Source organism: Sminthopsis crassicaudata, chromosome 4, assembly GCF_048593235.1.
Source record: "Sminthopsis crassicaudata isolate SCR6 chromosome 4, ASM4859323v1, whole genome shotgun sequence".
NCBI lineage: Eukaryota > Metazoa > Chordata > Mammalia > Dasyuromorphia > Dasyuridae > Sminthopsis > Sminthopsis crassicaudata.
The window spans coordinates 317319382-317607739 of NC_133620.1; the positions used below are offsets into that span (position 1 = coordinate 317319382).

The 288358-nt window shown below is 35.8% G+C and overlaps 2 protein-coding genes across 5 annotated transcripts; both read left to right on the forward strand.

Annotated features, from left to right (window-relative positions):
* Window positions 1–9944: 9944 nt before the first annotated feature.
* Window positions 9945–177583, forward strand: RNF213 (ring finger protein 213). Its single transcript, XM_074260355.1, is given in 69 exon segments — window positions 9945–10193; window positions 11689–11827; window positions 17387–17553; window positions 43302–43964; window positions 44127–44231; window positions 45868–46055; window positions 46933–47091; window positions 50395–50594; window positions 58282–58568; window positions 60402–60643; window positions 62091–62300; window positions 65253–65472; window positions 65890–65945; window positions 72921–73071; window positions 73635–73796; window positions 75296–75394; window positions 75508–75630; window positions 78222–78402; window positions 95527–95700; window positions 96374–96523; window positions 96837–97426; window positions 98923–99021; window positions 99023–99086; window positions 102350–102567; window positions 103557–103697; window positions 104787–104951; window positions 105686–106835; window positions 107907–108100; window positions 111014–111169; window positions 114240–117839; window positions 118431–118567; window positions 118891–118986; window positions 119242–119360; window positions 124787–124906; window positions 125454–125599; window positions 126721–126874; window positions 127930–128068; window positions 130843–131034; window positions 131737–131882; window positions 137173–137327; window positions 137596–137808; window positions 138404–138585; window positions 141319–141439; window positions 144554–144654; window positions 144764–144946; window positions 146031–146200; window positions 146292–146397; window positions 148033–148144; window positions 148767–148983; window positions 149272–149462; window positions 150181–150303; window positions 151122–151232; window positions 152445–152687; window positions 153455–153536; window positions 154374–154408; window positions 155867–155961; window positions 156946–157105; window positions 158693–158873; window positions 160752–160843; window positions 162257–162508; window positions 163604–163739; window positions 164124–164207; window positions 164845–165025; window positions 165310–165511; window positions 165734–165811; window positions 166742–166936; window positions 168431–168520; window positions 168645–168826; window positions 175649–177583. Coding segments are annotated over 68 exon segments (15687 nt in total). The 5' UTR covers window positions 9945–10193; window positions 11689–11730; the 3' UTR covers window positions 175803–177583.
* A 5121-nt stretch (window positions 177584–182704) lies between these two features.
* Window positions 182705–233174, forward strand: ENDOV (endonuclease V). 4 transcript variants are annotated; one of them, XM_074260360.1, is made up of 9 exons: window positions 182705–182894; window positions 185626–185797; window positions 196779–196913; window positions 197687–197726; window positions 201817–201929; window positions 203990–204041; window positions 204244–204372; window positions 223433–223506; window positions 231906–233174. In XM_074260360.1, the coding sequence occupies exons 1-8, from the start codon at window positions 182839–182841 to the stop codon at window positions 223471–223473; spliced, it is 738 nt and encodes a 245-aa protein (XP_074116461.1). In that variant the 5' UTR covers window positions 182705–182838; the 3' UTR covers window positions 223474–223506; window positions 231906–233174. The 4 variants fall into 4 exon arrangements, with proteins under 4 accessions (XP_074116461.1, XP_074116459.1, XP_074116457.1 ...); XM_074260358.1 differs by lacking the exon at window positions 231906–233174 and adding an exon at window positions 217092–217189 and having other exon boundaries at window positions 203990–204058; XM_074260356.1 differs by having other exon boundaries at window positions 182708–182894; window positions 203990–204058.
* The last annotated feature ends 55184 nt before the right edge of the window (window positions 233175–288358 follow it).

Sequence of the window (288358 nt, forward strand, 5' to 3'; positions counted from 1 at the left end):
GAGAAAAAATATTGGGACAAGAAATGAGAATTATGCAAAATAAATCATAAAAAAAAGAGTTAGCAGCTTAGCAAAGGAAGTACAAAAATGTGAAAAGATATATAAAATTTACTGAAGAAAACAACCCCTTAAAAAGTACAAATGGCAAAATGAAAAAGGAAGTAAAAAAAAATACATGAAGAAAATAATTCCCTAAAAACTTATTATAGGCAAGTTGGAGCTAATATCCATGAGACATCAAGAATTAATCAAACAAAATCAAAAGAATGAGGAAATAGAAGAAAGTGTAAAATACCTTAATAGGAGAAAAAATTGACCAGGAAAAATAGATCAGAAAAGATAATTTAAAAATTATTGCACGGAGTGAAAGCCATGATCAAAAAAAGAGCCTGGACAGCATCTTTCCAGAAATTATCAAGGAAAACTATTCTCATATCCTAGAAGATTGGATAAAATAGTTATTGAAAGAATCCTCTAATCATCTCCTGAAAGAGAATCCAAAATGGAAGCTCCCAGAAATATTATAAGTGTGTTACAAGGTGCTAAGTCAGTTATCTAATTTAGCATGGTACTTAACAGTTCTCTAGTTCAGAGTTCACACCTTTCACACTAGAGCATATAAAAAGACAAGTCCACTCTCTGGGAGGAGGAGTCAAGAGTCATTCCCACTTCCACCTTTATGCTTGCTGGAGACATTCGGACAAGAGCTCTAGGGAACCAAGGAGAGAGGAAGGCCTCCAGAAAAATAGCTGAGCCCCAAGTGAAGGTGATAAGATTTTGGAAGAGACAAAGGATTTGGACTGTAACTCCTGGCTGCATTTTAGGTGATCATTGAAACTTTGAAACTGAACTGAAACTAAGGCTGCCTCCAAAAGCTTTCCAAGAAATCTGCTCCCAGAGAACAATTATATTTTAGAGAAAAAGAACATTACAATAGTGAAATTCCAAAGCTCAGGTGAAGAAGAAAATATTTCAAGAAACCAGAAAGAATTGTGCAGCCACAGTCAAATTACATAGGCTTTAGCAGAGTCTACATTAAAGGATTGAAGGGCTTGGGGTATGATATTCCATAAGGCAAAATAGCTTGGATTACAATCAAGAATCTTTACTCCACAAAACTGAGCATAATTTTTCAAGGGAAAAGATTAACGTTCACTGAATGAAAGGACTTTCAAGCATTTCTGATGAAAACAACAGAGCTAAACAGAAAATTTAATTTTAAAATACAATATTCAAGAGAAGCATAAAAAAGGTAAAATGGAAAGGAAAAATATAAGAAATCAAAAAGGGTTTTACCTTTAATGTAAATAATGTAAAAACTAATTATATCCCTCCATTTACATAAATTAATTCATTAAGAACTGAATCAATATTAGAGCAATTGGAAGGAGTATTCATAGACATAGAGTGTGGGTACAAGTTAGCATTGATGGGATGATATGAAAAAAAGTTAAGAGGTGAGAAAATGATTGCATTGGGAGAAAGGGAAAGGAAGAAGGAGAATGGGGCAAATTATCTCACATGAAAAGACACAAAAAACCTATTATAGGGGGATTCAACCAAAACAGTAGTTAGGGAAATTTTTATATCACTAAATGCTTACATCAATAAAATAGAAAAAGAGCAAATCTGTAAATTGAGCATGAAACTAAAAAAAAATTAGAAAAAGGAGAAATTAAAAATCCCCACTAAAAAGCAAATTAGACATCCTGAAAATCAAAGGAGAGATTAATAAAACAGAAAGTAAAAAACAAAACAAAACAAATTGCACTAATGAATAAAAGGATGATGCCATAAGTAAATTAAGAGAGCAAAGAATCATTTACTTGTCAGATCTGTGAAGAAGGAAAAAATTGATGACCAGATAAGAGGATCATGGGAAGTAAAAGAGATCATTTTGGTTATGTGAAATTAAAAAGCTGTTACACAAACAAAACTTATACAGTCAAAATTAGAAGAAAAACTAAAAGAAAAAAGGTGGGAAATTTTTTCACCAAGTTTTTTTTTCTGATAAAGGCCTCATTTCTCTACTATATAGGGAAATAAGTGAAATTTATAAAAATAAGAGCCATTGGGGCAGCTAGGTGACACCAACCCTGAAGTCAGGAGGACCTGAGTTCAAATCAGATCTCATATACTTAACACTTCTTAGCTGTGTGACTCTGGGGTAAATCATTTAACTCCAATTGCCTCAGCAAAAATAATAATAATAATAATGATGATGATTCAAGACAGTTCTGCAAGACCTATGATGAAAAAATGCTATCCACCTTCAGAAAGAGAGAACTGATAAACTCAGTGCAGATTAAAGCATACTTATTTTATTTTTTAATTTTTTAGGGGGCTTTTTTTGTTTTCTTTTGCAATATGGCTATTATGGAAATAAGTTTTCATGACTTCACTTGTATAGTTGATATAAAATTGCTTGTCTTCTCAAACTGGGGAGAAGGAGTGGGAGAAAGAATTTACAATACACAGTCTTTAAAATGTACATTTTAAAATATTTAATTGGAAAATATGTAATAAAAATCTATTTTAAAATAATCCTTGATTTATACTAATCCTCCTAGTTTGTAAATGAGGAAACAGGCCCATACTGTCAAAATAACCTCCCTTATGTGCAAAAGTACAAAGATAGGAGGGAGTGGCAAATACTTCCTTTAGGTTATGGTTAGATGAGAGAGGAGAAAGGGAGCCATGGTATGAGTCATATGCACTAAGAAGTACTGTGTAGAGCTCCTGATCTGTTTTTTAACCCTTTTTGTCTAGGTTTTGGTTCATTGTTTCCCTCCACACTCAATAAGTTAGGTTTCTTTGCCTCAATTTCCTCCTAAATCATCCATATACATGCCCTACATAGAAAATGTGAAACCTGGAATATTTATTAATTATTCAATTTTTAATTAATTTTATTTCAATTAATTTTAATTTTAATTAATTAAAACAGGTTGTCTTTGCCATAGAGTCTCTGCTTCATTCTCTATAATACAGTTCTTTCTTCACATTTTAAAGATGCCTAGTGGGGGAATATTCTTTCAGCACATCCTCTACCTCTCCCCTACTCAATATAGGAAAGAAGAGAGGGCAGAGAAGATCACTATCTACCCTAACCATGGGAGCAACCAACCATTCCCCTCAAGCACAGGTTAGAACTTCAGCAGTTCTACCTCTTTTCTTCCCTTCCAACTATCTCCAGAACTGAAGTGAAAAATTCAGAAGAAAAGGGAAAGATGTTATATGATCATTTGGTGGCAGTAGTTAGTATGATTGATTCAGCTGTCAGATATGTCCTGAACCAGAGACCTAAAGGATGTGTTCATACAATTCCTTCTCTAAATCACTACTGCTTAGAGAAATGCAAATCAAAATAATTCTGAGATATCAATTCATGTCTATCAGTTTGATTAATATGATAGAAAAAGTTCAAATGCTGGAGGGAAGGAAGAAAAATTAGGGCAGTGATGCATTGTTGCTGGAGTTGTGAATCGGTCAACTATTCTGAAAAATTATTTGAAACTATGTCCAGCTATACTTTTTAAGGAAGCTATACCATTGTTAATTTTTTAATGTAAATTTTAGAGCGTTTATTGCTAGCTAGCACTCCCCACCAGAACAGGGGAGTCAGTGCTAAGTGGTTTCAGAGACACATATTTATATGAAAATCCACAAAGAAATTCCTTTCCAGATAGACAGTAAGATAATATTTTTTCTTTTACTTTTTTTAAAATTAATTTTATAATTATAATTTTTTGGCAGTACATATGCATGGGTAATTTTTTACAACATTATCCCTTGTACTCACTTCTGTTCCAAATTTTTCCCTCTTTCCCTCCACCCCCTCCCTTAGATGGCAGGCAGTCCCATACATGTTAAATATGTTATGGTATATCCTAAATACAATATATATATGATCAGTTCAAAACACCAACAATGCATTAATGTCCCAGCTTTCCCACATCCCTTTTATTATTTACCATTTATCTTTCCTGTCATTTTAGCCAATTTGATAGGTATGAGGTGGTACTTCAGAGTTGTTTTAATTTGCATTTCTCTAATCAATAGTGATTTAGAGCTTTTTTTATATGACTATAGATGGTTTTAATTTCTTCATCTGAAAATTGTCTTCATATCCCTCAATCATTCAATTAGGCAATAATATATTCTTTTAAAATATATTACATGTAAAACTTTTTTTGGATTATACATGTACATTCATTTTTTATATATTTCCATGTGTGAATCATGTTGGGAGAGAAAAATCAGAACAATAAGGAAACCACAGGAAGAAAAACCAGAAGGAAAAAAAAAGTGAATATAGCATATGTTTATCTACATTCAATCTTCATAGTCTCTCTTTGGATGCAGATGGCATTTTCCAACCAAAGCTTATTGGAATATCTATCTATCTTATTTGTCTATCATAGTTGCTCATGGCACAATCTTGCTAATGCTGTGTACAATGTTTTCCTAGTTCTGGTTGTTTCAGTCAGCATCAGTTCATGTAAATCTTTCCAAGCCTTTCTAAAAAATCAGCCTTTTCATCATTTATTTTTATAAAACAATAACATTCCATTACCTTCATATCACATAACTTGTTCAGTCATTCCCTAATTAATGGGCATTTACTCATTTTCCAATTCTTTGCCACTAGAAAAACTACAAACATTTTAGCACATGTGAGCCCTTTTACTTTTTGGTGGTGAATTGATTTCTTTGGGATATAGATCCAGCAGTAATGATGATGTGCATGAATGATATCCCTTCTGTTCAGAGACATAGATTCAGAAGCGAATTTCGCTAACCCCAAAGTCTGTGCCAAAAATGGAGGTTTTATTTTTCACTAAGAGGCTTTTCCTTAGCAGGCATATTTGTTAATGAAGAAATTTGCAAAGAATGAGCTGGCAAAAATCTATTTTCTGAGCAAATCTGGAGGCAGTTTGAACTGATTATCAGACCAGGATTTCCCAATTGAATGAAAATCACTTTGAAGGTTTTAGAGAATTTTCTAAATAAGGATGCAACTCCCCAAAAGATCAATGGAGGTGGATTTGCCCTTGAATGATACTACTTATCTCTGTCTGGAGGATGTACCTTCTTTCCAGACTCTCTGGAGGGCCAGGTGAATGGAGAATTTTAGAAGAATGGCTTAGGGATTTGTAGCATATGATTTGAAGTTTGCTCTTCCAGACATGTGGCAGACATTTGTAAAAACGTAAGAAACATTTTTATAATAGCTTTTTGTTTTTCAAAATACATGCAGAGATAGTTTTCAACATTCATCCAGATGAGGTTTAGATTTAGGGTAGTTAGAGAACCTAATAATGAGGTCTAGTGGCAAATTCGGGGTTCAAGGAACCAAATGGAGAGGTTTAACTCCCCTAAACCCCCTTGGGATTTGGCACATGGGTAGGGAGTTTTGGGAACCTTCCCCTTCTGGTGGTGCAGAGATTCTTTGTAAAGGAATTTATGAACCTGAAAACTCAGATTGATAAAAGAGGTTTATTATAGGCCTTGGGAAGTCAGCATTTGCTATGCATGAATAGAAAGGCTGAATTCCTTAGTGGCAAAGTCCCGGCAGGGAAGTATAAAGTTTCCAGCAGAGAAATCCCGACAGAGAGATATAAAGTCTCATTAGGGAAATAGGTGAGGATAAAGAGAGGGTAGCATTGGAAGAGAATATCATCCCAGCAGGCAGAGGCTTTCTATGCTAGGAAGAAAAGAGAGTTTCCTTGGCATTTTAGCTCCTCGGCAAAGAGAGGATTTAAAATTGGCTTTTTTATAATAGAAATTTTGGCTACAATGGAGGCCTGTTCTTGGGGCCTGGGTTTTCAGCTTGAGCTGGAATTGAATAGAAGATCTTCAATTGAATAGGGTTGGAATTCTTTAGCTTGGGACTCAACTAGCCCCACCTAGATTATAGAATGAAGCTGTTTATCTTGTTTCCCTTGGGCTGAGTCCCAGAAGAATCTCTCCTTCAAGGAACTTCAAGTACTTTACCTCATGGCTCATTCCCAAAGTCAGAGAGAGAGAAAGAGAAAGAGTTTTGGGACTCCCCTCAGTCAATCCTTGCAAAATCTTATGTTCCAGATGTTTCTGCCTCCCCTTTCCTTCCTCCTCTAGACAGCAAGTAATCCAATATAGGTTAAACATGTGTAATTCTTTGAGAAGCATAATTTGATTGCTAAATATTGTCACTTTGAATGTCAAACTATTTTTAATCTATTGATTTTGATTAAAAATCATAATACAAACAGAGCTAAAATCACACTAACAAAATAAACTAAATATGAAAAGTTGCATTGAAAGGACATGTTACATTATTCTTAATAGGATCATGTAGAAACATTCCAATGGCAATGTTCTCAAAATAAAACAAAATTACATTGTAAGACCCCCAGCCTGGTTATTTTTGGGACCTTACCTGTAACTTTGTCTGGTTGGTGTCTTTACTCTTGTACTACCTGGCTCACTTACATCAGACAACATATTTGTATACCCTCAGAAATCTGACACTGAAGTCCTTACTCTATGGTCCACTTCTCCATTAGAGTTAGTGATAAAGGTCATTGGCACCCTGCTGCCGGACTTAAACTGAGAACCAAATGCTTATGCAAAGTTCTCAATTTGATATGTTGTTCTAGGCTCTATGTCTTTCTGAGGATCTATCTGCCTAGTTAACTCCTATGGAATCTGAAAGCTTGTGGAGGACTCTAAATTTTTCTGTTCCTTCTGGCTAGTCAATTTCTGAGATGTAGACTGGTAGCTTGATGACAAGGCAAGAATATGCTGGATTAGTTGAGACTGTATTTTTGTTCTGAGGGGGAAAATCATCTTGGTGATTTGTGTGAATACTAAATAGCAGAGAATGACAATGCTAGGTGCAATAAACTCTTAAGAAAAGAATGAGATCAGGCTGGACCAAGCATAGAATGTTTTTATACATCATGAAATAATAAGAATGAAGTTGAGTAGTAGAGATCTTCTATAGAAACCATTAGAGTTTGAAAAGTTGATGGGCTCAGTTTATATAATAAAAAGAGTGAGCAAAGTCACTAAAAGATTCCCCCTGGGAAGCTCCATTAGGAAGATCCTATAGCATATAGCCTCCAGAGACAAAACCAGGCAGCCACACAGGAGATGCAAAGATCTGTATCTTTCTGTAGTTCTCGGTTCTGAACCCTCATTCCAGCCTTGGAATTCAGACACTGGAAGAATCCTCCACTCTTGTGGCATCCCCTTTGATTGGATGACTCTTCCTAGAACTTCCATCTAAGGATGTGCTACAAGTCAGACTTTTTCCTCAGGCTACTCTCAGGACTTTTGCTAGCCTCCTTCAAACTGTTCCACTTGAAAAAATAAGGTCTATGGTCTCCTGTTGTATTGGATATTATGGTGAATATGAATCAGTTTAGGAAGAGAGAAATAAAAATAACAGCTGGAAACCTAGCATTTGAAGGGTAGGACTGATGATAAGATGAAATATTGGGCACAAAGTACTCAAATGGTGAAACTTAGATCTGATCAAAAGATAAAGAAATTTAAGTTTAGAGGAAGTAGTGAATTCTGACCATTGTGTTTTAATCAGACAGGTCTGAATGGAAGTAGATTTCCCTTTTTGTCTAGATTGTCTGACATTCATTGGGGGGAACTGGGTTTGGGTAGATATCTCTTTATTCAAGACTGAGCGATCAGACCCTCATTAGATAAGCCCACTTCTAATTATAATATTCATTCTCTCATTATTTGTTAACCAATCTCAGTTGATTTTCATGCCCCAAAACACCCACTCTTTCCGGAATATGTAAGTGTTGAATGGGTTCCATGAGGGAGTCCCAATAGTCATCTTTTTATTAATTATTCACTAGCCATAATTAATAAAATGATTAATTACATAGAATTTCTGTCTCAAACTTTTTTTTTAAAATACATCACAGTTGGTTGTGGGTGCAGGAGTGGCCTGAGTTTAACCAATTTGAGGGTTTTTATTTTGGTACATATTTACATATGATGAGAATGAGGTAAGGAGTATCTAAATGAAATTAGGTTTAATTGGGGTCTAGTGGCAGGTTCGGGGTACAGGGAGTCAAATAGAGCTCCCCTGCAACCCCTTTGGATTCAGAGCAAGGATACAGAGTTAAATGAGGTCTAATACTGGCGCAGGAGTTCTCTGTAAAGAAAATCTAGATTGATAAAAGAGGTTTATTGAGGGGTTTGGAAGTAAGGTTGAAAGGTAGAAAGACACCAGGGCCAGGGCTGGCACCAGGGCAGAAACACTTAACATGGCTGGCATAAGGATGCCATGTTTGGGACTCCTGCAAAGAGTGAACTCCAGGGTTCCCTTTTTACCTGAAGGGGCTCAAAAGTGGGTGAAGTCCCAGGTTGGCCCCCGGCTGGGTTTCAGTCAGAGTTAGAATTTGAATAGAATTCAATGGGTTTTTAGATAAGGAACTGTTTGTGCTTGGGGTGTGGGTAGGGAATCCTGAGCAGATCATTAGAATGGGGGAAAGCCCAAGTTAGCTCAGATCCTATGGGGGCTGGGAGAGTCCGGATATCTCCCATTGGAATTCATGGGGGTTGGGAATTAGAAAGGAATCTTAACCCACATCACATACACCTATGATTTACTAAAGACTTCTTCAATAAATGTTTATTAAGCACATGTAAGTTACATATGTGGAAAGATATCATGGCTTAGTAGATAAATAGCCAGCTGGCCTTGGGATGTCAAAGAAAAAATTGTGAGTAAAAAAATATCTGGCTATTATTAATCCTAGCTTGGCACCTTGAATAAATTACTGACCTTCAGTTTTCTTATCTGTAAAATGAAAGCCAAAATCATAAAGCTCGAAGGTGCCTTGAAGACCCTCTGGTGCTATAACCGGACTTCTCCCTACACATAAAGTCACACAAGCTATCAACATCCATTATAGGACTTCAACCCCAAAGAATCTCTAACGCATTAGCTCTTGCTCTCTCCATTGTACCATGTGACTTCTTGTAGTTTTCACTAAATCTAGATTGTACAATTTGGGTTCAGGAGTAGATTCCAAATTCCAGCCCTGGAATTCAGATGCTGGAAGAATGCTCTGCACATTTCCCTTTGAATGGATAGCTCTTCCCAGAATTTCCCAAAAGTTTATAGACTTAGATCCATTTCTAAATCAAGAGGTAAAGATGTTATTATGTTGCTTACAGCAAGTTAAATCCATATCGCATTTTTAGCACAGAAAAAGGGGTACAGATAGTTTTCTTATAGGAGAAAAATAATCTTGGAGGTTGGAATCATATCTGGCCTTCTTATTGGATACATTAACTATGGAGTTAGGATGAATTTTGTCAATGCAAAGAATTCAGCTAAGAATCTAGGGGTCTCAAGCTAGGTTCTGGTTTGTAATAATGTAATTAAAATCAAAATGTCAAGCGAAGCAGTACTCCTCCCTGCCTCAAGGAGTAGCTTAGGCTGTAAAATTCAGGTTTTCCCCAAATAAAGTCACTGCCAACAATCAAAGATCTCTTGTTGTTGTTGTTTTTCTTCTTCTTCACCCTCATCAGTCTCATGGTGGTGCATGAAATGTAATTTGTTCCTGCACCTAGCAGGTACCTAACAGGTGAATTAGCATCCTCTCTTTAACCCTTTAGTAGGAGAGTGGAGCTGAATCTCACATTCTCCATAGGTCAAATTCCATGCTCTGAATGCAGAAATGCTTTTTGTTGTTATTGTTGTTGGGGGTCAAGCTTCAGGCTAGGCCTTTTCCATCCTGGGGGAACCTTCCACCCTCCACCTTCCTCGCACCCTTTAAAATGTGTACCACTATTCTGATTGGCTGTTGCTAGGAAACGGATCCGGGCGCCAACAGGAAGTAACTCTGTGGAACAGGTTGTTGGTTCCGCCTCTTCCGTTGCAGCCACAGCCTGGAGGCGGAGGCAGGGTCGGGAGGCGGGATCAGGGGGCGGGCAGTTCTAGGAAGTCGGGGCTAAGTGGGGCTTTGCGGCAGGCTTCAGGGAGTGGAGAAAACGAAACCTAAGCTGTATTAGGACCGAGTAGGAGGGAATTAGGGGAGGATGCTCTGTGGGTAAGGAGTGAGGCTGTTGCGTCTGCACTGAGACCCTCTTGGGCTCAGCGAAGGTCGCTGAGACAGTGGCAGCAGGGATCTCGTGCTGTTCCCTCCCCCCACCTCCCCACCCCAGCTCAGGTGAGGGACGCGCGGAACCGAGGCTGAGGGGCGCGTGCCTCACCTAGCTGGGCGACTGCTGGTGTTGGGGGCAGTGATCCCAGCGCGTGCCCGAGAGCTGACAGTGTGTGGGTGGGGGCGGGGGGGCGGCGGGGAGAGAGGGGGGAGGAGCGCGCTCGGGCTTCCTTCCAGGCTCTTCGCCCCCAGGCTGTACTCTGTAGCTTGGCACCTTCGGGACCTGAACTGCCTCGCTTGCCTTCGGACCGCTGAGGCTTAGCGGTCCTGCGGAAGGGCCGGTTGCAGGTGACTGTAAGGGCGGGTCTGTATTTATATTTCGCAGCTGGAGGCTTGGTTTCGCTTTTTGTTCGCTGTCTCTTTTCTCCGACCTCTCCCAGGTCTAGAATAGTTTCGTTTTCCTGAAGCACTGACACCTGATAGACCCTTTCTGTTTCCCGTCTGTGGTGGGGGTGGGGGAGGTCGTGATGCTGTCGTTTGGTGGGGGCGGGAGGGGAGGGCGCGGGGTGAGGGGGGGGGCGGGTGACGAGTCCGGGCCCTGCTTGGTGCTTTCCATGTCCCGGAGCCTCTCTACCACTCTGGTCCGCCGAGCAATTCCCTCTGGGAAGGGAAGCGAAGCTGCAGCCCCACATCTCTTTAAGTGCTTCTAGGATCATAAGATTATATGAGTAATTTTTTCGTTTTGTTAGGAAGATGAAGTGTGTGTGTGACCTTGGCCAAATCCCATAACTCTCTGAGTCCTCATATCTAAAAAAGAAATTGTAATACCTGTTAAGTATCCTAGAATTGAGGTGAGATAAGTATAACACCATGCATATAAAGTACATTGCAAATGTTAATTACATGGAAGGCTTTGCTGTAGATGCTGTGAGAACAATGAAAATGAATAATGTGTGTTTCACATATATGAGGTACAAAAAGGTTTACAAAGTAGCGACCCTCTGAGAGAAATAAGGGCAAGTACTTCCCCATTTTATTGATGTTATAGAGACACAGAGGAGTTGACAACCTGTGATCACTATTGAATGTTAGAGGCAGGGTTCTCATTCCAAATTTCCCCTCTTTAAACTGTCCCTTTCCACCTTCCAAAAAGAAAAAGAAGAAAAAGAAAAAAAAAAAAACCTTTTTAATAAATATAGTCCTCTGATAGATTGTAGCTGTTCTCACGGAATATTCTCATGGAATGTTCAGTGGGAGAAATTAAGACTACACAAATATTCCTGCCAGTTCTAAATGGATATAATTAGAGATAAGACAGGAGAGTGTCTTAGGAAATCTAAATTAAGAAGCAGGAGATATGACTTCCTTTTCAGAAATATAGAATGCTTCATTGACATATACCTTCTGAAATAGACTGTCATTGCAACTTTCAGTTTGTAATAAATCACTCATTCTTTGTATAGTTTTATTTACTGAGAAATGAAACTAACCAGTAGTGTGATCAGATCACATGACATTAGTTATTTAGCTGACTGTCCTTTTTCCTCTCTAAAACTTCAAGGGGTAAAGTTGTTCTTCCTTGAAGGCTTCTTTCTGCTGGAACATGAAGTGCCCTAGTTGTCACTACATCTCCAAAGATGAAGCTCCTAAATTCTGCAGCCACTGTGGATGGAATTTGGTTCCTGCAGTCAAGCTACAGAGTAAGGACAAATGGGTATCATCAAAAGGGTGGTCTGGAATGTGCTAAGGGATTGAAATGGTTGAGTAGTGGCATGGAAATCTAACTTTTTTTTTTTTTTTTTAACATTTAAAATTTTGTGTAGAATAGCTAACCAAATATACAATACATGCATTAAACTAGAATCAAGGATTAGGAATTTTTTTGGAAGGATAAATTAAATTGTAACAATGTTTCATGGTTCCTATCTTCTTGCAACTGATTATAGAAAAAAAACTACTTTTTTTTCTTTTCTCAATTTTAATTCTTAGAAATTATTTGAATCTTTGTGTTAGTTTCTTAAAGTAGCACTTTTCAGTTTCATTTATCTTTTACCTCCTGGAATTAGAAACTAAAAGAAAAAATTATTAATGAACCAAAAGTGTACATAAGATTATTTGTAATTTAGAACAAGGAAGTTTCTCTAGGAAATAGCTTTTATGAAAAGATTTTAAAAGTCAGTCAGATTTACCTTACTTAATCTCGGGCATTAATCCTTCCTGGTTTGCTTCAAAGAGGTATATATGAATTTAACTAATATTTACTGTATGTCCGGTACTATAAATTAAAATTAATTAAAATAAAAAAGAATGACTTAGTAGCAATTTATCCCTCAACTAAAAATGGGTTCTTCTTCGTAGGAACCCATTAAATCAGTTCTAATTGGTGGTGATATGTTCTAAATGTAGGAGAACTTGCCAAGTGAGGCGAGATAAGTGGGTTAATTACAGAGAATTGTGTGTTTAAATAGACATATTTAAAAAAAGGTCTAAACTTTATCAAGGAGTTTGACCACAAGCAGGCCAAATTACTAAATCATTCTTTTTTTATATTAACAATAATAGCTAATAATTGACATTTATATAATGCTTACTATATGCCAAAGACACTGTGCTTTATAAATATTATTTCATTTGATCCTCTCAAGAACACTAGAAAATAGGTGCTATTTATTATCCCTATTTTATAATTGAGGAAACCAAAGTAATTGAGTGAATTGCTAAAGATCATAGAACTTGTAAGTGGCAAAAATAGACCTTGAACTCCAAACCTAGTAATGTTTTTGCTATTTCAAAAAGAAGAGTGAAATTTTTTTCTTCTTAAAAATTTTATTTTAATATTTTAGTATTCCCAGTTACATTTAAAGCAATTTTTTATTTGTTTTTAAGATTTTGATTTTCAGATCTCCCTTCCCATTCCCACTTTAAGAAGGCTCATGAGAGGTTTTGTAAAACATTTTCATAAAATCATGTTGTGTGAAAGAAAACATAAGATTCCCTGCCCCCCCAAAAAAAAGATTGCAAGAAAAACAAAGTTTTTTTTTAAAAAGGATGCTTCAGTTTGTATTCAAACACAATTGGTTATTTCTCTGGGTATGGATAGCATTTTTCATCATAAATCCTTTATATTAGTTGTGGATCATTAGATTGCTGAGAATAACAGTTACTCACAGCTGATCATCCCAAAACATTGCTATTACTTTGTATGCAGTACATTTCACTTTTCTTGAGTTCATGGAGGGCTTTCCAGGTTTTTCTGAGAGCATCCTGCTCATCATTTCCCACAAAACAATATTTCATCATAATCACATACTATTGTTTATTTATCCATTCCCCGATTGATGGGCATGACTTCAGTTGCCAATTCTTTGCTCTAAGAAGAGAGCTGCTATAAATATTTTTGCACGTGTAGGTTCTTTTCCTTATTTTTAAAAAATCTCTTTTGGGATAAGAACAGTACAATTCAATTAAATCCCTGCCCTCTCAGGAATATACTATTACCATCTTTGATTTTGGAATAATATGAATGTGACATCTTACTTTATCTGACTTACTACATTAATACTATTGGCAAAGAAATTGGAAACTAAGTGGATGCCCATCTATTGGAGAATGTCTAAATAAATTGTGGTATATGAACATTATGGAATATTATTGTTCTGTAAGAAATGACCAACAGGATGATTTCAGAAAGGCCTGAAGAGACTTTCGTGAACTGATGCTGAGTGAAATGAGCAGGACCAGGCGATCATTATATACTTCAACAACAATACAGTATGATGATCAATTCTGATGGATGTGGCCATTTTCAACAATGAAATGAACCAAATCAGTTCCAATAGAGCAGTAATGAATTGAACCAGCTATACCCAGCAAAAGAACTCTGGGAAATGACTATGAACCACTACATAGAATTCCCAATCCCTCTATTTTTGTCTGGCTGCATTTTGGATTTCCTTCACAGGTTAATTGTACACTATTTCAAAGTCCAATTCTTCTTGTACAGCAAAACAACTGTTTGGACATGTATGCATATGTTGTATTTAATTTATGCTTTAACATATTTAACATGTATTGGTCAACCTGCCATCTGGAGGGGGGGGAGAAGGAGGAGAAAAATTAGAACAAAAGGTTTTGCAATTGTCAGTGTTGTAAAATTACCTGTGCATATATTTGGTAAATAAAAACTATTAAATTAAAAAATATACTACTGGCAAGTTCTTACTAATAAATTAAAGCATCTAGAGGAAAGCAACCAGGATTGTGAAGGGCCTTAAAATTAGCACAGTTAGATTGTTTAAAGGGACAAGGAGCATTTCTTCTGCAGAGTACAAGATATGAAAGTCATTTTAATATTTAAAGCTTTCTCATATGGAAGAGGAATTAGGTATAGTTAGATGTTGTATTGAATAAAATGTGAACTTGGAGTCATGAAGATCCACCTCAGATATTAGCATTATGATCTTGGACAAGTCATTTTACTTCTCAGCTTCAGTTTCCTCATCTATAAATGCAAGTTTAATAATAATACCTTACAGGGTTGTTGTGAAGATCCAATGATTTAATAGATGTAAAATATTTTGGAAATCTTAAAATGTTCTTATAAATATTAGCTATTACTATTACCATCATAATTATTATTAGTAGACTTGTCTGCTTAACTCTAGAGAGTAGAACTAGAAACATTTGAAAATGAGAGAGTTTTTGGCTGGATCAAAAAAACAGCTTCTAAATCAAAGGCTGTGTTAACTACTTACTGTAGATTCTTTCTTGTTCAGGTACAGATTGAGCTAAATAGCTACTGAGATCTCTTTTATTTTTAAAATTCTATTACATTTTATAACTGTAGTTAAATATCTTGTGAATATTCATAGAAATGGGTACTTTAATTTGGAAAAATCTAAGGAAAACCTACAAATAGGTTTCAGATGTGGGGGAAGGGAGATTAAAATCTAATGTTTCACATGATTTATAGAAAAATGGGAAATATATCTAGAAAGGGGAAGTTGGACTTTTTCTTTTCTTTTATTTTTCTGGATATTTAACCATTATCCTAGAAATTAAGAAATTAAAAGATAAAAAGTAAAAGTCTCTGCTCCAAAGAAGTGGATAGATGTAATCAAAGAAAGTAAGATCCAGGTACAAAGTAATTATGTCATAAAAGAGGTGATGATAATACTAATTCCACAAATAATTATTATAAAAAATAAATACTATAATTATATACATAGTAGGTATTAAAATAATTGGATTTGATGAGTATATCGTAAACAGTACAATGTTTAAAGATATTTAAGATTGCCTGTGAGACACATTTAGGGAAAAAAAATTTGAATACTTTATGAAGGAATTAGGATTAGAATTGGGTCTTGAAGGAGAAATGGGATTTTTTGCTAGTTAAGATAGAGAAGGGTATCTTATGCTTTTGTTTGACCCTCAGAAGCCAAGGAGAAAGTCTTATCTTTCTAATAATGTTATCCTTTTAGATACTTGAAGAAAATAGCATTTTTTTCTCTCTTCAGGTTAAACATAAATTTTTTTGCCATCCTGGTTTCTTTAGATAAGCTCTCTAATTGATCAAGGACCTTCTTAAAACATTTCCAGTTAGGATGGAGTGCAATAGGACTAACCTATTCCTTTATGTTTCTCTTTTTAAAAAAATTTTTTTTTCTGCTTCATGTCTTGATGCAGCTTAAGATTGCATTAGCTTTCTTTGTCAGCTATTATCAAATAAAACTGAGCTTTCAGTTCTCTAAAACTGCTGAACTTTTGTCTTACAAACTTTGTTTAGCCATTACTTTATGACTCTATACTTTTTATTGACTTAAAAAACAAAAATAGTTGTAGCACTTGGTTTCTGTAATTTACATATTAAATTTCAAATTTATTAGATTTGGCCCAGTATTGTAGCTTATTTGGGATCTCAGATCTGTTGCTAGTATTTTAGATTTCCCTTTTAACTTAGTGTCATCTGCAAGTGTGAACAATTTATGTCCTCATAAAAGTCAACAATAAAACTTGAACAGATCAGGGTGGATTTCTGGGGCACTTCTAGATCCCCTAGGTAAATTTGATTGGTCTCCTGTTGTTCATTTAGTTCTGAATCTACCTAATTTTATCAGCATCTAACTTGTATATCTCCTTGTCCAGCCTGTGAAATGCTTGCTGAAATAAAGATATATCTGAGGGCTACTCCTAATCTTATACCAGTTTGGTAAAAATAGTCATGATCCTGTATCTTCTTTCATGCATCTTTTTTTCCTAGTAATATCTTTTAAGTTTCTTTTCATTTTTTTAAGTACTCAGCTTTTCCTGTTAACCTTTCATGTTCCTGAAATTATTCATCTAGGACTACCTCATATTTTTGAATCTGTCATTTATTTTAGTTTCAGCCATCTTTTAAAAGTTTTAATTTAATTTTACTGGGTATTCACATCAAACTCATTAGACAATTCACTTCCTTTCCCATCTAACTAGAACTGGGAAAGGAGATTACTTTAATTTATTAAATAATGTTTTATGAACTAAAATAGGGGATTTGAGATTCATTGACAAAATTGAGAGACATATTGAAATTTATTGAGGAAATGGAAATAAACAAGCATACTCCTTTGGATATGGATTACTCAAGAGCTAAGAATGATAAAATTAAATGTAAGAATGAATCAAATATTACCTGAGAGGCGATTTACAAATGAGGTGTGGTGATCCAGATCAAGTCAAGTCAATAACCATTTATTAAGCATCCACTATCTATCAAGTACCATGCCATGTGCTAGTTATAGAAATAAAGGAAAAACCAGTCTGCTCTCAAGGAACTTTCAGTCTAATGGGAGGGGATAAAATGCAAATAATTTTGTATAAACATAACACACACACACATATATATGTGTGTATATATATATATATATATATAAATTTGGAGATAATCTCAGAGGGAAGGCAGTAACAATAAATAGAACTGGGAAAAAGCCCTGTTGTATATGATCTTATTAATTTGGCTACATATGTATATTTTGTATCTGTAAATGTATGTGTTGTTTTCCCCTGGTAAAATATAAGCTCCTTGAGGGCAGAGATTTTCACTTTTGTCTTTATGTCATCAGAATCTCCTATGGAGTATAGCAAATAGCATCTTAATAAATGCTTGCTTGGTTGATAGAAGATGGCATTGTTAATTGCCAGTGAAATTTTTATATTGAGAATTTTCTTAAGAAAATCAAAATTTTTTCCCTCTAATAATTTGCTTATATCTTCTATAGAGAATGGCAAATCTCAGCTAAGTTTGGAAGTGGAAATAGAATGTGGAAAAGAACTTAAGGGTGGTGATGCTCTTCCTTTGGCAATGGATACTGTTGACCATTTACCTGATGGAAATAAAGAGGGCCATCCAGATAACTCCTCAGACTTATCGTGGACTACACAAAAAGTGAGTATGATTCTATTTTGTTCTGTAAAGACTTTTGGTTTATCTAGAGAACTTTTTATATCTTTCCATTTATACTTTCTTGATAAGCTCATTTACTAATATGATTTCTTTTTTAAAAAAAATTATCTATTTTTAACATTCATTTTAAAAAATTGAATTCTAAATACGCTCCCTCTATCTCATCTCTCCTCCACCAATTGAGAAGGTAAGTAATATGGTATCAGTTATACATGTGAAATCATGGAAAACATTTTCATGTTAGCCATGTTACCAAAAAAAAATTATATAGAAAATAAAGTGAAAAAATCCATACTTCAATTTGTACTCAGAGGTTATCTGTTTTCTCTCTGGAAGTGGATAGCATTTTTCCTGATGAGTCCTTTGGAATGATCTTAGATCACTGTCTTGATCAAAGTAACTAAATCTTTCACAAATGATCATTGTTATGATATTTCTGTTATTGTGTACAATGTTTTCCTGTTTCTATTCACTTCACTTTGCATAAATTCACATCAGTCTTTCCAGGTTTTTCTGAAACCATGATTTCTTATAACACAATAAGATTCCATCATAATCATATGCCATAACTTGTTCAAGCTTATCAACAAGATAAGCATTGATTATTGAAATCCCATTCTAACGCTTTTTCTTTGTGACATTCATATACAACAGGTTGTCTCCACTTTGCCTGTTTCTAACATTTATTTTTAGAAGACAACAAAAAGGCTGAGTAGCTTCCCTTCGCTGCAGACAGTAGTATCACAGTTTCCCCCATTATTTTCATCTTTAAATCTTTCCTGTGCTGTTATCATGAATTAGTCAATCCAACAAGCTTTTTAAAAAGCAAACCCTTATAGTATGTTAGGTGACACAGTGGATAGTATGTCAGGTCTAGAATCAGGAAGACTCCTCTTCCTTGGTTCAAACCTTAACTATATTATATGACTCTGGACAAGTGACTTAATTCTGTTTGCCTCAGTTGCCTCATCTGTAAAATGAGCTGAAAATGGCAAATCATTTTTCCATCTTTCCCAGGAAATCCCCAAGTGGGGTTAGAAAAAGCCATGCATGACTGAGCAACAGCTATAATGCACTTTGTAAGGTACTAAAGGAATCACTATAGTTGTCCTTATATTGTGTGTACAGAATGCTTAAAATACCCTATTGGGCTCCTTCTATTTGTTGTTCAGGATCCTTGTCCCATTCCTGACTCATAGCTAAGTGTAAAACTGGTACCGGAAAGAGAAAAGCATATTAATAATTGTTTCTAGTCTTCTTTACTTTTCCAAGCTTTGCAGTTGTTGAGTCCTTTTTAGTTCCTATCACTTGGAAACAGGCATATAATATCACCTAAGAGCTTAGTTACTCTTTATGAGAAAATTGGGGAATCTTTGCAATTTAGAAGGAATAGCTGTTTATACTTTTTCTCTGAAATCTTTCATGGACATTTAGTTCCTTTCTAATCAAACAGAAACTCTGTATCATTAAAATTTATTTGCATTATTTTTCCTTCCTCTATCTTAAAGATTTATCTCCTCTTTTCTTCTACTATGATCCAAATATTGTCCTTGTAGAACTTTGACCTCATCACCCTGTCTTTGAAATGATGATTTTTAAAATTCAGTTTTGTTATTTTCAGTTCTGAATTCTTTCATCTCCTCATTTCCCTTTCTATTGAGAAGACAAAAATTTACCAAACCCCCAAACCCAGATCTTTTACAAATATGTGTATTTTTGCAAAACAAATTTCTGCATTAGCTTTGTGGAAAGGAAGGAAGAAAGGAAAGGAGGAAGGAAGGAAGGAAGAGAAAAGAAAAGAAAAGAAAGAAAAAAATGGTTTGGTCTGTATTTTGAGTCCATCAGTTCTCTGTCTGGAAAAGGATAGTTTATTTCATCATATGGAATTGTGTTTGGCTGTTTTGTTAATCGTAGATACTAAAATTTTCGATGTTGATTATCTTTACAACATTTTTGTTATTGTATAAATTGTTCTTCTGCTTCTGTGCTCTTCACTTTGCATTTGCATTAGTTTACAAAAGTCTAAGGTTTTTCTGAAATAATCTTGTTTTAATTTCTTACAGCTCAGAAGTATTTCATCAAATTTATAAACCATAGTTTGTTTACCCATTTCCCAATTGAAGCCATTCTCTTGTGTTTCAATTTTTTGCTTCCACAAAAAAGTGCTATACATATATTTTTGTACAAGAGTCCTTTACATTTTGTTTTGTCTTCTTTGAGATAGACTCAGTAGCAGTATTGTGTTGGGTCAAGGGATATTCATAGTTTAATAGCTTTTTGGGCATACTTGATTTCCAGAATGACTAATTCATAACTCGACCATCATACATACATACATATATATACACACACACACACACACACATATATGTAGACATGAATCTAAAGCAATATTAATATGGCTGACATAATATAGTTTTCTGTCTTTTTAAATTAATTTTATAATTATAATTTTTTGACAATTAGATATGCATGGATAATTTTTTTTACAGCATTATCCCTTGTACTCACTTCTTTTCCGAATTTTCCCCTCCCTCCCTCTACCCTCTTCCCTAGATGACAGGCAATCCCATATATGTTAAATGTGTTACAATATATCCTAGATACAATATATGTGTGTAAAACCCAATTTCTTGTTGCATGGTAAGAATTGGATTCAGAAGTGCAAACAGTTTAGACTCTGTTCCCAGTGTTCCTTCTCTGGATGTAGCTGATTCTGTCCATCATTGATCAACTGAAACTGAATTAGATCTTCTCTATGTTGAAGATATCCACTTCCATCAGAATACATCTTTATACAGTATCGTTGTTGATCTCCTGGTTCTGCTCATTTCACTCAGCATCAGTTCATATAAGTCTCTCTAAGCCTCTCTGTATTCATCGTGCTCGTCATTTCTTACAAAGCAATGATATTCCATAACATTCATATACCATAATTTACCCAACCATTCTCCAACTCATGGGCATTCATTCATTTTCCAGTTTCTGGCCACTACAAAATGGGCTGCTACAAACATTTTGGCACATACAGATCCCTTTCCCTTCTTTAGTATTTCTTTGGGATATAAGCCCTCCTCCACAAGTCTGAGAGGTAAACTATCCTATGTTCCTCTAATCTATTTATGATCTCATTCTTTATGCCTAAATCATGGACCCATTTTGATCTTATCTTGGTATATGGTGTTAAATGTGGGTCCATATCTGCCATATATAGTTTCCTGTCTTGATTGAATCTTTAAGTTTTAACTTTGAGATCAGTGATTACCAGCCCTGTTTATTTTTCTAATAAATTCTATTCTTGCTACTTGTTGCAGTGTTTGTGTATAACTCTTGTTTCCTATCCTTGCTAATTCTTCTACTTCAAGTCTGTTCCTTAACTTGCTTTGTAATTACTTAGCCTCCTCCTATCCATGAATTCCTTCTTTATTTTCTCTTCCCACTCTTTCCTTCCCTTTTTATTCCATGCTTATTAATCTATACACCTTATCCCACTCTCATTAATCTAAATACTCTTCTATACCCCACCTTATCCTTTGTCTCGTTCCCATTAATCTGCACACCTTATCCCATTACCATGAGTCTATATATCTTTCTGTACTCCACCTTATCTCCCCCCCCCTTATTTCTTTATAGATTTTGGAGAATACTATATTCATATTGGATATGTGTTAAACAGGGAACAATATTCCTATTTAACACATATCCAAATTGAATAGATTTTCAGTACTACCAGCCCTCTCCTCCTTCTCATGTCTCTGTGTTGATTTTTTTCTCTGTACTTTATTCATTTGTATAGCAAAATTATTAATTTTACCTTTTCTTAGACAGTTTTACTTTTTAGAGTCAGATTATACTCAGCCTCAGTCTTTCTTTTGAGCTACCTAATTACTGATGTCATGTGTAAAAATATAAGCAGTTCCTCCTTGTTGAGTCCCTTGAAATTAATCATTCATGTTGGCTTTTATATGTTAAATTCTCTATTAAGTTTGGGTTTGGTTGAGATAAAGTTCTGAAATCTTCAATTTTGTTGAATGTCCATTTTTTCCATGTAGTGTAATAGTTTTGCTGAATATGAGTTTTTTGACTACAGGTTTAATTCTTTTGATTGTCAACATGTTATTTCAAGACCTCCAGTCTTTTATTGTAATTGCTGATAGATCCTGTACAATTCTAACTGTAGCTTCAGCATATTTGAATCTTTTGTTTTGTTCCTTGTAAAATTTTCTCCTTGATTTGAGGGTTTTGAAATTTAACAATAATATTCCTATGTGTTTTCCATGTAGGATTTCTTTGAGGTGGTGATTTGTGGATTTTTCTATTTCTTCTTTTCTCTTGTGTTCTATAACTTCTGGACAATTTTCTTTGATTATTTCTTGCATTATTGTGTTTATATATATATATATATATATATATATATATATATATATATATAGTTTGGTCACAGTTTTCAGGTAGTCAAATCATTTTCACATTTCTTTTCTTGATCTCTTCCCCAGATTTGTTGTTTTTCTTGTGTTTCAAAGAATAATTTTATTTTTTAAGGCTCTGTATCTTCTTTTCTGATGATTAACTTTTTTCCCCCCATAATTTTTTGTTTTTCTTGGATGGTTTTTATTCTTTTTTCCTTTTTCCTCAATTTCTTTCATTTGAATTTTGAAGTTCTTCTATAAATTCATTCTTGGCAGGTAGCCACTGAATGTTACTCTTGAGGATAGAAGAAACTTTTTTTACTTTACTGTCCTCTGAAGAGGAATCCTAGCAATTCCTATTCCCATAGTAAGTTTCTAAGGTAGAATTCTTTCTTAATTTTTTTTAAAGGAAAACTATCAATGTAAACACCTCTAATTCTAGTTTGGGGGAAATGGAGCCTCTAACTTCAGTTCACCTTCTGACCTGAAAGCCTAAACCAAAAGCTTCACCTTTCTGCAAGTGCTTGCAATCAGCAATTTTGCTGCTTCTGCATTTGCTGGATATGCTGATTTCTTCTTGTCCAGAGCAGCTTCTCAGCACAACTGGGCCTGGCATTACTAATCAACTGAGATTCCCTCAGTCTTCCCCAACAGACCCTACTATCCCTGTCCACTATTTCCAGTGCTATCCAGGAGGAAAGTTCCTATATTTGTGGCTGAGTATGTATACATGTATGTGTATGTGTGTGAATGTTTTTCCTTTTTTTAAAACTGTTACCTCTGTGAATAGGATTTCAGAACTACCAGATTTCTCTCCCCTCCTCCTCCCAGTCTAATTCCTCTGTATTGGTTCTTGCTTTCACAACTCATTCATATAGCATAATTGCTATTTTTACCGTTTCCTACATGGTTTTCCTTTATTTAATTACATCATATCTTTATTTTGGACTATATAATTACTAATGACAACCTTAGAGATATGGTTTACATTTCCACTCATATGATATATATTTTTCTTATTGAGTATCTTGAAATTAGTCTTTAATTTTGGCTGTTACATATTAAATTTTTTATTGAGTTCATTTGTTTGCAGCAAAGTCCTGAAAAGCTGATAATTTGTTGAATGTTCATTTTTTTCCGTTCAGTATTATACTTAATTTTGCTGAACATAATATTTGACTGCAACTTTAGTTTTTTGATTGTTAATATATAGTATTCCCTGCATTTTTTCTAGTTTTTTTTTTTTTCATTACTTGAAATGAGTTTCTTCTGCCTTTTTTTTACTTCACCTTAGGCATTATAGATTGTGCTGGAGCCCTTATTTTAACTCTGTATATATTTTTCTGTCTCGTGTTTGTTTCTTGTAAGCAAAATATTGCTGGATTGTGGTTTCTTTCATTTTGTGGTTGAGTTCATCCCATTCATACACATAAATAAAGATTGCTATTTCCTCCATTTTATTCTTTTACACATTTCTTCTTTTTTACTCATATCTCCTCTTTAAGGATCTGGTTTCCTTCTGAATAACATCTCTTAACTTACTTTTGTTATTACTCTTTCCCCTTCCCTTTTCATTTCCTTATTGAATAAGTACCCAGTTGTGTTTGTATATTCTTTCTTCGTTGAACTAGTTCAGATGAGGATAGGTCCAAGTGTTGCTTGTTCCCTCCTTGTTGTATAAACTTTTCTTTGTACACCCTTTTTTATGTGAGATGGTTTTCTCCATTTTTCACCTTTCACCTTTTCTAGGGTGTTGTTCTGTCCCACCCTTTCCATTCTGCTTTTGAGATTATTAAAATCTAAAGAGTCATTGTCTCTATGATCCACTTCCCAATATAGGAAGGAAAACAATTTAACCTTATTTAGTCCCTTATGCCTTCTTTCTTATGTTTACCTTATTAGACTTCTGATTCCTGTATTTTTATGGCCAATTTTTCTTGTATAGAAAAAGATGTAAAAAAAGTAAAAAAAAGATGAATTCTTTACTCTCTTCATTAAGAATGTTGGGAAATCTCTGTTTTGTTAAAGGTTAGTTTTTCCCCATGAAGGATTACATTAAATTTTGCTTGTTAGAGTATTCTTGGTGTAAGCCTATTTATCCTTTACCTTCTAGAATATCATATTTCAAATTATCTGTTCCCATATATTGCGTGTGGTTGTTTGATTTTGTGTGATCCAGACTGTGATTTCTTAATATTTTGTTTCTGACTGCTGGTAGTATTGTTTTTTTTTTTTTTTTTTTTTTCTTTTATTGGGAGCTCTGAATCTGGCCTAAATAATATTCCTGGGAATTTTTATTTTGGAATTTCTTCAAGAAATGACTAGTACAGTCTATGAATTTTTGCTTTGCCTCTAGTTCTAAGATATCTGGACAATTTTCTTTTATGATTTCTTAAGAATAGGATGTACAGACTTCTTTTTTTTTTTTTTTTGTTCATGGCATTCATATAGTATAATGATTCTTAGATTGTCTCTCGTTTTTCTATGATATTTTCTTCTTTTTTCAGTCTTTTAACTTTGATTATTTCTTGTTGTCTTCTAGAGTCATTAGCTTTCAATTTATTACTTATGATTTTCAAAGAATTACTTTCCCCTACTGCCCTTTCTCAGTACTTTTTAAGTCCTTGGGTGATGGATATTTCATGTACATTCTTAGCTAGGCCTCACTCCCTACATCTCGCTGGCTGACTCCCTAACTATCCTACACTGGGAAAATGATTCACTGTTACTGTTTCCTGGTTTTCTCACCAAAATTCTGTCTAGTGCACATTCTAAATCTTTGTCAAAGGTGTATAGTGAGTTAAACTGTAATGCTCTTACTATTCTGCCATCTTTACTCCATTGCCAGAGGACATGCTATTTCTACTGTCTTTCTGTTCCTTTTCTACCGACCTAGGATTTTTCTACCCATCTTTGAAGATATGGAGATTAATTTCTGTAATGTTCTTTGACTTATTATATCGGTCTCATTTTCCTTCTTTCTCTCTGTGCTTTTCATTTTTCTGTTTGGTTACATTCACCATTCTTTGAATCTTCCTGAAAATAGACTTAATTGATATATAGATTTGTGAATTGCCTATCTTTGAAGAATATATGTACTTATTTGTGCCTTGTCATTTCTCAATTAGATCATATGGACCTGGAGGATGGACATGAGAGAGGACATGTTTACTTTTTCCCCTGACTCTTCACAATGCTTTTTCGTAGTTCAACTAGTATTGTTAAAGTTGGATGGAATGACCACTGTAATTATTATAATCTGATCCACTGATTCATTCATAGTATACATACATTATTATATTACATTTTACAACATCAATTAATACTGTATTATATCTGGAAGCAAAATATGGGGGTTATTATTTGATTTGCTAAATTAGAGTATTAATAGAAAAGATCAGTTGATTACTATTTGCTCTACTTTAGTAGGGATGATCTGGAAAGTTTTGATTAGATTGTATTGCCATCACTGCAGTTTAATCTCTGTAGTATCAAATATTTTGAATCTGGTATCGGTTTCTGGTGATAGACATTTTTGAAGAGATGAAAGGACAAAACCATCTTTTCTATATTTTTATCCTTAGTTTTGCTAGTAGATGAATGACATTTTAAAAAATTATTTTTTTGTCTCCTGAGAGACTTGTCTCTATGTGTAGTGACCAACAACCCACGTTGGCTAAATGTTGGTAGAGGTAGAGGATGATATACAGCTCTTCACAATTTTAAATGCAATCTTTAAAACAAGTGTGAAACTGTGGAAAAGATAAACTATATAGTAGCACTTTTAATATCTAGATTGTGTTTCAATTTCTGATAACTTGATATTTAAGTGACCTTTCCCTAATTGGTTTCTTTCTTTTCCCAGTATAATTTATTGATAATGTGATTGAAAATGGAATGCTCTTTGAAAGATTTTAAATGATATAACATGATTTGACAATGTTCTGACCAATTTTAAATAGTGGTAGAAAAAAATTCACATAAACGTGGATGAAGTAATATTTGTGAATTCTGTTCAATTTGCTGCAGTATCTTTCTAGGACAGGTTATTGCAGAAAGAACAAAAACTTAAGGATTTTACTTTTTAACAAGTATTGTTAGCAGGGAAAATTTTGCAATAACACACATAAGATGTAATTTTAGTATTTCTGCTATAGTGAAGTGGCTGTTATCTGTACTCAAAGTGTAGGCTATTCTCTGTAGAACAGAAGGAATTCCTTTTTGCTCTCCAGATAAAGGAGAATGAAGTATTCTTTGAGAAAAAAAGTAGACATGTTTTCATGATAGAAATTGAGAAGAAAAGGATCAGAAGAGCTAGAGGAGTATCTTGACTGATTGGAATGTAGAAGGTGTCACAGAGAATGTGAAGAGTCCTGAATATTTAATATTTAAACCTCCCCAAATAGAAAGAAATGGATGTTCTGAGAAGCAAACAGCTGTTTATCCTGTAAAGTAAGTTGATGTGGAATTATTGACATCAGTAAGTGAAAAAAACATCCAGTAAGGATCAAAAAAGGAAGAAACTAGTAATGGTGGTTAGTCATTTCCTACTGAATTATTAATTTATTAATAAAACAATAGTATTAAGGACCACAACTAAGTGTGAAACCCAGAAAAGCTATAAAGGGTTAAAAGGGACTGTACTAGTAAGGTGCAGAAGTCCTCCACAGCTGTGAATCACAACATACTTGAAGAAATTGCAAATCAGCATTTATTAATGCAGATGTTGCTAGTGAATTGGGAATGAAATAAATCTGAAGCAAGAGGGAAGAGGAGAGAAGTCAGAGAATGCAATTGCTTCTCAGTCTCATTGTATTGTTATCATCCTCTCACATGAAGGGATCTATTCTACTGGTCAGAATTAGAAGCCCAGCAACCACTAGCAGGTGGCTTCCATAACATCCAGTAGCCACTAGGCTCCAGTAGCAAACGGTGCCCTAACAGAAACACAGGAAACAGCAGCAGTAGCAGCCCTCAAGAGCTGTTCTTGAGTAGAAATCTTTCCAGGAGAGTTCCTTTGCCAACTTGCAGGGAAGGGAGAAGAGACCCAGTAAAACTTTGGTTTGAATTGGGGTAATTAAAATGGGCCAACACATCAAAGGGTCGAGCCAGGAGATTGATGAGAGACTTATGAAAAATGCCTGTCCTGACTACAATCCTTTTCTCCATTTGTCAGAAAGTTTGTCTCCATGATGAACTATTGTGATGTTAGAGCAAATTACACCTCACAAGTTTCAACAAATGCTATAGCATCTCACCCTGCAACCATTCAGAGGAATAGGATGGGAAAGACTTTGATGGTGCTGTTTGCATTCCTCAGCATTCAGATTCACTTAACAGCTGCTGCACAATATTAGACAAACTTGCTGAGAGTTGGGAGAAAAAATAATCGTGTTCTCATAAAACAAAAAAGAGGGAATTTTTTAAATAGCTTTTTATTTACAAGACATATGCATGGGTAATTTTTCAACATTGACAATTGCAAAATCTTTTGTTCTAATTTTCCCCCTCCTTCCCCCTCCTGCCCTCCTCCAGACAACAGGTTGACCAATACATATTAAATATGTTAAAGTATATGTTAAATACAATATACGTATATATATATATATATACTGTATGGATATATATATATATATATATATATATATATATATATATATATATATCCATACAGTTGTTTTGCTGCACAAGAAGAATTGGACTTTGAAATAGTGTACAATTAACCTGTGAAGGAAATCAAAAATGTAGGCAGACAAAATTAGAGGGATTGGGAATTCTATGTAGTGGTTCATAGTCATTTCCCAGAGTTCTTTCTCTGGGTGTAGCTGGTTCAGTTCATTACCGCTCTGTTGGAACTGATTTGGTTCATCTCATTGTTGAAGAGGGCCACGTCCACCAGAACTGATCATCATATAGTGTTGTTGAAGTATATAATGATCTCCTGGTCCTGCTCATTTCACTCAGCATCAATTCATGTAAGTCTCCAGGCCTTTCTGAAATCATCCTGTTGGTTATTTCTTACAGAACAATAATATTCATATACCACAATTTATTCAGCCATTCTCCAATTGAGGGGCATCCACTCAGTTTCCAGTTTCTGGCCACTACAAAGAGGGCTGCCACAAACAATCTTGCACATACAGGTCCCTTTCCCTTTAAGTTTTCTTTGGGATATAATACTGCTAAATCAAAGGGTATAAAGAGTTTGGTAACTTTTTTAGCATAGTTCCAAACTACTCTCCAGAATGGTTAGATCTGTTCACAGTTCCACCAGCAATGTATCAGTGTCCCAGTTTCCCACATCCCCTCCAACATTTGTCATTATCTTTTCCTGTCATCTTAGCCAATTTGACAGGTGTGTAGTGGTATCTCAGAGTTGTCTTAATTTGCATTTCTCTGATTAATAATGACTTGGAGCATCTTTTCATGTCTAAAAATAGTTTCAATTTCTTCGTCAGAGAATTGTCTGTTCATATCCTTTGACCATTTATCAATTGGAGAATGATTTGATTCTTTATAAATTAGAGTCAATTCTCTATATATTTTGGAAATGAGGCCTTTATCAGAACCTTTGATTGAAAAATAGGGAATTGTTAAGGACCACACCTAAGTGCAGAAACCCAGAAAGTCTGTAAAGGATTAAAAGAGACTGTACCATTAAGGGGTGGGTTGATTCTCTGAAAGCCCCTAGAGCTGTGAATCACCACACACTTGAAGAAATATCTTGTGTTTTATTTTTTGAGCAATGTGGTAGATACTTGAGATTTTTGAGCAGGATAATGAGATAGTCAGACTTACATTTTCTTTTTTTTTTTTTTATTCATTTTTCCAAATTATCCCCTCCCTCCCTCCACTCCCTCCCCCCGATGGCAGGCAATCCCATACATTTTACATGTGTTACAATATAACCTAGATACAATATATGTGTGTAAATACCATTTTCTTGTTGCACATTAAGTATTAAATTCCGAAGGTATAAGTAACCTGGGTAGATAGACAGTAGTGCTAACAATTTACATTCACTTCCCAGTGTTCCTTCTCTGGGTGCAGTTATTTCTGTCCATCATTGATCAACTGGAAGTGAGTTGGATCTTCTTTATGTTGAAGATTTCCACTTCCATCAGAATACATCCCCATACAGTATTGTTGAAGTGTACAGCGATCTTCTGGTTCTGCTCATTTCACTCAGCAACAGTTGATCTAAGTCTCTCCAAGCCTCTCTGTATTCCTCCTGCTGGTCATTTCTTACAGAGCAATAATATTCCATAACCTTCATATACCACAATTTACCCAACCATTCTCCAACTGATGGACATCCATTCAACTTCCAGTTTCTAGCTACAACAAAAAGAGCTGCCACAAACATTTTGGCACATACAGGTCCCTTTCCGCTCTTTAGTATTTCTTTGGGATATAATCCCAAAAACAGCAATGCTGGGTCAAAGGGTATGCACAGTTTGATAACTTTTGGGGCATAATTCCAGATTGCTCTCCAGAATGGCTGGATTCTTTCACAACTCCACCAACAATGTATCAGTGTCCCAGTTTTCCCACATCCCCTCCAGCATTCATCATTATTTGTTCCTGCCATCTTAGCCAATCTGACAGGTGTGCAGTGGTATCTCAGAGTTCAGACTTACATTTTCAAAAATTGTTTTGGTGACTATATAGGGAAGTAGATCAAAGAAAGGTGAGACTCAAATCAGAATGACCAATTTGGAGGCCACTACAAATAAAACAGAATAGAGGGGCAGAGGTTGTGAACTCTATGTGGTGATTTAGATATAAGGATAGATGTAAGAAATATGGAAATTAAAAGGGAAAAGGGGTCAGAGATGACTCTTAAGTTTCCACACCTGAGTGGCTGAAAGGATGGTGATGCCCTTGACAAAAATAGGGGAAAATTCTGGTTTAAGAGAAAGTTAATGAGTTTTATTTTAGATATATTGACTTTTAAATGTTTGTAGGACATTTGTGAGGAAATACTGAACAGGCAGTTGATAGTGCCTTACAGGAATTTAGGGGAGAGATTAGGACTGCATTTGTGGATTTGGGAATCATCTCCATATGATATTTATGTCTACAAGAGCTTTGGAAATGTCTTGCAGAGAATGTATAGAGGGTAAATCCTAGGGAAACAGCTACTCCTGAAGGTGTAGGTGGTGGATGGTGACTCTGCAAAAAATGCAGAGAAGGAGCTATTGTCAGTCAAGTAGGAGGACCACAAAGAGAGTAGTTGCAGGAATTAAGGAAAGGGAGAGTGTCCATGTGATCAACAGTGATGCTAGTTTCAAATAGAATCAGGAAGATGAGGAATAGGGAAAAAATCATTTGGATTTAGCAGTTTATTACTGAAGAAAAAGGTTTCAGTTAAGTAGTGTTAAAAGCCAGAATGTAAAAGACCAAATAGTGAGCAAATGGTGAAGAAGTCAAAGCAACAAGGGTAAGCGTTCTTTCTAGGAGGTTGGAAATGGACAAAGAAGAAAGTTAAAGAGTGATAGTTGGAAGGACTGAGAATAGAAGAGAATGGAAGATCTGAGAATATTTGTAGACAGTAGTGAAAGAGTCAGTAGAAAAAAAGATACTTGAAAATGTAAGAAAGCCTACAATAAGATTATCATGAGTGAGCAATGTGTTAGAGGAGTCAAAAAAGTCAATTCAGTCATTAGTTGCAGTCAGAGACAGAACATCCAGGCTTGAGATTTATTCTTGTCTCATGCCATGTGATGTATGGTGTTCAGTTCTGGATGTCACATTTTAGAAGGATTCTGGCAATATACAGAGCATAGTAACCAGCAGCCCTTGAGATTATGCCATGTGAGGATTGGTTGAAAGACATGGTGGTACTTAATTTATGGGAGAGAAGACAGTACCAATGAGTACTTTGAAGTAATTGAAGTCATGAGGAAGAGAGTTTGAACTTGCTCCCCTCCTCTCTCCTATTATATGTTCCATCTAACTGCCATAATAATATTTATTTGAAACATTATTCATAATTCTAATGGATTAGAAGTATCATCCTTCCATGTAGGAATGTAAACAAATATATCTTAAGTCCCTTATAATATCATTTTTCTAATTAACTTTTTGTGATTCTCCTGAGTCCTGCATTTGAAAATCAGATTTTCTATTCAACAAGAATGCCTGAAAGTCTTCTATTTCATTGAATATCCCTCTTTTTCCTTGAAGGATTATATTCATTTTTGCTGGTGAGTGATTCTTGATTGTAATCCCAGCTTCATTGCTCTCTAGAATATCATATTCTAAGCCTTTGGTCCTATATAGAAGCTGCTAAATCATGTGTTATCCTGACTATGACTCCTCTATATTGGAATTGAATTGTTTTTTTGTTCCCCCCCCCCCCCCCCACTGGATGTTTGCAATAGTTTCTCCTTCACCTGGGAGTTCCAGTATTTGGTTATAATATTCCTGGAAGTTTTCATTTTGTGATCTCTTTCAGGAAGTGAGCAGCAGATTCTTCCAATTTCTATTTTACTCTATGATTCTAGAATATCAAGATAGTTTTCTTTCTTTCTTTTTTTTTTTTTTTTTTGCTTAGGCAATTGGGGTTAAGTGACTTCCCCAGGGTTACACAGCTAGGAAATGTTAATGTCTGAATGTAATGTCTGGGCTAACTTTCTGGAGGTCTTCTGGAAGGGCTTGGTCTCAGCAGAATAGACACCACTAGAATGGACAAGAATAGAGTCCAAAGTCTTTATTGTCTCTTACACATGTGAACTAGAGAACAATCATCTCATCAGTTCCACTGAGTTAACACCTTGTTTCAAATATACTTGTTTCAAGTATACTTCTCCAAAGTTCTGCCCTCTATATTTCCTGCTTTCTTTTGTTTTAGAACACAGGTGGTCACGCCCTCCCTGACTTCTCAGGAAGAGAGGTGTAAACACCAAAAAGGAGGTGCTCATGCCCTCCTTCTCAGGCAGGTGACAATACCAACCAGATATTGTTAGTGGGTTTCCTCTGGACTGAAGGGTCTTACTTGAAACAGGTATACATAAATCCATCAGCATGGGAGGTATTACACAAGCACATAGTAATATAACACAGGCTAGTAGTAATGTAACAAACAACGTGAATTAACATGAGGAATTATACATGTCCATAAGTCCTAGAAGGAGGATATATAAATAATAATCATACATACACCTCCCTCCTTCAGCAGCCAAGAGCTAGTCCAAAATCAATCTTTTGTCCATTACTTCATGTGTCAGGGAATCCAATGATTCCTGCAGATTTTGAAGTACTACAACAGTCTCATGTGTAATGTGCTGTTGTCTCCAGACAGTTGCCGTTCACTGTTGTCCAGAGAAGTGACTTCCCTTCCTGCAGAGAGCCTCGTCAAGCCTGGTCTAAAGCAGAGACTCACTATCTCTGGAGTGCTGCCCTCCTTATCCTCCCAGAGAATGGGCGTGGGATAATGCAAGGGATTCTGGGAAGAACAACTTCAACCAATGAGCTTGCTCCTCCCAAGCACCCAAGCTCTTCCTCAGGAATTCACAAATCAAATTACCAGGAAAGGCCGGAACTAGAAAATTGTCTCAGGGAATCCAATGATTCCTACAGGTTTTGAAGTCCTGTAGAATTCTCATTGACAATTTTTGATGTTCATGAGTTAATTACCATAACAACCATGCTCTTTCAGTGATACACGTTGTCAGAGATGGAATTATCAGATGTTTCCTGGGTCTTCTTTGTTTCAAGGGTCTTCTCCATCTCTCTCTCTCCAATGGACAAGATGAATACGGCTCATTGGCACCCATCTGACTCCTTCTCCATCTGTAGAGATACAAGCAAACTCTCTACCCCAAGCAGTTAGCCTATCTGGTCCCTTCCATTCACTGCTTTCTGGATCTCTTCTGGTGGTATATTGAAGCTGCTCACACTGGACACTACCCTTCTATTGGGTTATAAAACCTGTATTCTCCCCAATTATAATCTCTTTCTGTCATCAGATTGCTTCTTGGCTGATTGATCATGTTTGAGTACTGAACTTCTAAAACTTCTCTGGGTGTAACATTGGCTGCCATCATGCTCCAAGTGTTTTTTGCCTGGGGCCTTGGAGCTGGGCCCCCAATTCCCCTTTCTTTGAGTTATTCTACATTCTGATGTCCAATGGAAGCCTCTGTTGCATTTTGGACATAGAGTTTTGGATCTTGTTTTCCCACCCTGTCTTCTCTGCCAACATTGAGCTTTCAGATACTCTACTTTACCATATTGAGAGTATTGACAAGTCTCTTTGGAAGAAAGGGACCCTATATTCTCATGTTCTGATCTTGAAAAGTCTGTATCATAGATTGGGTATAAAAGGTATTTGTGTCCACTGTGGCACAGCATCTTATGCTCTTCTCTAAAGGAGTATACTTGTGTAGTCCTAGTATAATTATTCTACAAACCTCATTAGCATTTTCTTTAGCAAGTTGTCTTATCATAATTTCTGTTGCTATATTTTCACCAATAGCTTCTATGACAGCTGTCTGCAGATGTCCCATGAAATCAACAAAGGCTTCATTTGGACCTTGTGCTATTTTCAAGAAGGCTTCCCCTCTATTTTGTCTTCCTGGGAAGATGCCCCATGCTTTGATAGTAGCAGCTCCAATTTGCTCAGATGCTGCTATAGGGTAATTAATCTGCATTAAAATGTCTGTGTAAAGACCTAAACCTGCTGGTTGATCAAAGATGATTGGTATATTAACTCCAGGTTGCCTATTTCATTGGACTTGTATTCTTCAGAGTTTTAAGCCACAACAAGTTTTGTCCAGGTTCTAAACATGTCCTTGCTATAGATTTCCATTCATTAGGGGTTAAAATTTCATAAGCCAAATTCTCTAATATCATCTTAACATAAGATAATGTAGACCCATAAAGAGTGCAAGCCCTTTTCAGATCTTTCATAATTTCTAGATTAAGTAGTGTATTTTCTTTTTCTGTTATCTACTCATTTTCGTAGGCTATTACTGAGCTTTTAAATCTTTGTTAAAGTAGTCTTTAGTCCAACAGTCTCTTTCCAGTGTGGAGGATGCACTGTCCCAAACTTCAGGGGTTTTGTGCAGCTGTTTCCAGGTCACAGGGAAACTTCTCCACTGAGCTTACTTGAAACAAATATATTTCTCCAAAGTTCCGGCCTCTACATCTGAAGCCTTTGAATTCAGGTCCTCCTGATATCAGGGATGGTGCTCTATATACTACACCATCTAGCTGCCCCAGGACAGTTTTCCTCGATAACTTCTTGAAACATGATGTCTAGGCTCTTTTTTTAAATCATGACTTTCAGATGGACCAATAATTTAAAAATTTTCTCTCCTAGATTTATTTCCCAGGTCAGTTTATTTTTCCAGTGAGATATTTCATGTGATTTTTTCTATTTTTTCATTCTTTTATATTTACTTTATTGCATCTTAATTTCTCATAAAGTCATTAGCTTCCATTTGCTCAATTCTAATTTTAAAGAACTTATTTTTCTCAGTGAGTTTTTGTATCTCCTTTTTTATTTGGCCAATTTTGCTTCTTAAGGCATTCTTCTCCTTATTAGTTTTTTGTATTTTCTTTTGTACCACTCTCACTTTTTTTCCTGATTTTTTTTTTTTTTTGTCTCTCTTAACTTGATTTTCAAAATCCTTTTAAAACATTTTCATGGCCTGAAATCAATTCTTAATTGTTCTTGGAGGATGTAGGATCTTTGATTTTATCTTCTGAATGTGTTTTGATCTTCCTGATATCACCATAGTAACTTTTTTGGTTGTTTTTTGCTGAAGCAATTGGGGTTAAGTGACTTGCCTAGGGTCACACACCTAAGAAGTGTTACAAGTGCTGAGGTCAAATTTGAACTCATGACTTCAGGGCTGGTGCTCTACCCACTGCGCCACCTAGCTTCTCCCATAGTAACTTTCAGTGATCAGGATCTTTTTCTGTTATCTACTCATTTTCCTAGGCTATTACTGAGCTTTTAAATCTTTGTTAAAGTAGTCTTTAGTCCAACAGTCTCTTTCCAGTGTGGAGGATGCACTGTCCCAAACTTGAGGGGTTTTGTGCAGCTGTTTTCAGAGATCCTATTAGGAACCTGACTGCAAGCTCTAGAACTGTTAAGGTGTCTCTGCCCCTCTGTAGCTGTAAGATCTAGTGTGCTAACGCAATACAGTCCTTCCTCAGTGCTAGTAAAGAGTTTTCCTGTGAGCTGAGGCCTCCAGAAGCTGCCACAGCCAAGACTGTCCACTCCTACCCTTGATATGAAGTCCATATGCCTATTCTTGCTTTGCTGGAATTGTGCTGCTCTGTAGCCTGCATTGGGACAGCATGCTGGAATCCCACCTTGGTGTCACAGACCTTTCCTACTAACCCTTTAAATTGTCTTTGGCTGGAAAAAAATTTAACTCCATCTTTTTGTGTGTTCTAATGCTCTAAAATTTGTTTAGTCATTATTTAAAGGAATTTGGAGTACTTTGGGGGAGAGCATGATGAGTTCTGACATCTTAGCGCCAATTTAGTTTGATCTTTAATGGTAATATATTATAAAAGACTATGTTGCTACTTGTCTATAAGTTGATGCTTTTTTTTCACTTATTCTCAAAGACTAAGCCCCATATCGTTGCTGTCTAATTTTTCTTTTAAAAAGTAACATTTTTTATTTTTACATTGCCTATTTTTTTAATATGTGTCTTCTTAAACCTTTTCCCAGAGAATTATCCCAAGGATAGAATGAATAAAAGAAACTTAAATAAAAAAGGAGAAAAAAATCAATTTATCAAAACCAACCAGCTCATTAATTAAGACCCACTTTTTATATAGTATTCTGTCTCCATAAGATTTCATCCCTACAAAGGAGGTGATGAGGAAGAGGTGTATATTTCTATCTTTCTGACTAAGCAGAGCAATTACAATTTCAAAATTTTTTTTCCAGTTTTATTTTGTTATACCCATTGTGTGTAATTTTCCTGGTTCTATTTATTTCACTTTGTATCAGTTCATATAAGTCTTCCAATGCACATTTTTCCATTTGCATATAGTTTGTTTCTATTTCCCAAATTGATGGGCATCTGTTTTATATCCAGTGAAACACATGGGTAACATCTCCTGTTTCTAATAAATTTGATATAATAATTGATAATTTGGTTTGCTAAATAAAACTGGTTAATATAATTGACCTTGTGTAAAGGAATAATTTTGAAGGCAACTGTTCTTTTTGTTTTGTTTTTTGTTTTTTGTTTTTTTTGTTTAAATTTTATTTATTTATAAAATTTTTTGACATTATATATAATGCATGAGTAATTTTTTAATAGCATTATCACTTGTATTCATTTTTCCAAATTATCCCCTCCTTCCCTCCACCCCCTCCCCCTGATGACAGGCAATCCCATACATTTTACATGTGTTACAATATAACCTAGATACAATACATGTGTGTAAATACCATTTTCTTGTTGCACATTAAATATTAGATTCCGAAGGTATAAGTAACCTGGGTAGATAGACAGTAGTGCTAACAATTTACATTCACTTCCCAGTGTTCCTTCTCTGGGTGTAGTTGTCTCTGTCCATCATTGATCAACTGGAAGTGAGTTGGATCTTCTTTATGTTGAAGATATCCACTTCCATCAGAATACATCTTCATACAACATTGAAGTGTACAGCGATCTTCTAGTTCTATTCATTTCACACAGCATCAGTTGATGTAAGTCTCTCCAAGCCTCTCTGTATTTCTCCTGTTGGTCATTTCTTATAGAACAATAATATTCCATAACCTTCATATACCATAATTTACCCAACCATTCTCCAATTGATGGACATCCATTCATCTTCCAGTTTCTGGCCACTACAAAAAGAGCTGCCATAAACATTCTGGCACATACAGGTCCCTTTCCCCTCCTCAGTATTTCTTTGAGATATAAGCCCAATAGCAGCAATGCTGGATCAAAGGGTATGCACACTTTGATAACTTTTTGGGCATGGTTCCAAATTGCTCTCCAGAATGGCCAGATTCTTTCACAGTTCCACCAACAATGTATCAGTGTCCCAGTTTTCCCACATCCCCTCCAACATTCATCATTATTTGTTCCTGTCATCTTAGCCAATCTGACAGGTGTGCAGTGGTATCTCAGAGTTGTCTTAATTTGCATTTCTCTGATCAGTAGTGATTTGGAACACTCTTTCATATGAGTGGATATAATTTCAATATCATCATCTGAGAATTGTCTGTTCATATTCTTTGACCATTTAACAATTGGAGAATGGTTAGATTTCTTATAAATTAGGGTCAGTTCTCTATATATTTTTGAAATGAGACCTTTGTCAGAACCTTTAACTGTAAAAATATTTTCCAAATTTGTTACTTCCCTTCTAATCTTATTTGCATTAGTATTGTTTGTACAGAAACTTTTTAGTTTGATGTAATCAAAATGTTCTATTTTGTGATCAGTAATGATCTCTAGTTCTCCTCTGGTCATAAATTCCTTCCTCCTCCATAGGTCTAAGAGGTAGACTATTCTCTGTTCCTCTAATCTATTTATGATCTCATTCTTTATGCCTAAATCATTGACCCATTTTGATCTTATCTTGGTATATGGTGTTAAGTGTGGATCCATATCTAATTTCTGCCATACTAATTTCCAGTTTTCCCAACAGTTTTTTTCCAAATAATGAATTTTTGTCCCTAATGTTGGTATCTTTGGGTTTGTCAAAGACTAGATTGCTATAGATGTACTTTTTTGTCCTTTGTATCTAATCTGTTCCACTGATCTACTGGTTTATTTCTTAGCCAATACCAAATGGTTTTGGTGACTGCTGCTATATAATATAGCTTTAGATCAGGTACACTTAGACCACCTTCCTCTGAGTTTTTTTTCATTAGTTCCCTTGCAATTCTCAACCTTTTATTCTTCCATATGAATTTTGTTGTTATTTTTTCTAGGTCATTAAAATAGTTTCTTGGGAGTCTGATTGGTATAGCATTAAATAAATAGATTAGTTTGGGGAGTATTGTCATCTTTATTATATTTGCTCGGCCTATCCAAGAGCACTGAATATCTTTCCAATTATTTAAATCTGACTTTATTTTTGTGGCAAGTGTTTTGTAATTTTTCTCATATAATTCCTGACTATTCTTTGGTAGATGGATTCCCAAATACTTTATACTCTCAACATTTGTTTGGAATGGAATTTCTCTTTGTATCTCTTGCTGTTGCATTTTGTTGGTGATATATAAAAATGCTGAGGATTTATGTGGATTTATTTTGTATCCTGCAACTTTGCTAAAATTCTGAATTATTTCTAATAGTTTTTTAGCAGAGTCTTTGGGGTTCTCTAAGTATACCATCATGTCATCTGCAAAGAGTGATAGTTTGATTTTCTCATTTCCTACTCTAATTCCTTGAATCTTTTTCTCGGCTCTTATAGGCAACTGTTCTTGAAGAGGGTATGGTCCCAATAAAAATTTCCCCTTTTAGTAAGTGCTTTAAGAAAAATCAAATTTATGAGTTGGCATTTTTCTGATATCTAGTATCCCAATTATTTTATTCCAAGAAACTTCTCAAAGACCTAATATATTTATTTTATAAATATCTATCAAGGACTTGTGTTTCCCAGATGTGATTTTTGTACATACCTTTCCTGTGGGGTCAGAAAAGTTTTTTCTTGCATGTGATTACACTTCATCCTTCCTGCCTTTAACATTATTTTTATCCTTTTATTTTCTTGTTTAGTCTGAGATATTGTGAAAGATTTAAGAACTCTGATCAATGAAATGACCAATCATAGCTTGAGAGCATTTTTTATAAAGCATATTAATTTGACAAAAGATCTTAATGGATTCAGCGTATAGAATAAGGTAGACATTTTTGAACATGATACTGTATAGATTTGCTTTGCTTAATTATGCTTATTTATTACAAAGATTCTTTTTTCTCACCTTTTTAAATTGAGGTGGGGAAGAATGAGGGAAGAGTATGGGCAAGTGATGCCCACCCCCCAAAAAATACCTTTCTAGTATTTTTAAAATATGCAAGAGAAAACAATAGGAAATTTAGAAAGCAGCATTGGGAAGCAGAACAATTTTGACAGTAATATGTGGAATTTATTATGTACTTAAAAATAAATGGCATAAAATGAAGATTAGTGGTTTTATATACAACTTTCTATGTTCCCAATTTTGGTATTTAATTTTTTAAATTAATTTTTAAAATATGCATCTTTTTCTTCTTCCTTCTATGTGTCAAATTAGGCTTCACACAAAATTATTGGAAAGATTAGGCTTCCATTTGCCTTTATTTTTAACATTCTCAGAGTTCTTACCTTCTGAGAAATTGTATTGGAGTCTCATAAACTCAAGAGTCAGAGGGGAATGATTAAGTGACTTGTCCAGAGTCTTGGAGCTAATTAATATCTGAAATTGGATTTAAAATCCAGGTGTTCTTGACTTCCAAGTCCAGTGCTTTAATGATGGTACCACATAGCTTCTTCTCCAAAATGTTCAGGACAAAACACATGGATTTTTAAATTTAAGGGTAGCACAGAAAGTGAATGGCTGTTTTTATATTCCTGTTTTGTGGTTCACTGTAGCCATAGAATTCATTACCTAGTGGTTTGTTTGGTCTTCTCCATATTTGATTAGATGGTTTTCAGGTAGAACTGTGCTTGAAACTTTTCTATTTTGAGAGAAACTGCCATATTACATGTTCTGCTGGCATAATTTCCAAAATGTAGCATCAGAGGAGAACTTTTGTGGAGACTATACATTTGTTGTTGTTCTTCAGTCATTTTTCAGTTATGCCTTACTCTCTGTGACTCCATTTTAGGGTTTTCTTGGTAAAGATAATACTGTGGTTTGCCATTTCTTTTGTACAGACGAGGTGCTGAAGTACAGAGGATTAAGTGTAAGGGTCAGGATTTGAACTCATGACGAGTTTTCCTGGCTTCAAACCTGGCATTCTGTCTCCTGTGCCACTCAGTTGCCTGATTGTACATATAGTAGGCACAAAATAAAATAAACCTATGTATAAGTTCATTTTACCATGTTGGATTTAGGGGTCAGAGGACTTAGATTCAAATCCCTTCTTTGATGCCTACTAGTCCTTAGCACAATGTCTGGCACATAGTAGACATTGAAGAAATGCTAGTTAGTTGACCAAAAGGCTGATGTTAGACAAGTTATTTAACTTCTTTGCGTCTCAGTTTTCCTTTCTGTAAAATGCAGTGGTTAGACTGGGTGAACTTTGAGGTTTCTTCTACTCTTGAATCTATGAGGTACTTTAATCCTTGCCTAAATACAGGGGTATCCTGGAAATGTTGAGAAGTGTGGAAACTTGCCTAGTTGGAAACTTCTACTAACCTTTCCTTATGCATCTTAATTGAAGCACAGCCATACCTGATGGACACCCATTAAAAAACTAGCTTCTTGAAATTCTGCCCCCTGTTAACTTCCTGTATTATTATCTATTTGGAATTTCTCCAAATAAAGTACCCCTGAACACTGGTGCTTCTTCAGTAGTGTCTTCAGTTGATTAGAGGGTAAATACCACTTTTCCTCTCTCCCCTCTCTGAAGCCTTGGTTTTTCTTTCAGAAGATAAGATGGTAGAATCAAATAAATAGTTTGAGCCCTTTTAACTCTTTCAATTTATGGTTTCCATTATTCTTGTGATTGTAAATAATATTAAGTGATGATACAAACAGGAGAATCACAGGTATGTGATCTCATTGTATTCCATTGTGACACATTGTAAAGAGATCATTTTTTATCAGGGCTGCAAAAAACTTTACTAGAATAATATTATAAAGTATTATTATATAATTGTAATATATGATGACATAATAATCCTTAATATTATAATATGATACCTTTTTTTTTTTTTTACTGAGGAGAAACTGAGAGAAGTGATTTTTTTTTCGTGGTGGGTTAGGGTGGGGTTTAATCTATCATTGTCTTCTCTAAACTCTTCTTTTACCATTTTGGGCAGAGGTATATAATACAGTATCTTTGCCAAGAAAACTCTAAATGGAGTCAAGAGTAGTCAGATATAACTGAACAATAACAATAAGTAAAATACTCAGATGCAAATACTTTTTTTCCCCCCTTGAGGCAATTGGAATTAAGTGATTTGCCCAGAGTCACACAGCTAGGAAGTGTTAAGTGTCTGAGATCACATTTGAACTTGGGTCCTCCTGAATTCAGGGCTGGCGCTCTAACCACTGTGCCACCTAGCTGCCCCTGCAAATACTTTTTGATTTTGAAATTAAATGGGATGAAATGGGAATTTAAAGTGTAAAATGTATTTGAAAGAAAGAAAGAAAGAAAGAAAAAGTCTGCTGAGATGTTAACTTAATTGGGTTGAGTTTACATTTTAAAAGCCATCATGGGAGAGATGGTGGCAATTCTTCTTTCTTCATTCTTCTAATTTACCTTCTGAGAAGGAAGACTAGACAAGAGCTCTGGGGTCTATTCATTATGAAAGGAAATAAATTTTAGAACTTTTCATGCATATAAGAAATAAATTTAAGCGATTAATTGGATTCCATTGGAATTTGATTCAAAATATTTGCTTTTGACAAGCTGCTTGGAAATCCTTGTCTCTAGGAAAGGAGAAGGGATTTGTAATTTGTCTAGCTCTTCTGACTTTAGGATTTTCCTCTTTGATAATCTTTTGGACTCTTTTTGATTTTTTTAAATAAGAAGAATAAATATATTAAATGTCCTTTGCTGACTACCTAGGTTTTCTGCCATGCAAAAATATGCTCCAATACTTTTTTGGTAATGAATGTTGCTATGAAATGATGTAAGTATTTTCCATTTAAGATGCATTTAGTATGAAGTTTATGGTTTCTGTTGTCATCTAATACCCTTTTTAAAAGTTATCATTGCTAAGGGACAACATATAAGTTGTTTTGTTTTTAAGAGCTAGAGAAAATACCTTGGATTTTTTTTTTTAATATTGCCGTTTCATTAATTTCACTAATATTGGGATTTGAGGGTGAAGAAACATTCTCTACTAGTGTTTATGGGCAACTATTCTATATGTTTTTTTTTTAGGAGTTTTCTGGATTCTGGATTCTATATTCTGTCATTTAAACCCAGTGACTTAGAAGACTAGAACCCAGGTCTTTTTTTTTTTTTATTAATTTTATAATTATATATTTTTTGATAGTATATATGCATGAGTAATTTTTTTTTATAACATTATCCCTTGTATTCATTTTTCCAGATTTTCCCCTCCCTCCCTCTAGGTGACAGGCAATCCCATACATTTTACATGTGTTACAGTATAACTTAGATATAATATATGTGTGTAAATCCAATTTTCTTGTTGCACGTTAAGTATTGGATTCTGAAGGTATAAGTAACCTGGGTAGATAGACAGTAGTGCTAATATTTTACATTCAATTCCCAGTGTTCCTTCTCTGGGTGTAGTTGTTTCTGTCCATCATTGATCAGCTGGAAGTGAGTTGGATCTTTTTATATTGAAGATATCCACTTCCATCAGAATACATCTTCATACAGTATTGTTGTTGAAGTGTACAGTGATCTTCTGGTTCTGCTCATTTTACTCAGCAACAGTTGATGTAAGTCTCTCCAAGGCTTTCTGAATTCATCCTGCTGGTCATTTCTTACAGAGCAATAATATTCCATAGCTTTCATATACCATAATTTACCCAACTATTCTCCAATTGATGGACATCCATTCATCTTCCAGTTTCTAGCCGCTACGAAAAGAGCTGCCGCAAACATTTTGGCACATACAGGTCCCTTTCCCCTCTTTAGTATTTCTTTGGGATATAAGCCCAGTAGTAGCACTGCTGGATCAAAGGGTATGCACAGTTTGATAACTTTTTGGGCATAGTTCCAGATTGTTCTCCAAAATGGCCGGATTCTTTCACAACTTAGAACCCAGATCTTACTAACTATAAGGTCACTGCTGTCTACTATGTCATGGCCTCCTCTTGATTTGTCTGTTATAGAAAGTAATTTTTGATGGTTTATTTATTAATATAAAATGAGGGAATTGAACTAAATGTTCTTTGAGCTTACTGCTCCTTTGAAATGTATATTCCTTTACTTTTAAGAAGAAAAAACAATAGGTTTGAGTATTTGAAAGGATTTAAATAATCCTATACATCTCTTTCACAGACAGCCATACAACTTAAAGAGGACTTTCCTAAAATTTGTCTAACCCCTGGTTAGGAACATTATTTTAATGGTTTTAAGAAAATCATTCAGTGATTTGGATTTATCAGTAACTAGAGTTATTAATGATATTTTTATTTTAAAAATGAGGAAAAGATTACAACGATCCTACCTTATTCTTTTTTTCCCCATATAGACAAAGAAGAAGAATAGAAAGAAGAAAAAGAAGAAGGATCAACATCTTCCTTTAGAAGAACTGGACTCTTTGTCCCTGTCTCATTCAACTCTCTCTAGCCTGAATTCTCTTCCAAGCCTTGAATTGGTGGATAATAAAACTACCCCACAAGAAAGTCAAGTTCAAGAGGATGGTTTAACTAACCCCTTGGTTGATTGCAGTGATGTTCAAAATGGAACTAACCAAACCTCATTTCCTTTGGTTATTGAGAGTTCCAACAACAATAATATTGTTATGGAGTCAGAGGAGGTTGGAACCAAAGAAAAGGTAATTTCAGATTTAGATGCTCCAGTGGAAAAGATGGAAGTTGATTTACATCTTGAGAGTAGTCAGTCAGATAGAAGACTAGAAATAGTCAATGAGATGGAAAATCATAGCCCTATTGATTTGGTCAAGACTCTGGGATCCACTTCCACAGAAGGGAAAGATGTTGAAGTGCCCAAGGTAAAAGATGCTACTTGGGGCTCTCTCCCTGAATTGACTTCATGTAAAATGGAGGAAACTGATCCTTTACACACAGACCTTAGTCAGAAGGTTCCTCTACCAGAATCAAAAGCGGACATTCCTAATCAAAGGAAAAGGAAAGAAACATCTAAGCCTCAAATGAGTGCCTCGCCTACCAGAGTAAGTTGTCTTTTTAAGTGAGGACTTATGATTTAGAATTATGAACCCTTCCTGCCTCTCATGTATAATAGGATTTTATTGTTACTAAGTTCATTGGCTTAAACTACCTCTGTTCCATTATGGTACCCTGGGTCTTATGTTTGGGGCTTTATTTTTTTCTAGGAAGCTAAAATTAAGTCAACTAATCAAGTAAGGGGATCAGGCAAAGAAGTTAAATACAAGAATCAAGAATTGAAGAAGCAGCTAGTAAATGAACCAGCTACCAGTGTAAGTTTTCCAGTAAAGCTTCTGGTAACTATCAGAGGTGCTCTGAAGGGAAGTTTTCTTGATTAATTTCTAATCTCTATTCTTCATATCCCTTTATTTTTACTTCTTGGTATGTTGTTTTTATATATTCTGAAGCAGTTTCATATTCATTCATTCATTCTTTCAACAAACATTATTATGTAAAATAAGTGTTTAATTGAAACCTTTTTTTCCAGCATTGTCACTTTTAATGATTATTCTTGCCCAAATTAAGGAGACTTCCCTTATTACAAAGAAATACCTTTAAGCAAAATCAGTCAACCAAAGACAGTATCTTTAGACTATGTGTACCATATTCTTCATATATGGTTTATCATCTTATTGCTAATAAAAGGGATGCATGTTTAAATAAACATCAACCTTCTGAAGTTATAGTTGGCCATCAATTTGGTAATATTTCAAATGTATTTCAGTGTTGTTTTCCTTTATTGGAGTTATTTTATAAATTGTATTCCTGTCAACATACATTTATAAAATGTTTACTATTTTACTATACTGTTCTATACTGACGGTGACTTCAGTTTATCAGTTCCATTTCCCCAAATCATTTGTGATCTACTCTATCAGAGTAGTAACATTGGTATTTCTTGTGTCTAGCTGGGTTATGTAAATTGTAGATAGTCAAGTCGCTATTTTTAATAAAGTGCCTACTATGTATCAAGGATTGTTCTAAGTGCTGGAGATACAAAGAAAGACAAAACTAAGTCAATTGTTCACAGCCAAATAGGGGAAACAAGCAAATGAGTATGTTCAAACATGATATGTATATCCTTGAAAAGGCTTGAGAAGGTGAAGTTTAGCTGAGTTGAGGAAAGCCAAGGAAGTCTTCCTAAAAGAATTTCATGCATGAGGAACAGTGAAAATGCACATAGATGGGAGAAGGAATACAGAAATGATTGTTGATATACTGTTTTAGATAGCTCATGCCATTATTTAGTTATAAAGAAATGTGTTGGAAAATCTTGCAGAACTACTTAACTTTAACAAACTTATTGGCATGGTATGAATTTTCAAAACATAACTTGAATGCCTAGATACAATTTTCCTAAATCTTTCTATTCAGTATTTTCTCCCCTTCCCCCAAAGACCTTAGAATTAATTTGACTTTTTTGGAAATTTAATTCTATTTCTTTTCTTTAAAAGAAAACAATAAGCTACTCTGGAAGTGTTTTTAAACCAAAAATGCAATCAATATAAATAAAAAATAAAAAGTAGGAGTGCCAAAATATCAGTAGAAATGTAGAGTGAAACATCAAAAAGTCAAGCATTAGAACATTTATTACTGTTAAATAGCATCAAGGAATTGTTTTCTGGGCTGGAGTTATTACATGTGAGGAGAAAATCTATGATTACTTTAACAACAGAACTTACTTAATTAAAAATAAAAGAGTGATTTTTGTCTTGGAATGTAGGATTATGTATTTATTTTTAAAATAAGTGAAGGTTTTGGCAGTTCCTCAGGAATGGGCCAAAGATTCCCCCAAATAATATGGGACTTTTGTGTTAAATTAAATTCTACTACTCTTCCTTACAAAATAGAATTCTTCTGTTATCTCCTACTAAGTATTGTATTTTGAGATTTGCTTGTGTGTTCTAGGAAGTTGAAACTCAGGAGAAACATACCAATCAAATGAAAAGAATTGAGGAAAAAGATAAAAATAAGTCTAAGGATATGAAAAAACAAGAAGGGCCTCCTGGAAGTTGTGTTGATTCTGCTTCAAGAAGTTTGGGACCTTCAAAGGAATTTAGAAACCAGAATGCCAATGAAAAAGAATTAAAGACCCGGTAAAAGTCAAAGATAAGCTTTAACTATTGAAAAAATCCTGTGCATAGACACGTTTCCTATAAGATTAAAATAGACTTGGCATTGTTGCCAGTTTTGATAATCACACTTGCTTATTTCTGTTATAAAAAAGAAAAAAAGTTGATGAGTTAGAAGGAACTCCAGAGACTTAATTCACGCCCGTAAGTCTAGACTTTACTTGTAGATTTTTACTGAAAGAAAGTAGACTTTTGTTCCCTGAAGCAGCTATATTATCCTTTGCTAGTTTTTTTCCTTTGAGGTTAAGTGAAACTAGTTGTATTCCTTTTCTAATTGGGGCAACTTCATTTACTTGAAGACAACTATCATGTCCCCCATAAGTCTTTTGTCTTCTGGTTAAACATATTTAGTTCTTTTAAGTAGTTTTCATATGATATAACATGATTTCAAATCATGGTTAACCTTCTTTAGATACTTTCTAGCTTGACAATGAAAATCTAGAATGTGATATTCAGAACTGCGTGTAGCAATGCAGATATTGTCTAGGTGGTTACAAACCACTTGAACATCATTTATACCTTCTTCTTTGACATAAACTGCTTTATATTATGACTCTTGGTCTCAAGCAGTAAATACCACATTGCAAACCTACTGTAGCATAATTCTAGCTCTTTATTACTTTTTGCCTAGACTTCCTTTCTCTGGTTCTTTGGAGGACATTTTTTTTCAAATTCCTCTACTTCAAGTGGGGAAAAGCAGAATTTTATGTGCTTAAAGACCTAATCATAACTATGTGATTATGATTTGTTAATAGTATATATGTATGTGAAAACATAGTTTAAAAGAATGACTCAATTTTTAAAAAATTGTTATATATATGTGCTTATACATATATTCTAGGACATTAAATCTTGGTGAAGGAATCAGAGTGTACTTCCATGCAATTCTGTCTCGGGATTTCTCATTTGATCCTAATTGTGATAAAGTGTTCATTAGAGGAGGAGAAGACTTGGATGAAAATGCTTGGAATAGTTATGTCTGTGAGATGAATTGCACAAAGTAAGTATATTAAAAAACTTTTTTGTAAAAAACATTTTGATGTAGTTAAATGTACACTTGATTGATAAAATTGATTTTGAAATAAAAATTTTTTCAAACTTAAATTTATTTTCATTTCTGAGTTTATGATTTGTATTTTGACAGAGAATAAATATGTAGCTTTCAACATAAGTGTATTGCTCTTTGGAAGGAAAAGTACTAAACATGAAGAATTCTAAATAAAGTACATTTCTTCACTATGTATCATATTTCTGTTAAAAGCTGCCTATTAAAACACAACAGAAGGCCTTTAAGTCTGAAAGGTCAAAAGTGTACTAACATCTTGTTAGAGAAATTTTTGCAATTTATGATTTAATTAAATACAGTAAATATGTACTAACTGTGTCATGTGCAAGTAAGGCCCTGAGTTGCCTAGGCTCCAAAGACAAAATAAAAGAGTCCTTGTCCTCAAGAAGTTTACATTTTATTTGGAAGAATATGACATGCAATAAATAAGTACAAAATATATTTTAGTAACAGCAGTATTGGTGATGAACAATAGTGAATGACTTAGTTATTCTCACCAATCTAAGACAATCCTAAAGCAATAATGATAAAGCATATTATCCATCTCCAGAGAAAGAACTGATATTGTTTGGATACAGATTGAAGCAAGTTACTTTCCACTTTATTTTTTTATTTGAATCTTATGCAAAATAACTAATATGGAAATGTTTTATATAATTAGACATATATAACATCTGATTGCTTACTATGTCAGGAAAAGAGGAGGGGAAAAGAGAGGTAGAATTTGGAACTCAAAAACTTGAAAAAAAAACAATCCCTGAAGTTTTAGAACAAGAAGACAAAGTAGAAATAGAAAAAAAATCCACCAGTCACCTTTGGGAAGTGATCCCAAGAGGAAAATTATAGGAATATCATAGCTAAGTTTTAAACTTCTCAAGTTAAGGAGAAAATATTGGAGGAATAAGGAAAAAAATATTATGGCATTACAATAATATTATATTCAGTAGAATTAGAATTGGGGTTATGACCAAGGTTATGACTTACCTAGAATTGAGTATAATGATGAATGGAAAAAATGGACATTTAACAAATTGAAAGACTTTCAGGATTTTGTGACAAAAGGGAAAATAAGGTAAACATTAAAGGAAAAAATTGACATATAAGGTAAACATTAAATGTTTAACAAAGTTAAAGTTAAAATAAATTTAATCAGAAGTGAAAAACAATATCTGCAGTATTGTTCAATATTGTTTCAGACCATTTGAAATAAACTGGACAGTACACAGTACCAGAGCATACACCTGCCAAAGCAGACACAAGAACTATGTTAAACACAAAATGCTTTTTGTACAAATAAATCCAAATTTAAATAATTGAAGTAATATTTATTTAATATTTATTGTCTACAATAAAGTTTGGAAGAACAAAAGGTCAGGAACTTCAATTAAGCATGGATATATATATATATATATATATATATATATATATATATATATACACACATATTTGCACATACATTGATATCTATAAACATGTATATCTATATATATATCTGTATATACACACATATGCATTCCTACACTTACATATATAAGACCATACTATCTTATTTCCTTCTATTATCTGTTTTTCTGAGGATGGATAACATCTTTCTTCATAAGTTCATCTTTCCATATTTTTCTAAATTAACCGGCTCATTATTTCCTACACCACAGCAATATTCCAATCTAGTTACATCCTATCTGAGAGATTGCCTATGAAAGCTTTTCTTCCTCACTTTTCTGCATCTTTTCTTTTCTTGGCTATGTAGGTTTCATTTTTAATTTTAATTCAAAATAATAGAAGTTATTCTTTTTATACTTCAACAGTGCTTTTACCTTATGATATAGTTTGAGATCTGATAATACTGATTCTACTTCCTTTAAATCTTTTTCCCCTAGTTTCTTTGAAGTTCCCGACCTTTTCTTCCAAATGAACTTTATTATTTTTTCTACCCCAGTAAAATAATTTTTTAATAATTTAATTGGGATGGCATTGAATAGACTGGTTAGATAAAACTGTCATTTTAAAAATTATATTACCTTTACCTACCCATGACCTATAAATATTTCTTCAGTTATTTAAATTTGAGTTTATTTGTATAAAAAGCATTTTGTGTTTAATGTTCATAGAATTTCTGTGTCTATTTTGGCAAGTATATGCTCTGGTATTTCATACTGTCTAAACAATATTGAATAATATTGCTGACATTGTTTTTTTTTTACTTTTGGTTAAATCTATTTTAACTTTAACTTTGTCTGAGATCATGATTATTATCCCTGTTTATTTTTACATACTAAATTCTACTCCTGCTCTTTATTTTATATTTGTGTGTATCTCTGATTTTTATAATGTTTTTGAAAGCAACTTATTTTATAATTCAATACTTATATATTTCTGTTTTATAAGTAAAATCATCCCATTTAAGCTACTATTACTTGTCATATAATTTCCTCATTATTATTCTGACTATATGTACATTTTTCTGCTTTACTTTTACCCCGTAACCTTACATTCCTATTCCTTTATGAGGGATGGAGGGAAGAAGGGGGGGAAAAGATAAAATAAAAAATGTACACCAGAGAGCAAAAGAAAACCAATAAGGAAGCAAAAAATAAAAATAAAAACTGGACAGTTTTTAAAACTTTTTAAGAGTTGGAGAGGAAGAGGAGGAGGGAAATCTTTAATTTTTGTCATTAAAAATATCAACAAAAATATGATATTACTTTCTTTACACTAATATACTACATCTTGTTCAGTCATTCCTCAATTGATTTGCATCCCTTCAATTTCCAGTTCTTTACCACCAAAAGAGAGCTGCTATACACATTTTAGAACATGCAGGTTCTTTTCCTTTTTCCCTAATAATCTTTGGGAAAAGTCTTCAGTGGTATTGCTGGGTCAAAGATTTTATAACTCTTTGGGCATAATTCTGATAGGTATAAATATCTCATTTTTGTTTTAATGAGCATTTATTTAATGCTACATTAAGATTTAATATTAATATCAAATTTAAAATATTACACAAGATTATAACTAATTAAATTTGAAAATTAGATATGTTCTATCTGTGAACATATATATTACATAAATATATTTCGTATTATACTATTATAAATTGTACAAAGTAATTTCAGGGTGGAAAAACACTAAAAACTGGGGAAAGGATAGGGAAAGCTTTGTGTAGATGGTTACTTGTAAATTTTGATTTGAAGGTAGCAGGGCCTCTAATAGCAGTTTTTCATGTCATCCTTGTAGAGAACTGGGTGAACATGGATTCCTTATTGAAGGGAAAATGATGGTTTCCAAGGACCAAGTGCACAAATCCATCCCTTACAAATATTTTATTGTTCATGGCTCAACCCAGGAGTATGAATTTATATATAAAAAACCTTGTAAACCTGGGCAGCATGTCAATCGCTGTTTGTTCATAAAAGAATCATCTCTGAGATCTGGAGGTAAGTTGCCAGCTGATCTTTTTGGTCATCCCTGTGAATTACAATTCATTAATCACTTTTGGCTAGTTTTACATTTTCAACAAAATCTAAAAATTGATCTTTGCTTTCCTTTTAAAATATGGTATAGTGGATAATGTACATAATTTGGAATAAGAAATGATTTATTTTTGCATCTAGTCTCTAACACCTGTTTAACTATGGACAAATTTTTCATATGCATAATGGGAATAATGGAACCTATCCTAGCTGCCTCATAACATTCCTTTTCCTGATCCCCTTAATATTAGTGTCATTTTTTTTTTCTGAGATTAACTCATGATCATCATGTATATATCTCATCTGAACATGTTTGCATGTTGTATATCCCATTGGACTGTGAGCTTCTTGAGGCAAGGGACTATCTGTTGCCATTCTTTATTCTACCAATACCTACATACATTTGTCTAGCAAATACACACGACACTTAGTAATTGTTAGACTTGATTTGACTTGGATCATTGGTCTAGTAATTCAAATTCCATTCTCAGACACCAACTTTTAAACCAGCATTTCACTTGCCAAATTAATTTTGCTCTTGTCCTTTAATGGGCAGTAGTGAGGAAAACACAGTCTGTGCCACTTTGGTCTTCAGTTTCTTGCCCAAGATTTCATAATCATTGGCTAAACGTTTTAGGTTCCTTAGGCAGCTCTGCTTATTAGGGCAACCCTTAGTAAAAGGAATCATGAATTTTATTGGAAAGAATAGCTAATGTGAGTCATGGAACAGTTTTTGGCTTATTAAAATATTTCATTGATACCTATACTCACTCTTGTCTCAGGTCTCTGCTGTATTTATTTCATTTTTTTTTTAATTATTGCATGTCAGCCCTTGTGCTGTGCTTTTATAAACCTTTCTACTTGCTCACCTCTTGTCCCCACAATGTTTTGTCTGCTCTGCTAATGGGTTTTTGAGTATTTATCTTGTCTAAAATGACTTTTAGTGATTGAGATATTTAAAAAATTTTAAGAAAGTTTCTGGGTGATTAATAATTTTATTAGAAATGTTACCATATTATTAATAAAAGGGTCAGTGACATTCAAATGCCATAAACTCTCATGGTACCCACTTAATGCTTATATGAGCTTGGAAGGGAGCATGTAACTAGTAAACAGACACATGACAAGGCTAAATACTCAGATATTAGTTATTTGGAATATAGAAATGTCTAAAATTCTAAGCCAAATAGCTCAAATTTTATACCTGCATATTACTATAGTAGTTCTGATGTGCTCTAGTAAAAGTCTAAATGTTCTACTTAGTTGTGTTTATACTGAGCATCTAATATGATTGTAGAAATCTGCTGTTAAAAAAAAAAATCAGACATAGCTATACAGTAAAGGAGTTAATGCTTCTCTAACTTCATTTCAATTCCAGGCAAAAGTTATATAGAAAGTCAATAAGCCAGATTTAAAGTCAGCCAGGTAGGATATTTTCCATTCAAAAGAAAAATCCAATTGAGTCAGGATAATCCTACCTCAACCCATGCCAAGTTTTGCTCTTTGAACCTTTCCCATGTGACCTTTACCTGCATTTGGTACTCTTTGAGGATAAAGGATGAGAAAAAGAAGAAGAAACAGCATGGATGTCAAGCCCATAGCATTGTTGGCATAATAGATCATTGACTTGCAGTCTTGATATCAGACTCAGAACAATATCAATTACAGTACCATAGAGTCCCAAATAGCAAATTTCATAAGCAAAGCTTTGGGTATATTTAGCTCTCAGAGGTCACAGATCCTTATTAACAAGCAATGACAGTATTCTCACATTGATAACAGTAAGAGTTTCATCATGAAAAATAACAATTTATCTTGGTAATGGTAAGTAGATGATTTTTCATTCTTAGTTTCAACATTACACAAATGATTTTTGCCTTAAGATATCTAATAACAAACAAACAAAAGATTTGGGATATGATGTGTAGATATAATAATCCTAATTTAACAGAGAAAGGTTGTCTATGGTAAAACGTGTTTAATTTATTAACTTTTCACATGTACATAAATATAGAAAACTGTTTTCAGAATGCTTTTTAAATAATGTGAATGAATATATTTAAGGTGTTAAGTAGTTTGCATGCATTTCAGCCATGCTCTACATATAGATTTAGTCTCTAATACTAGTAAATCAGATTTCCTATTACGGTAACATAAAATGGCTTATAAGTTAAACTCTCCACTAAGATATTATTGGTTTTTTTTTCATTCTTGAAGAAGTCTGTGACTGTTAATTGACTATTGAAATCCTGTTCATTAAAACATTAAAAAAAGGTTCCTGACTTTAGTCAAACAGTTTAATAGATTCACATCTTTGCTTCACAAGCTTCTCTAACTTTGGTCTAATTATTCTGTCTGATCATTTTGAAAAAAATAAGATGCTTCAGGAACTAATAAATAAATATGACAAGTTCAAACACTAATATAACTCTTGCTTAGGTCATGGAATAATGACAACAAATTCAGGTCAAAAAAGCAAGGTCTTTTCCACTTGTAACTTATTACAGTGATTCAGATATCTTAGTATTAATCTAATTACTAATATCTAATAACTAACATATCCAGTATTGAAATGTCAAGCTACCACGTTTGGCTGCCCTTATAAGAGAAATTTGCTTTCAGAGTTAGAAGCAGGGACATGGTTATAACAGCATCAGAAATAGTCTTGAAGACCCACACCACTATAAGTAGCCTAGCATATGGAACCAAGTAGACAGATTTTTTGTATGGAAAAATGAAGTAAGAAAGGCCAACCCTTCCAAAGGGGATCTCTCTATTTATTTGCATGGGCAGATCTTCTCTAGCCTTAGGCTTTATGGCTTTCACTGAACTGCTGACTGCAGACATTTTTTTTTTTTTTCTTTCTAACACCTATTTAAGGTTGGCCCAAGGACACAATAAATATAAGAATGAAATTCAAAAAGAATATTAAGGATTCCAAAAGAACTTCTTCTTCAAATAGTAAAATCTCACTAAGCACAGTAAGACTGGACACACTGTTATTAATATCAATAAAGTTATTACAGTAATCCAAGCTTACAAATAAAATTTGTCAGACCTTTTAAAAAAAAACCAGAAAAGTGTTTTACTTAAACATGTACACAGAAGTTTTTTTTTTACTTAAACATTCCTTCTTAAAAATACTTGTTTCTTAAAAACAGCTTAAAATTTACCCTGATAAAAATGCTGTCTATCTAATATCTAATTTTTATTCTCAAGTCTCTTAACAATTTGAAAAAAGCTTGACTAACCATTTAATAATAGAAATCTGTTATGTTGCCTGAAAAAGTTTTCCAAATTAAGTCATACTTAATTTCCGAAATCTGGAAAGTTAACACTTAACAACTTACAAATCAGAAGTTTTATTTCTCTCATATCTTTCGTCAGTATTTATTAAAACAGCTTTTACAATGGTAATACACATTTTAAATAAATTATTGAAATCTAAGTGATTGCATTTAAGGCTGTGATAGAAAAATATTGATCAAAGGCTCTTGAAAGATAAAAATCTAATTTTTGCATTTTTAGACACATTGCCTTGGCATCAGATATATTGGATGACATTCCCTTAGATTTAATTTAAATATAATATACAAACTTTAGCTGTGAGATCCAATTAAGCCTGAATTCAGCTTAATTTTGGAGATCCTCCCTTTCCCTCCCCTTCTCCCAAAATCCATTTTGTCAAGTGGCTTTCAGTGACTCATTAATTTAATAAATTTCACTTGAAATGGCAGTTTGCTCACTAAAAATCAAAGGTAAACTTTCTCTCATTAGCCCTTGGAAGCTTTGAATGGATTAAATAGCCTTGTTGTCTTTTATTTACATAATGCTTGATCTAATTTCTTTATCAGCTTGAAGCTAGTGCTAATGTCCCCAAAAAAAAAAAAAAAAAAACAAAAAAAAACTACTATTATAATACTGTTTATTTTTACTCAGAGGGAAATCCCTTCTCTGATTTCACTTCCAAATATGTAAACTCAAAATCAAAAGACAAGAGAACTCTTTAATATTAAAATTATTCCTTTTTAAACATTATAGTATAGGGAAGTCTCACTTTGCTTTTTCAGTTCCATACATCTAGCAAATGCAGTCCATTATTTTAATGATTCCCTCAGAGATGAAAACATGAACATATGGAAAATATAAGCAGATGGAAAACATACAGAAATCAAAGTTGAGTTAAAAATTGCTTCACTTGCTCTTTCTCTCTTTCTTCCATTTCCTACTCTGTTTACAGAAGAATTTTTAAATTTTTTTTTTTTTTTTAACTTTAAGTGTCATTCAATCTTTCATTTAGATTTCGCTATCTGCAAAGTTGTTTCCCAAGATTGGTAGTTTTTACAAGAGTTGGTACCCTCACAATTTGCCTTTTCATCTAGCCTTCTTCAACAGAACCAGGGTTCTTAATGAAACTTTTCCTGTAAGAAATTTTGGGCCATGCCATCTTATTTTAGGATTGAAATGCCCAGACTTCAGATTTAAAGGGTTCCCAGGTGCCATCTCACATCTCTTCGAGGTCATCCCTCAAAAGCTCAATTTAAAAACAAGACTTCTTTTCAAAGCCATCTTTGGCAGTTATATTTGCTACACAAAATCCTTCCCCATGTCCCATTCAAGGGAATCCTCTGCTGGTGAGAGTGAAAGATTAGAAAGCTGCAGCTTAAACACTTAAAAAAGGCAATATATTGACTTATTTAGTGAAAATAATTATTGGTAAAAAGGAAATTCATATCAGCCACAATTCTCACAAAAGCTTCCACCTGTAGAGATATTCTTCATGTGGGCCCAATGCATAGGGGAGATTTTTGTTAATAATCTGAAGTGCAGAGCCCCAGTCCCTTCATCTGGTTGCCATGTTGTGACATTAAAAAATATCAGAGATAGTTTTTGGGTTATTAATCATTTAATTTATAATGCTAGTATATTATTAATAAAAAGGTCAGTGACATTCTTGAGTGTCAAAGACCCCTCATGGAACTCACTCAGTATTTACATTTCTTTTCAGTTTGCAATTGCAACTTTGCAGTTGCAATCAACTCAGGTTAACAAGTAATGAGAGATAATGAGAGTTGGGCCTATTTCAGTGAGGGTTAGGGGACATGACTAATCAGAGTTCCTTAGATTTAAAAATTTTTATTATCTTTAAAATATTATATATTCATTGTTTCTTATAGTAGAATAATCTTTTATTACGTTCATGTACCATAGCTTGTTTAAGCATTCCTCAATCAGTGGACATATACTTTATTTCTAGTTATTTCCTACTTCAAAAAATGCTGCTATAAAATTTTTTCTGCCCACATTTTAAAAGGAAATATTTGGGCAAAAAAACTCTTCATATTTTTTTTATCATTTTGGTTATTATACAATAGTGTTGGGTACCATTTTCAGCCTTTGAGACATAGAGTTCATGCTCTCTCCCATATATTACTTGCCTACTTCTTTCATCCTTTTTTATTAAGAGCTGAATTTGATCAAGGACTGGGATTGATTTCAATTTCATTTTTAATTAATTAATTAGTTAATTAATTATATTAATTTTTACAAAAATTTTATGCATAGGTAATTTTCCAGCATTGACAGTTGCAAAACCTTTTGTTTCAGCTTTCCCCCTCTTTCTCTCCATCCCTTCCCTCAAATGGCAGGTTGACCAATACATGTTAAATATGTTAAAGTAGAAGTTAAATACAATATATCTATACATGTCCAAACAGTTATTTTGCTGTACAAAAAGAATCGGACTTTGAAACAGTGTAAAATTAGCCTGTGAAGGAAATAAAAAATGTAGGCAGACAAAAATATAGAGATTGGGAATTCTATGTAATGGTTCATAGTCAACTCCCAGAGTTCTTTCGCTGAGTGTAGCTGGTTCAGTTCATTACTGCTCTATTGGAACTGATTTGGTTCATCTCATTGTTGGAGAGGGCCTCGTCCATCAGAATTGATCATCATATCATATTGTTGAAGTTTGATTTCAATTTCAATCTCAGTCCTACCTCATACATTAACTACTTCTGAGACTCTGGGCAAGTAATTTCACTTCTTTGAACCACAGTTCTTCTACAAAATGAACACAAGGTTGTTGTGATAATCAAATAAGTTAATGTAGAAAATTCTTTGTAAACCTTAAAGCATTATAAAAAATATATTTATAATTCTCTTCTACTATTTTCTTTCTATATTCCTCTCTCCTTTTCTTTCCCTTCTTTCCTATCAGTTTTCTTACTCTGCCTCCTTTTTAGCTTTCTCTAAAATTATAATTCTTAGAATAAAGGGCTATCTTATATGCTTATGTCATTTTCACTGCTAGTTGGTTGCATAGCTTTTTCTGTTGAGAATGTCTCAGAGATAGAGTTGAATGAGCTGCCCACTGCCCTTGCCTCCTTAAAAAATGTTTTTAGGCCTAAGATATCTCAGAGCAATCATTATATAGACATTTAGAGATAGCTTTTATACCCCTAGTAAGTGCTACTTCCTAAGCAGAAGTTATTGTTCTGGGGTTGATTTATTAATTGCCCTGGTACGGAACAAGAGACAAACCTGTATACATGTTGGTAATACTACTGGTGATTATTTAAGCTATTGGTAATGGCCTTGTGAAGGAACATTCTGCTGTCTCAGGTTATGCCAGTCTAGGGACATTTATCCTTCTGATATCGTTATATTTATTAGACAGCTTCCCTTGCTTTTTTAGGTCACCAAATTTTTTTCATTGCTTCCTTCCTTATGAGGTTTGAAGTAGGGTGTTTAGGAGGAGAAAGCAGCTAAAAAATAGAGAGAAAGAAATATAATCTCCATTAAGGACCATGAAAACTATCAGGTTCATTTTTCTAATGTTTGTCAGTGCTTTTTTACTGTCAGTGTGGTTTAGTCTGCTTATATATGAGGATCAAATAATCCCAAAGAATTTTGCAAGCTTTAAAGTACTATATAAATTTTAACTGATTGTTATGAGAATCCAAATTTACTTAAGTTCACAGTATATATTTGTTTATTATTTATCTTGAGCAGAGATTTAAATTTTCTGCTAGAAAGGGGTAAATAGTAAGAGAAAGGAAAAAAAAAAGCCTTTTCTATGATGTGAAGAAGGAACAAAAGTCATCTCAGGGTTATACTGTGTGTGTGTGGGGGGGTGTATGGGTGTGTGTATGGTTTTTTGTTTTTTTTTTATTGAATTTGTGAGTACTTTGTTATAGAACGTTCACTTAAGGAAGGTCCAATCTCACTTTCTCTATAATTGATAATCATAGAGTGCGATTGTTGTTTATGTGATTAAGTCTTCCCGATTTAAATAACAGTTTTCTATTCACTATATCTTGTATTTGCAAGACATTAATGTGAAAGTGATTATCTAGCTCTTTTTTTGAGAATTGACCAATATATTTGTAAGCATGTATTATTCAGACTTTGTGTGTTCTGTAATACTTTGTGTTCTATAATCGTATATTCTATGAATTTGATGGGACAGTTTCAAGTTTAAATTGTTTATAAAAGAGTTTCAAAAATACATATGAATAAAATGAGATTTTTAAAGATTCCTGACAACACTAAAGTCACGGGAAGCTTATCTAGTCCTCCACATCTGGTCAGATTGCTCTGAATTATGTACATTTACCACTATTCTTTTTTTTTTTTTTTTAACTCTCAGAATGGCATCAGTATGATGATATAATTTGTATGAAGCCCCATAAGAACCTGATAACAAAGATGAAGGATTTTTTCACAGATGACAACACAACAAAAGTGGTAAAAGGAAAGTTCATTGCGGCCAAAATTATGCTGGAGAATATCTTCAGTATCCTCAGCTCCTGGAACACCATTAATTTAAACAGTTTTTTCAGCCAGTTTTCTCAGTTTTATTTTGTGGTCAAGCAACCAATGGTTTATGAAGACCAGTCAAAGAAGTGGACGTCTTTAGGCTATGGAGAAAAAGAGGTATTCAGTTATATAGATTTTCAGTTTCTAGATTAAAAGTATAAGCTTTATTCTTAGTGAAGGAGAGGAGTGCCAGTTCCCTCCCATCTGCCACCACCTGATATTTCATTCTTTTTTTTCTCTTTCACATGCCCTGCTTGAAGTAGTAGAGCATAGGATACTTCCTTCTCCATCCTCAGCTTTGGTTTCTGCTTCTTGCCTTTTCCAGGGCCAATTGTGCTCAGACAAGATTCTCAGGAATGTGAAAAGAGAACCCTCTATACTGTTCTTTCTGTTATTACAATGATGGTTTAATCTGTGCCTTGAATGAAAGCACACTGAATCTGAGATGAGACTTTTATTTGCCTAATAAGTGGAATATTATCGTTATGGGTGAATTTTGTCTTTCCTTACAGATTCTAAAAGTTGTGGTTGGATAAAGATTAACTAGCATTCAGGGTCAGATCAAGTGTAAGAAACATTTTATTTCCTGTCTCTTTTCCTAGTTATCACTTGCAGTGAAAACCCTTGGAAAACCTTATAGTCACACACATTTTCTAGGGGCAGAAAGGAAGAAGAAAAGTTCTTAGGCTGCCTTGCAGTAAAGGCAAGAAAGAAATCTAGTACGACACAAAAGGTGATGGTAATAGAGAAAAAAGAAAAACTGGCAAGGCATTTTGTAGGGCCTATTACAATACTGAGACAGGAGTATTGTTAGTGCTGAAGTGGACTTTTCACTCATCTAATAGAGCTCTTATTGTCTATTTCTGAAAACTGAAATAAGGAATAGGGAAGCAACTTTCCCAAGGTCACAAAAGTGGCAAATAGCAAAACTAGCACTGGGACCCCAGAGTTTTCTGATTCCAATTCTGAGACCAAAGAGTAACCAAGGAGCCAGAATGAACATATGTCTTGCTCACTCTCAAGGGCACTGGTAGGAGCATTGCTCATAGGCTTCAGCTCCTCACTTTCTTTATTCCTCTCAACTTCTTCCCCAAGCTATGGGAGCCACCCACCAAATGTAGTGAAGAGTAAGATAAATACTTGATTGGGTTGAGTGTTCCTAGTGGTGGATAAAAATATATTTTCCATTCAAAACTTTAACATGGTATTTGATCTTGAACAAATCAATCCCTGAGCCTTAGTTTCTTCCTTATTAAGTTAGATTACATGATCTCTAAAATTTCTTTCAGATCTTATGACCCATGACCTTGCAGCAGATTGATTTGAGCCCTAAGTCAACTTAACTCTAGCATCACTTTACCTAGATAGAACATGGCTTGGTCTGTTTGTTGTATCCCTACTTACTCATTAGTAGGCGAGTAGAATCCATAAAGAGAAATAATGCCTCAATTTGGTACCAGAGTAAGACATTATCTCCTCTGGGGTTGCTTAATAGCTTCTATTATTACAAGGGCTACCATTTCTCCTCCTGCTATCCCTGAGACTTAAGGATGATTAATTAGCTTGTAGGGAAGGAGAGTGTAAAGAAAGGGAAAGATAAGGGCAGCATTAAGAAGGTGTACCATCCCTGGAATGGCATGTTTTATTTTTTATTTTATTTTTTTTTGTTGAGACAGTTGGGGTTAATGACTTACTCAGTGTCACACAGTTAGGAAATATAAAGTGCCTGAATTCAGATTTGAATTCAGGTCCTCCTGACTTCAGGGCTGGTGCTCTTTCCATTGTGCCACATAGCTGCCCCCAAATGGCATGTTTTAAAGGATCTGTTATTCAACTAATTGCAAAAGTGAACTTGGGATTCTCATCTTACTCAAGAAGCACTGTAATACAATTAACTTCAAAGGAAAGTACTGATTAATATTCTTGTTATCTTTCCTTTAATGAAATTAGATGAAGCAGGAATTGTGGGACAAGCTGAAATCATCATTTTTGGGCAAGAACAGTGATGATTCTTTTTGGCCATTGAAAAATAAATTGAAGATGGGAGTAATTATCCTCATGTTAGCTGAAATCTATACCTTTCCTGCCTCAGAAGAAGATCTCATCTCACTTTGTAAACTTCTTTGTTTGGACTCGAGTTCCAGAACTGATCTTTGTCAAGAACTAAAGGACATTCCAGAGACAAATCTGAAGTATGTAATATATACATGTATGTGAACTTTGTGTGAATGGTCATCTGCCTGAAAAGCTTTGCCAGAAGTACCTTTTCTCTTGAAATGAAGATTTATTATTCCTTTAGTCTACCTTTCCTTTTTCAGTGATACAGCTTTGATTCTTAATAGATAGCTTGCCCTCTTCATAGCATTTTTTGAAAGCATACTTGATTTTATGGGGAATTAAGCATAACCTTCTGTAAGAAACATGGTTAGCCAAAGCCAGCTGTTCTAGTTTATCTGTTTAGGCAGTTTTAGAAAACCTAGTTAAACAAGAGTATATTTGGAAAATAGTGCACATACCAGTATACTTAGGAGTATGCTTATAATATGAGTTTCTACAAGGATTTTGACATGTTACATTTTCTACTTTATGCTATTCTAAGATTTTAGTTTGAAACCTATGGTAGCTTATTTTTTACTTAAACCAAAGGGATATAATGGGTTGGAAATACCTACTGAATAGGACTTCTTAACATAGGGTCTGTGAACTTGGATGGGAAATCAATGACATTTTTGTTTTCACTAACTGTAAAGATACCAAAATCCAAAATAGCTTTAGAAAGAAATTTAATGGGTCATTTGGTAGATGACAGGAATCCAGAATGGTTTACTATCTATTGAGTAGAGTCTTGCCAATGATACATAAAATATTTTTACACATATACTTTGGCCTTTCTACATGCTGTAGTCTACTATAAAGCTGAGAATGGTTTTGATAACTCCTATTTAAGAGATGTGAAAACTTCCCTTCTTCCTCTTTTACAACAAATCTATAAAATATTATATTATTGCAGTTTTATAATTTTTAAAGTTTGCTTAATATAAATCTTACCTAGTGTATATAGGATGGTAAGTATATCATTTGCTTAGTAGACTTTTTTTTTTTTTTTTTTTTTTTTTTTTGCTTATATACTCACTAAGCTTGAAACTTCTTGAAATTGCAAAGAATTCAGAGGGTTTTATTGAAAGGCAACTTTCGTGATTCCCAACTGGCTTGGAGTTTGGCCAGATTACATGTTTAACATGCGGTAATTCCTAATGACAAAAGAGCACTGTTGCAAACAAAAAAAGTTTTGGGAACTATTTGACTTAAGTAACTAGATACAAGTACTGATGATAAAGCTATGAAAAGAGAAACTCTTATTAATCTGGTTTGCACTGAGTAGCTAGGCAGAACATACATTTTCATCAATTTTTCATACATACACATATTACATGCTTTAGATTCTTGACTTTGGTTAAATCACAAGTTTTAATAGGCTTCCTGACCTTTAAAATAAAGGGGTTGTACTAGATGATCCCCGATGTTTCTTCAATCTTTCAATCTGTGGAACTAAGTAACAATTCTTTTTTGAGGAAAAAGTGTTGGATATATCTGTGGTTTTTTGCTACTCTTACTTACTCTGGGATGCTTTTTTTTCAGTATTAGCTTGAAAAAGCACCTTGTAAATATGTGCCAAAAGTGTATTGAAAAAGAAATTTTCTGTTGGGTGTGGATTCTCCCTGTGTTGCACCATTTTGTGGAATTTGTTGATCTACGAAAGGATATCCGAATCCAGCCTCAGAGCACTTGGGCTGGTCTTGAGAGCCTCCCCTTCTATCAATTTCAGAAGATGCCAGGATCATATAAAGCGTAAGTTATATGTTAATGTTTTCCAGAAAGTGGTTTTCAAAGTATGATCTGTGCTCCATTGATTGCTCAAGATAATATAGCACAAGTATTGATGCTTATATGATATAATTAACTGTTTTCATTTTAACATGTACTAATAATTTATTTGTAAAATAAATACAAATATTTGTTACTATCTTGTTAACTTTAATATATACATGGATAGGGATCAGACCTGTGATCTTATTGACATAGGGTACTTCTCAGATGAGGAAATACTATCAATGAACTTTCTCTGCAACTGATAGTTTCGCGAGTTGCCTACGCTATTATGAATTTAATGACTTAGCCAAAGTCATACAACTGTATTAATTTTATCATTGGAAGCTGGACTTGAAACCAAGTCTTTATGGCTCCAGGGCTAGTTATCTATTCACTATGCCATATTGCCTTAAATATGTATATGCACAGCTAAGTCACATAGCTAGGAAATTTGTCTGAGGCTGGATTTGAACTCAGGTCCTCTTGACTTCAGGGTCAGTACTCTATCCACTGTGCCATCTTAGCTGCCTCTTATGCAAATATATCTTTATAGTTTAAAAAATACATTCATCTAAAAAATTAAAATACATAACAGAAGCTTGTAGTTTATTATTTTTTTTTCTTGTTCTTGTGATCATGATAACTGTCCAAAGAAGAATTTAAATAATTTAGACGTCACTCCACTGATGATGTATTAAAAACATCATTTGGGATTTGGGTGCTTTGTTTTTTATTTTCCTATGATGGCAAGGAAGAAACAATGGTCAATGGAATTTAGAGTGTCTTGGTGTTTCATTTGCATTATGTATTTATATTATTTCATTGCATATGGTGCCTTTAAATATAGTGTAGTATCCCTGTTTATCTCTTTTATCTATGTCCATTTTTACTGTTTCTACTCTCTCCTTAAAAACTTCAAAAAAAATTTTAGTTCTCATTGAATTCTAGTTGTATAATGAATAGTTAATAGATTTATTGTGTTTAATTTACGGATCTGAAAAATATGCTTAAATTATATAACTAAAAATTTTCCTTCTTTCATCTCGATGTCCTTTTAACCTTGGATCTCAACTGACATTTATGAGTAGGCTTTCCTAGGAAATTTTTAATTACTGTATAAATATACTAGAGGTTTATTATAGCAGATATTTTCAGGTCTTTTTTGTTGGACCACAAAGGACTAGAAGGAGTTTTAGAGATTGTCTAGACCAATCCCCTTCAATTATTTGTTTATTACAATTATTTATATTGTACTAATAACTGTTTTAGATTGTATTAACTCTTACTGTTTTACTGACAAAGATTCCTCTTCCTTGTTGGAGCCAGCACAACAAATAGGCTAGTGGCAGTTAAAAATAAGGAAACAGGGTTGCTAATAATGCAATAGAGTCATTTATTGAGAGAAATCATGTTGTTTATATATCTTAAAACTGTGTTACTGTGAAAAACATTCTCCTGTAACCAACCATGGTCTGTTTTCTGTGATCTAACTCTCTGAAGCATGTTGTTAATTTCTAGGGACTCAATCTTATTTAAAGTTCACAATGCCCCAGTAATTTTGCCAGGGCCTTATGTTTTCTCATGATTTCAAGCTTAAATGCCTTCTTGATTAAGAGGAGAGGAATATCCCAGTTATTGAAATTTTCACCTTCCTGGGACTTTTCTACAGTTCCTGTACTAATATTTCTTTAAATGTTATTAGATTGTTCTTGGTTTTCTTTCCTAGTATCTTATATACCCAAGTTACCTCCTGTTGTTTCTTATATTTCCTTTTGTTAATCCTTAATAGAAATAACTTTGTGATCCTAGTAATTAATTTGCCCTTTTTGTCTATTTCCTCATCTTTAAAATCAAGAATATTTTGAAGTTTCTTCACTAAGCTGCCTTGAATCTTTTTTTTTCCTGAGATACTTTAGTGTTCAGTTCTCTTCTTTCTGAGTTTTTTGACCTTTTAATTTTTTTTATTCCCTTTAAAATTTTGTTGTCTAGTTGATTCCCCTTTTAGTTTTTTCTATATGTCTTCTTGCTGGTTAAAATTCTTTGATTTTAAAGCACCTAACTAAATACATTATTTTGCTAATTTCACATAATCAAAAGTATTTATTATGTCTATAATATGCCAAGGAGTCTGCTAAGAAATTGAGGGTCCAAAGATAAATATAAAAATATAAATAGTTTCTCCTTTCAAGGAGCAATGTGGAGAATATATAAGAACTTAAAACTTGTATAGTGTAAGAAGTGAGTGAACTGAGTTTTGAAGGAGCCTGAAGATTCTATGAAGTAGAATTTAGGAAGGTAGTATATTACAATCCCAGCTGTAAGGGCATGAATGAGGAAGATGGAGTTTTTGGTGTTAGGAACAGAAAAACAAAAAGGACGGTTTGATTGGACTATGGGATCAGAGAAGGTAAATTATATAATAAGACAGGAAAGGTAGGTCAGGGCCAGGTTGTAAAGGATTTTAAAAGCCAGAGTTGTTTATAATTGGTCCTACAGACAATAAGGAACGTTTGTAGGTTCTTGAGCCAGTGAAGTGATATTATTAGATACAATTTGAGTAACTGTGTGGAGGATAAGTAAGAGAGAAGAGAGACTAGATTCAAGGAAATCATTTAAGAAACTATTCATTTGAGAGGTAGTTGGAATGATAGCCATAGAAAGATAGAGAAGGAAACCCTTTGCCAGAGATTTTGTGAAAGTAGAAATTCCCAAACTTGGCATTCTGATGCGATAGATGAGTCAGAGAGGAGAGATTGGTAAAGCAGAGGAAAGTGTTGAAAATGGCCCCAAATTTGATAACCTGAGTGTCTAGAAAAGTCATGATACCCTGTGACAAAAGAGAAAATAAAAATAGAAGTGAGTTTTGGGGGACTAATAACAAATAGTGTTTGTAGTATTATCTTAAAGTCTATTCTGTTTTCACTTGCATAGGAAGAAACTACTTGAATACATGAAAGAAAAAAAATATTTGCTGGCAGTAGATCAAAACTTATTTCGGTCTTGGTTCTGCTTGATACCTCTGAGTTGCTTGGTTGACTATTTGGATAATTCAGTGGAATACTTAACTAATTTTCCTGCCAGCATATTGGACTGTCTTCAAGGAATTTACTACCGGCTTGAGGAAATCAACATTTCTTATACATTTCATGAGGTTTGTAATTTGAATTGGTTTGATATTGTCTTAGTAAATAACAGTACATTTAGAATTATGAGATTTACTCAGTGGTGTTTTGGTCTGACCTCCTCATTTTATAGATAAGAAAACTGAAAGCCAGAGTGATTAAATTGACTTACTTAGGGTTACAGAGATAATTTTATTATGGAAGTTTATGTAATTCATAGTAATCCATTTTCAATTAAGAACATTGAGAAAATAAAACCAAAATTTATTTTCTTCTTTAATAGAAATAATGTTAATAATTCAGAATTCTTTTTAAATTTGTATGTTCAAAAATCCTCAATATTTTTCATGATAGTTGATGTTTTTTCAAGTTAAATTTCCATAAAGCAACTAATCTAAGCATATTTTTATCATGTTTTTCTTTATTTTTTTACATCATCACCACAGGATTTAGAGAATCTTTTCAAAAAGCTCTTGAACCTCCTAAACGCAAACCAGGACAAGTAAGTAAAGAAGCAGTCAGTATTAGCAATGATAATAATAATAACAATAACTAATATTTATGTAGTATTTTATGGTTTGCAAACATAATTTTGTATGTTAATAAATGTTTGATTTTTATAACAACTTTTGGGGATAGTTACTATTATTATCCATTTTACAGAGGAAGAAACTGAGGCATAGAGAGGTTGAGTGATTTGTCTAGGTTCTCATGGCTAATAAGTTTCAGAGGAAAGATTTGAACTTAGGTCTTTCTGACTCTTAAGTTCCTTACTCTATCTAATGAGCCATTTAAAAATTTGTTCCTTTTCTTTTACTCTTATGATTCCAAATGTTTCTGGTGAGCCTGTATGTCTTTAATTTGTCCCAGTATTAATCTTTTTTTTCCCCAAAATATAATCTTACTCCCTAATTTGGCTTCAGTACCAAAACAACCTATTATGTTGCTAGTAGTATTCTGTTGATTTTGTTTCTTATTTTTATCAAAGAGCCTAAACAAAGCATATTACATGGAAGTTTTTACTTTTTAAGGATAAAACTGATTAACAAAGAACTGGGGAATGTATTATTTTTTTAATCTCCAATATTATGGTATTCTGGATCATCCCCAGCTTCTTGATTTTTTTTTCTTAGGACTTAGGACTTAAAATGACTTTGGAGAAGAGGATGAGGCTGATGGTGTTAAGCATGTCTGCCTCATGTCCAATTCAGATTCAAATCAAGATATCCTCTTTGTTACGTCATTGGTCCTTTTTGAGAACAAAGGACTAATAATAACAGCAAGCATTTTGAGTGAAATTTCTAGACAGAGAGATGGATTTCCAGAGTATGTGTTGTGAAATGTATTTCTTAGATGTATGCCCCACTACCAATAAGTTGTGAGAATTGAGGATAAGAAATCCCCTCTGGTCCATGTTGCAGGTTCCTTGCAAAAGAATTCACAAACCCTGATATCTATGTGGATTAAAAAAACAGCTTGCTAAGAAGACAGCTTTCTTAGTGGGCAGGGTCCTGTTTGGGAATTAGCAAAGTTGTGTTTACACTGAAAAGAAAATATCTTCATCAGTGGGCCAAGACCAGAAAGCTAAGTAGCTCCTGATTATGAATTAGTAAAGGTGGTTAAGAAAACAGTATGCTTCTTAACAGGCAAAATCCTGTTAAGACTTCTTCAAAGATGTCTAGGCATACAGCCCTAAATATATTTGGGCTGCTTTGATCTTTGGTCCTGAATTAGGGGCCTATCACCTGATGAATCTGAGAGACTGATTTTTAATTCAATTCAATTCAATTCAAAATTGAATAAGATTACTTATCTTGGGAGTTTTCCTTAGACACAAGGGTGTGTTCCTCCTAGAAGAGAGTTTGAGACCCCAAATCACCTTTCCCCCACAGATTAAAGGGAACACAATTCACATCAGGGCCTCTCCAACCCTTCTCCTCAAAAGATCTCAGTTTATGTCACTACTATTATGTTGTAGATTTGAGCTTACTTTCCCCATGGATGCTATGTGTAGTTGTGGGAAGAATGAACTGGGTTCTTAGAAGAATATTTAATACTGACTGTCTTCACCATGTTATCTGAGAGTAATAGTAACTGCTTTCTAGAGAAAGTCAATTCAAGCACAAGTTTGGAAACACTGCTGTTTCTTCTTCTTCTTCTTCATTGTCTTTACATGTGTGTATTTAGAATAGATATTTTTTCAAAAATGTTCTGTACAGTTGTTCTTGTTCTTGTTTTGTTTTTGTTGTTTTTTTTTGCTAAGGCAATTAGGGTTAACTGACTTGCTCAGGGTCACACAGCTAGGAAGTGGTAAGTATCAGGCCAAATTTGAACTCAGGTCAGGGCTAGTGCTCTATCCATTACACCAACTATCTCCTCCTCATTTTTTATTTATTGAAATATAGCTCTGAAAAGAGGAGCTTAAAAAAAAAAAAGCATTGTGTTTTAAATGGAGCTACTTGAATGTGCCTTTAAACCCAAATTCCTGGCCTTCATTGAATAAGCAGTGAATCATTAAAGTACAGACTAAGCTTCTATGGCTCATTGTTTAGGTTTAGACTGAATATAAATAACAGTTTTCTGTTATGTGCAGCAACTTGAGAGTTTTCCCCTCTCACATTGTTAACTTTGTGATGGTAAATTTAGCCATCTTATGTCTCAATTTTTACCTAGCTTTTAATCATTGAATGGACCTGGTCTCAGACACACTAAGACTTTAATTTTGAAAAGTCAAGGCTACCCACTACATCCTTTTCCATTACTACCAGACTTTTGATCTTTGTCTTGCCACTGGACTTTGATGATTTTGGAGAAAAATGAAGAAAATGATGACTGCATAGGTTTTCCTTGCTTATATGTGTGTGGCATGCAAAGATCCTAATCCAAAATTGACTACTCAAAGGCCTTTCTAGGTACAAACAGAAAAGTTTCTTTATTTCAATTCTTGCGAGAAGTAGAGCAGTCCCTTCACCAGAAAGTCTGAAACAGGAAAAGCCAATTTTACAATAGTAAGGAACATAAGTTATATAATCAAGAGTTTACAGAAATTATTTGCCCACCTATCTGTTAATCTTTATTGGCAAACTAGACCTTTATTCCTTAATTTGTCTTTGGAATACTGATGGGCTTTTGTGGTAACAGGGTCTTGGTTGAGCAATAAATGTTTTTGAAATGTTATTAAGAAAAAGGAGGGGGTCTGTTTTTCTTCAAAGGTTTAATAATTAATTAAGCCAGAGGGGTTAAAGGTATCTAAGGAGATTTACTTAGAGGTAAGTCAGAGGGATTAAAAGTTTCTAAAATAACTCGGTTTATTTTACTTCAGATTTTTTTTTTTTTCATATATATATATATATATATATATATATATATATATATATATATATATATATATACATATATATATATTTTATAATATTATCCCTTGTATTCATTTTTCCAAATTACCCCCCCTCCCTCTATTCCCTCCCCCCGACGACAGGCAATACCATACATTTTACATGTGTTACAATATAGTCTAGGTACAATACATGTGTGTGAATATCATTTTCTTGTTGCACAATAAACATTAGAATCCGAAGGTACATGCAACCTGGGCAGACAGATATTAGTGCTAACAATTTACATTCCCCTCCCAGTGTTTCTTCTCTGGGTGTAGCTACCTCTGTCCATCATTGATCAACTGGAAGTGAGTTGGATCTTCTTTATGTTGAAGATTTCCACTTCCATCAGAATACATCCTCATACAGTATTGTTGTTGAAGTGTACAGTGATCTTCTGGTTCTGCTCATCTCACTCAGCATCAGTTGATTTAAGTCTCTCCAGGCCTCTCTGTATTCCTCCTGCTGGTCATTTCTTACAGAGCAATAATATTCCATAACCTTCATATACCACAATTTACCCAACCATTCTCCAACTGATGGACATCCATTCATCTTCCAGTTTCTAGCTACAACAAAAAGAGCTGCCACAAACATTTTGGCACATATATGTTTCTTTCCGCTCTTTAGTATTTCTTTGGGATATAATCCCAGTAGTAGCGCTGCTGGGTCAAAGGGTATGCACAGTTTGATAACTTTTTGGGCATAATTCCAGATTGCTCTCCAGAATGGCTGGATTCTTTCACAACTCCACCAGCAATGTATTAGTGTCCCAATTTCCCCACATCCCCTCCAACATTTGTCATTATTTGTTCCTGTCATCTTAGCCAATCTGACAGGTGTGTAGTGGTATCTCAGAGTGGTCTTAATTTGCATTTCTCTGATCAGTAGTGATTTGGAACACTCTTTCATGTGAGTGGAAATAGTTTTAATTTCTTCCTCTGAGAATTGTCTGTTCATATCCTTTGACCATTTATCAATTGGAGAATGGTTTGGTTTCCTATAAATTAGGGTCAGTTCTCTATATATTTTGGAAATGAGACCTTTGTCAGAACCTTTGTTTTTAAAAATATTTTCCCAATTTGTTACTTCCCTTCTAATCTTGTTTGCATTAGTATTATTTGTACAGAAACTTTTTAGTTTGATGTAATCAAAATCTTCTATTTTGTGATCAATAATGATCTCTAGTTCTCCTCTGGTCATAAATTCCTTCCTCCTCCACAAGTCTGAGAGGTAGATTATCCTCTGTTCCTCTAATCTATTTATTATCTCCCTCTTTATGCCTAAATCATGGACCCATTTTGATCTTATTTTGGTATATGGTGTTAAGTGTGGATCCATATCTAATTTCTGCCATACTAATTTCCAGTTTTCCCAACAGTTTTTTCCGAATAATGAATTTTTATCCCTAATGTTGGAATCTTTGGGTTTGTCAAAGATTAGATTGCTATAGATGTACCCTTTTTTGTCCTTTGTATCTAATCTGTTCCACTGATCTACCGGTCTATTTCTTAGCCAATACCAAATGGTTTTGGTGACTGCTGCTATATAATATAGCTTTAGATCAGGTACACTTAGACCACCTTCCTCTGAGTTTTTTTTCATTAGTTCCCTTGCAATTCTTGACCTTTTATTCTTCCATATGAATTTTGTTGTTATTTTTTCTAGGTCATTAAAATAGTTTCTTGGGAGTCTGATTGGTATAGCACTAAATAAATAGATTAGTTTGGGGAGTATTGTCATCTTTATTATATTCGCTCGGCCTATCCAAGAGCACTGAATGTCTTTCCAGTTATTTAAATCTGATTTTATTTTTGTGGCAAGTGTTTTGTAATTTTTCTCATATAATTCCTGACTTTTCTTTGGTAGATGGATTCCCAAATATTTTATACTCTCAACATTTGTTTGGAATGGAATTTCTCTTTGTATCTCTTGCTGTTGCATTTTGTTAGTGATATATAAAAATGCCGAGGATTTATGTGGATTTATTTTGTATCCTGCCACTTTGCTGAAATTTTGAATTATTTCTAGTAGCTTTTTAGCAGAGTCTTTGGGGTTCTCTAAGTATACCATCATGTCATCTGCAAAAAGTGATAGTTTAATTTCCTCATTTCCTACTCTAATTCCTTGAATCTCTTTCTCGGCTCTTATTGCTGAGGCTAGCGTTTCTAGTACTATATTGAATAGTAATGGTGATAGTGGGCAACCTTGTTTCACTCCTGATCTTACTGGGAAAGGTTGCAGTTTATTTCTATTGCATATTATGCTTACTGACGGTCTTAAATATATACTCCTGATTATTCTAAGGAATAATCCATTTATTCCTATACTCTCAAGAGTTTTTAGTAGGAATGGATGTTGGATTTTGTCAAATGCTTTTTCTGCATCTATTGAGATGATCATATGGTTCTTATTAATTTGATTATTAATATGGTCAATTATATTAATAGTTTTCCTAATATTAAACCAGCCCACTTCAGATTTTTTTCAATCAACAAATAGAGATAGCCAGTTTGGAGACTTCTCGGATATCTCCAGGCCATTAAACAATTGGTCAGGTTTTTTTTTTTTTTCTTCTAGCAGTTTAACAAGCGTTAAAAGAGATTACCTCAGATAATTTCTGGTGGAAGAGTAAATCTTTGCTCTTCTCCTTCATAATTAAATGGATCCTTAATGCTGAGTTTATACTATCAAAGTTATTATTCTGAGAAGTCCACAGTTTCCCTTTTGATGAGAGTTAGGAAAGGGGGAAAGTCTAGTGAGGGCGCAGAGTCCCCTTCAAAGGAATTTACAAGCCCGAAAACCTTTATTGATTTTTAAAAATAGGTTTATTGTAGGGATTTGGAAGTAAGGGTAAAGGTAGAAAAATGACAGGGCCAGAGTTGGTAGCCGGACGGACAGGAACCCTTGGCAGGGCTGATGTAAGAATGCCATGTTTGGGCTCCTGCAAGGTATGGACTCCAGAGTTTCCTTTTTATGATCTTGAAGGTGGGTGGAGTCCCAGGCTCCTGGCTGGCTTTAGCCTGGGTTAGCATTGAATAGAATTCAATGGGTTTTTAGATAAGGAAGAAGCTGTTTGTGGGGATTGGGGAAACCTGAGCAGATAGTGGGGGCTGGGAAAGCTCAAGTTAGCTCAGATCCTGTGGGGGCTGGGAAAGCCTGGATATCATTGGAATTCAAAAGGGTCCTTTTTGACCAGGATTTGTGAATCAAAAGATCCTAGCTTCTTTAGCCATGGCAGGGTTGGGCATTAGAAAGGAATCTTAAAGGGACCTCAACCCCCATCAGTTTCACTCACATGCAATTCATCTGCAAATCCAGACATTACCCTCTTGATATCTTTGGTTCACTTTGAGAATGAAGGACCTGCTTTCACACATGGAGCTTTCCCATTTTCCATTGTACTGGTCTGGCAAAAAGAAAAGATAGAAATAAGGCCTGAGGGAGTGGAATCTGAGCTACTTAATGTAGCTTTCTCAGAGTCATTCTGCCTGCATATTTCAGGCAGAATCTCAATCCAGGTCTTTCTACTTTCCCAGTCAGGTATTCTGTCTGTTTAACCATCTTTACATTGTCTCTTCTTAAAGTAATGTTAAAAGTTCTAAGACAACTCCTTTGATTTCTTTTGACTGAACATTTGAGATAACCTTAGAACTGAAAATAAAAGTACAGAAGTGTCTCTCTTGCTCTGTTGTTTCTTTCTCTTAGACTACTTTCTCTCCCCATATTTATTAATAATTTTCTATTATTAAGATAGAGGATAAAATCTCATATTTCTGCCCCCAAAATACTTGTATACTAAAAATGAACCAAGCAGCCCAGCTCAGAAACACTTAGAACTTCTATTTAAAAATTAAATCTTGTATCTACCAAAGAAAAATAAAAGAATTTTCTGTATTAGCTTATCTAGATCTTTATAGGCTGCTGAATCCTTTTTCCAGATATTTAAATATGTGATAAAATAACTTGCTGGATCTGACTATCAATTTATCTTTTTTCTCATGTAAAGAAACCAGAATCATGATAATTAATGTTCTATTATTCTCTTTATCATGCTTCCTTAACAGTTTCCCCTTTTAACTTCTTTTTTTTTTTAATAGGATTCAGGTACACATGTTAGAGCCCTACTTTACTGTCTGCTTAAAATTTCATGAAGCTGTTTGCAAAAAAACAGAAGTGTTAAAATTTTGTGGATTGCCTGTCTTATCTGCAAAGATTATTTCTATGATGATCAGACTTACACTTTTGGGGGTAAGTGAAGTGTTCTTGTAACTTATATGGGATGGTAGAGATATGTCATTACTTATTTTCTGACCTTTTCAAGAAAGGGAATAGTTTGAGAAGGATTATCATAGCACTTGTTTGCTCTATTATTAAGAAGAGGAAAGGCAAACCTTAAAGTAACATTAAATGTGAGTTGTTGTTTTATCAAATTGCTAAATTATAGTTTACTATAATACAGTATAATTAATTAATTAAAAGGAAGAGATTTTAAGAAATCTTTTTTTCTCTTTAAGAAGCCTTTTCATAACTGGGAGTTTTGTTTCTATAATATCAGTTTACACTTCTCTGGGATAGCATCACCACACATTCCTTTCCTTTATATTCTTGCCTATCTTAGTCCGTTTCCATTTTCTCCTTTCTTTCCAGAGGATTTAATGTATGTTTCAAATTTAGCTGTTGTGATGTAAATATGTTTGTACATAGATACTTGGATATAAATTCAATTTTGAGTACTCATTAAGTACCTCTTGAAAAGTTGGCACTATTATAGATTTTAACACAATTTATTTTTATTTCTCATGCAATATTAGGATCCCAATGATAAGGTAAACATTGAAAATGGGAACATCATTTCTGTGAAAGAACTATTTCAAGAAACTCTGACCACTACCAAAAACTGGTTCCGGAGCATTTTAAAAGAAGGCCTTCTTAAGCAATGTAGTTCATATCTCTCTTATACTGATGAGCTTATGGTAAGTATTTCTGGAGTCAGTGAATGTTTCTGAGTAGGATAGGTAGCATCATCAAAACCATATTTGTGGCAGCTAAACAAGTATTTAGATGTAAAGAGAGACTGGAGGCAGGGAAACCCATTTAGAAGGCTGCTGGGAATTAAACCTTTGTGAGACAAGAAAAACTTCATAGAGAAAGAGATTATAATCCTTTTTTGTTCTTTGTACGTATGTTTACATTTGTCCATAAATTCATAATAAAAATACTTTTTAAAAATTGAGAATAATAACAGCAAAAAAGAATCTCTAAAACTTGGTACCTAATATAAGGAGACAGAAGAGTGAAAACAAAAATGATAGTGACAGAAATTGGGAAATAATATATAGAGAACTTTGAAGTATTGAGTTATATCCATGTGGACAAGTTGATCAAGTAGTTGTTGATGTGAAATTATGGGTTAGAATAGGAGATGGAACTGGGGAGAGAGATTAGGAAGTAATCTACATTGAAAAGAGAAATGGATTCCCAGGAGATATTCATGAAAGAGAGTAAAAAGAGAAAGAAGGAATAGGATACTGAGGGATCAATTAGAGAGGTGAGAGAACTAACCCAGTGTAATATCTTCTGGTTAAGAAAAGAAGGCTTTTCAAAAAAGTGGATTGGTCAAGAGTTGTAGAGGGTATAGAGAAGTCAAATTAAAAAAAAAAAAAAAAACTGAAGAAAAGACCAATGTATTTGGTTATTAAGTGGTCTTCCAAAAGCATGGTTTCAATAGAGTCATGGGAGCTGAAAACTAAATTGAAGGATGAAGGTATAAATGGTTAGTGGAGAAATAAAAGTAGAGTTTCAGTATTGTATTTTCAGAAATCTGTTGATAAAGGAAAATAAAGGTATGAAAATATTTAGGAGTATAATTGAAGGGAAGGACAATGAAATTAAGAGCTTTTTCAAGATAAAAAACTATAATATACATGTATATAGTTATTAGATTACAGTTCTCATTGTACATTATATATATATATGTATATATATACATATATATATATGTATATTACTTCATTTGTTTTCTCAATTAGCCTGTGAAGTAGTTGGGGTGGATGGTGTATCTTCATTTTAAAGATAAGGAAATTATCTCAGACAAGTGATTTGCTCAAGCTTACATGATTACTAAATGAAAAAGCTAGAACTATATAATCTTGACCTAATGTTTAGTCAGTTTCCATTTCTGGTATGTAATGCTACCTTTCTGGGTAGAGGAGGCATATACATGTGTATGTCTCATTTGTTTTTCTTCCAGCCCTTCTACTATCTAATCTTTCTTGAGCCTCAGTTTCTTCAGCTATAAAATGAAAGGGCGATGCTAGGTGATCTTAAAAGTCTCTTTTAGTTTTAAATATATGGTAATTCAGTACTCTGTTGTTGTGCAAAAGCATTAATAACTCCTTTACTACTTATTTTTTGCTCTAATTGTATTTTACATGTTTACCATTGTATATATACGTTTGTAAATGTTTTGTAGGCTTGGAGTGAGTTTGTAAAAATCAACTTTCCTGATGAACATCTTTCTGAGGAATGGAAAAAGTCATTACTTAGTGAAATGGAAGGAAGAATAAAGCAGGTATAAAGATTCTTGGGATTCTTTTTGGGGTAATGTAAAACTCATTTGCTATAACGGAACCTCTTTCTTGATAGCTTTTAATTCCACTTAAATCTCATGTTATGTTCCTACAGGAGAAACCAGTTCAGCAGATCATGTTATACTGCAGTTATCATGACCACCTTAAAAAAGTAGACAGCTGTATTGTTAAGAGCTTTGAGACCTGTGCTATTGAAGCTGTGAGCCCAGTCTGCCAGGTAGCCAACCACACCTCTAACAGAAAAATATTTGGGGATTATGGCTATCTTCTGGAATGAAAATATTAACTTATTTTCACTAGTTTGTATTATCTTTCCACTGATGAATTCTCTTTGGTGTAAATAGTATTTCTGTTACATTACTATGTCTTCCACAAATACCTTTCATTTTTAATCAGCTTCTGTTAAATTATTTCTAATATTTTAAAAATTGAATTAAAAATGTTAAATTATTTCTAATATTTCTCATGAGAGATTATGCGTGAAGTACACGTTTACTTCTTATTTTCTCTTCAAATGTAGGTTGATTTAAATGTCTAGAGAAGTTCATCCACGAAGAGCTTAGAGGTTCTTAAGTGATAGAGGCAGATGATATAATATCTTTTCTTAGTCTCATTTCATTTTGTTTTAATCACTTAAGGAAATAATGGTCTACTAATGTTTTTCCCTTAATGAAATAGAAAAGATGTTGCATTAAAAAAAACAAAAACAAAAAACCAAAAAACTTTTACTTTATTTTTAATTTTTTTTATTTTTAGTTCTGAATTCTCTCTCTTCCTCTTATCTCTCCCCTACTCATTTGAGAAGGCAAGAAAAAATATCCATTATATTATAAAGTTGTGCAAAACACATTTCTACATTAGCCATGTTACAGGGGCAAAAAAAAAAAATCGGGTGAAAGAAAATAAGTTCCAATTTATACTTGAGTTCACCATTTTTTCTCTGGAGATGGATAGATAGCATTTTTTATCAGAGTCCTTTAGAATTAGCACAGATCATTTTATTCATTGTATTGATCAGCGTAGGTAAGTCTTTTATAATTATCATTACAATATAGCTTTCACTGTGTACAGTGTTTTCCTAATTCTGTTCATTTCACTTTGCATTAGCTTATATTCATGTTCATTCCCAGGTTTCCTTTATTGTTTTATGAAATGATTGCTATAATCAAAAGAATTGCTATGAAAATTATGTTCTTGAGCAAACTCTAAAAATCAACATAATATGCTTTGTTTAATTTATTCATGTTAGATTTATCCACCATTTTGTTTTCTCCTTCAATAAGGGCAACTGATAAGGGTTATCTTCTAGAGATTTATCTGTAGCTAATTTTTTAATTGATATTTTTTGTTGTTTCATCTCATTTTCTTCCCCCCCTTCTACTTATACCATCTCTTGTAACAAAAATTTTGTAAAAGGAGAAAAAAGGCAATTTGGCAAAACCCATGAATACCTAGACTATTTCTGAGAGTACATGCAGTATTCCACACTAGTAATTCACCACCATTGCAAATAGGAAGGTACGTTTTTCTTTACTATTCTCCAGAGCAAAACTTGGTCAGGTTTCTCTATTTTGTTGTTCTTTTTATTGACATAGGTATAGTCATTGTGCATATGATTTTCCTAGTTCTACTTGCTTTATATCAGTTCAGTGTGTTTTTCTGTGTTTGGCTAAATTCTTATTTAGTGTTTCTTGTAGCACAAGAATATTCAACTCTATTCATATATTTCAATTTATTTAGCATCTCCTATTATTTTATTTACAGTTTTTATTAATACAAATAAGTTATGACTATTTTTTTGTAATTGGGACTTTTCTTTCTGTCTTTAACATCCTTCCTGTATTTGTGTAGTAATAAAATGTCTGGGAATTTATGAAAATTTTATCCCTTTAAAAAAGAAATTAATTACAAATTGTTGTTCATTATAGTTGATCAATTTATAGCTCTACAAAAATGTATGTATTAGTATGTCTGTCCCCATATTTTCTCATGTAAAATTCTCTTTGACTTTTTAAACATCAGAATACAAATTTATTTTATAGTTAGGGAGGAAAATTTCCCAAAATTTGAAGACAGTGAGAAAGAAGATTCAAAGAGTGAGGTGAAGCAAGAGATTGAAATTTTGGAAAAAATTAATATTATATTTTAGTTTGAAGCACTCTTTACAGATTTGATGTACATATATAATACAGCATAACAACAATTTTTTTCATTAAGATGATCCTGTATATTAAGTAGGAATATGCAAAGAAAAGCTCTTAAAGTTTACTTATTTATTTGTCTATCTATTTATTTATTTATTTTGCTGAGGTAATTGGGGTAAAGTGACTTGCCCAGGGTCACACTGCTAGGAAGTGTTAAGTGTCTGAGACCAGATTTGAACTCCGGTCCTCCTGACTTCAGGACTGGTGCTCTATCAACTGCATCACTTAGCTACCCCGAACCTCTAAAAAATTAATAGAGAATTGCATGCATTTGTTGTTTTTTTTTTTTTTCCCCTTCATTTTTTGATCTATTTTTTGACTGGAAAGTAGAAAACAAAACTGTTTTGAGATGGCTATTTTCTCCAAAATTAAGGGTTTTTTTCCCCCCTCAACTCTTCATATCTCTAATAATAAGAGAAAGGGAGGGAGAGAGGCAGCACGCATAAACAGATGAGTTCAAACAAACAAATTTTACTTTCCTTATGGCTTATTGACCATGTTAAATAGATTTTCTTTTAGACTCCTGAATTTTCTTTAAGTTAATGACTTTACTTTTTTCTAAGATCCATTTTGTTTTGTCTTCTCTGTTTTATTTCTTTTGTAGTCTAAGACCAACATCCTTGATCTGTTATATTCTCACAACCTCAGGAAGTTTGGAACTCTTGTTTCTGCGGTAATCTCTAAGTCCTGGCCAGAAAAAGATGGGAAAAAAGTAGATGATTTGGATGACGTTTTGCAGCATCTGCTTACCTGGCCAGATATTAAACATCTCTTCAGCCTATATGGTATGTTCTAATGTGTGCTTTGTTAGGTTAACATACTCTTGACTATGATGGGAAAAAAATCTTAGCCTGAAACATCAGCATGACAATTTTTTTTCTGATAAAGAGAGGAATTATTCCTTTTTAAAAAAATTATAGCTTTTTATTGATTAAAACATATGCATGGGTAATTTTTCAACATTGACCCTTGCAAAAACTTCTGTCCCAACTTTTCCCCAGATTCCCCCCTCATCCCCTCCCCTAGATGGCAGGTAGTTCCATACATATTAAATATATAAAGTATATGTTAAATACAATATATGTATACATATTTATACAGTTGGCTTGCTACACTAAAAAAATTAGATTTAGAAAGAAGGTGAAAATAATCTGGGAAGAAAAACAAAAATGCAAGCAAACAATAACAGAGTATAAATGCTATATTGTAGTCCACACTCATTTCCCAGTGTTCCTTCTCTGGGTGTAGCTGATTCTGTCCATCATTGATCAATTGGAACTGAATTAGATCTTCTCTTTGTCGAAGATATCCATTTCCATCAGAATTGATCCTCATAAAGTATTGTTGTTGAAGTATATAATGATCTCCTTGTTCTGCTCATTTCACTTAGTATCAGTTCATGTAAGTCTCTCCAAGCCTCTCTGTATTCATCCTGCTGGTCATTTCTTACAGAACAGTAATATTCCATGACATTCATATACCACAATTTACCCAACCATTCTCCAATTGATGGGCATCCATTCAATTTCCAGTTTCTATTACAAAAAAGGGCTGCCACAAACATTTTTGCACATACAGGTCCCTTTCTCTTCTTTAATATCTCTTTGGGATATAAGCCCAGTAGTACTACCCTACTGGATCAAAGGGTATGCACAGTTTGACAACTTTTTGAGCATAGTTCTAAATTGCTCTCCAGAATGTTTGGATCCGTTCACAACTCCACCAACAATATATCAGTGTCCCAGTTTTCCCACATCCCCACCAACATTTGTCACTATCTTTTCCTGTCATCTTAGTCAATCTGACATGTGTGTAGTGGTATTTCAGAGTTGTCTTAATTTGCATTTCTCTGCTCAATAATGATTTGAAATACCTTTTCATATGAGTAGAAATTGTTTCAATTTCATCATCTGAAAATTGTCTCTTCATATCTTTTGACCATTTATCAATTGGAGAATGGCTTGATTTCTTATAAATTTGAGTCAATTCTCTATATATTTTGGAAATGAGGGCTTTATCAGAATCTTTAAATGTAAGGATGTTTTCCCAGTTTATTGCTTTCCTTTTAATCTTGTCTGCATTAGTTTTGTTTGTACAAAAGCTTTTTAACTTGGTATAATCAAAACTTTCTATTTTGTGATCAATAATGATCTCTAGTAATTCTTTGGTCACAAATTCCTTCCTCTTCCACAGGTCAGAGAGGTAAGCTATCCTATGTTCTTGTAATTTATTTATAATCTCATTCTTTATGCCTTGATCATGAACTCATTTTGATCTTATCTTTGTTAAGTGTGGGTTAGTGCCTAGTTTCTGCCATACTAATTTCCAATTTTCCCAGCAGTTCCATTCTTATCCCAAAATTTGGGGTCTTTGGGTTTGTCAAACAAACTATAGTTGCTATAGTAATTGACTATTTTGTCCTGTTAACCTAACCTATTCCATTGATCAACTAGTCTATTTCTTAGCCAATACCAAATAGTTTTGGTAACCGCTGCTTTATAATATAGTTTTAGATTAGGTACAACTAGGCCACCTTCATTTGATTTTTTTTTTTTAGTTCTCTTGTAATTCTTGACCTTTTGTTTTTCCAGATGAATTTTGTGGGTTTTTTTTTTAGGTTATTAAAATACTTTCTTGGGAGTCTGATTGGTATAGCACTAAATAAATAGATTAGTTTAGAGAGTACTGTTATTATATTCTCTCGACCTATCCAAGGGCACTTAATATTTTTCCAGTTGTTTAGATCTGATTTTATTTGTGTGGAAAGTGTTTTGTAGTTTTCCTCATATAGTTAGTGAATTTGAGAGGAATTATTCCTAAACAAAACAAACTCTTAACTCAGGATGGACAAAATTGTTTATGGCTTTTTTTCTTGTAGTGGCAGGAGATTGAGGAAGTATCTATCAATTGGAAAATTGATGGAATACTGTTATGCTATAAGAAATGATGAAAGGGTTTTTGTTTTCAGATAAGCCTGGGAAAAAGTAAAGCTGCAGAGTAATTTCTGCATAGGAGATAGTCATTAAAAGACCTTGAATCAGGAGATGGCAATGTCAAGTTTGAAGAAAACTCTTTTAACTGTAGAGTATGTGGAAGAGACTATAGTATAAGAGTGAGTTCTGGAAAGGTTGGAAGAGGCCAGGTTGTAAAAAGGAAGGAAAGATTTCTGGTAGGATTTTAGCTGGGATTTTAAGAATCTAGAAAAACAGAAGACAGAGATGAGGAGGGAGAGTACTCTGATAATGGGGGCTACCCATTGAAAATGCCCAGAACCTGGGAATATGCAAAGAACCAAAAGGAGGCCACTGTCACTGAATTGGAGATTGAGAGTAGGTAGAGGAGGAAATTTAGGAAGACTGGAAAGGCAGCTGGGGCCTAGTTTGTGAAGAACTTTGAGTACCACACAGGATTGGGTGACATGTTCTAATTTTTCCTTTAAGAAAAGTAATTTGATGACTGATTAAAGGATGGACTGGAGTGAGAAGAGACCCAAGCCGGGAAGAACAACCTATGGGTTATTACAATATACAAAGTATAAAGTCATAAGGCCCTACAGCAGGATGGTGGTAGTAATTAGAGGAGAGAAGGAACCATATGTAAGATGTGTTGCCCAGGTAGAAACAATCAGACTTGGCAGTTGATTGGAAGTGAGGAGTCAAGAATGATACCTAAGTTGTAAGCCTTTTTGACTGTGATGGTGCCCTCTTATAATAGTAATAAGGAAGTTAGAAGAGGGAAAGGTTTTGGTAGAACAATAAAAAGTTCCGTTTTGGATATGTTGAATTTAAGATGTCTAGGAAACATCCAATTTGAGATCCAATAGGCAGATGGAGATGTCACGCTGAAGAATAGGAGTTAGGTAAGAAATGGATAAATTAATCTGGGAATCATCTGCATAGAAACGATAATTAAAACTTTGGAAACTGATGAAATCAGTGAATAAAATAGTATATAGAGAAAAGAGAAGTAGTGAATAAAATAGTATAGAGAGAAAAGAAGAGTACATCAGAATTTAAAGCAGATATCCATGGCTAGTGGGTACAATCTGGATCCATCAAAGGAAATTGAAAAGGAGTGAACAGTCAGACAAAGAAGAGGAATCAGAGAGCAGAAAGAGATTAGCTATATAAAAGGCTGCAGAGAATTCAAGAAGAATGAGGATTGAGAAATAGTTATTAGATTTGGCAATTAAGAAACTATTGATAACTCTACAGAGAGCTATGTTTTCATTGAATGATGAAATCAGAAACCAGACTGCAGAAATTAAAAAGAGGGCAAGGAAAGAAGTAGGAAAACTGATTGTAGCCAACATTTTCAGGATTATTAGAAATGAAAGGATGGAAAGATGGGTTGATAATTATCGGTACTGGGGATGGACCAAACAAGTGATGACTTTTTTTTTTTTTTTTTGAAGGATGAAGGGTGTGTGTGTGTGTGTGTGTGTGTGTGTGTGTGTTTGTAGGCAGTCAGTAGACAAGGAGAGATTGAATATTGGTAAAAGAGTAAGGATGATAGAAGAAAGCACTCTACTAAAGAAGACTAGTGAGAGATATTGAATAAACAGTTGGAAAGGAGACTGGAAGTTACAGAGAGATTAGAATTAGATAAGTAGATTTATGAATCATCAGCATTGAAATGATAATTAAATCTATGGAATTCAATTTAAACATGTACCCACATACATCTTTCATTAGTATAAATTTGAATTGATTAATTTTTTTTGGTGTTTTTTTTTTGGTGATTTTTCTCCCTGTCTTTCTTGTAAGTTCAACATACTGGAGTACATCATCTAAATCTTTTTGTCTTTTCTGAATGTCAGTGCAGCATCTTCCTGAAAGATTTCACTATTACCTGTAGAATTAACTCTTTGAACTCTTCGCAGGCTTTATTCTTTGACAGTGAAAAATACTGATTGATATATTTAAGTGAAAATTGAGCATATATTTCCATCTTCTGTGTCTCATTTAACATTGATAATCAAAGATTGTTGAATAAATATTATCTTTATGGTTTTATCCATGAGGAAATTTTATATGGTCTTAATGTTTACTTGCAAGATATCTTGTTAAGATATAGTCTTTAAGATTGTGTTTTAGTCATTAAATCAGATTTTTAAAATAATCAGCAAACATCAAGTACAAAGGGATCCTGTGTTTTCTATACCTTTTAATCATTTTACTTTTGAATTGTGTTGTGGAAAATTGTCAACAAAACTTCACAATAGGTAAAGGATATCTTTGGTATATCTCATTTTGGTAAAAGATATCTTTAATTCACATAGACTATTCTCATAAAAATTTTATAGAGGTGGGTGGACCTCAGCAAGCAGTTGAGATCTCCCAACCTTCCCTTGTAAACAACTTTAATGCCTCAAATAAAATTTTGGAGTAGTAGAGCCAACAAAAAGGTTTGAAAAAGAAAAAAAAATTTAGCCTAAGACAATTTAGGAGATTGGGAAGAGGGATTTGTGAGAGAAAGCTGACCTGAAAGCTACATGATTGAACCAATAGTAGAAGTATGTGGTGTTAGTGACAGAAAAGCAGCTAGGACCTGGCAAATGGTGAGAAATAAATTACAGGGAAACTTGTGACCAGACAAGTTCGGAAACTCCATTACCTATATCCACTTCTGAGAAAAAGTTCAAAGGCTGAGAGGAACACTTTTAGGCAAGAGGGAGTGGGAACCTGAGGGGCAACAGTTTGCTTATTACCCACTTTGGGATCATAGTCCAAAGATGAAGAGGAGAATTTTTAATCAAAAATGGAGTGGAAACCCTGAGGGACGTATCAGATTTTGTTACAAGGAATCGGGGACCTTGAGGAACGTTATCAATTGTAATTCCAAGGATCAAGGACCCTTCCTAGGCACAGACAGAAGTGCAGACCAGGAGAGCAACAACCACACCTTTCCACCTTAGAAGCCCTGAAAATCTCCAAACCCCCAGAATTAGTTCTAAAAACAGGAGTGCAAAAATTTTTGAAGATTGAGACAATTCCTTTTCTCTCCTTCATTTCCTCCTCTGCACCTTACCACCATCACCAAGGAACAATGCCCAATTTTAAGATAAATTCAAAATCAAGAAATAGGGTTGAAAAAATGAGAAAACAACCCCCCCCAAAAAAAAAAAGGCAGTCTGACCATAAAAAGTTACTACGGGGACAGAAAAAAGCAAGACAAAAACTTTGAAGACATTGTAGTCAAAACAGCTACTGGCAAATCTGCAGTGGAAAAAAAATTAAATTGGGTATACACTCAACAAGAAATCTTAGAAGAGCTAAAAATTGATTTTCAAAATCAAACAAGAGTGGCAGAGGAAAAATTAGGTAAAGACATTAAAACAAAGGAAGAAAATAATGAAAAGACAATGTAGTCTGGTTTTTAAAAATAATATATAAATTCTTTTTTTTTTTTTTGCTGAGGCAATTGGGATTAAGTAACTTGCTCAGGGTCACACAGATTGGAAGTGTTAAGTGTCTGAGGCCATATTTGAACACAAGTCTTCCTGACTTCAGGGCTGGTATTCTATCCACTGCACCACCCTAGCTGTACCTATAAATTCTTAAAAAAACAAAATTAACCAAAGTGGGGAAAAAGGTACAAAAATTTACTGATAAAAATAATTCCTTAAAAAGGTGGATTGGGCAAGTAGAAGATAATGACTTCATGAAATATCAAGAAACAGAAAAAGTCAAATGAATGAAAAGATGGGAGAAAATGTGAAATATCTTATTTGAAAAAAAAATCTGACCTACAAAATAGATTGAGGAGAAATAATTTTAAAAATTATTGAATTATCTGAAAGCCATGATCAAAGAAAGAGCATGGATATCATAGTTCAAGAAATCATCAATGTAAACTGTCCTGATATCCTAGAATCATAGAGTAATAAAATAGAAATTGAAAGAATCAACCAATTACCTCCTGGAAGAAATTTCAAAATGAAAACTCCCAGGAATATTCTAGCCAAATTCCAGATGTCCTGGATCAAAGAGAAAGTACTTCAAGCAATCAGAAAGAAACCAATCAAATACTATGTAACCATAGTTAAGATCACGGAAGACTTGACAGTTACCATATTAAAGAAGTAGAATGCATGGAACATAATATTTCTGAAGGTATAAGATCTAGGATTACAATCAAGCAAATCAGAATGTAATTCTTTGAAGAAAAACAATTGAGGACTTTGAAACATTCCTGAGGCAAAGATCAGAAGTGAATAAGAAATTTAACTTTCAAGTATAAGACTCAAAAATAAAAAGGTAAACTTGGAAGAGTAATCATAAGAGACTCAGAAAGTTTAAACTATTTAATTTCCTGTATGGAAAGAAGATAAATGTAACTTCTTTGTCATTAAAGCAGATAGAAGGATTCAACATAGAAAGAAGGCTTGGAAGTGATTTGATTTTTTTGATATGCTAAAAAATTGTATGGACAAGAAAAGGATGCACTGGGAAAAGGGGAAAGGGAAAGAGTACTGGGGAAAATTATCTCATAAAAAAGATAATAGAAAGAAGTTTTTATAGTGGAGAGGAAAAATGTGTTGGGGGTGGGGAATGACAGCAATACTTAAAACAGTCTCATTAAATTCAAAGGGAAAAGATGTGTGTACATGTGAGTAAATATATATATGTGTGTGTGTGTATATATATGCATATATATACACACACATTTACACAGATACATCTTTTCTTTTTTTCCCCCTCTATTGCAAAAGCATTTCCCCCTCTACTATAAAAGCTTTTCATTTACACACACTCATTCACACCCCTCCCTAGATCTGTATCTTATACATATATACATTATACATATATATAGAAACATATATTCAATAGGTAATAGAAATCAATCTTACCAATAGGGAAGTAGGAGGGGCAGGAGACAAGCAAAAGAGGAAAGTGCAAGAAGGATTAATAATAGGGAGGGCAGATAAAAGAAGGCATTTGTCCACAGTAAAACGGATTTTCATGAAGGGACAAGATAAAAAAGAGAGAAAAGGATAAATAGAAAATAGAATGGAGCAAAATGCCTAGTTAGTAATCATAAATGTGAATGGGATGAACTTATCCATAAAATGAAAGCAGGTAGCATAATGAATTAGAAACCAGAATGTTTACCAAAAAAAAAAAGAAACAACACTTGAAATAGAGATACACACACAGAATAAAACTAAGAACCTAGAACAGAATCTATTATGTTGCAGCTGAAGTAAAAAGAGGCAGGGATAGCAATCATTATCTTAGACAAAGCAAATGCAAAAAATTTTTAAAAAAATAATAATTTCCCCACAATTTCATGTGAAAACAATTTTTAACATTTTTAAAAACAATATTATGTGGTGATCAACTGTGATAGACTTGGCTCTTCTCAACAATGTGGTAATTCAAGGCAATTGCAAAAGATTTGAGATGGAAAATGCCATCTGCTTCCAGAGAGAGAACTATGGAGACGGAATGTTGATTGAAGCATAATATTTTCACTTTTTGTTTGTTTAGTTTTTTCTTTCTCAGGGTTTTTTCACTTTTGGTCTGATTTTTTTTTTAATTTTGCACAACATGACAAATGGAAATATGTTTAAAAGAACTGCACATATTTGATCTATTTCAGATTACTTGCTATTTGGAAGAGGAAGGAGACAAGGGAGGAAGAAAAATTTGAAATGCAAAGGTCTTACAAAAACAAATGTTGAAAACTACATGTATTTGGAAAAATAAATTACTATTGAAAATTTTTTAAAATTTATTTTTTTCAAAGTTTTTAATTTCAAATTTTATTTCTCTCCTCTCCCTTCCCTGACATGGTAACTGATATAGGTTATACATGTGCAATTATGGAAAATATTTCCATCTTGGTGATTTTATAAAAGGAAGAAAAGATAGAAGGAAGGAAGAAAAATTAAAATAATATGCTTCAGTCTGTATCCAGATGATATAATTTCTTATGGAAGGGATTTGTATTTTTCATCAATCTTTGATTTGGAAGATAAAATAGACAATAAAACATATCTTTTTTTTTTTAAAACTAGTTTTCTAATAAAGTCTACTGAGTTTATCATCTCAGGGCCAGATAAATTTAGACATAAAATAAATGAAAAAGAATGAAAGAGATGAATAAAATCTTAGAAAAGCTAGGTGGCACAGTGGATAGAGCATCAGCCCTAAAATTTGAACCTGAGTTCAAATCTGGCCTCATACACTTAACATTTCCTGGCTGTGTGACTCTAGGCAAGTCACTTAACCCCAATTGCTTCAGCAAAAAAAAAAAAAAAAAAGAAGAAGAAGAAGAAGAAAGAAAAAGTTAGGTACAATAGACCTCTTTAGAAAGCTGAATGGGAATAGAAAAGAGTATAGTTTTTTTTCTTAGCTGTACATGATGTCTTCATGAAAATTGATTATATATATTAAGGCATAAATACCCCAACCAGATACAGAAAAGCAGTTAAACACAACCTTTTCAGATCATAATACATTAAAAATTATGTATAATAAATGGCCATGGAATCATAGATTAAAAATTAATTGGAAATTAATCCTGAAGAATGAATCAAAAAACAAATCATAGAAATAATCAGTAACTTCACTAAATTTCATTAAAGAGAATGACAACAATGAGGCAATGTGTTAAAATTCACAGTAAATTTTATATACCACAGTGTATGAAACCAAGACAATACTTAAGAGAAAATTTATATCACTAAACACATACATCAGTAAAAGAGAGATCAGATTAATGAATTGGACATAGAACTAAAGAAAAAACCAGAAAAAGAATAAATTAAAATTCCTCATTTAACCACCAAAACAAAATTAAAGGAAGATTAATAAATTGACAACAAAAAATTCAAACTTTTGAACTAATAAACAAAGCTAGGAGCTGGCTTTATGGATAAAAAATAACCAAATAGATAAATTCATTGGTTAATTTGATTTAAAAAATGATATCAAAAATTTAAGTAACAATCCTAATATTATAGAAACTATTTGAAAAACTGTATGAAGGAGTTCTATCAAATTCTGTTTGATATACATATCTATACATAAATACCTAAACTTGGGAGAATGAAAAACAGAATAAAAATATAGACCAATTTCTGAATGAATTTTAAATAAAACACTATTAATATATCCACAGTATATAAACAAAGATCAAACACTATGACCAGTATTAGGAAAACTATCTGTGTAATTGACCGTATACAGAAAACTATCTGTATAATTGACCATATCAGTAATAAACCCCCAGAAATATTATATCTTAATATATGCCAAAAGAAAAAAGCTTTGACAAAATACAATGCCCATTTTCATTAAAAATATTAGAAAGCTTGAGTGAGAAATGGCTGAATTACAGTATATGAATGTAATGGAATATTATTGGGTCTGTGAGAAATGATAAACAGTCAGATTTCAGAAAAGCCTGGAAAGATTTACATGAACTGATGCTGACTAAAGAAAGCAGAATGAGGGGAACATTGTACATGGTAAGAGCAAGGTTATATGATTATCAACTATGATAGACTTAGGTCTTCTCAGCAGTACAGTGATCCAAGACAATTCCAATAGATTTGGGATGTAAAATGCTATCTGTATCCAGTGAGAGAACTATGGAGGCTGAATATAGATCAAAGGATAATATTTTCACTTTTTTTTGTTTGTGTTTTTTATTTTCTTGTGTTTTTTTCTTTTTGTGTCTAATTTTTCTTGCACAGCATGATAAATAGGAAAATATGTTTAAAAGACTGTAATATATAACCAATCTGATGATTGCTTGCTGTCTTGGGGAGGAGGGAGAAGAAAAAATTTGGAATACAAAATCTTATAGAATGAATGTAGAAATTTTCTTTACATATATTTGGAAAAATTATATACTATTGAGAAAAATACTGGGAAGCATAGGAATACATAAATACCTTTTAATTGTATATGTTTAAAGCCAAGAATAAGCATTATCGTGATAAAGATAAATTTGAAAACCTTCCTAATAAGATTAGGGGTGAAGCAAGAATGTTATCACCACTACTATTCTTTAGTATTCTATTAGAAATTCTAATTATAACAATTAGATTAAAAAAAAATTGGAGGAATAACAACAGGCAATAAGGAACAAAACTATCACTTATTGTTATGAAGTCATTTCTAGAAACATAAGGAGTCTGTTAAACAACTAGTTAAAACAGTTAACTTCAGCATGGTAGCAGGATTTAAAATAAACCACATAAATGACTAGAATTTCTATATACTATCAATAAAACTCAACTGAAAGAGATAGAAAAGAAATTCCATTTAAAAATAACAATTGATAGTATAAAATACTTGGGAACCTATCTACTGAGACAAAACGTAGAGACTTTGTGAACATAATTATAAAACACTTTTACACAAATTAAAACAGATCTAAGCACTTGGAGAAACATTAATTTCTTATGGGTAGGGTGAGTCAGTATAATAAAATGACAGTTCTACTTAAATTTATTTACATGTTCATTGTCATACCAAACTACCAAAGAATTATTTTATAGAACTAGGAAAAAAAATAAGAAAATTGATCCAAAAGACCTAAGATCAAGAATATCAATTTGAAAAAAAAAAATGGAGGTAGCCTAGGAGTTATAGATTTCAAACTATATCATCAAGTGTTAATCGTCAAAATAATCTAATACTGACTAAGAAATAGAGTGGTGGATCCACTGAAATAAATTAAGTACACAGTAGCAGTAGTAAATGACCATAGTAATCTAATATTTGATAAACTCAAAGATCTAAGCTTTTGGGTATTACCTCAGAAGTTGATAAAAGCTTCCAGGAAAACTGGAAAGCAATTTGACAGAAATCATGTATATATGGGTATGAAGAGTATGAAGGTGTAGAAGTGCTGAACCCCCTAAAATATAGTGGGGTTTCAGGACTCTCTTCATAGAGTCCACCAAATATTGGGGAGCAGGGTTAAACCTAAAAAATACTCTGGAATTTCAGGCCAGTGCTGTTAAGTGTCTCAAAAGAATTTGTAGGTTTAGACCATCTCCAACTCAAGAGGAAAACATTTTATTATGCTACTTACAGCAGCTAGTTTTCAAAAGGAAGTTTTATTCATTAAGAAGGGGGAAGAAGTGTGGGCTAAGTTCTGTAATGGAACTTGTCACTGAAAAGGGGGAAGAAGCCATAACAAGATGGGGTTAATAAGTTCCTTATGAATTAGCCCAACCATAAGGATGTCTAAATTCCTAAAGAAGTGGTAGTGGTTAACCCTAAAAGGAATTAGCAAGAAGTGAAGTATCTGTAGGCTCTTTTATAGAAGAAAAATAACCTCAGGAGTTGACATCATAACTTGGTCTTTTGATTGAATACAATAACTGTGAGGCTCATTATAATTTTGTTAATGCAAGGAATTTACAAGGAACTACAAAATAATCCTGATAATGTATCTCCCTGCTTGTCTCAAGGAGTAGCTGTGGGAATTCAACTAAATAGGAGCACTACAACAAAGGTCCACTTGAATTTAGCAAAAGCCTTTTATCAATTGTCCCTCCTTATTATCCACCTAATTATGTTATTTATCCCATCAGTAAACTCACTATATTCACCATATATCAAGATAAGATCAAAATGAATAAATGATTTAGACTTAAAGTGTAAAAACATAATTAGTGGCACCTTTCTTTGTGTTCTGTGTCTTCTGTTTATTCATATCTCATGTCTTAATTACTGATTTAAGACTTGTGCCAGGGCCAGGCTCCATTCTTCCCCATGCTCCTGCTTAATTGCTTTCCCCCCCCCTCAATTACCTCAAACCTTGCTATAGGCTTCCATTCTACTTTTATAACTAGATTTATAATATTGCTAGGATTCAGGCTGTCCCCTGGATCAGACAGTTTCAGACTACTATAGTATTCAAAGACCTGTAGAATGTTATCAGATAGATTACTAGTACCTCTGAACATCTTAGTCTTAAAAATGGTGGTTCCTGGCTATGTGTCTTTGGTGAGAGTGATAAAGTAGTTGCAGGTTTCTAAGCCTCCTTAAGTTTCCCTCTTCATATATGTACTAACTTTCTTTCTTCCCAAACCCAAGGATGGGCTTGTATTAAGTGCTTAAAAAATGCTTTATCTCTCTATACCTATAGGGCTTTAACTTGTTTACATTGGCTTTTCTGATAAGACCCCTGTCCTCTTGCCTGCAGGCTAGCTATCTTTTACGTACCATCCTAGAACGAAGGAAAGTAATTACTATTATTTCCCTTTTTTTTTTTTTTTTTTAAGTTTTTGTTTGTTTGTTTGTTTAGACAAGGTCTCCCTGTCTTTCCCAAACTAAAAATATAGTGTACTAACCTCTGTGCCGATCTTGATGGAAGCTTTGATTTTCTGCATTTCTCCAAGCTGGTACAGCTTACATTTCTCCTCAGCCTGGTGGCTCCTCTTTCCTGAAGGTTCACCATAACTGGTGCCAGATTTAGTGGGGACAACCAAATCTGCATTATTTCTAAAGTGCTTAACACAATACCTAGCACATAGTTAGTGCTATATAAATGTTAATTGTTGTTATCAATTCCTGAATCTAAGTAATTCATCCACCTCAGACTCTCATTCTTCCCCCCATCTAGTGGCAGGTATTATGGGCATGTACCATCAGACCTAGATTTCTTAATCATTCTTCAGTTTCATTTTTCTTAGGTTTTTAATAGAATACGTGTAAGAAAGTTGAGTTTCTCTGGACCCAGTCACAAAGCCATCTTAATCAGAAGTAAGAAAGGATGAAGTTTTGCTTGTCAGATATGAGTTAATCTTTTATTAAAACAAGCATAGTTCATCTGAAAACAAATCAATAACGTGTTAGAAGATGGAATTCATAATTTCATAAGGAATCTGAATGAAAGAGGAAGAAAAATTCAACAGGGATCCCCGAGCTTGTGTCAGTAAATCATTTTTTTGCTCCAGGTGGGCCCACAGCAAAAGAACTTCTTTGCTAAAGTGGAAGGGTTAAAGTTAAAGACTAAGAGGGAGGTAAAAGAGGGTTCTCCCTCACCCTCCCTGAGGAGAAAAAAAGATAAAGCAAAGTTTTCAACGATCAAAATTTATGTTCCCTTGAGTAGAACACCTGCAGGTAAGTGTATGATATCCTGTGTGGATAGAGGAAAGAAAAAGAAAAGAAAGTTGTTGTTCATTTTCTAACAGGACTATGACATCAGAGAGGTGATGCCATGACATGCAAGTGAATTGGGTTTCAATGATAGAAGGTTGTGCAAAGGCACCAACTTTTACTTTCTCTTCTGAAGGCATCTGGATCCAATGGCCAGATATAAATCAGGACAACTCGAGATGGTCCCAGATGCAGTGAGAGACCTGGCCTTTTTAAGCTAAGGTCTTTAATAGGACTGAGACCATGCCCAATCAGTGATTAAGGCAGGGTGAAAAATGAAGCACAGAAAGACCTCTTTTATATATCAAGACCAAGGTCTCCCGCTGCATCCAGGGCCATCTCCAGTTGTCTTGATCTATATTTTGCTACAGACCCAGATGGCTCTGGAGGGGAAAGTGAGGCAGGTGATCTTACCCAGCCTTCCCTCATTTAAATCCAATTCACTTGCAGCTCATGGTATCACCTCTTAGATGTCCCTTTGATAACAAAACAAACAAAACTCTGTGAGTAGTAGTAGGAGCTGCCCCATTAGGGACCCAACTGGAATTGGCCTGTTAGGCAACACAACTCTTTACTTTTCTTAGCTCCATAGTACCTTTAAAAAAAAAAAAATTTTTAAATTAGGTAAAATAGGCCTTTCTCTGCTTCGTTTCTTACCTAGTCTTTATCTCCAATTGGGATAGTCCCAGTCAAACTGAAACCTGTAAAAAACCTTAGCTTAAAAAGGCTAAGATATATCACTACATCTTAGGTCATCTCCAGTCATTTTAGTTACTGGCCTGAGAGGGCTTCAGAGGAGAAAGTGAAACTGGTGACTACACAGTCTTTCTTCAATGAAATCCAATTCACCTGCATGCCTTGGCATCACCAATCTTGTGTCATGGTCCCCTTTGAGAATGAAGTACAGACAGCAAACTGCTGAGATCAACACAGTTTCAAAGATCAAGACAGTTTCAAAGGACCCATGATGAAAAATGCTATGCATCTCCAGAGGGGGGGAGGGGAGAGAGAGGGAGAGAAGAAGAAAAGGAGAGAGAGAAAGAAGGAGAGAGAGGGGGATAGGGAGGGAGGGAGAGAGAGTGAGTGAGTTTGGAAGAAATTTTTGCATGACTTCACATTTGTATTCGATATCAAATTTGAAATCAAATCTTGTCTTTTCAAGAATGAACTGAGAGGGAGAAATTTTCAGATTCAAACTTTTATAAGAATTATTGTAAAATTTTTGAAATAAGGCAACATTTAATTAAATAAAGATTTGTTAAAAAAAAGATTTGTAGAGGTGAGAAAGAAACATAAGTTATCATTGGCTGATGTCTTCTTGGCTTCCTTATTTTCTTTTTTTTTAAAATTAATTTTATAATTATAACATTTTTTTGACAGTACATATGTATGTGCATAGGTAATTTTTTAACAACATTATCCCTTGTATTCCCTTCTGTCCCGAATTTTTCCCCTCCTTCCCTCCACCCCTTCCCCTAGATGGCAGGCATTCCCATATATATTAAATATGTTATAATATATCCTAGGGACAATATATATGTGCAGAACCGAATTTTGTTGTTGTAGCAAAGGAAGAATTGGATTCAGAAGGTAAAAATAACAGTTTACACTCATTGCCCAGTGTTCCTTCTCTGGGTGTAGCTGATTCTGTCCATCATTGATCAATTGGAATTGGATTAGCTTTTCTCTATGTTGAAGATATCCCCTTCCATCAGAAGTGGATCCTCATACAGTGTATAATGATCTCCTAGTTCTGCTCGTTTCACTCAGCATCAGTTGATGTAAGTCTCTCCAAGCCTCTCTATTCCTCCTCTTGGTCATTTCTTACAGAACAATAACATTACATAATATTTATATACCACAATTTATTCAGCCATTCTCCAATTGATGGACATCCATTCATCTTCCAGTTTCTAGCCACTATGAAAAGGGCTGCCACAAACATTTTGGCACCTACAGGTCCCTTTCCCTTCTTTAGTATTTCCTTGGGATCTAAGCCCAGTAGCAGCAATGCTGAATCAAAGGATATGCACAGTTTGATAACTTTTTGGGCATAATTCAGATTGCTCTCCAGAATGGTTGGATTCTTTCACAGCTCCACCAACAATGCATCAGTGCCCCAATTTTCCCACATCCCCTCCAACATTCATCATTATTTGTTCCTGTCATCTTAGCCAATCTGACAGGTGTGTAGTGGTATTTCAGAGTTGTCTTAATTTGCATTTCTCTGATCAATACTGATTTGGCTTCCTTATTTTCTTAATGATGCCATCTGTATTTTCTATTTTTTAAATATCTTTACCTTTCTGAAATATTGAAATTTCTAAATACCTTCAAAATGATAAGCACAGATTTCTTTTTTGTATAGTTGATTTAATCCTACTATTATGATTTTATTTTACAAATATCATTTCAGCTTACTGACAGAATCAGTAACTAACATCTATATGTCATGGTACCACTATCATTGATGAGGAGAATAGATTACTATATGAATATTGGGATATCTGTATAATTTTGCATATTATTTTTTCCCCTTTCCAGTTCAGTTTCATCTAAAAATATTGTTTGGATTATTTATCTTAATTGAGTTTTATAACAAGCTTTCTGCAGGCTGTTTTTCCCTTTTGCTATTCTATACTATTTTGTGAGGAGATATTACTAGTTGGAGGCAAAAGTTTGAGACTTGCTATATAGATCTGATAATCATTTTCATCAAGGTGGGAATGGAAATCAGGGAATAAATGGGATCCTTCAAAGAGGGAATGTAGTGAGATAGCAAAGAGGACCTAGTAGGAAGGAAATAGTGAGTCACTAAAAGAACAATCAGTCAAGTGGGAGAACTAGCAGGAGAATAGTGTCATAGAAGTCAACAAGAAGTTAAAAGTCCATGAGATCATCAGTGTCCAATGCTATGCAAAGATTAAGGAAAAGTGGGACAGAAAAAAATGCCATTAGATTTGACATTAGAAAGGTAATTAGTTGGGGCAGTTAGGTGGCACAGTGGATAGAGCACCAGCCCTGAAATCAGGAAGACCTGAGTTTAAATCTAACCTCAGACACTTAACATTTCCTTAGTTGTGTGACCCTAGGCAAGTCACTTAACCCCAATTTCCTCAGCAAAAAAAAAGAAAGAAAGAAAGAAAGAAAGGTAATTAGTAACCTAGGAGAGAGTATTTTCATTAGAATCAAGGGTGAGATTGCAAAGCACTAAGGGGTAAGTGAGAAGTGAAATGGAGCCAATGTATATGTATCAATTTATATGAGTCATATTTGCACAGGGATGGAGAATTTTTGATATTTGAAATATTAGCAATCATTGTTCTGAGTATATGGTTTATTATACTGCTCTCAGTTTTTACCACTGGAAAGCATTACCCTGTTAAACAGGGAAATGGCTAGGGAATTCATTAAGGCCCCCATCCCATGGATAGAGAAGCATATGTTCAGTCATATAGTAAATAGAACAATGGCTTTGGAATCAAAAGACTTCTATCTAAGTGATCTTGGATGAGTTAATGCTGGGCCATTTTCTTCATCTGTAAAAATATTGCAATTAAACTAGATGCTCTCTAAAGCTCTCTATCTCTAAAGCTATAATCTTTGAGTCTTCAGGTAAGTAAAAGATTTAAGAAATATAAGAATGTTAGAGAGCAGTTGATCCTCATATATAGGAGGAAGGAAAAAAGTGATTTCTGTGTGGACCTAGACTAGAAAGGGAAATAGAAAAAATTTAAATTCTACCCTGTTTAAAGATTGTGCTTTTTTTTCCCCCCATAGGAAGTGATGAAAAGATATTGGAGGAGATTACACAAGATGCAAAGAAGTTGATGGCCATTGCTGACTCTGTGTTTACTAAAATTACTTTTGATCTCCTAAATGGAAAGATTTTGGTTAGACATATGGACCTAATTGAGAAGCACAAGAAACAAATTCTTCATTTATGGAAATTAAGTAAGTATGAATATAGTATGTGGCTTTAGGATTGATGAAAGGTTACAAAGCACCTTAGTGATAATTGTATTCTTTGTGTATTATTAATGCAATTTAGCAAATATTTATTAAATGTTTACTATGTGCAAAGAATCTTACAAAGAAAATGAATTAGCCTACCCTCAAGGAGTTTTCTTTTTTCTGGGGAATACAACATGTATGCAATTAAGTACTATAAACCAGTAAAATTAATTTCCAGAAATAGAGAATATAAACGAGTAAGGGGAATCAGGAAGGATCCATTGAGGTGATGAAGTTGTACTTTAAAGAAAGCTACTCCTCTAGGTAGAGGAGATGAGGGGAGTTTATTCTAGATCTTGGTGACTATTTCTGCAGAGCCACTAAGGGGGAAGTGACACATATGAAACACAGTGAGTAGGCTACTTCACTTCAATGGAGAGGTATGAACTGGAATGTATTCTTCTAATTCCTAGTTTAGTGGATGATGCTTATGATGTTCAATAGGCTAAGTTCAACAGTGGCTTATTGTTAGCAATGAACCTTTGGGTTGAAATTACACAATAGTTTCTTCAATATCAGTAATAAAGTATGCAAAAGAGGGGCAGAAATTAAGCCACAGTTGAGAATAATTAATGTATGTATGTGTCTGTTATCATTGGATTTTTTTTTCCAGAAAACAATAATCTTTCACTCCAGGAGAAAGAATTTGATTTAGAAGATGTGCTAACTTGGAGAATCTATGAATTACAAACTTTAAAAAGAGAGAGAAAATTTGTGGAAAGTCTCCTGAAGTTGTGTAGAAAGGTGAAAGAATTGATAAAAGGTAATATTCTTGATGAATTTACATTTAAAAATAGTTTAGAGGGTTAGAGTATTAGGCTTGGATATATAATTACAGAGCTTGATGTCTATAGAAGTAAATAAATTATCTCAAAAGCTGAGGAATAAGTTAGGTGCTGGAAGAGAAGGCTATTTCCAGCCTATTGAGAGAAAAAATTCCTAGAACACTTTTACTCATTTAAAAATATTATTTAATTGAGTAGTGGGTTGAAAAGTAGGACAAATTATAAAACAAATGTTTTATAATGGTGATGAAATTGGACTTTTGAATTTTACTTTTTGTGATTGTTGTACAGTGGACTTTGGAGATATTGAAAAGAAACATTTGGAAGATGTTAGTGGAAAGAGAATGGATGAAGCAGTTACAGTGAAGCTTCCCCATTCTCCTGCTGTGCGTGAGTACAAGACCTATTACAAACTGAACTCCTGGTTACTGGAGATGGCCAGAACAGTGGACTATTTAAAAGATAGCTATGTTTTCCAAGTCTGTTGGGAGAAAGAAGCCCAATCACTTGGGGAGAATGATGATAACTCCGAGATACTGATTTTGAATCTTGAGAATGTATATGATGTATTATATTCTCCTTGTCACAGAAGATTTCACAGACTTTATAAGGATCTAAAGTCAGGCGAGCTCACATTCGCTGATGTACATTCTGTTTTTAAAAACTTTGTAAATAAGTATGATGATCTTACTAAAGACCTCAAGATCATGTGCAGGCTGGATCCTGATGACAAGCAGGATTGGATCAATAAACGAGTTGGACAGATCAAGGAATATCACCACTTGCATTTGGCTGTTGATTCAGCCAAAGTCATCTGCAAGGTGAAAGAGGACTTGGGTTTGACTGGTGACTTCAGTGTCCTTCAGATATTATTAAGCTTTGTAAGTATAGATGGAATTGTTATGTGATAATCTATCTCAGAAAACTGTTGGGATTTATAAGTTTATGGCTTTTTAAGAGTCTTCTCGAGAGGCTTTTCTTAAGAATATTAGAATTTTCTTTTTCATTGATATTGCATTTTCTGCTCAGAATACCCAAAGGAGTTTAGGTTTTTAACTCTGAGTAACATTTAAATAACTGATCCTTTGTTGGTAAAAATGAATTTATTTCCAGGAGGGGATATTAGGGATACCTTGGAAAAAGGATTTTTTTTCTATTAGGGTTTTCCTGGTGAGTGATCTTAACAGTTTTCTTAGAAAACCTACTTTTGCTTCATTTATATGGAGGGGGAACCTGATTCTTGAAGGCCATGTCTTTAGAGTGTGGACTTTGGTGGGGCTTGCCATCAGAAGAGCTTCAGAATACAGTTCTGCTGACACTTCATTGTTTTGAGGACTGGCCTAAGTTCAACAATATGCCTCATGAAAAGTGGGTTCTCAAGTGATTAATTTTGCCATCTACTGGCACAATAGATTGAATGTGAGGCCTAGAGTCCAGAAGATTTCAGAAACTTATAGTCAGAGTGACTCTGGGTGAATCAAGTAACTTGAATTTGCACCTGAATTTTCCTCTTTTATACAATGGCTATTGTAATAATAGAACCACCTCCTCCAAGAGTTATTGTTAGGATAAAATGAGATAACAGTTTAAAAAGCATTTTGCTAATCTTAAGGCAGTATATAAAAGTCTAATCTTTTGATGATGATGATGATGATGATGATTGATGATGATGGATATACCTCTCCATTGTGAGAGTTTAGAATTTACATAAAGGAAAGGGAATACTCATAAAACTGAAACATGGATCTTAAAGTCAATCTTTTATGTTATTTTATGTTGTTGTTTCCTTGTGTCTTCATGAGTTCATTTAGGCTTATCTTGGCAGTGGTTTGCAATTTCTTTTTTCAAGCTCATTTTAAAGATGTGGAAACTAAGGCAAACAGAATGAAGTGATTTGCCTAAGGACATAAGCTATCAAGGAATCTGAAACTGAATTAGAGCTTAAGATGAGTCTTCCTGACTTTAGATCTAGCATTCCCTCCACTGTTGCTCCTAGATGCCTTCATTTAAGGAAATTAGAATGGGTTAATTTCTCTTTGTTACAGTAAAACAGTTTACAGGTGAAATATTTATCTTCTTTGCATTATCATAACTTCTAGGCTATGCTTTGGCTCTAGCTAAGAAAGAATTTGATATGATGAATTGTTTGCTATAGATTTAAAACAAAAAATCCAGCAAACTTCAAAAGCAACCTCATTCTCCTTCGTCAAGGATGAGGCTCTCCATCTCTGTTTCTTTTGGGATGGCATCTTACAAGGTCCCTAGAAGTTCAGGAAGTTCAGAGGAAGAAATGCCATGTGGTAAATAAAGCTGTAAACTTCTATTTAGTATTGTATGTAGTTCATTCCCAATCTGTAGCGAAACTTTTGTCTTACAGACTGATGAATTTAATGCTGCCAATGAGAAATTGGATCGTATCAGCAATCAACTCATACTGGCAAAACAGTTGCTACAAGATATTGATGAGACTAGAACGTCAGTGTCTTGAAGAAATCTCACTAAGGAAAGAATTCATTGGCTGGGTCAAAGAGGCTCTTGAAGGTAATATTAAAAGAATTTTAGGATGCCAAGAAAGCAAATCAAATTCTCTTGATCACAAATCTTCTAGTTAATTGTGAGATCATAAACCTCTGTGCTCCTTTTACCATGATAGATAGACATCATTTTACATGCCCTGAGATTTGAAAGGCTAATTATTATAACTAACTGAACAAAAGTCTTCTCTCAAACATAACATAAATAAAGGCCATTTGACCTCTTAATCATTATAGACTTTTTTCCTCACATCAAGTTTAGGTCCATCTCTTTGTAACTACATGCCTTTCTCTTCCTCCTAATCCTTGCTTTTTCTAGATTAAATATCTCCAGTCGTGCTATATGGTATAATCTCAGATTTCTTTATCACACTATTTGACTGTATCGATGTCATTCCTAAAATAAAGCATCCAGAATTGAACAAAATACTTTATGGTCCACACATCCTTGTCCTGTATACTATATTCCCTTGAATGTAGATCAAGATAAAATTAGCTTTTTTGGATGCTTACTTCATCTTGATTCATTGAGTATATAGTCTGCTAAAGTGTCAGATCTTTTTCATATGAATTGTTCTCTGTATAATTCACTGATAAAATTATTCAGATATACCGGGTCAAGCACAAATTCTGAAGGTAGTCCACTAGAGACCTCCTAAGTTTATGGGATCATTCATTTATTTGCTTATTAATTTTTTTGGATCTTAAATTTAGAAGTACAAGCGGTTTCTGTAAATATGTAGGCCAATAACCCTGTTTTTTAGATGACGGAACTAAGGCCCATAGAGGAAAAGCATATTGACCAAGATCAAAAACTCATAGTAAGAGACAGAACCAAGTATTCAAACTTTCAAATCAAGCATTTTTTTTTTATCTTAATCCACATTTGGATTAAGGATTAATTGGTCCATATCATCAATTTCAAATTGTCATCTTATCCATAAGAATAGCATGTATTGAGAAGGGGGGACCAGTGTCATGAGGGGCAAAGTTTTATTGAAAGTAATTGTAATGCCATTACAAAAGCAGGCAGTAATTTTAAGACAATTTCAGCAGAGAAACAGAAGCAAGGAGATACTTTTATTCAGCTTTCAATCATAAATGTGCCTAATTCTATGACTCATAGGTAGGAAGGAATGGTGTCCAAAAGGAGCGATTCTCTGTTGTCAGATTATTACTGACAAGATTACCAGTCAGCCATGAATTGAGGAGTGGTCTTATTCATTATTGTCTCAGGAGTTTGATCTGTAGCAGTTTCCTGAGGCCAGAAGCTATTTGACTAAAAAGTGATCAGACACTGGGTTGTGGGGGTTTCCTGAGGCAGATTTCAAAGCTAGAAGATTTAGGACTACCGATTTATTGTTAGAACACTTTAAGTCAGGGGACCCATATTTACCTAGAAGCTATACCATATCATATGTGCCTCTACTAGATGTTTTTTGTTAGGATCTAAGTTAATTAGACTTCAGAATCACTTACCATCGTAGTAATCTTATTAAACAAGAAAGTGACTTAGTTTGTCCAGACCTGTGTACCATAATGACATTCTGATTTTCTGTGATCATTCCTTCCTATTTCTACATAGTAATTATTCCTTCAATAATAATCTAGATTGAAGATAAATTATTATAAGCTTTCTAGTGTATAGCTAGCATGAATATGACAATAAATCCATGATCTTCAAAAGTGGGAAGAACTGACCTTACTTTCATTCTGTATCATCTTCTTTTAAGTGATTGTAATTTCCGGGAATGTAGTTATTTTGAATCTGCTTATCCGGGCTATTTTTATCTTATCTTACCTTCCTCCTTATCAGTGCTTTATTAGTCATTTTCTCTTGGACTTTCTAGTTCATAAATCCTTTTCCTTGAGAGCAAAAACAAACAAGCATCAAGTAGTTCTGCTATTTTTGATCATGTGTTGTCCCAAATAATGGTCCTATTCTCTTTTCACTGTAGCTAAAGAAAGATTGTTATCTTTCTGTTTGTGGTATGTATGAAAAAAATTTAGGGTCATTTTTCATATATATTATTTCTCTCCTCCCCCTCCCCATTTCCTTAGTTTTTTAAAAATCCCAATTCCTACTACAGTGTATCCCTTTCTTTCACATGGGGTGATATTTTATAGCAAAATTATTTACTATTCCCTTAATTTTTAACAAATTATATTAACATTAACATTGAACATTATTGTGACCAGAAAGCTTCATGATAACTATTTTGATTTTAACTAATTTCAACATATAAATATCCTAACTAATTTTTTGGCCACCCTTTCCAAGATTATAGAAAGATGCTTTGTTTTTATCCACTTCATTTTTCCTGTTATAGTTATAACTCATATGTATGGTTTTTTTTTCCCTAGTTCTACATTTTTCACTGTGTACTAAGGGTCTTCATTGATTTCATTATATTCCTCATATACTTGTTGGAATCACAATTATAGTTTTCCATTATTTTAAAGAACTATACTTTATCTTGCCATTTCCTTAAGGTTGGATATTTACATTTTTAGAAATTACTGCTGTTGGAAATTTTTAGTTTTTGGAAATTATATGCAGTCCTTCTATAAAAATATAAAACATAGTTTTCTTTTAAAATTGTTGATAAAATCTTCAGGGTATATTCCAACAATAGAGTGATTGTATCAAAGAGTATATGTCAGTCATTGTCTCTTAATAATATATCCGATTGAAGCTTTGATTTTAAAGGAATGAAGGAAGAAGGGAAAAGGGAGAAGAGAAAAAGTGAGACATGAAAATAATTAAAGATGGGAATAAATGGAGTAAAAAGAGAAGAATATGTCATAATGAATTATTAAGTGTCCTTAATTGATACCTGTATTATTCAATAGTTCCTATGCTATTTAGCGGTTGCTTACCATTTCTTAAAAGTACTTAGTGAGATTTACAGGCTTTCTCTAATTGATTCAAAGGATTCCTTTGTGGCAAATAAATAGGACATAATCAGTTTTTGTTTTTATTTTTTTAAACTGATGATAGTAAACCATGAGTTGTTCAAGTCTTTGTTGCATTGATAGTAAAATTATAAAGAGAAGTGAATTCTAATTTTTTGGTCAGTATTCTCAGCTTATTGAGCTGCACTGAATCCCATAGTCATCATAATCCTTTTGTCTTTTGCATTTCATCTGAAATAAAAAAATAGATCAACAGCTCCCCATTACTCATTCCTTATTAATTTTCCATTTAGTATCACTATGCTCAAAGAAATTAAATAATCATATATTGATCCTGATACTTTCTTTCCAAAGATATTAATGAGCTAAAGGTGTTTGTGGACTTGGCCTCTATCTCAGCGGGAGAGAATGATATGGATGTGGACCGAGTGGCATGTTTCCATGATGCTGTACAAGGATATGCCTCAATACTATATAAACTTGAGGTTCAGGCAGGCTTTAGGGAGTTTATGGAACAATTAAAGGAACTGTGGAAAGCTCTGGAAAATGATCAGCATCTACCCAAGAAACTGGTAAGCATCAATTCAGGCTCCAGAGGAGCATAACATTTCTTTTCTGTAATTTTTAGGATTTTCTCTTTTGTGGTTGTTTTGGGTTTATTTATTTGTTGATCTTAGTTCCTTTTTTAAAATGCATGTTAAGTTGTACGCAGTAACAAAAAGATTATGTGATCAACTGTGATAGACTTTGGTCTTTTTGACAATGAGGTGATTGAAAGCAATACCATCCTCATCCAGAGAGAGAATTATGAAGACTGACTATGGATCAAAGAATAGTATTTTCATCATTTTTGTTAATTGTTTGTTTGCTTGTTTTTCCCCTCATTTTTTTCCCCTTTTAATCTGATTTTTCTTGCACAGCATGATGAATATGGAAATACATTTAGAAGAACTTCACATGTTTAACCTATATAGGATTGTTTGCTGTCTTGGGGGGAGAAAGGGAGAAAAAATTGGAACATAAGATTTTGCAAGGGTCTTTGCAGGTATTTGGAAAAATAAAATACTATTAAAAATAAAATTAAAATGCACATTCAGTTCATTTCAGATGACATATCTGAAGAAAGAATCAGGGTTCTTAACATGCCTGAAGTTATGCCTCTTGGTAAGACAGTAAGAAGTGTTTTCCAATAAAAGTACTTATAGATGAGATATCCAGTGGATGCCTATTTGACAGTTGAGAAAACCGAAGCACAGAAATATACTTGGTCATTTCCATTTTAACCACTGAAAGAAGTTAAACATAGTAAAACCACTGTTTTAAACATTTCCATTGCAAAAAGAGTGTCTAATGTTTGTACGTTGCCCTCTCATTTATTGTTCTTCCCCATTATTCCTATCATACATTAGTTAACCTCCAGTTTTACAATGCAAGGTAGAATGGTTCACTTCAGGATGTAAACTGGGATTGTGTCAGTCCTTGTATTTGTAGGTTTCTTAGTCAGGAGAATGAATACAATCCTTCAAATTTTCGTCTGTGTTCTCTTTTACTTTCCCATCAGCGTGATTCTGCTCGACACCTGGAGTGGCTAAAAACAGTAAAGGATAGTCATGGGTCTGTAGAATTGTCATCCTTGTCATTGGCAACAGCCATCAACAGCAAAGGCATCTATATTATCAGACCTCCCAAAGATGGTCAAAAGGTAAGAGAGCTGAAGTTCTTATCTGATGGGGCTAAATATTCTTAATAATACCCTTGTCACAAAGATTTTGAAGGAAACCATACCCTCTTCTGGATTTCAATTAGTATCTTTTCCCTTATTTTATAAACACGTGTTTGAGCATTTTTAAAGATTCTCCAAAGAGTCAGGTGTTTTGTTTTTTTGGTGAATATAGGTCCTATGCTTTTTTTTTAATTTTTTTTTTTATTTAAGTCAGATCTTTTTAGCCACTTCTGCTTCATTTCCCAAGAATCTGAGTTGCTTCTAAAATGTTCCCACAATGGTTAATTACTTCTGATCTTAATGTCTACTAGAAATTTGGAATAACTGAGGTTTATAAGATAAAACTTCCTGTACCTCTCAACAAAGTGAATTCTCTTATATGAAGACACATTGATTTTCTTTTTTGAAAAATCTTTTCTAAAGTAATTTTTATTGAAATTTCTTGTTTTAGCATTTCTTTCATTTTCACATATATCCATCCTCCATTCCTCTCAATGAACTATTCTATGTAACAAATAAAGAAGGCGGGGGGGGGGGAGTAGTTCAGCAAAACAAATCATCATGTTATTTGACTTTGACAGTATATACAGTGACATGTCCATAGTTCTATCACCTCTCTAAAGAAGGGAGGGGAAAATTCATTGCTTTTCAGCAGTTTGTTTTTCTCCATGTCAAGCTGCATTTATGATAATTTATCTCCTCATGATTTTCTCTCAATGGTTTCCCCATTGCCTATTATAGCAAATTAGCTAGAATTTTTATTTGTCCTTATAACACTGTTATTGTTTTTGCACACTTATCTTATTCCCCTAATGGGAGGATGGAGACTGTTGTTTTTATCTTTATAGTCCTTTATATCTTTAATTATAGTTGATGCTTAGCAGAGAGGCAGCAAAGTTCTTTGTTAATGAGAAATCAATGATTTCTTTCTTTGGCAATGAATGAATGCCTACGAAATCAGAAAGATCTGGGCTATACTTTTTAAAGTCCTTATTGGGAAGTAGATGTTTTTTGGTATCAACCATAATGGTTCTTCAGGAAAAACTATGACTTTGGGACCTTTTTTAGGTTTCCCTGGACACAGTGTTACATTTGAGCCTTCCTGAAAGACATGAAGACCACGAGGAAGTACGCCATTATTCCTTAGAGGAACTGAAGGAGCTTCTCAATAAGTTGATGCTGATGTCTGGCAAGAAAGACCAAAATCATGTCGAAGTGGATAAATTCTCAGAGGTCAGAATTTTGTATCTGTTTTAGGGCCAGACTCATTCAGTCTTTTTTATTTGGAGACATTTTAAAATTTCATCTCAAGTTCAGTGGTTTGGGAAATTGAAAACAATAATTCATATTTTTAATTGACATGAAAAGCAGCACAACATAAGGCTATGAATGGTCAAAGTGGATTAAGCTGGCATTTTTATTTCCAGGTGAACTGTAGGCAGTTTCTTTTTAAGATCTATTAAATGTGTTTCTCCTTGTTTTCAAGGAATATATCCATACAGGGTAGAAATAATACAGTGAGCAGTCTTTGATGGGAAGGTTAACTTATTCTTTTTTCTGCTACACTTAATGATTTGGCAAAGAATTCAAACTGTCCAAAAATTCAGTTGACCATCATTTATGAAAGTCATTTACATACTAGTTTTTTGTTTTAATGCAAATCTGTTCTTGGAAGTTGCAAACATTCAACAAAAGATATGTTTTCTTCTATCTTTTGGCTTGGAAGGGGCTTATAAACTCATTTTGTTTTTAACTTTCTTTTAATTAGATAAGGAAGTTGAAGTCTTTTTTAGGGAAAGCAGCTGAAATAAATGGTAAAGCAGGCAAAATAATTGTCAAAGCAGCCAAACTAAGTGGCCAATCCAGGAATACTTCCATATTATTTTTAACTATTACAATACAATATCAAATTATGCTGTCTTAATATTTTCCTGTTAAAAACTACTCTCTATTTTCATCTTTTCTAGGTATTTTGTAATATTCAGAGACTTGCCCAAGCGTTTATAAATCTTTATACTGCTGGAAATATGCTGTTCAGGTCTTGGACAGCTACAGTATATTGCTCTCCTAAGAGTCAGATTTGCATACAAATGAATTTCCACTTAGAGACTGTAGGACAGCTCACTGGAAATGGGGAAGTAACTGAAGTCCTGGCAGCCCTGTGTAAGCAGATGGAACTCTTCCTTGGGAACTGGAAAAGATTTATGATTGAGAAGCGATCTAAGTATTTTTATCTCAACTATTACACTGCTGAACAATTAGTTTACCTCTGCATAGAGCTCAAGAAACAGAAGCCCAGTGAAGCTGCCTTGGCTATGCTATCCTTCATCAAAAAAAATTGCACCAAATATGATGTCTTAAAATTTTTGAGTACACCTTATGGGAGACATCATATGGATCAAGTCAACTTGGATGAATTAAAATTGGTGCTGTTCTCTGAGTCAGAGCTAATGGGCAAGGTCAAGGTAGTGTGGGACTTTTACATGAGTTGCATGAGTGCCTTTCTACCTAATTGCTTGAATATTGACTCTCTTGGTCTTTGCTTGGCCTACCTGTCAGAGATGGGAGAGGTTCCCACTGAGCGGCATCTCCCACAAGGCTTGCAGGCTGGCCAGCCTAACCTCATCACCTGCCCTCATTCTGATGTGTTGTCTGTGGCCCTAGCTATCTACATGGAGACTCCTCGCCAGCCCCTGCCCAGCTATGATGAGGTGTTGCTCTGTACCCCTTTGACAACCTATGAGGAGGTATCACTGTTCTTACGCCGTTGCCTCACTTTGGGGTACCAGGGGCGTAAGGTCTATAGCCTGCTGTATGCAGATGAACTTAGCTATGAAGTCAGCTGCCAGGTGGAAGAACTGTTTCAGAACTTGTGTGTGCAGTGCCACAGGGAAGACTATCGACTGGTGATCATCTGCAACAGTGATCGAGAACATTGTTATATTCCATCTGTCTTCAGCCAGTATAAAGTCCTCATGACCCCTCAGCAGTTTCTCATGGACATTCAGGATTATCTGCAAAGTCATTACCAAGTCTCACATCATATCCATTCAGCAGCTTCAGTGTTTAAGGATCGTGTCTGTGTGAAGGTTGTGACCTCCAAGAGAGCAGGCGTTGGTAATGATAGCTTAGATTTAAAACTTTAATTTATATTTCTTTTTTCTTTTGAGAAATTAAAGGTTCTTGACATGTTATCTTGATATGTGGTTAAATTTATTTTGCTGATGGAGAAACTAAGGCCCAGAGAGCTTCTAATTCCTTAGCTATGAGTCAGTGATAGAAAGGTCTTCTCCTTTCCTCTCGTGATTTCCATTCTTTAATTATTCCTTACCTCTTCATGATGAGACTTTGACTTTCAAATTATGTTTTCAGTCTCTTATGTATAGTATATCATTCTACTTCCTCATTTATAATCTAAAAAAGACTCTGTAAGCCTCCTTGATAACTATCACATGTAGCATAGGATAGTGGAAAGAACTATAGACTAAGAAGACTTGAATTCAAATCCTTGCTCTACCAATTTGTCGTTGTGTGACCTTGGTCATATCAACTTCCTGGGTTAGACTAAACGTTTTCTAAAGTTTCCACAATTCTGACACGATAGGGTTCTATTATTGCTTTCTTTTTTTTTTTTTTTTCTTAAGCAGATGTGGACTGTCAGGATCAAAGAAATTTTGACTCTTCAGTTACTGCTATATGCTTTTCTTATTGATGGCAGTTTTGATTATATAAAAATAAATTAAATACTAAAATATTTAAAGGAAACTATCAGTTGCAAATAATTTTATTTCAATAACAGTATTAGAAGCATTTCATAAATAAAAACACTGCTACAGAAATATTTTTGGGGGGCCACAGTTACTTTTTTACATTCATTTAGATCCTTATTGAGAAAGTAGTATGGCATACTGTATATAAACTAGATAGTGAAAATTCTAGGGTTATGAGAAGGCTAATATTTAGCTTTTGGTTTGTTTTATATATATAATACCATGAAGTTTGTAGATAACTACATATCTTTTGGACACTTCTACTCACATCTCTCTCTTTTTTTTTTAACATCTCTCTCTCTCTCTCTCTCTCTCTCTCTCTCTCTCTCTCTCTCTCTCTCTCTCTCTCTCTCTCTCTCTCTCTCTCTCTCTCTTTCATAACACCTGGAGTTCTAATTCATTTATTTCAATGTCATAGGAAAATCTCTCTACGTAAAAAGGCTTCATAGCAAACTGAAATTTGAAAATTCTGGGGAGGAAGTACCTCTGAAGACCATTCGACTGATTGAACCCCAGGTGAATGAAAGCAAAGTGCTAGCATCCCTTCTACCTTTCTTGAATGTAAAATACCAGAAAAATCCCATGCTTATTCACCTGGACATCACCTCTTCAGTAAGTGCATTGATTTTATACTATTTTAGTGGCCAAATAGCTAAGATTTTAGAAACACAATTTTAGGACATACCTTGTTTTATAGCTTAGATGTTTTAGAACATGCACTTATGTAGCTTAGATGTTATTGAATTTTTAATGTGTTTAATTTGATTTTATTTTCATTTCCAAATGTTCTTACTCTTCCTCCCTCTCTCCCACCCACTGAGAGGGTAAGAAAAATAAAACTTATTACAAAAATATATAGACTGCATTAGCTATCCTCTGCCTTAGGGGAAAAAAAAAAGGAGGAAAAAGAGAAGAAAATGTGCTTCAGTCTTTAAGTCTATCAAGTCTGTCTTTGGAGAGATGGCATGTTTTATCATATATTCTTTGGAATTGTGGCTGGTCTTTGTGTTAAGAGTTTACTAAGTCTTTCAGAGTTTACTATCTTTATATATTATCATGAACAAGTAAATTATTCTTCTGGTGGTTCATATAGTCTTCCCAGGCCTTCCTGAAACTATTTACTTTTTTATTTCTCATAGCACAGTAATAGTCCATCACATTGTAAAACATAAGTTCAGCCATATCCCAACATATTGGCTTTTGGTTTCCAGTTTTTTGTTTCACAAACTATAGATATTTTTGAATATTGTTTATTAGAGAATATTTTGTTTTATCATTGCTCCTCTTAATCTTCACTTGTTCCTAATCGTCATTCTGTCTTCTCTTTACTTCCTGTTTCTCTGATGGATTAAGTACATTATGATATCCAAATATTGTATGATTTGTCTCTCCTTTGACCAATTCAGATAAAGTAAGGTTTAAGTATTATCCATTCCCTTAACTTCTTCCTTATTTACATATATTCTTTTTTTATGTGTACAATAGCATTTTATTTTTCCTCAGATACATGATAAAATTTTTAGCATTCATTTTTACAAGGTTTGTGCTCTATAATTTGTTTATGTATATATACATACCTACACACATGTATATACTTATATATAGTTTACTTTTCTAGTTACATGTAAAATAATTTTTTTAACATTTGTTTTTAAAAGTTTGAATTCCAGATTCTCCTTTCTCCCTCTCCACCCCCATTGAGAAGGCATATGTGAAGTTATATTTGCATAGATTTCTAATTGTTTACTTTGATTGTGAGATGATTTTTCCTAACCTTATTCTTCCTTTCCCCAACCCTGATTGCACTTTTCTTTTCTTCCTTTTTTTTTTCCTTTCATAATAGAACCCTACCCAAGCCTTCTGTAAATTAGGCTCCTTTTGTGATCCCTGAAACTTGATAGGTTTCAGAGAGGACATATTAGAATGCATTTTGTCATTTTCTTATTTCTTTTGACTTCTGAATTTATACTTTCTATGCAGCTGTGATCTTTTCTTCGGGAATATTTGGATGTTCTCTATATTCTCAGTTTTGTTGAATAAGTTATTCTTGATTGTAAGCTTGTATTCCTTGCCTTCTGGGAATACCATATTCTAAGTTATTCCATTTTTAGTGATAACTGGTAAATTTATATGATCCTTACTAGTTCTTTAGTACTAACTTCTTTAAAGAAGTTCTTACTTTATTTCTGGCTGTTAGTGTTAATTTTTTTATGGGCAATTTTCTTTCATGATTTCTTTAAATGTGATTAGACTTATCAGTATAATGCATTTCTTCTTGATGTATTTTTCAAATCATTTCTTTTTGTTATGATGCAACTTATGTTTTTCTTCTGTTTTCAGTCTTTTGACTTTTAAAAAATTTTTTTGATTCTTAGAGTAAAAAAAGTATACTTATTCCCTTTACATTTTTTCTTCCATACTTAACATTTTTTCCCTATTTTTTCATCTAGTACAGTCATTTTATTTATACTTAAAAACCCCAAACTCTTCATATCTTTTAGGAATTCTAATTGAATTTATGCCTAAGTTGTATTTTTCTTTAAACTTTTACTAAGCTTACTTACTTAACTCACTTTTAGCCTTTTTTTACACTCTTTACTTTTGGATGTATGTCTTGGATGTCCCTGTCACCATAATGTCTCTTTGAGGTAGGATTTTTTTTTTTCTTTGCTGATTCTTCTGGCCTAATTTCTGACATCACACTTTATCCTAAAGCCAGGGACTTCCACAAGATATATTTGGATTTATCTTGTTGCTACTTTGCTGGGGCATTCAGTATTAGGTTATTCTAAGATCTCAGGGACAGCTCAGACTTAATAAGTTTCCCCCACTTGGAGTTGTAGTAAACTATTGCTGCACTTGGTTTTTGGCAGCTAGAAAGCACTGTTGGTTCAGAGTAACAAAACTGTATTCTTTTGAACTATAGGCTCTTTTTAAGTCTAGGATTCCTGCCCTAGTTATTTCTTTAGTTTTAATCTGGTTTAGAATGTAGATCTGAAATCTTACTTCTCTCCTAGGGTCCAAGCTATGCAACTACTGCTTGCTTTTAAAGTGGGATGCTCTCAGTATATAGCCAAGGACTGCTACCACTGCTAAAATGCCACTGCTAGATATAGGTCCCTATTTCTACCTACCATAGATATGTGACCTAAAACTGAGAAGTAGGGAACAGAACTTTGATTTAGTACTTTTTTTCCTTTACTCTACAGAAGTTTAGATCCTTCTATGCTAGATGTGAGATTTCTTCCTGCTCTGGTGGATAGTCTTCTTTACATTGGAATGCTCCTTGTGCCCTTGGCTAGAATCTGTTGTGTGCACACCTTTGTCACCCTCTGCTAATCTAAACTGGAAAATTTTCCTAATTAGGATGTCAAAAGATGGATTTTCTAGATTTGTTTTTTTTTTGGGGGGGGGGAGTTTGGATGGTAGTAGAGCTTGCTGTGCTTCTTTTTCTGCTATTCTTGTCATTTTAGTTTCACCTCTTTCATAGTTTTTTTTAACCTATGTGATTATCTATATCCTTAGGTACAAACTGGAATTTGGGAATTTCTTTTCAAGCTTCTGATTTTACAGTACCTTATGGATACAAATGGGAAAATGTGGCCTCGACATAAGTGCCATTTATATGTTATTGAAATCTTGGAAGTGATTTCCACAGTACCAAAGAGGCCATCAAAATTGGTAAGTATCCAAAGCATTTTATTTGCATTACTCTAAGAAGACTTGTTTCTCTCTTCCAAGTCTGATTGTATGTTAGGGTTTCCTAATTCTTTTTTTTCCCCCCATAACAACATTTGCATTTAATAGATATGAAATGAAAAAGATGTGCAGGGAATGTGTTGGGAATTTCAAAATCCAAATATCTTTGTTCTTGAGTATATAAACTGAAATTTTCTCCGTTTAAAAAATCTTGGTCCTAATTTCTTTTGAGTTTCGCATATTTAGAATTTTTTTATGTTTTTTTTATTAATTTTATAATGAATTTTTTATGTTTACATTGAATACCATGCTGTGCTTAGGATTCTAAGATGTTAGTCCATTAATAAATAGATAATACAGGATTCAGATTTCATCAAACCAGCTAAGATCTATAAGGAACTTTAGTTCACTATTTTATCGTTTAAAAAGTTGAACTTCATATAATATATTTTGGTCAGTTAAGGTAAGCAATTTCTGCTCCATGCATTTTATGAAAGAAAAGAACTAAGAATTATATATACACTAATTACATTGTACACTCTCTGACAGTCTATGAATCTTTGAGGAAATGCCAAGATTTTATTGTAAATTGAATTGGAACTAGCACATAAGAGAGCCTTTTTTAAGTCAAAAAATTTAATATGTAAGAATTAGTTTGATATGATGACTCTTTAGATTCAGGAAAATTTGGGAGGTCTTACTTTGACATATTAATTGTGTGATAATAGGCAAGTCAGCTTTTCATTGATCATAATATTCTCTAAGATTGTATCAGTAAATTTACTTTTAAATGTTTTCTCTAAAGAATGTTTTTTGTCTTTCCTCTATTATTTTTACTTTGTTTTTAAAAATTATCTCATTTTTTTGTATTGTTCTCTCCTCCCATGCATATTGACTAGCTGGACAAAAAAAAAAAAAAAAATCCTTCACAACAGATAAGCATAATCCAACAAAGAAAATGTCCATATCCAGAAATTTGGCCAGTTTGATGACATGATTCATGTTCAGTTCCATGGACTTATGCTTTATCACTGCATTGGTTAGAGTTCTAACATCTTAGTTGTTTTTCTTTATAATTTGTTGTGTAAATTATTCTTCAAATTAATAACTCCTTTTACTCTGCCTCAGTTCTTAAAATGTCTCCCCTTTTTCCTCTTATTCTGTTTATTTTGTCATTCCTTATGGCATAGTAATACTCTTATTTATATAACAGTTTGTTTAATAATTCCTCAATAGGTGAATACCCCCTCATTTTCAGTTTGGGATTACTACAAAAAGAGCAACTCTTAATATTTTTGTATATAGAAGTCTTTTCCTCTTTAATTCCTCTGGAATATAGGTCTGGTAGTGCTGTTTCTAGTTTACAGGTACTTTAGTAACTTTGGGGGGCATACTTCCAAGTTGTTTTCTAGACTACTTGAATGAAGTCTCAGTCCCACCAACAATGCATTATTCTTCTTTCTTTCCCACATCCCTTCCAACATTACCATTAAAAAAAATAATAATAATTTATTTTTCTTCAGTTACATGTAAAGACAATTTTTAATATTTTTTAAAGTTTTGAATTCTGTTCCTCTCTTTCTGTTCCTCTCTTTCTTCCCTCCCTGATCTAAATTATATATGTGCAGTCATGTAAAACATTTTCATATTAGTCATTTTTTGCAAGAAGACTCAAAAAACAAAGAGAAAAACAATATGCTTCAATCTGTATTCAGATAATATCACTTCTTTCTCTAGAGGTAGATCGTATTTTTTATCATGAATCCTTTAGGATTGTCTTAGAACATTGTGTTGTTGGGAATAGCTAGGTTAGCCATCATACGATATTGCTGTTATTATGTATGTTGTTTTCATGATTCGTCTCACTTCATTTTGTATCAGTTCATGTAATACTTCCAGGTTTTTCTGAAATCATTCTGCTTGTCATTTCTCGTAACACAACTTGTTCAGCCATTCCCCAATTGATGAGCCTCTCTCTCTTTTTTTTTATGTTGAGGCAATGGGGATTAAGTGACTTGCCTTGGGTCGCACAGCTAGGAAGTGTTAAGTATCTGAGGTCACATTTGAACTCAGGTTTTTTTGACTTCAGGGGTGGTGCTCTATCCACTGTGCCACTTAGTTGTCCCAAGCATGTTATTTTCTAAAGGAAGTTTCCATACTACAAATTCCCTGTGTTGTTAACATTGCAGTTACAGGTGCTCCTACTGGGCTTATATCCCAAAGAAATACTAAAGAAGGGAAAGGGACCTGTATGTGCCCAAATGTTTGTGGCAGCCCTTTTTGTAGTGGCTAGAAACTGGAAAATGAATGGATGCCCATCAATTGGAGAATGCTTGGGCAAAATTGTGGTATATGAAGGTTATGGAATATTATTGTTCTGTAAGAACTGACCAGCAGGATGAATACAGAGAGGTTTGGAGAGACTTAAATGAACTGATGCTAAGTGAAATGAGCAGAACCGGGAGATCATTATACACTTCAACAACAATACTGTATGAAAATGTATTCTGATGGAAGTGGATAACAGAAGATCTAATTCAGTTCCAATTGATCAATGATGGACAGAATCAGCTACATCCAGAGAAGGAACACTGGGAAATGAGTGTAAACTATTTGCATTTTTGTTTTTCTTTCCAGGTTATTTTTACTTTCTGAATCCAATTCTTCCTATGCAACAAGAAAACTGTTTGGTTCTGCACACATATATTTTATCAAGGATATATTATAACATATATAAGACTGCTTGCCATATAGGGGAAGGGATGGAGGGAGGGAAGGAAAAAATTGGAACAGAAGTGAGTACAAGGGATAATGTTGTAGAAAATTACCCATGCATATGTACTGTCAATAAAAAGTTATAATTATTAAAAAAAATTGCAGTTGCAGAAAACCCCATGGCATCCTCTATACTTCTGTATGATACTTCTCCCCTCTTAATTAATTGGTCTTAATTTTTAAAAATGAAGTAGAAGTAAAATAATATTAAGGGACTTTTTGAAAGCTGCTTAAGTTTTAAACATTTAATTTGTGCATTTTTTTTCCTTTTTTCTAGAATGTACATGGCCAACAGTTCAGTTTTCTTGAAATCTTCCCAAAAGTCACATGCAGACCTCCCAAGGAAGTAATGTGTATGCCTTTGATTTCTTCTGTAAGTGAAATGGAACCAAGAATGGATCGAGAAGAATTCTGTAGTGAATCCTTCCAGAGACCTTTCCAGTATTTAAAAAGATTCTACCAAGGCCAAAACCTTGATATGTTTCAATATAAACCAGGTTCCATTGAAGGGACCCCAGAGGAGTGCCTCCAGCAGTTGCTGATACATTGTGGTATGATGGATCCTTCCTGGTCTGAACTTCAGAACTTTTCTAGGTTTTTGAATTATCAACTCAGAGACTGTGAAGCTTCTCTCTTCTGTAATCCTGCCTTTATTGGTGATACTCTGACAGGCTTCAAGAATTTTGTAGTTACATTTATGATTCTCATGGCCAGAGATTTTGCAACTCCATCACTCAACATTTCTGATCAAAGCTCAGAGAGGCAGGTCTTTAGTATGGATGGTGTCAATGAAGAAGACATTGCTCCTTTCTGTCTCCGAAAGAGATGGGAATCTGAGCCTCATCCATATATTTTCTTCAATGATGACCACACATCTATGACATTTATAGGCTTCCATCTTCAACCAAACCAGAATGGTGGTATTGATGCTATCAGCCACTTGGATGGAAAAATTATCAAGAGAAATGTCATGACACAGGAATTGTATAAAGGATTACTCTTTCAGAGGGTACCCTTCAATATTAACTTTGACCAGTTACCCAGAAGTAAGAAACTTGAAATACTTTGCATGGTTTTGGGAATCCAGTGGCCCATGGACCCTGATGAGACATATGAGCTTACTACAGACAACATCCTCAAAATTCTTGCCATTGAGATGCGGTTCCGATGTGGGATTCCTGTTATAATCATGGGAGAAACTGGTTGTGGCAAAACAAGACTTATTAAGTTCCTGAGTGATCTGCGGCGTGGTGGAATTGATGCTGAGAATATGAAACTAGTGAAGGTCCATGGTGGGACTAGTGCAGCGACAATCTACTCCAAAATCAGAGAGGCAGAAGCAGTTGCTCTTGTTAATAGGATGCAACATCAATTTGATACTATTTTATTTTTTGATGAGGCCAATACAACTGAGGCTGTAAGCTGCATCAAAGAAGTTTTGTGTGATAACACAGTGGATGGAGAGCCCTTGTTTGAGGACTCTGGGTTGCATATCATAGCAGCTTGCAACCCGTACCGAAAGCACACAGAGGAGATGATCAAACGTTTAGAGACTGCTGGTTTGGGATACCGAGTTAAAGCAGATGAGACCGTGGAAAAGCTTGGCTCCATTCCTCTGAGGCAGTTGGTTTATCGGGTTCATGCTCTCCCCCCAAGCATGATCCCCCTGGTGTGGGACTTTGGGCAACTAAACAACACAGCTGAAAGACTATATATTCAACAAATTGCCCAAAGACTTGTCCACTCAATGGGAATTACTCAGAAAGATATTCATGTGATCACAGAGATACTTTCTGCTTCCCAGAGTTACATGAGGAAAAGAGATAATGAATGTAGCTTTGTCAGCCTCCGAGATGTGGAGCGTTGCGTGGAGGTTTTCAGATGGTTTTATGGCCATAGTAGATTGCTCTTAAAGAAACTGAATATTTTTCTCCGAGAGTTAAATGTCCACAAAAACAATTTTGAGAGAGATCCTGTTCTATGGTCATTAGTTTTGGCTATTGGAGTGTGTTATCATGCCTCTTTGGAAGAGAAGGAAGCATATTGGGAAGTTATTTGCAAACTTTTTAAAGGGCCTTATAGTGACATAAAGACAGTTTTGGATGAAATAAGTCAAATACAGGATCTCTTTCTCAGTGGTGTACCTCTAAGAAAAACTATAGCCAAGAATTTAGCTTTGAAGGAAAATATATTTATGATGGTGATATGCATTGAACTCAGAATTCCTCTCTTTCTGGTTGGTAAACCTGGAAGCTCCAAATCCCTTGCTAAGACAATAGTGGCGGATGCCATGCAGGGACAAGCTGCTTATTCTGAACTCTTCAAGGAGCTGAAACAGGTCCATTTGGTGTCTTTCCAGTGCAGTCCCCATTCAACCCCCCAGGGAATCATAGGCACCTTCAAGCAGTGTGCCCGCTTTCAACAAGGGAAGAATCTACAGGAATATGTTTCAGTGGTAGTCTTAGATGAAGTTGGGCTAGCAGAAGATTCTCCCAAAATGCCACTGAAGGCACTGCACCCCCTTTTGGAAGACGGTTGTATTGATGATGATCCTCTCCCACATAAAAAAGTTGGCTTCATTGGCATCTCCAATTGGGCTCTAGATCCTGCCAAGATGAACCGGGGTATTTTTGTTTCACGTGGCACCCCCAACAAGAAAGAACTTATTGAAAGTGCTAAGGGAATTTGCTGTTCAGATACACTTATTCAAGACAAAATTAAAGATTATTTTGCATCTTTTGCTGAAGCTTATGAAGTAGTGTGTGGGACCCAAGACAAGGAATTTTTTGGTTTGCGTGATTACTATAGTCTTATCAAAATGGTCTTTGCTATGGCTAAAGCTTCTAATGAAGAACCTACCCCTCAAGAAATTGCACAAGCAGTCCTTCGAAACTTCAGTGGCAAGGATAATATTGATGCCTTGGATACTTTTACAGCCAAGTTACCAGAGGCAAGGTGCTTTGAAGAAATCAGCACCATTTGTCTCATCTGGCAGAACATTTATGGTGATAGTCAGACTAACCAGCAGGCAGATGTTGAATGCCGCTACTTACTTGTCCTGACCAAAAATTATGTGGCTCTACAGATTCTTCAGCAGGCCTTCTTCAATGAGAACCAACAACCAGAGATTATCTTTGGCTCTAGTTTTCCCAAGGACCAAGAGTATACCCAGATATGCAGAAATATCAACCGTGTCAAAGTCTGCATGGAAACTGGGAAAATGGTAGTGCTCTTAAACCTGCAAAACCTGTATGAGAGTCTCTATGATGCTCTTAATCAGTACTATGTTCATCTTGGTGGTCAGAAATATGTGGACCTTGGTTTGGGTACTCATCGTGTCAAATGCAGAGTTCATCCAGACTTCCGCTTGATAGTCATTGAAGAGAAGGAAGTTGTCTATAAACAGTTTCCCATACCACTCATAAATAGGCTAGAAAAGCACTACCTGGATATCAATACTGTCTTAGAGAAATGGCAGAAAACTATTGTGGAAGAACTCCAGACATGGGTGGAAAATTTCATCAATGTGAATGCAGACCAGCCTTTTGCCAAGCACAGCTACAGCCCTTCTGATGTGTTCATTGGTTACCATTCAGACACATGTGCTTCTGTAGTGCTACAGGTTACTAATAATCTGAAGCAACAGGAGTTGACTGATGAAATTTATGCCAGGGTATCTGATAAAGCCAAGTACATGCTTCTGAATTGTGCCACACCAGATGCTGTGGTCCGACTATCCAGTTCCAAACTGGGATCATTTGCTGCAAAAGCTCTTGCACAAAAATATTATTGTGATCAGCAACATGACTCCTTTGCAGACTTCCTTCAGGACCATCTCCAAAGGATGGATTCAGGGTGTAGCACTGTCTTCACAGAGGTGACATTTTCTTTTTACATTTCCATTTTTATGAATCTTAAGTTTAAGGAATTTAGATAAATTTCAAATCAGCTTATGGCCCCAGTTGATAGTTAAGGTTTGTACTTTAACTCTATCTTAACTGCCAGAGAAGTAATGTGAATAGTGGATGTAGTTTTAGACGGTGAATTGGGTAAAGCAAGATTCAAAGTATACCCCGATACTGACCAAGTCCCATGGCAGTTAATCTTTCTGAGTTTCATCTTCTCATTTATAAAATGAAAGGGCTGGACTAGATGGACTCTAATGTCTCTTTTAGCACTTAAATCAATCATGCTGTGATCCATATTCTTGGGATGTGTATTGTATAGAATCTTCTTTTTTGAATATCTACTGCTAGTATCTTCTGTTTGTAGTTTTAAAAAATACAAATTTATTCTTAGATTCTTGGTAAAGGCTTAATTAAATTATATGAAAATTATGCATATTTTCTTGTTCTCAAAATTTTAAAGCAGTTATTTTTGTTTTATATATAAATATATGTATAAATATATATGCATAAATAAATACTATTTGTAAAAAACAAACAAACCTATTTCCTCTGTTTTTCAGATCACTACTTTTTCTAGACTACTGACAAGTCATGATTCTGAAACTTTAGAGACTGAATTACAGGGTCTAGTTCAAAAACCTAGAATACTCTGGCTACAGCAATTTGATACAGAATATTCATTTCTCAAAGAGATCCGGTGGGTATTCCACTCTTTATTGTCATTACAACTTAAAGCTTGACTAGAATGATTTCTGGAAGTGTTCCCAGATATGCTGGAACATAGGAAACATTAATTAGGAAAATAGTGATACTATAACATTCTTTCCATTGCTATTACCACCTAAAAGTTAGTAGCAATCATAAAAATGCTTCCTGAAGCTAGTTACTTTGTGGTATCAGGGAATATCCCTAAAATTTTACTGCTCTCATATTTCTGCTCCAAAGTCCATTGCCTTCATCTGTGCTTCAGGTGACTCCTTTCCCAGAATTGAAATTTTAGAAAATTTTCTTCTTTTCTAGGAACAGCTTGGATATTACAGCTGGAAATAAAATCCTGATTATTCAGACAGATTTTGAAGATGATCCTAAGAGTGCTCAGCTTATTGCCTCAGCAAAGTATGTTTACATATTTTAGAATATGGGAGCCAGTTAAAAGGGTTACCTCATTAGACCAGTAACATAACTTTTTTTTAACTAATAACATTTCATTAATTTTCTGAAGATTATTAGGAGCTTGAAATTTAGGATTTTGTTTGAGAGAGAAAAGATGGTAACTTGGAATAAAATTGCTAGCCAGCATACCAGAGATAGATGGAGAATTTATGAATTGAATTCCTTAAAGAACATTTTTGTATTTTTTTTCATTGATAGATATTCTGCTGTAAATGAAATCAACAATTTGCTGTTAGACAAAGGCCACATCTTTGTCTACTTTATCACAAAACTATCTCGAATGGAAAGTGGAGCTTCTTATGTAGGTTTCCATGGAGGTAAGGCTAGAGACAGTACTTACATATTCTTTCACATAATTTGTAAGTGGTTTCTACATACATCTTTTCTCCTTGTCAAACATTTCTATTTGGATTCTGATTTTTTCTCACATATTATAAAAATTTTACTTTGCTAAAGAAAATTAAATGCTTGCAATTTGGAATTTGCTGGAGAGAGAAGAGGTGATCTCCTTGGGTTTAGAAACAAAAAATCAATTAACAGACATTGCTGTGTGATTTGCAATTAAAAAAAAAAAAAAAAAAAAAAGTAAAACAGCCCTTTCCCTTAAGGAGATTACATTCTCTTAAAAGAGAAAAGCTTATATACCTAATAGGTTATACAAAATGATAAGGTATTTTGGAGGATCTAGGAAAGACTGAGCCTAAGGGGAAGTAAGGGATTCTTAAAGGTGAAAGGGATAAAGAAGTTTGTTAAAGGTATGTGTGTCAGCCAGTGCAAAGAGGTTAGGAATGGACTCCATTTATATGCTTGTCAAATTATATAACGTATAAGACTGGAAAGGTAACATGGGAAGATTGAGAAATAGACATTTTGTCTTAGAGATGACATGAAACCACTGAAAGTTGAATAAGGAGTGACATAATCAAAATTACACTTGAGGAAAATCACAATAGCAGCTGTTTTGAGGATGGAAAGATTTGTGGATAGTGTGTTGAGTCTGGAATCAGGGAAATCTGAATTCAAATTTAGCTTCAGGTATAGTTATGTGATCCAGGCAAGTCATTTAAATGTTTTTTGCTTCAATTTCTTGTAAAATGGAGATTAATAGCACCTACTTCCCAGGGTTGTTGTGAGGATTAAATAAAATAACAATTGTAAAACATTTGGCATGTTATCTGGCAAATAAAGTTTTAAATAGTGCTAGATAAATATTGGTGCTACTGCTGTGTTTTCATTGTTGTAAACTAGTTAGGAGTTGAGACTAGTTAGGATGCTATTTCAAAACCCAGGGACAAAAGTGAAGAGGGTCTGGACTAGGATGATGACTATATTAGTGGCAAGAAGACAGATGTGAGAAATGATACAGTGGAGCTGGATGTGATATTTACAGCTGATTATAGGGTGAAAAAGAGTGAGGAATTAGGAACGACAATAAGATTGTGAACCTGAATGCCTGAAAAACGTGATCATGATCTTGAAATAAGAGTAATCATTGATCCAAAGATGAGCAGCTGCTTTATTCCTAAGGGATACTAGTTTGACTAAATTTTGACTATACATTTATGTTTTGAGTGGTCAGTGCTTTATGTAATTTCTCATATTTCAAAGTATAATTCATATATTAATTCATTCCTACAAAAGTGAGGCAAAATGATATAATTGGGTCAATTTAAAACATATATTAAAAATAATAATAATATTCTCTTTTTAGGAGGATTCCCCCCCTCAGGAAATAAAATGCTTGTATTAAAAAAAGAAAGGAAATAGGGAAGTTTGGAAAATGAGGCAATTTTGGTAGAATCATAATGAGTTCTATTTAGGACATGTTGGATTTGAGATACCAATAGTTTAAAATAATTTAATAGGCAGTTAGTGATGCTTACCTGGGGCTCAGGAAAAGTTTAGGCCTGTAGATCTATGAGTCATCTCCATAAAGGTGATATTTCAATTATGTAATTAGATAATCAAGACATAAAGTAGAGTGTGAGAATAGAAAACAATCCAGGCCAGAGCCTTGGAGGTGTACATATAGATAGGAAGTGGGCTATGAAGAATGATTTAGCAAGAGAGACCAAGAAGGGAGGATTTTTCATATAGTAGAACAATAGAGCAGTGTCATGAAAATCAGAGGAGAAGGCATCCAGGAACACAGCATGTCAAATGTTGCATGCATATATTGTTGTTCAGTCATGACTCCTTTCAGGTTTTCTTGGCAAAGAAAGAATGATTTGTTATTTACTTCTCCCACTTTATAGATAAAGAAACTGAGGCAAACAGGATTAAGTGCCTTGCTCAGGGTTACACAGCTTGTAAAAGTCTGAGGCCAGATTTGAATTCAGGAAGAGGAATCTTCCTCACTCCAGGCCCTATACTGTATCTCTTATTTTCCTAATCTCTAGCAGAGTTATTTAAAAGAAACAATTCCAGAATTGGAAAAGACTTCAGGTGCCATTTAACCCACTCTATTCCTGATCAGAAATCACCTGTTTAGTGTACCAAACAAAATTTTATGCAACTTTTGCTTGGAAAAAATCTAGTGAGACTAGCTATATCCTGAAATAGACCATTCTACTTTTGGTCAACTCCAATTGTTAGGAAGTGTTTCTTTTTTTTAAACTTTGATCTGCTTCTCTTCAGCTTCTTCCTCTTACTCCTGGTTGTGCCTTCTGAGGTTGAACAACTCAAGTCTAGCCCTTTTTCACGTGACATTCTTCAAATTATTATACTCCCCTTAAGTCTACTTTTTCCTGGCTAATCAGTCCCATATCTTTTTCAGATGAACTTCTTTTTATATATAGCACTGAAGACCATTTTCAAAGCTAATATGAAATCACCAGTGACTACTTTTTAGGTCTAGCCATTCGACAATTTCTAAATCTACTTAGCTCTATTGACATTTACTCTATATTTCTCAATCTTCTCCACAAGAACTAGCAGAGCCTTTGTCAAATGCTTTTTTTTTTTTCAAACTGCTTATCAGAAAAAGAAAGAGTTAGTATGACATGATCTGTCAAAAATAAAGATGTGCTGGGTGGTCTTTGTGATCACCATTTCCTTTTTTGGTTGTTCATTAATTACTCCTTTAAAATTTACCATCCCTTCTGTTTCCAGAAAGAAAAATCATTGCCTAATGATTTATGCCCTCTATCTTTTGTTTTTTGGTAAATTAGGACATTTGCCCCACTCCAGTCCTAAAGTACAATTATAATCTCTTCTGTGGTATTTTGAAATCACTGATAGATGTGTTCTTTGCTGGTAGGAAAAAACGATACATCAAGCCTTGTGTTATACTAAGGGCTGGCACAATTTCTAGATCTGTTTCTGAATTAACTTAAGAATTTTACCTGAAATCCTATGGAAATAGCATGGAAGGATGTTAATATCCATCACAGAATGCTTTGATTAACAGTGCCAGTGGACTTCCTGGTAGAGGTGTGTGCAATCAGAAACTCTGGTCATAGCAAAACACTATTTTAGTCTAATAATTATCTTTGAAAGAATTTTAACTAGATAAGAATAACAATAAATCTGAATTTCTGATATAATTTTTTAAAAAAAGCAAAGATCACTGCCTGTTCTTTTAGTATCCTGAGTTTTAGTTTATTCTGATTAGTACTTGTATAAGAAAGAATGTAAATCCTGTTTCTGCTAATTATGCAACTGCCTTACTAGCCACTATGCTATGATATCTTATTGATATTTAGTTTATTTTTTTAACTTAAAAAATTATTTTTCAATTTTAGTGTTATTTTCGGTTCTGGTTTCTCTTCCCACTCTCCTCCCCACCTATTGAGAAACAAAATACAGATCCTCTTATCAATATTAAGTCATGAAAAACAAATTTTCCCAAATGTATTGAGGAAGAGGGGAAAAAAAAGAAAAAAGAAAGAAGATAATGAATACTTTACTCTGCATTCTGAGTCCATTAGTTCTTTTTTGGTAGTGTGTTTTGTGAGAGGCCTTTACATAAAGGAGTTTCTTGTTGGAGTATATAGCTTTCTACAGTTGGACTCATTCTCCTAGTGTAGATAGAACTGTCAATAGATTAAGTCCTTGTCATAGTATCCAGTTTATGTCTAAGGAAAGGCCTAAGGGCCAGCTAATAAATGGCATGGTAGTTGCTAGGAAGAATCCCTTATATTAGTTCAGATACTAGGAATAATGTAAAATTGTGAGAGTCAATTCAAGAGATTTATTGTAGTCAATGAGGAAGAGAGGAAAGGTAAGAGAGGAAAAGGGGACTTGATGTATATATAACCCAGACAAATACATAAGACATAAGGTATAATTCGTGTGAGGGAAAGGCTGCTTTGGGAAGCACAGAGACAGTAGGAAAGGAGTGTTCTAGCAGAAAGGTATATTCCTATTGAAGGAGAGGATATGTTCCAAATTGCCCTTCTGAGATTAAGATTCTTATACTATGATTTTGGATGGCTTCTCTGAAGCTGGCCAATTTGTTTGCCAAAGATCACAGCAGAACATTACTTTGGGCGGGGGTATGGATTTGTTATTAGAGAAAAAACAAACTGGTAGTAGATAAAATATTATTTTGGTGTTTTGCATGTCAAGAAGAAAAACAAAGCTTGGTGAGAGAGAAAATATTTGTGAAACATATCAGTAACTAACTTACTGTTACAGTTACAACTGATATTGTCAGTATTTTTCCATGAATATATTCTGTAAGTTTACAGTGTCAGTTAAGGGGAGACTATTGTAAATGTCTCAAGATCAACAGGTCTAAGTTTATAATAAGGTATTTCACTTTGAGTTTTGTCACTGTCGGATCATTGTGTTGATGAGTTACTAAGTCTTTCATATTTGATTATTTTTTTTACATTATTGTTGTTATATAAATGATTCTCCTGAAACATTGTACATAGTAATAATAATATTGTAACAATGATCAAGCGTGAAAGACTTAGCTGCTCTGATCAATATAATACATAATACAAGACAATTCCAAAGGACCCATAAAAAATCTATCTACTTCCAGAGAAATAACTCATAAACTCTGTGTGCATTTTGAAGCATATTGCCCCAAAGTTAAGGGGCAGAAGCAAATGTTGAGGATGTTGAAATGGAATGTGATTCTGGCAGTAACTATAGGGATCTTTGACTTTGAAATTTACTTAATAAAGTACTTAATAATATCCTTTGGGGAGATAAAGGAAGGTGGTTTCAGATTCCTGGAGTTCCATGGTGTGGAACTTCTGGTACCAAAAAACCCCTACACTACCAATTATTGTTCTGCAGCTTATAGTCTGAGAGCAGGACAATCCTTTTTGCATTATGGACACCTTTGGCAGATTGGTGAAGATTGTATACTCTTCAGAAAAATGTTTCTAAATGTATTGAATAAAATACATAGGGTTACAAAGGAAAATTATTTAAATACAGTTACCAAAATATTTTTTAAACCCTTAACATGGACTCCTAATTAAAAACTTCAGTTTTAAAGAGCTGCCGGGAATCCTAAGAAATTAAGAAACTCACTAATGTCACATAGCCAGCAATTATCAATCAGGACATGAACTAGATACTCTTGACTTTGGGGTTACTTTTCTGAGTACTTCACCATACTACCCTGCTCCCATAGTAGGATAATATTTTTAATTATTGCAGATTGAAAATCATCAAGCAGTTAGACTATTCTAATTTGCTGTTTATCTTAAGTATCCAAATAGGGCTAGAGATTAAAAAAGGGAAATACAATGATACTGTCTGCTTATGTTCTCCTCCCTAGGTCTTTGGCACTCTGTGCATATTGATGACCTAAGAAGACCCACCATTATGGTTTCTGATGTGACCATTTTACAAAATGTTTCAATCAGCCAACTATTCAAGCCAGAGGATATATTTGAGTGTAAGTCACTTGCTAAGATCTCAAGAAGTTTGAGAATGTATTGATATACAAGAAGGGATATCAGGATGATACCTTAGACCTGGGGAAATATTGGTGGCAGATAGAATGCCCCTGACATTGATTATTGGGAGACTTGCATTAGCAAGAATGGGTCAAGATCTATTTCACTTGATATCTACGTTGCTTTGGAAAACAGCAGAGCCTGTTTAAAGAATTCACGTTCATTCACATTTAAGGGATTGACACAATGTGGTTGTTAGCTAATTTGAATTATAGCATGAAAAAATTGGTGCATTTTATATGCAATTTAGCATATTCTCCATGATTGTTATCAATTTGTGAGTCAGAAGGGATGTCACTAGTATATTAGATTGAATGATGAGTTCCCTAGTTGACCAGTTTTGTCATTAACGGAGTCAACACAATTTGGAGATCCCATTGAAGTCAGTTTCCTACCAGGGCTTGAGGGTCTTTGCCTTCAGAGAAAAGAATTACTTGTCCTATTCCTGTTGCTAGAACATTGAGTTGTTTCTTTCTTTCCTTGTAGCCATATCTCCCTTAGCAATGGAGGTGGAGCCTGGGGCAGAAGCAAATGATGAGGATGTTGAAATGGAAACTGATACATCTTCTGGTGAAATGGAGACGGAAAATCCTGAGATGGAAAAAGAAAGTTCAGAAATAAATAAAACTAAAGTGAGTTCAGGATCACTTGGTCTTCTTTTGTTCTGCTAATGCACACTTTTAGCTACATCTTATCAGCACTTATATTTTCCTTCTGAATTGGAATTTGTTAGCATAATATTATACTATCCTTTGCTGTGGCTCTTCCATGTAGTTGTTTTAAAGTATGATGCAGATGGGCTCAAAATCTTGGGTTCTATTCCCTTGTGTATGCCAGTGGAAACTGAGGATAATATGGTTGCATCCAGAAAAAATAAAGTCACCATTATTATATAATAATATCTTATGATATGTTCCCTACCCAATGATCAATAACATTATTTTTACATGTTAAGAATGGCATTTAAAAGCCCTGGGGGGGAGGGGGGAGGTAGCTAGGTGGCACAGTGGATAGAGCACTAACCCTAAAGTCAGGAGGACCTTAGTTTAAATCTGGCCTCAGACACTTAGCTGTGTGACCCTGGGCAAGTCACTTAACCCCAGTTGCCTCAGGGGGGAAAAAAACCCTAGGATTCTGAAGTGAAAAGTACTCTTGTAACAATGATCAATAATATTTATTAAGCATTAGAGATTTAAGTGAAGGCAAAAATCCCTTGCCCTCTAGGAACTCACATTCTAATGGAAGAGAAAACATATAAGTGGTTCTCAATGCTTGGTCAGGCAATTATCTTAGGATAAAACTATTCTCATTAATACTGAAAATTTAAATTTCTAACATATTTCATTGGGAATAATTCACATTAACAAAAGCTTTTTGGGGTCCTCAGTAATTTTAAGAGTGAAAGAGAGATCCTGAGACCAAAAAATTTGAGAACCACTAATGTAAAATGAGGAACATAGACATATATAGAGTAGATAGAATTTAATATAGAGATACTACTAATACCTGTACAGAATATGAAAGACCTCCTACTGAAGGTGGCATTTGACTTGAGGCTTGCACAAAGCCAGAGCATCTAAGTGGCTGAATTGAGAAAGAGCACCAAGAGATAGGAGATAAAGTATTGTAATAAATGGTGTAAAAGTAATAAATTAGATTATATAGAAGAGTATGTGAAGACTTGAAAGGTAGAAAGGAGGTAGCTTTCTTTTCTATGAAAATGACTTGACTTGTCTTGTTTCTTTGAATATAGGAACACACCCAGGCCCTGGATACTACCAGTCTTCTCAGAAGTTGTGTACAGAGTGCTATGGGAATGTTAAAAGACCAGAATGATGCTTTTAAGCGTGCTACAAGGAGAGTAGAAATTCTTCTCAGCCTATTAACTGAAAATGATGATATGAAAGGTATGTGGGGATGGAGTGTGCGAATACTGAAATACCGAACTCCCCAAAATATATTGGGGTCTGAGATTATGGAATGAGATGTCTCAAAACAATTTGTAGGTTTAGATCTCCAAATCAAGAGGCAAAGATTTTTTTAGGTTGTGATGGCATGCTAATTTTCATAAAGATTTTTAGCTATTAAGAAGAAAGATGCCATATAGAAGGGCAAGTTCCTAATGAATTAGCTATAACAAGGGGGTTATATATAATATATATATATAGCTATAATGAAAGGTAGGCAAAATTAACTTGCTGCCATAAAGTGGGCTAAATTCCTAAAGAAATTGGGAGGGAGGGGCAGACAACTCAGGGAGGGAGGTTCTATTGTTATCTGCATTTTAAAGCTGAGGAAACCAAAGACAGAGATCAGATAACTTTCCCAGAGTTATAAAGCTAGAAGTGTCATAGGCCATTAGATCTTTCCGATTACAGAAACAGTACTCTATCTACCTTATGCTGTCTCCAAAATATATGTGTGTATGTATGTAAAACATTTGATGGTTTGCAAAATGTTTCACAATTATCATCTCATTTGAGCCTCACTGAAACCCTGGAAGAGAGGTGCTATTATCATTCTTATTTTACAAATAAGGAAATTGAGGCCAACAGTAGTTAAGTGGCATATGCAGGGTTGGATTTGAACTCACATCATCCTGAATCCACATTAGTATTCTATCTACTATTCCACCACATTGTAGAATGAATTAACTAAATTGGTTCTCTATTCTTAGTCTTTTGAAGGAGTGAAAAATCTCAATAAATGAAATAGGGAAGCTACCAGAAATCACTTGTGCTTTGACTAAACCAAGTACTAGGCACTCAAATTATTTGTTGAATGAATAATAAATTTTTGACACTAAAATGTAACTTTTTTTTTCAAGCACTTTGTTTACTGATGGTATATTATCTAAACAAGAACATTTAAAACACTTTAGAAGCTAGATCTTATAATCAGTCCTTATGGCCAAAACTTAATAGAACCTGTTTTTAGGTTCTAATGTTTTTTCTCTTTGCAGGTGCTTTTTTACAGGTTTTCAAGACTCGTTTGTTCTCTCTTTTGAAGAAACAAGAAGAAAACTATTTCTACAATATGAAGCAATGGGTGGTAAGAGAAGCTTCCAATCAGAATGCCCTCCAGGAGGCAGGAACATTCAGGTATGAGGATTATAAAGGGGCTTTGCAAGAAAATGCAATAAATCAAAAGATATAGAGCTATAAGGGACTTTGAAGACCATCTTTTCCCACAAAACTTCCCACAAATGAGTGTCTGAGGCCCAAGGAGATAAAGTGATTTGCCTGATTTCACATGGGCAACAATTAGCAAAGTTGAGATTGTTCCACCTTCAGTATTCTTTCAATTAAACCACATAAGCTGTTCTTTATTTAGGCAGCTGGTGGTACTGTGAATGGAGTGCCAAAACTAGAGTCAGGAATATCTGAATTCATATGCAGCCTCACACAGTTATTAGCTGTTTATTAGATATCATTATTATCATCATCATCATCATCAATCTTTTTTCTGTCGAGAGGCACATCTAGGTGGTAACGTCCAACACTTCTGCAACTGTTTAACTATGTATGAGTGCTTAATCTTTAAAAAGCATCTTTAAAAGCACACAAAGGTCAGAAACTCTAAGCTTTCAAAATTATTTTGCAGTCAAAATATCTTATGCCATTCTTTCCTTTAGAACATCTATTATCTCCATTTGTATCTCAAGAAAATAATCTTAAGAGAAATAAAATGATTTTCCTAGGCCTCTTTTATGAAGTGAGAATTGAATCCTAGACCCAAACCATGTGTCTTTTTCTTTACACTATTGTAGAATTTAATCCTCTCCTCATTAGTCACCTTCTAGGTAATCAATAGAAGAAAAATTATTTAAAATAATTAAAAACATAAATCATAGATTTATAAATGTTAATTCTTTGATAAGCTTTTGTTTTTCTGCTGTTGCTTAGTCTCAGTAGGCATACATGTAGATATTGTTGCCATTTAATTTATAGTTTGTTTTTGACAGTACTAAAAGATATGTTATAAGGAAGATGTGCTTCTTCCTTCTGTCAATTTCAAAAGGTTCAAAAGTGTCTCATTTTTGCCTCCCATTTTAATTCATTATGAATAAATTTATCATCTGACTTTATCTTGACCATGAAGTCTCTACTTCACTAAGGAAGGCATATTATTTATAATAAGAAAAGGTTATAGTTCCTCTCTACTTATTCTCAATCAAGACTGCATGTCCACATTGGATGCAATGTTTTCAGGAAGCTTGTGAATATTCAGATGAGCATAAATACTGATCACTAGTACAAATTTGCCATAGGCCCTCAGTAAATGCTCTTATTGAACCCTTTTCAAATCATGTCCACCGTTATTTTTCATTATTCTTGGGGTCATCGGATTTAGATTTGGAAGGGATCTTTGAGAGCTGTTGGTCTATTTTTTTTTATTTTTACAGGAAACTTCTTAGCTCTTTCCCCCCCTCCCACCCTGTGCCTACATTTAAGAATGGTATTAGAAATTAGGAAATATAGGTTTATATCCCAGGTCTGTGATTTAATTGGCTTTGAGACTTTAGAAACAAGTCATTTAACCTCACTGATGCCTCAGTTTCCTTATATGTACAATAGGAAGGATTTATTCATAAAGTGGTATATAGATTAAGTGAGAGAACAAATTATAAAAGCACTTTAAAGAATAAAGGATTCTGTCCTTGTAAAGTGATTACAGCATTTGGATAACCTTGGGGTGGATTTATTGAATTTTCATTCTCCCACTAGAATGTTGAGATATATTAATTGTGTGTAATCATTGTTACCCAGTGGTTCACACAAAAATATATTCTGTTTTTCCATTACATCCTTTTCCATAAATTGATCAAATTCTCCATAAATTTTTTCAACAAGCACTTATTAAATATTGATATCAGGCATTGTGCATGGTCATTGGAGATATGAAGACTAAAATCACTGCCCTTGAAGAGTTTACATTTTGCTAGGATAAAACAACTTATAAACAAATAAGTAAATTAAGAATATCTATAAAAATAAATGCAAAGTCATTCCAGGGGATGAGATGAGTACAAAAATCATGGGGGCTTGAACTTACAAATCATTAAGTTACATGCTCCTGGAAAGTCATTTGTCCAAATAAAGAATTTGTTCTTTTGAAATACTAATTTTGCAGTTAATTGTGAATTGAATTTTAAAATTTTACATTTCAGTTCACAAGCATTTATTTTCTCCTCAAAAATGCCCAATTGAAAGGAAAAACAAAATTCTTGTGACATTTGAGCATAGTCAAGCAAAATAAATTCCCACATTGTCAGCATTTAAAAATATATGACTCACTCTGCATCTTATCTTTTACTTCTTTGTTAGGATGTAGGTGTAGTTTATCTAGAATCATGATTAGTGTTTGCATTGTTCAAAGTTCTTAAGTTCTTTCAAAATTATTTCTCTTTACAGTGTTGTTACTATTGTAGAAAATGGTTTTCTGGTCTATTCTGTTGACTTCACAGAAGTCCATAAAAAATGTTATCAAGTTTCTCTTTCTCAAATACTTTAGAGCTTTTTTCCTTTTAGCAATATTGTTGCTATGGGGTAAATTGTTCTCCTTACTTCAGTCTACATCAGTTTATACAAGTTTTCCCAAGTTTCTCTTTCTCTTTTGTTGTTTCCTATGGCATAACTAATTGTGACTTATTGGATGCTAAATTGAATTACATTCTAGTTTCATTTCTCATCTTTAAGAAATCCTTTTCCTCTGTGGAAGAATGCTGATCCTCATTTGAATTTCCATTCTCTCTTTTCTATTATAGTAACTGGTTGACTAATGGCCACAGAAAGTTTTAATGGCACTTCTGAGTGGTAGTTATGACATTCCTTTCCCTAACCCCTTCACATTTATCTTTTTCTTTTTACCACAGGCATACATTGTGGAAACGGGTCCAGAATGCAGTGATACCTCTACTGGCAGCTGTGGTATCCTTTATTGATAGAGATTGTAATCTTGAGTTGTTAGTCTGCCCAACCTCTCAACCATGGGTGAAGGCTCTGTGGATGTTTATTTTCCAGGACCTTAAGTTTCTGAATATACCTCTCATGGTCAATAACACTAGGTAAGTTCTGGAATACAATGTTGAAACTATGTAGTATGATGTAGAAAGCCATGAATTAGAAATATAAAAGACTTAGGTTTTCTTCATAGTTTTACCTTCAATTAGTGTTGTGTTATCATGGCCTGACTTTTAAGGGGTCTCAATTTTCTTATTTGTGTAATAAAAGGGTTAAGCTAATGGATCATTAGTGGAGTATTACACTTAGAGTGATTTCAAACCCAACCTAAAGTATTTATTTATTAATTATATATCTGAGAACAGGTCACTTCAACTCTCAGTCTATTTGCTTATCTCTAAAATAAAGGTAATATTTCATTACCTAACTCAAGTTTGTGGGAAAGTAAACATTTTGAAGTGTTTAGAGCACTATATAACTAATATTTTTACAGTTCTTTTAAGGTTTATAAAACACTTCACATGTGTTACCTCATTTGGATCTCATTATCACCCAAAGAAAAATACTATTATTGTCTCAATTTTACACTTGAAGCATATAAATGTAAACTAGGTAATGATGTTTTTATGTGCTTTACTTGAAAAAATAGTCTGCTTTTATTCTCTTCTCACCTTCCTCATTGATTGACATAGAAGGGAATTTAGAACTGTGATAGAAGATACAAGAATCAAATTAATTTTTCCTTGAATCTTTACATGGGACTTTTTACTGATTGTAATCCATGTCCTCAATTGCTTTGCTAATAGTTTGAAGACAGAGATGGCACCCATCATGGTACAGAACTATATGAAACTATCAGAAAATGTTTCAAATGACGTCCCTTTTTCTTGGAGAATCAAGGACTATTTGGATGAGCTTTGGATGCAAGCTCAATACATCACAAATACTGAAGGTAAGGTCAAATAATCTTTGGTGTAGACAAGTTAGACTCTTTCTTTAAGTAAAAGTTATGTCAAAGAGAAACTGTTATGAAATTTATTTTAGAACTAAGCACTGTATTGTACCTAACAAGATTCTTAGCTTTTAATCTCCAACCAAAATCTTTTAGAAAACCAGAACCCACACTATAAGCTGGGTTTGGCAAACTATGACACATCAAATGGAAAGTGTGGTTTGATAAGGAGTATAATTTTGTGGGGAGACAAAAAAGTAAAAACATGTGGGATGTGATATGATAGATCATATACAAACATTTTTTGCACATTGGGTCCTTTTCCTTTTTTTTTTTTTTTTTTTTTTTTGATCTTTTTGGAATACAGATCCAATTTTGTTGGATTAAAGGATATGCATAGTTTGATAGCTTTTTGGGCATAGTTTCAAGTTGCTTTCCAGAATGATTGGATCAGTTTACAACTCCACCAACAATGTATTAGTGTTTTCCCACACCCTCTCCCAACATTTATCATTATCTTTCTTGTCATCTTAGCCTATCTGAGAGATGTGAAGTGGTACCTTAGAGTTGTCTTAATTTGTATTTCTCTAATCAACAGTGATTTAGAGCATTTTTTTATGTAACTAGAAATGGCTTTAATTTCTTTATTTGAAAATTTTCTGTTCATATCCTTTGACTATTTATCAATTGGAGAATGGCTTTTATTCTTTTAAATTTGAGTCTATTATCTTATATTTTAGAAATGAGGTTTTTATCAGAACCTTTAGATGTAAAAAATTTTTTCCCAATTTTCTGCTTCCTTTCTAATTTTGGCTGCTGCTGATTTTGATTGTACAAAATCTTTTTTTTTTTTTTTTTTAAATTTTTTTTATTATATATATATATATACATATATATATATATATATATATATATTTTATAATATTATCTCTTGTATTCATTTTTCCAAATTACCCCCCCTCCCTCTATTCCCTCCCCCCGATGACAGGCAATCCCATACATTTTACATGTGTTACAATATAGTCTAGGTACAATACATGTGTGTGAATATCATTTTCTTGTTACACAATAAACATTAGAATCCGAAGGTACATGCAACCTGGGCAGACAGATATTAGTGCTAACAATTTACATTCACTTCCCAGTGTTTCTTCTCTGGGTGTAGCTACCTCTGTCCATCATTGATCAACTGGAAGTGAGTTGGATCTTCTTTAGTACAAAATCTTTTTAATTTAATATAATCAAAATTTTCCATTTTGCATTTCATAATATTCTCTAATTCTTCTTTGGCCATAAATTTCTGTCTTCTCCACAGATCTGAGAGGGAGACTTTGTTCTCTTAATTTGCTTATAGAATTACCTTTTATGTATAAATCATGAACCCTTTCAACCTTATTTTGGTATAGGGTATTAAGTATTGGTCAATGCCTAGTTTCTCCCATATTACTTTCCAATATCCAAAGCAGTTTTTGTCAAATAGTGAGTTCTTATCCCAAAAATTGGAGTCTTTGGGTTTATCAAACACTAGATTACTATAGTCATTAACTATGGTGTCTTGTGAACCTAAGCTATTCCATTGATCTATTTCTTAGCAAGTACTAAATGGTTTTCATGACCGCTGCTTCATAATATTGTTTTAGGTCTGATACAACTAGGCTACCTTCCTTTGCATTTTTTTTCCCATTAATTCCCTTGAAATTCTTGACTTTTGTTCCTCCAGATTGATTTTGTTATTATTTTCTCTAGCTCTATAAAGTAATTTCTTGGGAGTTTAATTGGTATGGTACTGAATAAGTAGATTAATTTAGGTAGAATAGTCATTTTTGTTATATTAAGTCAATTTACCTATGAATACTTGATATTCTTCCAATTGTGTAGATCTAACTTTATTTGCATGAAAACTTTTATACTTGTGTTCATGAACTTTCTAGTTTGTCTTGGCAGATAGACTCTCAAATATTTTATATTATCTACAGTTATTTTAAATATTTCTTTTTTATATCATCACATTAAAGTCAACTTACAACTCCCTCTAAGTATAGCCCCAACAGAGATACAGTTCTCAAGAATTATACATACCATCTTCCCAGGTATGGATATAAACATTTTAACCCATAAAAATCATAATTTTTTTTCCTTTCTTTTGCTTCTCTTGAGTCCTATGTTTACCTCTGGTCTTTTCATCAAAAATTATTGAAAACCCCCTGTTTACATTGGATTTCCATCTTTTTTTCCCTGAAAGCTAATGCTTAGCTTTGGTGGGTAGTTGATCCTTGACTGTAGTCCTAGCTACTTTGCCCTCTGGAATATCATATTCCAGGCCCTTCTATCATTAAAATAGAAGGCTGCTTAAAAAAGAAAGCTGCTAGGTTCTAGATGATCCTGATTGTGACTTTTTGATATTTGAATTGTTTCTTTCTAGCTGCTTGCAGTATTTTCTCCTTGATGTGATAATTCTGGAATTTAACTACAACATTCCTTGGAGTTTTCATTTTGGAGTCTCTTTCAAAGGGTGATCAGTGTATTCTTTCAATGACTATTTTACCCTCTGGTTCTAGATTATCAGCAGTTCTCCTTGATGATTTCTTGAAAGATGTTTTCCAGGCTCTTTTTTTTGTAATGGTTTTCAGATAGTCCAGTAATTCTTAGATTGGTTCTCCTGGATCTATTTTCTAGGTCAATTGATTTTTCAATGAGGTATTTTGCATTTTCTTCATAATTTTTTTTTTGGTTTTGTTTGATTGCTTCTTGATGTCTTATTGAATAATTCACTTCCATTTGTCCAGTTCTAATTTTTAATGAATTATTTTCTTCAGTTAAGTTTTTTTTATCTCTTTCTGCATTTGGCCCATTGTATTTGTAAAGGAGTTATTTTGTTCATTGAATTTTTTTTTCCATTTCACCAATTCTGTTTTTTTAAGGAGTTTTCTTTTTCCATTTTGCCAAATCTGTCTTCAGTATGCTTTTTAAAAATTTCTACTAAATGTATTTAAGTTTTCTCTTTGTTGTTTCTTTGTTTTCTTTAGTAACTTTCTGTGTTTCCTTTTTCAAACTCTCCTGTAAAGCTCTCATTTCCTTTCTCCATTTTTCATCTAACTCTTTTTTAAGATCCTTTTTGAATTCTTCTAAGAGAGCTTTTTGAGTTAGAGACTAGTTTATATCCCCCTTTGAGGCTTCATCTGGAGGCATTTTGCCTTTAGTGTCATCCGGGTTTGGGTTCTGTTCTTCACCATCTCCATAATAGCTATCTCTGGTCAGAACTCTTTTTGCTTTTTTGCTCATATTTAAAGGTTGAGATCTGCTCTTAGGGCATATAGGAAATTATCCTAAGCTTCCTCTAGAGGGTGACAGGGACTTCACACTGTGCTGGGGCTGGTGTTGCTATAGGCTTCTCCCATGATGAGTAGGCTTGGCCAAGTCCTGCTGGATATGCTGAAGTTTAGGGGCTCACTGTTTGCCTTCTGTAGGCATCCAGCTGTGTTGGATGTCTCACAGCTAGTCTGGTAATCCAGTGGCCTTCTGAACCAATAGCCAACGCCATTGTATTTTAGCTAAAAGTCTCCCATTAGACTCCCCATTCGGAGGCTTTGTACACTGGCCCTCCCTGCTTCCATGTCTATGCTGGACTGCTTCCCCCCTCTGCCCAGTTGAGACAAACCTTTCCTGAAATCTTCCAAGATATCTTTTGCTGGAAATTTGTTACACTCCAAATATTTGTGGATTCTTTTGCTCCAAAATCCATTCAGAGGCTAACTAGTATAAAATCTATTTTTTCCCCAAGGTGACAAAAGTATTAACATCAAAATTTGACCAGAGTTCTGTTGCCTCCTCCATTATATATTATTTTTCAGCTTTTTTCCCCACTCTATCACTTTATACAGTTCCTCCGATGGTTCTCTGAAGTCTTCATATTCATTTTTGTTATAGTTCCAATAACAATCCTGTTACATTAAAATGTCCTATTTTGTTCACATATTGCCCAATTGATGGACCCATGTTTGGTTTCAATCTTTTTACTACCATAAATGATGCTGTCATAAACATTTTGTATGTTTGGATTATTTCCTTAATGAACCTATTCTTTTAAAAAAAATTTGCTGGGGACATCTAGGTGCCGCAATGGATAGAACCTGAAGTCAGGAGAGCCTAAGTTCAAATCTGGCCTCAGACACTTAATAATTAATAGCTATGTGATCTTGGACAACTTATTTAACCCTAGTTACTTTGGGGGGGATTTGTTGATATCTTCTGTTTTTATAGTATCTTCATTTCCCAGAGAGTAAATCCATTCAGCAAAGAATTAAAAAAAGAGGAGGAAAAAAAACAACAAAGAAAAAATTTTTTTGACTTGATGTTCAGTGTATCACATTTTATAAGGAATGGCAAGAGATAGCTTCTTCTAGCTCTTTTTTGTGATTGATCCTAATTCTATAATATTCAGTTTTATTTGTTTTGTTATTCTTTCTATTTACAGTATTATAATTGTTTTTATCATTTTTTTGGTTTTATTTCATTTTATATTGTTTCATATAAATTTTCCATACTTCTCTGAATTTATTACATTCATCTTTTCATTTACATTTATATGTAAATATATATGTATGTATGAATATATACATATATATATATATATATATATATATATATATAAAAATTAACATTGTACTCCATTTATGTATAAAAACACTCTTAGCTCCCTTGTTATCATTTAATTTTTTTTTCCAGTTCTTGCCTTTCACAAAAATTACTATTATAAATATTTTGATGTCTATGTGATCTTCATTTGTCTCTCATTCCGAACTCTGGGCATTTTCACTGGTCCCCTTATTCTCTCTATGTGTTCCTTCCTTATTTCTACCTCTGGCTTTATGCAATATTGGCCTTTTCCTCATGTCCTTAAAGTCCTAACTAAAATCTCACATTCTAAAGAAGCCTTTCTTGATCCTTCTTAATCTTATGGCCTTCCCTATTATTCCCAGTCTTATCTTGTATAAAGCTTGCTTTTTACTTAGTTGTTTGCATATTCTCTCTCTCTCTCTCTCTCTCTCTCTCTCTCTCTCTCTCTCTCTCTCTCTCTCTCTCTCTCTCTCTCTCTCTCTCTCTCTCTCTCGTCTATGAGCTTCTCAAGGGCAGGGGACTCTTTTACCTTTCTTTGTAACTCATATGTAGCAGCCTGATTTTTTTAATATTTATAGCCTGAATAATATCGGTGAAGTTGGATGTCTTGATAATATGAGATTTATAAATCACCTCTTCATTCAAAATTTCTCTTTGGGTTTCAATCTTTCAGGATTGTCAGAAAAGTTTGTAGACATCTTCCAACAGACCAACCTGGGCAAGTTTCTAGCCAATTTCAATAAGGAAGCACAACAAATGCTCCTTCATTCCTACTTGAAAGATTTCCTCCTCTTGACCACGAGTGTGTCTACCTGGGATGAATTGCAGGTTCGTGTGAATGAAAGGCCCCTGTGTAAAGCTTGTGAAATACTGCTTAGTGAAAGACCTGATTTACCTTGCCAGAGATTCTTAGAAAATGGTTCTATTTTATTTACAAAACAAAATGCAGTCACAAAAATGTTATCGGAGTATCAGAATAAAACTAAATGTTAATCACTGGCAACTTCCTACAGAGAGAATTTTTATTGCATGAAACTTTAAAGAACAACAACAGATGCTCTGGTTTCTTCCTAAACTTTTTCTCTTAAACTTCTAGTTTTTGCAGATAGCCCTGTGGTCCTGTATTGGACAACTCAAAGCAGAATCAGAGTATTCGGAGGAAGGACTCTCCTTACCTTGGGTGCATCTTGCTTATCAGCATTTCAGGAACCGAATTCAGAACTTTGCTAGAATTTTGGCCATTCATCCCAGTGTTCTGGAGACCCTCCAGCAGGCAAAGAATAATTTTGACTTGGCTGGATCTGAAATGGTATATGGCTTTTTGGGAATCTGAGTCTTATGTTAATAATAGCTTATACTTATAGAGCACTTCAGTATTTATAAAGCATTTTTTCATCCTCTCATTGATTCTCACAACAGCCTGGCAAAGTAGAAATTATTGTGTGTATCATCTCCATTTTACAGATGAGGAAACTGAGGCATTCAGAGGTTGTAATTTTCCTCTAGTCAAACATTAGTTCAACATAGTTCAAACCCAGGCCTTTTCTAACTTCCAACTTCATCCATCTTTTAGTGGCAGCACACTGCTGCTTATTAAATCTGTTTACCATAGGGCCTGTTAGTCACCTTTAATTATGACGTGGTATTTCACAGTTAACTCTTAAGAGGTATAGTAAAAGTCTGAGAAGAGAATGAAAATGTCTAAGCAGATTATTGAAAATTTTCACTGAGCAGTGGGCATATAGATTACACATATATCTTAGTGATGTCATATTTGAACCAGGTGACTTTTGATAACACTTAAGAATATGGTAATTTTCCAGCCCAAACCTGCTGCTTACTTATATTAAGCAAATGGGGAAAAACTACTAAACATTTTGGTGGGTTGGCCCTTGTTTTTCCAGGTTCTAGATGTGTATGCTGCACTGGCTTGTGCTGAAATGCTAAAGAAAGATATTTTGAAGCCTAGCCCTCAAATTTGGTTACAAATGGTGAAGAATCTTCACATGCCTTTTGAGTTCCTCTGTACAGAAAGCTATATGCAAAGCTGTGGGACCATGTGCAGAACTGTACTTACAGAAATCAAGTGAGTCCTATGAAGATTAATTTTGGTTGCAAATTTTTCTTTGCTTATCAACTGTTGAGTAACCTACTATGTGTCTGGCACCATGTTAGGTATTGTGGGTAATAGAAGGAAGCATTGTGGGTAATAGAAGAAAGAGCTGAAAGACAAGAAATTACTTTATGGAGCTAGAAAAAACAATTCATCTAGAAGAACAAAAAGTTCAAGAATTTCCAGAAAATTAATGAAAAAATGCGAAGGAAGATGACTTAGTTGTCCTGGAACTAAAGCTGTATTATAAAGTGGTAGTCTTCTGAATTAAGAAATAAGTGGGTTGGATCAGTGAAATTTGTTAACTCACAAGACACAGTAGTCAATGACTATAGTAATTTAGTGTTTGATAAACCCAAAGAATCCAGCTTCTAGGATAAGAACTCACTATGTGACAAAAATTTCTGAGAAAACTGGAAAAATAGCATGGCAGAAAATAGGCATTGACTAATCTCACACCCTATACTAAGATAAAGACAAAATGAGTTCATGATTTAGACATAGAGGTAATACTATAAGCAAAAAGGTTTTGCACAAACAAAATCTATGCAGCCAATATTAGAAGGGAAGTAAAGGTCTCATTTCTGAAATACATAGAGAATTGACTCTAGTTTATAAGAATACAAGCCATTTCCCAATTGATAAATGAACAAAGGATATGAATAAACAATTTTCAGATGAAAAAATTGAAGCAACAGGTCTGTATCCCTAAGAGATAATAAAAGAGGGAAAAGAACCCACATGTACAAAAATGTTTGAAGCAGCCCTTTTTGTAGTGACAAAAAAACCTGGAAACTTGAGACTTTTTTGTGTTGCTGTTTTCAGAACTAGTTTTGAGAGTCTGAAGATTTTTAGTGCTTCCTGGGAAAGGTATGGTTACAATACTCCTAAGTTTGGGTCTGATCTTTACTCCAGAAGGGTCCTGCAGCCACAAGCACTAATCCTTCTCTTTTTTTTTTTTTTTTTTTTTAAATACTGTGACCAAGATTCCTTTTCTCTTGTGAGTGACCTAAAACATTCCCTCTGCCTTGGAACTGTGATCCAGAGTTGCATGTGAGCAACAGAGTTGTCAGTCAGCATCTTCTGCATTCGCTGCTATCAAAGGATCCACTTTGTAAAATTTTTCTGACCAGTTGTCTACTTCCTTTACCATTTCTGGACTGAGTTCTGGAAGTTGCTGCTTAGGCTTCTTTTGCTATGGTCTTGTACGTGGGCTCTGGACAAGCTTCATCCCCATGTTATAGAGCTCTCCTGCCTAACCTCTTAAGTTATTTTAGGCCAGAAAAATGTCTCATCCTGACTTTTAATTAGCTCTGCAGCTCCACAATGTGACTTAAGGTATTATTTTAAAGTTGTTTGAAGGAGAATGTTGGGAAAATTCAACTGGGTGACTGCCCCTAATCTACCATTTTGGCTCTACCCAGCAATACATGTTTGTAATATGCAGTTTATAAATGTGCATTCTTTTTTTTTATAACCTTTTTTTTTTTAAATAGCCCTTTATTTTCAAAATATATGCAAAAATAGTTTTCAACATTTTCCCTTGCAAAACTTTGTGTTCCAGATTTTTCTTTCCTCCCCTAGACAATATAAGTTAAACATATGCAGTTCTTCTAAACATATTCCCACATTTATCATCATGCACAAGAAAAATTAAATCAAAAAGGGAGGAAATGAGAGAAACAAAAGCAAGCAAATATTAATTGGAAAGATGAAAATATTTTGTTGTTATTCACATTCAATCCCCATAGTCTTCTTTCTGGATACAGATGGCTCTCTCTATCACAAGTCTATTGGAAATGGCCTGAATTAATCTCATTGTTGAAAAGAGCCAAGTCCTTCACAGTTGATTATCATATAATCTTACTGTTTCTGTGTCCAGTGTTGTCTTGGTTCTATATACTTAGCATCAGTTTATGTAAGTCTCTCCAGAGCTCTCTGAAATCATCCTTCTAATTGTTTTTTATAGAACAATAATATTCCATAACAGTCATATACTATAACTTATGCAAAAGGACAAAAAGGGCTGCTCCAAACATTTTTTGCACATGTGAGTCTCTTTCCCTTTCTTACGATCTCTTTGGGATTCAGACACAGTAGAGATACTGCTGGATCAAAGGGTATGTACAGTTTGATAGCCCTTTGGGCATAGTTCTAAATTGCTCTCCAGAATGATTGAATTAGTTCACAATTCCACCAACAAGGTGTCAAGATATTTGTGTCCCAGTTTTCCCACATCCTCTCCATCATTTATTATTATCTATTCCTGTCATCTTAGCCATCCTGAGAAGTATGAAGTAGCATCTCAGAGTTGTCTTAATTTGCATTTCTCTGATCAATAATAATTTAGAGTATTTTTTCATATGACTATTAATGGTTTTAATTTCTTCATCTGAAAATTGTTCATACCTTTTGACCATAAACTTGGATTCTTTTAATCTGCTCTTTTTAAAGTAGCACATATATTCCAGGCAAGAATTCCTTGTTTTTTGAAAGTTTTATGAAATTTTAAAAAAACCTAATAGATAATAGAGTCATTTTTGAAGGTAGTTTAGCTGTAACACTGACATGCATTTACTATTGCTCTTCTCCAAAAATATGTTCACTATGACTTGAATACCTGTTCCCTTTCCCCTTGCCTTTATCATTGACAGTCTTTTTGCAAGAGTTGCTAGGACAGTGTAATTGCTGTAGCTCTATTGACAGGATCCAGTGGAATCAAATCTTTTCCATGGCGCTCTTTGTGGAACATGTGCTATTGGAGACCAAAGCTCGACTTCCCGAGTTACAGAATTTAGTGATTGAGTATGTTTCTTTATTGGGCAAGGTGAGTATTTTACTTTATTTCAAGCTTGATCTTTAGTTGCAAATCTTTACACAAAAGCATTCTCCTTTTTCTAATTTGACAAAGAATGCCTCTGTCACTTTGAGAATGGGTTTATGCATCATAAGCATGGAATACCATATGCAAAGAACATCAAATATACCAATACATTTATCTTGTAGATTGTGTAAAGTAAATTTTAAGCAGTAAAAGTGTAAAAGGACAAAAGGTAGAAAGGGACTGGTTTATGAAGATCTTTAAATACCAATCAGAGGGCTTCTGTTGATTCTAGAAATAATAGAAAACAACTAGAGTTTATTTTATCAGAAGTATACATAGTCAGACTTGTGCTTAGGGAAGTCACTTTGGCATTCAAGAAAAAAGGAGGCTTGCAATAGGGAGATGATTTGCAGCAGGAAAAGTGATTAGAAGGTTATTGCAAAAAACTAGTCAGGAAGTGATGATGGCTTGTATTGAGTCTACTCACATAAGAAGTATACATAAGAGAAAGAAATACATACTCACACACATACAAACAAGTGGGAAGTTGTGAAATTAAAAATGATAAAATTTGCAAATAGATTTAATCATATAAGGTGAGTATGAATGAGGAATCAAGGATAATATTGCCAAAGTATTAAGTATTGAGTGACTGAGAGGACAGTAGTACCTTCAGAAGTAATAGGAAACTTAGAAAGAGAAGGTCTGGGGCAAGAGAAAATGAGTTTGGTTTTAGACGTGTTGAATTTGAATTCCCTGTGGAACATTCAATTTGAGAATGTTCAAAAGATAATGATTAATATAGATCTGGAGTTCAGGAGAAAAATTAAGGCCACATTTAATGATTTAGGAATCATCTGCATAGAGATGGTAGTTTAATCTATGGGATGTAATGATATCACTAAGTGGGATATTATAAGAGGGATAAGAGTACCTTGGGTGATACCCACAGTTAATGATTGTGAGCTTGATGAAGTTCCATCAAAGGATACTGAAATGGAAATGTCATCTAGGTAGGAATAGAACTAGAAATGAGCAGTTTCAGAAAAACTAAGAGAGAAGAGAGTATTTAAAAGGAGTAGATAATTTGACAATGTCAAAAACTAGTTTGATGTCATCATTAAGAGATCATTCATAATTTTGGAGAACATATTGGAAGCCAGATTGAAGAGGATTTAGAAGAGCATAAGAGAAAAGATAAAGGAGGATCTAGAATAGCTAGGTTTCTCAAGGAGTTTAGCTATGAAGAGGAAAAGAATTGTAGAACAGTAGCTATAGGGAATGTTACAATCAGGTGAGAATATTTTATGAGTGGAGGAGAAATGGGTATGTTTGAAGCCAGCACAGAAGTACTTATATAAAGAAGGTGAGAGAGTGATCAGGGATCCAAGTGGAATAGTTTTCTGGAGATGACTCAGGAAAGATCAGTGTCACATATAAGAGGGCTCTCTTTTGTCAAGAAGAGAACACCTCTTCATTTGAGATTTGGTTGAGGGAAAAGAGAGTGGGAGAAGATGTCTGAGGATAAGGGAGGAGGGAAGCAGAGGAGAACTCTTAGAGAATGTCCCCAATTTTTTTGTGTCATGTGAAGTGAAATTCTTAGCAGAAATATGGTAGAAGAAGGGGGTGGGGAGATACCAAGCTAGTTTGCAGAGGGATGAAAAAGGTTCAGAACAGTCAGTAGTGGATCAGTTAGAGAGGTTGAGATGAGCTTACCTAAATTTGTAGTAGAATCAGCATAATTTTGTGATTTTTTTTTTTCCCCCCAATCTCCATGCAGTGACATATAAACAGGAACAAAGAAGGAAAAATGGGAAGATTAGTAATCCACGACTGAGGTTTGATGAAGTGTGGTCAAAAAGCAGGTCAAGGAGACAAGGGATTTGATTGTAGGGGATCACGTAGAGTTGAACTGATTCACAAAAGGTATTGATAGGCAAAAATGGAGAGTGCAGTCAGTGTTGAGCGAGAAAAGAATTAAGTATTGAAGAGCTCAGAACACAAATAGCCTTGGCCCCACCTCCCTCAAATCTTAAGATTATAGTTCTCCAAACCTTTCATGGAGACAGATAGATGAGAGTTCTATCTCCTAGGTCTATGATATTAGTCAAGCAGGTTGGCAATTCAAGTTAGTCACTTTATGGTGTTTTTGAGACTGGTATAATTAGGCACATAGCCAGGTAAAAGTACTAGTTTATCCTGTGCCTTAAATATAAAGAGGTTTGGAAGATATTAGTGTTTATACCAAAAATGCCATCTGTCTACAAAAAGAAGGATGTTGGAAATTAAGAAAAGAACATGTTATAAGGCAGAAGAAATCTTACACTTGACAGAATCACAGAATATCAAAATAGAGGACTCTGGGATCATGTAGTCCAATGCATATATGACTAAGAATTCCCTCAACAACATTGCCAACTCCACTCTTCTAATTTTTCTGGATCTAAGTGGAACAAATCTAATTCATTTTCCACATGACAGCCCTTTGAATATTTGGGTAGTTTTGTAGTGCATTCTCTTTTACTATGGTCTCCATCTTTTTCACCATTCTGCTTCCCTCCTTATTATTGTGTTCTAATTTATCCATGCCCTTCCCCAAATACATTCCTTAAACAGAACATAGTTTTCCAAATTCATCTGACCAGAGAAAAATGCAGCAGAATTTATTTATTCTGCATACTATGCCTTGTCATTGCACCATAGAAAACCATGAACTTTTTTGGCTTCCTTCTCATATTCTTGACTCATTGAGCTAGCAGGTCATTAAAACTTTCAGATATTTTTTGCAGAAGCTATTCTATGGTTTCATCTCCATCTGAACATCATAAATTTGAAAAGAATACAGATTTAGGGACAAAAGTTTTCTGCTTTCAGGCACAGGCACAGACATGAATCCTATTCAAGCACAAGATTTTTTGTTTACCAAGCAGTTAATTAGACCATGGAGTCACAGAATCATCATTTTACCTTTCATATTACAAACAATCATAACTTTGAACTCTCCAGCCTTAAAGCTGTGGTATTAGTTTTATTTATTGCTTTAGGTTATCATGCCTTGAGACATAACTGTCCTCCATTGTTTATGAGCCCTCATTTTGCTACATTTCTCCCTTTCAGTGTCTTCAAGATAATTCTGATATCAAATCCCACCGACCTTTTGCTGCAGTGATGGCTGTTCTTTGTGAGTGCAAGGATCGAGCGAGCCAGATATGTATCAAGTAAGATCTTATGTTTCAGAATATGAGAGAAACTTGGAGGGATTTTTTAAAAGCATATGTGATGACCAGCTCTTACTCTGTAAAACTGATGGTCCTTTTTGGATTCTAGGTATGGCCTACAACCTTGTCCAGTTTGCCTAGGAGACCCAAAGGAACCTGTATGCCTGCCTTGTGACCATGTATACTGCCATAAATGCATTAAAACTTGGCTTATTCCTGGACAAATGAAATGCCCCTTTTGTGTCACGGACTTGCCAGACACATTCTCCATTGCTGTTTCCCAGGAGCACAGGTATCACATATATTATTCTTGTTATAAGGTATTCTCTTGGACAAATAATATTAATTTTCTTTCTCTTTCCTTCTACGCTATTTCTGTTCCTCCTAGGGAACTTGAATCCTAGCATTTGCTTATTATAACCCCTCATCAGAATTAATGAACATTCCCTCTTCTATGAGAAGGGTAGGCCACGTGTATATCTCTTCCTACATTTCCAGATCCTTCATTTTCAGAGGACAGCCACTTCAACAGCTTAAAAGAATTCTAGAAGCATTAAAATCAATAAAACCAAATCCTAAAGTTACAAGTAAAGTTAAGGTTATGATGGGAAAGACAAAATCCAAATAGGCTGGCATTCTTAATTTATTATCAAGATGTGCAAATGTCCTGTTTGTTACAAGGCCTCTGAATGGAACCAAATCCTATGCAGTTATACCCTCCTTTAGTTAGTGGTCCTGTTTTTGCCAACAGCTATTTTACATCTCTTCTGAAGCCTATTTAAAAGCAAATTATAAAATAATCATGACATAACAGTTATCTTAGCCAGTACATTAATGAAATCAGGAACAAATATCTTGTGGCCAGGTCAAGCAATTGAACTGTACCAGTGTTTATACTTAAGTTTTTAGGAAAGAAAAGAGCAACAGTAGTTCCTCCAACATCTAGTTATAAGTCATAAAATGTATGCTCCCTTGTGTTTGTGAAGCATCCATCGCCTTAAAATATGTAGAAAGTGGTTCTATCTTTTAAAAATAAACAAAAATCTATTCAGGTCCCAGATAACTAACACTGCTCAAATATATGTCTAATTTGGATGGCGTTTACAAGAATACTAATCTTGAGGTAGAGGGCTAAGCAAAAATCCCAACTTAAATTCTTCCTAGCTGTGTGACTAAGGGCCTGTCTCTACACTTCCCTGAACCTCAGTCTCTTCATCTAAAGCTTGGAATAATTGTGTTTGTACTAACCATCTCAGAGCATTATTAGAAGGTAAATGTTTTCTAAGTCTTACAGTATAAATGTAAGTTATTAATATTATTTCTAAAGCTTTATTTCTACCGTGGAAGAATTTAGTTGTTCTTACTTCTTTTTCTAGAGATGCTATTGCAAAACATATACAGTTTCGCCAAATGTGCAACAGCTTTTTCATAGACCTCGTTTCCACCATGTGTTTCAAAGACAACATTCCTCCAGACAAGGAAGTTATTGAAGAACTGCTCTCTCTACTCTTTGTTCACAAAAAGCTCTTAAAAGATGACCTACTAAGTAAGTTGTGTCCAGTTAAGTTTTAATATCATAAAGGATGCTGCTCTTAACTTTTCTATATTTGGAAACTGACATGCTTTTTCCATCTTAGTTTCAAGACATTCTGAATACACAAAGTCACTCTCACCATTTGATGATGTTGTAGATAAAACTCCAGTCATCCGTTCAGTGGTACTAAAACTGCTCTTGAAGTACAGGTAAGAATAGCTGAAAGTCATTTCTGGGAATCCAGGACTTTTTTCTCTACATGACATTCTTTCTGACTTTTCATACACAAAACACTTCTAAAAAGGAAAACTTTTTTTGAAAAAGGGAAATTTTTTTCACTTAACATCTTTTGCATACATATATTACATGTGTTTTATTACATGTCCACATGGGGAAGATTATATAGTGAAAACATCACATGTTTAAGATCCGTACTTCTTTATTCATTTGGGGCAAGAATCATAAAGTGATAACAGCATACAAAAGACATCCATAAATTGTGTGGTTTTTAAGGTTTTTTTGTTAATGATTCTTGTAGGATAGTAGAATCTAATGCTAGAGATGATCTTTAGAGATGATCTAAAACAACTGCCTCATTCTACAGATGAGGAAAGATAAGAAAAGTGATTTGTCCAAGGCCTCAAAGCTAGTAAGAAGAGGCAATATGATCTAGTATGTGAGTACTATACTTGAAACAGGCAGAATTGGTTTTATATGCAACCTCTGTAACTTAATCTGACTAAACAAACTGCTTCATCTGTCCCAGAATCAGTTTTCTCATGTATATAATAGTAGCACCCATTATTCATCTATATAATGGTAGTACCTATCGTGGTTGTGGTGAGTATATGTAAAGTGTTTTGTATATGTGAAGTACTTTCATTTAATATTTTATTATTGCAAGGAACAGATGATCAGTAGGTTTCCTTACTCAGATTCTCTTGCTCTTTCTTATTTCTTACAACCTCTGTGTTCATAAACAAAAGGCTGACCTTTGTCTATTCTGTTCTCTCCCTCTCCTACATTCTCTTCTCCTTCTTCTTTAACTTTTTTTTTTTTGCATTATATAGCATCGTCTCATATTCTCTGCTTGCTCTCTCCTCTCTATAGAAGCTCAGTGGAGAGAGTGCTAGACCTGAAGTCAGGAAAACTCATCTTTGTGAGTTAAAATCTGGCTTCAATTTACTAGGTGTGTGACTGGGCAATGTTTGCTCATTTGTAAAAGAAAGCACAGTAGGAAATGACAAAGCATTCCAGTATTTTTTGCCAAGGAAATCCCAAATGGGATCACAGAGTTGGACACGACTGAAAAATAACTGAACACTATTGAGCAAGGATTTAGAAATTTTGAGTTTCATTGTTGGATCTTCCACTGACAAGTTTCTATTTCATGGTATTGTCACATAGTTTATAATTTAATTACTTAGATACAAGGCACGATGATACATATCTGAAATCCTTGCTCTAGGGAGATTAAGGCAGGTGGATCTTCATTTCAAGAATTCTGAGTTGCAATGGGCTAAAATTAGTTATGTGTCTACATTAAGTCCAATACCCAACCTTGGGGTTGGGTGGTGAGTCCCCAAAGTAGGAAATGTACCACCAGGCTCTGTTGGAAACCACAGGTCAAAGCTTCTATGCCCATCTGTAATAGGATCCAGCCTAGAGGGCTACTGCTCTTCTAATCTGGATAAGTTAGGGAGACCTTGTCTCAAAAAGATGCAAAAAAAAATTAAATACCTGAAGTACTTGGGCATTTCCAGGATTCATTTTTCTAGCAAATTAAACTCTTATGAGTTCCCCAGACCTGGGATGTTTAGGTTAAAGAATTTTTCTTTCTGCAGCTTCCATGATGTGAAAGAGTATATTCAGCATTATTTGTCCCAGTTAGAGCAGAAACCATTCCTGGATGAAGATAAAACTGAACTATATACACTTTTTATTAACTGCCTAGAGGTAAGTTGATTCTTACTTTACTACATTTCTTTTATAAACAGTGGAATCATAGAATCCCATAGAGTGGGAAAAGAAGTTTATCTGTAGTTCAACATGGAGACTTCATGGTATAGTGTGGATTTTGGAGTCATAAGGTCTGAGTTCAAGTTATAATTCTACTCTTTACTACCTTTGTGACCTATAATAAGCTACTTTGTCTCTCCCAAAATCAGTTTTCTCATGTATCTAATAATAGTATTTATTTCTCATCTATGTAAAGATATTACCTATTCGACTTGTTGAGACCTTTATGACCTTGGGCAAATCAGACAACCTCTCTGGGTTTCTTGTTTCCTCATCTGTAGAATGAGGTGATTGGATTAAATGGTTTCTGAGGCCCCTTCCAGTCTAGAAATCTGATCCTTTGACACTTAAACTTAAATGCCTATCTGCTAAAGAAAAGAGATAGTTTTATTTGCTCTTTTATTTTTCTTATTCCAGTTCACTGTACTGTAATTTTAAGTAATGTTACTTATTTTCTCACTTTGAATGTTTGGATACATATTTTGATCTAGGACCAGGATATAAATAGAATTTGAAAACAGAATCAAAGAACAAGACTTTTTTCTTCTTAAACTTTTAGGATTCAATATATGAGAAAGCTAGTGCTTGTACTGAAAAGGATAGACTCAACTATCTGAGAGAAGAGGGACATTTCCTTGGAAATTATTCTCCCTTACTGCAAAATGTGAGAGAAAATGTGAATGAGTCCTCAGTTGAATACTTACAAGACATGGCCAGGATCCGGCTCTGCCTGGACAAGGCTTCTGATTTCCTCTTTGAATTGCATGAAGCTGCAGGCAAGTCCTCTTCTCTGCCAGCTTATTAAATCAATATATTATTGACAGTAGGAGACAATATGTTGACAAATAGGAGCTGTTTTATTTTTAATTGGTATATGCTTTTATTAACTGTGCTTTCTTTTCTGGGTTTTAGTGGGAGTCTCCATTCTTTATATTGTAAACACCCTTAAAGTTGGATCTCTATGTTTTTACAAGCTTGTGTGCTTGCCTAATTTTGAACCACTTAATTGTTTGTTTATTGGGGTTTTTTTTGTTTGTTTGTTTTTTGTTTTTTGACCTCTCCAGAGATTGCAGAGGAAAAGCAAAGATATCTGCAGCAAGTCAAGAGATTTTGCCTCCAAGCAGGCAATGACTGGTATCGAGTCTACTTGGTGAGGAAGCTGGTTAATCAGCATGGAATGGAGTTTGTACAGAGTCTTTGCAAACAAGACCACCAATCCCAGTGGGTGTTTCCCAAGGAAATCATTGACCAACTGGTGAGAGGAAAACCAGAGCAACCACCATTAACTTCTGCATGCTTATTCTGACATACTATCCTGTTGGCGAAATTACATCCATAACTGATGGCTTATGTTTGTCTACTTCTGCTTTCTTTCACTACTGATTGGACAGTATAGCATGTGTCTCCTCTCTTTCCCTTTCAGTGTTTTTCATGGTTAGTGTGGGGTTTCTAGATGTGGGAAATTTCTATTTTTATTCTTATGACTTTGTAAGAAAAATCATTTCTGACAAAGACTGGCCTAGGGGGACCTGGAGGAATAATGTGACCATAACCTTAGTCTTCTAGAGGAAGGTGAATCAGAGTGTGAGGGGTTTTTCCTGGAGCCTTCTATACTTAGGGGAGAGTCTAATCTTGAGGGGAGGAGTAGCAATTGGTAGATCTTCAGACTTTCTGGCCTTTTAGTACTTTCTTTTAAACTGGGAAAGCCTGGAAAATTAGGATTGCTTCCCTGTCGTACTTCTCCTTTTTTTATTCCTTTTCTCTTTTTTTTGAGCAGGATGCTCTCTGTTGTGGTACAGTAACTTGGTTTAAATGTTCTTGTTTCTGATGCTTTCATTTCCTTAACCCAAGGCAATCTGGTTTCTTCTTTAACATACTCCTTCCTCTACTGCTCCTCCTATATAAGTTTAAATTTTGGCAATGGTTGATATTCCAGAAGTGAGTTTTTTCTGATGTGTGTCACTTGGTTCTAGCGAGATCAGTCAGGCCAGATGGATCGCTATCTGGTATGTGGAGATAGTTACAAGGCCCTGCGTGATGCTGTGGGAAAGGCAATCCTCAAGCATGATCCAACGTGTGTCATAACTGCTCTGAAGGTAGGATTTGCTCTCATGAGATGAGCTATACCTTTCTTATCTCTCTGGAGTTGGTTCTGCTGAAGGGACATTTCAAAAGGGTATGCAGCTCTCATCATGATCTCTTCTTCCCTCAAGGGCAGCTATAGTGGTGATGGTTGTAGTTTCAAGAACATGCCCTTTATTATGGTGGTAAACTGGCAATCATGCCTCAGGACAGAGAGTTGTGCTTGGCTGCCTTTTAGGCATATAAATATATAAGCAGTTTTTACACTATAATCTTGATCTAATTCATAGAGAGGCAGTGTAGGACCATTGGAAAAGGCACTAGGTTTTGAGCTATCAGATCTGGGTTCTAATCCCAGTTTTTCCCCTTACTTGGGTAATCTAGAATCAGTCCCAAGTGATCCTTAGGTTCCTTATCTATAAAACAGCAGGACCTCTAAGGTCCTTTCCAACTTTGGATCTGGATTGGTTTATATTTATTTAGAGTCAAGTTTATATATTTTGACTAAGCTCCTCAACAGACTGTATCTCTTTGTACTTTAATATTTCAGTGTCTGATACAGTACTTAAATTCTCATTGAATTAATCCATGAAAAAGTAGTTAATAAAGCATATGGTCTGAGAAGAATAACTGAGGGCTTAGATGGTTGTTGGGTATAGTACTTAAAGATATAGAAACCCTAACCTAGTCTATGGAGAGTTTCTTACTAGCCCTTAGAGGACTAGCTACACTGCATATCTAGTCAAGACTAGATACTTCAGGTTCATTCAACTTCTCCAAATCTCACTATATATCCTCCCCTCTCCCCCCCCCCCCCTTTTTTTTTTTCCAGAAATGCAAGAGCTCAGACGCTCAACAAGCTGTGTATCTGCTCTTGGCAATTTTCCAGGAGCTAACTGGATCATACAGATCTCATAATGCAAACATCCGGCCTACACCAGAGGTGAATAAATACCAACACTAGTAAATTTGTTCTTTTAGAAGACTAAATAGTACTAGTATTTAGATTATCATGTAATAGATTCTCTAACCACTTTGTAGAGACTTTTTTCTAAAGCCTTGAAACCGTAAAATTGAAGGTGAGGATTATTGAATTTTAATCTTGATATGTAAACATTTCCATTGGGTGTGACTTAAGCCTCCTCTCTCCCTTCCTTAGGAGTATTTCAAGTTTAGGGCTCTTGATGGAAGACTACTAGGGGACTGTAATAGGTTTTGTTTTCTTTTTGCTGAGGTAATTAGGGTTAAGTGATTTGTCCAGGGTCACACTGCTAGGAAATGTTAAGTGTCTGAGATCAGATTAGAACTCGGGTCCTTCTGACTTCAGGGCTGGTGCTCTATCCACTGCGCCACCTAGCTGCCCCTATAATAGCTTTTTTAAAGAGGCATTTTTTGCCCTAGCCCTAACTATTACTTCAAATATGATAAGTATATTTTTAATGTAAAGTTAGGCATGTTTAAAAATTAGTCCTCAAATCTGTGTGATAACATCTTGTATATATTAGGAAAATTAGTTTTCAATGTATGATCACAATATGTACCACCTAAGTGTTCTTTTTTTAAAATTTTATTTATTTTTAACATACATTGCCTTATGAATCATGTTGGGAGAGAAAAATCAGAGCAAAATGGAAAAACCATGGAAAAGATTAAAAAAAAAAAAAAACAGAAAAAAGAAGTAAACATAGCATGTATTGATTTACATGCAATCTCCTTAGTTCTTTTTTTGGATGCAAATGGCATTTTCTGTCCAAAGTCTATTGAGATTCCCTTAGCTCACTGAACCACTGAGAAGAACCAAGTCTTTCATAGTTGATCATTGCACATTCTTGCAGTAATTGTGTACAATGTATTCTTGGTTCTGCTTATTTTCTCTCACCATCAGTTCATGTAAATCTTTGTAGTCTTTTCTAAAGTCAGCTTATTCATCATTTTTATAGAACAATAATATTCCATCTGAGTGTTCTTGAAGAGACTTAATGGAAAGAATAAAGAAGAGGTTCTTTTTCTCCTATAAGTGGGAGTGATTTTGTAGTATCCCATCTTTGAAGTTCAAAACATTCATAATTCTATAACTAACCATGAGATGCCATTGAATCCATTTAAAACTTCCGACCATGACAGAATCATGAGAATGTTTTTTTTTTTCCCTCAGCAATGTGAAACAGCAAACACATTCATCAAGGAAGCCAAAGTTCTTTTTTCTCCTGCCTTGAAGGAAATGGCAAAATCCCTAGTGACCAATGCTTGTCCTTTTCTGACTGTGGATTCCAATGATTCTATGCACAAAAGTACAGTAACAGAATTAGCTGTTCATGCTAAAGCTGTTCTGCTGTGTGGGCAGAATCCAATCCTAGAACCTCTAAAGAACCTGGCTTTTAACCCAGCTAGCATGCAGGTGAGTATGGGGTGATAACAGCTGACAATTATAGAGAGGTTTAAGATTTGCAAAGCATTTTAGAAATATCTCATTTTATCCACAATACAACCCTGGGAAGTAGGGGCTATTATTACGATTTAAAGATGACAAAGCTGAAGTAGAGGCTAAATGACTTCCCCTGAGTCACAATTTGAACTCTGCCTTCTTCAGTTTTGATTTAACATTTTATCCACTGCGCTACTACTTCATTGCCTCAGAATTTTAATGTACTCCATTAATAGTATATCAGATCTTCCAGCAACATCTTTAACAACTTTCTAAAACTTTAGTTTCTGGAAGGGTAAATAGTGCTTTAAAGAGTATTCTATCTTATAGAATCCTTTCTGTTTCATTTTCCAGTTTGATCTATTGCATAATGAAAAGAATGATTGATTTGGAATCAGGAACTGGGATCTGATTCTAGATTCTGGTTTATTAATACAGATGTTCCTTTGAACAAGTTATTTAACCAGCAGAATTTAAGGGTTTCATTGTCTTCATCTCTAAAATGAGGGATTTGACCTCAAAGGTCTCTCAGATCTTTTGTAGTTGTCAGTATGTAATATTCTGATTCTTCAAAGTGCAGTGCTTCCAGGGGGAACATTCTGGAGAGAATCCTTTCCAAAGAGGATCCTCCAAAAAAAAATCTATAGAAAAACCTGATTTCAAAGAACCACTTCTGTTTCACTAGGTTTGTTAAGGTTATGCTATTGTGTTAATTCACCAACTATCTGCTTTTCTTCCAGAATTCATTTCTCCCAACAATGCCTGAAGACTTGCTGGCACAAGCTAAGAATTGGCAAGGCCTAGAAACAGTCCATTGGTATTGTAAGTTTTGATCTTGGGTAGAGAGTTCTTATGTTCTTAGCATTTAATGACAGTTCATGCCATTAGAGGAAAAATCAGTTTGTATTCACACACTAATCTTGATAGCCTAATAGATGAAAATGCAGGTAAGATTGTTGCCATATTTGTGAGTCTCCAGGAGATCTAATATTTACAGCTGATTTTAGGATCTTATGTGCTAAGAGCAGAGATCCAAGTGACTTGAAGGAATTTATATTATGCTAACTTTGTAAAGATAATTTCCCAAATTGTGTTTCTCATTGGGAAAACCATCATTGAAGTAGCTTCTTCAAAGCATTTTCTTTCCATAGGGTGCCTCCTCTGAAGAGAATAAAGGACTATATTATGAGGTTCATGCAAATTAAAATGATAGATTAAAGATTTTCTTAACTTTGAAATTAGGGCATATGAAATTATAAATGATAATATAGTTTAGATTATGCCTAGTGGGGGGGACAGAATTATTCATCCATATGGATTTTTATTAATTATTAATTTATTAATAATCATATGATTATATTATATTTAAATTTGACCATTTCTTCTAGCAAATCATTCCCTCTGCTTTAAAAGAATATTTCAAAGGGTTATGCTGGTGTGCCATAAGTTTGCTAAAGTATTTTGAAACATCCATTGAAATATCTGTACCACATTTTACAAATATTATCTCATTTAATCCTCACAATAACCATGTTAGGTAGGTTCTTCTATTATCCTCAGGTCTTAGTTAAATATGGAGAGTTATTTTCCCTTCCAAACAGTTAGCTTATTTGATGAAACTTCATCAATTCATTTAGTTTCCTGTCATTATTTTTACAGTATGTCCCAATGGTCACCCTTGCTCTGTGGGAGAGGTAAGTTTTTGCTTAGAAATTATTATCCTTTTGTTTTAAGCTCAAAATGGATTGTTTGTGATATGGCTAATGAGATAAATTAGCCTGTATTAAGAGAAGCAATGTTTCCAGGAATAGGGAAGTGATAGTTCAATTGCATTCTGCCTCTGTCAAATCTTACTATGTTTAGTTCTGGTCACCTCAGTTTAAAAGTGAGATTGACTAATTAGTGAACAGATGAACATAACCAAAATGACCTTGAGTTTGACATATGAGTATCTATTGAATAGACAGTACATGAAGATGTATGTGAGATAGGATATCTCTCTTCAATTATTTAAGATTAAGAGTTGATTTGTGGAAGAAGTAATTAGACTTGTTCTTTTTGGCCTCAGAAAGAAAAGCCTGGAACAGTGGGTAAAAATAACAAAGAGGCAATATAAGCTTGATGTCAAGGAAATCTTCCTAATAATGATATCTATACTGTAGTGGAATTGGCTGCCTCAAGAGGTGGTGGATTTTCTTTCCTTGGGGATCTTCAAGCAGATGTTAGATGGCTACTTGTTCAGGGGTTGCACTAGAAAACTGTTGAGGTCCCTTCTAGATTTCAATGCCTAAGATTATTTGAAAAATGTTCATTTGTTCAATATTTGTTTTTTTGTTTTTTGTTTGTTTTTTGTTTTTTTTTTTGGTGAGGGGACAGATTTTAGAAGTGAATCTTACACATGAACAATCGTCCTAGAAAATAATTTACAATTATGCCTCAATTGTTTATATTTTAGCTACCATTCCACTACTGGGCATATATCCCACGGAAGTCAAAAGACAGAAAGTCCCATTTATAACAGTATTCACAGACAAATTCTTGGCACAGACAAATGGGCATCCATCAGTTAGGAAGTCATTGAACAAATTGTGATATTTGAAAGAAATGGAATCTTTGTCTTCAATAAAGAACTGGTGTGAGGAATTCAGATATAGGAAGACTTATGAAGTAATGCAGAACAAAGAAAATAGAATCAAGAAAACAATAGAGAAAACTGCAGTAACAGAAATGATAGTAACATTAAAATGCTGCCAGATTCAAATTGATTATTATAACTAATTTGAGATTCAGGGAAAAGAGGAAAAAACATAACCTTTTTTAGGAGAGAGTCAGATGGTGGAATAATGTAACTTATTCCAGCTGTCAGTTACAGTCCTTTTTTTAGATTGGTTTTATTCAGGTTTTTCTTTTCTTCTTCACAAGGGAGGTTATAATGGGACTGGAAAACAGGTGGGGAAATGAAACTTTTTTTGTTGTTTATAAAGATAAAAATATTATTAAATGAGAAAAACATCAAATTTCAGGAATTTGATGAGGGGGAGGAGCTAATTAAAACATCAAATAATCTTTATCACAAAGTCAGGTTCATGGTTTTCTTTTCCCTTTTTTCCTTTTTTTTTTTTTTTTTTTTTTTTTGGTGGGGGTGGGGCTAGTGTGGTGCCCCAATGGAACGCAGCAGATGTGTTGACTGTGGTGCTCGGATTGGAGGGGAAAACCACAGGGCTGAACAAGGCTTTAATGTGGTCAGGTATGTCTTTTCTTAGTTTTTTCCTTTCAGAATTAAATAGTAGTGAGCCTTGACTTTTACATGAACATCTCAGCCTGCTTGGAGTTATTACTGTACAATCATGAAGCCCTTGGTAGCATTGAAGTAGTTAATACAATGGAAATTGACAGAACACAGCTCATTTTAATACTGTCTCCTCTGTTTGGTTTATGAATTTATTTTCAAAAGCCCTTATTAGTGAACTGTTTTGACTACATAACTCATTGCTTAATTCAGACTGACAGATTTCTAAAGTTCTAGCTTAATGTCTTAAGTATTTGTGCCTCTTTAATTTTCTCATACCAAATAGAAATTCATTAAACATCACATTTTAGAAACGTAAAGAGAATTGAGTCTCAAGATCACACAGCTTTACTCATGAACAAGAAGCATGGTTATAAATATTTCTATAAGGTCAGATTATTGGATTTAGTTCTGTCTGGTTTTTTCCTACAAAGGTTATCAACCTGCTCGCCTCTTGAAATAAGTAGACCTTTGTTCTGATTTAACTATCCTGTCTAAGGAATAGTACTGATGATTCTGTTAGTGGAAGGTTTATTTAAAAAGAGGCTCTTGTTATGTCTGATCTGGGATCCTGGTTCCCAGATGTTAAGGATTTAAAGTTCTACAAATTCATTGGCAATAAAAAAGAGACAATACTGCTTTACCCAATGTCTGTCCTCTGTAAGTGTGGGGAGAGTTTGGGTTTGCAATGGAGAGTGACAAAGGCAGTGAACAGACGTGGAGTCAGAGGTTAAGGCCTTTTGTTCAAGCCCCTTGTGGAACCTTCCATAGTCACTTCACATAGTCTCAGCTTCCTCATCTGTAAATTGGAAACAATGCTACCTACCTTCCACACATCATTATTATTTGAATCAAATGAGATCATGGGTATGAAAGCACATTGTAACAATATGCTATATAACAAACAAGCTAGCACAATCATTGATGTTATCGTAATTATAGGGACAATGTAGACAGAACTCAGTCTGGCCATGTACTGGGAGATCCTGATGACAGAGGTGTTATGGTGGTATCAGACAGAGAGATATCTCCAGTTGTCTTCATTCTCCTTCGATTACTCACACATATAGCTATGCTTTTGGGAACTTCTCAGAATGCACAGGTATGGCATTGTTTTTACTTATGTTAGTTATAAGTGATTTATGGTAGTATTTTCATCATGATTCTTATTGTAGACTTTAGTTAATCTGAAGTAACTTGCTCATTCAAGCAATATTCATGCTTTTTCAACATAACATCTTATGGGGATGGGGACATCCCTTTACCTTGCCATCTGAGCTTCATTTTACTTATTTTCATTTTTTATTTCTTTTTTAAACTAGTAAGTATTAAGCAACTGTTTTATGCTAGGTACTTTTAAAAATTGTTTTTATTTATTTAAAACTTAAATGATAACTAAGAAAAAACAATAGAAAAACAGCAGAAAAAGAAAAAAAAATTGTCATGTGCCCAGCAGAACATCAGAGGATTCAAAATATGTAACAATAAATTTTCATTTCAAGAAAGCACATATAATAATAGAAGACATTGTATTAATAACTGTCCATCTTTGCTTTATTGTAGGTTTTCTTTTCTCTTTTCTTTTTGCAAGGCATTTGGGATTAAAAGGTTGACTGGGAACATAACAGCTATTAAGTGTTAAGTGCTCTGAGGTCACATTTGAATTCAGATCTTCCTGACTCCAGGGCTGGTGTTCTTATAGGTTTTCTTCTGGGCATTTTTTACTTCATTTTTTTTTTTTCTTTACTCCCCAGCCCAGAATCATTTTAAATAGACCATTCTATATTTGTCTTAGGCAAGGGACAATTAATGAGATCACTATTCTAGCTATTGTAAAAAGGTACTAAGGAATTAGGAAAATATTTACCAATTTTTTTTTTAGGTGACTCTTCAGGAAAACTGATAATATAAGGTTTTAGGTTGTTAATACCAATCTAAGCCATGTTGAGGTCATTTGTTTCAGTTTCTGTCTTATTCTTCTCTTTTTAGTGTACAGTTCACTTCAACAGATATTTATTAAGCGACTAGTAGGTATAAGACAGTGCTGAGTAAAGTATAGAGAATTAATTTCAGAATTAGGAAACATTGGGTTCAATTATGGTTCCTTTGATTCATACTGATTCATTCTATGTAACCATAAGTTATCCCTCTATTACTCTACCCTAATTCACTGTCTTATTCTTTTAAGACTATAAATTATAGTACAGCAAAACAATTGTATGAACATGTATACACATATTGTATTTAACTTATATTTTAACATATTTTACATGTATTGGTAAACCAGCCATCTGGGGGAGGGGGTGGGGGGAAGGAAGGGAAAAACTGGAACAAATGGTTTTGTAATTATCAATGCTGAAAAATTATCCATGCATATGTCTTGTAAATAAAAAGCTATAATAAAAAAAATTTAAGAGACTATAAATTATGTATGAATTGTTTATCTGCATTGGTAGAAAAAGTTACCACATTGGGCATTAACTATACCAGCAAAAACAAAGATCTTAACAAAGGCCCTTTAGTTTTCCTTGTTCTTTTTGTCTCTGGTATATGACTTCACAATTTTATCCTTGCATTTGGAGAAATTTTTCTAATCTAATGCAAATTTGTAAATCCAGGGAATCCACATAAGTTTTCCATTTTTGAGCACCACCTTTACTCTTGGTTTTTGTTTCTTGGCTTCCTATAGGCTCTGATAAAAATAATTAAGCCTACAGTTTGGAATCCAGAAAGATTTCTTCAGCAACACATCCAAAAAGATCTAGAACAACTAATGAAGAGCCTAGGAAGAAGTGCTGATGAGACTGCAAATGTTGTTCACCTCATTTTGTGCTGCCTCCTTAAGGAACCTCACCACCAATCTGGCCATTGTAAGACCCAGCACATAAAGGGGTAGAAAAGGGTATAAAGGAAAGTGATGGAGTTACTAGCTAAATTAGATCGCAAAAAGGACTTATTCGTGTTTTTGAGACCCTAAATTGGACATTATGTAGCAAGATGGAGTAAGCTACATCAGCAAGAAATCTTTGTTCTGGTACAAGCAGAGAACTGCCCTTTCTCTTTTTAAACTTTTTTCATAGAATCTATATTAGATTAGTTTACAGTATTAGGTACCCCTCAATTAGGGAACAGCTGAATAAATCATTGCATGTGACTTAAGAGTTAAGGCTACAATAAATGAAAAAGGGGATGATTTCAGAGATATTTGGGGAAGACTTGTATGCATTGATACAAAGGAGGGTCCTGTGAGGCAGAACCAAGAGAACAGTTTGTACAGTAACATTAAGTATTGTAAAGACAAAGACCTAGATACTTTTATCAACACAATGACCTATCACAGTTCTGGAGAACTCATGATGAAACACAATATCCACCTCCTAAAAGAGAAGTAATATATTCAGAATTCAAAATTCAGAATTTTTTTTGATGTAGTCATGTTGAAATATATTTTGCTTCACTATAATAGGAGTTTAGTTTTTCTTGCTTTCTCATTTAGGGGTATGGGGAGAGAGAAAGGGGATAGATCATTGTAAAAATTAAATGTAAAAGAATAAGACATCTATATAAGATAGATGTTCAAAAATGACCCGATAGCTTCTCGAAGTTTTCTAGACTTTAGGAAAGCTAATTTTTTAAAGTTACATTAAGAAATTTCAGTTAACCAACACTTTCTTTTCCTCTTACTTTCCCCTCCTATTAAGCAAATAATAAAAACAAAAACTTTATAACAACATGCATAGTCAAGCAAATAAATTTTTCACATTTATAATGTCTAAAAATATAACTTATTCTGTATCTTGAATTCATTATTATCTCTATCAGGAAGTAAAGTAATATGCTTTATTACTGGTCCTCTGAAATCATAGTTAAACATTGAGTTGATCAGAGTTCTTTAAATTTTATTTGTCTTTATAATTTTGTTAATATAAAAGATGTCCCAAAAGTCGTAGTGTACTTTTATGCTGCTGATATCTAAAACTGAGCAAAGATTTTTGGGATGCAATGTATAAATTGCTTTCCTGGGTCTGCTCACTTTCAGTTCATAGAAACTTAGTTCATTTCAGTTTTTAATTACACTCATATATTTTTTTAAAAATATCTTTGGATCATGGGTCTACTAGTAGTATTATTGAGTTAAAGGATATATACATAATTTAATGACTTTTAAATCACAGTTCGAGAATGTCTAGGATAATTTAGAGCTCCACTAGTTACACATTAATGTCTTTCTGATGTCTCGCTAACATTTATTATTGTCTCTTTTTGTTAGTTTTGGCAATTTGATGCGGTGAGATGGAAGCTCAGAATTGGTTTAATTTATATTCCTCTACTTATTAATAATGTGGAGTATTTTTTCACATAGACATACCTTGAATGTCTTCCTTGACTATTTGTCATTTGGTGGGAACTTGGTATAAAGACTTCCCCTTACCCCTAATTAACTGCTTTCCTTGGTTCAGCTCCAGATCTGAAAGTTAACTCTTTCCCTGCTCCTCTGGTTTATGATTTCATCTTTTATGTCTGAAACTTGTGACAGCTAGCTTTCAATAGGTTTTCTCCAACTGTCTGCTGTTTAGAATAGCTTTAGGACTGGGATTCATGAGGCCAGGAGATCCATAAAAGAATTATACTGGCAAGCAATAGATGACAACTAATTGATGGAAATTCCTAAAAAATATTTTTTAGACTGGAACCATGTAGCATGGTTTCTCTTCCCTCAGTCCTGTGCTGCTGTGTTTTTCTTATAGGGCCTGTAGGTTTTGATGCCACACTGTCCAGTAAAGAGAGGAGGAACATCTGGGAAAAAGTTGTTGCTGCCATGATTATACCTGAACTAAAGGTAAGGAATGGGGGAGGGTCTGATTTGAGGATATTTCTGGGAAATGTCAGGTCTTCAGAGCACTATAGGTGCTAGAACATCAAGATGAAAAATCAAAACTTATTCTTTAGTGTTTTAAGAAAAAAAACTATGAGTTTATTTTCTGGGGCATTAAGTCAGCACCTTGTGTTCCAATCATTATTCATGAACTGGAATAGCTGCTTAAAGCCTCTGAACACCTCTTTCTAGTTTGAAATATACTCTAGTTTGGGATATGCATATTGTTTTCTTTTTAGAACTGTGCTGATTAATCCAAGTGAGAAGTACAAAAAATTAGATATTAAAAAGGTTTTTTTGTAGTTATTGTTCCTTTGTTTCAGTCATTTCTAACTCTTCATGACCCTTTGAGGTTTTCTTGGCAAAGATACTAGAGGGGTTTGCTACTTCCTTCTCCAGCTCATTTTACAGACAAGGAAACTGAAGCAGATATGTTTAAGTGACTTGCCCAGGGACACATAGGTAGTGTCCGAGGTCAAAATTGAATTCAGGAAAATCAGTCTTCCCATCTTCAGGGCCAGATCTCTACTCATTGTGCCACCTACCTTCCCCATTTTGTTTGTTTGTTTATTCATTCACTCATTCCTTAGTCATTTATTTATTTATTTTTGGTAGTAGAAGCAGCTGGAAGGAATGGCTAGAGTGCTGGACTTGGAGTTCATATTCTTCTGTTTACATACTAGCTTTGTGAGCTTTAGCAAGTCATTTAATCTCCATGTGCTTTGGGTTAATCTTAGATTTATCTACTACTATCAATTTCCTTGGTGGAGAGAATTGTATCTCTAAATAACATCTGACAATCTTAGCAGCACTTCCCAGAATTCAGAACTTCTGAGAATGATAACTATCATCTACATAGTAGATGCTCAAGATGATGAAAGGTTGCTCATTTAATAAATAGAAAAATTAACTTAAGATTACATAATGATATGATGAAGGAGTGGGGATCAACTATTTATTCTGATCCCACTTGTTAGTTTATTTGTTCAACAAATATTTACTAAGTACCTGCTATCTGCTCTGTTCTTTGAATATTAGTATAATATACAAGCTGTGTCCTCAAAAGAATTTAGGGACACACACACACACAAGGTCATTTATTTCAGTGCCAAATTCATTGCTACAGATTCTTATATTCTCTGGCATTTGAGTGAAAGGTTGTCTAATCTAGCATTCTAGTTTTATATTTGAGGAAACTGAGATCCAGAAGATTTAAGTGGTGGCAGTCAGGATTAAATCCAGGTTCTTTCTGCTATGTAATTTTCAGCCATTCGTAGTTGCTTCAGTCTTCTAATACTATGACTAAAATAGTTTTTTGTGTCGAAATGCTTTGCTCTAGGAAACATGAATTACTCAGTATGGCTTTATTTTTTGTAGTGTCTGGATAAAACCCTTCTGGAAGCAAATATCCGTATCAGCCAGGATGAACGCATCAGTTCCAATCCAGTGGCCAAGATCATGTATGGTGACCCAGCTACCTTCCTTTCCCATCTGCCTAAGAAAAGTGTTGTGCACTGCTCCAGGATTTGGAGTTATAGGAAGAAAATCACTGTTGAGTATCTTCAGCATGTGGTGGAACAGAATGATGGAAAGGACACAGTACCAATCCTTTATAGGTTCCTGCAGAAGGTGAGCCACCTGTTGACAGGATAGGCTGGACACACTGTGTACGAGAATATCTCTTTCCCAAATTCTGCAATATTCCTGTGAACCATAAAGTTCCAAATCTACAAATGGTATATAATATCATTCACAGAAAAAGAATTGACTGCCTTGCAGTCTGAATCCTCCAGCTTTGATCTTGAACAGTGTCTAAGGTAGAGTCCCAGTGGGGAGGAAGGGTTTCCCCATGTCATACTGCACTGTCTTTGAAGTATTTAAGTCACAAATGAAATTTATAAGATGGCTGTCATAAGTATACATTGGTAAAATTCCCAAGGACCCAGGAAACTCTTTGCCTATTATTTTGAAAATCCAGAAAAGAAGAAATAAGCAATTTTCTGGTTCTAGACTCCAGAGGTTAAACTGCTTTGTGCCAACCCTGATATTATGAGGGAAATGTAGTGTTTCTAATTTGAATCCACTTGCATTTTTATTTTCTCTAGGAGTCATGAAATGAGTTTGCGTTCTGCTTGAGAAATTAGAGGACTGTTTCTATTTGAAAAAAGTCCTTAGAAATTCTACCTAATATCCTCACTCATTAATCCTAATCCTATAGAGAGGCTGTGTGTTTGTAGAGAAAGAACTATCCACAGAACCAAGCCTTGCCTCTGACCCATACTGACTTACCTGGAGAAGTTACAAAACCTCTCAGGATTAGCTAGCATCCTTTCTCTAAGCCTTTTAATTGCACAGAAAATGCTGGCCTACGATGGTCATAAGACTTCCCTGTGCCAATGAAATCACAGATCTGGTCTCTCTCTCTATTTCTATATCTAGCCTTATGAGACTACTGACCCTTCATTACCACTAGATCTTAATACTGATTTTGCCCTAACAACAAAGAATATATGATCTTTAGCTCTTTTCTAATTCCTACTTTCTCCCCAAAGCTAAGCTGTTACACAACACTTTTTTCCTAGTCTCAAGCAAGCCTTTTATGATAAAACATCATACCTAGTAGCATATTTATCAGATTAAACTAAGTCAGCCTCAGAATATCTCTTCTTCACTATAATTGTCTGGTGACTTACACTATTCCCTGGTGGTCTTCTCTCTTTCCAGGAAAGAGAATTGAGGCTGGTGAAATTCTTACCAGAGATCTTGGCCCTGCAAAGGGATTTGGTGAAAAGATTCCAGAATGTCTCAGATGTTGAATACAACACAATCAGAGGTTTCCTCAGAAGTCACTACCATTCAGGTGAATATCTTTTCTGGGAAAAGGCCAAGCCTGCATTTAGGAAATCAGAGATAAAAAAAACTGTGGTAGTTGGGGCATTTTTGAACTAAAGGATCCTACTTTTTCTGTTATGTAAAGATAGAGTGTACCTCAATTCTTCCTTAAGCAATCAGGGTTTTCTCAGCTACCATTTTCCTTACCCACTCATGCCACATTCCATCATCAGTACTAAGAAGCATTAGACTTTAGTTCTTTATTCATCATTGAAGATTTTGGTGGTGAACACACCATATTGCAGGGTCTTGAATTGTTTTGTACTTGTGCATTATGGGCTTATTTTGCTGTACGTTGTTCTAGTTTGGATAGCTACCACAGTGAGGTATTCATTTGTTAAATGTTTTATAGAAGGATTGAAGCGCTCATTTCAAAAACAAATTGAGGTCTTTCTGTCTACATGGAACATGCTGAGACGATCACTCTATACCAGAGGTGAGTCATTTTTGCCCTTTTATACTTAGTTCGACAGGGATCCATACATGTCATCAGCTTTTTTCCCTTCTGACTGACCTCCCCTGCCCTGAGCTTGAAAACATGATACTTTTGTATATATGCGTTTCTAAATCCAGATGTTGAATTGAAGTAGTACATCTAAAAATCTCTTGATATCACTTTGAATTAGAATTCTAGAAAATAAACTAAAAGCAATTTGAGATCCATTATCTAATATGTTCCAAATTCATTGTGGGAGGAAAATCACAGGATCATAGTTTAGAGCTAACAAGGGACCTTAGAGGTCATTAAATCCAAGTTGTTTTCCCTCCCCTCCCCCCTACTTCTTTCTTTTTATAGATGTAGAAATTAAAACCTAGAAAGGATTCAGTGACTTGCCCAAAGTCACACCGTTTCCATTAAACTGAGGTCTTCAGACTCCAAATCAATTGTTCTGCTAGAGTACTATAGATACAGTTTAAATGAAAAAAAACTAAATAAAATTCCTCAAGATAAACAGACTATTTCTAAGTCTTCAGGCTTTGAAAAGTATAGTGTCTTCCCTTCCAGAAACTACAGCATGGATGAACTCACTAAAGTTGTTGACTCTTCTCTAAGACTATCTTTCTTATCAAAGGTGAAATTAAGCTACCTAAAGAATACTGCAATGCTGACTTGAGTCTGGAAAATGAGTTTGAGATTCTTCTTCCCCGTCGACGAGGCCTGGGCCTTTGTTCTACTGCTTTGGTCAGCTATTTGATTGCTCTTCATAATGACTTGGTCTATACAGTGAGAAAATACACCAATGAAAGCAGTAGGTGGGTATATAACCTGTGAGAGATGTCTTTATTCTGTTTGTTCACAGGCCCACTTCCCCACTGTGAGTGAAGTTCCCTTATGACAGAAGACAGGTTGTATTATAATTTCTTACAACTCTTACTTATTTGCCTCCTTACCATGCCCAGAAATTTAACTTTTTTTAAACTGTAAAGACACTAAAAAGAGATTTTTTAATTTTCCAAATCATAGCAGACACATTTCTTGGTCTTCAGTCATTAAATATTGAGGTAATGGGTGAGGATTGTGTTTTTTTTTCTTTCAGTTATTCTATTAACTCCTCTGAGGTGACTGACCTCCACATCATTAGCTATGAAGTGGAGCGAGACTTGACCCCGTTAATTTTGTCCAACTGCCAATATAGTGTGGAGAAAGGTAGAGAAACTTTACAGCAATTTGACCTAGAGAAGATTCAGAGACAAGTAACTAGCCGATTCCTCCAAGGGAAGCCACTCCTTACCCTACAGGTAAATGAAATGCTTGCCTTTATTCTGGGTCTTAATTTCCACAGGTTGTTTGATTAAATGTAGAAGCTATGCAGTAGCATTTAGTGTCATACTTTGTGTCATACTGACATACCAGTGATGAAAAGTATAAATTTTAGGGTCCCTCCTTATAAAGAACAGCATCTGTCACCTGATTGCCATCTCCATCATTAATATGTAACATATTCTCCTTTTTCTACTTAGGGACTGCCCACTCTGGTCTACAGACATGACCGGAACTATGAACATATTTTCATGGACATCAAGAACAAGATGCCTCAGGTAATACTATTATTATTACTATTAGAAATAATACTTTAATATTATATATTATATAACACTTCACTTCTTAGTATATTTGCATTTTTATTTCAGCTTAGGAAATCTTTATATAACGCTCTATAACTTTGTATCATTAAACCTGGGAAGAGCAGATTTTATTTCCTCTATTTTACAACAGAATCTTAGAAAAGTAAAGGTACTTACTTTAGGTCTTTACATTGGGTGCCTTTTCCAAAGGTCCAGTGGATCATATTTAAACAAACAAAAAACCCAGAAACTGTCTTGTTTGTTAATCAAAGCCTTTTACCTTATTAATATTTGCAATATCAGGCCTAACTATCATACTTTTGCCATGTAAAAAATATTTATAGCCCAATACTTCAATAAGGATCTGCATATCTTAATATGGGTATTAATGATACAGATCCAGTGATACAGATCAAAGCCATTCCATGTTTTAGTAGATGATTTTTAAGAGTTGATAGGGTCAAAAAAATTCATCATCTTGTGCCCAACACCTCCAAACTTATGTAGGCTTGTTTATCAGTGGCAGATTAAGTTTCATATTGGGTCTGTAAATAAAATAACTAATATTTGTATAGTGCTTTAAGGTTTGCAAAGGACTCAAAGCTTTCCCAACTAAGCCAAATCTGTCAGAGCCTAGACACTGTTAGCACAGCATTTGAGAATGCTGGGTCACCTCCATGGCACAATGAGGTATTGAAGCAATTCTTCAGGGTAGAAATGTCATATATACATTGATGGAAAAGGATTTATTAATCTCCTACAGCTTTGAATTTTGTATACTATTTTTGGGCTTTCTTGTGTAATATCTGTCCCAAGTTAACAGTTTAGTGGGATGAGGATGTTAGGGATCAGTATCAAGAAACAAGAGACCAACTAAATCCCACTATTTGTTCTTGTTCCTAGAAATCTCTCCCAAATTCAGCCATTGGTACCATAAGTGGGCAACTGCAGTCTTATAGTGATGCCTGTGAAGCACTCTCTGTCGCAGAGATCACTTTGGGATTTCTGAGCACAGCTGGGGGGGACCCTGAAATGCACCTAAATGTGTATATCCAAGACATCTTGCAGATGCATAGTCAAACAGCTCCTGTGTTAAAGGTAAGTTTTAGACTTAGGCTTGGTTGTCCTAAACCCAACATAGCAAAAGTGTTCCCTATCACATGTTCCACCTTCAGAGGAGGACAGACCCCTCTATAGTAATTGTAGAATCTTACCCCTCCTATGTATATAGAAGTATAGAATATATAGAAAACAGATTAGTTAGTTCTGTTGGAGTTAGATATAGAAGATAGAAAGCCACACTGGTATATAATTGAATATTATGTTCAGTAAGTTTTTTCATTGGACCTGTAATGTGTTTGCTATAGGGAACTCCCAATGATGAAATTCTCCACCCATGCAGATCAGTATATGCTCTGCAACTTAAAGAGTTTTAGGAAATTGCTTGAGACCAAGAGTGACTTGCCTAGAGTCACAAAATTATTATTATGTGCTAGAGGCAGGATTTAAATGTAGGGCTTCTGATATTAAGGCCAGCTATCTATCCATAATACCACATTGCCTCCTAAAGGTATATTAATATGATACAAATGGAAGTTATGAGTGCTCAGAGGATTTGTCATAAAGGAAATCTTTTGTCAGAATCTGTGGGATTCATCAATGAAAATTTCTTGGAAGGAAGTAGTCTACTTGCAATTTCTTGAACTTGGCATTTGACTTCCTAAATCTCTATAATTACCTGTAAATACCCACTTCTATGTCTTAAGAATCTTGTTCTTACCACTTCTTGATAAGGAAGTGACAGACTGCAAATAACAGAATGAAAATATATCTTTTCATATGGGAGTATCACAATTTTATTTAACTATTTTTGTTAGAAAATAGTACTTTTATTTGAGGGGAGGATGGATGGGTAGTTCTAATAAGGGGTGAAAAGGAAAGAATTAAAAGAAAAGATCATCAATACAACATTTTTAAATGTTTAGGAGTTCAGAAAGGGACATAAGACATTGATACTACTACATATAATTTACATATAGTTAAATGGAACAGAATTTTTTAAGCAAATTTGGAATTTTATGTATAATCTCAATTTTCTGTTCTTTTGGTATGGAAATATCTGTGTATATTGATTTCCTACTTAATTTTTTTTTTAAAGAATCCTTTGCTATTGTTAAAGTTTAGCACAGACCACCTCCTATGAGAAATATTTTCTTATTGCCTCAGTTGTAAAGTGATCTTTCCCTCCTCAAATAATCAGTATTTATCTGTTTATATATTGTATCACCTTGGGGAACATAAACTCCTTGAGGATAAGGGGCTACTTTTCATTTTGTCGTTGTGTCCTCTGTACCTGGTACAATGCTTCGCACAAAACAGAGCCTTGTTAAGTATTTCTTAGATTACTTTTGAACCAAGTTTTATAGGAATGGGAGGTTAGAGTATGGCATTCTGGCTCTGGGTAGATGGATAGTTAGAAAGAGGAAAGATGTGTGTTGGAGGAGAAGCAGATAAATGGGACAATATTTAGAAATACTTGAGATGAAATTATGAAGAATGGTCCTTCAATTTTTCAACATTTTTCTCTTCTAGGCTTTAAGTAGGTGTCAATTAAAGCACACTATAGCTCTGTGGCAGTTTCTTTCTGCTCACAAATCTGAACAGCTCCTAAGGCTTAGAAAAGTAAGTAAATTATCTTATCTGCTTGGGTCATTTCAAGCTCCATTTAAAAATGGATAATGTTTTACCCAACTTTTTTTTCTCCTTCTTCACTTTAAACTTTTCATTTATCTCCATTGAATTTTAGGATCCATTCGGAGAAATCAGTGCAGCATACAAAGATGATCTTAGTGTTGAGAATGCTAAACTTCTCAACACTTTCTTAAATCAGACTGGGCTCGAAACCTTTTTGCTTGAACTCCATGAAATGATCCTTTTGAAATTGAAACACACTCAGACTGAGGGGGAGAACTTTAACCCTAAGTGGAGGTATGACTTGACTTTTTGTCCTACTATCATGCCTTTTTCTCTGAAATTATCTCCAGTTTGTCCTTTATTTGATTGCATATTGTTTCCCCTATTAGAATGTAAACACCTTGAGGACAAGGACTGTCCTTTTGCTATTTTTTATTGTCTTTTATTTTTTTCTTTTGTTATATTCTTTATATTTCTAATTGAATTAGCACATTGTTTTTTGTTTTGTTTTGTTTTATACCTTTTTATTTACAATATATATGCATGAGTAATTTTTCAGCATTGACCCTTGCAAAACCTTCTGTTCCAACTTTTCCCCTTCTTCCCCTCATTCCCTCCCCTAGATGGCAGGTAAACCAATACATGTTAAATATGTTAAAGTATATGTTAAATACAATATATGTATACATATCCATACAGTTATTTTGCTGCACAAGAAAAATCGGACTTAAATATAAGGTAAAAATAACTTGAGAAGCATTCAAAAATGCAAGTGGACAAAACAGAGGGAGGGGAAATGCTGTGCTGTGGTTCATACTCATTTCCCATAATTCTTTCACTGGGTGTAGCTGGCTCTCTTCATTATTGAACAAATGGAACTGATTTGGTTCACCTCATTGTTGAAGAGAGCCATGTCCATCAGAATTGATCATCATATAGTATTGTTGTTAAAGTATATAATGATCTCCTGGTTCTGCTCATTTCACTCAGCATCAGTTCATGTAAGTTTCTCCAGGCCTTTCTGAAATCATCCTGCTGGTCATTTCTTATAGAACAATAATTGAATTAGCACATTGTAGGCACTTATTGTTTATTGACATGAAAGAAAGGAAAAAGCACCTGATCCAGTAAAGGAAAAGGCTTTTCACACAGAAATTGGTGGCTTTGCTCCTTGATACCCCAGGCTTAATTTGTAATTATAGTATCATAGTGTAGGGCTTTATTTACTTTAAAGGTGATAGATTATACTTCATACATTATATATTTCCTCTAGTAATCCACAAAATTAATGATAACTCTGTATATTAACATACTTGGAATATATTCCTAATCTGTAAGGATGGATGTTAGATTAGATAATCTTTAAGATTCTTTTCAGCACAGAATTCCCAAAATTCTTTGGAGCTTGTTGAGTGTTTGAATATTCAGCATTATAATTGGGAGCCTATATTTTGCAGTTCTGTAAGCCATAAAACAGAGCACAAAAGTATTATTTACAGGATAGGTAGTGAAGTGACAGATATCATCATCTAATTCTGCTTTTAGTATTTCTTTAACACTTCTCAGGATTCATGATTTTTATATCTTTCTTCCTTGTAGATTGCAGCTCATTCTTGTTCAGTTCTTTCCATAAGTTCTCTATAAAGGACCTATCCAACATGCTAGAGGCTTTCCCTTGGATAATTTAAGTTTGTATTTCTTCCAGGATGACACTGGGCTATCTGCATTTTGTTTCTCTCTCTTTTTATACAATTGGCCCCATTTCTTTTCTAATATTTATAACAAAAATGTCAATATTGAGATGATTCTGGGAAGATGACAGAGTAGGTGTGAAAATTCCAAGCTCTCCAGATTTTACAGGGCAAGCATAGACTGGTGAAAAACAAATAAGACCAAGGACAGGATAGGGTTCTTCCTGGGACAACCCAAGAAGACCCAAAGAAAGCCCCCAGAACTGATCTTTAACACAAATGTATAAATACCTCTGGCTAGCTCCAAAGAAACAGCAAGCTTGGAGCCTGGGACTAGCTGGATTGGAAATAGCCTCACCCAAACCACAGGAACTTTTACCTGGGAGATAGCCTAGGAATTAGAGAAGGAGAGTCTGATTCCAGGAAGACTAAGTGAACCTCTTTTAATAAGGAATGCAGGCCAGTCTGTAGAGATGCAGCCCTGTGTGAGAAGGAACCAACACACCTGGTGATGGCAGAAACAATAAGTCAGGGACAGTGCTGGCTGTGGGCACTTGCAGGGGGGAGCTCTTAGTATGGGGTTCCAGATCAGAGGGGAGAATTGAAATGAAGCCAGAGGCACTATCCCCGCCTTCATAACCCAGTATTAGAAGTGGTTATACTGATAAATGTTTAAAAAAAAAAAATGAGCAGGCAAAGAAGAAAGAATTCAACTATAGAAACTTACTAAGGGAGTAGGGAAGACTGGGGTTCATTCTCAGAGGAAGATACTGAAGTGAAAAAAAAAAAAAAAAGCCTCTCCTACCCCAAAGAATGATATTAAATGGCTACCCACCCAGAAAGAATTCATTCATAGAAGAACTCAAAAAAAACTTTAAAAACCAAATGAGAGAGATTGGCAGGGGAAGGGGAGTGGAGAAGAACCATCTAAGAAAAACAAGATTGTGAAAAGAAAGTCAACCAATATAAAGAATGAAAAAATAGGAGAGAATATAAAACATAAAAGAAAAAGATCAGATTAGATCAAGAAGAGAAAAGAAGAATTGGAATATCTGAAAGCTGTGACCAAAAAGAGAACCTTATAGATACAGTACAAGAAATACTCAAAGAAAATTGTCTTGAAGTGATAGTACATGAGGGGAAAGTAGAAACAGAAAAAATCCACAGATCAGCACCTTAAAGAGATCCTACAAGGAAAACATATAGGTTAAATTTTGAAACTCCTTGATCACATAGAAAATTTTATAAGAGAAAAAAAAAAAAAAAAGGAATTCAATTCAAATATGCTGGTGCTACAATTAGAATTGACCAAGATTTGTCAGCAGGTACCATAAAAGGAAAGAGTGGCATAGGATAGGGTGGGGCACAAAAGACTGTTTAAATTAATGGGAGTGGGATAAGGTACTTAGATTAAAAGAAAAGGGATAAAGTGGGAGGGAAAGAGTGGGGGAAGAAGATAAGGGAGGGATTCAAAGGTGGAGGGAGATGAAGTAAGAGCAAGGTAAGTTGAGGAGTAGCCTTAAGAAATTAAAAACTAGCTTTTGAGGTGGGGAGGATGAAAGAAAAAAAAAGAATAGGATAAAAAGTACTCAGCAGAAAATAAAAGAATAATCTAAAAGGAAGCAAAGAAAAGATGGATAGCCATGAATATAATATGTTCTATTTTTATAAATACTTTTTTGAAATGAAAATTTATTGATACATATTTTGAATTGTTCCACTGGGCACATGACAATGTTTTTGTTTTGTTCTTATTTTGTATTTAGTTTAAATAAATTTTTTTTTTTTTTAAAGAGAATGTCAGAATTGACATGGTGCAGTTCCTCTATTCCTACTAACTTATTGGGAACTGGACAAAGATCTCATATTTAGATTCTAAACAGTTAAATTAATATTTATAGATAGTCTGAGTTTAAAATCATGAAGTTTTTTTAATATGCTTTTCCATCAACATCTCCACTAGACTTCAAGTCGGGTGCTCTATCCACTGCACCACCTGGCAGCCCCTGCAGATGGCATTTTCCACTCAAAGCCTATTAGGATTGCTTTGGATCACTGAACCACTTAGAACCAAGCCTTTCATAGTTGATCATTGTTTTATTCTTGCTGTTATTGTGTACAGTATATTCCTGGTTCTGCTTGTTTCACTTAGCATCAGTTCATGTAAATCTTTCCAGATCTTTCTGTAATCAGCTTATTCATCATTTTATATAGATCAATAACAATCAATTATTTTCATGTATCATAACCTATTCTGCCACTTCCCAGTTGATGGGCATCCACTTGCTTTCCAATTCTTTGCTAACACAAAAAGAACTTCTACAAACATTTTTGCACACGTGAGCCCTTTTCCCTTCTTTATGATTTCCTTGGAATACAGTCCCAGTAATGGCACTACTGAGTCAAAACTGCACAGTTTTGTAGCCCTTTCGGTATGATGCAATTAGGGAACCAAATGATGTGATTAGTGGCATTACAGAGAGTTGAGGTGTGAGAATCCCCTTCTGGTTGGCTCAGGTTCAGTGTGAAAGAATTCATGAACCAGAAAAGTTTGGTTGGCAAATGGGAAATTTTATTGGCATTGAGACAGACATTAGTCCTGGCAGAAAGATAAAGGTCCTAGCAGAGAAATCCTGGCAGAGAAATAACCAGAGGTGTTAACACAGAGAAGAGAATGTCTTAACAGTGGGCAGGGGTCCTGACAGGCAGCTATGCCAAGGAGAGAGAGGTTCCTTGACAAGGCATGGTCCTGCTTTGGGCCTCTGCAAATTATAAGTTTAAAATTGCCCTTTTTTATAAGAGATCAATTGAATGAAATACCTTCAATGTTGTCACTGTCCCAGATCTAGATTTCCAATTGAATAAGATCACTTAAGTTCCAGATAAATAGGACTAATTTTCAATTCAATAGAGAGTATAGCTAGTCCCACCAAGATAACAAAATGAAGCCACTTTATCTTGATTCCCTGAAGTGGGCCTCTCCAGAGGAGTGTTTCTCAAGAGTTCAAGGGGAGTTTCAAGAGTTCACCCATGGCTTCCCCCCTCCCCCAAAGTCAGAGGACAGTTTCAGGGTTACCCCAATCAGATAGAGTTCAAGATTGCTCTTCAGAATGGTTGGATCATATCACAACTTCACTGGAACTTTTCTTACACTCTGATGACAGACAACCTTTATTTTTTATCTTTTTAAAATATATCTTTATTTATTTCACAAAATATTTCCCAATTACATGTAAAAACAATTTTAAATTCATCTTAAAAAAATATCAAGTCCCACATTCTCTCCCTTTTTCCTATTCTCCCTCCCTGCTTGAAAAGGCAAGTGATTTAATATCGATTATACATTTGAAATCATACTCAATATAGTTGCACATTAACCCCACCACACCAGAAAACAGAGGAAAAATAAAACAAAAATAAGAAAGGTTTTTAAAACTGTGCTTCTATCTGCATTCACAATTCTTCAGTTTGGGATGGAGCCAAAGGCAAAAAGTAAAATCGACATTGCCTGAGCTCTTCCTGGCTTCCATCAGAATCACCACTAGAGCAAGCCTCAGAAGGGATTTAGGAGTGACAGAATCCACAAACATTTTTAGTGTAATAATTTTATCTTGGAAAAGTCTGTCTCAATTGGGTAAGGGGCAATGTGGCCCAGCCCAGGCGTGGTGTGGGAAGGTCCAGTGTAGGGGAGCCCAGTGCAGGGAGGCTCAGCACAGGAAATGTCACAGGAAGCTCTTAGTTAAAATACAGTAATCTTGGTTACTCTGCCCTGCTTCAGAAGGCCAGATCAGCAGACTGTGATCTCCAATATGACTGTGTATTGTTGTGAGATCTCCAATACAACCACAGAAGGCAAATTGTGAGCTCCTGAACTCCAGTATAACAGGTAGGACTTGGTCAGACCACTCAGCACAGTGAGGAAACTTGTAGTACCAGCACCAGTACAGTCAGTGAAAAGCTGCTGTTGCCCTGCAGAGGACAATCCCTCCTGTGTCCTAAGAGCAGACCTCCACCTTTAAAAATAAGCAAAAAGAACACTGATCATAGAGAGCTGCTATGAAGACAGGAAAGACCAGAACACAAATCAAGAAGAGGACAGCAAATGCAAAATGCATGCAGACGAAACCTCAAAAGGAAATATGAACTGATCTCCAGTTTAAAAGGCTCTCTTAGAAGAAGAGTTTAAAAAGAATGAGAGAAGAAAAATGGAAAAAAGAAATGAAAGCATTTCAAGAGAGTTATGAAAGTTTGGAAGAAAAAGCTAACAGTTTGGAATAGGAAGCACTGAAACTAAAGAAAATATCTCCTTTAAAAATAAATTTGATGGGGGCAGCTAGGTGGTGCAGTGAATAGAGCATCAGCCCTTAAGTCAGGAGGACCTGAGTTCAAATGTAGTCTCAAACACTTAACACTTCCTAGCTATGTGACATAGAGTAAGTCACTTAACCTCAATTGCCCCAGCCAAAAATAAATAAATAAATGTGGTGAAATTGGGGGGGGGGGGAACCTCCTTAAAAAAAATTAGAACTGGCCAAATGCAAAGGGAGGTTAAAAAAAAAAGTTAATTGAAGAAAATAATTCAGAATTAAGAAATTTTTTCTCTTCAGTTAGAATTTTTCATAATGAGTCTGTGGAATTCAGGCATAGCCTTTAAATGTCTAGAGACACCCCATAATCAAAGCAAGGCACAGAATCAAGTTTTTGTAGAGAACTTTATTAAACTACCTGCAGTATTGGAGAGCCAAATAAACCCCACAGAAATCCATGCTGTGAATCATTTTTATCAACCCAGCTAAGTCTTTTTGGATCAAGGCTTTATTATGTGAAGATCACATATTTCCAGAATCACATTAAAAATGCCCCCCATTGATTTCATCATATAAGATTTTATGAGACTTGTTTGGCACTTTCATATTTTATATTGATGGTGTTTATATAAAAAGCATCTAACCTTATATGTACACAAATGTTCATCTTTTCAAGCTCTTAACAGGGGTACAGGGAAAAAAGCAGATAAAAGTGCCATATACTTTGAATACAAAGTTATGTTTGCTGGCTTATAGGACTGTAGTGTATAGATTCCCCTATTAGAACATTGTCCCCCCCCAATTAAATTACTAGAAGGGTCTGCAACCAATGAATTCAATTAAGTATCTATATAGCAAGCATTTAATTGCTGGGAATACAAAAAATGTAGAAAACATCTCTCTGCCAGGGAGTTTATTATCTACTGGAGGTGTTTACTATTATTCTTCCTTCACCCTACCCTAACATCAAGCAGGATGCCTAGTCCCTTAGTACATATTTAATAAAGTTCTATAGAATTAAATTTAAAGCTTAGTAATTTCTTCTAAACTATTTGCAAGGCCATTTAAAAATTCTTTCTCTCTCTCTCTCTCTCTTTTTTTTTTAATCTGTCTTCCAGCTTAAGAGAAACACTGGTGAGTTACATGGAAACCAAGGAGAGTGAAATCCCTCCAGAAATGGAATCTCAATTCCCAGAAGAGATTCTTCTCTCCAATTGCATTGCTGTATGGAAAGCTGCTGCTAGCCTTAAACAGGATCGAAGACTTACATAGACTTTTTTTGGTAGTACTATCTTTGGAAGAGACTTTTGGGAAAAGGGCAAACTCCCTTTGGTCTCCCTTCTCTAGGAAGTGATTTTTGTTGTAAGACAATTTGTTGCCTCTATGAGTGCTTGGAAGAGAAACAGTTGTCACAGCAGTAAATTCAGGACTAAGTTGTGCTACATAAGTTTGCAATCTTCAAAGCTCTGAGAGCTAAGCTCTTTGGGAATGTGTATGTTCCAAAACTCTACTCACATCCACTTATGAGCAATGTTCCTAGGGAAATCTGAATTCAGAATGACTTGAAATTGGAAATAAGCCATCTTCCATGACATTCTGGAGCAGATAGGTTGCAGCATGGCTTGGCAGTTTTGTATTGATGAATAAGGTATTATACCTCTGGCCCTAATTTTAATCTATCTGTAAAGCACACATCCACCAGTTCAGACCTTAGCCTCCCCCATCTACCACACACCCCAGCAATTGTCCTTTTTTAGCTCATTTTCCCACTTCAAGATGTTTTATCTGCACTCACAGAAGAAATTTTTTCTTCTCTTTCTCTGGAGTTTCTGACTCCTCTGCCACTTGTCTAATTTAGAGAATGAGTCTGTTTATTTCCTCATTGTCTTCTTGCAAATGCAAAACAATTCAGAATGTTTTGTGAGTGCCTTAAGACTCAACAAAATCTTAACCAGACCTCCAGAAATAAAATTATAGCCAAGTTCAAATCGGTAGTGGCCAAAAATGAAAGTATAACCTTGGATCATGGTCGAGTTGGTTTGAGTCCCTGTGGATAATTAATTTATTGGCAACTGTGTCAAATGAATTCAGTATAGAAGCCTAAACTTCCATTAAATGCAACCTTTGGGTCTTCGTTCTCTTGCTTTAGTTGAGAGAATATACTAAATCGGCCAGAGTTTGCAAAGAAGAAAGAAAAAGACAAATTAGCCCTGATGTTGTGTTGCTTTCTTTATCTGAGCTTTCTTCCCTAATTCCAATTTCTAGAAGTTCAAGGATGTATTTGCAATATTGAAATTAAGGTTCTGAGTGGAGTTCAATGGCAAATGTGCACTTTTAAAAGTAATGTTCCAGTTAAGTTCAGGTCTTGAACTAGCCAAAATATTCCAATAAATTTAATAATATATATCTTTAATAACAGTAGAAAGAAATTTGCAGGAGGAACACCAATTTTAATTCATTTTGTAATTTTCATTGCTATAACACTGTCTTAAGGGTATTTGAACAATTGGGGTGCTCAAAATAATACAGTAATAGTAATCTGTTTGGAAACCCTTAGCCATCTACTGATCTAACAATGCCAAGACTATATAACATTATCTCTAATTTCCCACCAGATGTATTATTTTAACTTAACTTTGGGGTGGAAATCACCTTAATACCTCAATTGAAATAGGATTCATTTTAGTTCTTCAGGCCACAACTAGTATCCCAACCTGGTTTCAGTTTCTTAGCTTGGTGCTGACCCTACCTGTACCTGTACCATGCCTTAGCTGCAGCCATTTGTTTACAGGTGTCAGGTTGGAGCATGAGTATTGTTGTTGCACTGAAGACCATTTTTGTTGGATCTCCCTCCTACACCCTCTGATTTTTCTGAAGGATTTTTCTATGAAGGGTTATATTTTTTTTTAATTATTATTCCAAAGCCTTAATTGTCCTGCCCAGCTTAGTCATGATGTATGTACAAAAGTGCTCTTGACCTAGCACATGGCAGAAACAGACTTTATTGTAATTGTTATTCCTGCTTTAATAAACCTGATTTTTTTTTCTGTTAAGATTCCTTCTCATTTGGAGCTGAGCGTCTCAGTGGCAAATGGAAAGTAATTAAAATTCTTGGGAAGATTCCAGTTTTTAGTGGAAAATTCCTTGGAGATGAATAAATGAAAGGATCTGTTAGTCATGTTGGAAATAGCAACTGAAATGATCTATAAAATTTGCCCCTCCATTAAAAATGAAGAAAGGCATCAGGTTATAGGGAAAATTAACCCAGGACTCAGAATCAAAAACTCTGGTTGAATCTTGGCTCTGCCACTAACTTCTTGAATGGTTTTGGGCATGCTACTCTGTTTTTCTGTCTCCTTATTTATAAAGTGGGGTGGATATGTTAAAGACAGTCTCTAAGATTTCTTTCAGCTCTGAATCATTGATTCCCATAGAACTTGTTCTACCTTTCACATTAAAACTTTAAAATGCTATTGGGAAGATTTGCCATTCCTCAAATCTCCAAAAGAAAAGTCAGAAGATGAGAGTCAACGAAGTGGAAATTCCTTTTGACTAAAAGCTAAACCTAGATTTTCCATGTGGAGTCCAATCAGGTTCAATATGTGATCCTTATTAGTCAACAAGCATTGTGTTTTTTGTGTACACATGTACTACAAGTTCTATGGATATAAATATGAAAAACAAAACATTCTCAAAGCATTATATTCTTTTGAAGGCAGCAATAAATACATATTCAAATACACACACATACTGCAAAAGTTAAAAGAATAAAAACAAAATAGACAAATACAAGTTAAGGAAGGAGGACACTTAACAGTTAGGGAAAGTAGAAAAAAATTATATAAAAGTTGGTTATAGAGATCCTCTTTGAAGGAAAAGATAATTTTAAGAGGCAGAGGTGAGGAAGTGATTTCAAGCATGTGGGATGGTAAGTACAGAGACTGGGAGATAGATGAAATGCTATGTATGAAGAACACAAAGAACCCAGTTTAATTTTGTGGCAGACTCAGAGAAGGCTGTATCCAGTAAGACTGGAAAGATAGATTGGAGTCAGGTTAAAAAAGTGAAACAAGAATTTATTGATTATAAAAGTGAAAGAATAATATGAATATATTTTTATTTAAGGTATGGAAGCTTTAAGAGGAGTTTGGCAAAGCATCTGTAGGAATCATTTAGGGAGGAATGAAAGGATTTCCTTGTTGCAGTGAGAGGCCAGTTGAAGTTGGGTAACTTGAATTTATAATGTTTGTGTGACCTCCTCTAATTCCATTTAGTGACCAGTGAGTAAGAAGGGAAAAGGTTAATGATGAAAGTAATCCAAGGCCGGGTTCTGGCAAGAATGGGTGGCAAGGGAATTTCTATTTAATCATTATATACTTCAATTTCTCACTTGGAAACTAAGAAGGTTGGAACAGATTAAGATATGAGTATATGATTCTGTAAATCTAATTTGCAGTTTACAAGCACTGAGATCTAAGGTGAAATGCTGACTTAAGACAATAGCTCTCACATAAAAAGCAGCCTCATGATGTACTGAAGAACAGAGTGCACCTGAGAGACTTATATTTTAGTCCTCCTGACTTTGCTACTAAATATGAACCTTGGGTAGTAACTTCAGGTTTCTGGAACTACTTCCTCATCTGTAAAAGTGAGGAGGTTGGACCTAGCAGCTCTACTAGTGAATAATAATATGGTGCATACTACACATGCAGATTAATCTTCCTGACAGTCTATCTTGTAACTAATCTATTTAGGATATAATAGCTCTCTCTAAAAGAGCCTGTCACATTAAATCCAGATTGTTTCATTTTGCTAATCTAGCCCCACTCTTATTTCTGATTCTCTTCCTCCAAACCAATTGCTGACACCATGGAATCAGAATTGGAAGAATTCCTGATTCCACCTCATTTCTGAACATGATCAGGACCATCTCCACATCACTTATGGACCAAGCAGTATCTAGTTTCTTGACAATTTCCATTAATTGAGAACCTAGTAGCTCTTAAAGTCAACCCATTTGGATAGTTCTAATTATGAGCTCTTTCCTGTTCTCCCATCTACTAGTGCCTTCTCTTCTAAGGGATTCTAGTATTTATTTTCTGTGTACCTTTTTATGTGCATTCTGTCTTTCCCTTAAAGTTCCCTCATAAGCAAGGACGTTTTTTTTCATTTTGAGACAGTGCCTAACCAATCATACGTAGGTGCTTCATAAATGCTTGCCATTTATGGCTTGGTTTCCAATATTTTCATCTTTATGGTTGCTCTCTCCTTTACCCACAGATTATCAAGGCAGGTTCCTTATTGTTGCCAATATATATCATATTAATTCTTATTTCCATGTCTGTCTTCATGCTCTTATTTTCATTAAGAAATTGATTCTTTTTACCTTTTCAAAGTCTGCTAATTCTGGCACAAGCCTTACCACCTTCTCAAGCAATATCTAACCGTGTCAGCCTAGTGAGCATTCCCCTTCCCTAAATTTCTGTGGAATTTTATCAAACAGTTGGTGGTTATTTTGATCATGTCTGACTCTTTGGAACCCCATATGAAGTTTTCTTGGCAAAAATACTGGAGTGGTTTATCATTTCTTCCTCCAGCTAATTTTACAGATGAGGAAACAGACAAACAGGATTGAGTGATTTACTAAGTACTTTGTCCAATGAGCCACCTAGATACCCTATTAAACAGTTTAGCATTTAATTATCTAGATTGTGTATCATATCAACTAGACTCAATTTCTTGGAAGAATATATCTACTTTTTCTTTGGCCCTTAGTGCTCTTAGCACTGTGCTGAGCACATAACAAATGTTCAGTAAATAGAATTACTTGATTTAGAATTGGAAAGAACTTCAGAATTCATAATAGTGAGACTCTTCTCCCCCAAAATACATATGAGAAGACTGGTCCCAAAGGGTTTAATTTGCCTGTGGTTAGTCTGTAAAGTAAATGAGAATTCAGGTTACACTCAAAGCAAATCTAGGGCTATTGGCAGTCATTACAACATACTGCCTATTTGATCAATTTCTATCACTATCATTGTGGGCTCCTAACTTTTAATGGAAATTTACTTTCTTCGAAGCTAACGTAGGGAAAGGAGACAGTCAGAAGACCATATAGGATTGTCAAGGCCAGAAATAACTTTTACATCTGGGAACTTTTTACATTTGATTTGCACAAGAGCCGTGTGGTTAACAGTTGTTTGGTTTTTTTGTTTTGTTTTGTTTTTAACTTTTTCATTGTGCTTTCTTACTTTTGTTGGATACAAGTAATAGTTCTTTCTTCTCTCCAGGTTCAAGCTATGTCATTCAGTCTCAAATCTCATTGAATCAACCCAAGTTGTATATTGCCTCCAAAAGTAAATACAGTTCTTTATATTTTGCCCTAGCAAAGACAGCACACAAGACAGGAGTTATATTAAATATATATAATATATCTATATATAAATTCATTTCCCCTTCCCTTTATACGAAGATAGGCAATGTTCTTTAGACACTGAGCTGCAAGTGAGAGATTGCTCCATTCACATGGAGAAAACCTGATGACTATATATAATCCATTCTAATTATAATTAGCATTTATATTGTATTTTCCATTTTCTAAAAATTTCCCTAAATCATTAACTAATCCCTGCTGTATTTTGACATTATTAAGTCCCACTTTACAGCTGGGAAAAACAAGTACAAAGAAAGTAAGTTATTTGTTCCAAGCCAAAGCATCTCAGTGCAAAAGCTGACAACCCAGTATGCCTCCCACAGCATAAAAAAGCACCCTACTCCAACTTGAACATAACAAAAACAGAAGACAAAGAGGAAATGGGTTTCAGCTAAAACACAGAAGAGGGCCCCACTTTATCCCAATTTTTAAACAATTTAGTTTGCATGTATGGAGGTGGAAATCGGAAAGTGGACTTGGAAAGTTGTCTAATACATCTCTGGAGCTAAAGATTCAACAATTTGAAGCCACAAGTTATCTTAGTGGCCACCTAATTCAGGTGTTCTAAACCAGAGACCTGCTGGATAGATTTCATAGTGTCCAGTGAACTTTATTTTCATTAACCTCTAATTGAAATTTATTATTTCATTCCATAATGAATATAGGCAACAAATTGCAATGACTCAAAAAAGCTTAAAACTTCCTGATATAATCCAACCCTCTCATTTTACAGATGAGAAAATTGAACCCCTAGAAGGGTAAATAATTTGTCCAAGATCTACAGATAAGTGAATCCATCACCTCCAGAAAGGTTTTCTACTATACCATGAAGAAAGTGAGGCTGAAGACTTGGAAGCTTTGCCTCTCATATCCAATTCACATTGGGATCACATAGCATCCTATTGTCTTCCCTTTTATTTCCAATTTATCCTGAATATAAATGTATACTCCTTTTTTTTTTGCAAGGCAATTGGGGTTAAGTGACTCGCCCAGGGTCACAAGCTGGTGTTAAGTGTCTGAGGCTGAATTTGAACTCAAGTTCTCCTGACTTTAGGAGCGGTCCCTATCAAGCTGCTTGTTTCTTGTTGCTTCCTGCCCCTCTCCATTAGACTAAGTTCTTTGAGATCAGGACATCGCTGACACAGTGCCTGGCACCTAGAAAGTAGGTGCTTAATAAATGCTTCATTTGAATTAAATTGACAAATAAAAAGAATAAAACATCTCTTACTGGAAAGGAGTTTATAATCGAACGGGGATAAACGTTATATAACAACATACAGCAATAGTGTTATTTGGGATGGCTCTCTGGGAGTATAGATACTGGGAGAAATTATGATAAAAAACTCGTAAAATTTTATTTTTAAAAGGCTACCCAATTCAAATACATACCAAGTAGTATGGAAGGGAAGGAGAAGGGAGAGGGAGGCTCGGAGGAAAAGAAAATGAGAGAAGGGAGGAGGAAGGAAAAGGGAAGAAGAGGGAGGGAGACAAAGGAAAGGAGGAAGAAAGGAGAAGCAGGGATATAAAGTCGCTGCTGTCAAGGAACTGGAAGGGAACAAGACAAAGAAAACAAAAAATGGCGACCCTTGGAAGAGGAGCCGACTGCCACAAAAGACAAACGGACGGAAGTACCAGGTCGGGAACTTCCTAGCCAGAAAACTCCTGGAGGCGGCCCCCATTCTTCCCCGCCTAATTCTGAGCTCCGGAAACAGGGTGGGGCTCGTAGAGCAGAGGATGGAGGGTGGGGGTGGGGATTGCGCATGCCAGCCAGTCTCAGCAGAGCCCTGGGACTCCCGGCAAAAGAAAGCCAGCTGGTGTGCACCATGCCCGGCTGCCCCTGGAAGTGACGTCCCCGAAAGTCGGAGAAGTAAGAGCATGGCCCACGAGGCTCTTGGGTACCCGCTGCGGGAGACTCTGTCCCGCTGGGAAAGGTAACGATCCTGATAGGAAGTTATCCCCATGATAGCTGCTGCGCTGGTTTCCGATTTAACCGAATCCCCTCCAGACGAGGGGAAGCGTCTCTAGCCCATCAGGCTCTGGTTCCTATGGCATCTCTCATTTCTCCCTCCTCCCACTGCCGCATAGCCTCTGCGCGCACGCGCTGCCACTGGCCCACTGCTGGGGGCGTTTCCCCCGCCGCCTCCGGAGCCCGATCGCTGGGAGCTAGTCCTACCTCCCTCTTCGAGTCCTGGAGGCCTCCTCCTTTTTGCTGCTGGCCTTAGCTGAGCCCGGGAGGCTCCGTGTCGCTTAACCCCCCCCACCCCACCCCATAATAATGATGATAACAGTAATAGCTTGCATTGCGCTTTAAGGTTTGCAAAGAGCTTTCGTAAACATCTTTATCACAACTTAGGAGCAGGTGCTTTTATCCCCATTTTTGCAGGTGAGGAAACTTAAGGCAAACAAGTAAAGACAAACGCCTGGCTTATGTCTGAGGCTGAATTTGAACTCGGGTCTTGCTGATTCCAGGTCTAATCTCTCTATTCGTGGTGTCTCTCAAAGGGCGTGGTCCTCGTGGGCCCCTCTCCCGGGTGGGGGGGGCGGGGCGCTTTGTCCGGTCCGGGGATTCCCACAATACACTGGGGTGGTTAAGGTTCACGGACAGCTGGAGTTGAAGGTGATTTAATATTCTATGCATCTATGTGTGTCTCTATATCATTGATAAAGAGCCATTTGTAATACATGAAGTTAACATACATACATACATACATGTATGTATATCGTACTTATACATGAAGAGATTATGTAGCATCCTGGATAGTTGTGGAACCTGTTGTAAGTAGCCTTTACTAAGCATCTACTGTGTGTCAGGTGAAAGTCTAACAGGATTTTGTATTTGACCTGAAGGGGAAAGGGATCTCTTGGAGTTTATTGATTAGAGAGGAGCATCTGCTTCCTCATTTGTAAAATGGGGATAACAGTACTTAACTTGCTGGATTGTGAGATTCAAATGAAGTAGTATTTATAAAGTACTTAGTTTAGTTTATTGCTCCTAATAAGTGCTATACAAATACTTATTTCCTTCTCTTCCCCTCCGCCTTCCTTCCCCTTGAAGTTTGGTGTCACAGTGGGTAGAGCACAGGCCTTGGAGTCTGGAAGACACTTATTAGCTGTGTGACCCTGGGAAGACATCCACCTAACCCCAATTGCCTTCACACAAACAAGGCCCAAGCTGGCTGGGTGACATGGGCAAATCTGGGTAACTTTGAATTGCTGTAAAGGTGCGTGACTGTATTAGTAGGGAAGGTTTTTTTCCCCATTGTATCAATAAAATCATAGGTGTAATCCTCATCCTTGTACAATAATGGATAGACATGAACAAAACATGTAATAAGTAGTTACTATGTATCAGGGACTGTATTAAATTCTGAAAACACAAAAACAAGCTAGCAAAATAGTACACTCAAGCTATTAGTCTAATGGGGGGAATTATAGGAGTGTTGGAAGGGGAGGGGATGGTGGTAGGTGAAGGGAGGTAACTAGAGTTCAAGCAGGAGGGAGAATAATGATAGCCAGTATTTTACGGAAGCACTTTGCAAAACCTAAGGCTTTCTCTAAATGGGAACTATAATCATTATTATAGGTTACATCTTCTTGTCCTCACAACAGTCTTGTGAGGTAGAGTGCTATTATCTCCATTGTACAGATTAGGAGATGAGAGAGATTCGAGTTGCGTCCTCAGTCACAACTAGTAAAAGGCAGGATTCAAACTGATCTTCCAGAGCCTAAGTCCAGTGCTCTATCTGCTGTGAATCCTAGATGCCTCCTTTATGTAGGATGACAGACATGACCCTGGCTTGTTTTTTGTGTTTATTGCCTTTTTGGCAATAGGGTAAAACCTATGGATTCCTTCTTAGAATAATGTTTTTAATTACATAAAAATAATACAATGGAAATCCACTTGTTCATCTAGTTTTCACAATCCAGTCAGACTCTCTGTCTCTGTCTCTCTCTGTATCTCTCTGTCTAGACAATTTACCCAATGCTTTGGACCTTAGTTTTTTCATTTGTAAAATAGCATGTTAGATTAGCTGATTTCCAAGATCTTTTCTGGCTCTAAGTCTCCACTTTCATGATCTACACCAGAGATATCAGACATGAATATGGCCCACAATACTCTGGAGTGAACTCTGCAAATCAGATTAAAATATAATTGGGGAATATTTAACAAAAACCCCAAAAATGTAACAAAACATAGATAATGTTAATAAGTGACCAAATTGACATGACTTGCAGGGATCATTGTGTGCTATTTAGTACCTCCTCTTCCTTCCCTCACCCTTTCTATTTCAGTTTGTCACCACTGATCTGTGCCAACCCCCAGATTCTGCAGATGAGAAAACCGACACCTAACAAGATTGGCTATTTGTTCAGAGAGACCCAATTGGCAGAGTATGACGTCAAGCTTAGTTCTTCTGACTCAGTCTAGTGTTCTTCACTCGCTATGAAAAATTTCATTCTTAGACCTGGACACAAGTTTGGGACTTGAAATTGAAACTGAAATTTTTTAGACTGAAAGGAGGGATTCTTAGGTAAATGAAAAAATTTTAGTTAATGTGTTAAGTTCCAAACATGAATGGGAGATTCTTCTATTGTTATTGTAAGAAACAGAGGAGTATGGCCTGTGGATCTAATTTTATGTCTCTTTTTTAAATCCCACAGAGAGCAAGCACGGCTGAAGACCAGTGTCATTGACTGGGATACAGAAGCATGGCAGAGAGATTCAGATTTTGCTGGTCTGCATCGGGTCGGGGGTGTTGATATATCCTTCATTAAAGGGGATGATGTCAGAGCCTGTGCCTCTTTAGTGGTGCTTAGCTACCCTGAGCTTGAGGTAAAATCTGGTTGGAACATCATTACAAATCTTCAGTCTGAATTAGGATGTAACAAAGGGGCACACAGGAAAAAGGTCAGGGCAGCAGCAAAAAGAGTCTAACCATTTTTAAAAATTGAACCCTCCTCTTTCAAGATAGCAGGCATTAGAAGACAGTGAGCATGAGAACAACTTAGGCTGAGAGAGTTCTTTGTACTTTAATATTAATGAACAGTAGGTACATTATCAGGGAAAGCAATGGCATTGAACATTGAGAAGTAACTAGAAAATTGGCTCAGAGAGTAAGCGTTGTAAAATCTAAAGCCGGAAGTATTCTTAGCAATCTAGTACCTTTCCCTCATTTTATTATGAAGCAGCTGAAATTTAAGGAGGATAAGTAAATTTTGTAAATTGAAGATCTAGAATTAAGATCCAGTTCTCCTAACTCCAAATTCAATTCTCTTTTTACCACACCTGAGCCTTTGGGAATGAGAAATAGGAGGGCCTATGAGAAAAAAATCCATTTATCAAAGCATATTAGAGTTGGCAAAGATCTCTTCAACAGAACACCTGAGAGATGCCTATCTAGGCTATGCTTAAAAACTCCATGGGCACTTGTTCCCAATTGTGGATTCTTGAACACTGCTAGTTCTGTTTTGATTTCCTTTTTTATTATTAGAACAATTAAAAGCATTTTCCTATACAAAGTAGAATAGAAAAAGTGCTGCATATGTACAGCTTGGTTTGTGTTTGTATAAAATAAAATGAAAACACCAGAAACCAAACCATAACAAAGGACAAATTCTGAGTGGGCAAGGCAGATTCAGAGGAGATTAAAAAAAAAAGTCATTTGAGAGGTCCTCAGCAGGGAAAGTTAAATTCCAAATGTAACATAGTTGTTCTAATAGTTCTGACTGCTTCTTTTTTTGAAATTATATTATTTTTCTGTTTTGTTTTTTTTTTTTGCCTCTTTTTACATTATGAATCATTAAAACCACCTCCTTACTTTCTCTTTCTTTTCTTTTAAAAATACATTTGGTTTTCTTGGTTCTGCTCATTTTGCTCCTCATTATTTTATGCAAGTCTTTCCATATAAAATTTTCTAAAATGATTGGGCTCCTCAGTTAGGGAATGGATAAACAAGTTATGGAATATGATTGTGATGGAAGACTCTAAACATTTATTAAATGCCTACTATGTGCCAGGCACTGCCCTTAGATCTGGAAAACCAAAGAAAGACAATAGATAATCCGTGTTCTCAAGAAGCTTACAATCTAATGGAGGAAATAACATGCCAACAACTATGTACAGATAAGCTATATACAGAATAAATTAGAAATAATCAACATTTTCATTAAGGGGGAATCTAGGAAGGTTTTCCTGTAGGTAATATGTTAGCTGGGACTTTAAGGAAGCTAGTGAAAACAAGTGGAAATTCGGAAGAAGAAAATTCTAAGCGTGACGGCCAATAAAAATGTCCATAGTTGGTAGATTATCTTGTTTGAGAAGACTGCAAAAAGGCTGTCAAATCAGAGGAGAACACAGGAACAAGTAGTATTCTGAAAGCCTAGTGAGAAAAGAGTATCTTAAGAATTGAGAGTGATTAACAATATCAAGGACTTCAAAGAGATCAAGAAGCATGAGTTTTGAGAAAAGATCATTAGATTATTAGTAACTTTAAAAAGAGATGAGAGTTGGTTGGGGGTTCTTTCTCAAGAGGAACAAAATGACCTCTGAATGCTCTACCACAGGTTGGAACATAGTCCCTATGAGCTATTTCTAACTTTGCACATCTTGTGTTTCTTCTGAGCTAATTCAATTCTGCTTTGCTCATAGAGCACAACACCTTTGATGAGGGCAAGCCTTGATGAGCAGTCCTATGCCAGTGTCTCCTATATCATACAATCAATTCCATAATTTAAAAAAATTTTTTTTAATTCCACAATTTTTAAGAGAGATCTTGAGAGTGTCCTTTTATCATTTTTTTTTTTTTCTGGGAAAAAAAAAAAAAAGAATTCAAATGGAAGCAATTTAGTTTCCTGCATGGCGCTGGCATATATATTGTCCAAGTTTCACAGGCATACAACAATGGAATGAAACAAGGAAGGCTATCTATGTGCTTGCTCCCATGCTTTTTAACATGATGTTTTCAGTCATGATATCGAATGCCTTCATGAGGACAAACATGTTATCGAAGACAGCTACCATACTGATAATAAAATCTTCAACTTGAAAAGGCTACAAGCCAAAACTACAGTGGAGGAAGTGTTGGTGCATGATTTTTTGTTTGCAGGTGATTGTGTGTTCTGTGAATTGAATGCATCACAGATTCAGAGGCTGGATTGAAAAAGGATCTCGGTATAGATGCCCCTTACTTGTTGCTGAATAAATGCAACCTTTGAAGCTGAGATACAACAATTCTTGGCCACAAGTGCTAATTTTTGCCTAATAATTAACACTGTGAAAACCAAGTTACTCCATGAGCCAGTACCATACAATCATATGTGGCACCATCAGTATAGCAAATAGTAAAGTTTTGAATGCTGTAAATAAATTCATTTATCTTGGCAGTATACTTTTCAGAGATGTTCACATAGATAATCATGAGATAGATACATTCATTGCCAAAGCTTCTCAGTGTCTGAGAAGCTCCGAAGAAAAACATGGGAAAGGAGAGGTATTAGACTGATCCCCAACAGTATTGTTGTTGAAGTGTATAATAGTGTATAAGCGCCATTGTACTGAACTCATTATTGTATCCTTATTAAACTTGGAAAATATATCAATGCCATGCCAGGAACCTAAATAACTTCCTTTTGAATTATCTTGGGAAGATTCTGAAGATCATTTGGCAGGACACTGAGATCCTTTAAAATAATAATAATAATAATAATAATAATAATAATGGCTTTTTATTTTTCAAAATATGTGCAAAGATAGTTTTCAACATCTCTTTTTAAAATTTTTATTTTATTTTTTTATTTTATAATTATAACTTTTTTTGACAGTACATATGCATGGGTAATTTTTTACACAACATTATCCCTTGCATTCACTTCTGTTTCGAATGTTCCCTCCTTCCCTCCACCCCTTCCCCTAGAAGGCAGGCAGTCCCATCCATGTTAAATATGTTATAGTATATCCTAGATAAAATGTATGTGTGCAGAACCAAATTTCTTGTTGCACAGGAAGAATTGGATTCAGAAGGTAAAAAGAACCTGGGAAGAAAAACAAAAATGCAAACAATTTACATTCATTTCCCAGGGTTCCTTCTCTGGGTGTAGCTGATTCTGTCCATTGTTCTATTGGAACTGAATTAGATCTTTGTTTGTCAAAGATATCCACTTCCATCAGAATACATCCTTATACAGTATTGTTGTTGAAGTGTATAATGATCTCCTGGTTCTGCTCATTTCACTCAGCATCAGTTCATGTCAATTTCTCCAAGCTTCTCTGTATTTATCCTGCTGGTCATTTCTTACAGAACAATAATATTCCATAAGATTCATATACCACAATTTACCCAACTATTCTCCAACTGATGGACATCCATTCATTTTCTAGTTTCTAGCCACTACAAAAAGGGCTGCCACAAACATTTTGGCACATACAGGTCCCTTTCCCTTCTTTAGTATTTCTTTGGCATATAAGCCCAGTAGTAGTATGGCTGGGTCAAAGGGTATGCACAGTTTGATAACTTTTTGGGCATAAATCCAAATTGCTCTCCAGAATGGTTGGATTCTTTCACAATTCCACCGACAATGCATCAGTGTCCCAGTTTTCCCACATCCCCCCCAACATTCATCATGATTTTTTCCTGTCATCTTAGCCAATCTGACAGGTGTGTAGTGGTATCTCAGAGTTGTCTTAATTTGCATTTATCTCTCCCTCTTCCTCTCTCTCTCCCAAAAAAATATGTAAAGAACATATGTACAATTTGTCTTAGAAACTAGAGGTGGAAAGGAAATTTATATCATAAAAAAGTGTAAAGTGGTGGTACTACATCTCATGAAGAGGCAAAGGTAACCTATTATATCTGAGAGAAAGAAAGGAGGGAGATGAACATAGCGTGTATCAATAGACATATTCGATTTATGGTGAAACTTCTTCCACTTCATTGAAAAGTGAAAGGGAAGGAGTAAGCTAAGGGGAAGGGAATACAGAAATTTCGAGGAAAAGGGGTAAAATAAGGGGAGGAACTTTAAGGTGGGGGAGGGATCCTAAAAAGGGAGGGCTGTGAAAAGCAAGTGGTGTTCACAAGTTTAATACTGGGTAGGGGGGTAAGAGGGAAAGAAAGGGGAAAAGCATAAGCAGGGGTTAATAGGATGGCAAGCAATATAGAATTAGTCCTTCTAACCATAAATGTGAATGGGGCAAACTGCCTCATAAAGAGGAAGCAGTTAGCAGACTGGATTAAAAGTCAGAATCCTACTATATGTTGTTTACAGGAAACACACCTGAAACAGGATGATACATTCAAACTAAAAGTAAAAGGGTGGAGCAGAATCAATTATGCTTCAGGCAAAACCATAAAAGCAGGAGTAGCCATCCTCATCTCAGATCAAGCAAAAACAAAAATTGATCTAATTAAAAGAGACAAGGAAGGGCATTATATCCTGCTAAAGGGCAACATCAATAATGAAGCAGTATCAATATTAAACATATATGCACCAGGTGGTGCAGCATCTAAATTCTTAAAAGAGAAATTAAGAGAGCTGGAAGAGGAACTAGCAAAACTATAATAGTGGGAGATCTCAACCTTGCACTCTCAGAATTAGATAAATCAAACCACAAAATAAATAAGAAAGAAGTCAAAGAGGTAAATAGAATACTAGAAAAGTTTGATATGATAGATCTTTGGCGAAAGCTAAATGGAGACAGAAAGGAGTATACTTTCTTCTCAGCAGTTCATGGAACCTATACAAAAATTGATCATATACTAGGGCATAAAAACCTCAAAATCAAATGCAGTAAGGCAGAAATAGTAAATGCATCCTTTTCAGACCATAATGCAATCAAAATTACATTTAATAAAAAGCCAGGGGAAAATAGACCAAAAAATAATTGGAAACTAAATAATCTTACACTAAAGAATGATTGGGTAAAACAGCAAATCATAGACATAATTAATAACTTCACCCAAGAAAATGACAATAATGAGACATCATACCAAAATGTGTGGGATACAGCCAAAGCAGTAATAAGGGGAAGTTTTATATCTCTACAGGCCTACTTGCATAAAATAGAGAAAGAGAGGGCCAACGAATTGGGCTTACAACTAAAATTGCTAGAAAAGGAACAAATTAAAAACCCCCAGACAAACACAAAACTTGAAATTCAAAAAATAAAAGGTGAGATTAATAAAATTGAAAGTAAAAAAAACTATTGAATTAATTAATAAAACTAAGAGTTGGTTCTATGAAAAAACCAACAAAATAGACAAACCCTTAATAAACCTGATTAAAAAAAGGAAAGAGCAAAAGCAAATTGTTAGTCTTGAAAATGAAAAGGGTGAACTCACCACTAATGAAGAGGAAATTAGAACGATAGTTAGGAGCTACTTTGCTCAACTTTATGCCGATAAATTTGATAACTTAAATGAAATGGAAGAATACCTTCAAAAATATAGCTTGCCCAGATTAACAGAGGAAGAACTAAGTAGTCTAAATAGTCCCATCTCAGAAAAAGAAATAGACCAAGCTATTAACCAACTTCCTAAGAAAAAGTCCCCAGGACCAGATGGATTTACATGTGAATTCTACCAAACATTTAAAGAACTAACTCCAATGCTATGTAAACTATTTGAAAAAATAGGGATTGAAGGAGTCCTACCAAATTCCTTCTATGACACAGACATGGTACTGATACCTAAACCAGGTAGATCGAAAACTGAGAAAGAAAACTATAGACCAATTTCTTAATGAATATTGATGCTAAAATCTTAAATAAGATATTAGCAAATAGACTTCAGAAAATCATCCCCAGGATAATACACTATGACCAAGTGGGATTTATACCAGGAATACAGGGCTGGTTTAATATTAGGAAAACTATTAGTATAATTGACCATATTAATAATCAAATTAATAAAAACCATATGATCATCTCAATAGATGCAGAAAAAGCATTTGATAAAATCCAACATCCATTCCTACTAAAAACGCTTGAGAGTATAGGAATAAATGGACTATTCCTTAAAATAATAAGGAGCATATATTTAAAACCTTCAGTAAACATCATATGTAATGGTGATAAACTAGAACCTTTCCCTGTAAGATCAGGAGTGAAACAAGGTTGCCCACTATCACCATTACTATTCAATATAGTACTAGAAACTCTAGCCTCGGCAATAAGAGCCGAGAAAGAGATTCAAGGAATTAGAGTAGGAAATGAAATCAAATTATCACTTTTCGCAGATGACATGATGGTATACTTAGAGAACCCCAAAGACTCTGCTAAAAAGCTATTAGAAATAATTCAGAATTTTAGCAAAGTTGCAGGATACAAAAATCCACATAAATCCTCAGCATTTTTATACATTACCAACACAATCCAACAGCAAGAGATACAAAGAGAAATTCCATTCAAAATAACAGTCGATAGTATAAAATATTTGGGAATATATCTACCAAAGGAGAGTCAGGAATTATATGAGCAAATTTACAAAACACTTGCCACAAAAATAAAGTCAGATTTAAATAATTGGAAAGACATTCAGTGCTCTTGGATAGGCCGAGCAAATATAATTAAGATGACAATACTCCCTAAACTAATCTATTTATTTAGTGCTATACCAATCAGACTTCCAAGAAACTATTTTAATGACCTAGAAAAAATAACAACAGAATTCATATGGAACAACAAAAGGTCGAGAATTTCAAGGGAAGTAATGAAAAAAAAAAATTAAGTGAAAGTGGTCTAGCTGTACCTGATCTAGAACTGTATTATAAAGCAACAGTCACCAAAACCATTTAGTATTGGCTAAGAAATAGACTAGTTGATCAGTGGCATAGGTTAGGTTCACAGGGCAAGATAGTGAATAAAAATAGCAATCTAGTGTTTGACAAACCCAAAGATCCCAAATTTTGGGATAAGAATTCATTATTTGACAAAAACTGCTGGGAAAACTGGAAATTAGTATGGCAGAAACTAGGCATGGACCCACATTTAACACCACATACTAAGATTAGATCAAAATGGGTCCAAGATTTAGGCATAAAGAACGAAATCATAAATAAATTGGAGGAACATGGGATGGTTTACCTCTCAGACTTGTGGAGGAGGAAGGAGTTTGTGTCCAAGGGAGAACTAGAGACCATTATTGATCACAAAATAGAAAATTTTGATTACACCAAATTAAAAAGTTTCTGCACAAACAAAACTAATGCAAACAAGATTAGAAGGGAAGTAACAAATTGGGAAAACATTTTTACAGTTAAAGGTTCTGATAAAGGCCTCATCTCCAAAATATACAGAGAATTAACTTTAATTTATAAGAAATCAAGCCATTCTCCAATTGATAAATGGTCAAAGGATATGAACAGACAATTTTCAGATGATGAAACTAAAACTATTCCCACTCATATGAAAGAGTGTTCCAAATCACTATTGATCAGAGAAATGCAAATTAAGACAATTCTGAGATATCATTACACACCTGTCAGATTGGCTAAAATGACAGGAACAAATAACGATGAATGTTGGAGGGGCTGTGGGAAAACTGGGACACTGATGCATTGTTGGTGGAGTTGTGAAAGAATCCAACCATTCTGGAGAGCAATCTGGAATTATGCCCAAAAAGTTATCAAAATGTGCATACCCTTTGACCCAGCCATACTACTACTGGGCTTATATCCCAAGGAAATACTAAAGAAGGGAAAGGGACCTGTATGTGCCAAAATGTTTGTGGCAGCCCTTTTCATAGTGGCTAGAAGCTGGAAGCTGAATGGATGTCCATCAGTTAGAGAATGGTTGGGTAAATTGTGGTATATGAATGTTATGGAATATTATTGTTCTGTAAGAAATGACCAACAGGAGAAATACAGAGAGGCTTGGAGAGGCTTACATCAACTGATGCTAAGTGAAACGAGCAGAACCAGAAGATCATTATACACTTCAACAATGATACTGTATGAGGATGTATGCTGATGGAAGTGGATATCTTCAACATAGAGAAGAGCTAATCCAATTCCAATTGATTAATGATGGACAGAATCAGCTACATCCAGAAAAGGAACACTGGGAAATGAGTGTAAACTGTTATTTTTACTTTCTGAATCCAATTCTTCCTGTGCAACAAGAAATTCGGTTCTACACACATATATTGTATCTAGAATATATTGTAATATATTTAACATGTATAAGACTGCCTGCCATCTGGGGGAGGGGGTTGGGGGAGGAAGGGAAAAAAATCTGAACAGAAGTAAGTGCAAGGGATAATGTTGTAAAAAATTACATATGTACTATCAAAAAAAAGTTATAATTATAAAATAAAATAAAAATTAAAAAAAAAATTATAAACAAGGTGATTCCAAGCCTGGAAAGATTTATACAAACTGATGCTGAGTGAAATAAGCAGAACAAGGGATATATTGTGCACAGTAATAGAAAGTTTATGTTAGGATCAACTATGAAAGACATGATTCTTCTCAGCAGTTCAGTGATCCAAGGCAATCCCAATAAACTTTGGATCCCTATCCACATCCAGAGAGAGAACTGGAGACTGAATGTAAGTCAATACATGCTTTGTTCATTTTTTTCTTTTTCTTCTATTTTTTCCTCTTGTGTTTTTTTCCTTTTGTTCTGATTTTTTTCTATTAACAAAATTCACAAGGAAAATAAGATTAAAAAAATGAATGTACATGTGTAATCAGAAAAAAAAAATGTTGAGTTCCTGGGATATCTATTTTGAAATGTCCACTAGGCAATTGGTTATGTGAGACTGAAACTAAAGGGAGAGGCTGAGGGTGGACATATACCTCTAGGTTATCTGTATAGAGACAATAAGTAACCTATGGGAATTCACCACATTACCAAAAATTATAGGAGACAGAAAGATAGTCTAGAACAGAATCTGGGGAGTAGCAAAGTGCATGATGTTGATAAGGAGGCCAACAGAAGAGACTGAGAAGGAGTTAGGAGAATGAGGTATCCCAAAAATTTCAAAAGGAGAAGAGTGGTCAATAGTATCATAAGGCGTATTGGTGTATGATTTTTTTGTTTGCAGATGATTGTGCACTTAATGCAGTCTATGAAGCTGAAAAATGACAAATATTTTGCTGCTTGTGCTAATTTTGGCCTAACAGTTACCACCAAGAAAACACAGGTGCTCCATCAACCCGCATCATACCATCAATATGTATCAGTTATAGTAAATGGAGAAGTTTTGAATATTGTAGATACTGGCAGTATACTTTCTAGGGATGTACACATTAAGAATCTGATGCACACATTGCCACTGCTGGACAGTATACCACTTCTCCACTGGAAAAGGGAATCTTTTCCATTTTAATTGTTAGGAAAAGTCTTAAGATCATCTGCTAGGATAAGATACCAGACACTGAGGTCCTTTCTTGAACTAAACTGCCAAGCATTCCAAATGTACTGCAGAGAGTTGCAATTCTGATGAGCTGGCCATATTGTTTAAATGCCAAACATATACTCTTACCTAAAAGACAACTTCATGAAGAACTCACATGATGGTTAGAAAAAGCAATTCAAGGATACTCTCAAGGTCTCAAGAACTTTGGAATTGATTGCATGACATGGGAAACACTGGGACAGGATCTCCTACAGTAATGTGCCCGCATCAAAAAGTGTGCTTTATCAGCAAAGCAGAAATGAAGAATCTCAAAAAAAATGCAAGATATGCACATTTACACAATCCACCTCAAATGTTCATATGAATCATTTGTGTCTGACCCACACTATAACTTGACTGTAACATAGTGATGTCATTTTGGTCCTCTTTGAGAATGAAGGACAATAACCAACTAGGTGCCCCTCAAAATGTGTTGTCTAGAACTAAATGTATTACTCCTGGGGGTCTGACTAGACCCATCATCTCCTAGATCCTCCCATTAGATTTCTGGTTCCATGTCAACAGTGTTGATTTCTATTGAATTTGTAGCCCACTAAAATCCTTGGGTCTTTTTCATATAGAAAGCATCTGTCACTGCTCCCTTGTTGTGTTTTCATAAAAATGATTACCATGCAATTATCCTAAACAAATTTAATCTCATTAGATTCATCCCTGTTATTCTAATCTGTTACTCCTATACACTCCATAATCTGACTCTGACATTCACTAGTTTATGAATAGGCAAATCATTTAATCTTTCTAAAAATCAATTTCCTTTCCTGTAGAATCTGGATAATTATACTTGCTCTACTTACCTCATAGGGATATCCTGAGTAAATTGCTTTGTGAACCTTGAAGTGCCTTATTAATTTAATCCCTAAATATAGTTTAAAATAACTTTCATTTTTTTTTTCTCTGGCACTTTTCATAAAATTTGATTTATTCTGTACTTTAGCCTTCCTCACACCACTCTCACAGGTTTTTGCTATTCTTTTTGTATGTATCCTTTGTTATGTTTCCATTCATACTTCATCTTAAAACCTGAATTTATCAAAGAACTTTTTATCTACATGGTTTTCTTTATATACTTTTGCTTTTATTTTTCATTAGAATTGTAGAAAAGTAGGTGTTACAGTAGATAAGAATGCTGTGCCTGGGTAAGTCACTAAACCCTGTTTGGCTCAGATTCCTGTAAGATGAGTTGGAGAAGGAAATAGAAAGCACTCTGGTATTTGTGCCAAGAAAACTGCAAGTGGAGTCACGAATGGTTAGACATTACTGAAAAATGACTGAACAACAGAAATGTTACAATAATTTCAGTTTTTAAAATCTATTCTTTCCTTCCCCCCCCTCCTTAAAGTGCCCCCACCTGGCTACAGTGTTCAATGACTTCCTTAATTCACTTTTTTTCCCTAACGGCAGGTGTTATTTGAGGAGTGCCGGATGGTTAACCTAACAGCTCCCTATGTGTCTGGTTTCTTGGCATTTCGGGAAGTCCCTTTCCTGATGGATGCTATTCAGAGGCTACAGAAGAAGGATCAAAGTCTCATGCCCCAGGTACCTCCTTTCTTTCTTTAAAAAAAAAATTTAAATTTTACATGTAAAAATCACTTTTAACATTTGTGTTTTTTTTTAATTTTGAGTTCTAAATTATTTCCTTTCCTCTCTTCTTTCTTTCCCTCCCTCCTCATTGAGAAAGTAAGCAATTTGTTATACACAAATGCATATGCAGTCATGCAAAACATATTTCCACGTTAGTCATATTGTAAAGGAAAACATAGCAGGTGCCTCCTTTCTAAGAATGTTTACTCCTTCCCTTACTGGGGAGTGAAAAGGTGTGTATGTGGAGGGGGGGGGGGGAACAGAAGAGACTGCCATTAAAAGATCTGTGCTTCTCCCTCCTTCCCCACTGTATCCTCTACCCTCTGCTCCTCTCCCCCAAGTCTTTCTGATCCTAACCCCTGGAAGAGAAGAGAAAATTTTCCTTTGCCCCTCTGTGATCATGAGATGAGCCCTCCTGACTTAGAGTTCTCTCAATAGCAGTTCCACTAAGATTTAAATGGAAATTTGCTAGTGTGAACAGGAGCAGCTAGGTGGCATCTGGAGTCAGGAGGACTCAATTTCAAAATCTGGCCTCAGACACTCAACAGCTACAAATTTGGAGATCAAAATTCTCCTGATAGAATGACCTGGGATGTGGAATAGCTAGGAATCTGCTTAGGAGTGAAAATCTTTCCCACCCTGCTGCTCCTGAGAACAGTATCTGAACTGAAGAAGCTCTGGTAACTGTAGATCCTCCTGTTTTGTTTTTTTGTTTTTTTCCCCCCTAGGTTCTTCTTGTGGATGGAAATGGGATACTCCATCACCGAGGTAATCCTAGAATCAGCAGAGAGGGTTTTGGAAAGGGAATGGTAGAATAGGGAAGATGAGGGGGAAATTGTGACTATCTTCTTCATAGACGAGCTCTGCCTCAATCTTTGAAAGTTATCTTCATTGTGAACCTTTTATCTGGCTCATGTCTTTAGCTCAGACAGTTTTTGGATACCAAAGTAGTGGCACATGCATATAAAAATGTCATATTCTTCTTCTTTACATTACTTTATGCCCTCGATGCTTGCACATACATAGGTCCAAACAGATATGTTATATCCACAAATATTTATCAAACATACTTCTACAGTCAGTAGTCTTCTGGGTAAATACCTTTATGTGAGATTAATGGAAGAGGAAAAAAAATAAGGAAAGAAAATTGTGATCAGGAAAGGCTTCATGGAAGTAATCTTCAAACTGATCCTAATAGGAAGACAAAGACAGAGGCAGAGATAAGAAAATGTCTTCTAGAGAATAAACAAATGGAATGTCAGGTTTGGGGGAATAGCTGCTAGATCTGTTTGGCTGATCTAATGGAGGAGAAAAAAATGAAATAAGGCTGGAAAGGTTGGATCATATTGAAAAGAGTCTTAAATGTCAGTGCCTAAAAATGTTATTTTGGGATTGATTATCTACTATATGTCTTGCTTTTTACAAATATTAAAACATTTAACCATCACAAAAATCCTGAGAGATAGGTGTTATCCTCATTTTGTAGTTGAAAAAACTGAGGAAAAGGAGCAGCTAGATGGTGAAGTAAATAAAAGTGCCAAGGCATGGAGTTAGGAAAACTCATCTTCTTGAGTTCAATCAGACCACAGACACTGTGGCCCTGAGCAAGTCACTTAATGCTGTTTGCCTCAGTTTTCTCATCTGTCAAATTGATGTGTAGCTCCTAGAGAGGATGGAGCATTAACCCTAAAGCTACCTGGCTCTGGGAGTGCCACAAACAATGTTGGCTGTCATATAACATTATCTGTTGGTTTGTAATAACAATGTATCTGAGACAATCTAAGCCATGAAATTACATACTGGGGTGCAACTCCACCTCTAAGACCATTCCTCAGTTATACTCTACATCTTGCCACTGGACCCAGATGCTGGAGGAGAAAGTGAGGCAGGTGATCTTGCACAGCCTATCATAGTATCACCTCCTTGAGGTCACAATCCTCTTCCAGAAAGAAGGACAAACAACAACAAGCCATGGAATTCAATAATGGTTGCAACTCCACCTCTATAAGAAGAGAAAACAAAAATAATTGGACACCTGAAAGCTATGACTTAAAGAAGAACCTTGATATTATAATTAAAAAGGATTCAAAAAAATTGTTTTAAAGTGATAGGACAAAAGGAAAAAGTAGAAATAGAAAAAAATTTATCAGTCATCACCTGAAAAAGATATTAAAAGGAAAACATACAGGAACAGCAACAACAATCAACGCCCCTCCCCCACAAACAATCTAAATATGTTAGAGCTACAATTAGAGTCACATAAGATCCATCAGTGGCTATAATAAGAGACTGCAGGACCTGGAACATTATATATCAAGAATCAAAAGAATCAGAATTGCAGCTGAAAATATTATATTCAGAATAATTAAATATGATATTGAATGAAAAAAATGGACATTCAACTGTTTCAGATTTTCAGAATTTTGTTGCAAGCAAATCTGAACTCATACAGTTTAACATATAAGAGGCAAGATCAAAGACTAATTTCAAGGAATTCAATAAGGACAAATTGTTTATGTAGATTAATGGAAGTAGGATAAGGTGTAGAAATTAATGGGAAAAGGATACAGAGTAAAGGAAAGGGTAGGGTCAGGATTCTTGTGACAGGGCTTGGGGAGTGTTAACTAATAGCGAGGCAAGTTAGTGGATAGGAATAATGTAGAAGAGTTAGCAAGGACAGGAAATGAGATAATGTACATAGATGTATGAATGTGTGTGTGTGTGTGTGTGTGTGTGTGTGTGTCTGTGTGTGTGTGTGTGTTAGTGTGTATCCACTGTATCCTGCTGGGGGAGGTGGGAGAGAGAAAAGAAGAAAAAAAGAATAAAGTAAAAAGTATATAGCAAAGAACAAAAGAAAATCTACAAGGAAGCAAAGAAAAGATAGTTTTGAATACAATATTATATATGCTTTCTTGACATGCAGATGTTCTTATATGTTCTGCTGTGCACATGGCAATGTTTATTTTTTTTCTATTTTCTATTTAACTTTATTTAAATATCTAAGACACACACACACACACACACACACACACACACACACACACACACACAAAACCTGAGGAAAACAGGTCAAGTAATTTGTTCAAAATCACATAGGTAGTAAGTGTCTGGGATTGTATTTAAACTCAAGTCTACCTGACTTTAGCCCTAGCACTGGATATGGCAGCCAAAAAAGATAAATATACTTTTAGATTGCATTAAGAGATATATTTAGGTGTAACATGCCTTCCTGGCAGTTACAATTACTAGTCTGCCCTAGACCCAACAGAGACCTTTGACCACTGACCTTTGCAGTGTCCACTCTACCCGGCTCGCCTCCTCTGAGGCCTTCAAAGGTCTCTGGCCATGATCTCTTGAATCTTTAGTTTAATAACCGGTAGTGCACTTAAGAACAGCCACGTGTAATCTTAAAAGCCTTTATTATATCTACTCACATAATGCCCTGACTTGCCAGCTCCCTAGTGAACACCTGGTCTGAAGACCCACGTGTTTACTACCAAACTCCTTACCTCTCTGGGCTATCCATCAGCTTGGCTTGGCTTGGCTACCCCAGGCTAGGGAGCCAGGTTAAAGAGAGCGATTGCTGTCTGCAGTGGGCTTATAAAGGACCTGTGAGGTCACACACACAGCCAACCAGCGAGAGAGCTGTCACCCATTACGAAGCTATCTCAATATGGCCAGGACCCCACCCACAGGGCAGTCCTATATCCACAGAGATTACTTCTGGACCACTCAATCTCCTGTTGCACTGTGGCGCCGCCCATTTAAAGGGCCCTTACAATTCCCTTCTCTTGTTTTGCGGGAACCGGATCCTTACATTTAGGATTAAGGAAGTGATATTTCTGTTCTTTGCTTTGGTTAGATCACATCTGAAATATTTTGTTTAATTCTGAACACCACATTTTGGAAAGAACTGATAAATTGAAAGTCTCTAGGATAGGCAAAATATGAACAATTCCATAAGAAGAAAGAAGTAACCTCTACAGAAAAAGATGGGAGTTAGTGAGAGGTGATGGAATAAACACGTTCCAGGAAAAAAAAAGGGAAGAGCATCAGGAGTTAGCTTTTGAAATCCTAATTTTTCCTTTAAGTCTTAATGTTTAAAGAGAGAGTTGACAAAAGATAGAGTGAGCTATTGGGGTAATGAGAAGAAACTGAAGAAATTTGTATCAGACAACTTAAGAAACTTTTATCAGATGATCACAGTCTCCTCAATGAAGTAAGAATGAAAGTTATTTGGAGAGTGATAGGTACAGAAGATGGTGATTTAAGAATAGTATAAAAAGTGTGTAACATCTGATATGGAGAATTCTTCAGGGGGCCACCTATAAATGAATTAAGAGTCACTAAGAAGTTCAAGTCCACTTGATGCTAATGCAAATTTATAATAAATCATTCCGATTTCATGGTTTTCTTTATTAATATTTGCAGTCCAGGAGCAAGAACAGAAAAAGTAGGATTTTCTTCGAAGTGGGAATTGGCATGACAAACTTAGCAGGGGAAATGGTTAGAAGGCTTCTAGGATTCTAATAAAAACATTGTGGAAATAACTGACTAGGGGGCCATATCTAGATATCAGAAAACCCTAAACATGTCATCTAATCCTTTTGCTCTTCTGTCCCTTTCTCTTCTGTTGTTCTTTAGCCTCCATCCTTAATATTGATCTTTTTTTACTCTTGGTGTGAATATGCCAAAGGTCAACTTAAAATAATATTCAGGAACTTATTACATAATCAATCTTCTATTTATGTCTCTCAGTTCTGTTTTCTTAATAAAATTCTCAGGTATCTTGGACTTGTTTTTGACTACTGGATCATCTTTTCCTATCTCATGCTCTCATTTTTCATTCATTTGCTAGGATTTGGAGTGGCCTGTCACATTGGCATCCTTACAAATCTGCCTTGCATTGGAGTGGCTAAAAAACTCCTCCAGGTAGATGGGCTGAAGAATAATGATTTACACAAAGAAAAGGTAAGAACCAAGGACATATTAGGATGAGGAAGTAACTCAGAGTGGTGCCATCTGAGATTCTCAAGTAGGAACTATGTTATTGGGAGCTGGAGAAAGTGGAGAAAAATTGCATAGTATTACAGACTGGGGAACACTCAGGTTTTGCTATCTCATCCTTTGCTGTCTTATTGCTTTAGAAATTATCAAGTCTAGGCCCAGAAAGGTGAACTTGTCCAAGATCAATCAGCTAGCTTGAGACAAAGCTGGGCCTTAAGCTTCTTGTCTCTCCCAGTGGTCTCTCAGACAGTGTAGTTTCAGTGAATGCTCTTGCCTCCTGACCCAGGTTTTTCTGTGAAATAGGTCCTGGCCATCAGATTCAGGAGCAAGGTCATTTTCCCTTTCTCCTCTTCCCTTTAGTTTAGGCCTTTCTAAAATTCTCTCCCATTCTGAACTGTGAAACATGTCCCTAAAGATCCTGGCTCTTAATCTGTCAACAAACTTTTTTTAAGGACCTACTATATGCTAGTTGCTCTACCAGGTCCTGGTGATATAGAGACAAAAATGAAATAGTCTCTGCCTCCAAGAAACTTGCCTTTTGTTAGAAGAGAATACACACACACACACACACACACACACACACACACATATACACACATATATACACACACTGAATATTTTGAGGCAGGGAGGACATTGGGATCATATATTTGATTTGAGTTTGAGGAGACTTAAGAAGCATCTCTAGTATAGACTCCTTATTTCATAGATAGTGAAACAGATCTAGAGAAGTTGGATGACTTCCCTGAGATCACCCAGCAAATAAGTGGTAGGCCTAAGACTTGAATCTAAGTCTTCTAACTCCAAATGGACCCTGCTTTCGGCTGTCCTCAAGAAAGACTTGAACTGAATCTTGAAGGAAACAGGATTATAGAAGGAAGAGGTGAGGAGGGAGTGCCTTTTAAGTGCAGACAGTATGGAGGCCTGGAGAGGGGGGAAATTCACTGTCATATGGCAAGGAATGGCAAAAAAGCCAGTGGGATGAGTCTGGAGAAGTAGTTTGGGGCTAAATGGCAAAGTGAAGTGGGAGAGCAGCATAGTCAAAGCTGAACTTTAGGGTAAACCCTTTGGCAGCTGTGTTGAGGATGGATTGGAGAAAGGAGAGACAGCAATAAGGAGGACACTGTAAAAAGCCTGAGGAAAAGATTTTGAAGGCTTGGACTAAGGTCTTGGCCACGTGATTAGATGAAGAGAGGTTATGGAGATGGAATTGACGAGGTTTGGTGGCTGAATGAGAGGTGGTAGAATGAGGGAGGGGGGGGAGTCAAGGATGACCCCAAGGCTGTGACTGAGATAACTGGAAGGATGTTGATAGTGCTCTTTGAAGAAAACATGGAAGTTCAGAAGTGCAATAGGTTTCAGGGAAAGATTATAATGAGCTGTTTGGTACGTGTTATGCTTGAGATGTCTATTGGACATCCAGTTTGAAATGTCCAATGGGTAGTTGGTGATACAGGACTAAAAATCAGGAGGAAGGTCGGGGTTGAATCTAAGTGTCACCTCAGAAAGAGACAGTTAAATACTGAGGAATTCAAGTAAGAGAACAGGACAGAGTTTGGGGATATACCCCTAGTTAGAGATATGATAGGTGATAATCCAGCAAAAAGAGATGAGGGATATTCAGTTAGGTGGGAGGAAAACAAAGGTTAAATGTCACAGTGACTCATAGAAGAGAGGGTATCCGTTGGTCAACAGTGTTCAGTGCTATAGAGAGGTCAAGAAAAGAAGACTGAGAAAAAAATCCTATTGGACTTAGTAGTTAAGTGATCATTAAGAACTTCAGAGAGAACAATTTCTGTTGAATAAATGTGGAACTTGAGAATGCAAACAAGATATTTTGACTAGGACTATATAATTTGCTACTTCTTGCCTAGGAGTAATTTTGATGGTTTAAAAACTATGCTAAGTAATTCTTTACTCTTTATTTTTTAATGTTTAAAGCATTACTTCCCTTTATCAGTTCAACCCATTTTCAACCTACCTCAACCAATTTCTTACCACAATTTCTTATCCTTGTTTTCCAGATCCAACAACTAAAGCTGGGAGGAGATACCTTTCCTCTGGTGGCTGACTCAGGTACCATCTTGGGAATGGTGAGTCAATTGGAGTGCCTTCTCCCAATCTAGGACCCTTCCTCTGAGATAATATTTGGTATCAAAGCTTTCCAAATTAGAGACCTACAAAAGATTGATTGGTGAAGGAAGCTTTGGATATTTTCACCTCAGAAGAGAGCATCTCTTTTCTTCTCAGTAGCCCAATCTTTCCTTCCGTTTCCTAGGCTTTAAAGAGTCACAACAAGAGCACCAAACCTTTGTATGTCTCTGTGGGTCACAAAGTGAGTCTGGGGACTGCAGTCCGCCTGATCCAAGCCTGCTGCAGATATCGGATTCCAGAGCCTATTCGCCAGGTAAGAAGAAGCCAAAAGGAGGTAATGATTAAGGGAGAAAAAAAGGGACAGGAGATTCAGTATTTATTTAGTAGAATTGAATTGTCAAGCTCATAGAACAAGGCCAACAACTGGATTCCTAGAATAAGAATGTGTGCATAGGGTATGGGGTGGCTGGGGAGAAGGGGGCAGAGAATTACAATTACAAGAGCTAACAGCAGGACTAAGACTTTAAGTCTGGCCTATGATTTCAAGATCTAGAGACTTGTGCCTCTACCCTCAGTATATATGAATGAAGGAATGAGTGAATGAATGAATGAAAAAGCATTTATTAAGTATTTGCATTTTGCCAAACCTGCTAGGGATAAAAACACGAAAGCAGGCAATCATTGTCTTCAATGAGCCTGAATTATAATAGAAAAAGATGTGTTAGGGAGTGATGGCTAAGAAGGGATACCCTAAAGTTACCAAGATAGTGAGCAGGATCAGACAGACTCCTTTCAGGAACAAGGACAGCATTGATTTCTAGTTGTCAAATAAAGAAGCATTTATTAAGTGCCTCCTATGTGCCAGAGTGGCTGTCAGGCCTGGAATCAGGAAGACACATCTTCATGAATTCAGATGTGGCCACAGATAATTAACAGCTAGCCCTGGGCTAGTAACTTAATCCTGTTTGCCTCAGTTTCCTCATCTGTGAAAATGAATTGGAGAATGAAATGACAAAATATTCTAGTATCTTTGCCAAGAAAACCCTAAATGGGGTCACAAAGAGTTGGACAGGACTAAAATGACTGAACGACAATAAAATGTTCCTGATATTTTACTAAACCCTGAGGATACAAAGAAAGGCAAAAGACAGTTTCTGTCTTCAGGAATTTACAATCTGATGGAGAAAAATCATACATATGTACAAACACATTATATACAGGATAAATTGGAGATAGTCTCAGAGGGAACGCACTAACATTAAGGGGGATCAGGAAAGATTCCTTACGGAAAGTTTGATTTTAGCAAAGATTTGAAGGAAGCTAAGAGGCAAAGATGATGAAGGAGACAGTTCCAAGAATGGGGGACAACCATTAAAAAAGTATGGGGTCCAGAGCTGGAGGGTCATGTTTGATGAACAGAAAGGAGGTTGGTGTCACTGAATCAGAATACATGGAGAAGAGTAAAATGTTATTGTTTTTTTTATTTTTCAAGAGGACCAGTGACATCATGGGGTGATGACTTGTGCATAAATTGGGTTTACATAAGGCAGAGCTACACAAAGTCATCGGCTTCACTTTCTTCCAGAGTCATTGGAGTTCAATGGCAAGATGGAGGTCAGGAGGACTGGCCATGACCCAGGAGTCAGGGAGAAAAGACCTTGATTATGAAAGACTTTAAAAGCCCAATTGTTTTACATTTGACCTTGGAGGTAGAAGAAAGTCATTGGATTAAAATTATTATAATTATTATTATTAGTTGTTAAATGAGGGAGTGACATGGTTAGGCCTGAATTTTAGGAAGATCAGTTTGACAGTTGGATGAAAAATGATCTGGGATGGGGAGAAATTTGGTCAGGAGACTGACCAGTAAGTTACTGTAATAGTACAGCAATACTGAGGGCCTGCATCAGGATGGTGGCAGTCTCAAAGGGATATATATGAGGGAGATTGAGAAGGGAGAAACAAAAAGACTTAGCAACTGATTGAATGGGGGAGAGGGTGAAGAGTAGAGGATGGTGTCAAGGTTGTGAGCCTGGATGATGGGGATGATGATGGCAAAGTTATAAAGAGAGGGAAAAGGGAAAGATGATTTCAGTTTTTAGATTTGTTGTATAAAATATTTAGGAAGTGTCTGGTTTAAAGATGTCCAGTAGGCAGAGATTTCAAATTGGAGGTCAGGAGAGAAATTAAGAACTGTTGTAGTTCCAAAATTGGAGAGACAGAGGAAAAGAGGTGGGGTAGACCATTACATAGGTGAAGTGAGTGTGCCAGTGGTTGAGGAATAGGGAGTGAAATGAAACATGACTGGGTTGTCCCTGAGATAGTGGAATAAGAGAGACAATCACCAGTTCAGACAGTGGGGTCACAGGGTTGAAGTTCTGAAAAAGAAAGGATGAAATTTCCAGGCTTTGGCCTCTCATCCACATAGCAAGATGACTTCTTATCACTTCTATTCTTGCCCAGAATTTCTGCACCATTATGCTACTTCTTTCCTTATTATATATTCTCTCATACCCTAAACCTTTTCAGTTCTCAAGTTTCTTAATCTGTTCTTATTATCTGTTCTGCCATTGTATCTCAGTTATCCACATGATTCTGCCATCATTCAAATGTTCCATAATCAAGAACTCTGAAATCCCTATTGTAGCCTCCTGTCATTCCAACTTCCCTAATGAGGAATTTTGACAGACTCCTATTTTATGAGCAAAATGTTGGCCTGGCCCTGGGAGCTGTCTAGGCTAATCAATAAAGGACCATCAGACAGAGATCTCCAATTGAATGAAATCATTTTGAAGGCTTTTTCCCAGTTTGGGGAATTTCCTGAAGGGGATCCAGGCCACCCCCAAAAGATGATTTGACCAAGATCTCCAATTGAATGACACTGCTTAACTTGGGAAGGGCTTAGCTGGGAAAGTATGCTTTCCCAGGGTTTGGGTTCCCTTGGTTTCCAAGGTCTCCCCCCAAAGATTACATCATTTTCCCTGAAAGATGTCAGTTTACATCATTTTCCCCCCTCAAGCAGTCTCCCCAAATTCATTTGGAGTAACGGGACGAAAGTCATCTTCAGTCCGGGTTAAGCCAATTCTTTGTCCTCACCATTATTTCCAATCCTTCTTTAACCCTTCAGTTAATTAATTCAACTCTTCAGTATTCTTCACCCTTGAATGGCTTGTCACTTTGTTCTGTTGCTGCTTGTGACGTGCCAAACCCCACCTTCCCCACTCGTATTCCAATACTATTCAGTAGAGCTGAAGGAACCAAGGCAACTGCATCCACTACAAACTTGTGTTACCTTATCTCAACAGCCCCCTCAGTGAAGCAAGGCAGTCATTTTATTAAACCTTAGTGGATTGTCAAATTCCCTGAAGAAGCTATTCCCAAACTTCTTTCTTCAAGCCTCCCACAACTTTCCCCTGCCTTTCAACTGAGTACCTTCCCTCTTACTTTACCAAGAAAAAAGAGACCATTGACTTTCAGTACCTCTTGATCCCTTATTTACATCTCAAAAGCCTCTGGCATCATCCTCCAGTCTCTGATGAAGAGTAACTTTCTCTTCCAAGATCAATTTCTTCATGACTCCTTCTCCAGTTGATTGCCCTGTTATCATCCTCTGTCTCTTGTCTCTTTGTCTCTCTGTCTCTCTGTCTCTGTCTCTGTCTCTTTCCCTCCCTTGCTTCCTGCTGCCTACAAAACATGCTCAAGAATTAAAAAAAAAAAAAAAAGTCATTTGACCTTTCCATGCCTGAAAGCTATCATCCAGTATCTCTCTTCCCTTTTAGTCAGATTTCTGGAAAAGGCTATTAACAAATTTTGCCTTCACTCTTTCTATTCCTTTAGTCCTTTGCAATTTGGCTTCCAACACAATTGCCACCTATATCACTAGGGCTATGCCTCGTTGTTTGACCCCTCTGTGCACACATGTCTAGGCACATCTTGCTTCCAGGAATATAGAAATTCCCTGTCAATTCACTGACCTCAGCAGACCACAATTTGCTCTCAGTTTCTCATTGCTTAGAGTCTGAGCCCTTGGATTAGTGCTTATTTGCTTATAATAATGATTTTCATGTGATTTATGTGCTGTTCATTTAAAAGCAAAATGCACAGAAATCCCTTTAATCCCTAGGCTTTTCCCTAACTGATTCTCCCTAACTTCTAAGTAATGTATGAAGACCCTGCCTGGAAAAATCTATTAGCTGGATTCTGTCTAAATGCAATCGGTTCAAGCTATAGCACAAGTCATAGAAATACCAATGGATGTGAAGATCCTGATTCTGCTCTCCCCCTCTTCCCTCTCCCCCCTCCCCCTCCCCCAATCTGGGAGTGCTACTCAACATGTCGGCTTTTCTTCCTGCAAGTTGCGACTGTGAGAAGCTCCCTCCAGATGGCAGTACCAGCCCACTGGCAGGCTCTTGGGCCAGGGCTGCTGAGAGCTCTGAAGGAGTTGGGAAGCCAGAGTTGAGGACAATGAGTTTGGGCCTGAGTCTGTGAGCTTAAGCCAGCCATGTGCTTCCGGCCGGCCCCAGTCTGTGAGGGATCTGAGTCACAGGCAAGGAACTTAGGGGTGAGATTCCAGGTATGGAAATACCTCACAAAACACACTTTGTCAAAATATTTCTACCCTCCTCTCAATTCACTCAACTTTTCTTCTTCCCTTGCGTAAGTCATTATCCTCTTTAGCTTCTGTCTTTGCCATTCTACCTTTTCCCTTCACCTCTCTCCAACCCCACCCCCTCTGGTCCTCCCCCCCCCACACACCCATTTTGTGCTCAGTACTGAGTATTTTTTCCATTCCGCCATTGCTTTCAGAAGTCTGAGCAGAATGAGGTCATTGTTGTCTAAATTCTTGCTACTATTAACTGCAACTATCTTAAGTTAGTTACTCCTAACTTCTCAAGGAGGCCTACTCTTCATTTTGTATGAACAACCTAGGGCCACGGGAAAGTGTGACCTAGACTTTGGATTCAGGGATTTTAGTTTCTCGTATGCTAGTGACTTGCTATATGAAATTGAATACATCTTCTTTCTGAAGCTTAGGTTCCCCATGCTTTGAAAGTATGATTCCTGCTTCCTTTGAAATAGAGTGAGATTCTGTTAAAATGTTTAAAGTACCTTGGTGTTTTGGGGTTTTTTTTTGGGGGGGGAGAAACTCAGCTACTCCTTAAGTAAGAGTTCATGTGATTTCTATTCTATTCTAGAAGCTTTGGAATTAGAGGTATAAGATCTAGAGTCCTTGCTGTTGGGAGACTGCCTCTCTTGCAAGGTTAGAATAGGATGATAAACTAATACTCAGGTCCCAGCTTTAAACTCTTTTTATTGTGAACTCTATTCCATTCCATAAAAAGTTAACATAGACCAGTTCCACCTTTTTTGGTGGAAAGAATCAAGATGGACTTTGTTTTGTATTTTAATTCCCTTTACTCTTAACAAGCCTGTTCCAAATGATGAAAGCTTAGAGATTTTGGGATTTTGTTTTGCAATATTTTATTTTTGTTAAAGAACAAGAAGAAAAAGAGGGAAAAACTTTTAATTTTCCCTCCAACTTTCCATTGCCTAATCAGATCTCTGATTACCTTACCTCTTTCGGCTATCCATCTCAGCTTGGCCACCCAGGTTAGGGAGCCAGGTTAAAGAGAGCGATTGCTACCTGCAGTGGGCTTATAAAGGCCAATATGGCCAAGATCCCACCTACAGGGCAGTCCTAATATCCACAGAGATTACTTCCTGGGGGACTCAAATCTCCCGTTGCACTGTGTCCGCACATTTAAAGGGCCCTTACAATCCCCATCAAGTCTCAAAACAAATCTGGACCTCTCCTTTCATATCAGCCCTCATTGCTAGCCTCATTACCTGCACTGTGAGAAGGGAAAAGAATTGGAGACTACATCTGAATTTGCCCTTCTTAAATTGTCTTATAAAAGACAGAGGGATGATGGGAAATGTCCCTCCCTGTTGAATAGCGGCTTGAATCTTATAAAGATGCTATCTGTCTTTTTTCTCTTCACATTTGAAAAATCCCTCTCCTCTCATGTCCATTTTCTAACCCCCTCATCCTCTGAAAATAGAATTAGTTTTGGGGATTTGCCACAACTTCTGTTAGCTATCCTGCTAATTAGTCATTTGTTTTCTAAATTGTTCCAGGCACACTCTAAGCTTAGAATCTGATGGTTGATTGTTGATCTTTGTTCTCAGAGAACCAAAATGACATCACTATGTTAGTCTAGTTACAGTGATCAGACTAATATCATCTTGGAATGCTCTGCCACATGTTGGATCCAAATAGTCTTCTAGGAATATTTGGTAGCTTCTCCAGCTTTGTGCATCTTGTGTTTCTTCTGAGCTAATCCAATTCTGCTTTGCTCATAGAGCACAGTACCTTTTCTCATAAGGGCACTCCATGCTGGGCAGTTCAGTGCCAGTATCTCCCGTGTCATACAATCAATTCTAAAGTTCTTAAAATTGACCTTGGTAGTGTCCTTGTATTTCTTTTTCTGACCACCTTGTGAGCACTTGCCCTGTGCAGTTCTCCATAAAACATTCTTTTTGGCAAGTGTACATATTCAAACAATGTGGCCAGCCCAACAGAGTTGAACTTTCTACAATAAAGTTGAAATGCTTGGCAGTTAGTTCGAGAAAGGGCCTCACTCAGGGTCTGGTGTCTTATCCTGCCAGGTGGTCTTCAGAATCTTCCTAAGACAATTCAAATGGAAACGTTTCATTTTCTTGGCATGGCATTAATATACTGTCCAGATTTTACAGGAATGCGGTCTGATAGACTTACATACTATAGAGGGGCTTTGTAGCCAAGACTAGGCAGTTGGGGAAGGAAGAAAGCTCACATCTTTAAAGAAGTGACCTAAATCCTTTAGTCCCATATTAGACCTATCTTTACCCCCACTTTCATCACAGGTTCCCCAGATCTAGATGTAGAATGATTTAGAATCCTTTTTTTGTTTTTTTCACAAGTGCTCTGGACCAGAGTTAACACCTCTTGGAAGGAGTAAAGGTTCTCTACCAAACTGACCTATGAAGCTTAGAGAGGCTATTCAAAACCATGCTTAGTAATTTTTGCACCTGAAACAATTAAATTGAATTAAGTGAGACATAGCAACAGCAGAGAAAACAGGAAATGACATATTCCAACAATTCTTTTCTTCCCTGGATTGCAAGAGTAGTAATATGGGGTCGTAGAGCTGAGTGCTTGAGGATCCTAGTCAAAGGAGGACTAGAAAGTAAATTGCCCAGACACAGTCACCATGAGAAGGAAGCAGGCCTTTCCAACACCACCTGGGTTGGTTGACTATATGTGCTGTTCACTTGTAGTCAGCACAACTTTAAAACTAATCAGATAGTTTACATTAGAATGTGTATTTACTGCCCAGGAAGCTATTGTACTTAGAATCAGGAGAACTGGGACTGAGTCCCTGCTCTTTTAGAGGCTAGCTGTATGATCTTGGACATGTTTTGAGTTATAGGCTTTTTTTCTCTGTAAAATGAATTTGAACTAGATGATCCATAAGATTCTTCAAAAGCTAACATTCCCTTAGGTTATTTCAGCTAATTTAAAATAAATAAAAGCACAGCCTCTTGGAATAGAATATTTTTATTTTTGTATTTCACAGAATTGAGGAATTTTAGAGTTGGAGGGAATTTTAGTGGTCATCTAATCCATGCCATTCTCAACAGGTGGTCATTCAGATTCTGAATGAATACTTAAAGTGAGTAAGGAATCCACCGCTTTTAAGGCAACCCATTCCACTTTTAGACAATCCTAATAGCTAGAAAATTTTTCTTGATATCATGCCTCACCCATTGCTCCTTATTTTACCATAAGACTCAGGTATCATATACCCTGCGATTTTATCTTCTCCAACCTATATATGCACAATTCCTTCAACTATCCTTAATTGACATGAACACTAGGTTCTTCATCTTTGACTTCCTTAGCACATTCTTCCGTTTATCATTGTGCATGTTAAACTGTGTCACTAAGAATTAAACACAGTGCTCCAGTTATATTCTATCAAGGCCAGAATACAGAGAAACTGTCACCCTACTCTTCCTGGAAAATGTACCTATCTTAATGAAGCAGAAGATCATGTTAGCTTTTTTGGCTGCCACATCATACTTCTAACAATGTGGAGTTTGCAGCCCACCCAAAATTCCAGAGCTTTTTTAGACAAACTGCTATCTAATCATGCCTCCCCCATCTGGTACTTGTGAATTTGATTTGTTGAACCAAAATGTAAGACATTTATTTCTTTTGACATTCAGATTATTAGATTCAGTCCAATGCTCTAGCTGTCAAGGTCCTTTTGGATTTTGATTCTGTTGTCCAGTGTTTTAGGTCTGCCTCTCATTTGTGCAACATCTGCACATTTAATAATTTATCCAAATCATTAAAAATGCTAAATGGCACAGAACCAAGCAAGCATATTTGGTGTATTCCACTGGAGACCTGCCAACTTGATGCTGAACACCATGTCCAGCCATTTAACTACTTCCAAATCCATCTAGTTGTATTGTCATCTTGTCAGTCAGTAAACATTTATTGTTTACTGTCAACCCATCAACAAATATTTATTGGATATTTACTATGTGCTAGGCCTTGGGCATTCAAATACAAAGTACAAAGAATAAAACACTCTCTGCTTGCAGTGAACATATATTCTATTTTTAAAAATTTCAAAAGTATCTTATTTTTTCAAATACATATATAGTTTTTACCATTGATTTATGTAAGACTTGTGTTCCAAATTGTTCTTCTTCCCTCCCTTACTTTATCCCTCCCCAAGACAGCAAGTAATCTGCTATAGGTTAAATATGTACAATTCTTTTAAGCATATTTCCATATTTGTCATGTTGTGCAAGAAAAATCAGACTGAAAGAGAAAAAAACATGAGAAAGAGAAACAAACAAACAATAGTGAAAGAATTATGCTTCATTCCATATTCAGTATTCATAGTTTTCTCTCTGGATGCAGATGGCATTTTCCATCCCAAGTCTATTGGAATTGCCTTGAACCACTGCATTGTTGGAAAGAGCTGAGTTCATCACAGTTAATCATCACATATTCTTGTTTCCTTGTACAGTGTCCTTTTAGTTCTGTTCATTTCACTCAGTATCAATTTATGCAAGTATTTCCAGGCTTTTTTAAAATCAGCCTGCTCATTATTTCTTATAGAACAGTACTATTCCATTATATTCATATACTATTCAGTCATTCCCAACTGAGGGACATCCACTAATTTTCCAGTAATTAACTTATTCTAGTGGGGGAAGACAAGTATAAATATAAACACATATATACATCTACATTTATATAGCATAAATAGAAGTAAACAAAACAAATATATACAAAAAAGTTAAAAGGTAGGTAATGAGGGAAGGCATTAGTAATTGGGGATCAGAATAGTCTTCTTGTAGAAGATGGTGCTGCATCTTAAGGGAAGAGGACTATGAGCAGGAAATGAGGATTGCCTGGTTTGGAGAGTGGGGGAGGGTGTGAGTCTGAAAAGATATTAGGGGTAGTTCGTATAACCCTCTGAAAGCCAAACAGAGGACTTTATATTTTTATTCTAGAGGCAGTGGGAAGCCATTGGAATTGGTTGGGTAGGGGAGTCACATGCTTAGATCTTCACTTAAGGACAGTTACATTGGCAGCAGTGTATAGGATGAACTAGACTTGGGAGAAACTTGGAAAGAAGGGAAAGAAAAAGACCAGATAGGAGCTATTGCAATAATCTAAATGAGAGGTAATGAGCACCTGAGTGAATCAGGTGAGGTGATGGTGGCAGCTACTAAGTCAGATGTGAGATGTGTTGTGAAAGCAGAAATGGCATTTAGGTATTTAGGTACCTAGTTAGATATATGGGATGTAAGGGAGAGTGAAAAGATTACAAACTTAAGATGCTAGAAGAATTGTGGTGCTTGTTGATTTTTTTCCTATTTATTCTGTACAAAACTTATTTGTATATAATTTTTTGTATGTTGTCTCCCCCATTAGATTGTGAACTGCTTCAGTATAGAGTCTGTCTTTTGTTTTTCTTTGTATCCCTAGCACTTAACACAATGTCTTGTATAAAGAGAAATTTAGTAAAGGTTTGTTGACTGACTGACTGATAGAGATAGGAAAATTTTTCAGAGTTTAGAAGGAAAGAGTTCAATTTTAAACTTATTGGGTTTAAGATGTCTTTGGAACATCTACTTTGAAATGTCCAAATGGTTATTTGCTATCAGAGCTTGGTCGAAAAATTAGAACTGAATTGTTCATCCTTCATTTCAAAGAACTCTGGCGATCTTTGAAATTATCTCTGCTGGTAATTTGTTGCACCCCCAATATTCATGGATTCTTCCAGTTGAAAGCAAATTCAGAGCCTGGATTTGCTAATTAGTCTGAGGGTTGTAGGAGAAGATCGGAAAGAAACTTGTGTCCTCACCACCATCTTGGCTCCACCCTTTTCCTTCTCATTAAAATAGTTTCCCTTTGTATCTTTAAAACATAATTCATGAATGTTTCCCATCTCTTCTGGCCTAACTTTCTAAATAGCATCTGATATCCTCAAATCTGAATACATGTGAGACTATACCTAAATTTTTTTAATTCTCTAATATAAACTATGAAAGAGTGGTCACTCTATTATTCTTTCTCCTCAAATGTCTTATCATTTTCACCTTAGCAATTATGTCTTTTCTATTAGTGAAAATAAGGTGAACATGTGCCAAGAAGTCTCCTATCACTACTTTTTATATCTGTATAAGGATTATGATTCATTTTCTGAACTCTTTATTTCAGGGCAGCTAGGTGGTGCAGTGGATAGAGCACCAGCCCTGAAGTGAAGAGGCCGGGAGTTCAAATCTTAACACTTCCTAGCTGTGTGACCCTGGGCAAGTCACTTAACCCCAATTGTCTCAGGAAAAAAAAAATAGAATCAATGTGGCTGAACTCTTTATTTCCTTGTTTTATCCAGGCAGTCTATATGTGGCAAGAACAAAATCACTTATATTTGGTTTCTTTACTCATATGCTTCCACTATATTTACTAACGGTATATTAGGAACATAATTCCTGTTTTCAAAAAAAGTAATTAATTTATTTTTGGAATATCCCTCTTAATTCTTTATGTAATGGTTGGCATATTGTTGAACTTTATCACAATCTTCTTTGTAAAAGAACTCTAATCACTACTTAAGATGGTTTCTTCAAACTGTGGTTAACACTGTTGAGTCAGCAATTTATGCAAAGTTTAATAGTAATTTTTTTTTTTTTTTTTTTTTTTTTTTTGCTGGGGCAGTTGGGGTTAAGTGATTTTCCCACACAGCTAGGAAGTGTTAAGTGTCTGAGGCTACATTTGAACTCAGGTCCTCCTGACTTCAGGGCTGGTGCTCTATCCACTACACTAACTAGTTGCTCCAATAGGAAAATTTTACTGAATATCCTGTTTAATGTAAACAAGGCAGGAGAAAAAGTTTAAAATAACACTATTTTACAGGGCTCAAAATGATTATCAATTGTGTGTTAAAGTGCTGGATTATTACTGTGATATAGTTATCTGGATTTATTGAATAACCCAAAATACAAACACCATGTAATTTATTAGTTAGCATTTAATGATTTCTTCTATCAGTGCCGATGAGCTTCACAATTAAATGGTAACATTATATTTATACAATACTTTATGAAGATAATTTACCAATTTATAAAGAAATTCCATAATTTGTACTCTATAAAATTACCTATAAAATTAGGTGTAACAATTTTTATATTAGCAACAGTATAAGCTAAGGATTTTGGTCCATATGTACATAAAGTAATTTACAACCAGAACGAAAAACTGTATTAACTCACAACTCCCATATTGTGCAAATATATTATGAGAACTGTATGTAGTCCCAATGTGAGTATAAAATCATAACTTCTTAATGTGCAGTGCAACCTCTAACTCTAGCTCCTTTACTTTCATCTGTTTCTTTTGAATAAAATATACTTCTGCAGCTACACTCTAGTCATGTGTTTCACTCTACTAAGGCTCAGTAATTTCTAAGAAATACAATTTGTCTCCTTACATTTGGGCTTTTGTTTCCTCTTGTTTGTTGCCTAGTCTTTGAGAATTTGTATATAAATATTTGAGGTCATAGCTTTTAACTATTGTTCCTTTCTTGTATTTTGTTTCCTGTGAACTTCTGGTTGTCTCATTTCTATTCTTCATCCTTTGTTGTATTTACTCTTTATGGTTTTCTGGAGTAATTTTCTCTTTCATTTTATTTTAATCCCTTTTATTTTAAAACTCTTGTATATAAAACACAGGCAACTATATCCCTACCAGTCCTTGTGATGTACACTCCATTCCTGGCCAGGAATTTGTCACACCTATCATATAATTCATGACCCAGAAATCTAATTCCCTTCTCAGACACCTTCATCTTGGTTAATTGTTAACTTCCCAAATAAAATTTTCTTCTACTTCACTTGTTTTCAGTGGGCAACAATGATCAAAACACAACCTGCTCCCCAAGACTTCATAATCTTTGGTAATTCTTTGTTAATTCCTTATGGCAATATCATCTGTGCCCACATGAATCACCATAAGTAGAGCATAATCACTTATTTTCACAGGACTTTGGAAGGTTCTATTATGTCTTGGATATATGCCTAAAGAAGACAGCAGACTTCTCAGTTGTTGTCAATCAGGTTGACAAATAGCTGCCTGATAAAGGGAACTAACAATCACTGCACTTCTTTTAACCCTCACTAGATGATTTGTCACCTGGTGTTTCTGTGGCTCTATTTTTGTTGTTTTTTGAAGGACAGATGGTGACTTTTCCTTTAAAACTTACAGCTCCCTCCTCTTCAGGAAGATCCTCAAATTTGTTTTTTTTAGCTCAAAGTGTACAGTTGTATTTTTCCTTCTCTTCTTCCTCTGTGTGACACTCTGCTATTACCTACCCTTTTGATAGAATAATTTCCCTTTTGCCAATTAATTTAAAAATTCCCTTTTTCTCCCCATTAAAACTCTGCTTCAATTTTTTTTTTCAGGAGCATTTCACTCTTCTGGATAACTTGGAATGTGGAAAGGCATTCTTCAAGTCCTTTCCCTAGTTTTCTAGAAAAGAGACCAACCCACCCTTGCTTGTGTAGGTATAAGCATCTTCAAGCAAGTCATAGAAAAATTGACTGCTATTGTTACAGATTGAGATTCTCAGTCTTGTTTTTTGAACTACTTGTGGATGATTATACTTTATCCCTTAAGGACTTAAGACTTTTCAAACCTTTTATCATAAAAGCTATATTCAACTTTCTTTCATTGGTCCCAACAAGAACTTTCAATTACATCCTATTTCCTTTTCCCTCCTCTCACTTACCTTTTATTTGTTTCACCCATTTGGTATAGCTATATTACCTTACTTGCTGTGTTTTGATAATCATCTCATTTTCCTTCTATTTGAATGCTTTTCATCAGGTCCTTTCTTCTTAATCGTCTTACCTTAGATTGAAGATTTCCCATAAGCTCAACTTCAGTTTTGTCAATTTATTTCTTCAAGTTTTCCCAGACTTCTCCTTTCCCAAATTCAATCTTTGATCTTCACAAATCTAGACTTCAAAGATCTTTCTCAAAAATCTACTTTGTAGGGGAAGCTAGTTGGTGTAGTAGAGTACCATTCCTGAAGTCAAGAGGACTTAAATTCAAATCTGGTCTTAGATACTTAATACTTCTTAGCTGTGTGACCCTGGACAAGTCACTTAACCCCATTGCCTCAGCAAAAAAAAAAAAAAAAAAAAAAAAAAAAAGTCTATTTAGCTTCTAACCACTGTTATAATCCAGCCCTTTATAATCCACATTCACTTTTTTCCTACCTCCCTTTGTCTTATCTCCTCTCTTTCTTATCTCCCCATTGAGTAAAGTAGATTTCTATACTCAATTGAGTATGTATGTGTGTGTGTATTTTTCCCTCTTTGAATTCTAAAAAGTGAGATTTAAGCATATTTCACCCCCAACCTCCATTTCCCCCTTCATTTATAAAAGCTCTTCCTATTACACTTTTATGTGAGCCTCTTTCTTACCTTTAAAATTTTTTAGATCATCCCAACATAATCCATTATACTCAGTCCTTGTACAGATTTCTTCTACCCTTATAGTGATAAAATTCTTAGAAATTACTTGTATCATTTTCCATATAGAAATGTAAACAGTTTATCTCCATTGAGTCCCTTATAATTACTTTTTCATGTTTATCTTTTTATTCTCCTCTTGAGTCTTGTGTTCAAATATCAGATTTTCTTATTCAGCTATAATCGTTTCATTAGGAATGCTTTCAAGTTCTCTGTTTCATCAGATGTCTATTTTTTCCCCTGAAGAATTCTAGTCAATTTTGTTGGGTAGATTATTCTTGGTTGTAAGTTGTTAACTCCTTTGCCTTCTGGAATATTATATTCCAAGATCCCCCATTCCTTTAACATGGAAGCTGTTAAATCTTTGTGATTCTGACTATTATTTCATGGTATTTGAATTGTTTCTTTTTGGCTGCTTGCAATATTTTTTTCTTTGACCTAGGATATCTGGAATTTGGCTAGAATATCCCTTGGAATTTTTATTTTGGGATCTCTTTGGGAAGTGATAGGTGGATTCTTTTAATTGCTAGTTTATCCATTGGATCTAAGATATTGATTGGAGCAGTTATCCTTTATAATTTATTAAAATATGATGTCTAAGCTGGCTTTTTGATCATGGCTTTCAGTTAGTTCAATAATTCTTCAACTAATTTCCAGATCAGTTGTTTTTCTAGTGAGATATTTCACATTTTCTTCTATTTTTTCATTCTTTTTTACTTGGGTTGATTGTTTATTGATTTCTCATACAGTTATTAACTTCCACTTCCCAATTCTAATTTCTAAAGATTTATTTTCTTCATTGAATTCTTGTGCCTTTTTTCCATTTGGCCTATTATGCTTTTTAAGGAGTTCTTTTTCTCAATGCCTCTTTTATCATTAGGCCAATTCTATTTTTTAAAGTGTTTTTTTCTTCAGGGTGTATGTGTGCTTTTTTTTTTTTGTTGAACTGTAAATTTTCTTTTCATAATTTTATTGCATCATTCTCATTTCTTTTCACAATTTTCCTCTGCTACTCTTATCATTTTATCTTTCGGGAATTCTTATTGGTTTTGTGTCCAGTTAGAATTTTTCTTTGAGGCTTTGGTTGTAGTTGTTTTCACATAATTGCCTTCTTCTGAGTTTGTGTCTTGTTCTTTACTGCCACTGTAGTAGCTTTTTATGATAAAGTTTTTTTTTGTTGTTGTTTGATTGCCTTTTTCTTGACTTTGAACTTTATATTAAAGTTGGGCTCTGCTTACCTAGTGGTGGTGTCCTAAGCTTTAAGCTTTTCCATAATGCTGCTTTCAGAGCTAGTTTTGGACATCTGCAAGTTTTTGGTGCTCCCAAGGTAGTGTAATATGGGGAGAGGGGTAATCATCGCTTTCCTGGTCTGCTTCAGCCTTTACCCAGGAAGGGCCTTTGATCCCTGCAGCCAAAACAAAACAAAACAAAACTAGTACTCCTCTGGATTAATGGCCTGGAATTTTGATCAGGTTTCTTCTCCTGGAATCACAAGCCCTAGTGCTTCTCTCTACCCTGTGACTGTGATCAGAGCCTCTGCTCCCATGAGACAAGTGCTCCTCTGTACTCTGGAACTAAGACTCACTGTGTCAGCTGCCAGCTTTCTGACCATTGTCCAACCCTTGCCTTATTGTCTCTGGGCTCAGAGCTCCTAAAGCAGCTGTGGCCACCAGAACGGTCATCTACAATGTCTGCTGCTAGTGTTGGGACTTTGTTCACTGTTCTCTGGATGGGCCCCCAGCCTGGTATCACATTCTTGTGCTGACCTTCCAAGTTGTCTTAGGCTGGGAAAATATTTCACTTTGACCTTTTATTGGCTCTGCTGCCCCAAAATTTGAATTGAAGAGTTGTTTTAAAGTTGTTTAGAGTTGGGAGATTTCAGCTGAATTGCTGCCTGAACTCTCATCTTCTTTATCATTTCAGATGGTCTTTAAAAGATGGGTAGGTCTGCGATGGTCTGGCCTAGCTCCTCTGAAGGGCTCAGGATAAGGATAAGTCCTTGCCCCACGTTGTGGGCGCCAAATTGTAATGTTCTGTTGTCTCCAGAAGCTGCCGATCGCTCTCTGGGAGATCTGCTGTCTCACCTCAATCTCCCGGCCAGACTCTTCTTCCTGTAGAGAGCCCTTGTTTCTAGACAGTTGCCGCCAACTCTGACCTCATGTAGAGACTCTTCTTTCCTGCAGAGAGCTGCCTCAAGTCTCTCTCTCTACCAGAGAGCCGCTCTAACTCTGACCTAGAACAGAGACTCTTCTCTATCTCTGGAGTGCCGCCCTCTTTTATCCTCCCAGAGAATGGGCGTGGGATAACACAAGGGCTTGTGGGAAAAATTACTTCAACCAATGAACTTGCTCCTCCTAAGCATTCAAGCTCCTCCCCAGGAGTTCACAAGTAAAACTCCCAGTAAAGGCCAGAACTAGAGAATTGTTAAGTACCGACTTAGCACTTAGTAAGAACCTAACATAGGACTTTAAACAAAGATGGTAGAAGGTGGGCATTTTAAGTATAGAGAAAACATGAACAAAAGACAGGGAGGCATGAGAGCAGAAGGCACGTTCAAGAGGCAGTCCAGTCTGGCTTTGGAATATCAAAAATGTACAAGTATGGACTGTGTATGCTAAAGATTTAAGATGGCTGTAGATTGTGAAGAGTCTCTTAGCAAAGGATGTCACTTCATGCTTTACTGAAAATACTGAGGAAATCCATTGTTAAGTTCCTTCTCCTCTTTTTCTAGTTCTACCCTTCAGATCATCTACTCCTTTAAATTGATATCCTTGAATTCAGGTTCTCTCTTCTATAACCTATGCTCCACATAGCTACCAATTTGATATTCCTTTTTTTTTTTTTTTTTTTTTTTTTTTTTTTTTTTTTTTTTAAAGAAGGATTTAGGGGCAGCTAGATGGCCCAGTGGATGGAGCACCAGCCCTGAATTCAGGAGGACCCGAGTTCAATCTGGTCTCAGACACTTAACACTTCCTAGCTGTGTGACCCTGGGCAAGTCACTTAACAAATCAATTGCCTCAGCAAAAAAAAAAAAAAAAAAAAAAAAAAACCCAAAAAACAAAACCCCCCCCCCCACACACACACACACAGTCAAGCAAAGTTGATTCCTGAATTGACTGTGTCTAAAAATATATATTTGATTCTTCATTTTGATTTCATCACCTCTCAGTCAGTAGGTAGCATGTTTTATCATTGGTCCTTTCAGAGAGTGGCTGGTCAGTGCTTTAATGAGTTGCTACGTCTTTAAATATGTCAAATCAGTATTCCTGAGATATAGATCCTAATGTGTTACTCTTCTCCTCGGGAAGTTTCAGTAGCTCTCCACTGACCTAAGGTTAAAATACAAATTCCTCAGCATCTGCCGACATCCTTCCTAGTTGATTATATATTATATATTACTTCTCCTCCCATGCTTTACACTCTAACAAATTGGATTGCTTGTTCATTTTGTATAACATGCCATCTTACAGCTCTGTGCCTTTGCAGATGCCTTTAATATTCTTTTTTCTCACATCTATCTCTTTGCCTCCTTTCAAGGCTCAGTTCAAGCAGCACTTCTTTCAACAAAACTTGCTGATTCCCATATTGTTCTTCTCCCTTTGCTCTCCCTCCTGCCTTTCACCTCTTAGCTTCCCTTGCTTCTTTCCAGACTCAGCTCAAAGGCTAACTTCTGCAAAACTCCCCTAGAATTGAGCCCCTTTCCCCCTGGCACCCTAGTTACTAGAATCTTTTTTTCTATACTGCCTGTTTATGATATGTGCTTACTTATATACATGTTGTCTTCACCATAAGAATTTGAGGGCAAAGATTGTTTTTGCCTTTCTTTGCCCTTTTTTATCTCTAGTTTTTAGCATATTGCCTGACACATAGTGAGAGCTTAATGAATGCTGGTTAATTAGAAGGTGCAAAGAAAGGTTCATAGGAATAGGTATATAGTATTTATATGTGGTAAATTGGGCAGATGGGCCTAGTAAAACATGGGATTTGTTGGGAAATAATGATACATGTTATAGTAAATAGTAAACAGTGACAGAAAACAGTTGAATTCAACATTAAAACTTCAGAGACATCTTTGATTAATTTCCTTTGTTTCCCACACTAAATTAGTCACCAAATCCTTTCTATTCCTTCTTAAAAATGTTTCATGTTTCTATACCTTTCCTTAGCATTCCCACTACAACTACTACAATTCAGGTTCTTTGCACCTCATGAATGGTCTGTTGCAATAGCTTTTTGTTTGTTTGTTTTTTAATCTCATCCTCTTGACCACAGTATCTATTTCCAATTGCAGTCCTTCTTGCATTTTATTGCCAGGACAATCTTCCTAAATAACAGTTCTGATCATGTCACAATTTTGCTTAAAATTTGTTAGTGGTTTCGAATAACCAACCAAATATAGTCCAGATTCCCTGGGCTAGTCTTCAAGAGTTTGAATGGTATAATTCCAACCTTCTTTTTCATCCTTATGTCCCACATTTCCTCTGCACAAATTGTGTGCGCATATCCTCCAAATACATCTTGTATTCTCTCTCATCACCCTTACTTCTGCCATTCCCTATGCTTGGAATACCCTCCCTTCAACCTTCATTATTTGCACCTGTTGGAATCCAGTGAAATTGTATCTTTTGAGGCTCCATTCAAATGTTTATGAAGCCTTGGATTTCCCAAATCAGAAAACACTCCTCTCATCTCTAAACTCTCATTGTACTTTTCTCAAGCTTCTCTTATGGCACTTAAAACATTCTTTATACAAAGATGAGTTAGTAACTAGGGTGAATTTAAAGATATCTTTAAAATGTTTTATTTCAAAAGCATGAACAAAAATGTTGCCAGCTTTTTATTTGCAGAAACTATGAGTACTACATGTTCAGACGAAAATATGTAATATCTGAAAAATAAAAAATCACTTTGTCTATTAACTCTTCCTTATTTTATGCCCTAGCTTAATAGTTAGCATCTAAAGATAAGACTCTTTAAGTGTCTTACACATACTAAATATTAAATATTATTCTTTGAATGAATGGATTAATGTATGAATGAACGAATGTTGGAGAGAACTAAAATTTCTAACTAATTTACTCCCATATTATACTGTCTTACTTTACTTAATCAATATCAAACATAAAATGAGTCAACATGATAATCTTTTGTTCTTGTTTGTCAAGGTTAGGAAAAAACCTGTTCTTGGAAAGAAATCAGAAAATTCAGAATTTCAGCTAGTTCTATCTCTTTTCTACTTTTGTTCAACTTAAATATATATATTTCAGGCAGACATTCGATCCCGAGAATATATCCGGAGGACTCCTGAATGTGCCAAGCCACAGCCATCAGGTCAAGAGAGGTAGGTAGGATATGAATGAGAATATATGTCTAGATTCTTCTTACTCCTATTCTCCCACAGGGAAATGACTGTACTTGCCCTGTTATGGGGTAATTGCATTAAAAAGCCAGCCAGGCTCATATCTAAGATAAATAGAGAATTGGCTCAAATTTATAAGAATACAAGCCATTCTCCAATTGATAAATGATCGAAGGATATGAACAGACAATTTTCAGACAAAGATATTAAAACCATTTCCAGTCATATGAAAAGGTGCTCTAAATCATTATTGATCAGAGAAATGCAAATTAAGACAACTCTGAGGTATTACTATACACCTCTCAGATTGGCTAAGATGACAGGAAAAGATAATGATGAATGTTGGAGAGGTTAGGAAAACTGGGATACTAATACATTGTTGGCAGAATTGCAAACTGATCTTGAGAGCATTATGGAACTATATGCCCAAAGGACTATCAAACTATGCATACCTTTTGATCCAGAAATGTCTCTACTGGGCCTGTATCCCAAAGAGATCATAAAAGAGGGAAAAGGATCCACATGTGCAAAAATGTTTGTAACAGTCCTTTTTCAATGAACTAAAAACTAAGGGGATTCCCATTAGTTGGAGAATGGCTGAAAAAGTTATCGTATATGAATGTTATGGAATTTTATTGTTCTGTAAGAAATGATCAGCAAGATGATTTCAGAGAGGCCTGAAGAGACTTAGATGAACTGGTGCTAAGTGAAGTGAGCAGAATCAGAAGATCATTGTATACAGTAACAAGATTACACGATGATCAATTCTGATAGACGAGGCTCTTTTCAACCATGAGATGATTTAGGCCAGTTCCAGTGAGTGTGGATCCACAACATAGTTTTCACTTTTGTTATTGTTTGCTTGCATTTTGTTTTCTTTCTCTCTCTTTTTTTTTCTTTTTGATCTGATTTTTCTTGGGCAGCATGATAATTATGGAAATACGCATAGAAGAACTGCACATGTTTAACATATATTGGATTATTTACCATCTAAGGGAAGGGGTGGGGGGAAGGAAGAGAGAAAAAAAAATTTGAAACACAAGGTTTTTCAAGGATAAATGTCAAAAACTATCTATACGTATGCTTTGAAAATAAGAAGCTTTATTAAAAAAGAGAGGGAGGGGAAGAGCCAGCCAGGGTTAGTGCCCATAAAATGATAATTATATAGATTTGCTTTGTTCCACCTCTCTCTATGGAAGGTTGAAGTTCAAGGTGGTACTACAATGGGAGACTAGGCCAATAGCAGATTGGAGATTTTAGAATGGGCCATGCAACAATAGACTAGCTAGCTCCATTGTGGGAATCCAAATGGGACTGTGGTTGCCATGGAGAGAGTGAGCAGCTTAGCACCTCCACAGTGGCAGTCAGGCCAACTGAATTCATAGGCTTTCAGAGCTTTTAGAGCAAGAAAGTACCTTAGCCGTTATCTGGTCCAACTCCTTCATTTTTCAGGTGAGGAAACTGAAAGTTAGGAAGATTAAGTGGCTTGTCTTAGAGCACCCTGACAATATGTAGAAGATTGGAGATGGGGATAAAGATCCTCAAACTCAAATCCTGGGCTCTTCACATAGCACCCCATTGCCTCCTCCCATTGGTAGCACTGCCACAACCTGCTGTGTGTCTTAGATCAGAAGCTTGTTTATCCTCTGTCTTTAAGAGGGCTAAGCCCTCTTTATCATCTATATTTAAAGATTTCTGGTCAAAGGAGGTTCCCTCATTTTCCTAGCTCATTTGGTCCACAGCCTTGCTACCTCCTAACTTGCATTTAATTTTTTCTACTAAACAGTTCCTAAGACAGGATAATTTGAGGTCCTGAAATGAACAGTACTGTCAAACTAAGATAGTTGCATTCTCATAGTGCTGGGTGTCAGACAATATTTATGAAAGTAAGATGTAATCCTTTGGAACATTGAGCATTTTCAAAGTAGTGGGTTGTGCCAATTGAGTGGGATAAAATCATTGCTCTGATTGAATCAAAAGATGATAATGGGCAAGAGAGAAAGCTTAACTTCTCGCCTTTTATTTTTCTCCTGGTTTTCTTTTCATGACAAGGAGAATAATCCTTTAGATTTGAAAGGATAGAGCAAAAAAATGACTTAAGAGGAAATTGAAACCAAAGAAAAGATGAAAAATAGTACGAAAGCATCTAGTTGCCTCTTGATGAGTTCACTTTAAAAGTCCCGGACAAACTATATCCCAGAATACTGAAAGAACTGGGCAGATGTCATTGTTGAGCCACTTCAATGATACTTATAAGATCATGGAGAACTGGAGTTCTATAGGACTCTCCTTCCTTCTATTTTCCTTTCTTCCCCTCACTTCCCTCTTCTTCTGTCCATTACTCTACTTTCTCCTTCCTTTTCCCTTCTCAAGTACCATAAGTTGTTCCAGTTTTCAAAGAGAGAAAGAACATTCTGTTTACATTATAGGTCAGTGGATTTAACAAGAGTTATAGAATATCCTAAAGAAATTCTTTTTATTATGTACTCAACAAGTGGTCATCTAGCTTCTGCCTAAAGAGTTCCCTAAAGGAAGGGGAAATTCACCATGTGCTGTGAGGAAGCACTTTCATTTCCACTTCTGGGAAGTGTTGAGAGGGTATCTTAAATCAAGTCTAAATTACCTCTTTCTAACTTCAGCCTACTGCTCTTTGTAATATTTTCTGGGACCAAAAAGAAAGTCTATACTCTCTACACATCCACCCTTTGGCTATTTGGAGCTAGCTATTATGTCTCTTTGAATCTTTTTTAAAAAATTCTCTGTGATCTTATATGACATGAACTCAAGGTTCCTCACCTTGGTAGTACTAATACAAACAAGTCTGCAAGTTATCAATATCCTCCATACACTATGGCACTCAGACCCAAATATAGTACTCTAGGTGATACCTGATAGGCCAGAGTTCAGTGAAACTACTACCTGCCTCTTCCTAGAAGCTATGCCTCTCAATATATCCCAACATCTCATATGCTTTTTTTGGTTATTATGTCACATTTTGGACGTATGTTATTTTATTTTAAAGAAACTGTTGCCTAGCTATGTGTGTCTGTCTTATATTTCTTTTTTTTTTTTTTTTAAAGGCTGGGGTTAAGTGACTTGCCCAGGGTCACACAGCTAGAAAGTGTTAAGTGTCTGAGGTCAGATTTGAACTCGGGTCCTCCTGAATTCAGGGCTGGTGCTCTATCCACTGCGCCACCTAGCTGCCCCCTGTCTTATATTTCTGAAGTTGACTTTTTTGTATCTAAGTTCAAGACTTTTCATTTATCCCTATTTAATTTCATCTTAATGGATTTGACCCTCTGTTTTAGACTTTTTGGATCTTGACATTTGGATCCTGACTCTGTTATCCAGTGTGTTCACTCTCATTCCCAGCTTTGTGTAATCTGCATCTGTTGAGATAATCATGATTTCTATTAGTTTTGTTATTGTTATGGTCAGTCATGGTCATAGTTCTGTAATATCGAATCAGTTCTGCATTCCTGGTATAAATCCCACCTGGTCAAAGTGTATGATTCTTGTTACATATTGCTGTAATCTCTTTGTTAGTATTTTATTTAAAAATTTTGCATCACTATTCATAAAAGAAATTGGTCTGTAGTTTTGTTTTTTGTTTTTTGTTTTTTTCTGTTTTAGATCTTCCTGGTTTAGGTATCAGCACCACATTTGTTGCATAAAAGGAATTTAGCAGATCTCCAAATGTTTTTCCAAATGGTTTATAGAGTATTAGAATAAATTGTTCTTTAAATGTTTGGTAGAATTTATTTGGACTTGGTGATTTTTCTTTTAGCCACTTCATTGATGGATTTCTCTATTTCTTTTTCTAAGATGGGGTAAATATTTTATTTTCTATTAACCTGGGCATTTTATATTTTTGTAAATGTTCATAGATTTTGCTTTAGATTGTCAGATACATTGGCATATAATAAGGCAAAATAGTTCCTAATAATTGTTGTAATTTCCTCTTCACTGGTGGTGAATTTACCCTTTTAATTTTTGATATTGCTCCTTTGGTTTTCTTTTTTCTTTTTAAATAAAATTAATCATTGGTTTATCTATCTTAATGGTTTTTTCATAAACTATTTCCTATTTTTATTATCTCAGTATTTTCTTTCAATTTATTATTTTTAAGATTTCCAATTTGATGTTTAATTGGAAAATTTTTTTTCTTTTTCCAATATTTTTTAACTTGCATGCTCGATTCTTTGATCTGCTCTTTTTCTGTTTTATTGATGTCTGAGTTTAGAGAGAGACAATTTCCTCTAATTTCTACTTTGGCTTCATCTCATAAATTTTGGTATGTTGTCTCATTATTATCCTTACCTTTAATGAAATTATCAGTTGCTTCTATGATTTGTTTCAATTAGGATTAAATTATTTGGTTTCCAATTAATTTTAAATCTTTTCTTTCCTGTGCTCTTTATTGAATGTATTTATTGTATTATGATCTGTAAAGGAAGGATTTAGTATTTCTGCCTTTCTACATTTGATTGTGAGGGTTTTTTTTTTTTTTTGGTTTTGTTTTTGTTTTTTTTTTTAATGTCTTAATTCATGATCAGTCTTTGTGTAGGTGCAATATACTGCTGAGAAAGAATTTTATTATTTTTTCTTTCATTCAGTTTTCTCCTTAGGTCCATCATATCTAACTTTTCTAAAATTCTATTAAACCTCTCTAATTTCTTTCTTTTTTATTTTGTGGTTAGATTTATCTAGTGCTGAAAAGGAAAAGTTGAGATCTGCTGTTAGTATAGTTTTACCATCTGTTTCCTCCTATAATTCACTTAACCTTCTTTAAAAATTTTAATATTACATTGCATAAAAAAAGATTATATGGTGATTAAATTAGTCATGTAATTATATAAAATATTACTAAATTTTCATTTAAATATTAAAAAAAAGAATGTGGATGTTATACTACTTATATATACAGTTAGTATTGACATTATTTCTTTATCGCTTTTAATTAGATCTATTTTTGCTTTTGCTTTGTCTGAGAACATGATTACTATTCTTGCTTTTAAAAATTTCATCTGAAACATAATAGTTTCTGCTTCACCCCCTGACCTTTAATTTATGTGTATCTCTCTGCTTCAATGTATTTTTTGTAAACAAACAAAAAACCAAAAAATCAGAGAACTATAGCATTCTTTGGTTTTTATTCCACTCTGCTGTTTTATGGATGAGTTCATCCATTTGCACTCACTGTTATGATTACTAACTGTATTTCCTTCCATCCTATTTTTCCTACTGTTTATCTTTCTCTCTGCTTTCCCCCTTTCTTCCTTATCTTTGTTTTGTTTCTGACTACTATCTTCTCCAATCTGCTTTCTCTTCTGTCAGTTTCCCCTGCTTTTTCTTACCCTTTTCCCTTGATACTTCTCTATAAGAGTAAGATAGATTTCTATTTCCAACTATACTCAACTATAAGGTTCAAGGGATGCTCATTGCCCTCCTCTCCCATTCCCCCCATTATAAAAGATCTTTCTCATCTCTTCATGCAAGATAATTTACTCTTGCCTTCCTTATACAGTCAATATAATCCTTTATACTGATATCATTAAAAGTTCCCTATATTCCCATATAGGGGAAACAAATAGTTTAGCTTTATTGAATCCCTTATGTTTTATCTTTCCTTTATACCTTTTAATATGTCTCTTGAGTCTTGTATTTAGAGACCAGATTTTTTGTTTAGCTCTGGTTTTTCCCTCATGAATACTTAAAAGTCCTCTACTTCTTTGAACATGCATTTTTCCCCCTGAAAGATTCTACTCAATTTCACTGGATAGGCTCTTGGTTATAATTCTTCTTTGCCTTGCTTCCATGCCCTCTGATTCTTTAATGTAGAAACTGTTAACTCCTATATAATCTTGACTATGGCTTCATGATATATGGATTTTTTTTCTTTCTGGCTGCTTGCAACATTTTTTTCTTGATCTGGGAGTTTGGCTATAATGTTCCTGGGGGTTTTCATTTGGGGATCTCTTTTAGGGGGTGATTGGTGGTTTTTTAAATTGCTATTTTAATCTGTGGTTCTAGGATATCAGAGCAATTTTCTTTGATATTTGTTGTTCTTTTAGTTGTTTTTCACTTGTATCCAACTCCTTGTGACCATTTTGGGGTTATCTTGACAAAGATACTAGAGGGATTGACCATTTCCCTCTCAGATCACTTTACAGATGAAGAAACTGAGGTAAATAGAGTTAAATTACTTTCCCAGAGTCACACAACTAATAAGTATTTGTGGCCAGATTTTAACTCATGAAGATGAATCTTCCTGACTCTATACTTGGTGCTTCATCTACTGTACCACCTAGCTGCCCAGGCTAGATGATAGCTCATTTGAAAATCAAGATCTATGTATTTCAAGCTCCAGCTGAGTCAACAAGTATGATAGAACAGCCAAAAAAGTGAATGTGTTAGGAACATCTAGATGGTCCAGTGGATAGAACCTCAGCTCTGAAGTTAAGAGGACCTGAGTTAAAAAATCTGACCTCAGACACTTAACACTTGCTAGCTGTGTGACCCTGGGCAAGTCATTTAACCCCAATTGCCTTGAAAAACAAACACAACAAACACAAAAATGAATGTGTTCTGCATTAGGGAGGTGATAGTCCTCTGCCATCCTCAGGTGGAGGATGGTGTCTAGGTTTGGGTATGTTCAGAAGACAATCAAGATGGTAAAGAGCCAATAAAGGCATTCTGTATGAAGATAATTAACATTTGTCTTGTTTTAAACTGTTGCATAATGCTTTTTTTGTGTATGCTCTCATTTCAAAGTTAATTGAAAGAACTGGGAATGTTTAGCATGATCTTAACTAGGTCTTAAAAAACATGATAACTCTTTCTAATGAGAGGCTTTTATATTCTGGAGGTATTAGGTTTGTTCTGCTTGGTTTTAGAAAGCAGAACTAACAGCAGTTTATTAACTATTTTACTATTACTAACTATGTAGGGCAACTGGGTGGCACTAGTGGATAGGACACTGGGTTTGGAGTCAGGAAGATCTGAGTTCTAATCCATGTCCAGACATTTATTAGCTGTATGAATCTGCAAAAGTAACAACCCTATTTGCCTCAGTTTCTTCATATGTAACATGATTTGTAATATTCTTGGTTCGGTTTTCTGGAGGTCTCTGGGGACAGCCTTCGTTTCAGTTCAGCAATCACCACAAGAGTAGCCAAGGGTTAAAGTCCAAATCTTTTATTATCTCCTTCAAAGTCTTGTCTCCTTTCCTGGGGCCCGGTTAGCTTTCTCAAAGACCTTCCAGAGTCCTGATTTCAGTGGAGAAAATAGAGGAGGAGAGCCTGCCACCAAGGTGGTGTGAGATGGGATGAATAAATCTGTGTCCAAGAGCTTGTACTTCAGCCTCCAGTCTGCTTGTCTTCTCTAGCTCTCTCTCCGAGCCTCTCAGTCCCCCAGGAGAGCCACCAGGAGCCTGACTGAAGATCGAATGAATCTCTCTCCTTGATTCTGAAAGCTTGAGCTCCTGCCTGTCTTCTCTGCCCTCTGAATAAATCTAGCTAAGGCTCCCAGCTTATATGCTCTACACTGAGTATACACCAATCATTATATCACTAGGAAACCATTATTTGTTGTAAGATTAAATCAATCATACTGAACTTAGAGAACTACTAAGTACCATGCTAAACTAGACAACTATTGTCTTTATCAATTCTACTGAGTTAGCACCTTGTAAGAATCCTTGTTTCAAGTTCAGAGTTCTGGCCCATAACAATGATTGGAGAAGGAAATGGCAAGTCCCTCTAGTATCCTTGTCAAGTTCCTCATCTGTAAAATGGGGACACATTGAAAAAGGAAATGACAAACTACTCTAATATCTATGCCAAGAAAATCCCAGTGATGTAGAGTCAGACACAAATGAACAATTAATTACTAATTTTACTAATTACTAACTAATTTACTAACAAAGTTTCAGAGGCAGATTTCAGTCCTGTATAATAGTAATTATAACTTATACAAAAAGTAGAATGAACTGTCTCGGGAAATAGTGATAAAGGATGATTGACTATTTGTTGGGGGGTATTGTAGAGAGGATTCCTGTTCATGGAAGAATAGGATCATATGATCTCTGCAGTCCCTTTCAGTTCTGGTTCTGTGACTCAGCTAGCTTTGTGCTGTGTGCCTGCCATATACCCCCTACTTCTCAGTCTAGTCTTGCACCCATCCTACCTAACTTCTCATCATTTGCTGACTACCAGTTGTCTGGTGATAGCTAGTTGTTGGCTAGCAGAACAAAGACTGAAATTTCCCAATTCATTTCACTTTCCATAAATAGATTGAAAATAACTTCTTAGATGCTTCAATGTGATAATTAGGGATTGCTCTCAAATGTCCTCATATTCTTTTCTGGTTCTTCTTTTCAGGGGTCATGAGGGAATGAGAAAAAAGCAGAGCCCAACTTTGTCCCCTACAAGAAGCTTAGAAGAGTCTGCAGGAGAAGAGAGACCTGAGAATCCCAGCTCAGAACTTCACTCATAACTGTGTGACCTGGGGATCAGGCTTCTGAGATGCTGTCATTGGGAACCAAGGATGAAAGGAGAATAGAACATTGTGAAAACACTGAACATCTTTCTCTGGCAGATATGGTCAAAGGAAAAGGCAATTATGTAGAACCAAAATCTCACTCTCGGGACATGTCTTATAAGAACTTAATATTTTATGTGATTTCAGAAGCTTGAATACTTACAAGAGCTTTCCAGTCATGATGGAAGATCTTTGCACCAGGCAGTGTGTCACCCATGTGCTCACAGACAGTAGGGATGACTCAGTCAGTATTTGAATGATTCAGGGCCTTTAAAATACTGCCTGTCACAGGATATAACACAGACCACCTAACTTGTGATAGCAGCCTTATTTGCCACTTACATTAGGTTAGTTTTTCCTTAAAAGGTGTTAAAATGGCCCTGAAGACTTAGTTGTCCAGGAGACCAAGGCTTAAAATCCATCATCATTTCCTGGTGGTCTGAATCCACAAAGCCAGCACTTTTGAGGAACAGCACCCAACTGAATCCTTTCCCTGTGGTGGCCAAGTATAAACCCATTTTAAAAACTATTAACTGTTGATAATTACAGCTATTAATTTTATTTTAATTCTGAACTGGAAGCTCGAGCCTGGCCTGAATCATGCCCAGCCTACAACACTACCTTAACACCATCATGCCTGTGGTCACGCAGCCTGAGGAACAGCTAGTCCATGTGTTCAGCAGAAGACAGATTTCAAGAAGGCAGAGAGCCAACCTCTCTCTGGAAAACTTATGAGGCTTTTTTTTTTTTTTTTTTTTTTTTTTTTTGGAGACAAGAAGTGAGACTCGCTTTTAAAAGAAAAAATTCAAATTAAAAAAACAATGACCCAACTCGCATCAAACCCATTGTTCCCCTCATAGAGTGAGTGACTTGTGTCTCTTGCTCAGCTCTTAAGAAACTGTGGACCAGCCCAACCCATTCACCAAGCCTGGCCAATCTCTAGCATCTCATAAACACATCGAGGGAGGGGAGAAGAGAAAGTTACCTAATCACCAGCTCTTGCTGGCTCCAACAGACTGAAAGAGGGTGCTGTGGGTGGGTGGGAAATACACAGAGGGAGCTGTACCTGCCAGCAATCTGCTCAGTGAATAAAGTCCTAGTCTCTCCTACCTGAGAATGGATTTTTAGGCACTTAAGAGGCAGCCAGACTTAGCAGTCCTGGACAAAGTTCCTATTCTTCTTAGAATATTAGGGCCAATATAATCCTTGCTTCCTTCACTTATGACTATATGTATTCTGTTGCTTTCCCCACCTTGTTCCTTCCCTCTGGCCCATCACCCAGCCCCAGAGTTCTGGCTCCAGAACTCATTTCCACAGTACAAACTTGGCTTTGCTTTTGTAGTTTGGCCAGAGCTTTCCTGGATCAGATAAATACAAAGATTAATAACCTGCTCTGATGCCTGAAATATCTGTATCAACTTTCTTGGGGTGGTTTTGTCACCCCAAGAGACAAACTAGAAGAAATCCCTCAGATGAAGGGTGTGAAGGTGGGATGTGGATGCTGGGGGAGGCAAAGCCAGAGGAAAAGGGAAACTCCTTTGAGTAGCTCAGTGCCAGCAGCTGGTGTCTGTGCTAAGCAGCCTTCCATCCTCCATGTTAACTGCATAGCAAAGAGTCAGGAGCTCTCATCCCCAGAATCAACGGTGCTTGTCCTACCAGCTACAGAGCTTTGGTTTTGTACAATGGGATCTGCTTGCATGCCCAGCTCACTGAAGTGCTGAAACTGCTCTGTTTCTCTCCTTATTCTTTCTAACTCTACGTCCCAGATTTTTCTTACTGAATAACACTTATATTTTTGTGACAGCTCTCCTAGGAGTAGCAAGAAGTATGTTTTGTTAAACTTTCATTTTTGACTCATTCTAACCTCCCTGGGAATAAAATGATTTATGAGTTTCTTTTAACAGATGGGGAAACTGAGGATCAGGGCAGAAGGCTTGCCTGAGACCCCACATAGAATAGGGGTTGGATCTGGGGTTTTAACCCTTCCCCTTCAGTGTTCATCTTGTCATTTTTCCCCTCATTTTAAATGAAGTTTAATGATGGAAAGTGAGCTATTGTCTTTAAAAATAGACTTCTTCAGTGGACTGGAGAAATGGGAAGAAGTGAGAAAATGAAAAAGGGAAATTTTGTGTCTAAGGAATACTGCTATTCCCGTTTTCTCCTCTTTCTTGGATCTTTCAATCATTCTTTTGTGAAATCTCTCTATCAGGTTGCAGGGTGTGGGAGATTGGGATGGAAAAAGTGTAATTTTGAAGGGAAGTTTGAGCCTCTCTCCAGGAGTACTACATTTCCTCCCATATTGAACATGTAAAGTTGTTTTCACACTCCTAGTTGGGAGCTGGAAAATGGTCATGAAAAGCATATGTTGTGTGATTAAAGACTGTAGTCTCACAGATATCCCTAAAGTCTCTACTTGGTGAACAGGATAGAATAAGAGAAATTGGGCCCTTCTTTATAAGCCTTTCCTTAGACTTCAAGAGATTGCTTTAACGAAATCCTGCCCCACTTGAGGCAAATGGCTTGGATTCAGGTCATTTTTACAATGTAACTTCTGCCAGACATGTTTTTCAACCCAACTACATATTCTCCCTTTCACTTAGGTTACACCTTCCCTTTCTCTCCTCTGTGCATTTCTTAACTCCATTAACCCTCTACTTGTTTCCTTGTTTCCAATTTTCCTTTTTTCCACCATTTATCTTTCTTCTTCTCACTTCTCCCCTCCACTCTTTCTTTGTTTTCCCTTTCCCTTTCCTTTCTTCCCTCTAGCTCTCCTCCTCTCTCCCTTGTCTTTCTGAGATATCATAAGTAGTTATGATAGTTAATATTTGAATATCACTTTAGGTTTGATACATAAGATCAGGAATTTCCTAAAAGCTGAAGGCTCTCAGGTAACTCAAACTGTTGTACTTTCCCAAACTAATTTCCCTTCCCAACATGATTCTGATAAGAAAACCCTCCTAAGTGCATAAGACTCACCAGGCTTGCCTCTTTCTGCCTTACTAGTTGATCTGAAATTCTGCCAAGTCCCTTAGAACTGTCCTTGTCTACTGAGCCTTGTAAACCTCCAAGGCCAATGCTTGAAGCAACTTCATAGACCAGAAAAGCCTTAGTCTGATCTCTTCCTATAGGATTTAACTTTGTCTTCCTTTCCTACTCCAGGTGCCCTATGGGACTAAGGTTTAACTAATGATCTCCCACAATCCATAGCAGAACAGAGAATTGAGTTCCCAACTTCACCTTTTAAGCTCTCTGATCCCCTCTTCCAGCTGAGCTCTAGGAAGGCATAACAGGGGTTAAGCTTGTGCTATTTAGTTCCCAGCCTTGGAACAAAATAAGCAATTCCTAATGCCCCTTGCCAAAATCCGATGTTTCTCTTCCACTCCCATCCCCCACACTCTGACCTATGATGAGGTTTAGATTTAGGGAACCAAAATGAAATTAGGGTTTCTGATGGTCAGGGAATTAAATAAGGCCTAGTGGCAGGTTTGGGGTTCAGGTAACCAAATGGAGAGGTTTCGCTCCCCTGCAACCCTTTGGGATTCTGCTCAAGGGTAGGGAGTTTTGGGGACTCCCTTCTGGCGGCGCAGAGATTCTATGTAAAGGAATTTACAGACCCAAAAACCTAGATTGATAAAAGAGTAAACCTCTTTTTAGGGGGACTGAAGCATAAAGTCTGGTTAGGGAAATACGTGAGGATAAAGAGGACGGCACTGAAAAAGAATATTATTCCAGTGGGCAGATCTATGGAAAATGGAGTTTTGCACTGAGGAAGCCACCAAGATCCATTTGCAAAGACCTTATTTGATGGAAGCTCATTATATTGCTTGTTTGTGGGGGTTGGGAAACCTGAGCAGATCATCAGAATGGGAGTTGGGACAACCGGAGCAGATCAGAACCAGTAGGGACTGGGAGAGCCCAAGTTGGCTCAGATCCAGTGGAGGCTAATGGAATTCAAAGGGGTGCTTTTGACCAGGATTTGTGAATCAAAGGCCCTGGCTTCCTGGACTGATATGCCTCAGCCAGGAGGGGCTGAGAATCTGAAAGGAATCACAGATTAATCTGAAAGGAATCACAAATCAATAGGAAATACGGTTTCTTAAAGGGACCACAACCCGCTTCACTATGACCTGTCTATGAATTTGCTCATTTGAGACATACTGTCTCAGAAATGATAGAGGCAGAAACTTCTTCAAATCACTTCAGTTAGAAGGGCAAATCTATTTCCTTAGCCTTGATGAGTGGATAAGTGGGGAAAGAGGCATTTAATTAGTTATTCCTTGTTCTTAGATTCCAGCCAGAACCCAAAATACAAAGTCTACTCAGTCTCTGGAACATCCATCTCATTTTAGAGATCAAGAGCAGTCTCATATATCTGCGCAAAGTGTCCTTCCTCCAAGACGTTTTCTTCTCTGTAGTTTGAGGCTGGATTTCAAAATCCCATGTCATTTCTGCAACGGAGTGGGAAGAGAATAATTATCTCTTTACCATACTTCTTTTGTTCCCTATGAAGGAGGAGGGGAACCGTTCCTTTTAAGATTGTCACTCTTAGAGATTTCGTTCCCTTTTCTGATCTTAGAGATCAAGATCTCCCAGGCTCCAGGAGTCTAGAGAAGACCCACCCACCCAGGATAAGAGAAGCAAATTCAGGGGCAAATTAACTCCCATAGAAATTCTAAATTGTAATTCAACTGAGGAATCCTACTCTGATCAGCTTGGGCTATCCCAGCCTCTACCAAGAGACCCAATATAACAGCTTCCTAGAATTAAACTCTTCCCAGATGGCCCTAGGTAGCTTGCTCAGCTGCCAGGACCCCTCTGTCTGCTGAGAAAGCATTCTCAGCCCCAAAGCTCCATTTCCCAAAAGATATAGAAGCCACTATAGAAGTCAGTCCCTTAGCAAACTGATTCCTATCCAACAATCTTCCATTTTGCAACTAATAATTCGGGAATGAGTGAATTCTTTCACTCTAAACCTGTAGCCAGTTTAAAGGGAGAAATTTTAATTCTTTTATTGCCACTAACCTCTTGACCTCCAGGAATTGAGACCATTTAAACTATCACCTACATTACTTCTCCCTACTCCAAATGAACAGCTCTGTTCAATTTAACAGACATGGTCTCTGTTATAGGTAAAGCCCTGGCTAGGAATGGACAGAGGTAGGAGAATCAGCCAACAAACATTTAATACACTCTTATTAAGTACCAGCTACTATGTGCAATGCCAAGGATTAAAAGACAAGTGAACCAGCTTCTGCCTTTGAGGAGCTTGCAGTTTGGGACAAAAAGACCTACCCAAATTGACTACTCAGAGATCACTCATAAAGCAGAATAATTTATTAGAATCTCGAGAAGCGGACCCCATCCTGGTCTGTGAGCCAAATTCACAGCAGGAGAGAACCACTCCCTTGAAAATGTTCACAGCTTTTATACATTTCAGACAAAGAACCTCCAAAATCCCACCCTCCATAGGTTGTGATTGGTCATATAAGTCTGTATTCCCCTACTTGGTCAGTGGAATGTAGTAGACAAGGTGATACAGCCTCTTCGGCCACATATATGTTTTTTATCCCTTCTTTGTACAATGGAATGTAGTCCAGGCCTTCTCTAAACTCATGGGACTGGGGCCTATAGGCTTGATATACTTTAGCTAACAGACTCTGATCAATATATGCGAATTTAGTATGTGAAATCAAACAAGTCTATTTACCTCAATTTCCTTATGTGTAAAATGAGGATAATAGAATTGACTCAAGTGAACTTATAAAAATTGTGTAAAATAATCACTGAAACCATGTCCCCTTTGATTTGCAAAAGAAGAGATCAGGGTCTCCCAGGCTCCAAAGAGTCTAGAAAGAAGGCATATCCTTCCAGATTGAGATAAGCAGTATCATTCAAGGGCAAATCAACTCCCATTGATCTTTTGGGGAGTCACATCCTCATTCAGGAAACTCTATTTTCATTCAATTGGAAGATCCTAGTCTGATAATCAGTTCACACTGCCCCTGGTTTTGCTCATAAAATCGTTTTTTGCTAGCTCATTCTTTGCAAAAATTTCTTCATTAAGAAGGGAAAGGGAAAGCCTCTTAGTGAAAAATAAAACCTCTTAATTTTGCCAAGACTTTGGGGTTAGGGAATTCTTTCGCCTCTGAACCTGTGTTTCTGAGTGGAAGGGATCTCATTCATACACAATATCATCAGAATCTTGCTCCCAAAATTGTGAGGGTAAAATGATCTCCCTCTCTTTCTCTTTTTCTCCCTCCCACTCCTCCTCCACCTCCTCCTCCCTCTCCCTCCCTCCCTCTTAAAATGATATAGAAGTGCTGTTATTAGTTATTCTTTAAATTCACTTAACTGACAGTAAGTAGCATTGCAATGATTATTTAATATGGTATGAGCAAACAAAGTCAAATTTGAGTCAGCCAATTTGGGTGCAGTCTGTCAGCTTCACTATCAGGTAATTAGCTCATCATATAGGTGAATTATTTTATTGCATTTGAATAAGAAATGCATAAACTTGAATTTAAATCTTTCTGTGGAAGTTAAAAGTATCATCATTTATTTTCGTAAGTACAATATAATAAACCAATCTCCATTTGAATTAAACTAAGAAATGTTGCAGGAATAGGGCATATAGCCTGTTGGCTTAAGACATTGGACAGTTGCTGCCTAAATTAGTCAATAAACATTAAGCACCTACTGTGTGCAAGATATAAACAAAGGCAAAAGAAAATCTCTGTTGTCAAAGAGCTCATAGTTTATTGGGTGAAATGATAGGAAATAACTATACAAACAAGTATATGCATATCATGTATAACATGATAAACTGAAAAGAGAGATGTATTTATTTTGTTAGAAACAAAGAGGCAGAGAGTAACAGAAGTATTTTCTTCACTGTTCCTCCCCCTAATTTCGATCTAATACAAGTGAGAAAAAATCTTTTGGTTTTTAGTTTATGAATAAGTCTTATAAGCATCTATAGCAGAGATAAATGAACCAAATGATTCAATTCCATTTACCTCAGGCTATGGAATAAATGAGTAAGCAAGAGTTTCAGTGAGGTTTTCAGCCTCTGGAGTGAGAGAGCAAGATTAGAAATGTGGACCAAGGGAAGTTCAACACCTCTCCTATTAGTCCCATACACACTTCCAGTGGGTGTAGAAAGATGTGGTATGAAAAGAATGCCTACATTATTGGGAAATCACCCCAATTCCAAAGGGGAGGGGAATAGGAAGCTATTCTGTCAGTCATTGGTCAAGCACTTACTATGTGCCAGACATTGTGATAAGCACTGGAGATATAAAAAAGAAAAAAGAGGCAAAAGATAAATTCCTGTTCATAAGGAGCTCAGAACCTAAAAGAAGAGACATAATAAACAGATATGTACAAAACATATATGCAGGATAAGTAGGGAATAATAAGAGAAGGAAGGTATTGGAATTAAGAGAGTTGGGAAAAGCTTCCTGTAGATTTTAGTTGAGACTTGAACCAAGAAAGGCAGGAGGCAGAGATGAGGAGGGAAAGCATTCTAGCCAGAGAAAATGCCCAGAAACTGTGAGATGGAATATCTTATTTGTGAAACAGCAGGGAGACTTAACATCACTGGATAGAAGAATGTGGTGTAAGGTATAAGAAGGCTAGAGCAATTAGGTTAAAACTCCAAACAAAGGATTTTGTATTTGATCCTGGAGGTGATCTGGAATCAATGGGATTTATTGAGTGGGGGTGGGGACCGAGCAAGACCTGCTCTTTAAGAAATCACTTTAAGGTGATTGGAGTGGGAAGAGACCCCTAGTCTGTTACTGTAGGCTAAGAGTGAGATGATGAGGGCTGGAACGAGAATGATAGTGTTACAAGAGAGAACTGGAAGAATTTGAAAGAGGTTGCGGAGGTGAAATCAATAAACCCTGGCAATAGCTTGGATGGGGGCTGAGAGAGGAGTGGGGTTTGGAGTGAGGAATCCAGGATGATTTAGGTGGTGAACCAGAGGAAGCAGGGGTATGTTGCTGCCCTCTAAATAATGGGGCATTTAGGGGAGGGCAGGCTTTAGGGGGAAAATAAATTAGTTCTGTTTGGGAGATGATGAGTATAAGATATCCAATTTGAGATTTCTGAAAGGAAATTGGAAATAACCTCACAGCACCATCTGCTGTTTACTTTTGTTACAAAAGAGGGTTCAATGGGGTGGGGGAGTAGTATGGGGGGGAAGCATTCACTGAAACTTTAAAAAAAAATAAAAATAATAACATTAAAATTAATTTTAGAAAATGAATTTTCTAGGTATAGTTTGAAGTTATCTAGAGCTGAAATAAGGGTTCCTTTTAGTCTTCTCTCCCCCACTCCCTCCAGCACACTGGGAGATTAATAGGAATTTAGTCTAATTGGTTTATATGCTGAGCAGGTGAAATCTTGACTTGCTGGAGGTTAAAATGGGATAAAAAGGGAAGGAAGAGAGGAGGGGGTTGCAGAAGCAGGCTTCTAAAGCCATCATCTCTCCTGACTCCTAATCCATTCTCAGCATGGATATCCTGTGCCACCCCCAGAGAGAGCCACTTGGCTAGTGAAGCATCAGAGCACTGTCTGTGCCACGGTCTCTTCAGGGCTTCCTGGGCTTGAGTGTCAGTCTGAGCTCTCAGCTGGAAACCTGGTAATTAAAAGGAAAGAAAATTAACTGTTCCTCCAAGACCTAACCCTTCTTCGAGCACCCCTTTGGGGCTCAGTTTTTTCCCTGTAACATGCATTTTTGTTCTGTGAAAATGTCTGGAAGGAGGAAGTTCAAGGAAGCTTACTAGCACACCTTTACCCCAATCCCGGATCCTTCCCTTCTCAAACTCTTACACCTACTCTGAATGGGTCTCTCAAGACCCCACTTGCTGAAGTTGTGGGTGTCCCTGAATGCTATGATATCTTTGTACCTTCCCACAAAGTGTCTCTTTAAAAAGGCTGTGATGACTTCCATCTCCCAAAGGCCACAGACTGTGTAGGCCCCATAAAATCCTCCTAGAGACTCTTAATAATTCAAGAAAGATCAAAATAAATCTTCTCTGCCCTGGGCCTGTTTCTGTATCACTTTCCCTACTGTTGCCCATATTTTCCTCTGGATCTCCAGCTGCCCCATAGTCCACTACCTAATTAGTGCCTGCCTTTCTCCTTCCCTCCTTCCCTTTACTTGCTTCCCTCTTTCTCTTCCTTTCTCCCTCCCCTTCTTCTTTCCTTACTCTCCTCTCTCTCTCTGTCTCTCTGTGTATGTGTTGTCTGTCTCTCTCCCCCTTTCTTCTTCCCTCTATTTTTCTTTCTTTCTCTTTCCCTTTCTCCCTTCCTTTTTTCCCTTCCCTCCAGGAAGTAGGACTGGCTTAAGGGTGCTTAGGGGAAAATATAAAACTCAGGCAAGGTCAGGATTTTGCCTTTGACCACACAGCCAGCCCCCAGCTGCGGTCAAATCCGTGACATACACTTGTGGACTGCCTGTAACACCTGCTGGGTTCACGTGACTCTTGGGGCACTGCAGTAGTTAAGCAGCTTACGCTGATTTACCTTCTTCCTCAACCCAAGGGCCGATCCACTATTTCTGTATTAAACGTAGAAAATGCATACTATCTGCTTTGTCCACCAGGAGGCACTATACTCAAGCCACAGCCCTGGTCTCTCTGGCTTACTTGAACAGACCCATCTCTTGCTCTTACACAAGCCTCTTGCATTGCCAAGCTGTAGGACCCTACACGGTTTAAAAAGCTGCATTCTGCATTTTAGGCTACCAAAGCTACCAAAATCTTGTTGGAAGTAATTCCCAGTTGAGGAAATGACCCCCACTGATGCAGAGCAGCAACCATTTTCCAATTCCTAATCTTAGAGAATTGCCTAGTCCCTCGGAACAAGAAGAGGTCAAGTGGTTTTCTCAGGGTCACTCCAGTAGTATTTGCCTGAGAAGAGGCTCGAACTTAGGTCATTTTGATTCTGAGGGCAGACTTTGCCATGTTGCCTTTTGATTGAAATAGGAAAATTGTAGAAAAAGCTCACTGTATATCTGCATTCTCCCTTCACTCAGTCTGGACTTCCATATTTATAAGAATTAGCCAAACAGTTTTTTTTTTTACTCTTTTCTTTGTTTTTGTTTGTTTGTTTATTTTTAGTTTTTTAAAGAAGAAAGAAATGTAATGGGAAATTGGCCAATAAGCCCAGTCCTTATGAGCCCATGCAGAGTGCTCTACTGGGTCTCTAAATGGACTTTCTGGTTCCCTAACCATGGGGTGAAAAAAGGCTTTTTGATTATTGTTAGGATGCTTACCAGATGCTAAGTCAGTTATCTAATTTAGCATGGTACTTAACAATTCTCTAGTTCACTAATGTACTTAGTACTTATTAGAGTGCCACAAGATTCACACCTTTAAGAGAGCATATATAAGTTAGGAGCCTCAACCGGAATGCACTCCAGGGGATTCAGAAGCCAGGATTCAGTCTGGGAGATTCACAAGCCAGAGATGGCAGTCGGGCAGAACGAAGGAAGACAGAGAAGTGGTGTCAGGAGGACACTGAAACCAAGATCCGGAAGGCCTCCAGAAAACTAGCCGAGCCCCAAACGAAGGAGATAAGATTCTGACAGAGACAATAAAGGGTTTGGACTTTAACTCCTGGCTGCATTTGGGGTGATTACACTGAATTGAAACAAAGGCTGCCTCCAGAAGCCTCCAAAGAAACCTGCTCCCAGAGAACATTATACTTTAGAGAAGAACATTACAGATTATCTTCAGCTTTGTAACCAAAACTGGAGTAGATTCAAAGGCTATTAGTCCACAGTAGTCTGACCCTTCTCTTGTTTTGATGTATTCTTGCCTGCCATTGCTTCTGTGAGAAAAAAAGTCAATTGGGCTGCTTCTATCACCTGAGAATATGGATCTCAGCATCTATTCTTTCATTTTAGGTTGAAGGAGATGGCAGGCAATGACCTTGTGAATTGTGAAAGGTCAGGAGAACATCAAGAGATCTGGAAGTGTAAAACCTTTGCCAGGTTTTGTATCTAGTCCAGAATTAATGCCTCAAAGAGAAATAAGGTATCTTAAGGACTCAGCCCAAGTGAGGCAAGGACTCACCCAGAAGCAATACTATATTGGAGTATGAACTTGATGGGACCATTAGTATATAGAAAGTGAGTTAAGTCTTGAGCCTACAGGGGAAAATGTGTTCCTGAAATGTTAGGATGAAATGTTTGTGCTTCTGTTCTAGTCAAATCTTTGAAGTAATATTTATAACAATAATGAACATAGTATGTTCCAGATACTCTGCTAAGCACTTTACAGTTATTCCAGTCAATCCTCATGATAACCGTGTGAGGTGGGTGCTGTTATTATCTTCCTTTTATAGATAAGGAAACTGAGGGAGGTCTGTTTTTCTATCTAACTCATAAATACCCTTTTATGAAAGTAAATTGATATTAGTGAGTTAAATAGAACCAGGGCATTGACAGTTAATATTTGGTGAGAGGGGAAATCATGCTGATAGCATTAGAGAAAGAGACCCCCAACCCTTCATGGTATTGGTAAAACCCTGAGGGAATGAAGTAGCCATGCTTGCTCTGAAAGAGTGAAGTCAGAATAGTCCCTACAGAAATAATGAGAGTGCTCTTGCTTGGACTGATTCCAGCCATCTTTCAGCTCCTCTCAAATACCTTCAGAGGGTGTTCGTGCGTCTGTGTGTCTCTCTGTGTCTGTATGTTGAACTCTAAACCCAGATGGACCTCAGAATTTAAACAGCAATGCTACAGTAGAATGAGGAGAAAGGTTTCTCTTCCCACCTCTGGCTTTCTCTTTGTTCCATAAGGACCTGACAGTTGCTGGAACTCTGGAATCCCCATAGGCAAGGCTGATTTCCATCATTTCAACAGCTTTCATCTCTTCTCTAAGTCTGAGAGAAACTCACAGTTCTACCAGCAGTTCCTGAGATTGCTGCAGGTGAAGACTAAAATCCATAAGAAATTCCATTCCTTAGATCTGCAGCCTATGTGGCAAATAGGAAGTTTCAGCTCCCTGTGCCAAAAATGGGTGGGGGGGGGGGGTCTCTTAAGGGCAGAAAAGGGACAAAAAGCAGAGAGAAAAGGCATATATATATATGCCCACACAAAAAAATCTCAACATCTTCTGTCCACTCGTACAACTTTGTTTCTATTGGGAACAAATATTTGGCATAGCCTTGTTTCCAAAGGCTTCATGATTCATTTTCCCGTGGGATCACCCAGACTCTTCTAGTTTTCACAAAGATAAAAAGCAATGCAGAAATCCACTATCCTGACCTTCCTCCAAATCCCATCAGTTCAATTCAACAACCATGTATTAAGCACCCACTTTGTACGTGAAACTATTAAGTCCTAGGAATATAAAGACAAAAATTCAATATTTTTTGTCCTTGATAGCTTGGAAGGGAATATAATAAGTAAATACAAAGTATATGTAGCATCCCCTCTAGGGCCACTCCCCAAGTTTGCAATAACATTCAAGGTTTGGGGTTGCTAGAGGGTAACTGTTACTGCTCTTCTTTCATGATTTTAAGGATAATCTTAATGAGTTGTGCTTTTAACACTGTAGTTCCTGAGTCCCCACCAGTGTGCTCCCTTAGTGTGTCTCAGTTTTTATAAAAAGTCATTTATTTAGAAGGCAGCCTAAGAAAAGTTGGTATAAAATATTCCCCTCAAATCCTGTGTGTACACAAATTTCATAAATGCAATCGGGGGAGAGGGTGGGAACAACTATTGAACACAATAGTAGTGAAACATAGAGAGAGAGAACATGTGTGACAAAGGGATAATTTAAAATTCCTGACTTTGGAAGTCCTTTCTCCCTTTGTAAAATCCTTATGCAGCTCTCCTTAGTTATAGCTCTTTGTCTGGCTCTGAGGCTCTGTGCCCTTATAAACTATAGTGGGTACATCTCTCCTCCATGATTTTTTTTCTGAAGTCATCTATTCTTAGAAAGTTTCTCTGCTCATAATTCAGGTGATTTCTCTGCCATTAGCCAATGCCATGCCAATGGATGCTACTACTGTCATGGAGCAAACATTCAGACCTTTCAGAACCCACGAGGTCATTGCCTGGGCACTTTCTTAGCATACTTATTTACTTATTATTAGGAAAATATAAATTCAAAGAAATAGAGATTAGATGGCCATGTGATCACAGCTGTCTTGGCAGAATAGGAGACGGGATGGCTGCCCGTCCTTCACCCTGTTTTCAGGAGAGTTCATTCATAGCCAAAAAGAAGAGACTGATGGAGGGGCAGGTCATGCCTTTTGTACAACTACTCAGTTTCAGCTCAGTAACCCCCGAATCATCACTTCTTGCAGCTCAGGAACCAAATACAGAATGCTTTGTCATCACATACTACACACTCCTCAGTCATACACATAGTCCCTAAAGTCCCACTTAGTGGATTAACATCAGGCAGCAAATATCTGTGCATCCTTTATTTAACCCATCAGGAAGGGTAAATCTGAGCACACTCAATGCCTCTGTCACAATACATAAATAATACGAAATAATTTCAAGAGGAAAGGATAGTTATCCTATATCTCTCATTCTCTTTTTAGAAGAACTCCCTGAAAAAGCCGTCTATATTCAGTGATTTTATGTCCTGTTCTGTAACTTTGTTCTAAACCCTCTACGAACTACTGACCTTTTTATGCATCTGAAACTGTTCTCTTCAAAGCTAGCAATTTCTTAATTGCTAAATCTAACATTGTCTTATCTCCTCCTAGATAGTCTCCCCTTTGTGACATTCCCCTCTTGCTTTTCCTCTTCCCTGGATGATTGCTCCTTCTCAATCTCCTTTTCTGGATCTTTATCTATGGTGCACTCACTAACCTTGTCCTGAGCTCACTTAGCTTTTCTCTCTCTACACTTATTGCTGTGTGACAATTGCCTACCAAGTTACTTGGACTGTCTGACTCAGTTTCCTCATCAATAAAATGAAAATAATAATAGCCTCTCTCTCTCAGAGTTGTGAGAATGAATTCAGATAAGTGCTAATCAAAGTGCTTGGCACTTAATAGACTCTATATAAATGTTATCATCATTATTATCATTATTATTATCTACCTCACCAACTCCCATGGGTTCAATTATAATATCAATGAAGGCGATCCCTAAATCTATATATATTCAGTGCTATTTTTCTTCTGAGCTCCATTCCCATATTGCCAGCTGCCTGTAAGACATTTCTAATTATATTTCTCATAGTCATCTCAAACTCTATAAGTTCAAAACAGAACTTATTATCTTACCCTTCAAAACCATTCCTCTTCTAAACTCTATTACTGTTGAGGGGACCACCCTCATCCTTCTTATCCAGTTTCACAACCTTGGTATCATCTCTGACTCATCACTCTCATTCATCCAATATTCTAATAAGTTCCAAATCTTGTCATTTCTACCTTTACAACATTGCTCACATATATTCTCTTCTTTCCAGTCACCGTTGTAGTTCATACTCATATCATGTCTCTTAAATTATCTCATTGTCTTTTAATTGGTCTTTCTCCTCACGTCTTTCCCCACTTCAATCCATGCTCTGATTAATTGTCAAAGTGGTTTTTCTAAAGTATAGACATGATCATATAACTCCCTATATTCTTCCTGCACTCCTAAAAACTCTGGTACCTCTCACCTACAGAATCAACTATAAAGTCCTGTTTGCCATTTAAAATTCCTCACACTATATGGCTCCTTTCTCTTTTCCAGGCTTTTTCCAATTTATTCCCCTCTATTCACTTTATGCTAGTCTTCTCACTGTCCTTTACAGAGGACACGACCTTTGTCTTGGTTGTTTCCCATATCTGGAATGCTCTATATCCTTCTAGAACTCATGGCTTCCTTCAAGACTCAGCTTAAAGTCACTTTCTGCTGTCTTTTCTCAAAATGACCAACTACTAGATCCTTCTTTAAGACAACCTTCCATCTATTCTTTATTCCTTTGTATCGGATTATGTGTACATTATCTCCCCTATTTTAACATAAATTACTTGAGAATAGTGAGCATGAGAAAATTTTTGCCTTTTTTTTTTCTTTTATCTCCAAAGCTTAGACTTCTGATTTCCTGATTGTTGATTCTTGACACGAGGCACCATTTATACAAAGGCACAGATGGGAGAGATGGAATTCTGAGTATGGGAAAATGAGTTTTGATTCTTGGCCTCCTTATGGCTTCCTTTTTTTCATTCATTCATTTTGTGACAGTGGTTGGTTGATTTTCTCCTTGGAATGTTATTGAGCGTGTTGTTATTAGAAAATTAGTTTTGGTGCCATGATTCCCTATTTTTCTGGGGTATATATATATATATATATTCTTGCTGAGAAACAGAAATGATGGAGATCTTGGGGAGAATCTCTCTTAGTTCATAAATTTCTAGACTTCATTTTCTTTTAGCTACAATTCCTTTTGCTGCTCTGGGTTTGGGAGCTTAGGATTTAGAGCTGGTAACTTTTTTTTTATTGTTGAGTTGTTTTAATTGTATCTTTCTCTTTGAAATACTATTTTTTTTTTTTTTTTGGCAAAGATACTAGTTTGCCATTTCCTTCTCCAGCTCATTTTGTAAATGAAGAAACTGAGGTAAATGGGGTTAAGTGACATGCCCAGGGTCACACAGCTAGTAAGTGTCTGAGAAAGTTTTGAAGTCAGTAAGATATAGTAAGATGCCTGATGGTAACTTTAGAGGTTCACATTTCAACCTCATCAATTAATTGGTTTTTTTAATCAAGTTTTATTGATAACTTATTTTTTTTCTATGAATTATATTTCTCATTGAATTCCTCTTCCGTCTTCTCCAAGAGAATAAGAAAGAAAGAAAATTCAGCAAAATTAATCACCATATTAGAAAAATCTGATTTTATATGTAGTTTTCCATATCCAAAGTCCTTCACTCTGAAGCAAAAATCCCTTCATTTTAAAGAGAAGGAAAATGGAGAGAAATAATTTGTTTGAGATTACACAGCTAGGCTAGACTTAGTAGTAGAGCTAGGCTTTACTCTTCAAATTGACTTCAAATTCAATAATGTTCTTTATATCTCTCTATATGGCAATACCACTAACAGTAAGAGTTCTTCAGGATTTTTGAGCTTGGGCCACGGCTAGATTCTTTAGTCATTTCACTATGACTCCAATTTATACAATTAGAGCTACAACTCTTTGCCTCCCAGGACATCCAGCCTAGGGCACTTGTCATGTCTCATGTATCACTTGGCTACTTGAATCCCAGAGGGTCCAAAAGCTCTGAGCTGTCTATAAAGGTTTTGCTGTAAAAATGTGGGCCCTGCAGACTATATTACTTTCTTGGAGACTCAGGTCCTTCTTAAAAGCTATCAGTGTATTCAGGAGAACTAGCATCTGTGGTGTGAGAGGTTGCTGAGGCTTTTTCAGGACCATCTTTGGGGTCCACTTGACTCACCCAACTCTCAGTGGTGGCTCCACATTGCAGCAAGCCATTCAGGTGGATGGACTAAACCTAGTTGAGGATAACTGACTAGTCTCAAACCAGTTAGGGGGATATTTACCCAAGCATTTTCCCCTGTACAATAGGAGATAAGAACAATTTGTTCCAATGGCCATGAAGGCAGCTGAAACAAGTACTGTAGAGCTTGGTCAGATATGGAAAACACCAACATCATCCACTGCAGACCATCCCAGACCATCACCACTCATTTTGACTTTTGTCTGGCTACTGGGCAAGGATGACTCAAGAAGAGAGAATGAGATTGATAACTTTATACAATTCTACCTCACCTAAATCCAGTTCACACATGAGTCAAGACATTGTGATATAATTGATCCTCTCTGAAAATCAGGACAAATAATAACAAAAACAGAACTTACACAAAGAACCTTTACTTCTGGCCCAGTCCTGTTGCTATGGTGATTGTGTTTTGTTGTTAGACAAGCATTTATTAAGTACCTAGTATGTTCTAAGTAGTGTGCTAAGTATTTTACAAATATGATCTTATTTGAGATATTATTATTATCTCCATTTTACAAGGAAAATGAAACAGACAGTGATGTGCTAAGGGTCACACAACTAGGAAGTATCTGAGGCTGGATTTGAACTCAGGTCTTCCTAGTTCTAAATCCAGTACTCTAGTCATAGTACCATTTAGCTTGTAAGGACTACCTCCCTTAATGTCATATTTAAACTTGGATAAGAATACCAAAAAGCTAGTTTTCTCAGCTAAATTTGCCTGCCTCTCTGAGTTTAGAAATCTACCATCCCAATACCTAATTATGTTTCTCTCTTTTGGCTCCCACTTCCTCTTTTCCATCTTACCTCTCTCTGCCACTATGTGCTTCAGACCGCAATGGCAAATTTCTTATTAGTCATAATAACTTACATTTCTCAAGCACTGCATATTGTGATGATGATGAAGATTATACCTCATCAACTGAGTCTCAGATTTACTGAGGCTCAGACAATAAACTTGAGCAAAATCATGAAGTCAATAAATGTTAAGGCTGGGACTTAGATTCAGGTTTTCTGTCTTGGAATCAACTCTCTTGCCAATATTGCCTTCTAAGGAAAGGGAAGAAGGTAATTTATAGGAAATCTCATCAATAAGGCTGAAAACACTTGAAATGAATGTATATTCTATTATCTAGGATAGCTTGACCAATACCTCCAAAATGGGTAAGCTGTTCTCTAACTCAAGTTACCTGGGATCAGGTTGGCACTTGGATCCTTAGGTTCAATAAAGAGCAGCCAGGTGCAGTGGCTAGAATGCCAGGCCTGGAGTCAGGATGACTCATCTTCCTAAGTTCAAATCTGATGACATTTACTGTGTGACACCTTTTGCTTCAATTTTTTGATCTGTAAAATGAACTGGAGAAGAAAATGGCAAATCCCTTCAGTATCTCTGCCAGTCTCTTTTTGCAAAAAGTTGAAAACAACTGAACAAAAACAACATCAAGGTCTGCTAAACCACTCTTATTCTGTCCCCAAATGGGACTGTTCTAGATTTAGAACATCATCTCACTATTCTGAGTTCTGCTACTTCCTCCCTATGTGATCTTGGCCAAGTGACTTAGCACTTCAAGACCTCAGTTTCATCATCTCTAAAATGAGGGGATTAGAACAGACCTGAGGATCAGGTGAGAGTGCCCCAACACATAGTAAGCATTTAATAAATACTTCCTCCCTCAGGATCCAGAGTGCTCAGGTGGATGATTCTTAGGGTTATTGAGTTAGAATTGAAAGAATCTCTAATTAACATCTCATTTAACAGATGAAAAAAATTGAGCACAGAAAGAGTAAATTGGTTAAGGTTGCATAGCTGGTAAGTAGAAGAGGCAGGATTTGAATTCAAGACTTTGGACTTCAAATCCAGTGTTCTTCCAGCTCTATGGACTAAGCTTCTTTGTCCCCTCTAAAATCCTTAAATGGTCACCTTGCCATTGATAAAGTTATAGATAGGGAGGCCCCTTAAGAACCAGCACTCATTCATGTCATGTAGACTCAGACCAGGCCTGGCTATCCACAGCCCTAGACATTCTATTCCTCAGCTAACATCTGCTTCATCAGCTACGGTGGGATTTTAGAATAAAATAAATATATGCTCAGGAGATCAGACCATTTGACAGAGTGACCAAGAGCTCAGGGATACTTACTATGTTCTCTGCCCAAGCAAAATGTACATGGGAAAAGCCAGTCACTCTTCTGAGGAAGCTGCAATTCTACTTATTCTAGATTCTTAAATCAGGGAATACTGCTAAGAGAGACAGGTAGGATAGCTGACTTCTCTTATGCTATTACTTTCCCTAAGGGCATTTCCTGGCTTGTGATTCCTTCCCCCCTTCCCTTCCCTTGCAACTCAAAGCCAGTCATTGTCAGACTTCCCTGAGCAAACCTGGCTACAAGTTTTAAGGACTTATTAATAATTGGCAAATTCTGGGTGCAGCTCTGTCACAGAAATGAATAGCCCTCATGGTAATTAAGAGAGGTACTCTGGATGATGGAAAACTCAGACCAGTCTATCCCAATTTCACCTCCCTTGATTGAAAGAAAAAACTTATTTTGTTCCCAACACACAGGCCAGCCTGTTCTCTCTGAGGAGCAGGGGAGATGGGGACGTTGGTGGGGAGTGGGAGGGATGCAGCTGCCATGCCAGAGCTGATAAACAGAAGCTGCTGGTAATGTGATGGGGTGATGTTGTATCCACCAGAGACCCACACATGCCAGTGATTAGGGTGACAAACAAGTCTGGAGAGAAAAAAGACCCTCCTAGGGAAAGAGAGGCAAGGTACAAATCAGCATCCAAGAAAGAAATTACAAGCTGAGCCAGGTCAATAACCAGCGTTTCCTTGGTAGATAGGTGTACAAGATCTGAATCAGAAGTGGGAAGCCAGGACTTCCTAGGGCCTTCTCTCTGAGCTTACTTCAAATTTACCCCGCATGTGTCTTGCACATTTATGGTTTTTATATGTTGCTTCTCTCTTCCCTTTTCCTTTTAGAATGAATGACAACAAGAATATTGAACTCCTCCTCAAGGGCAGGGTATATTTTTGTCATTCTTTGTATCCAAGGTACTCACTTAGCACAGTGCCTGGCTCACAGTAAGAGGTTAATTAAATGCTTACTGAATGACTAATTGACTGAACTAGAGGGAAAGTTGTAAAACAAGGAGAGCTATCTGAAAATCAGTAAATATTGTATGGTGGACTTGCATGGGAGAGCCATTTCCAGATCCTGCCACTGCCACTAGGGAATGATGCTGTGGGAATAGACAAGAAGGGAGGCTGCTAGGATCCACCATGCTCTTTGCTAGGGTACATATAGCCATGAAATCAGTGAAGATGGAGAGGTCATTTAATATAGCCACTTCATTTTATAAATGAGGTGGTAGCAAGCCTTAGAGATACAGATAAATCTCAGACTCAGGATTCAAACTTGAGTCTTCTAATTTCAAACCCACACCACTGCTACCCTTCTCTCAAAAGCTACAAATCTGGATTTAGAAGAATGACTTCTGCCTTCTTGGTTGTTTCAATTATCTCAGTTGCTAGCTAACACTAGAAGGGACCTTAAAGGTCATCATGAGATCCAAACATCTCGTTTTACAAATGAAGAAAGAGACCCAGAGAGGGAAGTGTTTTTGCCCAGTAACAAAGTTCTTTTTTTTTTTTTTAAACTTAAACATGTGCAATTCTTCTAAACATATTTCCATATTTATCATGCTGTGTAAGAAAAATCAGATCAAAAGGAGAAAAAAAAAAACCATGAGGAAGAAAAAAAAAAGCAAGCAAGCAAACAACAAAAAGGTGAAGATACTATGCCTTCATCCACATTTGGTTTGCATAGACTGAAATTGCCTTAAAACATCTCATTGTTGAAGAGAGCCATGTCTATCAGAATTGATCATCATATAATTTTGCTTTTACTATGTATAATGATCTGGTTCGGCTCATTTCACTCAGCATCAGTTCATGTAAGTCTCTCTAGGCCTTTCTGAAATCATCTTGCCGGTCATTCCTTACAGAACAATCACATTCCATAATATTCATATACCATAACTTATTCAGCCAGTTTCCAATTGATGGGTAGCCATTCAGTTTCCAGTCTCTTGCTACTACAAATAGGGCTGTTAGCCATTCTTTGAAGCTCTGGGATGTGGCCTCTACTTAGAATTAAGTAAAGAAAAACATGAGACTGAAATATGACTGGAAGAGCAGGTCTCTTTTTCAAATGGTATCTTTTCTTTTTAGCATCCTCTTCTAGGAAGGAGGCTAGAGGCAATCAGGCAACCACTCAGTGTATCCTTAGGGCAACTAGGACTAGCCCTTAGCTTTTATGTAGACCTTGTGGTTTGCCTTAGGATTCATTTGGAGCCTGACTTCTCAGTAAAAGAATGGGGACTGGGCTAACTGGGAGGGCAGGACCAGAAATGTCCATGGATAAAGTATGATCAGAAGATAGAGCTCTGGGCTAGAAGGAAAGAATGATGAAGCAATGGTGAAAATGGAACCTCACTCCATCCCCCCACCTCTCTTTCCCTCTCTGTCTCTGTTTCTTCCTGTCTCCTTCTTTCCCTCTCCCTCTGTTCTCTCTCTCCCTTTTCCTCTCCTCCCTCTTCTTCTTTCTCTTCCTTAGCCTCTCCATCTTTCTCTTTCTCTCTCCCTCTCCCCCTTTCCCTCCCCCACTTCTCTCTCTCTCTCTTCTCTCAGTTTCTCTTCTCTCTCTCTCTGTCTCTCTTCTCTCTGTCTGTCTCTCTTCTCTCTGTCTCTCTCTCTGTCTTTCTTTCTCTCCTTCCTCCTTCTCTCTTCCTCTTTCTCTCCCTCTTCCTCTCTCTGCCATATTTACAACAAGAAAGATTCTACTTTTAGCTGTGGTCTAGGGTTCCCCCCCCAAAAAAAAAGAGGAAATAAAACAAGTGGCTACTGTGCAAATATGATTTGAATTATTTCTTATCACTTGTGATCTATTGTTTTATCACTAGTGACTCTCTGTGACTCTATTTGGGCTTTTCTTGGCAAGGATACTGAAGTGATTTGCCATTTCCTTTTCTAACTTATATGACAATTGAGGAAACTGAAGTAAATAGGGTTAAGTGATTTGATCAATGTCTGAAACCTGATTTGAACAGTGGTCCTCCTGACTCCAGGCCTGGCACTGCGCTGCTCAGCTGCCTTGAGTATAGGATAGATGATTTATTCCTACTTGATAAAAGCAATCGTAATCATTTAAAAAAAATAAAAAATAAAAAAAAACAACAACCATAGTTACATTACAGAATAAGACTATAATTCAGTAGCTTAATTTATTACTACTTATATAGTCAGCCAGGATGCTAATAATAATCAAGCCTTACTAGGACATAAGATAATTTTTGCAAGACTGCTAAGTAGCCATTTCACCTTTGTACTAAGAGAGAATTTATTAAGCACTTACTGCATGCTAGTCACCATGCTAAGTGTTAGACATATAAAAAACAAGAAAGCAGGATTGATCCTTCTCTCAAGAAACTTACTTTCTAATAGGGGAAGCCAAAATATAAAGTAGACCTAGAAAAAGGGTAGAGAAGATCACTCAACATTGTCCAATTAGCCACATTTGATCTTTCGGAGCCCTCTCTATGATGTCTGTCTGCTTTTCCCTTGCTGCCAGATCATTCCTCCTACTGCCAAAGTGCTCCCTTCCCCTTTACTACTCAGGGGAAAGATACTGGCTGCCATCTATAGATCTTTTGATCCTTACAAGATCTATGCTAAATGAAGGAAACACACAAGAGGCCCACTCTTACAACTCATAAGAGGAGTCATGGTCCTATCATCATTATGTTGGTAGAGAAGGGCAGGCCTTCTTTTCCCCTCACTGAAATCACATCCTGGCAACATCCAGGGGTTAATAACTGTCTCCAAATAGTTCTCTCCATATCCCATACTAGAACAGGGACAAATGGCATTTGTAGCAGGCTGGACTTTGAGTTAGAAAAACCTGAGTTCAGGTGACCCTAGAAAAGACATTTAAACTCCTTCTGCTTCAAGTTTCTTCATATATAACATGAATATGATAAGGGTGATTGTGAGGATTAAAGTGCTTTGAAAATCTAAAATGCTATATTAATGTTAGATACTATTATTACTTATTATATTAGATATTATTACTTATTAGAAGGGACGTTAGCTATATAATCTCTTTTACATATGAAGAAACTGAGACTCAGAGAAATAGAATTGACAAAAGTTAACTGTAAGTGATAGTCTAATGCCTTTGCCTTCATTGTTGTTTAATCATGTTTGACTTTCCATGACTCTACGATTTTCTTGGCAAAGATACTAGATCTTGCATCTTCCTTATTGCCTTTTCCTTCTCTAGCTCATTTTACAGATGAAAAAACTGAGCCAAACATGGTTAAGTGACTTGCTCAGGATCCTTGTTATTGTTTGTCCTTCAAGGAAGTGATGCCATAAGGTGCAAAAAAAAAAAAAAAAAAAAAAAGAATTTTAGGTGAGGGAGAGCTGTGCAACATCACCAGTCTCACTTTCCTCTCCAGAGCCATCTGGGTCCAGTGGCCGGATAGAGATCAGGACGACTGGAAATAGCCTTGGATATAGTGGGAGACTTTGGCTTTTTTAAACTAAAGTCTCTAATAGGTCTCAGTTTGACTGAGGCTGCACCCATTCAATGATTAAGGCTGGGTAAGAATTAAGTCCTTGTTCCAATTTTACCCTAGGGATTCCAGAAAAATGAGAAATTTTGGCTTAGGGTCATACAGTAACTGTATACAGCCAAATTTTAATTCAGAAAGGTGAGACTTCCTGACTCTAGGACCATCGCTCTGTCACTGTGCCAGCTAAACTTCTCCTTTAAGTCTGGATTGATATAAATTTTGAGCTGAATAGGACCTTATTTAGTCCAACCTTTCTTATTTTTCAGGTGAGTAAAGCGAGGTCCAGAAGGGATAAATTTTCTTTTTTTGGTTCACACAGGTAGTAAAGGGAAGAGCCAACATTCAAATCCTGGATCCTCCAATTCCAAATTTTGTGCTTTTTGTACCATACCATATTGTCTTAGAGATCTAAGACAGATACATAGATGGATAGATAGCTAAACCCAGACATAGATAACTAGAAAGATAGATAGATAGATAGACAGACATAGACATAGATAAATAAGCAGTCATAGACGAAGACAGACAGACATAGGCATAGATAGCTAGATAATGTTTCCTAAATGCCAGTCAGTGCTAAGAAGTTTCTAAGGAGTATAAATATTAAGCAAATAAAAAAAACCACGCACAAAGGTGAGCAGAAAAAATGAGGGGCATTTATGGAACTGTCTAGACAATGGCATGGAGGCCTATGTTGGGGCAAGATAAAGCAAAAAGTCAGAGCCTAGGATCCCGAGTAGGATTCCAAGGTTCTGATAAGGAAAAGTGGAATGTAAGAATATTGGTTTCAAGACAGTGTGGTGGGAGATGATAAGACAAGGTTTTTTTTCTTGAGTGAAAGAGGCCATTTGAGAAATAGATTCATCTGATGAGCAGCATAGCAGGCTTCCCAATATTCGTATGAAGGGGTTGTTCCTGAGCCCTAAAAATAGAATAACAACACCCTACATTCCTCCAGGATCTTCTTGGGAGCTCTCTAGGAACTATTTCCAGGGAACTCAATATTTTCCCAGGAAATGTTAGATGAAAAGAACTGGAAATACTTATTAAAATAGAAAGTTGTGTGTGTGTGTTTTTTTCCTTTATAGATGAAAGTATAGAAACTAAGACCCAAAATAAGACCCAAAGATTCTGGATTTTACTCTAGGAACGTAAGACCTAAAGATGTATAGGGTTCCCAGACAATCATTCAATGAATTGATCAATAAGCACCTGCTATGAATTAGGGGTTATATGTTGGGGATGCAAAGACAAAAATGAAGCAGCCTTGACCTCAAGGAACTTACATTCTAAAAGCAGAGATGTTGGGATTACTAGGTGAGAACTCAGGTTGTCTGGATAGTGACAAGGTGAGAATTCAGGTTGGACAATTACAAGGTGAGAACTCAGGTTGACTTGATGGAAGGAGCAGGCTCATTGGCTGAGGTGGTTCTTCCCAGAAGCCCTTGCATTATCCCACGCCCATTCTCTGGGAGAATAAAAGAGAGGACTCCCAGAGATAGAAGAAGACTCTGCACTACATCTGGCTTGACGGGGCTCTCTGCAGGAAGGGAAGTCACTTCTAAGGACAAGAGTTAACAGCAACTGCCTGGAGACAACGGTTCACTACAGGAAGAAGAATCTGTCGGAGAGATTTGAGTAGAAGACACAGCAGATCTCTTCCCAGAGAGTGATCCGGCAGCTTCTGGAGACGACAGCACGCTACACAGAGACAACATGTAAAGAACATTTGTGAAAGGAGGGCTTGAGCTGACTCTTGAAGGAAATCAGGGATTCTGAGAGACTAAGGTGAAGTGGGATAAAGTTATTCTAGGCATGGTGATGAGAAAAATGATTATTAATAATCAATGTTTTGGAGAGATCCCCAGTTCCCCCTTTTCTAAAGTCCAATCTCTGAAGGACATTACTAATAATGAGACTAAATTAACCCTCTCCTCAGTCTTGGTCGGACCCCACCCAACTTTACAAGGAATTTAATCTAAGATGGGAAAGCCCCTTATGCAGGTTTGGCTGGGGATAAACTTTTTGATTATTGCTCCAGGCTGGGCAATTTAGAAGTAACCTCCACCCTTTCATTAGAATGGGTCTACCTATCATTATAATATTCATTCTTTCATTGTTAACCAAATAGAATTGATTGCCACCCTCTGGAACACCCACTCTTCCAAAGGCATATAAATTGTGAGCCCATTTCTGAGTTGACTTTGGTTTAAGAGAGAGACATCCAAATTATTAATTTCCCATGTCTCTTGAGCTTTTTAAATAGTTCAGAGGGATAGCCAGTGTAGAGGCACATAGGCAACAAATGAGCTTAGCCTAGGAAGGTTAATTTGGCAATTGGAGATCTTCACAACCTTGTCTCATTTGACCTTTCCAGCCTTATTATGTATTTATTACTTCTGTCTTCAAATTCCACAGTTCCCAAAAGGGATTAGGCTCTTGAGGCTGACTGGAAATCCACCCCTTATATCCTTTCAAGAATGTCAGAGCTCTCACTGCTAAAATATTGGGATTGAGGTAGAGCAACTCATCCCATGTAAGCTGGCCAAAGTCTCCAGGGAACAAGACTACTAAGGGAGACTCCAAGATTTGGGCTGCTGCTACTCTCTGCAAATAATGCAAGTTGTCAGTGTCATACTCAAATGGGGGCAAGTGCGACTAAATGGGACATAAGGAGCTACTTGTATAAACTTAGTCACCAGGCCTTGAGTCCCTCAATTGTAAAGTGAAGGCAATCCAGTAAATTTCCAAATTCTTTTCCAGCTCTAAATCCTATGAATATGCCCTATTGTCCTGGGGGGAGGGGGGAAAGGGGAGAGGCCCATTCCAGACTTTAAGTAGGCTGGGGAAATGTCTTTTGTGGATTAAAAAAAAAACAAAACTATAATAATAATTGCTTATATATATGGTATTTCTTTTAAAAATCATTTTAACATCCACAATTCAGCTCCTTCTCAACAGCTCTTGTAGAGTGAGTAGCATGGAGATTCTTCTTCCCATTTTACAGTTAATGAAACTAAGACCCGTCTGTACAATTCAGAATCCTTTTGAAAAAGATGTATGGAGGCTTTGTTTCCTCTACCCCAAGGAGTTGGGAGACCTTCAGTTTTTCTAGACAGTGATCAATCTGTCTCCAGATAATTCCATTCTATTGCCAGCGGGGGACGATGTGATTAAGGCTCCATGATTAACTCTCCATCCTCATTTCTGGGGCACAGAAGCTAGCGGCTTAGGGGAGCCAACTGACATATAACGAGGTCTCCATGACAAATTGCTTAGGTATCAATTAGCTGTCTGGGGAAATGTCAGCTCGTATCTGTTTTGCCGGCAGGGAGTGGGTAGCCAATTAACCTGAAGTGGTTAATCGGATGAGTGTCAGGAGCTAGTTTTAAAATTCTTGGCAGATTTATTAATGAAGGAGAAATTGCATGCTTAGTGCTGTCCCCCTTCTTCCCCAAATAATCTCAGCCAAGCAACAGTCAGCAATGGCATTTCCTTTCCTCCACTGATTGACACTCAGCAGGCAGCTATCTTCTTATTCAGCAGCATGGTCTGTCTCTCCTCTTCTATCCACCTACTCACCTCCGAAATGAAGTTGGTTAAAAAACATACCCACTATGTCAGACCCTCAGGTAAAGTAGCCAGGGCCTCAGAACCCTCCTGCTCCCTCCTTCCTAGAAAAAAAAAATGCCAAGTGTTCCTTTCGATGCTCTTCTGGGAAGGAAAGTACGGTTACCAAATTCAAAAATAAAATAAAATAACTAGGGCTCGTACATGGCAGTGTGGTGAAAAAGAAAAGAAAGCCCTTAGATTTGAAGACAATGGACACAGATTCAAATTCCAACTGCATGACACCTGGGCTGTGAGAACTTACATCACTGTTTTCCTTCTCAGGGTCTCAGTTGATTTCTGGAAAATGAGAGTTAGATTCGATGATATTTAAGTTTCCCTGTCCCTCTTGTATTTGGTGCTTTTGATCTGCAGGTGAGAGACTTAGTTTGATCAGGTTCAAGTTCACTTCCAAAATGCTGAGGAGATACATAGCATAACAGACTGTATAATAGGATTTTGAACTTTGAGGGACCTTGGAGATTCCCCAGCCCTATAACCTCATTTTATAGAAGAGGAAATTAGTGATTGCCCAAAATCCCACAGAAAGCAAGAGGCAGAATCAGTCTTATTGTTCCAAATTCTATGTGGCACATTGTCTCTCAGGTCAGTATCCAGTAGAATTTTTTTTAAAATAGATTTTTAATGATTCTCTCTTCTTCTTCTTCTTCGTCTTCTTTTTCTCGTTACTCTTTTTTCTTCCTTCCTTCCTTCCTTCCTTCCTTCCTTCCTTCCTTCCTTCCTTCCTTCCTTCCTTCCTTCCTTCCTTCCTTCCTTCCTTCCTTCCTTCCTCCCTTCCTTCTTCCCTTCCTTCCTCCCTTCCTTCTTCCCTTCCTTCCTCCCTTCCTTCCTCCCTCCCTTCCTTCCTTCCTTCCTTCCTCCCTTCCTTCTTCCCTTCCTTCTTCCCTTCCTTCCTTCTCTCTCTCTTCTTTCCTTCTCTTCTTCCCCTTCCCCCTCCTTTCCTCCATCTTCTCCTTCCTTCCCTCCCTCTCTCTCTTTCTGCCTGTCTTTTTTCCTCCTTATAGTGAATTAAATAAAAAAGAGGAATGGGGGGGAGATCTAAAACAAGTCAACATAATTAAAATATCTGATGTTATGTTATGAATCAGGGAAGACTTAATGGAGGAGTCAGTCTTATATCGGCAGATAACAGGAATAACCCTTTCTGCTTAGGGTAGCAGCTGGGCTTGGGAATCTAGTCCTTTAAAAATAAGCTCTTGGAAGGCCTCTCTGGCAGGTCTATCACTGGCATGCTCCTTCCCATCAGAACCTTAACTAGGGCTGGGCAATCAGTGCTTTGCCTCAGCATGCCCACATGAGCACTCTTTCTCTCTTCAGTTCCTCATTTTACTAGCTTACACTAAGAGAGTTAAGGTTAAGATCCTCTCTTCCACCTAAGCTCACCTGCTCCTGGGGTCTCCTGGAACAGCTACACATGACCCAGATATATTGTTCTCTGAAAGTCTCACCCTCAACTAAATTTGCCCTAAACCTGAAACTCCTTGTTGGGGCTTTTCTTCTTTCCCTATTGTCCTCCAGAGGCCATACCCTTTTTGGAGAGTGATTGACAGCTGTTTTTCTCCCACTCTCCCCAGAAGCTCCTGAGCTGGAATCTCATGCCTATTCATGACATTGACATATGGCACCTCTAATGGGGGAGGGAAGACAGTGAGGGAACTGCCAATTTAAGAGAGCTGCCTGTCCTTAATAGAGCTCTGGTAAAGAAGCAAATGCAGGATATGAGTGAGGGAAGAAGGGGGAGGAGAGGGGAAAGAGTGGTTAAAGAAAAACAATGAATGAATAAACTAGAGGTAAGAGTAGAAGGCTTGGGATGCCCTAGCTTTTTCAAATCAATCTAGAAATCTCAGATTGACAACGATTGAGAGAAATCAATTCACCATTCCTCTGCCTCTAGTAAGGATGATGATGATGATGATTGTATGGATTTTTTTATATTTATGAATAATACAATAACATTTATTTATTATTATAAGATGATGTTATATGACCATTACATAGACAAAGAGAGCAACCTTTGATAGGTTAGGAAACTGAAGCAACAGAACCAGGAATCCAGGACTTCTTCCTCCAGATCTAATATCCTTTATGCCACACTGTCTCAGCTATTATTAAAGACTTCCAGGACAGACAGACTCACTAAAATGGATTTTTTTTTTTTTTTTTGGTGTTGAGTCACTTCAGCCATGTCCAACTCTTTAAAAAAAAATTATTATTATATCTTTTTATTTACAAAACATATGCATGGATAATTTTTTCAACATTGACCCTTGGAAAAATCTTCTGTTCCAAATTTTCCCCTCCTTCCCCCCACCCTCTCCCCTAGATGGCAGGTAGTCCAATACATGTTAAATAGGTTAAATCCAATACATGTATACATATTTATACAGTTATCATGCTGCGCAAGAAAAATCAGACCTGGAAAGAAAGAAAAAACCTGAGAAGGAAAACAAAAATGCAAGCAAACAATAACAGAAAGAGTAGAAATGCTATGTTGTAGTCTATACTTAATTCCCACAGTCCTCTCTCTGGGAGCAGATGGTTCTTTTCATCACAAGGCAATTGGAAATGGCCTGAGTAACTCATTATTGAAGACAGCCGAGTCCATCAGATACTCTTGCTATTGCTGTGTATAATGCTCTCCTGGTTCATTTCACTCAGCATCAGTTCATGTAAGTCTCTCCAGGCCTCTCTGTATTCATCCTGCTGCTCATTTCTTACAGAACAATAATATTCCTTAACATTCATATACCATAATTTATTCAAACATTCTCTAATTGATGGGCATCCATTCAGTTTCCAGTTGCTGGCCACTACAAAGAGGGCTTCCACAAACATTTTTGCACATACAGGTCCCCTTCCCTCTTTTAAGATCTCTTTTGGATATGATCCCAGTAGAAACACTGCTAGGTCAAAGAGTATGCACAGTTCATAGCTTTTTGAGCATAGTTCCAGATTGCTCTCCAGAATGGTTGGATTTGTTCACAACTCCACCAACAATGTATCAGTGTCTCAGTTTTCCCACATCCCCTCCAACATTCATCATTATCTTTTCCTGTAATTTAGCCAATCTGACAGGTGTGTAGTAGTATCTCAGAGTTGTCTTAATTTACATTTCTCTGATCAATAGTGATTTGGAACATCTCTTCATATGACTAGAAATAGTTTCAATTTCTTCATCTGAAAATTGTCTGTTCATATCCTTTGACCATTTATCAATTGGAGAATAGCTTGATTTCTTATAAATTTGAGTCAATTCTCTATATATTTTTGGAAATGAGGCCTTTATCAGAACCTTTGGGTGTAACAATGTTTTCCCGGTTTCTTGATTCCCTTCTAATCTTGTCTGCACTAGTTTTGTTTGTACAAAAACTTTTTAATCAAAATAATCTCATATAATTAATCAAAATTATCTATTTTGTGATCAATAATGATCTCTAGTTCTTTGGTCATAAATTTCTTCCTCCTCCACAGGTCTGAGAGGTAAGCTATCCTATTTTCTTCTAATTTATTTATAATCTCATTCTTTACTTCTAGATCATGAACTCATTTTGACCTTATCTTGGTAGACAGTGTTAGCTGTGGGTCTATGCCTAGTTTCTGCTATACTAGTTTCCAATTTTTCCAGCAGTTTTTATCAAATAGTGAATTCTTATCCCCAAAGCTGGGGTCTTTGGGTTTATCAAATACTAGATTGCTATAGTCATCGACAATTTTGTTCTATGAACCTAATCTATTACACTGATCAACTTCTCTATTTCTTAGCCAGTACCGAATAGTTTTGATGACTGCTGCCTTATAATATAGTTTTAAATCTGGTACAGGTAGGCTACCTTCATTTGATTTTTTTTTTTTCATTAGTTCCCTTGATATTCTTGACCTTTTGTTTTTCCAGATGAATTTTGTTGTTATTTTTTCTAGGTCAGTAAAAGATTTTCTTAGGAGTTTGGTTGTTATAGCACTAAATAAATAGATTAGTTTAGGTAGTATTGTCATCATTATTATATTTTCTCGACCTATCCAAGAGCTTTTGATATTTTTCCAGTTTAGATCTCCATGTCCAACTCTTTGTAACCACATTTGGGGTTTTCGTGGCAAGGATACTGGAATGACTTGCCATTTGACAAATAAAGAGACTGGGGTAAATAAGGTCACACAACTGGGAAGTGGGTGAGCTGGATTTGAACTCAGGAAGATAAGTTGAACCATCCTGAATCCAGGTCCATCACTCTATTCACTGAACCATCTAACTGTCCTGAGAATTAGAAAATTGTTCTTCCTGTTATTAGTTTTCATATGGGACCACTCTCTAGGAGGAGAGGGAAAGGATACTGGGAGAATTTTGGGTAGTCTTAAAATCAGACATAAATGTCAAAAAGAAGATGATCCTTCTCAGCCTGGGATTTCTTGACCTGACATTAAATATAAGTTCTTGCTACTGCAAATAAGATTTTTCCTTGCCCTACTGTCAGTGGAAATGGAGATGTCATGGAGTCTATATAGAGCACACGCTATCCCTCCCTTCTGAGATTTTCAAAATGCCAGGAGCCAGGAGGGAATTCTACTGGCTAATTTGTTCCTCTGCTCCCATCTTTAGCTCATTCAATAGTATTCAGCACAGATCCTACTGCAAGAACCAAGGGGCTAAATTGTGCTCCCCAATCATGTTTTCCCACTAGTGAAATGTAGAGTCTTGAGTGCAGTTATTTTTTTAATTATTGATGCCTTTTTCCTAAAATGTATTTTGTTGGGAGGCAGGGTAGGGAGATTATATCAGAACTGAGAATTTATTATATGTAGCTTTTTAAAAAGTGTATGTAATAAGTTCAACCCATTAGTTTTAAAGCTGTTATGATTCTCTTGACTCCCTCTGAATTTCTTCTGTTTTTTTTAGTGCATTAAAAATACTTCAATAATCTTTTCTTTTCTCTCTTTTTAGGAATCATTGTTAAGTTTCCCCTTCCCCTAAATCCACCCCCCCATTAAAAATCCTCCCTTGTAAAAAAAAATATACATAGCGAAGCAAAACAAATATGTATATTGACCATACTAATAAATTTATTAAATTAAGTTATGATATTATTAACATTCACTCAGGGACATTCCCTAGAAGACTACTGCCAATCTATAAGTTCTAAAGTTACCCTGTGGTACTGTACTCCTAAAACTCTTATATGCCCCCATTATTGTGCTTTCCCTTAATAGTAGACTAATAGGTACAATTAGCTCTTAGCAAAAAGCATTTACTGTAAAACAGTAGCTATAAAACATTACTTCCATAAGTAATCCTTGTAAATGTCCAGACAACCTGGACATTTTATCTCACCTTATATATAATAATATATAATATATATCTCACCTTATATATAATAATAATATCTCACCTTGTAAATGTCCAGACAACCTGACTCACCTAGTAATCCTAACACCTGGGTCCTCTTTCCCACTAACAGATTTAACAACTATGGGATGAGAGGGCAATGAGTATACATATAGTCAAGGCTACCAACTTCTTTGGTACTGTTGTACTTCAAAATCCTTCACAACAGAAGTGCTACAACCCCTCATACACCCTATTTTAGGGCTGTTTATCCACCTTAAGTGTCCACCTGGCACTCAACTCTTATCTGATAATCAGCTTGGTAAATGGGCTAACCTGTTGTTGAGTTGGGGGAGTATCTACCTTCCTTAAATATTTGAAGGCCTCCCTTGGAGGATTGGGCAGATGGGAGCAATTTATTCCAGTGACCATGGAGGTGGCTGAATTAAAAAGCATTATGGAAGACTTAAGACTTGGTCAAACATCAAAGATGCTGATGTCATCCACTGCATCCCGGAGGCATTGCTTCCAGTCATCCTGACTATTGCCCTACCTCTGGGCAATCAATGATGATAAGGAAGAGATTAAATCCCTTCCTTCACTCAATTCCCTCTCTTGTTCCTCCCTAACTCAAAGATGAAGAGCAGGGTCTACCCTGACTTTTGGCTCTCTCCAACTGTCTAACTCTCAAATTGCCTCTGCCTCTACTGTTCCACTACCTTTAGGCTTTAGCTTTCAGGAGTCACATTTTCCCCCTCCTCTAGTGGTCAGGCTTTCTTTAATTTCAGTAGGTGTTCACAATTATAAAAGAATCACTAGGTGTCAAGACACAGTGGTATTGTTACCAAATTAATACTCATTATCTGTGATTATATTCTATGTCTACATCAATTGAGCCAGGGTTGTCATAATGGTAGTCTTTCTCTACTAGGGAGGGTCTGGATCCTAGAAATAATTCCCTCTATTGGCCTAAACATCATATTGAACCTTCCCCATCTCTTTGATGGAAATATTGTCATCTTTCTCCACCTGTATTTACTAAAACTGTTCAACCACTTTTACCCCATATTGTGCTGATTATGGAGAACATGGCTGAGGCAGAGCCAAGTAGTGATGCCATTTCTATTTGAATAGAAAAGATTCTTTGAACCCCATGTTGTGTAAGGAACTCATGGCCAGCAATAGCAATGAGAAAAAAAAGGAGAGAGAGAGATGTAGTAGAGGGGAAGTCAGAGCCAACTAGGCAGTACAGTGAATAGAGTGCCAGGCCTGGAGTTGAAAAACTCATCTTCCTGAATTCAAATCTGGTCTCAGAGACTTACTAGCTGTGTGACCCTGGCAAGTCACTTAGCCCTGTTTGCCTCAGTTTCCTCATTTGTAAAATAATCTGGAGGATGAGATGGCAAACCACTTCAGTATTTCTGCCAATAGAACCTCAAAAGGGATCACAAAGAGTTGAACAGACGGAAAACAACTGAACAAAACAGAAGGGAAGTGGAGAATTTCCCTAGAAATCAGTAGGGCAGGAAGCTGGTGGTTCACAGTAATCAGCACCAATGATACTTTCTAGAGGGAGGAAGGAAGAACAGTGGCTAAAAGCCCAAGACGCTGTTCCCAAAAGCTTAGCTTTCAGGGGACAGGATCAACATTCTCTGGTTTGGCCATATCCCAAACCCATTAGTCTCTTCCAGAAACACTTTCAAACTCCTTCCTTTCTTGCCCTCCTCTGGGGTCTAAGGGAGGGCTGCCTGCGTCTCCCATCCTAGTCTCCTCTGTGCTACAAAAATCTTATCCTGTAGCCCGATGCAGAGAGGGGGTAGCAGGTTTATGATTTCTGCCTATTTCAGGGTAGAGGGGCCCCATACCATGAGCTGGCCAGTCCTAGGCTACCCAAAGGCTCCATATATTGGTCTCAGTGAGCCACTGAGCTGGGGAGATAAATATTCCAATCTGCCACAGGCTGACCTCATTTCAGGCACCACTGTGCATCTCAGCATCTGTTGCGTGCTGTTTTGGTGCAGATGGGCTGCCAGTGAGCTAAGTGTGTGCGAGGGAGGGGGTGCCAGAGGAACCCCTACCCGACAGGAGTGTGGGGGCAGAAGAGACAGGCAAAGAAGGGGAAGAGGCAAAGGGGGGGGGAAGGGAGCAGTTGGGATTTAGAACTGCATACATAACACTCAGAGATAAGGTAACACATGGTACCACATGCTGATTCTCCAGGAAAGTTATTGGGGAAAGAAAGTCTCAGAGAGGAAAAAAGGAGACTTGGGCAGTGGCAAGCATATTGTTTTGGAAAGTATGAGATCTGGGGTTGAGTTCCACTCACTAAATGGGTGACCTTGAGGAGCTTAGTTCCTGTTTTTAAGTTCCATTTTTTTTCTTTGTAAAATGAAGAAATTGAATTCGAGGATCTATGACATCCTTGTTAGTTCTAACATTCTATGATCCTGTGAAATCAGAAGCCTTAAGTAAACAGATGCCTAACCATCTGTGAGAGCTTTTTACTGGGGAGTAACTGATAATAGCAGAGTAAGAATAGTCACTTAGATCAAAAATTCTTAACTTGGGGTCCAGGCATAGATTTTGGGGGTAGGGTGATCTGTGAACTTAGAGGGAGAAAAAATGACATCTTAATTTTCACTGACCTTGAACTGAAATTTGTATTTTCTTCAATTGTAAATGTAGTCAACAAACATTCTGAGAAGATATCTATATTCTTTACTACACTGCCAAAGGAGTCCATAACACAAAGTTAACTTCTGCCATAGATGAATTCCCACTTTTTCCTCTAAGTACACCCAGTTTTTTCTGTTTGAAATATTAATCAGCCCCTTCGCTGCTCCTTCCCCTCTCCCCACATAAATAATTTTAATTTAGGTGATTATGTTCAGTCATTTTTTCAGTCATGTCTGACTTTTCATGAGTCCATTTGAGGTTTTCTTGACAAAGATTTTGAAGTGGCTTGCCATTTCCTTCTCCAAATCATTTTACAGATGAGGAAACTGAGACAAATGGAGTTAAGTGACTTGCCAAGGGTTACATGACTAGTGTCTTAAATTGGATTTGAACTTCAGGTCTGGGCTCTATCTACTCTACCCACTCTTGCCCCTTCGATTACCATAGATAATTCTGATTAAAGCAGTTAAAGGATTTACTCAATGTCACATCAAATGGTTTCCTAATTTATCACCAACCCTACTTCTTCTTACGGTAGATGGTGAGTGTGAGGGCCACCCCACTTCAGCCCTCCTAATGTAGTCACATGTTGGTGATCATAACGGCAGAATCAAGTGTGGAAATTTTCTACATGTAAGTCCCTTCATTCTTCCTGCTTCTGACTAGATGATTTTGTTGCACTGTTGCTCATTCTCCCAAATGTAAAATTTATCCATAAGAACTTAAGAACAACATTTTTTTAGTAGCTGTTGCCATACCAAATTCTCATAATTTCCAAGTTACAAGGAACAAACAGTTTTCAAAATATAGACACTTAACAGAGGCAATCAAAATCACGTGGGCACAGGGGGAGGCACATGTCATCCCTGTTGTCCTCTGTGCTGCTGAGTGGCACTGAGAATGCTGCCAGTGAGTCTACAGAGGATGAGCTCACATTCTAATGCTTTTATTTAGCTACAGAAATCAGTTATCTTATCCACTTGGGTTGAAAATCTTCCATAGAACTCTCAAAGTAAAAGAATGATAGGATAATGTATTATCCCAGGATGATTTTGATGTAGAAACCCTGGAAAAAGATGAGAATGAGATGATGGTGAAAATGATGATGATGATGATGGTGGTGGTGGTGGTGACAAGTAATTAATACCTACCACATGCCCCTTTGGAATTTTATAATGGACCATTACATATTTGGAATATCTCTTTGAGAAAACAAAGAAACAACCTGTCCAAATTAAGAGTCTACAGAGAGTCTGTGGACTTAAGGAAGCAGTAGAAAGATTCCCTCACCCAAAAGGAGGAAGAGGATTGATAGACATTCTGTGAGAACGTGATAAACAAATACAAAAACTTACAGAAAAACTTTTGGAACAAACAGATATCACTTCACTAAGTGATTGTGAATTTAATAAAGCATATTCTGATGGCTTTGTTGACAGTAACTCAAAGTGATTTACCTCTGAGGCAGCTATATGACACAGTGAATAGGATGTTGGATTTGGAGTAAAGACCTACCTCAGACATTTGTTGGCAAGTTACTTAACCTCTTTCACAGCCTCAGTTTCCTCATCTGTAAAACGAACATAATCATATCACTTACCTCATAGAGTAGTTTTGAGGATCAAATGAGATAACTTGCAAAGTTTTTGCAAACCTTAAAATGCTATGTAAATGCCATTTTCCCCCAACTGAAATTGACTTCTCCAAACTAAACTCTTAATTGACAAATAAAATGAATTTTTCTCAATCTAAATCCCTCTTAACCTCTCTGCAGACTGAAACCATCAATCACCTTCTCCTTGACAACTTCTTCTCTCCAGGCTTTTGTGGCTCTGTTCTTTCTCGGTTTTCCTCCTACTTATCTGATTACTCCTTCTCAGTCTCCCAAGTCTTCGTCTAAGTCATGTCCAGGAAATGTGGGTGTACCCCAAGGCTCTCTTTTGGATTCTCTTCTCTTTTTGTATATATTTTCTTTTGGTGATCTCATCAGTTCCATGGATTCAATTAACATTTCTGTTCAAGATGATTTTCACACCTTTTTATTCAGCCTTAATCTCTCCCCAGACTTCCAATTTCATTTTTCCATCTACCTATTAAATATCTTCAACTGTGTGTCCCATAGACATCTTAAATTTTATATGTTTAAAACTGGATTTATTATCTTTTCTCCAAATTGTTCTCTCTTCCTAACTTGTCTATTACTGTTGAGGGTACCACCATAGTTCTTGTCATCCAGACTTACCCCCTAAGTGTCATCTTTTACTCTTCAATTTCTCTTACCTTCCCCACCCCAATTCAATCAGTTACTAACTATTGTTGTTTATCCCTTTGCAGCATTTTTTTTTTTTTTTTTTTTTTTTTGCATATGCCTCTCTTCTCCTTGGATACTGCCACTAACTCTGATACAAGTTCTTATTACCCTATAACTGGATGATTAAGTAGTTGAACTATTGCAACTTTTCCTGTTTCCAATCTCTCTGCAGTCTATCATGTATTTAATCATCAAATCGATCTTCCTAATGTTCAAGTCTGACCACGTCACCCTCTCCTACCATTCAATAAACACTTGTGACTCATATCACCTCTCGGATCAAATATCAAATCTTCTGTCTGGCATTTAAAGCCTTTCATAATCTAACTTTCTCCTTTCTTTCCAATCTTCCTATATACTATTTCCCTCTCTTCTTCCCTCCTCCCAATATATTTTATGATCCAGTAACACTGGTGTTCTTGCTGCTCCTTGAATATAATAGTCTGTCTCTCAACTCAATGCTTTTTTTTTCCTTTTCAAAGTCTCAACTTCTGCAAGATGCCTTTCCTATTTCTTCTCAATTTTAGTGTCTTCCATCTGAGATGATATCCAATTTATCCTGGATAAAGCTTGTTTATATATATATATAGTCATATAGTTGTAAGGTTGTTTTTGTACCTTCTTTTCTACTACACTGTGAGCTCCTTGGGAGAAGAAACTTTTTTTTATTTTCTTCCCATTGCCAGCATTTACCACAGTGCTTGGCCTATAATACACTCTTAATAAATGCCTATTAATGAACGACAAACACTTTAAAGGATATCCAGAAAACAGAAGCTATTCTTGCCACATCCCAACACTTTGTGTCAAGGTCTCAAAAATTTAAGGAGACCTTCAAATACTTGAATGGTTTTAAAAACTGTTATTAAATAGCTTTGAGCTTGAAGATGGGAGAGAGAGCTCTGGAGGAAGAGCATAGTACAAATAATAGAAAGAGAGAGAGCCACAGCACAGGGAAGAGAACCTGTACCTACAAAATGCCTGGAGTGTGCTGCTGTTAAACCCATTAAAATGTTTACAGGTGTGGTTATAGCATTACAAACCATACTGTTTCACCAGGGCTATTCTCTTCTCCTCTTCCCCAATGGAACATACTCAGAATTGTCATTCTTGGTTTCAAGAAGCCACATGGAACTTGGGGCATCCTGCTTTTGGACACGTGTGACTCATGGGTTTGCAGGAAAAAGTTTTAAGACAACCCTCATTGACTGAGGATATATAGAACTGATGACTCCATGAATGTACAATATGGTCGAGCCCAATCCATCACTTCTCTTTTTATTTCGGTCTGCAAATCTTTGCAGGTCTGTTTCAAATGATTTCCTAAGAATCAGGTAGGGGAGAAAAAGCTGGCTCTATTCTTCATCTCAGACTCCACATAGCCACGAGCACATTGCAGCTAAAGAACATGTCTATCCTGGCAAGCCTGGTCTTCTTGTTCTTTTTTAGCCTCTTTTTTCTTCCTCTTTCTTTTTCTTCTTCTTTCTCCCCTTCCTTTTTCTTCATTTTTTATTTTTCTACTCATTCCCTTTCTCTTCCTCCTCCTTCTCCTTCCTTCTTCTCATCCTTTCTCCCCTTGTTCCTGCTGCCATTGTCATTGTTATTATTGTCATCCCTATCCAGAGATGGGTATGACCAGGATTAGAACCTCCCTTATAGAGTTCAAGAAGTCCCGAGGTCCTGGATTCAGTGAGAAGACCAATTGGTTGAGACAGTGTAAGTAGCAGATGGTAGAAAAAGTTTCTGCATCTGAGAGGAAAGTCATTGACACAAGGATTGGCCCAAGCCATGCTGTCTTACCAGGAAAAAATGTGCCAAGAGTTGTTTCTTTAGTAAGAAGCCAAAGTGAAATGTCAAATGGTTAATGAACAGTCTTGCAAATTGTTGCATGTTCTGATGAGGTTAAATTTCAGCCTCCCAGTAGATTGTAACAGTAGTTACAAGTGGATACTGAATTCTGCTAATATACCTTTGGAAGTCTATTATGTATGGCCTTTCCTGGATTTGTATGCATAAATTACCTGTCCTATATCCAATTCATATTATATGTTGAATACCTTTTTAGGTCCTAAGCTTGATCCATAAATAAACTCATTCCCAGTGGCATTGGAGTGGAGGATTTAATTAGCTGAGAAGAAGGAGCCTCATTCCTCTTATTAGAAACAGGTTCCTCAGGGACTTCCCTTAAATCTAATGCCTTTCCTCTGTTGAGTATTTCCTATTTATCCTGTATATAGCTTGTTTGTACACAGTTTTCATGTTGTCTCTCCTATTATATTGTGAGTCCTTTGACAGTAGGATCTGTCTTTTGGCTTTGTTTTCATTCCCAGTGCTCAGCACCATGCCTGGCACATAGTAGGGGCTTAATCCATGTTTATTGACTGACTAGTTCAAATTGCATATCTGGATACAGAATATGAAATAGGCACAATATTCCCCGTTTCCTAGACCCAGCATTAGTTTGTCTAGATATCTCAAAATATTTGGGAGAACTCAATCAATAAGATGTCTTGTCACTGAATCATTATAAAGACGGAACTGTTGTTGTTCATTATCACCAAGCCATAACATCGATATATAAAATCTTCAGAACATTTTTAACATGTTACTATATTGATTACACACAACTTCCAAGCTGTGTAAAACAAACAACTTTCAAAATAGAGACCCAGAAGAAGTGAGCAAAATCATGTGGGTACAAGATAAGGTTCATGTCATCTCTGTTGTTCTGTCTGCTCCTGTAGTTATGCTGAGATTGTTTTCAGTAAGCCTCCACAGGAGAAGTTAGATTTGCATATTTTTAATGCTATGAAAAAGCAATTATCTTATCCACCTGTGCAATAGTCCATAAAACTTCATCTATAAAATGAGTGTTTTGTCCTCAAAATCATTGTTTTGCCAATGTCCTGCTATAGCTCAGGTATTCATAAAGGAGGAATGAGAGTAAACCTTAGGTAATGACAGCAGACATTCCCAAATTTTCCTTGTGAGATCATCTATCATTTATTCAATTAACAATTTTTTGGGGGGGCTGGGTCAATTGGGGTTAAGTGACTTGCCCAGGATCACACAGCTAGAAAGTATTAAATGTCTGAGACCAACCAGATTTGTGGGAGGAAAATGTCCTGTAGTATATACCTCCCTCTGTTTTTTTGTTTGTTTGCTGAGGCAATTGGGGTTAGTTAAGTGACTTGCCTAGGGTCACACAACTAGGAAGTGTCTGAGGCCAGATTTGAACTCGGGTCCTCCTGACTTCTGAGCTGATGCTTCAATTAACAAGTGGGCATTAATAATGGGCAGCTAGTTGGCACAAAGTGCTGGAGTCAGGAAGATCCATTTCCTGTTCAAATTCAGTTTCAGACACTTATTAGCTTAGTAAGTCACTTATCTTTGCCTCAGTTTCCTTATCTGTCAAATAAGCTAGACAACGAAATGGGAAAACACTCCAGTATCTTTGGCAAGAAAACCCCAAATGGGGTTGTGAACAGTCAGATATGACTGAAAAAATAACTGAACATAAGCACCTGAATTAGAATTATTTATGTGGGGAGTGGGGGAGGAGCAGTGGAGGGACTGGTTGATATTTCAGACAGAAAAAACTGGATGTGCTGAGAGGAGAAAGTGGGAATTCTTCTATGGCAAAGGTTAACTTTTTATGTTATGGACTCCTTTGGCAGTCTGGTGAAGGATGTAGATCTCTTTTCAGAAGTTCGATGACTACATTCACGATTGAAGAAAATGATTAGTCTGCTAAACTCTTCTATGGTTCTAACCTGTCAATCAATGGCAAGCTTAGGCCTCATGCATATTCCTTTAATGGATTTTTCCAAATTCCTTTCCTTGCTACCTATACACTCTCCCAACTGTATTTCATATTTAACATTCCTGGTATCTATCTTACTTCTTATTTTTGTCTATAAACTCTTCCCCTAAATAAACTTTCCTTTTGGCAAAGGGATGGTCATTGTGAATTTGTTACATGTTTATTTCAAATGAAGTATTGCTATTTTGATCTCATCAATAGTAATAATGATGATGGTAATGAAAAGTTTATGACAATAAATCTTAAGGCCCATGGTAATAAACTGGTTAAAAATTTACAGAAATAATTTTGAAGCCTACAAATCTATCTTCAGTAAAGACATGTAGTAAAGAATGACAACAGGTATATGCCTCTGGATTTGTTAAATGTAATTGAAGGTGGTTTATTTCCAGATGGAGCCCATGAAGTGGCTGAGATCCAAGAATGGAATCCAAAGGTGCTCCATGGGCAATATCCACATGAACTCAACCAACAATATGTCGACAAATAAGCATTGAACAAATGACTGAGTCATGAGGATTCATTTATAGAAACAAGGGTTTTTTATAGCAACTTTGGATGAGATAATTGCCACTGGAAATGACAAAAAGGTTAGCTTTAAGGAGCCCAGACTTATTGATTGATGGAGAATATACAATGAAATGGTAGAAACTGTACAACAAATTATTGCAGATTGGAAAAAATTAGCATCTTACTAGAAACATAGAAAGATATGCTTGTTGGCTAGGATTATACACCATGGCATTCTGGCTTTCCCTCCCAGAACCAGGCCCACTACATTTCTCTCAGAGTTCTAGAGGATCAGAACATCTTGTTTCTTACTTTTCTATCACCTGAGTAACCATTGGCTATATTCCCCCACTTCCCATTGTTAGAGGTTGTAACCATCATTCTATTTGGCTATTTAACATTGAATAGAGAAGTACTTTTTACAAATATTATTTCCTTTGATCATCTTTGAGTAGCTTTTACAGAGAAGATATAGCTAGAACAAAATACAAACATTTCCATAATTTCTCCAAAGTATACCTTCCTCTTGATCTTTTATTGAATAGCCAATAATAGTCCCCAGCTCAAGTCTCCATGGCTCATTATTTAGGTTTTGATGACTTAAAATGAATATAAATAACAACTGTTTTCCATTCTGACCAGACACTTTGAGGGTCTTTTGCTCTCAAATTGATATTTTTTTTGTCTCAATTTGCATCTAGCCCTTAGTTATTGGATAAGTTTTGCCTCATACAAAGTGAGATCTGGAAAGAATCTTCATTCAGAAAGATCAAGGTCACTCACTGCATTCTGGGCTGTTACCAATCATTTTGACTTTTATCTTGCCACTGGACTTTGATGATCCTGGTCCTTTTTGAGAACAAACAACAATATTTAGGGGTGTAGTTCTTACATGGCATTCATCTCAGAAACATGCCTAGAAGTTATATGATTCGCAGATAAGTCCTTCTGATGGATTGAGGTACCAAAGGTCATTCCTTACTCCTCAGACCTTTAATGTTACATTGGCTGTGGAACCCAGACCCTAGAAAGTCAGAACACTAGTATGTCCTTCTAATGACCTTGCATGACACTCTACTCCCTTCACTTAGGAAAAAAAACAAACGAAAAGTTTAAGGACCAAGAACTGTTGTTACCCAGGGCCATATGACCTCAGAGGGGAGAGAACCATTCTCTTTATAGTATGATTTGTCAGTAGACCCAATGAACAAAGGAGATCTAAGAGATCCTTTTGAATGCTTCTATAGTGATTCAAAGAACCTCTTTCACAGAATTAGTTACAAAATGTTTATAACATGTTCCATAGTGTCTCCAAAGCTCTTGCCTTACAAGTCATCTTGATTCACCAGAAGCAAGCTCCCTAACTTCCTCCATATGGAGGAATCAGCTAAGCCAATTAATGGGATCTACATACATACCAACCAATCATTACTTTGATTCCACTAATCTTTAACTGAATTTTAGCATCTGCTATAATTATTTTAAAACAATTTTTTCTGAGAATGCAGCCATAGGCTCTAGCAGACTATGAGTTCATCATCCAAAAAACAACCCTTGCCATAGATGATAATCTCTTATAGACAATATAGAAGCACCCTGCACTTGGGACAGCTATGGTGAGTTGTCTAGGTCTCCCATCCAGGTTCTCTTCAAAGGAGAGCCATTTTTGCCTGTGGAAGCTACAGGCTGGTACCATCATTACTTAGATAGAAAGAGCTGTAAACTCTGTTTTCCATTAGTTGGAGAATGGTGCATGGATTGGAGTATTACACATCTTGCTAAACATGATGAACACAGAGGGAAATGGGAAGGTATCTAAGAGACACTAGAGGGAAAAGGAAGCAGAATCCAAAAGACAGCAGGCATACTAATTACAGTTGTGTAAATAAAATCAGCAACAGCAACAACAAAAGCTTTGATCTAGCTTGATCTTGCTCATTTCCTGGTTCCCTGGGCCTTTCCCCACTATACATCCTTGTGTCTATTCTGTGCTGTCTGGGGAGGACAGAAAAAGGAAAAGAGGGGGAAAAGAGGAGAAGAAAACAACACCAGGCCAAGCCCCATCTACCTCTTCTTGTTTTCCTTTATAAACTAATGGATGGCCCAGTGGATAGAGCACCAGCCCGGAAGTCAGGAGGACCTGAGTTCAAATCTGGTCTCAAATACTTAATTAACACTTCCTAGCTGTGTGACCCTGGGCAAGTCACTTAACCCCAATTGCCTCAGCAAAAAACAAACAAACAAATAAACTAATGGATGACAAATGTAATCTTAGCAAACAAATTATTGGAATTGTAGCAATTGTGAATAGAGTGTGTGTTTACAGTCTTTCCAATGTAATATCAATCTATAACAATGAAAACACTAGTCCCATATAATTGGCACTTGTAAATGTTTATTGATTGGTTAAATGTTATCATATTGAGCAATGATAATCTTCACATTACATAGAATGAAAAGCTTTAGATTGTACCCAGAAGATGAGCATACTTTCCAATACTCCCAATATTTATCTACCTCTGTAGTATGTATAATAGTATACACAAAAAATTAACTATAAAAGGATGATAGGAAGATAAATTATTTGCCCTCTAGACCTCAACAAAAATGGTAACAGGAACAAGTCAACAGTAACAGCAGCTGCCAAATTCATATCTTAAAGTTCAGTACTGACTGTGTCCCTCCAAGCTCAGAATGATTCCCTAATGCCTCCAGGATAATACATAAAGTACTCACATTAGGCATTTAAAGTGTTTCACACTCTGTCTCCAGTTTGTCTTTCTAGATAGATTTCACATTATCTTTCTCACACAACCTTCATTCCCGTTAGGCTGTCCCACTTATTATTATTCCATCTTGTTTCCGTGCAGTCAATTTTCTCTGCTTCCCATCCCACTCCCTTCTAGAAGTCACTTATTATTCACCTCTACCTTCTGGAATTCCTGCCTTAATTCAAGGGCCACCTTCTATATCCATCTTCCCAATCCTCCAGTTTGTAGTTCCCCGAAAAACATTCTTTTGGTATGTTTTGTATTTATTTATCTGTGTACATCCTGTCCCCCTAGTAGAAAATAAGCTCTTGGAGGACAAGAATTGTTTCATTTTTGTCTATCCATGCTGTTGTTGTTTTTTTAAAAAATTTTGCCATGTAAGGCACAGTGCTTAAAGTATATAAAATAATTTAATAAGCACTTGTTGTTGTATTTACAGCCCTCTTCACAACAGCCCTACATGAAGAAAATGGCCCAAATATTATTCTCCCCATTTTATAGATGAGAAAGCAAGCTTAGAAGGTTAAGGGACTTACCCAAAATTACATATCCAATAAATATGGTAACAGGAACTCAAAACTGGGTCTTTTAACTTCATATGCAATGTGGTTTCTCTCATACACATCTGGAATTCTTTAAGCCAAATGTATTGATTTTTAATTGAGCATTTTTTGGAGAATTTCTATTTAATTAGTTGGCTAAGTGACTAAATATTCTCTGAAGTCTGTTCCAACTTTCTGATTCTCTGATGCTACAGAAAGGGACATGTGATGGACTAGGTTCCCATATACTACTAGTGGACAAAAGAATCAAAAAGCAATGTTGATCAAATATGTCTGCCACAAAGGACTTGGGCTTTTTCCATGTCAAGCAACAAGGGTCCAAAAGAATGAGGAAAGGAGTCAAGACCACACTCCTACTCAATCTTGGCTTCAAAATTTAGGAGGTCCAAACAAGTATACAAATGGTGAATATCCTACTCAAGGTAGATGAACACTTTAGGAAGTCAGATTAGAGGAAAGTGTCAAAGGGCAGAGGCCACTGCTAATATCCTTAACCCTGATATGCAAACAGTATTGACCCCTGATCCCTAGATCGATGAGCATGGGACCTGCTGCCTCTTTGGTAATCTCTTAATTGGAAGACTTTCTGCTGAACCTTAGAATAGATTCTAATTCCCTTCCCTGCTGCCCTTGTTGACCTAGCAAAGCTATGAGGCTGTAGATCCAGGAAATTGCTATTGTGTCATCAGTCTTTGCCTGCCTTTCTCTGAAGATGGAAGGAAAGAAATGGTTTCTTTGTTTTTTGTTTTATGTTTTTGTTTTTTGTTTTTTTTGTCCTCTAGATTTTTTTATTTAATCCAATGGATGAGGCTTGGACACATCTCATGAGAGTAAATGTAGCATGGTAGTAGGCATTGTGCTAAAGCTGGAATCTTTCCACTGACATTACCTAAGTGACCATAAGCAAATCCCTCAACTTTTCTGAGCCTCCATTTCTTGATCTGTTAAATGGAAAAAATAATACCTGCAAGGTTGATGTAAAAATCTATATGAAAAAATGTATAGGAAATGCTTTGAAAAATTTAGAATGTTCTATAACATTCATGGCATGGAAGTAACTCTGAGTTCTGTATATTCAGTAGTATATAGAGTATACTGTATAAGAGTAGAAGCTCTGGCAAGTTTTTCTATGATGAAAGACTTTGAGTGTGGTTCTGCCAATGATGTAATCCAGTCTAAAGAATTGGAGACTCTCATTATCATTGAGTAGGTTGGCAATTTGGGGGTGACTTCCTTGGCTGTGAAAACCCGAAAAAAAGAAAAACAGAAACCAGCTTTCATTCAGTCTTCTGTGATCTCCTCCAGCATGTATAACGAAAGTGGCTCAAGGAAATGAAAATTTAGTAGTTGGCATCCTAAATATGGAGGCAATAGGTAGTTCAGTGGATGAGCCATCAGGAAAGTCTGAGTTCAAATTCAGCCTCAGATACTTACTAACTGTGATCCTGGACAAGCCACTTAACTTTTGTTTGCCTTAATCCATTGTCTTTGCCAAGAAAACTTCACAGAAAGCATTGGCACTCTATAGTCCAGGCAGTTATGAAGCATTAGATATGACTAAACAACAACAGTCCTAACTGTGAGACCCTTCTTCAAAGACTGACTGAATATACCACTGGAGGAACTGAAAATAATAATCTTAACTATATGGTTCACTTGTGGCTTCTCTAAGAGAAGATTGTGGGAGAAGTGGAGGTAGAAAGAAGGATTTGAGCTGAACTGGGAAGAAAACGGAGATTGTGTAAATGACTTGGAGGAGTCATTTGTCATTGTAAATGACATTGGAGAAGAGGTTTGGACCAGTGAAGTAGGACAAAGATTGAATCTGAGGAGGGGAAATTTGGCAAAACTTGGAAGACATTGAGGAAAATCGAGTAAGAACAATCTCTGGGCCAGAATCCACTTGGAGTTTCAAAAGAGGAGAAAGATCAGTCATAATTGGAGAATATTTTTTTTAAAAGATTAAGGAGGATCAATAAACAAATGAATGAAAAATTCATCAAGTGACCCAGGCACCAATGAGGCTACAAATTCACACAAGCCAGACAGCACCTGCTTACATCTTAATGGGGAAAGACAATACATAGCCAGAGAGGGAGTGTTTTGGAAAGAGAAGTGAGTGGAAATGTTGATTAAAATAATAGTAGAGGGCATAATTGCACTAACATTTTGTGGATACCCTGTATAATCATTTAACATGTCTTTTCCAAGAATGGAATTTTTGATCTAATTACTGTTTTCAGAGCTAGGGTTAGAAAATTTGGGGAGAATAGGACGTGGAAATGACTGAGACATAAAATGGATGGTCTGGGTCTACATCTGGAGTTCCAAAAGTGGGAAGTTCAGTTCTTAGTTTATCAGAAGTATATTAAGGAGGGAATCCTATTAGGTAGACTCAAGGAGATAATTGGCAAAATCAGGCAGAGTAAGTAGGATTAGCAAATTAATAAAGTAGAACTGGCAGATGAAACACACTACTAAACTAGAAACTTGTAAAGTCTTGATAGAGAGGTGGAATTAAATGTGAAAGGAGAATTGCTGAGAGGAGGATAGGAATTTGATCAGGGTTTTCAAGTTAAGAGTCATTGTTTGGCTGCAAAAGTTTCGATTAGATATCTAGCAGTGAGGTGTAAATACCTACAAGTAGTGAAAGATGGCTTTAAATTTCCCTTACTAGAAAGCAGGAAAAAATGTGGAGAATTAGCATTGAGGGTACAATATTTGTATCTCTAGTTGCAAAGAAAGACTTCAATGGGGGAAAGGGAATCTGAGGTGGAGGAGGCTCGATGTCCTTTGTTGGGATTATTGGAAGGGTGTATCTCAGAAGAAAGAGAAGGGGAAAAAGCTGAAAGAAATAGCTTAAAATCAGATTTGAGGCTCTTCCTGAAGAGGATGAAGCTTGATTCTCTTAGATGAAAAAAACTGTTTATCCCTACAGTATATATAATATATATACATATAGAAAAAAATATATATATAGTCACAGAAAATGACTATATAATATCATTATATATATATGCATATATATATATATATGTCATTATAATGTAGTCACAAAAAGTACCAGGTGAAAAATAATCTAGTAAGAGTCAGAGGTATAGGAAATTGGAAATAGTTGTTGGTAATTCCATAGTCAGAGGCATTAAGACGGTCTGAGATATTCATTGCCCAATAAAGCAAAAGAGAAACATGTTGTTTTCTAAGTGTTGGTTATTCAAGACACAACAACTCCTTCAAAGACTTGTCAAAACTAATGACTATTCTCTGCTTTTGGTGATTCATATGGGCACAAAATTATATTTATAAAGGATCCCAAAATGATTGCAATGATTATAAATCTTGGGCAAGAAACTGAAGACCATAAGGGTGAAGTTGTGTTTTCCTCACTATTATTCATTGAAAGAAAAGGATGTTGAAGAAAAAAATGAATTCAAGAAGTGAACAGCTGGATAACAAGATGATATCTGAGAAAAGAATTAGAATTTCTATACTATGGCTTACAATATAGGAGCGACAGATTCCTGACCAGAGATGGATTACACCTAACAAAAATTAATAAGAATTCATATATAGAGTGTCATGCAAATTATCCAAAAAGAATCTGAGAAGGAAAAGGCTGTTTTTGTATATCCTCTAAGTTGGACATTATGGAAAGCAGTCACAAAGAATGAAAAAAAAAATAGCTTCTGACATATTCAGAAATTCACAGGAGACAAAAATCCAAGAAGAGATCCAGTAGTAAAACTCAAAACGTCAAATGTCTGTATGCAAATGCTCAAAACTTAGGCAATGAATAAGAGAAACTAGAAATCCCAGTGAAAGGTGGTATTTATATTTATAAATATTTTTTATAATTTTATATAATTATACCATATAGATGTCACTGATACTCAAAGGGATTACAGCTATGACTTTAGGTGGGGACATCTTATTTAAAAGAAATATGCTAAGTTAAAGGGGAAAGCATTTTAGGATAGCATTTTAGATTAAAAGGAAATCCATGTAAGGAAATTAAGGAATTAGAGGTGGAAACCTAATTGAGACTGTTTGGGTGATAGTCAAACAAAAAAGGAAAGAAATGGTTTAATTATTGGAGTGTATCATAAAACACAAGGAAAGAAAGAGGGAATGAGTGGGGAAAATGGGAAACATCATAAATCTGGGACAGAGTTATGATATAGTACTAATGGAAGACTTAATGCAGACATTCTCTGGAACACATTTCTCTCTATTTTTCTCTGTCTTTTTCTATCTCTCCATATCTCTCTGTCTCTCTGTCTGTCTGCCTCATCCCCACCACATCTCTCTTTGATAAAAGTAGAGCAACTAATAATTTCTTACCTTAGTGATAACTTTATTCTTCAAAGCTGGCTGAATCAAAATGGGGAAATTATATTCTGGAGCTGGTCCTCCCTAAAAGGGAAGAACTTGTTGCTTAGGTGGAAATGATGTGAACTCTGGAAAGAAGTGACTACTCTATTCTGGGTTTATGATAGAGGAGATGAAATAGTCATAGTCTGACATGTACCCAAAATTTTGTAATGCAGTTATCAAAAAGTTAGAAGAAAGAAATAGGATCACTTGGCTTAAAATACAGCAGGGGAAATCAAATCAGGAAGGATAAGAGAAGTTCAAGTATGAAATTCTGAAGACATAAAGGAATCCAATTTCAAAGAGGAAGGAAAAAAGAATTGTCTGAAGAGACTTATGCGGATGCATGGAACTCAATAGATAAGTATTTATCAAGCACTTTTGTTGTGCCAGGTTTGTGAATTCTTTCCCAAATTCCTGATCTATTTTTTTCTTCAGAAACATGAACTCCCAACCATTTTGGAGAAACTATACTCAAGAACTATAAAATCTTTGATCTGGTAATACTACTGCTAAGTCTATATCCAAAAATGATAAAAGAAAAGAGAAAAGGAGCAGTTATTTTTGTGGTGGCCAAGAATTGTAAATTGAGGAGATGTCCATTAATTGAGGAATGACTGAACAAGCTGTGTAACACAATTGTAATGGAATATTCTTGTGCTATAAGAAATGATGAGGAAGATGGTTTCAGAAAAATGTAGGAAGACTTATATAAATTGATATAAAGTGAAGTGAGCAGAACCAGGAGAACACTGTACAGAGATTTGTAATGATAATCAACTGTGAAAGACATAGTACTCTGTTCAATATGATTCCAAACAAATCCAGGAAAAATGCTATTCCACACTAGAGAGAGAGCTGTTGAAACCAACCATCAAGTGCTGTGGGAAATATAATCACAGATTGACTTGGAACTACATGTTCTAATATCCTTTGATCCAGCTTTACCTTTGGGATCTATACCTCCAAAGAATTTAAGAAGGAAGAAAAGGACTTATATGTACAGAAATATTTAAAGTAGCTCTTTTTTGTGGAAATCAACAGTTGGAAATTAGAGTTGTCCTCTTATTAGGGAATAGCTAAACAAATTGTGTATGTATATTTCTGTATTGGAATTTTATTGTCATAAGAAATGATAAAATGGACAATTTATAAAAAAAAAAAACACTAGGAAGAACACTATGGACTGATGCATACGAAAGTGAGAAGAATTAGAACAATTTACATAATGATCACATTTTTAGAGAAAAAACAATTTGAAGAGACTTTAGAACTCTGATCAAGCAATGATTAACCAGTTGTCCAAAAGAATGAAGATGAAACATGTTACTCTCCTCCTGTTGAGAGAGGTGACAAATTAAAGTAAAGGAGATATATTTTTGGGTATGTGGAAATTTGTTTTGCTAGACTAAAAGGAATTTGTTTGGGGGGACTGGAAAAAAACTTGCTCAATGGAGAGGAGTGAGAGGGACAAATTAATTTGCAATAAAGCAAGGAAGATAGATTTCTGTTAATTAAATAATTTAATATTTAAAAAAAAGAATTTAAATGCTTTGATCCTGTGATCTTAGCTCAGAAGATTTGTTCAATATTTTATCATTTACACATGTATTTAAGTTAAATAAGGTGAAACTAAGCATATCTACAGAATATTTTATTTTAGAAACAGGAATGAAAAATCAGCCAACTTTATACATTAAAGAAATTATGAATAATGCATATTCAGGCACATTAATGAGGGTTTGTAATAATGTATACTCAAATACTCAAACAGGACACAGGGAGTGGGCTGGATTGCCTTTGGGAAGTTTATTCCTGTTTCTAAATAAAATGTTTTGTAGATAATCATTTATTGACTCATATGCCATTTCTCTCTGTGTGTATCTGTGTGTGTGTGTGGAGGGGGTGATGAAGAAAAAAAATAAAGTTCTGGGAAAACATTACTGCTCTAATATCACAGGGCACAGATCTCAAAGTTTTAAGAAGACCCACAATTCTATTTTATGAAACGCAAAGCAAAGTCTTATTATAATTATTAAATAATGGATACTACATTTTATGGAAGATGTTGTACACACACACACACACACACACACACACGTGTGTGTGTGTGTGTGTGTGTGTGTGTGTGTTTATATAGGCAAAAAGAAAAAAGAGAGAGAGAACCCAGATGGTGAAAGGTCTTAAGATTTTAAATTTAATTTTAAAGAAATTAATTTAATTTTAAAGAAATTAGAGATGTTAAGTTTGGAGAAGAGAAAGCTGGAGGAAAAAAGCTAGCTCTCATCAAGTATTTTTTGCAGTAGCGAAGAATTGTAAACTAAGTACATCCTCATCCATTGGGAAATACCTAACCAAATTGCAGTACATGAATATTACTGTGTAGAATGGAATATTACTGTTCCAAAAGAAATGAAAATATGAATATTGAGAAACATAGGAAGACATAAGCTAATGCAAAATGAAATAGGAAAAACCAAGAAATCAATATACAAAATGACTACAATAATGTCAATGGAAAGAATAAAAAAAAAAATCTAAACTAAATATGTCCCTTCCACATTGTAGAGGTTAGGGGCACTGTGCCCCAGCAATATGGAAAATGAACATAAGATTTTTTGAACCTCTCTTTGTGCTAGAGAAAAAGTCTGAATTTTTTCTTTTCCTTTTATGGAATAATTACAATATTTTATTGTAAAATTTGTGTTAAGTATTTGGTCATAGGCTCTGTGTCACCTACAACTTTCACAAAACTACCCCAAATTTTCCATTTAATTTTTTATGTGACCCATGATAGAGAAAGTTGTGATGTGTAAGGGATGATTATAACATGAAATTATAATGACCAAGCTTGACTCCAAAGAAGAGATATGAGAATATATATTTCTCCTTTACAAAAATGAGAGATTATGAGGGTAGAATCTTGCATATAATGTCAGACTTGGTTGATGCATTGATTAATGTTGCTGAAAATATATATATGAAAAAAATTCTTAATCACAAAAGTTATAATGCCCCATCTGGGCTCAGTCTCCCCCTTGAACTCACTACTCACAGTTTGGGTTCCCAGAGGGTGGTTGATTGCCTTGTACTGAGCCTCATCTGGGGCTCAACAGCCAACCAGGAGAGTAGCTCAAATAAAGATTCCATGGGAGAGATAAAGTACAATGACACTGAGACATGTATGGAGAGAACATATGTGATCAAACCTGTTTACAAGTCTGAAATAGTGTGGTTCCAATGGCCTTTTTTTCTCTGAATAATTCTCAGAAAATTCTCTTTGATTTAGCTCTCTGCTAGGCAGGCTGATTAATTTAGCTCTAAGGACTGGTTCCTTTCCTACACCTAGAATTCACACTTTAATCTGCCAAGAGGGATCATGATGGCTCATGCTGCCTATCTCTATTTCTAATCTATTTAAATTATCTCTTCTCATTCTTTTCTGTCTCTGTGCTCCTGGTATAGACATTTCTCCTGTTCTTTTTCAGGAATACCATGGATACTGACTTCTAGGTCTCTCAAGGATCTTTGAATCTTCTGGAACTCACTAAGTCACCTGGATTCTTCCTCCCAGGATGATCATTTACTTAATTTCAGGAAAGAATAAAAACAAAAGAGACAGAGATGACCATGTGGTAACAGAGACATAGCAGTTGAGTAGAGGAAGGGGACAAGCTGCCCTTTCCCCTCTCACCTACTCTCAGAAGACAGCATAAAGCAGTCTTTACCCTTTGAAGCCAAAATAAAGAAAAAGAATGGAGATGGTTGTCTGTTTCTTTTATATATCCTTTGAATTCTAACTTTATGGCCAATTAGACAACACTTTGTCATTTCCCAATATAAACTCCTAAGTCATCAAATACTGCATATATATTTTTGCAGTTGTTAACTGGGTTGTCTTTCCCCATTAGGCAATGAATGCCTTGAGAGTAGTTTTTTTTGTTTTATTTTGTATTTTGTTTTACTTTTCTTTGTATTATCAGTGCTTAGTACAGTTCCAGACACATAGTGAGTGCTTAATAAATGTTAGCCAATTTGACTTGACTCAGCAGCAAATCTTTTTTTTGTTCATATATCTCTTTGATGACAGCTTTTACTTCATTTATCAAGAATGTCCTTTTTTCTTTTCAGCAAATGTATTATCCAGAAGAAAGATTAGTTAGGGCTTTTGGTGTCTTGCCAGCTTTATATCTATCCTGAATGTGACCAATCTTGAAGTGAATAAGACTCCTGTATATTTATTCTACATAAATTTATGGAGATAAGATTTAAATTTTTGGAATTATTGTATAAGTGGGCACCTAAATTATTTAATTCTGAAAGTCTCAATTCTTCAGATATAAAATTAGGGAAGTGTAATGGATAATATTTAAGGTCCCATCCAGCTTATTGTAAAGTTGTAGAGAAGCCTGTGGGATGTAGGGGGTATTCAAGGAGGAATAGCACCTCTGGTTTGAGGTCTTTCTAAACCCTTTTCAGGGCTGATCATTCACTTTTGGTGTCCACTCAACTCTCACTTGTGATTCCAAGAAGCAATAGCAGGGATAGTGACTACATCCTGGTAAAGCATCTTGCCAGATGCACTAAACCAAATTGAAGCTATCTAATAGACCGCAAACCTATTGGTGAGTTAAGGGGATGTCTTTCCCCAGTGGAATGGGTGAATGAGAACAATTTGTTCTGGCAACCATGAAGGTAACTGAAGTAGACACCATGGTTAATTGTACACTATTTCAAAGTCCGATTCTTCTTGTGCAGCAAAATAACTGTATGGACATGTATACATATATTGTATTTAACATATACTTTAACATATTTAACATGTATTGGTCTATCTGCCATCTGGGGGAGGGGGTAGGAGGAAGGAGGGGGAAAATGGGAACAAAAGGTTTTGCAACTGTCAATGCTGAAAAATTACCCATGCATATATCTTGTAAATAAAAAGCCATAATAAAAAAAAAAAAGATGAGCCTTTACTTTTGGGAGAAGCCTGGAGTGTCTCAGTTATAGATGAAAAATGTCATCACCATTTTAGAAAATGAAGATGTAACAAAACTAATAGTTGAGATTAAAAATTCACTGAGGGACTTTTTCTTTATATAACCAGGGAAGACCTTAGCAGTTCACCCTGGAAGTCAAAACAGACACTTATGGCAATTAGAACCTTTGGAAGGGCCAAATCTCATTGTTTCCCAAGTATTAGTGCTCAAAGTGGTTCTAGAGATTGTCTAACTCAAATCTCTTTGTTTTATAATAAAGAAACTAAGCTCCAGAGAAGGGAAATAGATTTTTTTTAATAGATGATAAAGTCAATTAATATTTGAAACCATATATTTAGATTCTAAATCATTCTACTATATCAGACAGGCTACTCTTTTCTTTTTTCTTTTCTTCTCTTCTCATTTCCTCTACTTAATTATATACAAAGGTAATTTTTAACATTTTTTGAGTTCCAAACAATCTGATATAGAATATATATATATAATCATGTGAAATATATTTCCATATTAGTCACTTTGTGGAAGAAAACAGAAAAGAGAGAGAAAGAAGAAAGAATGAAGAAAGGAAAAAAATTAAAGAAGAAAGAAGAAAAGAAAGAGAGAAAAATAGTATGCATTGGTCTGTATTCTGCCTTATCAGTTCTTTTTCTGGAGATAGATAGCATTTCCATCATAAATCCTAAGGGATTGCTGTGGATCATTGTATTGTTGAGAATAGCTAAGTCATTAACAGTTGTTCATCATATACTATTGGTATTAACTGTGTACAGTGTTTCCCTGGTTCTGCTCACTTCACTTTGATGAACTGTTCATCAGACTTTTAAAACTTCAGTATCTAGGAATCACAGGCCAGGAGCTGGATGGCTTAAATCAACCTTTATTCTAGTTGTAATTATGTTTAGCAGAAATTTGAGAGTTTTTGGCAGTATTGGGGGAAGGAGAAGGAGGAAGGCCTGGGTGGGGCATCCCTGCTTTGTGGGCATAAGTATGGCTGGGCAGTGGTGACTAAAATAGGACAAGAGAAAAGATAATGTCTGGGACATCAGATCTAAAAAATGTGCTTCCCTGAAATGGAACATGTGTGTGAGATAGGAGTGCAGGATTCCGTATGGGAGGTTTGGAACCCTGGTGTTTCTCTTATAATTTTTCCCTAGGTTTTATTAGTATATATTAATGATATGTGTGTGTGGCATTTATATATGCTTATATATATTTATATGATATATATATATACACACACATATATATATACACTAAAGATTTTTGTGGATTTATTTTGTATCCTACTTCTTTACTGATGTTATTCATCATTTTCAATTACTTTCTTCTCTGATTCTCTGGGGTTTTCTAAATATACTCTCATGTTATCTGAAAACAAGGATAATTTTTTCTCTTCTTTGCTGATGTTTGTATTTTTAATTTTGTTGTTTTGTTGATATAGCTAGCATATCTAGGGTTGTAGCAAAAGATCTGAAATCTTTTAGAGAAAAGAAAAAGAGAAACAGAGCTAGCATTGTTTGATGGAAAAGATAACATTCTTAAAATAATTTGCAAACCTAAAATCACTTTATAAATACTAGCTATTATTAGTCCTTAGAGTGTGCTCTTTGAAGAAGAAATTGGTACCCCTTAACTCTTACCCTTCACTACTAGACCATTCTTAAAGGGTTGGAGTTTACCCAAAGAAATATCTGTGGTGAGAAATTAGAAGGTGATCCTTCCTTTTGAGGTTTGTCCTGGGGGTCCTGCTCTATCACTCTGAGCTTGGAGGATGGGACAGATGGTATGTCTTGACTTTCCAGGGAAGAATGAGTTCTGAGAACGTCATGAAGACCCAACTCGATTCAACAATTTTCAACTTTTTTATTGTTCAGTTATGTTTAACTATTTGTGACCCCATTTGGGGTTTTCTTGGCAAACCTATGAAGTGGTTTCTTTAATTTTACAGATGCAAAATTGGGATAAATGGGATAGGTAACTTGCCCAGGGTCACACAGAAAAATGAGTCTTCCTGATTTCAATCTCAATTCTGTATTCATTTTACACCTAGCTGTCTCTCTACATGTTCTTTGGCCCCTTGCAAAAGGGCATGTACAATCAGATAATCCTGGTTTATTCTTTGTTCTTCATCATGAGGGATGGGGAAACTATGCCCAAGAGAACTGACAATGGAGCCACTCATCCACTGCAGGAGAA

Coding starts and splice junctions, on each gene's coding strand:
- ENDOV (XM_074260356.1), top strand. CDS start 182,839: ATGGCCCACGAGGCTCTTGGGTACCCGCTGCGGGAGACTCTGTCCCGC. Junction 182,895..185,625: donor ACTCTGTCCCGCTGGGAAAG/GTAACGATCCTG, acceptor TAAATCCCACAG/AGAGCAAGCACGGCTGAAGA. Junction 185,798..196,778: donor TTAGCTACCCTGAGCTTGAG/GTAAAATCTGGT, acceptor CCCTAACGGCAG/GTGTTATTTGAGGAGTGCCG.